The following is a 288358-nucleotide window of genomic DNA, read 5'->3' as shown; positions in this document are numbered from 1 at the left end:
ACTTTTTTTTTTGTGTTGATTACGCTTGTAGTCTTCTGTTTTCATAAAAAATGAAATAAAAGTTTTTCTTTATATCTTGTTAAATTTTGGAAATATTGCAGTGTAGGTGATTAGATAAACCCATACATAGGAAGAATTCAACCTTGCTTGAGAACCTGTACAATAGTTTTTGAGGACTTTTTCGTTGCAATTGTTGCTTGTGATAACCCTCAAACAGATGCAATGGATGCAAACCAACTGTAGCCTACCTACAAAGACACTGCAACACAGCTCAGGTAAACATACAATCAGGATCATCCACTTAAAATTGTCATCGAAACGGCACTCCGACTAGGTAACTGATGATTAGGATATTGGAACGGAGCTTTTCTAGTAAAAAAAAATATTCCGCTTTTGCAAACAAAAATATTCTGTAGTCTACAGCCATAAGTGAAGTAGGCTACCTACCCCGGTCCCCGAACGACCCTATCATTTATCATTGACTTTCTTGTAAAGCGCTGAGAGCAACGCATATATGCGATAGATACAGCGTTATAAGATAATTATTTAATCAAGCTTTTAAAAACGCATAAGCAATGTCTCACCATCAATCACCGCAATTTATTCTTGAGTCATATAGGCTAGCTAGGTTGTTTTGTAAATAAAAGCATGAAGAATCGAATAATAACCAAGCTGTAACAAATAGCATTACCAGGCATGAGCATACTTATTTTACTGTAGGCCAGGGTATAGGATGGAATGGAAGACGTTTTTTCCATCTTCCATCCTGAGATTTTCTTCCATTCTATCTTAGAAATCATCCATTCCATCTCTGAAATCTTTTCCATCTTCACATTTTGTGATCTCCGCGTTGAATATGCTACAAATACACCTAAAAACCATAGGCTAAATTTAACCTAAACATTTAACAGCAATATTTTCCTAAGGATTACGTACCGTTCGAATTATTTCGGCAAGCAACGTAGGCCTAATCTTTTGCATGTCTTGATAAAGCGTTAGAAGGTTAATGATGGAATGATGGAAGATTGTTTTCCATCCCATCAAGATCTTCCATCCTTGACATTTTCCTTCCCAAAATCTGTCATTCATTCCATCCTACTCCCTGCTGTAGGCTACACACTCAAGTCTTGCTACATTCGACTGCTGGGAAACACTCAAGTGATATGTTGCTGCACTATAGCCATGATGATATTACGTATTCAACCAGCGGTAATTTTCATCGATCACTGGGCTACTGTACCAAAATAACTTCAGGCGAGAAACGATTGTTTGCTGTTCAAACGTCAATCAGTCGAAGGTCATAAAACACTTACCTGCATTGCTGGTGGTAAAACTAATTGTGAACCTAGTTGTTGTTGATTTGAGTTTTTATCTTCGGACGGACAAAGTCTCCGATAGGTTATTCTTAGCAGTTTCGCACAGCCTACTTGCAGAGGCTTTAAACCACTGACGTAGACATTAGCCAAAACTAGCAGAGTGAAGTTTCTGCTTATTTAAGTGCTGCCTGTGAATTATTATTCCCTCCACTAGGTGCCGCTGAATGGAGAACAGTCTCTGAAATACGTTGCTCAACCGCACACTCCGAAAACAGACTAGCGCTGCCTGATTTTGAAGTTTCTTCGTGTTCAAAGTTCAAACCACCTGAGTCATCGGCGTGGACTTGCTGAGATGTACACTGAAAGATTATTCTCACTGCGTTTTAATAAGGTACTTTATTCAAGATAGCTCTCTTGAATTAATTATTATAGACGCATCTTGAAATTCCTTTACAAAATATAAAAAGCAGACTATTTGTTGCGAATACGAACTTGCGGATTATGTACAAGAGCGCCACCAAGCGGCGCTTGGCGCAAGCAAAAATGTAAAAAAAAGAAACCAAAAGGAGCAAAATAATGGTCATAATCTGAATAAAACTTTTGTAAGAATAAGCAAGTGCACTGCTCCACAGGGCATGTCTGGGCTTCCGTTCTGAGTTGGAAAAATACGAGTCATACCAATATTTCAAGTTTAGATCGGAAACTGAATGACAAGTTGAACTATATCGCTTATCACGTTTGAAAACATCATAAAACGAGCTTGGCAGAGTCAACAAAACGTGTATAGACAAGGTCGTGAATACATTGCATTCATGGATATTGTTCAAACCACCAGAAACATCGAGTGCCTATTGAAGGTAGAACCCTTTAGTGCAAACGTCCGACTGAGGAATCCCAGACAGCAAATCGTCATTGTCTCACATAGAATCCAAGTAAAAAATAACTAATTTGCTGACTCGGATAGGTTTGAAATTATTTTTTGTAGACCAAACGCAAATCCTTTTCAATGACGTCACATATCCGCGTAGACAATGCTGGAACAATTGCAGGGGCAAACTCATTGAAGTCATTTTCTATAACAGTTGCAGCAACCACATTCTCAAGTCTTTCAAAGTTTCTGAGTGTTCAATGGAAAACATCAAGGCTCAATGACAAAATGACACCACGGCTGACCAGGCGTGACGTAATCGGTGGGTCATAATTCGGATATTGCGATTCACATAAATAGCAGTTAAAATAAATAAAAAATATCGTCAAGAGGGTTGAAACGCGAATTGAACCACTGCTTTCTTTATCAGGTAGCGAAACCACGATGAAAAATCTACAAGTTTTGACGTATTACTTAACATAATCATAATTTCGTCAATGTATGCGCGGTGGATTTGTCCTGTGAATTACAAGTTAAGAGACTTTCAGTTGGTTATGTTGGGAAAGTACATCAAATCACTTGCTCTGTCTGTCGTCGTGTGCACGAAGCGAGGTAGACTTGTTCGGTATTTTGACAAAATTTAGCAGAAATGGCACCTGGCGGAAAGTCTTCGCTTCATTTTGTTCATTATGGTTCGACTCACCTTGGATCTGCGGACCAGTGGATCAGGCAACTTTATATGTTACCAATCCGTCGACACGAGTTCGATCCTGACCTTACTTCTTTATTCTTTCTCTTCATGAAAGACGATTTTCGAGCGCCTAGCGATCTTCATCTTTCCTCCGGATGGATCTTGTCCCCACTCCGGGGACGCCTTGTGCTCGCTAGCTCTTCTTCTTCTTGGAGTTCCGACTTCCATTCGAGGAAGACTTTGTCGACTTTTGCACCTCCCTACCGACTTTAACGAGATTGGCCACCGTTTCACGCTGATCCAGGACCTTCACCATGATAGACTTGACCTCAGACAATTGCTCCTGCATCACATGGCAGCGCTGGATGTTCGCCTGTACGAGAACCGAAAATAACGTTACTTTACGTCTAACTTTGTGTATAAATCGTGATGATGGACCTTCTCCACATTACTTAACATAAATAAATCAATAAAGTAGCGCACATACGTTTTTTTTTTTATATATGAATGCAATTAACAACCAGTGGAAAATTTTCTGGTAATTTTACACTCAACAACAAGCGGGAAGTTACTCGTCAATCTCGCTGACCAGCTGCATCAATGATTCAAAGCCTAATCCAGTGTACGGAATTGCTAGGATTAGTTTCTAAATGTTAGTCAACCAGAAAGGGAATATTCTTTCAATCAATCAACAACTAGTTCTCTAAGAGAATAAACACTAAAACAATGCACCCTGTCCTTAATAGCCAACATGCTGACCTGCGCCATGTCTTCGATCTTCATGATTTCCTCATGAAATCTTGATGTCTTCTTCTCGATCGGAGTCTGTGGTGAATCTTTGTGAGGATTTCCACCTGAGCAGGAGGAAAAGCTCTTCCCGAAAGAAGACAACCTCCGGGATTGCGTTGGGGTGGAGGATACAGGACGAGGAGTCCCTGGAGACCGGTGGTTTATCATCTGAGCAGGCGAAACACAGCCAGGTTCACACAAGGGCTTCCCATTGGAAAGCAATGAGCTGCTGTGTTGTAACAAACCATTCTTTATCGCTTCAACACGCTCAAGAATGTCCTCATCAAGAGATGACTGCAAAGGAACAAATATTATGTCAGAAATGTTATATCATTGTTGAACGTTCTGTGTCAACTACATAACTGTGCCTACTAGAACTACTTAATGACAGAACTTCATTAATTTTTAAACCAAAGATTGTCCTGTACAGTAGTTCTCGTCTTATTATAACTTAATGGTATATGTTTGTCGCTTCGTACACAGTTGTTCTAGGCTGTACGAGTGAAGTGGCCAGTGTATCTTGTGCATAAGTTTGTTATTTGCTTTTGTTAATCAAAATGCACTGCGTATTAGAAAAAACTAAAGGATAATGCGAGAGCCCTTGAAATGTGTCGGATACAAACATTCAGAAGACTGCCGGTTCCTGACGGACAACCACTGTGTAGGGCTTAATAAGGGGGTAAGCATGCGAATTTGAAGTTGGCAGGCAAAATAAAAACAGCCAAAAATACAAAATTACTCAATTTGTTGGACATTGAAAAGAGGACTGTGTTTTCAGGATCACGAAAATAAATTATAAAAACGATTTCGTAGTTGCTTATTTTGCGGTGACGAGATCATACAAAAAAATTAAAAAAAAAAATTGCAACTCCCTCAAAACCATAATCGAAAACATAATTTTAAGCTGTTTTCGTGAAAGGCCACTCACCAATTGTTCAATTTCCGAGGCAAACTGCAGGATCTTCCAACCCTTCAATCGTCTCCTGTTGAAGCTAACGTCATGCAAAGAGGTTTTCTTTTCTGTGGAAAAAATTCTCATCATTGTAACAACGTCATGTGACGTTTTAATTGATAACTTAATAGTCATCCACCTCCACACACAATACCCTTCCAAAACATTACAGAATGTCGATAAATAAAATGCCTCTCACAAGCAAAACTTAAGACATTACCTTTAACTTTGACGTCAGCGTAGTGTGTGAAGTGATTCGTAACGGATCTGATCCTGTGTCCGTTCAAGAGGAGAATGGGAGGACGCTCTCTGACCGCTACGTATCTGGAGGAGGAGGAAAATGCACTGATAACAAAAAGTTGCTTCTCTTACATCGTTTTAACGTCTATAAAATGTTTAAAAAAAGAAACAACATCGGTAAGACATCAAATACAGTCATTACTAGAGCCTGTTTTACCCTAAAAGGGGGATCATCAGAAAGTTCTTATTCAAATAGAATCTATTCTATTCAAGCTGCAGTAAAACAGGCTGTAGTAATAACTATATTTGATGTAATTTGCTCTGCATGGCGTTTTTGCTTGGCATTGAGCATTTTTTGTAGTATTAATAGCATTTATTGTTTAAATTGGTAACACACATTTTTTGAGAGACATCTAGACCAGAGGTGTGCAAACCATGGTCCGTGGCCAAATGTGGCCAGCGAGCTCAAACGTTTCAGCCGCGGAAAGGTCTAGATGTTAAATAATGTGTGGCCCACTTGACGATTTTCATTTATGTCTCAAGTTTGCAACGTTCAACAACATTGTTTTTTGTTTGGCAACCCGACAAGTTTAACCAATTTGTGAAATTAGGCTAGCTAGGCGTGAGATAGCTGCGTGGTCATTTGTTGCGTGCACATTCGTCATAATATAGTAAACAATAAACATTTCAAGTAAACCCAAGTGCGGGCCTTTGTTCCTTTCAAGAATATAACCTGGTTGTAACGTGCTGATGGTATGTTACCGCACTATGCCTGCGTTGAGGGAAAATATATAGTCATCTCTCATTTAATCAATTTCAAACTTGGTGTAGAAGTAAATGTTTCAGTAAGCTAAAAATACCGATTTCTATTTGCAAGAAAATCGCTTTTTTCATGCTAGTCAGTGCATAGTCTATGTAGAACACAGTTGTGGCCCGCGGACTAAGCTGATTATGTTGATTTGACCAAGCAGTGCTTCAAGTTTGAACACCCCTGATCTACACAATAAAAAGAGCAATCATGACTACCTCACGCCATCTTCATCGACGTATTCTGATGGAGGGTCTACCTCTATGGGAGAAGATGGTGGAGCAGTTTTCATCCCAGAGGAGGAAGAGACAACTGGACTCAACCTGTTAGGAGCTGCAAGTTTCCGCGCATCCGACGTTGTGTTGGTCGCTATAAGATATTGTTGAAATTATGATCAAGATGGCAGCAACCCGAACCAGAGAAGGAAAACAACCTTACCCACCCAATCTGGTCCATAGAAAAGAGCTTACAAAAGCAAGAATATTAATCTTGGGAAAAGAATAAATTTGAAAACCAGAAGCAAACTAACACTTAAAATCATCACTGTGAATCAATAAGCATGAAAACAGATAAATTTGTAAGAAAATATTTTGTCGAGCACTGACTGTGAAGTGTGAACTGGTCTTCATACAGAAGACAGTTTTTATTTCTTTCACGTGAGTTTATCATTGAACATGTTAACAATTGAAGTTCGATCTAAATACACTTTGTTATCAAAAGAGGAACTTGCTACTTTTCAAGACATTGTTACGATTTCCGTACTTTCCTATCTCGGAATGTGAAAATGAAGACAATATGAATTCAAAGAGTCACTCACTTTGGGATGCGGAAGATATACCGGAGTCTGTAAATGGTGGTGATATAAGAGGAACTTCATCTTCACACTCGTCCGCATCATCTGTGGACATGTCCTCTTCTGGAGGCTGATCTGCATCAGGAAGTTCTGTAAATGTCAAGGGTACGATCGATATTGTGAGAATCGCGCAGCACAAGCTCTAACATCGGACAGTTTCAAAACATCCAGTTGCATAACATGAGTCTGAATGAAGACATGAAAGAATCGCAACATAATTATCGAAACATAAAAAAGTTAGCATATGAATAACTGAACAGGAATCACAAAAAATCAGTCTTTTTTACATTGATTCAACGTCTGCAGATGTTTAATCAACGTGAAAAGAAGGAAATTAGTTGGGTATGATGCCTTACCTTCAGCGACCACATGTGTCTGCTTCCGTGGTTTCTTCCTTGGCGACAATCCAATCTGTGGATCCTGCACAGGGAGCGTCTTTATCTGATCCATCGATGCGGGGCCATCAGAGGTTGATATTTTGTCATATTCTCGCTTCATGCCACTGACCGGGATGAAATTGTTCATTTCGGGTTTGAAATCTTTGTGGGAGGTGAGGTTTGGAGGAAGTCTTGATGTAGCGTTCAAGGAGGCTGGATGGGTTGCCCGGTGTGAGACTGCAGATGAAACCAACATCCCGGAACCTTGTTGGACTTGCTGGTGTTTGTTGGAGGAGTGGTGATTGATGTGATGAACGGGATTTGGAAGGATGCGAGGAGAAACATCCAAGTGCTTGTTGATTGGAAGATACGATGATTGGAAGGCTTGTTGTGTCAAGTGACCAGCAGCTAAAACAAAGAAAAGTGAAATTGCGGTCAATTGATTGATGCCAAAATTGTAAAAAAAGCAAATTCGTTGTCTTATGCGCCTCTTACAACAAGCGATAAGATAAAGACATGATGTAAAATAGAAGTTTGAAGAACTAAATAACATATTATATAATTGTTTTATTAAAGATAAGAGTTTGTAATGATATCAGGATTTGTACATGTGTCGCTCAGATTTCTTCACAAAATTTACGACAATTACTTGCTGGTCACTTTAAAAACCGACAATAAGCGATCAAAAAACTTCAAAAACAATACAATAACTGAAAGCTATGTCTTGCAATAAAGAAATTGATAAATTGGTTGGAAGTGCTATTTAAAAATGATAACGGACTGAGTTAAGCAATAGCATAAAACAAACCACAATCGGACCTAAATCTCTCATTAGTAGAGCACCTTGTTTATTTTTGAATAGATTTGGGTGATATCCTGGTTCGTTCTTCACCTTCGTGTCGCTTTGCGGAATGCGCTTCACTATTTGTGAAATGTTCAAGTCATCCACAAGACCTTTGCCGAAGATAACATATGATTGGTCAATTAAAAGGGGCGTGTCCATGGCAGCTAGAGCCAGAACAATAATGCAAATTTGCAAGCAAAAGTTTCAGATGCTGAATGTTAGTAAGAATAGTAAGTTATATAATATATATAAACGCAAGGAACATGTAAAACAGAAGGCAGTGTTAGACTTCAAAGAAGACCCACAAACACCGCATTCTGTCATTAATAAACTGAAGAAAAAAAACGCCAAAAATGTGCTTATTTTTTATGATATAAGTAATTTATCTGCAAAAGAAAAAGTATTTTATAGGGCTTCCAATGCGTCCAAACACCGTCCTTTGCGTCTTCGTTTTAAGAACTTACAAACCATGAATTCTAAGTAACAAAGATCTGACCATCGTGACAGAGCACTCACTTGAAGTGGGAAGGAATGGCGAACTATGGAAATCTTTTAAAACGTTGTTTTGCAGCTTTGGTAACGTCGAAAGGCCGTTGCTCGCAACCAAGGGTTTGTTAAAGGAGGCTGGAAAGAATTCGGTGCGTTTACAAAAAGACCGATTGGAGATTCACACATATACACAATTACACATACAAGAAATCTCCATTATTGGCATCATCGAAAAAGAAATCCTCCAATAATCATCAAGCCATGATGTCGGCATTGCTGTTCTGCCTCAGGAGATATAAATTCAAAATTATGGGATTAATGTAGATTTTTTGTTCAGAAACCAGAACCTATTTACTTCCATGAAAGTTCGTAAGAAGCTAGGCTGCATGCGCAATGCGCATTGGGCATGTACAAATTGTATTGTGGTTGTAGATTTAAATACGGTATGGGAATATTGTTCAGTGCATCATTGAAGCGGTTTGGAGCATGTAACTGGTCAGGTACCCAGATAGCAATAACCGTCATTTTACATAAATTTAACGTCTGCAGACGTTGCATCAAAGCAAATATTGCGAAATTTGCTGTCTGGGTTGGAACAGCACAGTTATATGAAGTAGTTTTATAAAGTTACCACGGTCACAATGAACTATGAGATCTTACCCTGGCTCCCGAGTTCAGGCTTGATGTTTATGGGGTAGATCATATCGTGGGCAGAGAATCTCTTCGCGTTTGCACTGGCAACACTGCTGTCCAATATATTACCAACATGGGCCCTGGAATAGATAAAAAGTAAACATCAGTTCAGCACAAGAAACAAATACGTTGGCAATTGAGAGAGTGAATCATTAGACGGCTGTTTCATGTGGAAAAACGCAAGCAGTAATCTTGCATGCTATTGCTAACACACGTATACTTTTAACTTTTCGCTTATGTGATAAAGCAAAATGAGTCAAGCTGCAACAGCGTTGAAAATGAGTCTGCATCACAACAGCAATAAACTTTAATAATGAGTGAAACTTTGAAATATTGAAACAGAACACGCAGATTATAAAGCAGTCTATGTTCCACCTGTGATCCGTTTTCAGTGGGGGTGCTTGCCCAACACGGGTTTCGAACGTCAGTTTCTTGGTTATGCTGTAACAGAGAAGAATACTGCACATGGACGAGTGTTGATAAGGGACTGATCATGAGTGAAATCAACTACAAGCGCAGAATGGCTAACTACTACAGGCTGCTGCTAACTGATGGTTGACTGTGTCCAGGGCAAAGTTCAATAACCCTGATCTTTCAAACATGTTAAACGTATATAAGAATATTAAAAGTGATGGGCTAGCTGGATGTTAATTAATTTCGACTTAAATTAACCAATAACCACAGCCAATTACAGCAGGTTAAGAAGAGAATGATTGCCACCACGAGAAAGAACACGATTTTCCACTTGAGGTGTGATCACACTTGCACTATTGACATTGCAAATACAGTAAAACAAAGGTGCCATGACCATCTATACAAACCAAAACATTAAATTAAAACCCTACTTCAATCAATACTAACCTATATTGGAAAGAAAAAGCGCAATTATAAAGTTTGAAACGTTTCCTAAAAAGTCACAGTATGAACAGCAACGCACTTGTTATCAGCTCTAGGAGGGCGCCGCAGAATCGCAGGCTTCGGTGAGGAGTTGGGAAGATGTTGTGAGACCACTGATGTAGGAAGAAGAGGTTGAAGCAACTGTGCTTGCTCCTTCCCGGTCAATGAAGGACTTGTGGTATGAAGGAGTTGACCTAGAAAGAAAGATTCGATATAAACAGCAAGCTTCCTTAGCTAGTTTATGATTAACACGAAAGACAATGAGACTTTCTGGGTTATTGCAAGACTGGAATTCTTAGCGTAGACCAACGCCCGTGTGACTGTGTATAAGAACCCAAAGAGTTTTTAGACACATTTGTTGAATCAATGTAAAAATGACAGATTTTGTTGTCTGTGATGAAACCTCACCTTGCGTGAAAGGAGCCACATTGGCGGTTGAAACAACCCGGTTCGACGAGTCCAGGCCGAACAATCCTGACTGGTTGATTCGTATTTGAGTGTCGGTCAAAGACGCAGAGTTCTTTGCTGTAAAACATTGATGTTGGCAATGACAAGTCATCTGGCACAAAAACAAAAGAACCTCGCATGCGAAGTATCAGTTGCAACCATGTTTCTTCAAGGTGCTTAAAAAACACTCAACCACACTTGTGCTGCACAAGTATTTCAAACACTCTGATACTTTTGTAATTCAAGATTTTTTTGTAAAGTAGTTTTATTGTGGGGGAACAAGCGCTTCACGTGTGATATTAACGGGGTTTCTGAAATTTATAGCGAAAAGTTTAAGTCTTTCGGCAAGCTTAGGGTGAGGAAACCACTGCTCACCCCCACATCACCCCATTGTTAGGGACAGGGTAGCGATGAAATCAAAGCAAAGATTCAACAGGCGCCTAACGTTAAAGTATTTCAAGCTTTTTAAAAGCAAAAATAATGTTATTATTTGAAAGTCGATTTGCCAGTTCCGTCGATATTAATATGAACCTGAGTTAAGAGGAGCTCTAATAGATGTTGCTCCATGGGATGGAGGAGTGTACATGGTGGAGCTGTTGTTCATCGACGCCGGCCGGTACATGATGGATGACAACTGAGAAGATGACTGAAATAAAGATGAAGGAAGTTGTCTTATAAGCAAGCCTTGCAAACGATTTGGAAAGTATAAAACATATCAAAAAAGTCCAAGGTTTATCAAACATTTACCAAGCAGATTCCACTTGAACTATTCAACAAAACTTTTTATTTGTACTGGAGGCAAAATGACTTAATTTTGCTTGTGATGTCATTTTTGTCTAATGTTGCCTCACCACCGCGTAAAAACTACCTTGGGAGCCGCCGACGACGTCACGACCGTTGCTATGGATATAGATGACTGCGTTGTTGTCACGGCAACAGAGAGGACTGGTCGAGCGGCTGTGATTGGCTGAAGGAATTCAGTCGTCCGAGCGTGAGCGGAAATGCCGCTGACTGAAGGTTGCAGCGCTGGATACTTTGCCTGGGGCGACAAAAGTAGCCAGTTCATACCACAACAGAGTTCGAAATTGGTCCTTTTTACATAAATTCAACGACACATCAATGTAAAAAGGACCAATTTTTCTTATTTGTCACCTTCCAACGTTGAACCGACATAAACTTTCCAACAACATTGAACAAGTGAGTTAACTTCACTACGTAATGCAATACTAGCAAAGGCACTAAGAACAAAGGTGAAAATGTTATTGGTAGTTTTGTGGATGAAACATTGCATTGGTTGAATCAGCGATTTACCCAAAAGTGATAACAAACTGAAGCAGAAACCAACTGATCAACTTAATCGAAACAGCCCGTCCAGTGACTTGCGTTGCTTATTGATGCAACTGAACAAAAAGCTGCAAACGCGCCTAAACTTGGACTCTTCCATGGTTCACAAAGATAACCTTAAGGATGTTATCAATTCTCTATCAAATCGAAAACACAAAACAAAAGTTAAGACACGCCATCTCCTCTATTACTCATATTCCACTTGCCCATACTCGTTGCAAAATGTTCAAGCCAAACATGTCGGATAGATTTCAGATTTAAATAAAGTTGCACATTATATAATCATTCTCTAACATTAGACATACGTGTGGGGGGTAAATCTTCGCTATTGGAATAGCTGATGTTGTGATGGTGGTTACAGCCGGATGACGGAGTGGAGTCGCGGAGTATGTGAAGGCGGTCCCGGTAAGTGGTGTCCCGGATGCTGCACTGCCCGTGATCACCCCGCGGTCTACATGAAGAAGAAGAAAAGTGATTTCAGGAAATTTAACGACACATACGGTACTGCGGTAGTTCATATAGAATCTTAACCAGAAAAATTTGAAGTGTTTACGTCGTTAGACGGTGAAACGATGTAAAAAGGCAACTTTTGCTGGCTGAAAGGTCAGGATTCGAACTCCGCACGACAGCTATGTTGTCTAGTGGTACATGGTACCACGCGTCTTAGTTAGTTCGTGTTAAAAATTACTGGTGGACAAACACATAGGTAGCAAATCAATCAGTCCTTTTTAAGATTGACTTAGCGTCTACAGACGTTGAATCAATGTTAAAGATTGATTTGCTGTATGAACCAAGAAAAAAACGCAACATTGTCATTGTTGAACGCAATTGTTGAACGCATTGTTGAACGCAAGTTGCTGCAATCTGTTTAGACGGTTAACTAAACAGGCTCTCGGCGGTCATGGCCGCCGAAAAGTCGTTAAATGGCCTTCGAAACTACGGGGACGGTAGGCCATGTTTGGTCGCTGGCTCACAAGCCAACATTTCTCCATTTTATTAGAAACGTTTTTCTATTCACTCGCATTCGCAATCTTTTTTCACAAAGAAAGCAAAGTATGAGCGTTGTTGTCGACCTATTACAACTTGAAAACTAGCCTTACACATACTTGAGAGGCAATGCATTTAAATACAACTGTAGTTATTACTATCTGAATCCTTGATTTAACTATATTTGATTTAATTCGCTCTGCTTTGCTTTTTTGCTTAGCATTGAGCACTTTTTGTAGTATTAATAGTTTTTATTGTTTTTAAATACAATTGTAAATAATATGTTTTGAGGACTGGTTTGCGTAGTACTTAGGCAAGAAAACGCAAAAACACGATATCAATTAACGAATTTTTAAAAACACAATTTTTTAACGGATTTTTTGTTTTGGCTACCGGGCACGAGAATTTGGCCGCCGGGAAGAAGCTCTGGTAGGCCATCCTTTGTCGCCGGAAAAAACAAATGAGTTTAGAAGCCTGAGGTTACATCATAGGTTACAAGTTCTCTGTAAGGCAACGGCTACAGGAGGCAGGACCAAAGACAAAACGGACCGGTGCTGGCAAGGGGAAGTCCTGGTTCGTTTGCAGCAAGAAATTTAATCAATTATTACAGGCAAGATAAAGCCATATATGTAGTATGCACGCGCTTCAACACCTTTTCAACGTCTAAGAAAGCAATTTAAAAAAAAACTAAACGTTTATAACTTAATGTATCTTTCCAGAAGAGAAAATAGCACATTCTTCTAGCTTCTACAAACATTCACGTACTTGAAGGAGCTGGTGCAGCTGGCGAGGCAGCAATGAAGCGGGGTGGCTTTGAGCTGGACACTGAGGGGGTTGCTGATGAGGAAGAAACAGCTCTCTGAGTGATGCCGACTTGATACATAGGCTTTCCAACCGCTGAGGAGAAAATAATGTTAGAAACCAGGTCCCTGATCTAAGCGTCAAATCAGCGCAGGTTATCGCATTAAAACACAGAAGGTCTACGCTTCTACGGTATACTATGCACACAACATCGACTCGACCTCTCAAACAAGCAAGAAAACAGTCATATCATATATATTTAACAATGAAAAGATACCTGAATACTAGCTTCCATGTTTTCACAAAAAAAAGCTAGTACAAGTGTGCGCAGAATGAAGGAGACCCACCTTGTGAAGAATATATTTAACAATGAAAAGATCTGAATACTAGCTTCCACGTTCTCACAAAAAAGCTAGTCCAAGTGTGCGCAGAATAAAGGAGACCCACCTTGTGAAGAAGCAATTGCTATCCTGTTGGATGGACCGGTGGTACTCGGATCTTGCTGGTTATTTGACTTAGCAGGTATGCTAATGCTGATGGTTGATGTGGGCTGATATAACACATTTGTTGTTCTGCCAAAATAAAACACATTTGTGTTGGATATTTTAGAAACTGTTACGAGATGGAAAGTAGTGAGTAGTGCTAGTTTTTATTTACACTGTTCTAGGTGAACACTGAACATAGTCCAAATCTATTATTACGGTATTTATTAGTGGACTTGTATAACACTAGTCGACATTTCAGAACCTTTTTAGTATTTTCTTCAAACAATTAGATGAGTTTACCTAATTTGACTACGCTGATTCCGAATTCGCAATCAAAATTTATCCATCACGTCACAATTTTTTGTAAAATTAATTTTAAATTTTACTCAAACGCACTAACTAAGCCTATACAGTAGACTACAAACTCCATACTATTTTTCAAAAACGTTCATCAAATGACGTTGCATAACTTTTCCTATTGAAATAAGGCAAACTAAAAATTGTCTTCAGATTTTGACTTTTCTTGAAATATCACCATTTGTACATTTACAGTCTGCAATCATGGCTCCACCCCATTGCCCTTGTTACCGTGTTTTAATGTTCTGATGAAAGCGTTTACCGAGTTCTTTACTGTCCAAGTGTGAATGCAAAAAAATAACTAACAAACTCATACAACATCTAAGTTTTTGAAACAAATGAACATGTTCTCCGCAATGTTTTGATAATCAGGATCCTTAGTATTGCAAAGAAACTTTGATACGGCTTCTACAAAACAAAGCCATGCACTTCTTTCCACACCCATCCTGGTGAATAGACATTCAGTGTCTTTATAAGTTTTCTGATTTGAGGTCCAACCAGTGCAGGATTAAGGTGGATGCTATTGATGCTGCAGCATTAGGCCCATTCCTGAAATAGGCCCAGACGAAAACAGACGTGAATTTTCCGGACGCTGAACAGTTTTCCTTTGCTTAATTAACCCACAAATAATTCTTATTATGAAATTTGTAGTCCGACTTTCGCACGCCTAGGCACAGTGTTACGCCTAGGCACGTAAGATAAAGCAAGACTTTGGCATAGACTACTTATTTAAGATGAAAAATTATAACACTTTTCGAGCTGTTTCAGGGCCCTTCATTACTTCAGCCGCAGATAAGATGCACGGCTTTATTAACTCTTCCCCAATCGTGTATGCTTTTTTTGGTTTTAACTATTCGTAGAGAAACTAGATAGGATTCATGAAGAAAGGATTTTTCGGTAGTCGGCATCTTTTCATTTGCTTTTTTTAATCGTTCATATTAGAGAATATTCGTCCAAAATATTCAAGTGGCTTGCCTTCAAGATTGTTGTGCTTTGAATGAAAGTGACGAACAACTTTAGAAGGTTTCATAACGTCATTTGGCAGAATTTGGGAGCACACCAAACATTAGGGCCGTGACGATTGTTCACTACCCGGATTTTCACTACCCGCCATTTTCCTATTCTGAAGGAAAATGGCTTGGATGTTACTAACTGCAGAGGCCAGTCGTATGACAATGCGTCAAACATGTCAGGACGGTACAACGGTGTCCAGGCAATTGTGAAGCGAGAATGTAAATATGCTGCTTTTATTCCATGCTGCAACCACAGTTTAAACCTGGTAGGAGACCAGGCTGTTAATAGCTGCGCTGGCTGTACCAGGTTTTTTCATTTTGTCAATGGACTATACGTTTTCCTGTCTGAATCGACATATCGCTGGCAGAAACTGAAGAATCGCTGCACATTAACGCTCAAAGGTTTGTCTGGAACCCGATGGTGTGAACGTGCAGATGCTGTCAAAGCGCTAGTAGAAGGGTGGAAGAGCATTCAAGAAGTCCTGGATGAGCTTGCGGCAGATAAGGAGCAGAAGGCCGATACGAGAAACCAGGCCGACGGATTTTCGCGCAGGATGGACGAACTTGAGACAGCAGTTATGGCGACTGCCTGGAACGATATCCTATGCCGTCTCAACAGTACGAGCATTAGCCTCCAAGACCCTACAGTCAGTCTGAATACGGCAACTAGTTTATTGGCATCACTGGTCGACACGATTCAGTTTGCACGGGACAGATTTGACGTGTATGAGCAGATGGCGATCGAAAAGGTTCCTCACGGCGAATACAAGGCTGAAGAACGTCGAGGCCGTAAGCGAAAGCGAATGCCTGATGAAGGAGCTGCAAACGAAGAAAACCTCACCCCTAGGGAAACATTCAAAACCCATATATATCTGGTCATGATCGACAGACTGTTAGCTGAACTGGAAAAGCGAATGAAGGCGTATGAGGATATATCTACAACATTCGGATTTCTTTCGGAGCTAACGTCATTGAGCATAAAGCAGATCGAGAATAAAGCTCAAAATCTCGTTTCCTCGTATCCAGATGACTTGGAAGACACGCTGGTGGCTGAGCTCATACAGTTTGCTGCATTTATGCGCACCCAGAAATCGGTGAGTGTGAACGAGTCAGCAGAGCTTACCATGTACAAGCTTTTGTCGTCGTTGAACCTTTCTCAAACATTTCCAAACGTCGAGATTGCTTTGCGCATCTATCTGTGCTTGATGGTGTCTAATGCCTCCGGCGAGCGGAGCTTCTCAAAACTGGGAATAGTCAAAGGAGAGCTGCGGTCCTCGATGAGGGAGGAAAGGCTAAACATGCTGGCGCTTATGAGCATTGAACATGAGGTGCTGAGCAGCCTTGACTGCACTGACATGATCGAAGATTTCGCGCTTGCTAAGGCTCGAAAAACAGTAGTATAAGTAAGCAGCACTAGCGCAGCATTGACAATATGCCAACGTTAAGTTGATCTGGATTAGCCTTTTCTTCATTAACTCCGCTTTTCAGGCAATATTGGTATTGAATTGTGTTGGTGTTACATAGCCTGATGTTACTCTCGAGTTTTTACGATAACACGTCGTTATTATTGTTCATGTTCATTAAAATTTGGCTGACTGCGTCGAAAGCAATAAAGGCTCTTTGGTCGGTCTGATTACGCGTGTACGGTGGAGTCAGAGTGTCGAATGCATATGTACCAATGCCTAGAAAAAATAGGCCTGTTTTTGCGCTGCAGCATCAGGCCCAGTTTCGTCTTAATCCGGCCCTGGATCCAACCAATGTACTTGTACAGTGTACACTCTTAAAACTTTTTTGCACTCTTAGTAAGACGTCTCTTTCAAAGGTAGTTAAAGCAAGCACGCTTAATCCAATGATTGCTTCTGTTCCTGCCGTCCCAATCGCACATAAAACAAGGATACTTTGTAAATCCAGATTGTATATCCAGTAACATTAGACTTTAAAATCAACACAAATCATCCATGCATGAGTGTTATATTGTAACTTCCAAAGCAAAAGTACATTTTCATACAACTCTTTCATGTAGGCCGAATAAGAAGAAGCAAAATTGTCCCATTGTACAATAAAATAGCTTTTACACTTAATTTTGGTGTATTAATGAAGAGGAGCCAGTCACTTGGATGATGCACTATTGCTAAGTTCTAAATAAGACCCTTAACGTCCACACAATAAACTAAAGAGTGCTCCAAAGAAAAAAAGCGAATAAATCCACTGCCACATTGTTTATACCAAGCAAAAGTGGTATCAAGCTGAGCACAAATTTTCCTTCAATCTGAATCTAAGAACAAGAGCAGACTCCTTTGATAAATTCAGATTTCTGACAAGGTCATTTACCTCTGCTTGGCTGAACCGTTGCGGATGCTGATCATCATCACGCTCATACTCTAAACCAGGGGTTCCCAACCGGGGATACTCGTACCCCTTGGGGGTACGAGATTAAACATCAAGGGGTACGAAGATTCTTGTGCCACAGACCAGCTTTTCAAACAGATTTCAAAGTACAGTTTTATTTTGGAATTGTAGATATTATGCCATTACCGTCTTTGCTTCAAAAAAAAATATATATATCTACAAATCATTGTTGTTATTTAGTAGGCTAAGAAGCCTCATTGTCTCATAACAATGTGTTTTTTACTTGCTGCTGCTGAAAATGAAAACCTTGCTAATTTTTCTTGTCTTGATCAAATTGCAAATAACTCTGCTGCAAAATGTCAAAAATAAAATTATTTCCCATTTAAAGATGCTGATTGATTCTTTTGATGGTTACTTTTTTGCTGGTCAATTGAATTATTTCCAGCATTGGATGATAAATCCATTTCTTTTTGATTGTCGGATGAGGATAATTTGAAGGAGAACATCATCGAAATGAAAAGCTGCCAAAAATTGAAACTGCTATTTGAAAAATCAAAGTTAAAAGATTTTTGGTGTGTTGCTATGAAGCTTTCCCAAGTCTTGCTATGGAAGCCATAACAGTGTTAATTCTCTTCTCAACAACTTATTGCTGTGAAAGTGGCTTTTCGACCATGATGTTTTGATGTACGGTATATCAAGAATAAGTACAGAAATCGTCTGCAACTGAATGAAGATGTTGCCTTGAGTAAAATGGAACCATCGTTTGAGCGGATTTTATTAATGAAGCAGCAACAAATATTTCACTGAGAAGTGACAAACAAAATAACTGACATTTAATTTCTTTTGATTATTGCATTTTTGTGTGAAATATCGGTTTAACGTTTAATTGAGCTATAAAAACAATTTAATTTAGCAATATATGCCTGAAAAATTCAATCAGAATTTTTTGGAGGTACAAAGAATGCTCTGACCTGATAAAGGGGTACGAACAGCAAAAAAGGTTGGGAACCCCTGCTCTAAACATTCTGTCAATTGGTTGTCAGATGAAGATTTATCACTGACAGAATGTTGAGATTATGACAATAGTAACTGCAAGAGTAAGCTTTAGAAAGCTAGTTTAATCCTTGAAACCAATGCTATTCAGTGATGTCACAATTGACTTATTATGACATCATAACAAAGTGATTCAACTGTAACAATGACAACGATAACGTAATAATAAACGTTTCTTAAAGCAGGCTGTAATGTGAAAACTTTAAATCACAAATTGTAAAAAAATCCTGACGTGATAGAGAAAAGTGACTTCTTATTCGTATTCAGCACCACTAAAACTTATCCTAAAGTGATATATTTACCTAAAAAAATAAAAATCTTGCCAAACAGTGTAATCTTTGCACAGAAACGCTTTAGATGCCCATCGGCAATATATTGCACGCCGGTAAAACCTTATATTATACAGCAACAACAACAGCAAACCCGCAATGTCCTAGTGGTTTGAGTGCCCGCCCCTTTGCGTCGGTAAATGTGAATTGGATTCCCCATCGGGTCATACCAAAGACCTTTTAAAGTGGTACAAAACTTCACTTTTGCTTAGCACTCAGCAAAGGAGTGGGTTTAGGGTACTAACGTACTTCTCCAACGTCATACGCAGCAGCTGAGCACTCTGCTCTCAGGGGATAAACCGCTCCCATGTGGACTGACCAAATTGCGTTCGGACAACAATGAGGACTCCTTCAAAAGACCAGCAGTTGATTGTGATTAAGGTGCTCTCAACGTTAGTCCTGGAAACGAGCCCAAATTGCTCAAAAAACATCAACAGCAGATACAGCTGAATGGTACAACTGCAACAATCGAATGTGGGTGCCAAACTAACCTTTCCGATGTGCAATGCAACACCGATGCGTGTACGCAGTACACAAACCATTATTAGATGGGTTTTAACGTAAATCAATAAATTCTTAAAGACTTATGGTGTAAGAGATCAGTGTTTTAAAACAAAGATAACTTGGCAGCATCTAATAATCCAAGACTACCGATGACAGGCCTGACAGCCTCCAGGATATGGAAGCAGCACCATACCTTGCAGCGAGGCGAGTGGAATCTTGACTGGATGTCATTGCCAGTGGTACAAATGTGCGGGTGGATTGTGACGAGGTTATCGAACGAACCTGGGGGTAAACAAAATGTCGATGTATCGTGATCAAGTTCAACAAAAAAATCCATAAAAATACAAAACAGCAGTGCTTGAAAGGGTCTGCTACTATTCGGCGAGTCCGATTCGGTGAGTTCCTAACCTCTAACCCTAACCCTCAACCCCTAACCCTAAAACGGCAATGATAATTAGGCTACAGTACCCAATAATTTAAAAAAAAAATTGAAAAAATCACTGAATAGGGATCGGACTCACCGAAACGGGCCATTCCGGCTTGAAACATAACACATTGAAAGCAATATCTTTGTGGTTTTTAAATATATACTGTGTGTATAAAACAGTTATATATATATACAACAGAAAAAACTTGAACGGGTAGCAGTCTTGATCAACATACGGTATTTTATTTCTTGCGTAACATTTCTGATCACAGGAGTGCTAGCATAAGCATAAGACGTGATTCAGAGCTACACATCTTCGTTGTGAACTACACTGCCATGTGCAGTTTCTCCTCATTTGGTAAGGAGCCGGTTTAAACTACTTTGCAAGGAAGGACAGCGCATTGTGTGAATGGAACATAATAGTTGCCTTTCGGCATAATCACGTTCTTATTGGAGCAACGCATTTGGAAATTTACACAAGTCTCGAGCCAATCCGACGGCGTCAAAATACTTATTAGTGGATCTATTTGCTTGACACTGAAGAAAAGTGAAACGCTTCCAAACATGTTTTGTGCAACAAGTTCAACTTACAAGCAATGAAGGCTGGTTGTTGGAGCCTGAAACTGATGACCGACTGTTGGAAGCACTAGCACTGACTTGTGGTTGGCTTGGCAACTGGTAGGAGAATGTCTGAAAGCAAAGCGAAAATTATTAGATCAAAGCAAAAAAGCGGTTCGCTGAACACAAATCGATACAAACTGTACTTGAACAAAAGCTGAACTCTTTGCTGATTTTCAACCTAATTGATTGATTTAAAATGATACCTTCCTTTACATTGTTCAACCAATGAACTTGCAAGTGATAGTGTTCCAAAGATATAACGCACACGAAGCATTACAATTCTTACATTCATTCCGGAGGCAACTGTACAAAAGGTACCATTAAAAAATCCCCTTTGAGCAACAAAAGAAAAAGGCATATAATAGCGAAATTAACTCATCGGTTTGCCACTGCCTGATTTGGCGCAGAGGGTTAGGGCGGTGGTGCAGATAGTCATTACATCGATGTGGGTTTGATTCCCACCAGTGCTATTGCTCTTTTTTCTTCTGCAATTACCAAACAAACTTCGAAGGGGATTTTTTAATGGTACCTTTTGTAAAGTTGCATTCCGGAGACACCACATCAAAGGAGCAAGCAATCTTATTCAGATCAGTCACATTATATTTAAATGGTACAACCAATGTGTGCATATTGGTATAATTACTAGGACCAAGATTGTCAAAAGCAATTTGTGAGTGAACACAGAATGCTGGAATACAACAAAATTATGGTGCTTTAAACACTGACTACATCTTAAACAATTTGCATAACGCTCAAAGTAGGTAAAAAATCTGTGAAGGACAACATATCAGCAACAGCACAAACATCAACCATGCACGAATGATAATATAAAAAATAAACAAGCCATTTGTGACCATGCATTGTTTCTGCGGCTTACTGGAGAGAAAGTTTGATGAAGCTTAAGTGAAGAAGTTGGTGTGTTTAATCCTGGAGCCATAAAGATATGCTGTGCAACCTATGGAAGTGCAAAACAACATAAAACAAAAAGCTGATAAATTACAAAATAAACATATAATACAAAAAAAGAAAATGTGACCAAATATAACTTTCAGAACAACTGCTTTGCTTCTTAATCAAACAGCAAAAAATAATAAACTAAAATGTTAAAGCAACTCAAAGAACTACAGGCTGTAGGCCGGCAGTAGAAGAAAACTTAAAATGACAAGCATCAGTATACGGAAAAATTCAAACCCACTACATTATACCTTGGATGGTTTCACAGAAAGTGAAGTGGAGAGAAAACTTGGCTGAACAGCAATTGTCTTAGCAACAAAGCCACCTCCTGGATCGATTAGAGCAGTTGCTGCAGTAGAGGTTGAACTTGCAATTGGTCTTGAAGTAATTTGAGACAACGATGTAATAGGAAGTGGGCGGACAGGCAAATGATGCTTTCCATGGGTTGCCCTGACTGGTTGAATTACAGACGGTCGTGTTGGTGCAGCGATCGTTATTATTGTACCAGATGGCTTAATCTGCTTTGGTACACTGACGGGCAGAGATGAAGTTACCTTAGCAAAAGTTGTAACACTCTCCTGCAATTACACAATAATAATTTCATTGTTCAGTTTAAAAAAGATCTCTTATAGTATCAGTATGTTGAAAGCAACATAAGTGACATCTTTGAAAATAAAATACACATGTTTCTTTAATAAGTAATTTTTTTATCAGTTGGCACAAAATGGTGAAAACTAGTTTAATGCACTATGACAAGTGACAACCAAATATAAAACGTTAATCAAAGATCAAATAAATGTAAATATTTTGAATTTGCATCAAAATGTAAGTCTATCTAAAGTTACGATTTAAGTAAGAAAGCTAAAAAACAAAGTAAGATAAAAAAAACTATAAGAAATGGGTTACCATACTCAATGCATAGCAGCAGGGCCAGTAGCAATGTAGTAGATTAATACATACTGTGATAAGTAACCTAAAAATGAGTTGTTTGGTACTGTTACCTAAATGAAAATACTTTACATAACATAAAAATCAAGCTCACTGATCTGGTAAATACAGTGTTGAAAAAGTGTATATTACTGGATAAATGAGATAAGCATATTTAATAAGACTATATATTACTTAATATAGCAACCAAGTAACAACAGTGAAGCCACTATCAACACGCTAACAAATGTCTAACTAGACATACCATTGCATTGGATTGGTGAACTGTGGTTGTAGAAACACTCATTGACAATTTGTCGGTTGGTGTTTGATGAGGGAGAGAAGGCTCTCCCCCATTGGATGTCACTGCTTTGCCAACATCATTTACAGCAAATGAAGATACAGGCAGGGAACTGGCTACAGAGATAGTTGCAGATGAAACGCTTGCAGACATAATCAATATGTTTGCAAGTTTAACATTAAGCAAATATAATTTACATGTGCACAAAAATTTCAAAAAACTTAGAAAGAACCTACAAAGTTAAACACAATCAGCGATGCTTTTTGGTTATAAAACAATGCTCCTCTGGGCTATTTGCAGAAATCGTTTCACTTAACCTGGCAATACTAGTACATGCAACACAATGTATGCTAGTTTGCTAGCTTTCATTTCGCATCCATCAAACATGTTGAAAGCTGAATGCAATCAAAGTGAAATTTGCCTATTTAAAGCTGATACTCCAGTGACCAGTCACACTGGTTTCTTTGCACTACTTGTAACTATGTGACTATTGTGTGGTTGAAGGCTGATGCTTTTTTTTAAATGAACTACTATTTTTTTAAAACAAGTCACAGGCTAACAATAATAACTTCATTTAAGTAAGAATTTTTCCCAGTTTAAAAGTTGAGAAATAAATATTTGGAGAATATGGAAATGTTCACATCTATGACGTGGGTCGTGGGGTTTATATTCAATCCAGTTTAATTGGGTATCGTAGGCTACAGTAATGAGCTTCACAGCATTACAAATAAATAACTAAATGTTTTAAAAATGTCTGTGAAGGACTGAAGGTATCGTATTATAAATTTAGAGCTTTGGTACAAAGTTTGTCTTGTTGAACCATAGGCATATGAAGCTGAGTAACGTAGTCAGATCAAACAATTAAACATTCTGTATCATACTGTATTTACGTCTATTATGGTAACATTTACAGAAAACAAAATTTTGTTACTGTAATCCTATATATGTTAAATCTGATAAAGTTACTCAGCTTCATATTATAAATTACAAACTGAATAAGACGTTTTTTTAATTTTACTCTGTTGCAAAAGGGCCCCCAACCACCGGGTCATGAAAACCCAGGTCCAAAATGGTAGTCAAGAGTGCGAGTTGGTTGAAGGTATGTCCTTAGCCATAGAATCAATTGATTACATTAATAAACAATATTGCAACCATGCACTAAATACGTAAAAATAAATATTACCTATATATAACTAAAACCTATTGTATATCTATCACTAGAGCTCGACCGATATATCGGTCAGCCGATATGTATCGGCCGATATCAGGTGTAGCCGATATATCGTATCGGCTATTTTTCGCCGATAAACATCGGCCAGCAAAAGCACACTCAAAACCATCCATGCATGCCTTTAGAAGAAACACAAGTTTCTCAAACGTGCTTACATAGCACAAACAATTGCTGTGAGAATATAATTTCCCGTCCATTCTAGTGCGAGCATCTAGAAAATGTTAATACTGTATCCCTTAGCTTCAATTCAAGCAGGAAAAATTTCGGGTTTTACGTTGCTTCAACGATTGATGACATTGAATCAGTGTAACAAAGGTGAATTTTTCGCTAAGAATCGTTGGGAGTGCGGGTGTACTTCTACACTAACCACGCACAGCTTATTTCAAGTCTTACGTCACAATGCCTGGCTTTGATCTCCGAGTGATATTGATAAGGCAAGATTCGTTACAAAATGAGATCATACGAGTAGGGCTATCGCAGCAAGATGCCGCAAAATTTGTCAAGTTTTGGTATTACAGTAAGAAAGAAAAGATCCAGGGAAAATTAACTTTTGTTCACATGACACGCAAAAATAAACCCGAAGAAAAAATCCTAGTGAAACTTTGCACAGAAGAAAATAGTAGCGTCATTGTAGAAGTGGCAAAAATAAAGAAAAAATCCTGGTGAAGCTTTGCACAGAAGAAAATAGTAGCGTCATTGTAGAAGTTGCAAAAATAAACCCAAAGAAAAAAGCCTAGTGAAACTTTGCACAGAAGAAAATAGTAGCGTCATTATTAGGGCCATTTTTATATGACCTTAAAAAATCAATAATATGACTTTATTTTTTGGAAAATATGACTTTTTGTGAAAATCGTTTGTTTTCATATGCGCACAACGTCACTCACGGAACTAAAGAGTAAAACATACACAACATAACAGTAATACACATCCATTTTTATTTTAAACCACTGTTGTAGTACAGTTTCATGTAGTGTTGGACGTAAAAATAACTTTAGTAAGGAAAATGAGCGCTCCACAGACGCTGATGTGGGTTGATACTTCTGCAGTTTTGCATAAAGCGCTGGTGAAATGTCTTGTCTTTGTAGCTCCATAATTTGTTTCACATCGTTTTTGTCCAATCGCTTCTTAATGTAATTTTTGAGCTCAAGCGGATCTTTTCCGAAATCAAGGGCATTTAGATGAGCATGGGCCTCTTTGATGGTGTACGTACAACTTTCCATTTTGAGTATTAAGTTGACCTCAATGTGTGACCTCATAAAATATAGGTCTGTGACTGTAAGTGTTATGTAGGCTAATCCTACAGTTTGCCTTCGTTCAATCAGAAATTGCCTTACTTTCTTAGTGCTTAATTGCTTTACCGCTTAAATTGGTATTTTTTATTTAAAGTATACAACGGTATGACTTTATAACTCAAAAATATGACTCTATAACTTAAAAAGCTGATTTATGACCTAACCAGGAAAATATGACTTTATATGACTTCATAACTTTCTTAATATACCTCATAGGGATGCGGTTTTTGCGTTAAAATTGATTTCACGACTTACTGATGCATAGAAAAAAATATGACTTTAATGACTTTAAATGGCCCTAGTCATTATAGAAGTTTTCCGATTCGTGCCCAGAGCATTGTGACGCAAGAAGCCACACGACCTCTTTTGGTGGAAGTTATGAGGCGTAATTAAGCAAGCAACCACCTGCGCCGAGTCCCGGGCGAGTGGGCCGCGCCCGCTGGACATTTCAGGAATTAAAAAAAAAAATTAATTCAATTTTAAGTCCAAAAATTTCTGTAACCATCTGCCACCTTCTAATACTAGCCTACTTACCTTATTCGCAAGGTTTTGTCGCCATATGATAGGCCCTACTAGACCTACTAATTAAGCGATTAGTTTTCGTCAATTATTGCCATGTTACATTCATGCAACGTTAAACAACGTTGATTCGTCGTTAAACGAGCAAAAGTGTCCAGCCGCGCTGTTTGTCTCCACTCTGCCACTCGTAGCCCAGTGCTATAAATCAAGTAAACTGCGCAAACCTGTGAGGAACTTCCAGACAGCAAAATCTGTCATTTTTACATTGGTTCAATGTCTGCAGACGTCACAGCAATGTAAAAATGACGGATTTTGCTGTCTGGGTTCATTCGCAGCAAAAGTCTGACCGCAATTTCCACTGCTGTTACATCGTTTTAACATCGCCAGATGTTAAATCGGTGTAAAAACTGTAGCATTGTTCTTCAAAGGAGTAATTTTCTCTCAAACGACGTCATCAATTAACTCTGCTGCTAAAATGCTCTATGTTGTCGTCTCAACCATCACAGTTGCGTCTGTTACGTCACTGATATTAAACTGTGCACTACTGAACAGTGCACACGTGTTGGTTTGGCCGGATGAAACCGTTGGTTGTCACTCATTAGTTACAATTCAACTCCTTCGTTAACTGTTCTATTGTAGATTCAATGTAAGCTCGGTTCAATAGCGCAGTTTATCGCTAGATATTTGCAATTTATAGTAGTAGGAACTAGGAAGCCTAGATCTTGGACCTTGGTGGCAGGAAAACAACAGTGGAGTTCTACATTATTATTGGTGATCACGACGTGACGTGACAGTATGTGTTCGCCCACCCAGCTATTTTGAAAACTCGGCGCCTATGACAGCAACCAATGCATAAACTTTCTTGGACTGGTTTGTTGCTTAATAACCTTGTTGGTAACAAATTTTTCGTAATTGATATATATCGGCCGATATATATCGGTATCGGCCTAAAAATTTCATAAATATCGGTATCGGCCTGAAAAAGTGATATCGGTCGAGCTCTATCTATCACAGTAACGGACCTAAGGAGGGGGCACATAGGATGCAACCTAGTTCGTACCCTCAGTTCGTACCCTGAAAAGATCGAGAAAAAAAATTAAAAAAAGCGGAAGTCGCTGATTGCAGTTTCCGCAAACATTTTCTCCCTGAAAAGATCGAGAGAAAGTTAGCACAAAGCCGAAGTCGTTGATCGCAGTTTTCGCTAACCCTAACTCAACACAGTTTCGCAAAAATTTTTCCGCGGTTTCCGCTAACCCTAACCATAGACTAATCTATGCTCTAACCCTAACCTTCGCTGATCGCAGTTTCCGCAAACATTTTCCCGCAGTTTCCGCTAACCCTAACTCTCTAACCATAGAGTAATCTATGCTCTAACCCTAACCTCGCTGACCGCAGTTTCCGCAAGCATTTTCCCGCAGTTTCCGCTAACCTTTACCCTAACTCTAACCATAGAGTAATCTATGCTCTAACCCTAACCCTCGCTGATCGCAGTTTCCGCAAACATTTTTCTGCAGTTTCCGTTAACCGCAGTTTTCGCTTACCCTAACGCGGCCCTAACTCTAACAATCGAGTAATCTATGCTCTCTAACCCTAACCATCGCTGATCGTAGTTTCCGCAAACATTTTCCGCTAACCTTTACCCTAACCATAGAGTAATCTATGCTCTAACCCTCACTAATCGCAGTTTTCGCAAATATTTTTCCGCAGTTTCCGCTAACCCTAACCCTCGAGTTTGTTTGCGGAAACTCCAATCAGCGAGTTTGGGTTTGTGCTATTAAACTGCGATCAGCGACTTCAGCTTTTTTTGAATTTTTTCTCTCGATCTTTTCAGGGTATGAACTGAGGGTACGAACTGTTCACGGTACGAACTAGGTTGCACCCGGGCACATAGTCGTACCTTCTCACAAAATCAGAAAAAAAAACATGTAATTTTCTACATTTTTGCAAAATTTGCATGGTTTCAGCAATGAACTTATGAGTAGTGCCAGCAAAGTTTTAGAGACATCTCAAAAACCAAGGTACTAATGAAATATTCCAAAGCAAACACCTTACTCACTGACAATTAAATTGACCTATTTCAGGTCTGTGGTGAAATGTGCCTCATGTAAGCTATTTGCAAAAGGTGGGGAAACCTCAGTCAGACGTCAGACTTTTTACTTTAAGCTCAAGCAATACCATACAAACCTTCAACAAATAAATCATTGAAATTCTGCTGTAGTCGTAAAAGAAAATTTATATTTAAAAAGAAACTTGAATTTAAAATTAAATCTTGTTATTCAAACTTCTAAAAAAATGCTTGAAAACTTTTAAACAAGTCTTGATCAAAAATTCATTATTGGACCTAAAAGTGCACAAAAAGCGATCAAAACAACATTAAATTAGTCAAAATTGACAGGGAAGCAATCTTTAAAACTTTTTTTATTTGTATTTCTACCCATTTTGGTGTTTGATAAAAATTTTGTAAGTCCTACTTATTTACCATCATGTGACACTTACCATGACTACCCAAAAACTGCAAAAAAAAACAGTTAAGAATTTAATTATATAAATTCCTAATTTTCCTTTTTTTCAATTAGTTTGCTAAAACCAAAAAAATCACCTGAAACTTTACTTCATTTATTTTTTCCCAATAAAAATTGTTGTGATTATAATACAATGAATAGTTTGTTCCTTAAAACAAGACAATAGAACATTGGAATTTAAAAAATATATATTTTAGATATGTAATTAATTTAACATTGAAATTGGTAGGATATTGTAGTATGCAACTAAATATGACTTCAAAAGAAGTGGTTGGCATTGCTTCACATATTAAAAATATCAATTTGATGACTGTATTGTTGTGTAAGATAATAGTGTACAAAATCAACAATTTTATGACATGTATTTTAATGTTCAACTTTTATTATATGACAGTCATTGCAATTTTCATTTTTCAGAACAAGGCAATTGCAATCTAGCTGACAAAATGGCAGCCATAACGTCCTAACATCATAAAAGCCACATAACAATCAAGAACAAATTCTATAGGTTTGTGTTTGATCAAGATGCTTCAAGGGCAGCTCTAATTTTACTAACAGAAAAATGGAAATTTTTTTTTATTTAGACTTTTTCTTTAAGATTTTGGCACTAAGGGTCTAACCTATTGTTAGTTTTTGTTGCGGAGTTCAAGCATGCGCACTAATTGTGCATTCATAAACACACCATTTTTTATTGCAATTATAACTGTCAAAAATTAAGATTTGAAGTATTGCTTTTGATTGTGAGGATCTTAAATTGGATGTATACAACTAATTTCAGTTTAGTTTAATGCTTAAACACACATGAGATTGAATACTTGAGCAAATTGAGTACCGTACTTTTAAAAATTGTAAATCACAAGAAAAACCATTTTGTCCCACAAAATGCCAAAAATCCAATAGCTTGGCTTTGGAATGACAAAAAAATTCAAACGAAGAATGTTTTTTTCTGGATTAAACACATGCTTGCCCGACTGAATTTTTTTAGCCTGGCAACAGGCACTGTTAGTACATTCCCAACAACCTAACATGCAGTTTCAAAATACTGTCTAGAGGCTAACTTCAGTTTAATTTAGTTTACTTCACTTTTAGACTTCCAAAACAGCTTCGGCATATTTATCTTTCAAGAAAATATATAGCAAAGTCTATATTATCTTGTAAAACAATTGAAGATACTTCTACGAAGTGGCTTGATCAATTGGCATAGACACAATTTATCTTACTTCGCCTGGTTAGTTGCTCAGTTACTTTATCAAATTAAGCATTCTCATTCTAATCACAAAATAATATGTTTAAGTAATCTAAACTAGCCCACAGTTTTTTGAAAAAAGTTACTTATTTCAGTCTATAACAGGTAAACGAACATATATTCCAGAACATCTGCGACACATTTCACAAAACTGACGACGCAAACTGTAGAACTACCAAGCGCAATCCTTGAATCTCTCACTTAAAACCAACATGAAGAGCTGAAAAAAAACAACTAGCAATATCTTGTACGTCGTCAAAACTACACAAAAAAACTGTCATGCCTTATCCATATGTTTTCCAATGTTCTTGCACAAAATTCAATGGCTATTTTAATCTAAAAATCGTAAAATTCCTATTCAAAATCTGAAAATTTTAGAAAACCTTTTAGCAAATTGAAAATGGAGCACAACAACATGATAGTACTTGGTGCAGTGGGCAAAGGTTGTGACCCCGCGATATGAAGTCTGATTGGTTGAATCTTTCACAGAGCGCGTAGTTTTGATTGGTGGAATAAAAAGAGCAAGATAAATTTTTGTTTCTTTATAATGACGTCGAATTTGTTACGGTTGAGAAAGCAGCAGTCTGGTATTTCGTTGCTGGTTTTTCAGACCGACAGACATGAATTCGCAGGATCTGAAATAAGTGGTAGTTTCATGCAGCACTTATGCAAGGAAATGCGCTTTGTCCAACTTAGAAAAGTTAGCTTAACTGAATCTGTATGGTTCATGTTAGAATTCTATGTAAAAATTATTCAGAATAGAAGCTTAATTAGGTTGAATAATAGAAAAAAGTGGCGGGCATTTGCGTCGTTTTCTGTGGTTTCGTCTTGGTTACGTTTTGCGATCGTTCATGGTTGACTGATCAGAAATTTATCAGCAAAGGGTATTTTGACGTATGAACAGAAATCGATTGAGACACCAGATTCCTGAGTTTCAAATCTGTTGCGTAAGACAACTTTCCAGGGACCGGAATGAAGGGAGGTTAACGTGCATGTTTGCATTTGACTTTTGCATGTGTTGTTCTGAAAGCTTGAGAGCATAAATCATACGCAGGCCCGGATTTAGGGGGGGCAGGTGCCCCGGGCCCCCCGACTTTTGAAGGGCCCCCCTACGTGGGAAAAATGTGATTTTGTGTTATTTTTTCCTCCTTTCAGCCTTTGAAGTTTGTGCAAAATGCTGTGCAGTGCTGGATTGATGCTACTGTAGACGCAGGGGTAGTTCTTCGCGCCGTAGGCGCGAAAAATGTTTTTGCAGAGGGGCCCCCTGATCTAAAAGTACCCCGGCCCCCCATCAGCTAAATCCGGCCCTGATCCTACGACACCTAGTTTTTTTTCATAATATACAATTGACAAATGCAACTCCAATACTACCAATGAGTTTTAAATATAACAAGGAAGTTATTTCATTTGGTTACTGTCGATTAAACAATAATACAGTGACTTCGCAGTGATGTTCAGGAAGCGAGTGTTTGTCAGAATGTCTAAAGAAATGGAACATGGATGGCACCAATGCATAGCCGTACGAGACCAAAGCATTTTGGGGGGGCAGAAAGTAAATTTGCCCAAATGTGCACGCTTTTATAGAAATTGCCCAAATATAATGTAGGCTATGCGGTGTATGATAACTATCCCTGATGATAACAGTGAAAAAGTAACATAACAAGATCACCAGCAGTGGCGTAGCCAGCCTAATTTTGAAAGGGCGGGGGTTGAGGGCGTGTTTCGCTTATGACGACACCCAGCAGTGGGAGGGTCTGGGGGGCCTCCCCCCAGAAATAAAGCTACAATTCTCTATGTTTTCTTGTTGCTAATTCCTGGCTGAGATATTTAAATGCTTGGTAATGGCAAAACTCGCTCTTTGCAATACCCCCCCTCCGTCCCCCCCCCCTTGGCTACGCCACTGATCACCAGCTAGCTAGAACTTCTTACCAAAGTATTCAAGATAGAACAAATGAATTCATCTTTGAAGAGCATGGTAAGTAGGAGTAACAAATATTGTTTTACACACCACAAATAATAAACAAGGCCACTTAAATATTCAGTTGTGATGTCATAAAAGACTCAGAAAAATAAACATTGCAGGAAACCGGCTCAGGGTGACCATGAGGATTCAGAAAAAAGTACATAACAATAGAGAAATTATAATTAAATGTAATAAAACACAGACATACTACTTCTGTTCAAATAAACTTTGTTCAATCAATTAAAGTAGTTTTGATGATACGAATTTTAGTACAAAAATAAAAAGGTCTGGCAGCACTACTTCTAAAAATATAGTTAGGCTAGGTAATTTGATGACAAAAATAACTAAGTTTAATATATTCTAAGTTTGCATACAGACAGTGACGTAGGATTCAAAGAACCCAATTAGCCTAACAGTTCGTATTTACATTGATTCAATGTCTGAATATTGAATAATATTCAATCATCGGATTTGCAGAAAGCGTCGTTGGATTTTCAAAAAATCGCCGAATAGGAAACTCGCCGAAAAAGGCTCTGGCCGAAAAGGGAACTCGCTGAATAGTAGCAGAACCTTTTTATAAAAGTAACCAAACAAAGCTAAGCAACACCTTAACATTACAGTACTTTTAACAGGTATATATAACATGTTTTTGTTAAATGTTGTGGTGGTGTTGCTTAGCTATGTCCATTTATGGTTGAAAAAGTACTGTGACCTCCTCACCCGAATTGTTTTGTAAAAGTACCGGTAGGCTATTCACCAGATTTATATAAATTCATATTTTGTAGTTGCCCAAATCAAGATGATGCATTTATGGATATTATGAAAAAAATTAAAGACTTTGTACATTTTGATGCGAGGCAACTGCATCATGCCAATTTGGGCAGTTTTATAAATAGACTATGATCAGATAATTTCATATTTTTTGTTGCCTTAATCTAAACGATACAGTTATGTAAATGGGAAAAATTAATGAATTTGTTCATTTTGGGTAAACTGCCTCACGCTAATTTGGGCAGTTGCATAAACAGACTAATCAGTTTCATCAAATAATTTCATGTTTTTAGCTGCCCAAATCAACACAATGCATTTGTGAAAATTATTAAAATTAGCTATATGGCAAATTTTGTGTTTTGATTTGGGCAGTTTCACAAAAGTATTAGAGACATATTTTGGTGGCTGCCCAAATTGGCATGATGCAGTTGGTTAAATGCATTTCATACTATAGTTTGATCACCATGCAATACAATACATCAGTACGGGTGTGCCAAATGAAAATTTTGCGGCACATTTCTTGTGCAAATAAGAGGCTGTACTTAGTTTGATAGGTAAAAGATATTAATTTATAGTTTTTCTTAATTCATGCAATTTTGTAGCTTTTTATATAGCAATTTTTGCCCTAATAATTTTAAGATTTTGCCCGGATTCGCGACGTTTTGAAACAACAGGGGGGGCGGCTGCCCCCCCTGGCTCGTACGGCTATGCACCAATGTCATTTCATATCTATTCTTCCTGTATTGTGTCACAATGAGTGATTATTTATTTATTTTGCCATATAGTGTGATTATAGCTTAAGGTTTGTTGTCCCTGGCCTATCTTTGATCCTTGACCTTTTCCTTTGCATGTAAAGGAAAAAACCAAACCACATCATCAACCAGCCATGCATCACTGTCAGATGACTCCCACATTGTCATCATCAAAGTTTGTATACACACATATGCGCCGTGGGTGACCGATTCTTTCTTTGTAACGATTGTCTTCGTCAATACTTCATTTTGTTCTGTCCATCGCTTTTTTTTAGATTTTCCAGTTTCTTCTTTACATCCACTTTCAAAGTCAATACTTTTCAGACAAAGCTTCATCCTTTCTTGGCATGTGTTCATACCAGCTTACTCCATTTGTCCTTGTAAGTTGGTTAACTTTATAAAACCTGAAATTCTTTTCCCAGTTTGGAGAGATTATTGTATAATAACAGATATTGGGGTACAAATTGTGATTGGGGAAATTTTAAAATTCTAGAAGAAATGGTGAAAGAAGTGGACTGTGTTCACTCCTGCATTTGAAAGAGCAAACACCTATTTAAAGGCGCTCTGCAATGAAACCCACAGGTGATATGGTATTGCTGTTGTGAAAGCTTTGAAGCTGCCATAGAGAAAATCACTTGACATCACCTGGCAATACTGTCATCAACCTAATTGTGGCTTCAGATTTTTTCCATTTCTATAACATATAATATTTGATCTGTTTGTTTTGTGGTCTTTTTCTTTAGTTGACATTCAGTGTATGTATATCAGTGACAATCGGTGAGGGAAAGCAAGGAAAGCAGTGCTTACCTTAGCAAAAACTATGCAAAATATAATGACTGAATTCTAGGTTTAACTTATTATTTTTATCACGTCTATTTTAACTTGAAAATTACTGTATTCGTGACTAGAATTACTCATAACGCTTGTGAGTAGTCTAAGTCCTCACCAAACCGCATGTCTTGCCTATAAATGCCAATTGACGCATACGCTTCTGTCAGAAACAATCACTGAGGCTCCAGGTAAGCAACTATCAAACTTGCTTTCCCAGATTCAAAAATGTCAAAAAACGCCTTCGTTTTAACCAATCCTCACCCGTTTTGCAAAACGTCACCAGCTGCTTAGCCAATCAGATGTGTTATGGTTATGGTAGGTTAGTTGTGCTTTCCCAGTGACATCAATGCGTACATTTGCTAGAGCGACTAGACCAGTGGTTCTTAACCTTTTTTTCCCCAGCGCCCCTTTTCAGAGATTTCCATAGTCTGGCGCCCACCATAATATAAGGGCTGTAGCCTACTAATGACATTTTCTTCCAAGACTATAAGGCTAGCCTACAGCCAGTAGTAATTAGTTATTAGTTAGTAAGAAAAAACTAGTTTAAGCCGATGTTAGTTTTAATACTAAAAAATCAGCACAGATGTGCCTTAAGGCTCTTAACTTAAAAGTCTTAAGGCACATCTCTGCTGATTTTTTAGTAGTTAGTAAGAGTTACACTAATAACCATTATTGACTGACTATTATTATGACCAGTCCTTATGGTTTGCTTGCACTGCCTGCCCGCTGTCCCTGCCAAAAGCTGACCACAAAATGCCATTTACTTACTACAAGGAAAGGGAAACAATGCCCATTATCAACAACAAAGGCCATGCACAACACCATCCGACAGCCACGCTTGTCGGATGGTGTTGTGCATTGTGCTGTATAGGCCAACATAGAATGCTCTGAGAGAGAATCACTACTTCCCTTGTTAAACACAATCTCTATACTGTATATAGCTCCTCATCCTCGGTGGATTCTCGTACCCCCAGCAAAACTACTAAAGCAAATTTGCAGTGAGGAAAATATCGTTACACCTTCTGAATGTAGCGCCCCCTATAACGCCCCCTGAATATTTCCGCCCCTCTAAAAGTTAACAGCGCCCACTAGGGGGCGGTAGCGCCCAGGTTAAGAACCACTGGACTAGACTAACTCGTCAGAATGGTATCTCGTCACGGTACACGCACAGCATCATAATGCCAAAAAGCTTGTTGCTGTTTTTTGATGTCTTCTCGCCATGTACTTTAGCCTACTGTACTAGCTTTCATAGTCATGCCTTTGCCCTTTTTACAGCGTTGATATAACGTTACTTCGCCAATGAACGTTCAGGTGCGGATGCAATATTTAGTTTGTTAAGCTTCTATACGCAGGAGGCAAACTTATCCAGCTTTTTGTACAAATTGCTTGCGGTTGTAATGTTTAGGCCTAAGTGTTAGTTTTTGTATTGTAGGCTTAACTGAATATCTGAGAATTAACATTCATGACGAATTAAACATTTAGACAACTATTATTCCATGTCTAACACAGGATTTTGGTCCTGCAACGTTAAAATTAAGATTGTTCATGACTTCTAAACATTAAATGGATGTATGATCACGACATAGGCGAAGCACAATTTGACAGATTTTTATTTTTGATTTGTTTTGGAAATGCTCTCAGAGCGCACCAAATTGGAAGTGTTTTTCAAAAATTTCTGGGGGAGGTCCCCCAGACCCCCCGCTGGAAGTGTTGCCTTCGGGCTTCGCCCGACGGTTACGTCCTTCGTGTCTACTACCTTGCTGCAGCATGTTTCCAAGTTGCTTTCCCAACAGTTTAAGCCACCGAACGTCACTGATGTATATATATATGTTTTTAAGTTTTTTTGAATTGCTATGTCGGTTATCTTGTTTGTCACTTTGTGAATGACACTGCGAGTTTTAGAGTCAGTGAGCAATTTTTTACTTGCTTCAGTTTCAGCATAATAAGCTTGTGATTACAAGTATTGTATTTATCTGTACAAAATCAAAAACATGGAATGTGGAATACAAAATTTTTGAGTTGGAATTAAAGTTTGTATATAATTATACAATTGCCTACATGGTAAATTTAATTCAAAAAGTTTTACTGATTTGCTTTTCAGGTATAATTAATTGATGTCAGATTACTGCAGGGATATTTCAGTTCTGCTACAAAATGTCTGAGTCGTCACCTGTAAATGATAATGGCAATTTTAACAGCATTTTACAAGCTAATTCATCTGATGTAGATGTTGCTGAAAAGCAGGACAACCGACAAGGTCATGACAATGTTGTAGCCAACACTCGCGCTGTGATGCAAGGTCTAGAACAGTTGAAGAATGAGCATAACTCCATTTTGCATAGTCTCTTGGCTACTTTAAATGCCATTCGCCGAGAAAAGGATGATGATGTTAACTTAGTTGAAGAGAAATCCAATATTATCAAAAAGTCATTGGAAATGATTGAGCTTGGTTTGGGAGAGGCAGAGATGATGGTATCTTTGTCATGTCACCTTAATACTATGGAGTCTGAAAAGCAGCGATCAAAAGCACTGATTAAGCGTCTCTGTCAAGAAAACGCTTGGCTTCGTGATGAGTTAGCCAATACACAGAATAAGTTGCAAATGTCAGAGCAGAAAATAGTGCAGTTGGAAGAAGAAAAGAACCATTTGGAATTTATGAAATCGATTCAAAAGTTTGATGATGATGTTGCTGAAAAAGCCACAGATGGTTTAAAACCTATTTCAAACAGCACAGAAGACTTGTTCAATGCACCTTCACCAGATGAAGATTTGCCATCTGTTGGAGGTGTGCAGTCAGCTCCGTTAAACCAAATGGGTTCAGGCTCTGTCGCTAGTGGTGGCTATGAGATACCAGCTCGTTTGCGTACACTGCATAATCTGGTCATACAGTATGCCAGTCAAGGTAGATATGAAGTTGCCGTGCCACTTTGCAAACAAGCATTAGAAGACCTTGAAAAAACTTCTGGGCACGACCATCCAGATGTAGCAACTATGCTTAATATTTTAGCACTTGTTTACCGAGATCAAAACAAATACAAAGAAGCTGGAAATCTGTTGAATGATGCTTTAGCAATTCGAGAGAAGACACTAGGCCCTGATCACCCTGCTGTTGCTGCTACTTTAAACAATCTTGCAGTTTTATACGGCAAGCGTGGGAAATACAAAGAAGCTGAACCCCTATGTAAGCGAGCACTTGGAATTCGAGAAACTGTTCTTGGAAAGGACCACCCTGATGTGGCAAAGCAGTTGAACAATCTTGCTTTGTTGTGTCAGAATCAGAGTAAATATGAAGAGGTTGAGAAGTATTACAAACGTGCTCTTCAGATATACGAAAACAACCTTGGTCCTGATGATCCAAACGTTGCAAAGACAAAGAATAATCTTGCCTCAGCATACATGAAGCAAGGAAAGTTTAAACAAGCAGAAACGTTATACAAACAAGTTTTAACTCAGGCCCATGAAAAAGATTTTGGAAGCATTGATGAAAAAAATAAACCAATTTGGATGCATGCAGAGGAACGAGAAGCGAATATGTACTCTGGCCAGCAAAAAGATTCAACTCCACACAATGATTATGGAGGTTGGTACAAGGCAGCAAAAGTGGATAGTCCCACTGTAACCACTACATTAAAGAACCTTGGTGCTCTATATCGTCGACAAGGTAAGTATGAAGCTGCTCAAACTCTGGAAAATTGTGCAACCCGTTCAAATGCTCAAGCGATGCCTCAAAGGAAACAGACACCAGTTGACAGAAACAGAGACAAAGTGCAATACACCAATCCGCACGATGGAGAAGAACCGAAAGTTGAATGGAGTGGCGATGGAAGCGGGACTCTTCGAAGAAGTGGATCCTTCAACCGTCTTCGGGCATCCCTTAAAAGAAGCAGTGCAAAACTTGTGAGTAGAATCACTGGAGTGCCAGATCAAGAATCTCTTGCTCCTCCTGCGAGTGCAAACATGAAACGAGCTACATCACTTGGGATGTTAAACCAACCACAGATCCGAGGATCATCTTCACAACAATTTAACAGACATGCTGAAGCTCCTTAAACCCCCCGGCCCCCATGGCCCATGTATAATATATCTTCAACACACTGTCAGTTTTGGTTTTCTTAACTTCACTCAAGAATGGTGAAGGCTGTTGATTTGATCTTATGAAATGTGTTGTAACTGTTTATTAATATTCTGTATTTCGTTGTAATTATTTCATATAATTGCTTTAAAACTGTTGATAGCTGCATGCATGTTATATTTATGTGTAATTTATTGTTAATTTGGTGTCAGTCTGTTCACATATTTTTCTATAATTTCAACTGTCCAGTTACCTGACTAAATTCATTTGATTAATTACCTGACCTACTGTAAAGCATGTTCTGCATTGCAATGATCCCATGGTTCTTTAAGTTTGATTGCAACACGACTTGAAATGGAGTCCTTACAACAATAAAGATTAACTAATTAGAAAATGACAATTTTAAACTTGTTAAAATGTGCATCAGTGAAGCTGTGTATGAGCATAGTAATGAATATCAAAGCATTGATTCTCAAATTTCCGTTTTAGATTTAGCATTGTTTTTTTGAAATGAATTTTTGTTTTGCTAAGCATGTGAAATTACAAAATAATGATCATTTACTTCAGCTTCCACTTTGCTTCTTCAAGGCTGATGGTAATTTGCAATTTGCATTACCATTTCTATAATATCGCTGTCATGATGATCATTATTTTTAATTTCAGGATTTTTTTTGCATGTTAGTGACAACAAATTAAATTCTCCACCAAAGCAGTGGTTCCGATTATTTGTGCATGATTACTGTACGACACGTGTATACAACCCGTGATACAAGAGTTTGTTCAAATCTAATAAAAATGTATGTAGCAATGTTGACAGTATGACAGCTTCATCAAACATGCTGCTGTTCAACGTAATTTCTCACCCTTCAATTAGTTTAAATTTAGTTTTGTTACTACTGCACAACTACACGAAATTAATTTGTGTTTGTTTTTACTTTATACTAAGCATTATATGTAACTGTATGAAGTGGTTCAGTTACATGATCAATATTCATGTTTTTATTAAGTTTTGTTAATAGATTATGGATTAGGCCTAAATGTTAGCTTAGTTACAGTAATACAGTTCATTATAATAACTCGAATAAAATCCAATTTTCCGTTGGTAATATAGTTTCGCTGTCGTTATACATGATAAAAGTGTAATGTGAGTGAAAGAAAACTGTGTTTCCGAGTTCAATTTTATTTATACACTGTCAGGACACTCAAGAGAATGTCTAATACAGAAATATCTCACACTGTGGCAGTGATTAAAATCTCTAGTGTTTATTGGCGTGCATGTTTCCTGTGATATATGCAGCGCTTTATTTTGATGTAAATTTCCTGTATTCCGGTCGTCTCAAAAACTTGGCTTTTTTTGGTTAGTTCTTGCATCAGACCTTCAATGCATGTGACACTTTCGTTACCAAATTTTCACTTACAGTTGCGCTGTTGTTTTATCTATGAGCAAACCAACCTTGTGCTTTGTGGCATGACACACCCAGGCGTTTTCTCGTGGTAAAACATTTTAAAAGTTAATTTTTTTACTTAATTTTCACAATATCAACCAATATCAACATTTTCAAATTTTTGTCAAACGTAACTAATCATTGTGAAATTGATGGTTGCTGTGGAAGACTGTATTGGTCCATCAACAATGGTTTCCAACCAGTAACGATAAATGGATTGCACAAATCGCCGACAAGTTTTGAACATGACCATTGACCATTCTTGACATATTGAATTTCTTTGAACAGTCCTCTCAACTGGTACTAAACGAGTGCTCACACGGAAATTTTGTTTTTCATTGTTTTGTTGAGAAATATTATTATGTAATTTTTCAATTGCTGCGTGCATGTTCAAGACATTTGAAGAACTTGTAAGTAAAACCAAAAACGTTGCAGATTTTTGCTTCATAGGAATGTTCACTAAGAGCATGCTCTCCTTGAAAATGTTGCTTGTCAGCTCTACAACTTTATTTTCTGCAATTATTTTTAAATTATTGGTTAACCTGAGAAAAGTTAAATGCCATTCTAATCCGATTTTGTTCTTCGAGATGTTAAATTATTTTTAAGGCCTTCAAATAAAAAGGCCGTGACAAGGCCGCGTTCAACCATAATTCTTATGTGAGCTAAAAAATATCTTTTTTATAAGATAGACACGGAATTTAAAAAAATGAAACGGTTTGTTCAACATGATGCGCAGCACCATGCATAGCAAATTTACATACATAAACTCTTTGGAATAGATATACTGTGTACTTTGCCACGAAGCACGAAGCTTTGCCAGATTGGCTGGAGGTTTCTTCACTTTTTTTACGAATTGAAGCACTGTACACGGCACATGGTGCTTTTCTGAAAACGTGTTTCGTGTAGTTTCGGTGTAAAAGTTTTTTTTCTTGCATTGAGCCACCAAAGTTTTAGTCAGATTGCTTTTTGGACAAGGCTGCCATAGGCAAGCTTGATTCAGTATGATATGCATCACTCAAGTATTGAAATGACTTTTTGCGCAGGAATACAACTTACAAACACTTATAATGTTTACAGTGCGACCGGAAAAAGCTTGTTTCATGAGTTTTCCACAAAGACCTATATTTTTGCTGGTATGCCAATACCATTCAAACTGATGGTGTTTCGTGTGAAGTTCACGTAATTTATCATACATCTGAAAGATGTTAATATAACCAGTCCTTCAACTCATTCACATGTGTTCATGCGCTGTGTGATATTCTCTTTGAAGCTGGGATACTGCCTCTGGGCATTTCAATATAAGATTATTTGGTTTCACAAAAATCTAAACTCGGTGATATATGAATTGGTAATAATCAAAACAGAAATTAGCCTAGATGTACTTAATGTATGCTCAGACCTTCGAGGTCTTGTTACTATTGCCGTACAGTAGCCACCACACGCTTGCCAATTGTGGTTGGTTTGGTTGACGTCAAGGTTTAAAATCTTACCTGAATAAGTGTTGTAAAACTTTAATATAGCTCAGTGCTGCTGCCTGCTAGCTCAGCCAAGCAGCACTCTACGTTTTCGCAAAGGACATAATAAATAATTCACGATCTTTCACCCCGGAGGCAGTCAGCAAGGTATTGAAACTCACATCGCTTCAACGTCCAAAAACATTAATTGATGTTAAAGTTGGTCTTTATTCTGGATCAGTTATAAAAAGCTGGGAATAATTTTCGGAGCTTCTGGAAGCTTTCACTTTTGAAATTTAACGTCACTTGCAGCTTTATTTTTGCAAACAAAGTAGAATGATAGATCTCTTGAATTTTCAAGCGGGGTCTGGTTGTATTGTTTTTTTGAGAAACTGCTTGTTTGTTTGTTTTGTTACCACAACCTATTGCTGCAGGCCTGCAGCTTTTCAAAGCCCAAACAGCCTCTTTAGAGTAAAGAGAGTCTCGGAAAATGTGCTCATAAAATGACAAATCAAAACGTCATTTTTTATTGGATATCATTTGTTAAAGGTGTTGTTTTTTATGCATCCGTGCATGTTGTTTGACCTTCATCTCAGCTAGCAAAATCCGTCATTTTGGAAAATGTTGACGTTAAATCAATGTAAAAAGAACGGATTTTGTTAGCTTGGTTAGTCATTAATTTAATGCCTATGTTCGTCACAGATTTTGTTTCAAGTACTTTTTTATTTAATCTCTTGCTACAACGCATGTTTTGTCAAGAGCATTCTACAACTGGTGCTGTTAGTGCTAGTTCAAACCAGAATTTTTTGACTTGAACTGCAATTTAAAGATGATATGTCGTAAATTCCACTGCTCTATTGTTACTGTATTTTGATTTTCTTGTTTTTGTGAATAAATCATTGACGTAAATTCAAGTTTTAGAGTTAGACTTTACCTTACAAAGCGATACGAATCCTGTACATTACCACAGGACCACTTAGTCTTCAAACCAATCACGATGGGCTGCCGCAACAAACCGCAGTGTAAGCAGAGTTTTGTTGCGGGTTCAGCGGCTGATCCAGATGAGGTAAGAGGGGCGATTACCCGTTTAAAAATAAGAAAGTGACTTCATGACTACATACACCGTGTAGTCTGCTTGCACAGTGGGATAAAACCTCGTTTTTTTCACCGATCATAAATCATTCATCTTTTCTCCAAGCAGGATTGTAATGTACCGGTATTGTTTTAGCGACGCTGTTATGAGTTATGCGAGTTTTACAGCAGGTTATTACGCGATATTTTTCGTCATGCCTAAGTTGAGAGTTGTCGAACCTCGTTTTTTCGCGTATCTTTATGAGACCTCTCACCGCTCAACTTTGCTGCCGATTTATGTGCATGGAAAGTTTAATCGACACATGAAATCTTGGACTTTTATTGGAAACGTATCGCTTAAGGTTGGTCTTTTACATGTCACTACAGTAGCTGCGTCCGCTTTGGAAAGGGACTTGATCAATCAAGTTTTTCGACAAACACTTCCTGTGCAACCACTTTATCGGGTACGGATTTGGACCAGATAAAGTGGTTGTCTGGATTGTAAACGGGTCGATACAATCTTCTGGTTCATAATGCAACACTATGTCCCTTGTGTATGCTGGTGTTGATAGCTAACCAGCCTAGCACTCAGATGAATAAATACCTGGGCTTGTGAATTAAGAAACCATAAGATAAACCAAACCTTCAATGAACGCTTGTAACAAGGGCGATTAAACTTTACTGCACACAAGATAATATTTAAAAAATGACAAGTTTTCCGAATTTTTTTTTATTTGGAGAGAAGGCAATTATGCACCATAGCCAGGTCGTCGGCATGGGCATACAGCTTAGATGTTGTTGGTGGAAGGTCATAGATGTAAACATTAAAAAGGAGTGGAGCCAGGACGGATCCCAGAGAAACACCGTTCGGCCTTGGCCTGCTTCTTCCGCGTCCGGTGGTGAGGGCGAAACTGCAGTTGTAGACAAGCTCCATAATTATTCTGACCATGTGCAGATCGGGAAAAAGTTTGCAGGCGCGGTGCCACACTGTGTCATATGCTGCAGTGAGATCAATGAACACGGCACCAGCTTTTCCTCAAAACAATCCTCTGTGTCTTGGCTGATGCGAGTGACTTGTCCTACAGATGATCGGCCATGCGAAAACCTGCTTGTTCTGATGGTAAGAGTGGGTCGATGATTGGATCGACTCGGGTGTGGCAGGGATATGAAGGCTCTCAGTGATTGCCTTATTCTCATGACACTACCAGGGCGGTAGTTTGTAGTGCTTTAAACATGTGGTTCTTTTTTAAATCGTAGAAAGTTTTGTAGTGCAGCTGGTACAATTAGCTACAGAAGACGGTTAGCAAATGTTACATAGAGCATATTTAAAGAATACTTGTTTACAAAGACAGTTGAAAAGTTACCAGTAAGCCGTAGTTTTTAACAAAGCCTTTGCAGTAGGCTAGATGTAAAGCAAGTATATGGGTAGTTGAATTAACAAGCAACCATGAGCATGCTGTGAATATCCAGGCCTGATGCTAATAGCGCAATGCAAGTTATCATAAACAAGATTTATTAAACTATTATCGGTGCCAATTGTCATTTTACGATAAACACAGATTATTTACGATAAACAAAATCCATTCTATTGTCAGACGTAGGCTAATAAAAACCTTCATGTCCCTTTCTTTAGATATCCCTGGGGTGTGGATAAGCAGTTCGAGGATTTTGTAGGGGATATTGCATAGGAGTGAGATAGTAGCTCCCAATTCCCAGTGCACAGTTAGTAGTTCTCAACATCATCCATCGTGGAGGATGAACTCTGGGCATATATGGTGCCAAAGCATACTGTTGAAACTAATTTCAGGTTGTGTATAAACCAAACAGTGATAGAAAGAGTTAAAACAGTTAAGTATCTGGGAATCTATGTCGATGAAAATCTAACCTGGTCGTCACACATTAAACATTTGTCGCTGCAGTTGGCTCGGTATTCTGGAATTTTTTATCGCCTTCGTAACTATGTATTAGAAGAAACATTGCTTATGTTATATTATAGTTTAGTATATAGTCGTGTCCAATACGGTATTACTATATGGGGTACTGCAAGTAAAACGCTAATCAAGGAAGTAGACGTCAGACACAATAATATTATTCGCGCAATCACTAGAAGTACAAAATTCAGTCACGTCACTAACTTATACAAATCTTTCAATATTTTACAACGTGAAGATATTTACAAACTCGAAATTGCCAAATTTATGCATAAAGTTTCCAATAATAATCTACCACCTGAATTGCAAGATCGTTTTATAAAACTTGATAATATTCACTCGCACAACACTCGACAATTAAATAAAATGAAGTATTTTCTTCCACAAATAAACAAATCCGTGGCACACAATCTTTTGGCACATCGGGGTACTAAATTGTGGAGTGAATTAGATGAATGTATGAAAAGCAATTCTTTGTTTAAAAAACTTTATAAAATTACCTTGTTAAATTCTTATTAAACATACTTGTTTAGTTAAATTATTTTATCTACATGTAACCTCGTATTTGTGTACTTTGTGTTATTATACCCGATATGATTCATTATTATGCTTATGTTTTTCCTAGCTGGTCTTGATTCATTTTCCTACAAAACCTTATATGTTTCATTTCGATTTCGAAGCTACTGTTCAATCATGCTGTTTATTGATTTAGCTAATGTATAACTTGTAATGTCTAACGCTGCAATGTATGATGTCTGATGTCAGGCAGCACCTTGACTAGTTAACCGCAAGGTTGTTCGGTGCTGCCAAACCTTTCTATTGCTATAATTTGATTTGTATGTAATTGTGTTTCTTTTTCTCGACTCGTATTAGAAAGGCAAATAAACAATCATCTCTCTCTCTCTCTATATGGCCTGGGCTCGGTGCTTTGCCTGGCTTTGGGAGGTTGAGAGCATACTGGAATTCTACGAAATAAGTCTCGAGATATAATTTGCTCAGGTGGTGTTGGAATCTTCCACAGTTCAGATACTTCTTTAGCCACTTGGCGAGCCGTGCTTTTATCCCAAAAAGGATATACCCATTATTCACAAGTTATGATGCAATGGAGTTGGCTGTAATGGGGCGTTCTCCAATCTCCAAGCGGTTGTCTGGACTTGCCAGTTACACTGTTAATCATGAATAATGCTTTAGCCCACGGCTTGATTGGGTGAGGTGAAGTCGATATTTTGGACCGTTTCTTCCCATCGCTCTCGTCTGTTGTTATCAAGTATGTGATCAGTTTGCTGGCCGCTATGTCCGATGCGTTGCCAGTGGAGGGTTGTGTGGTGCGGAAGAGTGTTTCACTTTATTTATCCCTGCACGGTATGTAGCCCACTGTAGAGTTTTCTGCAGCCACGAGGAATGCACTTTTTTGCAGCGTAGATGGTTAGGTCGCAGAAGTCCTGGCAGGCTTTGTCCGCATTAGTAGCGCCTGGGGGAGGAAGCTCCTTAGCGAACTGGTTGATTGTTGTGCCGTAACGCTTCCAGTCAGCCTTGCGAAAGTTCCATCGCTTGCTCGTTATTGGTGTAACATGACGAGTGGAGATTATAAGAGAGGGTCGGTGTTGTGACGGTGGGAACTTTCTGAGTAGCCTACTTGTCTGTCATGAAGTTGGCAGTTAGTATAGGCAGTGATGGGCATTATTGACGATACTTTACCGGCGATAATTATCGGCGATAAATTTTTATCGCTTATCGTTATCGCTCAATTATTTTTTCAGTTATCGTTTATCTTTATCGCCAAAGGCAATATTTGATTATCGCCGATAATCGCCGATAAACTTTATTTCGGATCAACACACAAGTGGAAAAACCATGAAAAGTAATATTTTTACTAGCCACCTAGTTAATGAAACTAAAATTGAAACCAGTTCTTCTTCAGTGCCTGAAGTGTGTGTGCACAGGTCGTTGTCAGGGGAGGGGGCACGCCCCCCTGCAGCGACGGCCTTGACAACACAATAATTTTTAGAGTTGCAAATTGCAATGCAATGAAATGCATGCAACAATTCTCTTGTTGTTTTGCTGCAATCGGCAATCGTGAGTGAATTTTACGATTAAAATGTAAGCGCAACTGATTGCAGCATCGTGCATTTTACCGCACTTTTCAAGATCAAGACTCTGGAGAGTGGGATTTTATTGCATAGGCTTAGATTAGGGGCGTAGCAAGTTAAAAGTTGTTTCTGTTTAAAGTTAAAGAAAATTAGCCATGCAGTAGGCCTAAGCATGAAGTAGATAGGCTATGTATGACCGTCGAGAAAAGATGCAAGAACAATACAGTAAGCCTATAGTTCAGTGCTCTCGCCAGAGCGAAAAACGTAGGGAGGGGGGTACCTGCCCTAAGTGAGAGAGCACCAAAATGTTAACCTAATGAACAAGTCATAAAAAAGCCGGTCACATAATAAACGCCATAAGTTTTCGAGGGGCAACAATATTATGAATGCGGAATGGTAATTTTGCAAATCAAAGTTAACAAATAACTAATCAACATAATAAGAAATCGGTTTATAAGGAGAGGCCACAGAGACAAAAAACGTACGGTAACAAATAATAGCCTAATAGTGAATTTGAATGAAAAATCATTTAAAATTCAGCCAGAAAACTGGGGAAGCGCTGCAAACTCACTCAGTGGAATCCGAGGATCGGAAGCTCAAGGAGTTTATCAGAGAGTTTTTGGCATTAAATGGCTAATTTTAACATTGAAAAATCCGATATTGTTGTTCCGATATAAATTTCGTTTGATTTTGCGTTTTTTGGAATTTTTTCAATTATTGCTGACTTTGCTGTAGCCTAAACAGCCCTTGAAGCAGAAAGCAAAATACAAAGTTTGGAATTTTTTATGGTATTTTCAGTTGATTTAATTATTTTTCCTACTGCACGTAAGCGGCAGTGTAACTCAATTGATAAAAGAATTCAACTGGTATCTGAAGGTATAATTTTAAGCACGGCGGTTACCTCAGTGGTTTGATTCTGGATCAAGAGGTTGAAGATTCGATACCCACTGCAGCTGTTGCGATTCTATTCATGCATAACTTACAAAGAGTTTTGTCCCTTTACAGTAGCCTATATTATGTTCGATTTTTCGTCATGTTGATGAAAACAGTTCGTGCTGCATGGGATGGGGCAGCGCCAATCAAGAAAAAAAAAATTTATTGTTATCGGACATTATCGGCGATAATTTTATCGTTTATCGTTATCGCTTAACTTTTTTTTGATTTATCGTTTATCGTTATCGCTTTAGGCATTTTTCGTTTATCGATTATCGTTATCGCTTAACTGAAAAATGAGTTATCGCGCCCAACACTGAGTAGCCTATAGATTCTCGCAAATGCTAAATCTGGATTGATACCAATGTTCCATCGCCCTGATGGGAAAGTTGGCGAGCCTTTGGGATCTAGAAGGAGGATCAGGTCGTTGTTAGCAGCCCATGTTGCTAAGCATTCTCCATCCCCAATGATGTTATTGTAGGCTACCCCTATTCAGTATACTGACAGTTGAAATTCCCAGCATAGATGCAAGGGGCGGAGAACACAGGTAGTGATGTAACAAACACTTGCGAGGGAGGTGGTTTAGGCCTATAGATGTTAACGATGTTGTGCACCTCTACATTGATGCAGTGCCACTTTATCTCGGAATTCTAGGGAGAGGAGTCTGATGTTTTCCAAGACAGGTTTCTTCTGAAAAAAGATGCAAAGCCATGATTCCTGCTAAGAATGCATCCGGCTAACGAAAAGTTGTTAAATTGCTAGCTTTCCCACTGTTGTGCAGTGGGTTTCCTGGAGAAGGACAGTGATTGCATTGTATTCATGGCCCAGCCGCTCGACAATGTCAAGCTTACCGGTCGCGAGCCCTTCGACGTTTAGCTGGAGGATTCGGAAAGACCCCTGCCGAATCCTCTTCTCTCTGGTCTTTGTCCCAGCTGGGACGACCGTACTACCTGAAAAGGGCTGTTTTCGCTGTGAAACGCCGTGAGTGTAATATTTTTCTCTGACTTGTTGATGAGCTTCGTTTCGCCTTTTCATTTGTAGCCTAATTGAACTTGGCTACTCACAGGAGGGACCACGTGAAGGTGCTGCTCATCATCCCATTCCAAATAAGTAAAAGCTTTTTCAAATTGATTGCGTCAAAAATACATTTTGATTGATTTGAAGATCGGATTATAAATCTTCCTTTTTGTTATTATACGAGGCGAGCAGTAGGCTGTAGCAGATTTGGAAAAACATCTTTTGCGAGGCACCAGGGTTTTATCGAGACAAAAATTTAGAAAAAAAATAGATAATGTGAAAAGTAAAAATCCTAAAAGACAAATTGATTGGCAAGAAGTCTGGAAGTAACCTTGACATATTTATCTTATTTTAGAGGGTTTTTGCGTATTTTTTGTCACAGTATTGGCCTGATGCGTGCATTTTGCATTTTACAAAATTTATCAAGTTGAAAGTAGATTTGTGCAGAAGTTGGAGTTACGGACAGAAATATTTCTACCCCGTTTAGTTTTTAGTCGTAGTCGTGTATAATGTTATTTGATACAGGTTAAAGTGTTTCCAATTTCGCCTTGGCCATGCATCTCGTAGGATATACAAGACGCTTGTTTGTTTGTTTGTCATATCTTTATCCTGCATTGCGGGAAAGCGGACTTGAGTGCTATGCATCGGTGTACACCTTCCGACGTAGGCTACACCTGACCAACGCTGCAGCCGACGGCAATGTCTGTTTCCGGTTGTCTACTCTACTTATGACTTCAATTTGATACTACCCATTATTCGAAATCGATCACTGGGTAGAGGCAATTATCGTAAAGTTTCTTTCCCAGAGAAACAACAGCAAGTGCGGGTGGCTGGAGTCGAACATGCAGGCTCTCAACTGCGAGCCCAACGCGCTAATCACTCGGCCACTACTGCCGGCCACTGCTGCCGACGCATTTCACCTCGTACCTCTATCACTGGCTGGAAGAAATTAATTTTACAGTTAACCAATTAAGAGGACTATGGTTCTACTTCAAAGTGTTACAATATTTTCTCTACCAAAAACTCTTTCTTTTTAATCAACTGCTGAAAGTGTATGTGCATCATATACCTGGTGATGCTTATTGAAATATGATTAAGCCAGCGACAAAAGTTTGTAAAAAACAGCAAAAATTACTGTCATTTCTTAGTTTTTGGAATGCACGTGACCAAGTGCTCCCCCTGGTTCCGCTACTGTATAAGAGTAGGCTGTACAGGCTGGTTTATTATTTTTTCCTATTTACGAAAAAAAAATATTAGAAGCCCAGAAGAAATCTGTATTCCCTTCAAATACTTTTTCTTAATTGTATCCTATCCTATTTGTGTCTGGTATACACTTGGGCATACAGTATTAGGGGAGGGGATTTAGAGCAAAAGGTTTGCTCTAAGTCTAACCCCTTCAAAATATGGAGACAAATGCAAAAACAACAAAAATTTTACTTTTAGCGCTGAAAAGTAATGTTTACCCCCTTGAACATGGAGGTTGAAAATTTTGGATATTTCAAAAAAAAAAAAAAATTACTATTTGTGGTAGGCCTATACCTAAACAGATCACTTATAAAAAAAATAGTGCCTATTGCTTTGTTTAGTATCACATCAGGTTATGATGTAGGCTAATTTTTTCAAGGCGGACCTGCAAAGTTGGTAGCCACTTTAACAAGTCGAAATTCTGCCACTGAAATTGACTAAAATGAAACCGCCAACCAATCATAAGCTACGGTTTAAGTGACGTAAAAAATGACGAAAAAAAGATCATAGAAAGCAAATTAAGTGATGGATTATTTGTCAGCTGTATGGCTTAGGGGTTAGGGTTTGGGCTAGAAAGTAGTCATTTCATTGACGCGTGTTCGATTCTCACCACTGCTATTGCTCTTTTTCTTCTGTAATTACCAAATAAAGTTCAAAACAAGCATTAACTCTCTGTATGAGTGCTAGAAGGGTCACAATTGGACGGTAGCCTCTTATAACACGTTCTGATTGGTTGGCGGTTGCATTGTAGTCAATTTCAGTGGCAGAATTTCGACTTGTTAAAGTGGCTACCTGCAAAGTTATTGCGTAGGTGTGAATATAAGGGTTGCCCTGTATTTTTTTTAATCTAAAAATATCGCTGGATGTTGGAATGGATGAGGATTGAGGATGTAGCCTATCTCTGGCGTAACGTAGGCTACAGTTTGTCTTTATAATACAAGTAGGCTATTGATAATTTCTGCTTGATAAGAATTTACATAGCTATCAACTTTTTAGAGAATTAAATGGTCCAGCTAAGGATTTGAGAACTTTTAGATCTTTGTGGCGTCTTTAGTCTTGGTTTCTTATATGGTACTTTATGGAGTATTGGTAGCCCAACAGTTTTCTACAAATTTTCTTGGAGTTTTTTAATGCCAATTCATACACAAAGGTGCTTCTTTCAGTAGTCTAAAGGCTTTTTCATAGACGATCAAAAAATGAACTATTAGTATTAATAAGATTTATGGTTACTTAGGACAAAAAAGCTTCTGGTAGTTCTCTGACTCCTCCACGAGTTAGTTCATAGTTAATAAGTCAATAGCCAAAGTCAGCCATGCAAAGTCAGCCTATGTGGTATCATCATTATCAATTTTTCTCTTTTTAGATGAAACCTGGCGTTTGTCCACCAGTTTTTGCAGCCTTTTGTCAACGCTTTGTGGTTATTGGAGTTAATTCTATCCAGATTCCTTGCAATGATGTCTTCTGTAACTAACTCTAGCCATCTCTTGTTTGGTCTCTCAAAATTTTTTCTTGTGGATAAAAATCTTTTTTACTATTAGCCTACTAAAGCCTTGTAATCAGACATAGCCTACGGTTCACACCATCGCAAACGGTGGCTTTAAAGAAACTGAGGAATGTTTTTTACTTGTGTCATCTCACGAATACTGTCTTCCTAATTTTATCTTTCAATATTTTTATCACATATCATTTGGATCATTTTCACTCCTGTTACTTTCATATCTTCGATCCTCATAGCTCATCTTTCAGCTCCATAGAACATTGTAGCCTACTTCTTATAGGCCTAAACAACACAGAACTAGGAAACTTCCTTGAATTTTTTCCAACCAGCTCTTATTCGTAATATGATTAAATCTTGCACTCTTCCTTCTATATTCACAGCATCTCCTAGGTAGCAGAACTTTTCAACCACTTTCAGTTTGTCCCTATCCACAGTGACTGTTCCTTCATGTCTTTTGTTTTCCTTCCCTGGACAACGTTTGCTTTTACAGTCTTTTTTTCTTACCCGATGGATATTCGGACGCGATTAGGATTAACACAAGGGCAATACCAAATTACTGTTGGAAACAGCGGAAAGCCTGGTGAGCCATGCGGGTTGCGTACGGCTTTGGATTGGACTGTATATGGTGCCAATAGTGGGGACAAAGAGCTGCAAGTTGTGCCACGCTTCATGGTGAACTTTGTTGAAGGTCGAGAGAAACCCAAAATAAAGACTACAGCAAAGAAATTCACATAAAAATTAATGCTTTTCAACTCCGGTGCTACAGAAGAATATTAAAAATATCATATAAAAAAACACATTACAAACGAAGCAATTAGGAAAAGAATCGGAGTGCAAGATAGATGGGCAAACGACTTAGCAAAACAAAAGATAAAATTCGCGGGAGGTTTTTGAGAATATTTTGAGAGGATCGGCAGGACAGCTACATCAATTGGTTATTGAAGAAATGGTGGAAGGATAGAAGTGTAGGGGAAGGAGACAAACATGGGGAGATGACGTATTACAGTGGGCTGATTTGTCAAGCATTGGAAAAACAAAGAGTAGCGGAAGGTAACTTGTCGAAAAAAATGACAGCCAACCTTCGGATCGAAGACGGCACGTGATGATGAACACCTAATTAAAGACACCAACCAGACACCATGAGCTACTGGAACCTTTTGTTGCAACTACAGTAGCCTACTATTTCAGATTCCAATAGACTAAAAGTTACTTTTATCATAAGCTGTAGCTTATTAGAAAAGCTTAGACTAAGAACTACCATGCATGCAACAAAATGACGTAGTTGGTTTGTATCATCACTCGCATTTGTTTTTTGGTTCAAGTTATACGTGGCACGCACGCTCGTTGGTTTTGAATGCTTTGCAGATGAAATTGACCACTGTAACACCAAGATGAGATTGTTAGCTGGCCAAGGCTAACCGCTTCTGAAGGTATGCTGTATCAAACTGGTGTCATGGTCATCATGTTTTTGTACGCCTTACCATCACAGCAAACAAACAATATCACTTGACATAACATGGCGGCAGTCTGTAAAAAGGTAGAAGCGATAAAACGTGAACGTTCTTCAAGCGGCCAATCCCATAACAACACACAACCTCGAAAATATAATATGAAACCTTCAACAACATTAAGGATGGTAAAAACGTACATCATGCAGAAAAGAGCGATCTACCTGGCAGTCAGCAACACGACGGCGGTAGTAAAAAGTCTGTGCTGTGAATTAGTGGTGCGACACTGATGAGCCTAACCTAATGGGCGAAACACGTGTCTGTCACTGTCAATTCTTGCTACATTCGGCTGCCGAGAACAAAAATTTCCATGTTACGGCTTGGTAAATAACCTTTCAAAGTTTAACTAATCATCATAACAACTCACAGTGCGATGCGAAGATGAACTGAACTTTATTCATTGAACCATTCTCCAATAATGACACTGCGTAACGTAATTTCAATGCAAAGGAAACCAAATAGTTACAAGCTCAACCAATGATGCAACAAGGACGCGTTCCAGTGTTGTCGGCTTTCAGAGAGAACGAGATACGTTCTGAGATTACATTCTCACAAAAACATATGCAGGAGTGAAGTAACATCTAGTTTGTACCGGGGGAGGTAAACGAAGTCAAAAAGAGCCAATGCAACACTTTCGATTCAATTGCCACATTTTTGACTTGAAATAAAGTGAAAGGATGGGGAAGGGCTGTTGATATATTGAGTTTTCCACGATATTTTTGCAAGCTCTGCCAGCTGTTATAAAGAAACGGTCTTGTCAGAAATCAACAATAAATGAATTATTGAAATGATTTCGTTTCGAAGCTATGACTTGCTAAAATAGAATACGCGCACGGATGCTCATTAACAAAGCAACTTTTGTACAAGGTCCATGTTGTGACTGCTTCTCAGTCAGCAAATCAGCCGTTTTTACATTGATAAAGTAATAAACGACTGATTTGCTGTCTGGGTTAAAAGCTCCACTTTGACAAGTGTACAAGATCCTTGAGTAAAACCTGACGATGAAAGTAAAGGTCGAGAATGTAATGGCACTGGGAAGGTTGGGTTATTCCAACGTCGATTAAACATAATGCAACAACGATCAGATGCAATGCTAACGTTCAAAAGTGGAATATCTCTTTCACGTTGTATCGATGAGTTACTCATGGTTGAGAGTAAGGCGTCGAATTCCGTGAAAAAGGTTTGGCAAAAAATAAGTTAAAATGATCAAAATCGTTCTTCGATAAAACGCGGTAAAATCCAACGATATACAAACGTTAAAACACGTTGTTTGCCGTCGGCAAAACACAACAAGTATAAACAACAAGCACAGTAGGTGATGGGTCGATGTTGAAAATTAAAAACAGAAAAAGCGTGACAGGTTTCCAGGTTACAAAATCCGTTCTTTTACATTGATTTAACGTATGCAAACTGATTTCAAAGAACTTAACAAAAGGATTAAAAACGGACTTCGCTATCTGGGGTGATGATACTCTGTGTTAATGAAGTGAAGTATGCCGTGAAATGGTTCAGTTTCGAGAAAAACTGAAATCAGGCCAAAAAGTGACGGACCAACTTCCAGCTGAAAACACTCCGTCGTTTCACATTGATTTGCACTTTTAAAACCTTCTCTGCAGGCGTTGAATCAACGAAAAAAGACAGATTTTGTTGTCTTACATTTGATACTGTTTCCCATAACTTCAATTACATTAATTAAAGCATTAAACAAAGAAAACAAATTACTATGTTTTAGTGGAAAGCATCTACTGAAGTCAACTTCAGGTTTCTTTCATTAAATTAAGGTGGAATATTTATTGAATTTGGCTTCCATCAAATGAGGAAAGATGGCATGAAAAAAGATTTAAACAAAATTTACAAAATTATTGGTTGCAAAATGATATACTGTATGTACCATTCCAGTAAGATAACAATCTCTGCTAATTTGACAATTGCCATTGTTTATTACAATCCCAGCCAGAAAATTAATCCTTTTGTAGGTTGGTTCAACGTCTCCAGACTACTCTGGCTGCTTGTTGCGAAAGGACTGAATTCCAAGCTCGGGTGCGTCCAACCACCATGATATGGTTGCGTATGATAAAAAGACCAAACACCATCCGTGCCAGACTGGTGCGAATTTTGCCTTGAACCATACACAATTTACACATAAATGAGTCAAGTTTGAGGAAAACCATGACAATTTTCCGATCAACATTCATGTAATCTGTGAAACTGACACGGCAGTATAAGAAAGCCGACCCGGAAGATGTGTGATGTCACTCTTACGTCGGAGTGACGTCACAAACCAACCGGATCATCTAACAGTATCAAACTATTTCATATATTAACTTAAAAACACTAAAATGAGGTATTTAGACAAGAAGGTATTGCATTCATCACTCTACTTGACAATGCGCGAATTGAACGTTTTTTAACGTTATTTCAACAAAAAAATTGTCAAATAACGTTAAAAAACGGCAAATTGCATGTGAGGTGTCGTTGTACGTATTTAAATAAGCGTTATATCTTTCGCGACGTTTTGCTGCAAAACGTCGCTGAAACGCCGCGTAAACAATTGAACACGTCAAATCCTGAGCACGTAGTAACAATAAGTCGATCTCTTTTCGTCGAATCAACGTTAGAAAACGTTCAAACAACAAAAACTAAACCGACTTGTTTAAAAAGCAAACAAAATAATAACAAACTATACAAATGAGGTCAGTACCGAACCCAGAGAGCAAATCCGTCATTTTTACATTGATTCAACGTCTACAGACGTTCGTTCGACGTTTCGTGACGTCACTCCTGTGTAAGAGCAGACGTTGGATTAATGTAAAAATGACAGATTTTGCTGTCTGGGATACAACCGGCATTCATGAAAATAATGCAACATGAGTTTCAATAAAAGAACAGATTCATCTTTTTAACATTGACTCAACTTATCATGATTAAAATTAACGCAAGAAAGCGAAATTTTCCGCCAAAACAATTGGCTGATAATTGTGCGCACTGATTGTGTTTCTATGGGTAGCAGCGAGGATGTGATCTTTGATGTTGAGGCTTTTCCGACAAAACCCTCATCTATTTCATCTGGATCGGTTCTCATTGGAAATTCTCCTCTCTTCCTCCATTTGATCCTCAAAGAAAACTGAACCCGATGTTCTAAAGTTTGCTCCACAAAACGAGATCCTTGTGGAAGATATCAGCTGTTCTTCTTTGACAACATCTTCATCAACAATATGGATGATCACGCGGGAGATGGGTCCCTTCCTTTGGATGAGTAATGAGAAGTTGGAAAGGATTTCCGAGGAAGTGACATTTCGGCTCCGTTCTGCTTCACAGAAGGAACAAACGATTTTTTGTCGTTTTTAGATGATGCCCGCTCATCTGAATCGCATCCGTTAATCTTTCTAAAATCCCGTATCACAGCTTCATCCTACATCAATGAAAACACAAATGGAGAGTTTGCTTTAAATCATGCATTAAATTTAAAGCAAAAGAAAATGGTTCAAACAAAATTGTGAATAATAACAAACACCCTTTATTATGCCTTAAATGCCTCGCCAAAATGACATAGTTTTATGTAACAAAGCTAGCTTTCATAGTTTTGATTTATTTTGAGAGCGTAGCATCTCATCACGTTCCTTTCTCGTATTGAGGGTCGGAGGCAATGCATCAGTTCCCACTATGAGTGTGCCACCATACAAACTCTATTATTTTATTATCTTCACCTTTCTCGCCGGTGGATGAGAACTTCTTTCTGATTTCTTCTCCAGCTTTCTTTCTACCTCCATCCGTCGATCTCTCTCCTCTCGGAGCTGTTTTTCCAGAAGCCTGTTGGCCATCTCTCTCTCATCCATTCTCTTCTGAAGCTGATCGAGCACCTGGAAGGAAATGAAGGAGCATTGAGGTGTGAAGCAGACAAGATGAAACAATCCATGTTCGAAACCTATAACGAGCACCACGCTGCAATAATGCGACAGTAACTGATTGTTCATTTATGTTATTTGTCACATTGTTAATTTTTGGAAGATTTATAGAGATGTGGAGATTTGTAGAAGTCCTTAAGGCCACGATCAAACAAAAATGGAAGTCGCCATACTAGTTCGATCGTGGACTTTTGGAAGATGCAAACGTAAAGGATCACAAGGCGAGAGGAGTGAAGTGAATCAGAACAAAGTATATTGGTCACATATCACGGGAGGGGTCGGTTGGGAACTCCATCTGGCAGTAGCGTAGGAGTACTATAAAAACCAAGACACAGTAGCAAAAGATAGCGCTGTGATAAAATCCATGAGATACTAACACGACCAGCCTACCAATCAATCGAAACAAATACTTAAAACCACAGATAACATACAAAAAGGATGTAAAATAGGTTAAAAATCATAAAAACAGCAAGCGCACCACACCCAAAACCTCAATCGGTAACTTACTTTATGCTGCAACAGCTCCCTGTCGTGGCTGTTGGGGTGTAAACACAAATCCGCAAGCTGGCGTCCGAGCTCCACCAGCGCCTCTTCAGTTTCTTTTGTTCGAACGATGTGTTCATTTCTTTGAAGAAAAAATCACAACGGGTCACATGACGTCTCCATGTCATCATCGACCAAAAGATGACCCGTAGCAATGACGCGATCGTTGACTTTTCACGAAAGTTACAAGAAGCTTTAAGAAGTTGCGTGCATGTTGCAAAAATCCTAACTCTTTTCTAGACAGCAAAAATTCGTTCATCTTTACATTGATTCAACGTCTGCAGCGTTAAATCAATGTAAAAATGACGGATTTTGCCTCTGGGTTGCAAGCAAAATGATAAACCTTCAACGCTCAGGCTAAACTAACAAGCACCTGAGCCTCTCAATCTCTTCGTTGCTCTCTCGTCTCTCGTTGTCAGCATCCTCGATACATTGCCGGCACGATGTCCTGAGACGTCCCAATTCCTAACCAACAATTACAAATTCATCAAAATGGCTGAACGGTTGACCACCTCATAGAGTTAAATAATGGTCGACAGTTTAAAGACGCCAGCGCTTATCATGTTGGAGTTGTCGCCATGCAGTGCATGCATGCAGGTAACTGCAAAAACTGAATACTGAGAAGTTTGGGTGTTTTTACAGCAATAGCTGCAACGTTGATTTGGTGTTCATCATACGCATGTTTCTGCTTTTACTTTCGCGTTCATCAGATGAGCGTTGCAACTATTGCTAGAAAAGATAGCTGCAAAAACACAATCAGCTGTGATGAGTGCTTAGCACAGACTAACGAGCCAACCTAAACCGAAAGAGCAGATTTCCGTCATCAATTGTTTCACAAACTGTCGATATATTTTCGTCTAGTTCGTCTAAACACTAACTTTTGGTTGTTTATTTAAACTTTTTAAACTTCAAAACCCGTCAGAACAAAAAGAATGATTGATATTTGCCTTCTGCAACGTTAAACTCTGGTAAGAAGATGCTATGTTTTAATGGAGTGAAACTATGAAATCAAATACCAAAAGAAATACAAGAGAAGTCTTATAATACTTTTAAATTTAAATATAAATGTTCAAGCATCTGCTTGTCCTTTGTTGCAAGTAACATTAGTTTTACGTAAAAAAGCGTTATTCTACCAAAGACCCACCATTTCTACATCCCGCTGTAGCTTGTCGCGCCTACCAAGGTTGTCCTCGTGTCTGAATTTCATCTTGACAACTTCATGGATCAGTTGAGCTTTAACTGATTCGTCTTTTAATTCATCGAGCAAGACTTGGAACTAAGAAAAATATTAAAAAGATTTTTAATCGGAGTGGAAACAGTTAACATGGAATTCAAACTTGGAAAATTATGACGATATATTTCATATTTTCAAGGAAGTTCATCCAATGGCGCAATGGATTGGGCATTAGGTTTGTACAAGAAACAGCAAGAATAAACAATGTGGAATCAATGCTCATTGCTCAGTGTAAGCGGTGAAAAATACCCGCATATGTAAAGCTTCTTCCAGTGAGCCACAACGCTGTGAAAATGCTTTTGCAGAAGCCACAATCGAATGAAGCTTCAAATACCAAACCCAGCTAGAAAAGTTGTTTATTTGCCAACTGAGAAAAGGATTGGCGTTTTGTTAAGATTTTTTTTATCTTAATCTAACGTCAAGTAACATCAAACCGAGTATAAAAAGAAGATTGCGTATTCACCTCCTTCAATTCCCGACTCCCGGAAGCACTGATGATGTAAGACGCAGATGAAAAAGTCCATTTGAAGTGTTTGTGGTTCGTTGCCGAAACTATTGGGTAAACAGGATGGGACACTGCATCAGTTTCAGAGGATGATTTGCGGTGAACATCCGACTTAACCGATGAAGATGTGTGGACGAGAGGAGATGATGGCGAGAGTCTTTTCGTGCTCTTAACTGAGGAGGATAATTCCAGCATTGCTGATGCGGCTGCCACGTCGCTGCTTACTGCAAGTGACGAAGGAACATCCTCACTTTCTTTGGATCTAATTTTCACTAGAGGAAGAGGATCTTCAGTGATCACATCTACAATCTCGTTTTCTTTGTCGTGGGACCGATGATGCCCGTTTGATAAGTTTTGTGGATGCTCTTGGACTTCCGGACTGTTTTGTCTGTGAAATCGACTCTTTAAAAAGCTTTTCTTGAGACAGATGGGATTTTCCGTGAATCGCTCGGATGTTGCAACGTACTTCTTGGACTGATGGTATACAGTCTCATCATGGGCACGTCGGGAGTAAACGGACGCAGGAGACCCAGGGCGGTCGTGTCCCAGAGGATACATGCTCTGACTTTCCATGACTGAAAAACATTCCACGTTAAATTAACTTGGAAGATTTCACTATTTTGAAAGCTACAAACACATAACGTTGAGACAATTATTACGATATCTAAACCAAATTAATGGCAGGGCTTTATTTACTGCCGATTTTAATCTTAATACATAATTACGACGTAATATTAACCTATGTAAATGGTTTTGCAGATATAATTGCATCAATGATTTGAGTAGATTTAAAGTAAATTGCTGTATATAAAAAAAGATGAAAATCTAGAGACAATGAAACGAAGTTTTGAAACTAAAAGTTAAAACATGATATTCTAAACCTGTATGCGACATGCACAGATGAATGAGATACCTTCTGTCTTCATGGGCGGGGTCACTCTTCGATACGATCTTCCTCCAGAACTCCCACTGCTGCAGCTCCTTTCTCTTGCAGCCTTCCTCTCCAGCTCCAAGACATAACTGGCGGTCCTTTTCTGTTGATCCACAGGAGCAAGAGTGATGTTAGGAGGATGTCGCATCACAGAAGACCTACAAAAAGACGAGAGAGCAACGTCAGATTTGTAAAGTTTCAACACGGTCCCGACATGCACCCAGGTTGTAATTCAGTCTTTCAAGCATTGATTCGACGTCTGCAGACAATGTTGATCCAACGTACAAGAGACTGATCTTGTAGTTGGATCCTGGGAGCAACATCCTGCCAGCCGTGCACACTTGTATAGGACTGGATCATGCATGGAAGAGGCCGCTCAAGTTTAAAGGTCACTTGCTGATATTTTGAAAGTGCAAATTGTGCATCTGGCAGCACTGACAGGAAGCTCATGGTACAATGGTGGTGACTGGAAACATATTAATAAACAGCAAAAGGAGAGGGTGCTTTCTGGCCGTATGTAAAATCCAACCTAGTTTTCTTACGAAAACTAGATAGGTGAGAAACATGGGTAAGTTACATCAACAAAACCAGCTTTGCCTGATTGTTTTAACATCAGGTGACATTAATCTGACAAAGTTTAGTCGGCTGCGATCTGCAATCGATAACAAATGCTTGAAAAGTCGGCGTGTGCAACTGAGCGGGATGATCTCATCCAAATGAATGTCAGTGCATGCAACCAGATGGAACAGCCACGGTTATCATCAACGTGCGGTGGAAGGAAAAAACAACGCGGTCAGGCGCACAATGCGACCTCGCGCAGGATAAGCTCATGCTGAACAAACATAGCCAACCAGATTTGAGGAATTAAAGATATTTGGCCGAAAATTGAAAACAAGTATGTTGTGAGATTAGTTGCGTTGATATAACGTCTCTTAACGTCTGACAAACGGTAGATTGTGGATTAAAATCAGCTTAAGATGTCACCTTGGGGAATATTGAGTGGCTATTAAAATATGACAAATACTTTCCATACCACTTGGTCTATAAAAAGGCACCAGACAACGTTTAACGTTGATCCATGTCTACCTAGATATGGTTGATCCAACGTAAAAAAGTCGAAGGTAATACCACACAGCAAAACAGCCATTTTTTCATTGATTGATCATCAGCATCAATTTAAAAAAAGATTAATTTGCAGGCTGGACAAGGGATGCTCACCAATCGGATGCTGACGTTTGAGGAGGGATGACAGCAGGGGGACCGGATTGAAGATACTCAGGTAGCATCCTCCTGCAAACGATATAGGATAAAGTTAATTAAAGATGAAATGGTCCTTTTAAGATAGCAGAACAAATGTGAAAAAGACTAATTTTGTTAGCTACAACTTACTCCAGCTCATGGAGTTCAATGGCAGACACAATCTAAAAATTTTGCACTAAGGCAATATTTGTTGACAGAACGTATCGATAATTGCACAATCGTCTGAAACAGTTAAGTTAGAGGTAGAATGTAGATATGGCTAGTATTTAATACTTAAATACAAACATGCTGCTCTAAATCTATGGCTTAACCGGGAAGATTCCATATAAAAAGTTACAAAAGGCGTCCTGTTCCAGCATTCACTTAAAAAATCTACACGAGTCACGAGGGTGAATGCATTAATATGAAGATTGAAGAGTTTCAATGTGAGAAAGCCAAACAAAAGTTGACCGACACCTTTACTTCAGAACTCGCACCTTCAGATGACGACGATCCGTAACGTTACAGGCAATGTCAGGCAATGATAAAGCGATACAAGAAAAACACACGTCTCCAGCAAGCAAATCAATCCTTTTTACATTGATTCAACGTTCGATGTTAACAACGTTCTTTTTACATTAAACGTTGAATCAGCGTAAAAACGACAAATTCGTTGCTGGAGTTACAGTCACTTGTATGTTGATGCATTCCAAGATGCTTACCTGTTGTGTACCATTGGAGCCAACGCTTTCAGGAAAGCTTCTTCTTGCGCAGCTCGCAGTTCAGCTAACGTTGGTAACCCCAGTGGCATTTCCCCACTGAACGGTTTGAAGGCGGGCGGCCGTAGACCAAGTGGAACTGAAAAATTAAAACACCCCAATCAATCAGCAAAGATTTACCAAAAAATCCGTTCTATTCGTATTGATTCAACGTTGGCAGACGATAATTTATTGTAAAAAGAAAGGGTTTTTGTTTAATGGGCATAGGCATTCCAGCCGTTATGTTCAAATTTGCATTAACGTTTTTACATAAACAGAAGATCTGCATTCACTTGATGCTTGGGAATCAACTTTCAGCCTTTACCTGCTCGCTGCAGCTGAGTGAAACATTAGGAGCGCTGAGAAAATTGTTTGGGTGGAGTTATCAATAACCGCAAAAGGTTTTCTGCCGGCTCTCAACCTCACGTGGGATTACTTCAAAGAAACGTAAATAATGGAGAAAATTTTTGAAACAAAACCACCAGGCACATAAACCCAGACAGCAAACTCGTCATTTCTATACTGCTTAAACGTTCTTGGAAACTGCCCTGAGAAATAACCATAGAAGGGGTTCTGCTACTTACATCCCAAACACATGGGGGGTACTGCAGAGGAAGGTAACTTCACGTGACTGGACTTGTCCTCTTTTATTTTCTTTCCGTGTTCAAGCTTGCTTTCAGGAGCCTGAACACAAAGACATTAAGAAAAAATTGATGACCCAGCCAGAAAACCATCCCTATTTTCGTTAATTCAACGTTAACAGACATGAATCATTGTAAAAAGAGTTGTTTTTTCTTTTCTTGCTCTGACGGTAACCGTGGTTAAGTCAATCCATAACACGAACATTGCTAGACTGGACGCCAGTTGACTGGTCCAGAAAAACCAACCACTTCTACATCGTTTTAACTATTGGCAACAAAAATAACAACTTTCACCGGCTGGGGAACAAGTAAATGGCTTTGTTCGTTCGGCGCATTGAACTGGGGCGGGTGTACAAAACTCACGTCTATTGGACGTAATTTACGTTCAAGCTTAGGTACTAGTTTATGTTTAATAACGTCGCTTTACGTTAGATTATCATGGCAATTAGAAAAACTTGTTTAACATCAAACAAACGCAAAACGAGCAAAAGTGGCATGTTAGGCAGACAGGATAGTCTCCACTTGAGAGTGATTGATCGGGTATAGGAAGGGCCAAGGTAGCCAGAACCGGATAGCCCTTTCCAAGCCTCTTGATACGCCAAGTGCATTGAAGTGACTGGTACACACCCAGATTGCTTGACGACCAATAGTTTAATAGGGAATGCGACAGGGTGGATAAAAGAAAACTGCTGGTGGGAGATCGGTATCAAGGCTGCAAACACTTAAAACAGGCAAATTGCAACTGCATAGGTGACTTGGAATGACAAAGTGTATCTGAAATACCAATATACCAGCTAAATCTGCCATTTTTGTGTCGATTCGAAGGTCGCATTTGCTTGTTGGGTATAGTTAAGCTAGGGCTAGCAAAATTTCAAAAAGCATTCGATAGCTTATTCTTTTACTTGTTTTCTGAAGAAGGACAACCTTTCTGCAAACAGCCAGAATAAACGCGTTGCTTGATTATCTCAATGGTTCTGCATACCTACACATGGCATTTGAGAATATGAATCGTCAATCTATGTCAGCAGAATAAAAAATAACGTTGAAGCAACCACATTCGTTTTTCCGCATCGATAAAAGAAACAACAGGAAGAGCATAAAGATAGAACCGGGAGGAGGTTCCACAGCTCTGGCTAAGGCAAGGCCAATACTATCCATTGTCCATCAAGTTGTTTTCGACAAGAACGAAGCCTACAAGTGTAGCGCAGCACACACATGCTCACGCGCATCGCACAACCACTCGCCCGGTGAGTTGGTAATGGTTGACCACCAGGTACAAGTGACCGTTTTTACATCACTTTAACGTACCGAAACGTAATATTTCGCAATTTGAAGATTTTTTTAACTCCCGTAAATACAGGCTCAGCCCACTGGCCAATAGAAGCTATGCTAAGTGTGCGCTTTCTCTAGCAATAGGACATTTTGACCTAAATACATGCAACTACATCTTGTTTGTAGCTGTAGCGTGATACAATGTTATTTCACCGTATTACATGACTTATAAATGAATATAAAGTTATTCAAACACAAAATAGCCACCCTAACATGCGCTCAGCTCAAGGAGCAAAGTTCAATGAATGAAACCTCACTATTAGCTTTGTATCAAGCTCATACCCAAGAAGTGGACAATTTAACAAATTTGCACAAAACCATGGGTCTGGAAATAGTTGCATGCAAGAACAAACTTATCAATATAATATCATCAAACAGGGAACGGTTGATTTGGACAAACCGGGCTCTCGTAAACATAGCGCTCTTTTTCCTTCGCCGGCACTAAATGCTGTTTGATTAAAATTTGTTATCTCATCATCATCATCATCGGCCATGCCTGAGTAAGGCGTCGGCTACCGTGAGTCTCCACAACGATCGATTGTCCATACTTCTAATTAGGTTTTCAAAATTTTGGTTTGTCCATGTTGAAAGATTTTTGAAAATTTCCAAACGTGGACGTCCCCGGTGCCTCTGACCAGGAAATCGCCCCATCATTGCCGAGTGTTCAATTCCGCGTTTGCGGTAGACATGCCCGATAAATGTCATTTGCCTTTTTTTGATAGTTGTGATGAGGACGCCAGGGGTGCACCACGCCAGGTTGTTATCTATACATTGACATAACTTGTAGCGATGAAAAAACGTCAAAACTTGAACCTAAAATGTGAGCAAACTGTAAAACGTGCGAGTTGATGAGATTTAAAATGCAGTCTGAATAAAAAAATAAAACGTAAATAAGCGGAAAGAGCCAAAATCTCGACCAATCAGCAAGTAAACGATTGCGGTAACGCCTACGACGCAAAAAGACGATCAGCAAAGCTGGTTGCAGAAAAGCGACGTATAAACTTATTGTTGTAATTGTTTGCAAGAATAAATCCACAAATCAGGTTCAGATTGGACTCACTAAAGTGGCGCCTCCTAAACGAAAACCTCTGATTTTGGAGTAGAAAAGCAATTTTACTCTAAATTTGTGGCACATACAAGACATAACCACATGAGTTGAAGGAGGTCATTTAAAATTGCTGTGACTTCTGGCGCTACCCGGTGCTGCGAGGCTGCGTTTTACACAACAATGTTGATTTACACTAAAACTGGGCAAATAACTAACGTAGAGCAATACACTTATTGTCATACCGTCACTATATTTTTAATCTAAGAAGCGAATGACATTGATTAGTAAATAACAACGTGTGAGTGTATCGAATAGCTGGTGGTTATAATTCTTTTAATGTTACTTTTACTTTCGTATTTTTTCGACGATAATCTAGTTCCAGTAAATGCATTGGTCTTCGGATTGGACCAAACTGACATATAGTACAAAAAATCTTTGGGTAAGCCAAGTAAGCAGTGGGCACTGGGTAAGATAACGTTTCGCAAAGACAAGAAAATTATGCACAATGGGAGTGTTTACAACCGTGAGAACAAAAAAAGCACGAAACAACCACTGCTGAAGCATTTTCCACAAACTTTCAAGTCAACATCACAGAACAATAAAAGCCAGTCAAGTCAAACACGAAAAATTGCACTACAAGGTGTATCTTGGCGCCAAAACGTCAATTTTATGTCACATGATGTTACAATCCGGCTCCAGAGAATAAATATTGACAAGCAATGCGAATGTGAAGTGCGTCCGCCAGGTTGTTTACGCCAAAAGGCGAGGCAGAAATAACTGGCATTGTAATGCGACCCATTTGGGCTAAGTAGACCAGCCTGCCAAAGATAACACAGAAACTGGAAAAAAGTTCTTCTGCAAACGTAGTTGAATTTTACCCGAACCACCACTCTACAGTAGTTCTTAACTTTAACGCTATGTCTTTTACCGTTTAATTTGCAAAACCGAAAAAAAAACTTAGGATCGCAATGTATTTGAAGCTGCATGAATTGATTGCAATCATGAAACAATAGAAGCAACCAAAAGAAATAAGAAGCTTGCTGATGAAAACCAAATGGATGTTTGCAAGTTGAAAGTGTTCGTCATTTGATAGAGCGTGGGAAATTTGCAAAACGTTATTTTTAAAACTTTTCAGCTGAACTTAAATCAGATACACACGCACAAACGACAGAGAACCCACGCAGCACTAACAATGAGTAAAAACAGTTTTTGCAAGATCCAACAGATATGAGGCATAACGGCTGAACCTAAATCAACCAATGAGAGCAACCGTTAGAAAACTGGTAAATAAGCCGATATGTTTACGAGCAAATGCAACTCTAACGTATTCGAACTCGCGTGACCAAGGATTTCCTGACAACATGAGCGCATATTTGAATGCGAGTATTTGCACAGTTCACGATGCTAAGGCCGTTGTTTTGACGTTAATTTTGATGTGGCAATAGTCGTCAAAACTCCTTACAATACACAAAACACGGAAACGGAACAGCACCAGTGAACAAAAAAATTTTGAATCCATTGCGTAAAGTGAATAAAAATGACTTCTTGAAAGAGCCACCAAAAGACGTAAACAAGTGCTTGACAATAGTTTAACGTTAATCCAGCGTTGTGAGACGTTTTATCAACGTACAAAAGTATTTTTGCTAGGCAAGGAAGAAAAATATTAGACCCATCACGTTCGTCCTTCTACAAAAACGTCACAAAACAAAAATAAAGAAAATAAAAAAAATCAAATCAATTTTCAGATACACTGCGTGAAAGGTTAGTTGAAGTGCAGGGGATGTGACGTCATGTCGCGCATTTGCTGCTCTTCTGCCACGAATAGAAGGTTTCAAAACATTTTTCGTCAACCATAACTGAGCTTTAGACAGATTACATAACAGTCTTCTTATCACATTTTTGTTGTTATTTTTTTTCCACTTTTATCTCCAAACTATACATAGGGCCTTGAAAACTCCATAAGATTGTCGGCTTAAATTTTAAACTACAAGTACAACTTGTCTTTCTACAAAAATCAAAGTCCCACTAGTGTTAATCTAGTCATGTTATTTTTGCACAGATGACTCTGAACATAAACGCCATCTTTCAGTATAACGACGCCATTTTGTGATGAACATCTTACAAACATTTGACACTTTTTGGCTAAAGACCACCATGAAGACTTTAATGGAGCAGCAAGTCAAACACTAAAGGGCGTCGAGACATAAAATAAAATACGCCAAAGAAAAACCACAAAACGAAATGTAGCACGCGTGTATGAACGGTGTTGGGTCACACTCTTTAAAAGAAACAGTCAACATCATTCAATTTCTCGTCTAACCGTTCGCACAAACAATCTGACCTACCGTTCGAACTTTACTAAAAAGACATCGTGAAAAAATAAGAATAAAATAAAACAGCACAAGCCCGAAAATATTACTAAGTGTGGGAGTAAGATAGAATTTAACCTGTCTTCAACTCAACCCGCGACCGTTCCTTGCACAAGTGTACATTTATAACAATGCGTGTTGATTTTTTAAAATTAATATATGACTGAGGTTCTTGGGTTATATCAAAATCGACATTCTTGTTAGAAGCTGTTTCTACGAACCTACTTGGGGTTTGCTTTAGTTTAGTGGCACAATGTCTGTCATTGACGCTTGATCGTGGAGCAAAGATGAATCGATATCGTATGGCAACCCTGATGATTGAAGTGTGCAAGTGGCGACCTCGGTGAAAATCAAACCGGCGCGGTATGGAAGACATGAAGAGAGATTACCGCTTGTTCGTATGATGCCAATGCATTCTCGTCACACCCAGGTGATTAATGTTGCTTAGCAACCGGTTTAAGCATGAGTGATGTGAAATGTGACGTAACATGTCAGTGAACGAAGAGCACAGCGGTCACACCTCAGGTCAGTGCAGCACAGGCCAGTCATGACAAGCAGCTGGATATAGATGGCTAGCGTGAGAAGCAAACATTAATACCAAACGATTTGGCTGCGCTCGCTCACACATCTCGAAGAAAATACCAATTCTTCGCGTTTTCACCCTTCCCTCGCCAAAAACATGCGAGAATTCCAGTGCCCCAGACAACAAACTTTCACATTACATCAACAAATTGTGATCAGTTTTGCCAAATGCTATCTTGCCAAGTTATGAAAGCGATTGAGCTATTAGTATCACTATGTTTTCAAAGACGACAAAAAACCTTGTGGCAACGTAATTTTAAATAAAAAGTCCAACACCCGCCATATCAAAGATGACAGCGTCCAGTCTCAACACTAATTATAAAGTTTCGTTTTGTCTGTCGTGATGTCCAGTCACGCGACAAATAATCTGTCAATTACTTGAAAGAACTAATAATAACGGAACAATGACATGTAGTAAGCAACGGAGGCTACTTCAAAATGACGGGAAATGATAGCAGAGAAAATACTAGCCCGTCATGTAATGGCTTCTGTTCATTAAAAGTGGACAATCAGGAAGCGTGAATGAACTCCAAGAAATACGCTTATAAATAAATCTGGAGGAATGGAAAAGCGAAAGAAATCAAGTTTTAGTAAATCACACTGTCGTCAATAGAAGACTGGGACAATGCGATTTTTAATGTTGCGACAATCCAAAACTCGAACGACAATTTACACGGCTTTTTGGTTTTCAAACACACAAACAGCTTCGGAATGCTGTCAATTGCTGGCCATTGTCGCCAGCTTCACCGCTTTAATTAAAGAGCACACAATTTGAACTAGAGAAAGGCCAACGAACTTTGCCACACACACTAGCTATTAAACCAGTATTTCGATTGCATTTCAGCCGAGTTTCAGAGGTGACATTTTTCATTTGCTAACGTAGATCGATGTGTTATTGATGTTAAATGATTGACATCGGTTGTCAGAATGGCGCGACGCCAGACAAGGGTTGTGACGTCATCACAGTGACGCGTCAACGCAGAAACAACACAACTAGTAGCAGCAAAGGTCAAGTTCACGGTGCTTCATATAGATGCGGAGAAGGCACAGGTTATACCTTGCAGTTCAAAATTTGTTCTAAAACAGTCAATTACTGAAAAAGTATGTCCAATGTCCATGCTATTGTACACATGAGCGATAGCCATTAATCTGAATAGCTGTCATTTCCCTTGACTGTGTTTACAAATGAGTGGCAAATGGCAATTACATGGTCAATGACCTGCAACCAGGTTTAGTTCCGTCATCAATTCTCTTCTTTTTTTTTACATTGATTCAACGTACGCAGACGTTAAATCAATGTAAAAAAGAGTGATTTTTGCTATCTACAAAAATGCATGCTTGTATTCAAAATGGGCATAAACTTTGCGCTAGTTAGCCTGAGGCGAGCTATTTAAACTAAAACAAGTTAAATCAGCTAGAGATGGGAAAAATGTTAAATCAAATAGAGTTGGGCTTAACCAAACAGATCTGCTGCCTTCAACAATGTTACAACATTCTAATTTCTAAAACGTTACAAAACTTGCGATTGTAGAACCGCTGCATTTCTAATAGCCAGATAATGTCATGAACCAGAGAAATTCATAATATAAGTTACACAGTAACTGCTATATACGAAGACAGATAACAAAGAACAAAGCATTTAAAGGATAAAAATATTGAAATTGATGACATCATTTTTCTTACGTCATTGAAACAAAAGAACGAGGTATAGCTTAAACTCAAAGGGAAATCATGTTGAACTACCAAACACACTGCGCTATACTTGTCAAGCTCAACACACGAAGTTGGCCGAATGTGAAAGAATGCAAAGTCGCACTTTTCACGTTTGACCGACCACATTGAGGTCAAAACAAGTTAACAAAGCCGTTCCAAGCAAAACCGGTTATTTTTGAAGTTTCATTGAGATCCAGCGACGTTTGAACAATATATATAGTGATTGTAAATTTCAAACCAGGTGGACAAGCCTGACAAAATTACCAAAGTCAGTCAAGCAAGCGTGCCGGGTGCAAATCACTGGAGCGGAACTCATATTACGTCACACGAATAATCACATTTCCATTTAGAGCCAGTCATATCAGTTGATTGTAATGGACGAAACCTTTTTTTCACAACAAGTGGGAATAAAGTTGAAACAATAAAGGTCATCTTAAAATTGTTTGGTATTTCAACAGAAGCAAGTTTCTCAAATGTTTGTATTTGACCATATTTTTGCTGTGATACATACTGTATAATTCTTTCGTATTTCTTTAAAAATATATTTTTCTTAAAGACTTGAAAAGGGCTGTATGACTAGCCAAAAACGTTCGCTTATTGTTTTTATTATGTTAAATGTGGTGTTGTTGCTGAGTTATGTTTGTTTATGATTTCAACATAATGTGTCAACGTTTTGCCAGTAGGACATTACAATGTGAGAGTAAACATGAACTACATTTTTCAATATCTTAATGAATAACAAAATAATGTGAGTTACATTTAATATAAATCTAATACAATTAGTATGCTTTTACATGCAAGGTCGTCTAGTCACAAATAGCTACTCAGTCAACATCTGTGTCCAAGAGAAACTATGACCAAACATACAACTTTCACATCTCAAAAATATCACTGGTGTAAGTAAAAGACTTTCAACTTCTATTGTTTAACAACAATGATGAATGACTTCCACAGCTTTTGTCCGATTTGGTATGTGTCAAGTCAATTATTAATGATGAACAATGCAGTCTCCCAGACAGCAAAGTCCAAAGCAACAACGTCTGCAGACGTTAAATCAGTGTAAAAATGAAGAGTTTTGTTGTCTGGACTGTGTATTTGATTATCTCAGCGAGCAAAATCGTTCTTTTCACATTGTTTCATGAAAAAAGTAACGGATATTGCTTGCTAGAATCCAGGTGTGCAGCGGGACAGAGAGTGACCAAGTTGAGATTTTTCTAATTTTGACAAACTAGTTTTGCAATGAATTTTAAAATAAGCGAAAGAAAATGGCACACTGCGACAAGTGCCCTAAAAACTAACAAACTGGGCACTGGCAACTACGTAATAATCTAATCTTTTATTAAAACATTTATATTAGCTTTACGTTAAGTACCAGTATGCAAAATGAAACAACACATTAAAACTACTATAAGTTGTCTGCAATTTGTAGGCGAGACAAAAAGTGATAGTGACAGTGAAGTGATTGAGAATTTATGATCAAAAAAGGCATACCGTACACACATCCGGCGGAATTACCAAAAACTTTTTGGTAAGTTTCACATCCCATTCCCATTAGCTGGTACGCTGAAATCTTGTCTTGCTATTTTGGATATGGCGGACATTCAAATAAAGACACAGACGAGTAATACTTTGCAAATAACCTCCACTGTAACAACGGCGATTCTTTGTGATTACGTCAGCGGTTTCGCAATTAAATGCTCTAACTGATGCTGACGGATTTTTTAATGTAGCATTTTTGTAATTTGAATTGAGCGGATAAGCCGGTAATATGCGACGTTCTTCAATAATAAAAATTGAAAAGAAAAAAAGGCTTTCACCGAACGGTTAAAAAGCATAAGATGTGTACCAAACATGTAACAGCGATAGAACATATTAAAAAAAAGCTAACATCTTTACGCTTTTTCATAAATGAACTACGTTTTGATAAGAGACTTTGGTTTAAGAAAAAGGAGCCCTTATAAATTATGAATGAGACTTCTTCAACAAGCAATTAAGCCTTTTTACAGTGATTCAACATCGGCAGACGTTGAACCAATGTAAAAAAGAACAAATGGGATATGGCTTCTTGCAAAGCCGAAACTTATTGTTGTGTTTGCAGACGGCTGTGTAATTATAGCCACAGTCAAGTTCATTTGAGTTCGCTGCTTGGCATTCAAGGAACCTCTCACGCCGTTACTGTTTAACAAGGTTATTGACATTGACCGCCAAAGCACATACACGCAAGAAGAAAAACAGGCAGTTTGCAACGTAGCAACATTCCATTGATGTAAAGCAATGTTGAAATGGGTGCCATGAAGAAACAGAGATAGTTCATGTCAGTAAGCCACAAATTGCTGGCGGCAATCTTTCTCGTAATAAACAAGAGACTTTAGGCTTAGAGTTGTCAACATGGGAACGGCTTATCTGTCACACCAAGGTGCTTTGTTTCTGGAATTGAACCAAGAAGCAGAAATGAGATTAACTCAAAAGTCGTGACAATGTGCAACGAAACTGAAGCCTTGCTTACGATTAGGACTGGGACTTACCACTGTGGCGAATTGTCAAGTAGGAGACGAGTTAACAACACTTGAAATGAACAAATTAATCAAATCATTATGTAACATGAAACCATAATCTCTGGTATTTCACGCTCATACTATTACCAACTGAAATTTCTTTCAATTTGCACGATATTTCGATTTATAAACTTATTACCACGCAAGGATATTTCCGCTGCTATAAATACGAAGATTTGCGTGACACAATGAAAAGAGGACAACACAAAATTATCACAAATAAGTGAAATCAAAGGAAATGAAGCGAAAACGATAGAAAGGAAATATATACATGAAAAGTCAGTTAGCAATATTAACATCAGCAGCTAATGCTGCATCTCATTTACCTGGCCGAGTAAATTTCAAGAATCTGGTCAAGATAAATTTAAACTTTCGCCACAAACAACAGCCCAAGCCTACTACCACAAAACCTTGTAGAAAAAGGAGGAAAGCGCTTTCTTAACGTTATTTGATGGCTTTTCTGATAGAAATGGCCTTGTTTACGGCCTGTGAAAAGAAAAAGAGGCAGGTTTACCAGATGAGACTAAGTTTAGCCGATTCTGGTAGATTGGCATAAACAGATACAAGTCCAAAATGCTGCATTTTAATTTCATCAAGGTTTACAGGAAGTCGGTATTTTTTCAACGATCAACAGCGTCATTTTGTAATCGGCGTCACAAAGAAAATAAATCGTCTTTACATTGAATCATTGCTGTCGTGGATTGACTTGATGTTGAAAAGGTCGATTTTTTAAAAAGTAAACAAAGTTGACAGATACTGTTAATCACACACCACTGCAGCAACATATCGTTCCTAGAAAGTTAAAACTCAGATTTGCTATACCGTTAGGCGCTAACATATCATAGGACAATAAGTAATGAATAGCATCTCAAAAATGGAATGGTGAATGCATTTTCGTACCTATGTCTGCACATGCCGCAAAATAATTTTGTGGTGTGTCAGTGAAAAGAACTTAAAATATAGAATTTTTTTTCGCAGCAGCACAACAGAACGTTTTATGCTATACCCAATTCAGCACATATATTCCATTGACCAAAACATAATCACTGTGGCTTGATCAGCAGTGTACAAGGTCCTTATTATGAAAAGACTCACCAATCTCCGTTTTAAAGTGGGCGATGCCCTGTTGTAGAACTCGGTACTTGAACCAACAGAATCGAACTTCGCCTTCAGAGCATTGAGTTGTTTTTCCTGATCTTTGCTCTGGGATCCATCGATGTCTTCGGACAGAAGCAAATAATTCCTCCAGTTTTCCGGATCAAATCCCCAATGACAAGTTCGCTTCTCAAGACCACTGTGATTAAATAAGCGGTGAAGAGATTAAACTGGAAAAATCAGACATTGAGACACGAACAAAAAAAAATTATAAAAACTTCACGATTTTTTCGTATCGTTGAAAACCCCGTGATTTGTTCATACATCAATATTCTCCATTTCCCCATCACGAAAGGCAGCCAACCATATATACAATACTTAACGTTGCCACTTGGTAACACGCATATTTTTGCATATAATTTTTCAGAGCTTTACTGGTCAAGCTTCAGTTTTTAAGAATATTTGAAATCCATGTTCAATTTCTTTGAAAACAAGTTTTATCAAGTACTGCAAAGTACTTTTTCGAAATTGCAATTGTAAGATAAGAGCTATATTTTCTGGAGTTGCTTTTTCACATTCATTAGTTAACGTAAATTTATGTTAAAGTAGCTCTTACTGATGTGAATGCGCTACGAATCTTGACGGAGAAAACGTAATCCTGCAATCCATGCAAGCGATGCACGTCGCGCTTGGAGACACGTAGAGATCAGGATAGAAATACCCGTAACCCCTTCCAAAACACTCGTGGTAAACCTTTATCCCTTTAGATTTGGCCCAGCACTGAAAAGAGAAAAAAAGACATATTCAGAAATTTGAATTCAGAATTCGCTCCTATTTTTATTCAGCACAGAATCTTTTCATCAATCGTAAACATAAATTTGCTTTTTATCATCAGTTAAAGCTAGGATATGAAAATAAATAAATAAGAGTTGTTGATTCGATAGATGTAACAATAGCAGAACAAACCCGTAAACAGCATACAAGCTTTTGCATATGATCTGACCTTTGCTGCGGTATATGGAAATACGCAGAACGTCATCACAGTGATTAAAGGAACAAAATGGAGCAGCGCACGGTTTTGGGTCGCGCGATAACTGGTTTAAAAATGGTTTTACAAATAGATACTACGATTCTTCAACACAACATTTAGCTTCAAAGATTTTTGAAAAAATTTAACAAGACGATCAAAGTTGCAAAATCAATTAATACAGATCAAAGATTACGAAAAGAAAGGTGTTGCAAAAAGTGTGGTTGTCGAAACTTTCAACAAATTGAAAAAAAATTGCACAGTCGCACTGATTCAACGTTAAAAGATAGTTGCACCAAACTTACATCATCCGGTCCACTTTTAGAGTTGAGGTGGTATTCTACACCAAGTGTAGAAACCAAGCGCTCTGCATCCGACTTGGTGATCAGACCACACTGCGTCGTGTTGAAAGGGAGAATCTTCAAAACTTTTAGGATGTCAAGTTGGTCAGGTGAGCAGCGGCTGCAGTAGATATGCAGTTCTGCACATGTTCGGTTGATTTCAGATATACCGAAGTCACGTAGGACGGTGGTTAGTATCTGTAAGATCATCATGTAAATTGATCAGGGAATTTCCACTAGACAATTGCATAAAAAAAAACGTTTAAGGGCATTGAATAAAAAGCTTGCACGTACACAACACAACCATGGGCAAGTCACTTAAAGCGGTGACAGAATATTGTCTTCATTGCGGTGGCATCCCATTTACACAAAGAATACAACACATTTATTTAAACCAGGTGAGGGTATCAAGATGCAGTCCTGGATGGGGACTCGAAAGAGGGTACACAATGCAATTTTGAATTAGATGATAATTTCTAAGTCGGGATTTTACAATAAATATTTGCTATTGCGAGACATTTCAGAGTTTGTTGACGCTAATTTAGGACTTCAAGGTAACACAGCTCACTTTGTTTTCAACAAGTGGTCAGCGTTAAATATGCTGCAAATAGAATCTAGTTTTAACAAACGTTGTTATTTTTAGCGGGCTAAGTTTCTAACAAAAAAGGTAAGCAGCAAATAAAGAAAAAAATGCAGTTGAAACTGAAAGCTGGAAAGTCCAGACCACGCAACGCGAACTTCTTGGTGGGATTTTTTTGGTTTTTTCTCACAATATTATAGCACTGTGGAAGCTGTCCACAATGATTCTTCTGGCTAATTTCTGGACAGAAATGTGAGTGAAATACCAAAGTAGGTCTAATCCCAGACAGCAAATCAGTTGTTTTTTTACATTGATTCAACGTATTCAAACGATTGATTTGCTGTCTGGGATGCAGGTTGGCAGCAGTTTGAAATGCAAGGACGCGATTAAAAATGTGTGCTTCGTCAAAAATAACCCAAAAAAGACACGAAAAACTCTAATCAGTCAGGGTTGTGCTAACTCTGTCACTGCCAGGTCAAAAGCAATCAATGAATCACAAAAGGCCCATATTCTTAACAAACAATCACAATATTTTACACTAATTTTAAGGTCTGAGTACGTTAAATCAATGTGAAAAAGAACTAATATTTTGGCAGCGGATAAAAAGTTAAACTTCCAAAAGTGTTTTGGTCAATTTTACAATTTATGTCGAGTCGGCAATATCTCTTATTAGTTGCATCTTGATTATGCAGCCACCAAACTAAAATAACAAACCTACCCAACTACCCATGAGAGATGTGACTATGTTGAGATGAACCACAGATCGTAACTCAAAAGAAAATAGTTGAATGAGACTGAGTTCTATTTCATAATGGAACCCCCTTGTGATACAAAGCCCGTAGCGTAGACCAGTGATTTTCAACCGGTGTTCCATGGATCACCAGTGTTTCGTGAAAGATCGTCAGGTGTTCAGCAAGTAATTTATTAGTTTGACCATTCCAGTGTTCCATGGAACACTGATTTTCTAATTAGAAAATCAAAATCACAAGAGCTTCGCGTTTCTGTTTCTGCAATTCCTGCACAAATATCAACTTTGTGCTCCTTCAAAGACGCCCAGATTTCGCATTGAGAAAAACTGAAAGTGAATAAATTGTTGTTGTGTTGTTTATTTTCTTGCATCATTATAAAATTTCGTTTGGCTTTCCGCAAGATTGTTTTAATGCATAAAGTGTTCCGTGGCTCAAAACTGATTGAAAACACTGGTGTAGAAGTAGACGGTACATACATTGGTTAAAGTCTGCCAGACATAACATTAGTAGTTAAAGCATAAAACCTGTCAGCATTCCGTCTTGCAAGATTCAGTTATGAAACGACGGTTAGGCTACCCGATGAGGGCTCCCCTTTTTTAAGGCAACAAATGCGCATGCGCACCAGGCATATGTCAGACAACAATTTGGCACCATAGGCGCATTTGATTTCTGTGCCGTTTTCTTCAAGCCTCACAACATCATGACAGATGGAGCGGTTTCTTTCAGATATGGCGATCTAGTATCAATGACGCTTTTTATACGGGGATATTAAATAGGTTTTCATGACAATATTTTCAAAAAGGAATGACAGGAAATTTAATTTCTAGTTTTAATGCCATGAAATTCTTGAATTGGCGATACAGTTCATTGACACTTGAAAGATTTCTCTTTGAAAAATTCAATGTGTTTAAATGAAGCGTACCGTACTTATGGAATGCAATAAGCTTTCTTGGGCTTGGATAACTGAGCAACATTGAAAGTATAGGGAGTAAAAGTTGTTTCTAATTATACTAATGACTTCAACGTCGGCGTTTGAAATTTTAGCATATATCTATATTAGTCATTACATAATAAGTGTTCGAAAATTTACAATAAAAAATGTAAAACGTTTTTTAACAATAAATAGTCACTGTCCTGCTTAAAAGGTAACAGAAATTTATATTTTTAGCAACAAAATGAGATCATAAAATAGACAAATCGACCATAGCGGAAAAGCAAAATTTTTCTAAACTAGGATGTCCTGATTTAAAGAAATCCAAAAATATAATTAAGCAAAATATATCGCTCTTAATTATGGGAAAAACCTTTGCACAACAGAAACTGGAAAGATACCAAATGTAATTCGAAGAAATGTTAGAACTGTCATGCCTGAAGTAAATCGATGCATTAGTAGGCTAATGCCTTTATATCAGACTTTTAATTACAACAAATAACAAACGTCGCTTGTGGCGTTTTTACAACTTATTCAACAGCATGGCGTCATGGTAAGGCAACCAAACATAAACCCAGTGCAAATCAAAAATATTCAGTTCAAAACTGGAAAAAGCACTTTAATTTCCACACCTCGTGAAAGATACAAATCAATAAAAACAAGCAAATTAGGCAAAAACGTTTCCTTAACCAGCCGGATTGACTTCAAGGAATCACAGATGAGTCCATAAATGTATGAACAATTTCAATAGAAAATGAAATTTGGAAAAAGATACGAACCTGAGGAAGACACAGCCTCTTTTCTCCTCCAACAATGAAGCAAGAGATCCTTTCTCCTCCAAGGAAGACCTCCGCTGTCTGGGTTGATGTGTCATTGGGCATCAGTAATGGTATTTGTATCAGTGGTGGAGGTGGGTTGGGAGGGGACTGCTGATTTGCCTGGCAAAGACATTGAAGGGAAATTCAATGTTGAACATGAACCAATTGAAATGTGACAGGCACTAGTCAAACAAAAATTCCCTGGTTATTATATTAGCTATTACTATAGCGAAATCGATTCTTAACTTAATAAATTACACTAAGAGGTTAGATTGTTGTGCAAATGCCAGCATTTGATGAATGCAAATTAGCAGTATCCTGGTTAATTTAACTGCAATTTCTATTGCTATGACAGCAAGTGGTGTGGGGCTATTACACCAAAAAAGTGAGATACTATATTTTAAACTTATGATTTCAAACAGGAGGGCTAACACAATTCATACAACCTTATTTACACAGACGATTTTTGAACAGTATAACATTCAAATGTAGAACAGAGTTTTGTACATCTAAAAATTGACAGCTATACAAGTTAACCACTAGTATCAGGTAACCCAGCTGTGCACTCTATAACTAGCTTGAACATTTTTTCACTTGCATTATAATACAATTAAAAAAACTAGGTTGAAAATCGAAACTGAACTATATGTAACAGGCTTATCAGTTGACAATCCTGTTATTAGTTTTACTTCAGTCTTTTATGATCAGTTATCACAAATCATTGTCACTTGAAAATACCTAATGATGCTTGTAGAAAGTATGAAAACAAAAAATAAAAAACCCAAGTAAAAACAAAGCAAGAAACTAAAACAATATTTTTTACTATCCATTCTGGTGACAAAATATATCAATCTATATAAATTAGTCACAGTAGTGCTAGCAACCATACCTTGCAGCAAAGTTGTGCAGCCAGTGCTGAATACCCACTGGGTCCGCTGAGGCTATCTGCACTGCTTAATTGGTAACAATTTAATGTAGTTTTCAGGCTTTCAGAATATGACTGCTGTCGCAATTTATCCATAGCCGTACTCAGCTTGAAGCCATACATTCATAGAATTTAATTTATACTTGGCGGGAATTATTCATGTGAATTTATTACACTCGTTCTGAAAAAATTATAGAAACATTATAAAACTTAACAATATAAGATCACATATCATTACATATAATTATAACATCAGTGAATTAGTATAATAAAACAAAACGGGACATGTTGAAAAACCTTAAACACTTCATCTAGCACTGGCATATAGATGATTCATAATATAAGTTAAATGTTCCATGATATAGAAACCAACAAATCAGTAGTGACGTTCCTTTTTCTTGGAACAAAATCATGAATTTGTTTTTGTCACAAAGCCAGTTAATGTACCGTATACTAATTGCATTTATTTTGGGCCCAAAAAAGCTAAATTTTTACATGATAATGAAATATATCTTCCCTTAAAAACAAATGATGGCAATTACACAGATTAAAAGATGTTGAAGATTAAATGCAACCATGAGAAATGTCTTCGAGACAAACTATGTGAAACAACAGTTTTTCACTGCAATGTCAACAACTACTGTACTCTAAGCTTCTGTGTTGCTCAAAAATAACCATATTAGCCTCATAATTAATTTAAGCGAGTACTGTAAAACCATTGTATGGTATAAGTAATCTGACAGCTGTAGCCTACTACCAAACTTAGAACTTAATGACAAGGCAAACTATTTTTAAATAACGAATTTCAGCATTATCAATATTGACTATGTGTACAACCATATAATATTGCACAGTATCTCCTACTATATTTTATTATTTAAACCATGTAGATTAACCAAAAAGCACCTCTACAAAACATGCTAGCATAGGCTGAACAATGCATCATCATCAGGATATTTTAATGAAATAACTACTTTGTAGTAAATAAACAATGTTGATGAAATCTTGGCAGCTTCAATGAATGACTACTGGACCTTGTTATTAACTTTTCCAACAATTTTCTGTTATTTTATCACCAGCAAAGTGTAAAGTTCTTTAATTGTATAGGCTAATAATGTTAATCTTTTTGTAGACTAGAAAGACCTGGTAGCCCTGGTCATGTTTACCTGTTTAAATTTCAGATTTTTGCAAATTTGATAATAAATAAATTCTTTTTTTTTGTATATAGCCTACTACATTTGTCACTTCATTTATAGTACAATTCAGTTGACTGGACCAGTTCCAGCCGGAAAATTAGTGATTTTGTACATTGATTTACTGTTTGCAGACATTATACAATCAATGTGCCCTATGGTACTTTAAAATGGACCAATCTTTTGACTGGTGTCTAGACAACATGCGAACACATGAGGTTCTACTTACTGGCAGTCTCAAACACAAAAGATCTGAAGTCTTCTAACTGGCAAACAAACTGACATCTACTATAATGATATTAAGCTGTACAAAATTGTGTTTTGGTGGTGGTTGAGAGGACACAAAAGTGAAATACTGTACTGGTTATAATGTCAGTGATAAAGTAGATCCTGTGCATAATTGACTAAAGTTTCAGATTGTGAATTTGTTGTGCAACTAGCTTGCAGTTCCAAATCAGTCAACCACTGCTAGTAGGCAATAAAAAATTCTAGGGGTGCTGTGCATCCTCTCCGTAGAGTCTGGACTGCTTCTGATCGTCTTAACACCGAAAAGGTAAACCAAACTACGTAAATCTTTGACACAACGCACTGAAATATGCCAGCCCACTTGGACAAGCAATTTTCATTAGCCTCGTTTGCAATCGCAAGCTTCTGTAGTTGTTTACTACCTTATACTGACTGACACTGATGTGAAAACCTGAGCTAGATAAAACCTTACAATGCTCCTTGAATTCATTGCCCTACAGCAGAATCGCTAAGTCTAAGCTTCACTATGAAAGTAAACACGTGCACTATTGAGATGTAATCTGCAACGTAGTGCGAACTGCGAAGGACAGAACTAAATCTGACCAAATTCTTCATAGTTAATCTTTACTTTAGCAACGCTTTGGATTAAACAAACACTCAGAACTGTGGATATACCATCAATTGGATGGACAAAGCAACTGCCCAAAGCAAACATAGCGAAGACTACGACAGCCCGCTAGCCGCATCCCAAACAATAGCAGCAGTCACAGACACAAGACACGACTGGATGTGCCCGCACACACGCATCGCAGGATAGTGGGCCGCGCATTTCGACGAGCGCGACGTATGTCTAGACGCCATGAGTAGACAACTTGCCAACTGATCGCTACGCTATTCCAGCATGAGCTGTTCACTCCCTAAATTATTGCAGTGACTGGTGGAGTGGGGAAGCTGGTGGACGTTTTTCATATTCCTCAATTATTCTGGTTGTGTAAATATCGTTTTATAAATCGTGTAAAATATGCACCAAGCTATGTTCACAACAATCAACGTTTGAGCTGATTTTGTACAGACTACCAAACCATAAGTAATAAAAACAAAAGCTATTGCTTTTACACACAACATAGCCGGCAATTCGGAAACTGACCGCATTTTTTGCATTATAAAATTTATGAGAAGGTCAATTGAGTTTCAGTAAAAACTAGGTCATGTTTTATAGATTTTACTGCTTCCTATTCATGGGGCACCTTCCTATTCGTGGGGGCACCTTGACTTAGATAACCGCATGGTTTTTCATAGACAAAGTTGTTTTCATTTTCAGTCATCGGCCTATCTGAAATATTTCCTCTCCAAATTCGTAGTAGGCTTAACTCAGACATGCATCATAAAGATTCTAGAAGTTTCTGCAACAAGAAGGAAAATGTTATTATTGTTGTTGTAGTTGTATTTTTCTGTGACTGTTTATGAAAAATTCTGCGGACGTCAGCAGCTGAACTTGTATTTACTGCGCACTCACTTTCAGATAAGCCCACGGAAGACGCAAATCAAGATAGTAATTTTTGAAATGCCGAAGTTGTTTCGTCAATGGATAAATTTCGTAAACTTTGCCGTTTTTAGACATAGCCTATAATAATTCACTTTGTGTTTAGAAAAAAATGCGCGAGGTCAGCAATAGTTGCACAAATGTTTTAACACGTTACGTTTTAGGCAATTCTCATAAGATTCAACGTCTTTGATTGTTGAAACAATGCAATTGTACTTTTAACATGAAGACCTAACGTATTATCTGTTGAATGTTTTGACGGCGGAATGTGGTGTTTGAAGCGTTTGAAAGTGCGAATTTTCTCGAAAGGTGAAAATTAATCCACGTCTGCAGACAAATTACGAAAGGCCTAGCCAATTTTGTAAGGATCTGTTTTTTATAGTGTAGAATTACGATAGCGGTATGGCCTATTTAATAACATCATAGAGAAGTATTAAGTTCGTACATTAGGCGTGGTGTTTTGATCAATAAAAGCCAGGACACAGATTTATTGGTAGGCTGATTTTTTTTTTAGAAAACATGTTGCTTTGATAAAAAAATAAAATTTTATTTTATGTACTGGTAAGGGAGTTCGAAATGACGTGGGCTAAGACAAAGAAACTTTGCGCCGAAACAAAACCTTTGTTAATAGTCTACCCTGCTCATAAGCAGGGTATGGGATAGAAATGAAGACGTTTTTATATCTTTCATTTTGAGATTTCTTTCCATTCCATTCGATCTCAAAAATTTCTTCCCTCTACAAAAGTTTTGATTTCTGCATTTGTATATAGCCAACCACAATATGGTACAGTATTCTTTCTGACTTTGCCTACATTTTAATCTAGAAAGTAACGAAATAAAAAAGCACTTTTTGCTCCATCGACTTGTTTAGTTTAAACATGTAATCAAATTGATCTCTCACATAGACCGGAACTCACAGGGCACCCGGGGTGGTAAAAGGATAAACCCTCTGCTCCGGTGTCCAACGAGGGAAATTTCTCAAACGCAAGATCACATTGATATCACAAAGGTTTCTTCTTTTATTCGAAACACAACAGGCCGTCCAGCAATCTTGTTATCGCAGTTATCGCTTTAGCTTTCAAAGCGCTTTGCATGCTGGCACACAATGTTATTGTTTCTCAGACCGTTTGATTGATTGGCCAAGTATTCACACCAAAAGAATTAAGAGCGATGTAGTGCATTTAAATGTTTGAACTAAAGTGAGACTATGTTACACACGAGGTGTGAATACTGCCTGCTTCTCGTTCTGAAACAACCTTCCCGCCAACAGATGTGTAGACAACGGAGTCGGTTTTCGAGAAAAGCAAATTTTAAAAATGAAAAAGTAACTGCTTGGAATGAAAACCATAGCATAAAAATAACAACTGCGCCAAGTAGGTTAAGCCAAGCGTAAATATTTTTAAGGGACAATGCAAGTGACAGAAATGCAAATGTTGCGATGGTCTCGGGGGCTGACAAAGAAAGACAGAGTAAGGAATGAAATCATCAGGGAACGAATGCAGGTTGGAAAGCTAGAAGACAAGCTGAAAGACACGCCTTAATTGGTTGGGTCACTTTGTTAGGAGAGATGAAGATTATGTCGGAAGAAGAACAAGACAATTGGATGTTGGTAAAAAAACGAGGAAGGCCGAAAAAAAAATGGAAAGATTGTATGACAAGATATGGAAATAGTGGGAGACTGGGAGTGAAGATGCTGCTGACAGAATGATGTGGAGGATTGCAATCTGCAACGGCGACCTCACTTGAAGTGGAAATAAAACCAGAAGAAGATTTGTACGTTAAAGGTGTTAACTGGCAAAAACAGCAGACTCAAGTAGGCTACTTGTTTTTTCCCAAGAATTTCGCACTCCAACTACTAAATAAATCCAAAACTCCAGCTCCTGTGCACCTCTGTCGAGCAACAGTAGCGCTGGTTCAATAAGAATTGAAATAATTCGGCTGAAGAAACGTAATCAAACGGAAATATTTACATATTGTTCAAGACTGATATGAAAATAGGCTTTTTAGCGATTCGTCTATTTAAAATCTCTCTCGTATCCAACTTACTTCTAAACTTCAGAAACAGGATTGGGTAGCAGTAAACCACTTTAGAAAGGGTATGAGGGCCTCTGCTGTGTCAGAGCAAACTGCCAGTTACATAACTTCTGGCTGCCTTGTCTATTCTAGCCTACTCTCAGCTTAACCCGATCTTTTCTCAAATATCTTTTTAATGGATAGCTGTTTCCAGACTAGTTTGTTTTGCCGACGGTAAGGCGAAAACACAAAATAGTGTAAATGTTGATCGAGCAACATATTGACTTTATAAGAAACAGGGTCGTGAGAGCATCATCTCACGCGAAATCCACTAGTGGGCCCTATGTTTAGTGATTGCTCTTAAAAGTAGGACCAGAATACAGTTAGAGCGGCAAACTCTTTTCAATGTGGGGAAAAATTTACATTCACCATTTTAGCAAAGAGAACACAACCCCTCGTCGTATGAGCATCTGGAGCCGGGGGTCTATCTTTTTACCACCTCAGATTCACGATATTCCCGGACTATACTGGAAGGCTGCTAGATAGCAGCCAGTCTTTGGTTTTATCATCTAAGACACGCCGACCTTTTACTTCATTAAGAGGACTGAAGATGTTGCAGCTGCAGGGTAAACAATCTTTAAGATTTTATAGAAAAAAAATTAATAGTCTATGCCAGTGGTTCTCAACCGGGGGTCCGCGGACCCCTAGGGGTCCGCGAAGCGATTTCAGGGGGTCCGTGAAAGTTTCCGAGTTTTCAGAATGATTGATAAATTACAAAATTTAAAAATTGGCTGGTTGTGCTTTATTTGTGTATTACCGTGATTTTCAAACTGTACTTCCCAACGAATTGGTGCGATGTCTTTTGAACTTTCAAATGACATTGCGCAAAGGTTTGATTTCCTAACTAAAACAATATCATATAAATGAATTAGTTTTTTAATAAGGCTATGTTCAACTTAATTCTTTTGAGACAGCAGTCTATTGTTCAATGCTTAACTTAGAAATGCAAACGTTAGTCAGCAGTCTATCACCACTCACAGTTTTGCAATGACAAAGATTATAACGAATTAATATTAATTGGAAATGAAAAAAGAGAGAAATTCTTTGTAACGGTCGCAAAATTCTATTGATTTTTGATAAAATTAATAGAAAAACATAAAATCAACATATAGATTACTGATTTGTGATGCTGTCTACCAACATAAAGCTCATAGCATAATTTCGTCAATGTCATCAATCGCCATAAGTGCGTCGCAAGTTCAGCAAATTCTTTTAAGTGTGTCGTTTCGAAACTTATGAAACATTTGATTCAATTATAGGAGAAGCGATATACCAAAAATTTCAGATAATTTTTTTTAAGGGTCCGCGACCGCTTCGAAGGTACCAAAAGGGGTCCGCCAAAACAAAAAGGTTGAGAACCACTGGTCTATGCCGACAATGCAGAAAGGGATCGAGAAAAAAGTTGGGAAAGGACCAGAGTTTCAACAAAGTAAAATTTATAACATAAATAAACAATGCAAAACTTAATGTCGAAATAAATTAAACGGAAGGGGGGTGTGGGGGCTTTCCCCTAGAATTTTTTAGCAAATATAATCTTGTTTTGGTCACTTTTTAGGAGTTTAACAAAATACAAAAATGTGTAAGTTCACATTAATCCAACCTTGCAAATTCACCATGATCTGTATCCGCCAGTGCTTCATGCTGTGTTGACAAATGACAATTGTCAAGTTCAGTAAAGTAATATTGTAAATTGTAGACTTCAGCCGACGCATTCAAGTAGTGCTTGGTTTATATTTCAGCGAGCTGCATTAGGTAGCCTACATGATGTACCATTGAAATCTGAACAAAGGCTACACAAAAACGGCTATATATAAAACTCTTTTTTTCACGTACAAATAGCTATTAATGCAGAAAGAAAATTCGAGTAAGATTTTGCACAAAAGCAATTAAAACCGATCACAAAGGTGGAAAGATTTCGAAGAAAGCCTTTCGGTTGTGAAAATAAGACATAGGCTACAGCACAGAAAATCAGAAATATAACCTATAATCACTTACACAGTGTTGGGAGACGAATACATTTTCATTGACACTCAACTTACTGAAGCAAAGATATATGATAAAACGACGCGTCGCTGTTTGCTATCAAATTAAACTTATATAAAACAGCATTTGATACAGTGAATGAATAAAACATGTTTTGTATATGAAATATGGTTAGTACCGTAACTTAGCATTGAAATATAGAATTAATTGATATGCATTATACACTCCGACAGCAAAATCCCTCATTTTTACATTACGTGTGAAAACGTTGAATCAATGTAAAAATGACGGATTTTGCTGCTTGGGCAGGTGTGCCAGAAAAATCATTCAGATCAATACTTTCATTGCTAAACTTATGCTTTGATAAACCAAACGATATATTGACAGTTCCTTTAAACTGAACAACTGGTTAAGTAATAAAGGGAGGATTCATTCAAATATGATGAACCAAAATGCAAATCACACAATGCTGACCAAAGTAGATCTTTCACAGGATGCACCATATCAAGTTAACTTAAAGCGGATGGACAGGAAAACAAAACGAGCGGATAGCCTCATGCAGTCGGTATGTAATAGCACAAAATAGCGAAGAATGGCCTGTCTGTCGTTGTCAGAATAAGTGATAAGCAGAAGTTTGGTCATTGAGATGAGCCAGGTATTTCCGAATTCGATTTGTACGATAGGGATGTTGTGATAGAAATAAAAACTTCATTTGGCAGTCGCGAATCCACAAAGTAACAACAAATGCCAGATGAAGGTCTTTTCGAAAGGTGAAAAACTGCCTTGCGTGTGATCTAAGTCTTGTGCAAAATTTCGTCGATTCGCCCCAAAACTTCAAGCAAAACAGTTTGAAATAAAAACACAAAGTTGTGCAATGAAACATCAGTCTACAAGGTTGGAATCAGAACGAGATGTGCAGTTGCCATCCGCGGAAGAAACCCCGTCGACAAATCAGTCCTTTATTACATTGATTCAACGTATGCAGATGATAAGTCAATGTTAAAAATGACTGATTTGAATGTTGGGTATCTCGACCCAAATATCTTTAACTACAAATGTTACGCTCGAATTGCAGCTCTCGCTTTATCCAAGATCTCTTTGCGCATGCGCGGGTAGTCGGGATGTTGGGAGAGCACGAGATGGGACACTTCAATGGCGTCAACGTTCCTCTTCGCTTTCAGATAATTGAAGGCGAGCTTGTAGCCTGGAGATGACGATAATAGTCAGAGGAAATGTTTGAATGTAAGTGCATGCTTCATTGAAGCATCAGACACACACGGTAAAAATGTTACTAAACTTTTGTTGTACCCGAAGAGTCGTTGCTTGTACAAAAACTGAATAATTTTTTAACTTTAATTTTTTTTAATAAAATAGTGTTAAATCCGGCTGTGCTACTCAGTTTTATATGTATGTGGTCCAACAAAGTTAGTAGAGAGTTTACTTTACTCTTATTACTTTGCTGCAGAGACAAACGAACAAGGATGTCTTTATTTATTTCAGTCATTTCACATGCGTCAAGGAATGTGTTATTGTATGCGATGTTTGCAAACCTAAATTGTGGTTAGCAGATACTGGATCTCTTTTGTACCTAAAACGTTACGTTTTATTGTAAAATATCAAAGTAAATTTGCTAAAACTCGAGAACAGTGGCGTACCAATGACAGGATTTGACTTGTTGCTATAATTCCAAGCCTTCTCGTAGTTAAGGGACGCGTCTCTGTACGACTGCTCCTTCTCGTATATGAAGCCGAGGTACTCGTATGCCTTGCAGCATGACTGTGGAAGAAAGTCGTTTGATAAACGTCGATCTACGTATTTTCAATGTCAAATTACATTTTCAACCAGTAACCTTAGCATATTTTTATCAAAGTTTAATACTCGGGTAAGCATAGGTGCCCTTTATCCATACAGCAAGTGGTAATAGGATTGTAACTCAGGTCTGTCTGTTGCTTGTCTTTCAGCAATGAGCAAGATGGCTTCAAAAGCAGCCGTTGAACCGGTTGCAACCGGATTAGATCGGCTGGTTGCTGACAGATCAACTGCACTCGTGTTAATGGAAATTTACATACAAGATAAACTTTCCTTTAATGCCGACGGACAAGGGAAACCCCCTTGTTATTGCAGAGCAGCGTCCGGCCTTGTGTCTTGAACATGAAGAGAACCTAACTTCAACGAAAAGCAACTTACGTTGACACAAGCATGTAGACTTGTAGAGTTGCTTAATAAGGAAATGACATAACACACATTACATGATGGCAGGCATGAAGAAAATTAGGCGGAAGATTTGCGTGACAATAAAGTAACAAATTTAATTTCGTGGGGTTCTGGTTCGCCTCCACAGCAACGTGAACCGAAAACGATGAAAATGACACCGGTTGCAGGCCTCGAAATTCGTTTTTGTTGACGGCGGACAAACGTGTCCGGTCTGAGCAGCTATCTCGGCGGACAAATTAAGTTTCACGGCGGACACACCAGTTTTAGCGTCGATCGTCATGCTTAATCACTTTATCTTGATAACTCTTCGCCATTTAAGAGCTATGGCTACGGTTTGGAAGGCTTTTTAAAATTTCAGCGAAGGCTTTCATCAGACTAACGAGGTGCGCTTGGAGAGTCAAAGCGCCGTGTAGCTGCAATACGCCGCATAACTGATTAACTTCCACCGAACGAGGTCGTGTGGATTTTTGCGTCACAATGCTCTGAGCACTAGTCGGAAAACTTTACTACCGCTACTATTTTCTGCTGTGCAAAGTTTCACTGGGCATTTTTCTTTAGGTATATTTTTGCGTGTTATGTGAGCGAAAGTAAATTTTCCATGGGCCTTTTCTTTCTTACTGTAATACCAAAACTTAACAAATTTTGCTTCATTTTGCTGTAATAGCCTACTCGTATAATCTAATTTTGTAACCAACCTTGCCTTATCAATATTACTCGGAGATCAAAGCCAGACATTGTGACGTAAGACTTGAACTAAGTTGCGCGTGCTCCCATCGATTCTCAGCGAAGAATTCACCTTTGCTACGCTGATTCAATGTCATCAATCGTTAAAACAACGTAAAAATCGAACGTTTTTCAGCTTGAATATTTCTCGCAATCGCAACAATAATTGTTCGTGCTATGCAATGACGATTTGTATCGCTAGTTCCTGTGTTATTTCTCGGCGGACAAATATGACCGATCTAGATGGTACTTCCCGCGGACATCACATGCTGTGACGGCGGACATGTCCGCGGTGTCCGCCGTGAATTTCGAGGCCTGGGTTGGGTCTTTCCTTGCGGTAAACAGCCAGCAGTTGGAGAAACACCCAGACAGCAAATCGATCGCTTTTTACAACGATTGGACGTCTGTAGAATCAATGTAAAAATGACGAATTCTGCTCTGGGAAGTGGTTGCAAAGCCACAAATCAGTCATTTAAACGTTAAATCAATGTACAAAGACGCTGAATTGCTGGCTGAGTAGCGCTATCTGGAATCTATGTCGCGTCAGCAAATACCTGCTCATCGGAACATAAACTCTTTGTCAATAATTAGAAACACAGTAACGCTTTCTAGATCAAAGTACAAGCTCTGAAGCTAGCCAAACTATGGCTACACCGCATGTCGCATGTGATATTAGGATATGTTCTGACGTTTCGTCTGTTTAGCACGGGTTACATTGTCAAGCTTGAGTTAAACCATACAGCTCCCAACGTTCTGATATATGACACAGAGCACAGTGTAAACAACAAAGCTGGAGAAATCGCAAAATCCAAAACAAGATTTCGAACAAACTCCAAAATACACAAACATAAATTTTAAGTGCAGTCATTCAGTAAGCAACTAATAGCTTATTGAAAGAGAGAAAAAATAAAGGGAGGAAAATAAAGGATGATGCAACAACGTACTTATTTTTATCACTTGCAAATTTTTACAATGTCACATCATGCAGCTTAGGTTCGGCTTATACATAATATGACGCAGTTTCCATGCTGCAAAGTTGGAATAACACGACCAACAAGTTGTTAACAGTTTAGAGAAGCTTTAACACGCGGGAACAAACTGACTGCTGGATTTGCAATAAATGCAGAAAATATGCCCATTTTCAGATATTGACGTTGCATCAACGCAAAAAGATAGAAACGGTCGTAGAAGACAAATCTGTCTGCTAAGCAGACAGATTGCATAGCTAAAACTCAAAGCATGCTGCAGAGGTATGAGTCAGTTCCATATGTCTGCACCCTGTGCGGTACCCTGCCATATAAAGGCAAATAAGGCGCGTTTCTCATGAGAAGTATGATTAACTTTTTCTGGTAAAAAAAATTTGCAACTTTGGAAAAAGCTACAATCAAAGAAAGTGTCCTTTTGTTTTCCAATAATATGATGACACGACGATCGGAATAGAACAGTTTCAAGTTTCAACAAGCGAGGCAACTCAATTCGCCACGTTGATTACCTGAGCGCTGGATCCATCACATATATGCGTTGCTTCTGGCGCTTTACAAAACAGACAGTGTCAGTGCAGCGGTGCAGAGGCGCAACCGAGTACATTGTTACCCCGAATCTATCAGTCGGCAGCATGGCCGAGTGGTGCAAGCCCTTGTACTGTACAACGCTCAAAAGGGCGTCGGTTTGACAATTGACACTGTTCAAAAGCACGAGGCTATGTTTTTGGCAGGACTCTTAAAAGCCTGAAGGTGGCCACGAAGATTGGGTTCCTTGCCTTCCCGTCCACTTAATCTAAATCTTGAAATACTCGGACACAAAACAATCAACCCACACTCACCATGTTGTGCTCCAAGCACTTCTTTAGCAGCTCAGTAGCCATATCATATTTGCCAGCAGTGATGTAGACGTCAGCCAGCAGCAGCCAGGCTTGCTCGAAGTCTTCCGCCTCCTCGGCCGTCCAAGGTATCTTGAAGGAGATAGTGGCAAGTTTTAGGTTGTTTTGAAGTTTATTTAATGTTATTTTTACATCACAAAGGGGCACAATATCAGACATTATTTTAAATGCAACACAAAAAAGCCTTAATAAAATACTTTTCTAATTGCGTACAAAAAAACCTTTCAATGGTAAATTTGATCGCTGCTACTAAGCAATGGCGTTTAACTTTGTTTCGCGATGTGCGCAAAACGTCAGTGAATTAATGAACTCGTGCATTTTTGTTGATTGTGTTTTGCTTTTTGCTCTTTCACGTTATTACAGTTGGATAAAGGCGAATACTTCAAATTGGTCTTGGAGTGTGGCTGTATTGTAGAATGTAGATCCTGCAGTGCGGCCAGAGAGATATTTCTAAGATGGCAACCAAGAGAAAGATGACGACTTATCACTATGAGTGTGAAATCACATTTATTTGCAATTCAGATTCATTCTGCTAGTGCTGCCATTGAATCAACGTTCAACTTGCGTTGCGTATAACTTGATGCCCAGACAGCAAATCACTCCTTTTTATACATTGATTCAACGTCTGCAGACGTGAGAAAGATATAAAGAGTGTGGTCCATGGTGTGTAAAATGATCTGATATGCTGCTGGGCATATGATGCAGCCAAAGGGAAATCACGTGGTCCTGAGTAGGCTGTCAGTCAATTGCAAAATTGCATTGCCGAGTGGTGAAAACCATGAAACGACGTACGAAAGGGCGCAGGTTCGACACCGCTCAAGAGCATGCGGCTGTGTCTTTGGCAGGACACTTAAAGGCATGCCTGAAGGTGGTCACGAAGATTATTTTCTTTTCCTTCCCGTCCACTAAATCTAAATCTTCAATCACATGGCGTAAGCCTGGATACGACAAATAAAAAAAAAAATGCAAAATATTTTCCTGTTACGTTGTTTAAACGTACAGAAGCGTTTGATAAATGCAGAGACAAAAAACTTTGAAATTTCACACATGTGTTTCCCACAAGCTGTTGATACGAGCGGAGTTGCAGCAGCTGGGTTTAACAATCATGCACTTCCGGTCTTCACTTGTGGTGAAGGCAATTGCGGCAACATGGACCTTTCACAGGACCAGCAGTACCATCCCAGATGTCAAAATCTAGCATTTTTACTTAGATTTAACGTGTGCAGACGTTAAATTAATGTAAAAAAAAACGAATTTTGTCAAATCAGTACAAGCACCGTTAAGACGCTATAAACGCTTCGTGATATTTTGCAGAGCTTGCTAACAAAACATATTTGCAGCTAATACAAAAATACATAAAAGTAGACGTTTCGAAGCCTTTCAATCATATTCTGTTCTCTCACCTTTGCAATCCGCTTCAGCTGGTTTCTAGCCCTTGGTGTCTGCTTGAGCACTTGATAGGCCACAGCCATACCCAACAGGCCGGGTACGTAGTCCTTCTGCAAACGGAAGTGGCTTTGTAAAACAAGTTTTTACCTAACTTTGACAAATACTTTTTTATTTCTTATTTTATTGTTCACTTAAAATTACTTTGGTTTACCTTTCACCATCCAATGAAGTGGGCCAAAATGTGCACATTAAAGTCGACACATGTGTGCCACGTAAACTACCGTAGGGGCTGGTCCATGTTTTGTACAGATGCAATCGGATATTTGCTAATACGCAAAAGATGGATTTTGAGGTACTTGATAGCACACAAAAAATTAATAGGTCATTGTGTTGATATGCCCTATGTATGAGTAAACACCGGCGGGTCACATTGGCGTACAGTGAATATTGTTGCACGAACAACTGACCTTCTTTTGACAAATATCTACAAAGTTGGCGAGCGCTCGCTCAGCATTAGGCTTGTGCTTCGTGGAAACCAGCACCAGGTTTTCAAGAACCAGCACTTTGTATGGATCAGTAGACTTGAACTCTCTTACTAATCTCTCAGCTGTAGTCAAGGCTGTGTTCTGGGCGCCGCTCGATTTTGAACTAAAATTTTTTGAGATAAAAGAGATTTGTAACGTCATAGCATGGTTAACTGACGCAAAAACAATCTGAATTGTCAGCTCAGTTGTTCGGGTAGACAGTCGTCATTGTATCTTGATCAATAATGAACCTGTATGTAAATCAGAAAGTGAAATTATGGTCTAATCCGATTTCATTGTCACTCTTGCTCGGATCAAATAACCCTGTGGTCATTCCAGCCGGTTATGATGGCAAGATGCCTGGGCCCGCAATATTCCAGCCAAGAAACGAGTTCTTTTTTTACAGTGATTCAACGTCTACAGACGTTGAATCAATGTAAAAAAACTCGTTTGCTGGCTGGAATGTTGAAATTGTTTATCAGAAAGTTAACAGTGAATCAATTATAAAAAGTGGTGCTTGTCTCAATATAAACCTTTTGGCTTATATGAGAAATTGAGAAAATAGTTTAATTTGTGGTCACACAGAATTCTTTAGGCGGCAATATGTTTCAAAAAATAAAAGAGATTATCATAAAAACAATGTCTTTGCCACACGCAAAGCAAGTCGTTAAATGGAGTTAAACGTTTTTTTGCTTCGGTCAATTTCAAAGGTTTATTGTGTGTTTTTATATAGCAATGTGAGTTTGTATTTTATCTAACAATTGGACTAAGCATTTTGCTTTACCTGGCCTCAGCACCTTACAATGTGTCATCATTAAGTAAACAAACACACAACGTGAATTTAAATGTAAAAACAGCTTTCGGTTTGAAACGGATCCGATGCGTCGAAACACTTGCCAACAGAACACAGGAGTGGAGCTAGAAAACACAGTATTCCATTTCACCGTCAGATGCTTTACACACTTACGAACACGGATGATAGGATGAACTCGATAAAACCTCCCCTCATCGGGGAGGGGGGGGGAGTCAAAACTCACCCATCTGTCAAGTTTTCAAAAACCTCTCCTCCCAGAGTCTGTTGGTCCGGGTTCAAGCAGATCCGAATCATTCCTTCCAATGCCTTCTCATTCCACTCCCCGTCACATCTTGCTTGGTTAAATAGCTGCAGCGCCTCGTGCGGACGACCCGAATGCCTGTGAAAATAAAAAAAGCCCGTGAGTGTAGCAGTAGTCCAGTTTTAATACGGTGATGCCCCGTTACCGAGGGTGGCCGTTACCGAGGTACACAAAAAATGAACTGGCTAGCCGCTATTGCTAACTTTCGTCGGCAGCTATCGTTTATTCAAACCACCGATTTCAAACATGTCAAAACGTTCGCATAATTGCGGTTTTAAGCTACACTTTTAGAATCTAAATGATAACGTGATTCCAACACAATGTGGTGCAAATGAAGGGCGGATTTCTTAAATAACTCTGAGCAAAATCCGCCCTTTTTACATTGATTGAACGTTTGCAGATGTTGAATCAATGCATGAAGAACTGATTTTGCTGTGTGCAAAATAAAAAAAAACCTGCAAGCAATGATATGGCATTCGACCAGTTATCAGACCAGGCGTGTTGCTATATGACAGTTAAGGCGGTTACAAAATGAACAGCATTTTATAATGAAGCTAACTTTTCAAAGAGAAAATAATTAAATTGAAAACAACAAAACAAGAGCAATGCAGTTGAGAGCAAACTTTTTTTTGTACCATTCATAAACCGCCTTGCAGAACTGGAAGCCAGCATCCATGGCTGCTTTGCCTTCGCCGGCCTTTTCTTCGGCCAGTTGAAGGAAATGGGGCGCCTTGTCAAGCTGGCCCCCTCTTCTGAGCAAGCTGATGAGTCGTGCCAACGCCTGAAGTAAAGCGAACGGTGTTATACGTCTACAGTCTATTCAATGTCTAAAAGCGTTATGTAGACGAAAGAAATGAGGAAGTGACGTAAAGCAACCATGTCCCAGACAGCAAAATCCGTCGTGCCTGCCGAAATATATCGAGCGGTTTAAACATGACCTGGCATGTCAACCCGTACCCCAAAATTAACGCTTGGTCTTTAGGAATGCAAAGTGATGAGGTGCCGCAATCCACGCAACAAGACTTTTTAATAATCTATCTGGGATGAAGAAGAAAGAGCTAGTATGCGACAGGCCAACGAATGGGAAAAGGTGGCGAAAACTTGAAAGGCAAGCATGATTAGTTGCTTGTAAGGTGGAACATGTTTGCAGCTAGTAGAATCACAAAACCTAAGATATGAATTCCATGAACCAGTAGCAGCATCTGCTTCTGACCAGGTTGTTACCCAGACAGCAAAGCAACCGTTTTGATTTGCTGTCTAGGTAATGAACTTTTACTGCTAATCGAGCAATGGCGCCAACACACCAGTGTCAGGGTTTTGTTTTCTTTTTAAAAAATGGCGAAAACCGACATCTTTCCAACATCAAAAACTTATTCAGCATACTTCATGTCACGGACAGGTGGCAAGACACTTCAAACATTAACAGACGATACGTCATCATTAAACAAACACGTGCTGACGTCACGACACGGGCAGACATCAAAGCATACCGTGTGTGACGTCAGAGTTGGCCAGACTAAACAAGCTTTACAGAGAGAGAAATCTGTTCGATGAATAAAATCATGAACGGCAAGTTTTCTAAGTGATGCTTCGTCGTGGTGCATACACGACCAAGGTGAATGACCGACATATACAAATTATTATACATCTCTCTCATAAGCCGGCTTTGTTTAGTAACTGTCGTCAGACCTTAACAGACGTCAAATCTACAATAATAAAAACATTAGAGAAATTAAAAACACAATATCTAGACAGCAAATCAGTCCCTTTTTACATTGATTTAACGTCTACAGAAACAAAGACTGATCAGTTGGCCTAGTAATTTGATTCAACGTATGCAGACGTCAAATCATTGTACAAAATGGTTGATTTGTTATCATGGTAAGTGGCCCCTCACCTCGTAATTACAAGGACGGGTCTCTAGCAGCTGTTCGTAATGGTAAATGGCGTCCTTGTACTGTTTCTTGCTGAACATGACATCGGCCAGCATCTGTGGAGGGTAAAATGGTAGGAAACATGGTTCATCGAGCTCACGTGTTTTTGTTAAGTTAAAAATAGTGTAATTAATTTGATTGTTGGGATGTTCAAAAAAACTGAGAAAAAAAACTTACGCAATCTACGGGTTTTCACACATTGATCTGCACTAGTCACTTTGCACGAGGTGGAATCATTGTTTTATAGAGGTGGCAATTTTTTTTAGCCACAATCGTTTGAACTACGGGTGTGCAGCTGAGCAGTGTAGCTTCTAGTCTGCAGCAATCCACTATCAAGCAGGATCTTCAGAGTAGAGTAGTTCGCAGACAACCAAGCGCAACAACAAAATCAACAAGGGGCTACTTTACTCTGTCGGGTGTCGATGGCTGAAACTAGAAAGCTTTCACAAGTGTAAGTAACTAATAGGGTTTAGACCACATAACAAGCTTTTCCAATGTAGTGAAAGATCCTTCCATCAACCAGTCGGCGGTGTAGGTCAGACGCGTATCAGACTGTTGGCTACAAACCTCGTTTTGACTTTGACAAATGTTGCTGAGAAAATGATATGAAACAGTTCAGACACAACAGACAGAGCTTCAAAACTGTGGTAATCGGGCTTCAAGATTTGTTCCTTTGGCGTTACATTCAGCCATTTATCGTTACTGTATTTACATACAGCGTTTTCGTCAATAATTTACTGAATGCTGCTATAAATTCCGTGTCAATACGTTACAGCAAATACTCGTAAATATATGGTCAATTCGTATCGAGAATGAAGAAGACAAAGAAAATGATGGACAGCTGACCACAAATCTCAGTCAGCAATCATGTGCCTGGCAAACATTTCTTTGTACAGCAACTTAAAACAAGCGGGTTAAATATAGATTTTTAATGAAGCCAAACTGTCCGACGTAGAGCTACAATGTGACAGTTAAAAGCGCCAAAGCTCTTGAATCTCATCATGTGGATAAGTCCTGCTACTCGTCTCTCAATAAAAAAGCAAATCCAAGAAGCTATTGCACCCATACAAAGCATATAGGTTCAATACTAGGCGCGCCTTAATGCCGACGCCCGGTCGCATGGATTGGTTTCGATGTTCAGTTGTCCCAAGCAATTAATGCTGTTCAAGTTGCATGGTTCAACGTTTAAAAGACGTTCCGAAAACAAAAATGACGCTTGTTAAGTGGACAAGCTAGGAGCGTATTTCAATCCGTCTCAACACTGAAATAACCGAGCTAGGGAAGGTTTCCATTTTTACATCGTTTGAACAACTGGGGACGTTGAAACAATGTAAAAATGGAACTTTTCCTATCTTGTGCAACTCACAAAGCACCAACCATGCTTGCTTGATCATTTCCATCCTTGGAGAGACGGAGAGCTTGCATGCAATATTGCTGGCACGCCTCCAAGTCGCCACTCTGCATGAACAGCCGGGCCAAGTCCAGTATGATCTGTCATTGATGGTCAAATAGATTGTCAAACGAGGAATGAATAAGGAAAATCTCACAGTACAATAATTTTGAAAATATTGTAATGACTATGAAGTATAAAGGGAACATAAACAAAAAAGGTAAAAACATTCTGGTGATCTGATTTTATCACGGGAAAGTTTGCTTTTGGAATCGATATCGCCAACTAGCGACACCATAATTATAGAGAACCTGCCGCTTAAGACGTAATCGTAAAAATAACAACAATTGTTCAAATGTACAATTGAACATTCACTCCATGCAGCTGAATGTTATACAATTGTAAAAGCAACTTTTAAGTCAGTAACTAGCATACCTTGACATCATCCTCACAGTAGATGAGAGCATCCTTGTAATGTTTGATGGCTTGCTGAAGGTTGTTCTCATTCACACGGGCGTGGTGGGCCAGCTGGGAGCAGATGTCAGCAGCCAGCTTTTTCTGGGGCAACACTGCATCGGGTTGCTCCACTTGGATGCGTTTCAGGACTTTAGCCTGAAAGTTTTGCGCAGTTGAGAAGCGGCAATGCAATGGACAGATTGAAACGGGGTAAAAAGGGAGACAATCGCTCCCATTAAAGGGGGGTAAAAAAGGTAAAGGTGAGTCCAATACTTGATCCAAGCATCGGTGGATGAGAAGATAAGGATCTGATTATACTCAGCCTTCGGCACTAACGAAAGTAGGGTGGCCAGTTCCTTTCTTTCGGCCGCCTTTCCTTCAGCAGTTACGCCCACCCAATTTATTACACCCTGGGTAGAGATGAGCGGTGTTTTTCAACAACCAGCTTAAGCCGGGAGAGTATAAACTGAGATTGGATAACGAATAACGATAATAGAGATGTAGGAAATAATATTGACGTAAAAACGCGTTCTTGATCAAGACTTCTTCACCACCTAGTCACCGAATGTGTGACTTCCAGCAGCAAAACATGAAATTTTTAAGAACATACGATGGAAGAAACTTTCTTTCAAACAAATTTTATAAAAATGGCAACCGGATGTGATAATGCGTCCACCAACCTGTGTGTCCCTGGCTTGGATGAGGACATTGAGCTGCTCTCCCTGTCTCCCGCTCTCCCTGTGGAGCGTGGAGAGCAACATCAACCGGCGAGTCTCATTGGTCAGCTGCTCCAGGTCGGTACCGACTTGGTCGTCACTGGACGTCTGTGGGGAAGTTTGACGTTGATTCAAAGTAGAATGATGTAAAGCAGACGCAAGAAATCGCTATATTTCAAAAGAGCTGTTCAAATAAACAAACTCCACAACAAACAGATAGTTATCAATAGGAAAACCCTTTCAAAACAGTTTATAAAGCCCGTATCGGTATTTTGTAAGTACACGAATGAAGGTTGCTAATAAGCGTGTTAAAACAACAACAGACACAGCCCCCAGCTGTTCTATGCCTGATCAACGTAACGGAAAAAGCGTTGAACAGATGAAACTTTATTTCCAAAATCGAGTCTTAGGCATAAAATAACTTTAGAAAGAAATCAAAAAAGCTGCGTCATGTATGCATTGAGACAAGTCGTTGTCGTATTTAGATGAACAAAATATTACTTTGGTATCAAAAGGAGAGTTTTTGATTCGGTCAGCAGTCTGCTTTGGTCCAACTTATCAAGCATATCTTCAAGGAAGCAACTCTTGCAACTTACCTGGTTTAAAACCTTTTCAGCTTTGGTGTAGCTCTTTAACTTGAGCAGCAGATCAACCAGTTCGAACCTCAAATTCTGTTGCCCATTCTTAATGGCAGCTTCATAGTAAGCTATCGCCTGTCGAATGATGGATGAATTGTTAGTTCAGTTAAGCGTAGAAGTACATAAGCACTTGCCCAGACAGCAAATCAAACGCCTGCGAACATTAAATCAACGTAAAAAAACTATTGATTTGATTTCTGGGTGGTTACGTCAACCTTACCCGTTTGTAGTCGTGAGTCTTTATGAGGGTTTGGCCGATCTTGCTGGCTAGCAGGCCCTCTCGCGGATTCTTTTTCAGCGCCTGTTCGTACACTTCGATGGCCTTCTCTGGCTGAGCAACAAATGGAAATTGCGTCACCGAGAAGATTTTTAAAAGCTTTGGTTGACCGGCCAGGTAAAATCAAAAGATAAAAATCATGACTCAAGCAATCTCACCTACCTCTTGTATGCTGACGTAAGCGTCTCCTAGCAACAAGCACGCATGCGCAGTGGGCTGCTTGTCCACGAGGTCCCTGAAGCAAATGATTGTAAATAAAATTCAAGCCCACAACAAATCGATTCAATTTCACAATGCAAACATTGGTGCGGACATATCCATTCAACATTTACACGTGGCGCAAACATGGCCTAGTCGGCGTGTGTTGCAATTTAATTCAAATACACTTGAAAATGTTATTGATGCGGATCACCAGAAAGATCGCTCTTTCTGCGTAATGTTTTTCATCTAAGTTATACATGCGGATGTTGAATCAAGGTTAAAAAGGAAAACTTCCCTACCGATAGCAACTTGCAAATAACTTCTTGTCTTTTCTGTGATGAAGATAAATATGCGCCATCTTTTCTTTAGCCTGAAATCATAAAGTATGTTTTTGATTTTATAAAAACTCATCTAGGAAAGCTACAGGTCAATCTATTCAAAGTTGAACACAGAGAAAGACTAAAAGGATCGAAAGATCTTCATCCAATACTAAACACTTGTTGTACAATGACGAAAGGAAAGGTCTAAACTTGTCTAAGAAAACGGTCGTTTCATTCAGTTCAAAACGTCTCTAGCTTTTGTTTTGCAAACTGCAACTTTATTCATAAAACTAACCACAAGAACACGAAGGACGAAGGTACGTTCAATCTATTTCAGAACTACACCAACATACAACGTTGGAATACATAAAAGCAACGATAACCCATCATTATATTTAAACATATCACTGTCACATCCATGCTACAGCAAGGAGTACGTATCGCTGATATGAGGTCTATGATGCTTCACTCAGACTGGTGCACCTACTTCGACATAATATGGTTGCTCAGGCGTGATTGCACGAAGCATTGTGAGAGCTTGTTCTATGTCGCCTCGACTGACTGAAAGGTCAGCGTTCGCAACACGGACTCGAATCTGCAAGTTGTTTCAAAAGTCATTACATTTACATTGAATCAACAATACATTACTAAATCACAAAATAATGGCAATTTTTCAACTTGGAAATTGTAACCACGAAAAATATTTGTCAGTTTTTTACGTCATTACAACGTGTACCGACGTAGAAACTGAACCGCTAATAAAACTAAACTTGAGGGATGGATGTTGAAGATTGGCGATGGACAGGACATGCAAGAAAGTTGATCTTCGTGTCCGCCCTTAAGCCGTGAATAAGTATCTTGCCAAGACAAAGCATGTCCTCAGACAGGTGCCGGGATGACGACCTTTCGCAAATCGGGAAAACGGTCTCACTACCGTTCATGTGCCCGACATTTTTGTGATGTTGCAAAAAAGACAGGAGAGGAAAACCCACCTCTTCAGGAGTCCCTTGGAAGACGTTCAGCGCATCCTGCATCACTTTGGCTGCTTCGTGCTGGAAGACAAGAAGTTTTATGAGCATAATCCTTGCATCTCAAATCATTGAAACCCTGCTATGGGCAGCGGGCATTATACCTTTGCAATAAGTCAATGATCTCCAAACTGTTACTACCGCAAACTCAAATGTTGTAAGTACTGGTCAGACATGATACAAGACAGTTGGTGATGTCATACTGTAAGAGCGTTGGACTGAGTCTATTGATACGTGTCTCACAAAAAGAGCACGGTGTAAGTCTTCATGGCTAAGTTGCTGTCCATACTCGATGTGGAGAAACCGAGTGGATTTTTAGAGCGTAAACGATACGATACATTCCTTCCATTTCGTCAGTGATACGTTAATGCACAAAAAGTAAAAGAGCTAAGAAATCATACCAACAATTATTCAAACAAGCTTAACTTTAACCTTTTAACTGCTGATTAACAGGTTTGCACATATCAAAATCTCACGGTTTCTTTGTTGGCGGTGTGTGCTTCAACCAGTTCCAGGAAGATTGACAGCCGGTCGTTGTTGTCCAGTGTGGTCACCTTTTTGTCTGTTGACATAACGCTGAAGATATCAAAGACAATCAAAATCATACTTTAAGGGTTGGGTGCACCAAAAACGGATATTTTAAGGGGCCGATTAAGCGTTTTCTTATATAATCGAGAATCAATAAAAGTTCATCGGTGGCTTACTAACAGGCGATTTCAATCAGTGGATTATGCTTGGCACGTACGCAAACAATAGTCAATATAGTTCAACATGGAAAAGAACTGATTTGATGACTGGGTCAGTGGGCACCTCAAAGGCGACTGGTGTGTAGACAGCAGATCAACAGGTGGGTGTGACACTGTGACATGGCTGTGAATGCAATGCAATGGACGGAGAGGAGGTTTGACAAGAAACTTTCACATGTTTTGAAAAACATGCCAGCAGACTAAAAATTACATTGATAAACTGGATTGGGGATACTTGCGGGGTATCGAAGTAGTGAAGTAATACCGGATCCATTTTTTTAGCTGCTAGCAGGATATTATAGCGTTAAAATTATGCTAAACACTTATGATTTTGTCCTCAAAACGTTTTCTAATGTCTGATGCATGATTAACACAAGTGCTATTGCAACTGCTAATCAGACGCTACAAAAACAGCAATGTGCAATAGTTGAAGAGTTCGAGATCGCTTAAGAGATCAACCCATTTTCATAAGTGAAAACACATAACAGGAAGTGATTATCAACTTTTTAGGCTCACTCCTTACGTTGCCTCTGTATTGACGACACAGGCCTCTTGACCCCGGGTAACGCCAGCGCCATTTTTAACGTTTGAACGCATTCGTCCAATCGACCGGCTCTCTTCAAACCATGTGACTTGATCAGGTGATACAACGGGTGGTCTCGAATCTAACAAAAAATATAAGACATTTGAGACTTGTTCAAGCGCAGAACACAAGTTCAATTCCACGAAGAACGTTGATATATTTCAATTTTAATCTGAAAATAACAAAACAATGAATGATCCATGAATGAATCGTTGTCAGATATAGGATTGCTCAATACGTAGATAAAAACCAAAACAAGACCAAAACAACGATAGTTTATCTAACAGAATATGCATTAAGCAATACATGGCAGCTCGATTCAGTCAATCCAAATAAATATTGTCATTAAAGCCCCGGTCGTACGAAAATGGAAGACGCCATACACAATTTTCTCTCTTGTTTGGAATCATCAGTGGAGCATATCCATGTGTCTTGAGTGGGAATCGAACTTCCAATTTAGATGGGGATTGTTGATGTCCCCGACTTGAGAGTGGGCATCGAACTTTCACCAAGATTGTACTATGGTATCCAGCAAGTTGTTCTTACCCATTTCGCTACGTCTCAAGACAATGAAGCTTTTGTTAATCGCAGTTTTATTCCGTTCAATGCGAGGGAGGATACCTGGCTTTCCGATCGGGGCCTTAATGACTTTACAAATCCCCACATCTCGTCAATAAATATTGTAAGTTACAAGAAATGACAACTTAATAACAAACGTTAACTATGCTCCGTCAATCACAGCCACTCACTGGAGCTGATTCTTGACCGCTACATCAGCGGTCAACAGCATGAGAAACCGCTAAGGATAAATTACCCTGACGAGTTATTTCTAGTGTAATTAGAAAATTCAAACAACAAAATGTGCATCAACTCACTTCAAAATTGAAGCTTAGAGCTGACTCGAGATACTGGGAGGCAGCAGCATGGTTTCCTTTGTGTTGGTGGATCTGTGCCATCAGCAGATGGCCTTCACCGAATGTCTCGTCCTGCTGAAGGCAATGCTTCAGAGTGGGCACCGCTCCGTCCAGATCACCTGAATGTTGAGAGCTTGTTCCCAGACAGCAAAGCAACCGCTTTTTACATTGATTTGCTGTCTGGATTGTTGTCTGGCGCGACTTGGTCGACGTAAAAGCGGAAACTTTTTACCACGATAGTAAAAGTTGCCTTCGTTTTACAATTTCTCAAAGCGTCCAGTTGTTGAAACGATGTAAAAGTAGCGGGTGATACAGCTAACAAAATCAGCTTTCACATTGACTCAAAGTCTGCATGAAAAGAAAGAATTCAGTTGTTTCTGCTGTTGAAACGTTAGCAAATACCCTGTGTACTAGCCAAGTCAGGATAACCGAGCAATGAGCATGAGGCAGTTCACCATCATTAGTAGCCATCTGGCAGCTACATCGAGATATTTAAAGTCTTGCTACATTTATAATGCATTTCACAGAAGCTTTTTGAGCACATGACTACTTTTTCTACAACGTCAAAAAATGTGAAAAAGACTATCGCAGCCAGAAAAAGTATAACTATAACTAGACCAATGAAAGATCTTTGCATCTTCACAAGTCTCGTGAAAGTGATTGAGTCTTTCCAGTAAAAGAAGCGCATTAATGAATCGAAATAAAAATATCTTAATTTGTCACGAAACAGTTGATTACTTCAGCCTCTCAACGTTTTGTCTGCCGAATTAAGATGAACCCATAGTCCATACACACCGGTAAGAAATTGTGCTTTAGCCCGCAAATAGGTGGCTTCAATGAGACCAGGCAGTATCCTGCTTACAGTGTCAAGGATCTGGAGGCATCGAGACAGTGGTGGAGGTACAGCTTGTCCGGTTAGCACAGGCTGAAAATATAAAGTGGACAACTGTATAAATTCCACATAAAGCGTAATATAGCAGCACCAGTAAGGAATGCACCAGCATAACCGAACTCTTTGTGGCGGCATAAGGCCAGATTGAGAGTTTTTATAAAGATTGCTTCCAGTGCTGCAAGGCGAGACGAAGCACGGTCTTTAGCAAGAATGGAAAACAATTCCAAAAAGAATTCGTTTATGCCTTAAAGTGCCTCTGACAGGTAAATAAATTCGGTAAATTTACCTAAGATGCCAAAAAGATGACACTAACAAACTTTCCTGACCAGTAAATCGTAAAAAATATCAACAGGCTACTAAGTTACACGCTTGCAAACTTTCGTTCACTTTCGGCGAATCTGGCAATCAGTCAATTACAAAAATAAAAACGGCAACACCGCTGTGACGTCACAGTAAGCGGGAAGGATACATTCTTTCTCTGTGGTGACTTGGTAAAGTATAGTACGGCTACTGCGAAACGTGAATGTGTGGGGCTCTGTAGGTCTAAAGCATGTGCAAATTAAGAATTTCCGAAATGAAAAAGTGAACTTATTATTACTATCAGGTTTCGATCAAATAGGTTGAGTTTACTTTTATCAAACAGCATCTCAATTCAATTGAAATTGCAGTTTCATAGGGCTACAATTTTCATACGTTTTTATTTGTCCTAATCTGGCTATAGCCATTTGCAGTGTAACAACAGTATCTCACAAACAGCACCTTTAATTTATGGTTGAGGCAATGCCTACAAATTGCTGTTTATGTGACATTGTCAGTGACAAAGACCGTGTGCTTTCTTTTCACGCTTTCCCACAAAACAAGGTGCTGAGAAGAAAATGGTCAAAGTTTTCTTCAAGTGTTCGAAAGTGGGATGGGCCATACAAAACTAGTCGTATTATGTTCTCTTCACTTCAATGAAGATGATTTTGCTAATACCACTGAAGTAAAAATGGGCTTGAGCGAACTTTACATTTAAAAAAAATCTGCCATACCATCTATAAAAGTAAAGATGCAACCAGTTGCTGATGATGATTCCAGCACTTCTAAACAACAACGTTTACAAAAACGTACCCTTGCACAGGTAAAGTAGGCTTTTACATGTATAGACTCTGCTATGTACGTAACTGTATAACTAAGATTTTGTTAAAGCTGGCACTGACAACTTGCATTGCGCAAAGCTCACTGCTTGCAGTTTTCACTTTGATGCTCTCGGAAGCAACAATCGGATTGTGCTGCCGTCATGCATTGTTTGGTGAATCCGAAACAAATTTCTAGATCCAGATGGCCGTTACACCGGATTTCAATGGCCAACTGAAGGCACATTATGAGAAAGAACTTTTATTTATTTTTGAATAGTGATGATGAATTAAATATGAATGATGATTCGTAAATTTCTTCATTTTTCACTTCAAGTATACTTTAGGTTTTGTAGGAACGTATCCAGTACAGTTTTATTAAACTGCAAAAAACAATAAATCTTTGAAAAAAGTAACCGCTTGTACCAACTCCGACCAAACTGTGATCCACCAATTACATCTAGGAAGCGTTTGTTTCATCCGTCGTTAACGACGCCCACTTAGGATGACGTAATACCACCAAAGTCGTCCCAGAGCAGTGAAATATGAGTTTCGCCTGTGGTGGCGCTGCGGAACAGTCGTTTGATATAAATTACACCCTAACCAGTCGAGCTACGAGGTTAAGATTAAAAAGTTCGCTAAGTATAATTCTGCGCTAGGAAATGCTTTAAAAAGTTACTATACTTGGATCCAACCTGTCAGGGGCACTTTAAAGCTCCTTCGTTAATATGAATTACTCGTATTATCTATAATTTACATTTCGTGTTTCTTCTTTCCATCTACTATAAATACTTCACTACATTTAGGTTTACTGTATTTTATTCTGGTGACAGCTTCTGAAGAGAGCCAGACAAAAAACTGCAGCTTCGAGCTATCAGCATTTCAGCAACCTTCTACTCGCTATTTTTAAGTTCTGTACTGTATCAACCAACTCTTCATATAATTTTGTGTACGATAATTGAGATTTATACAACAATGCGAACCTGGTTCGACACCCGGCTTAAGCTGGTTTTAGAAAAACAATGCTCACCTCTTCAGGGTGTAATAAATTGGATGGACATAGTTGCTGAAAGAAAGGCGAAAGAAAGGAACTGGTCACCCTATTCTAGTTAGTGCCGAAGGCTGAGTATATAATGAGAACCTTATCTTCTCATTACCCAAAGCTCAATAACTGAGTATGGAACCTTTACCTTTTACCACAAGACCTTATCTTGTTCAGCATGGAAAATCGAGTAAATGAAATCACTTCATCACAGTGATCTTAAGTAAGCCTGTTAAGGTTACTTTGATAATAGCGCTTTCATTTGCACACAACATATCAGTGGGGGTAGGGGTGTAACATATTGGCCTACATGACGACGATACCTGGGTTGGGGAAAGTCGGAACAATTCTCGAACAATCTCCATGACGAAATCCGGATTGAACCGGATCAGGGAGTCGGTGCTGAAGGCTGATTTCTCAAACTGTCCGTACACCGTTTGCCACGACAACAGCAGGTGCTTCAATGTTTCGTCCAAGGATTTACCGGAAGCCCGAGTTTGGAAGGCGTTTAGAAATGAAACTTCCTATAGAATTGGAATGACGCATTAGAATAGTAAGGTTTGGTAAAACTTTAATTGTTGAAAATCCATTCTGTGTGCTTGCATTTGAAATACGTTACTACGGACACAATACTGTGCCCGCCTTTTAGTGTGATGTCACTAAACTGCAAAATGACCCTTGTTAATTGCCAATTTCCAAACGTGTCCCAGCCGGGTCTGCTACTATTCGGTGAGTCCGATTCGGTGAGTTCCTAACCTCTAACCCTAACCCCAAACCCCTAACCCTAAAACGGCAATGATAATTAGGCTACGGTACCCAATAATTAAAAAAAAAAATTGAAAAAATCCCCCGTTAAGGGATCGGACTCACCGAATCGGACTCACCGAAGCGGGCCATTCCAGTCCCAGCCAGGGTGCAAACCTAGGAAACTACAGTATACTCGTTACGGCAAGCATGGCGTAGCAGGCTTCCAGCCAAAAGTCGGATCTTCGATGCTTTCGTTCAAGAACGTTATGTTCGTCATCAAGATCATTTACTCTGATTTCGTACCCAGTTGACATCGCAGATAACCCAATCCATGTGACATGCCGGCTAACAAAACACATTATCGGATCCACTGTCAAACTTTACTTAACATTAAGTGCTTTGCGAAGACGTAGCAATGTGCTCAAGTACTGAACAAACGCCTTGAGCTTCGTGCACTCCACATCACAGTGATATTAACGCTTGGTGGAATACACTTTTTTTTACCAAGACACAGAAACTTGAACTGACCGGGTCTGATTGAACTTGGCCGAGAAACTCGATTTGGTCTGTGATGTCAGTGAGCGCTGATTGGTTGTGTTGCTTTGCAGCGTCATACTCGATCACCTGACACCTGAGTAAGCCAATCAATGAAGGAATACTGGTCTCGTCAATCGCCATCGCGTTCTGGTAGCACTTCGTGGTCTCTTTGTATTTTTCCTGAACGAATTTTGATGTTATATAACAAAGAAACAAGTCAATTTCACCCTCATGGTGATAAAATATTACATTGTAACTCACCGATACAACACACAGCTGAATATAGCAAAAGACTATATAGATAAGATGATAATCACATTGTGGTGGTGTCCATTGCGACTACATACAGTATACTGCGGTCACAGGTGTAACACAACAATGAAGGAAGCGACATGTAGTCATGCTGCTCCCACCATTTTGGCATGCTATGAAATAATTCGCTAAGACACAGCTGCGTGATCTCGAGCGGTGTTGAACCGATGTGTGCTTGATCGTCGTGCAGGCGCTTTTACCACTCGGTCACGTCGTCTAACTGTATTAACCCAACGTCATATACAATCAAAGAAAATCAGCTGGAGAACTATTTGCTATCAACCTACCATCAGGAACAGCTGGTAAGCCAATTCGTTGGTATACTCTGCACTATCACGGTTTAGATTGACAGCTCGCTCGACAAGGGTGTAGGTTTGATCCAAGATAGGAGCATTGCGTCCGCACTGTGTGGAGATGAGCAGATGACACGGTTTAGGATTCACTTGGACTTATTTCAATAGAAATCTTTTTTTCTTATTGCAGATTTGAGAAACGTATTGATCAAATTCAGGGCAAAATCTCGTGAAAGTGTAGTAGATTGGATAAAAGTTCCCGGTTGCCAGCAATAATAAATTACAAATAAATAATTTTCTGGTTATCGAAAGCGTGATATCCCGTGGTTGCAAAAATGAGGGAAAAACATATACATATAACTGCAGACAGTGGCACACCGTTTCGGCCTAAATGGCCTCATCAGTGCAGTAGGTACACTGACATGACCACGAAAGTATATACTATATACCTCTGTGTGGCGATTTTCCATTAACGTACATTTCGCTAAAAAATCGGTGGACTAACGATATTAAAGACGTGATTACAAAACTGCAATAGAAAAATCTCACAATGGAGAAACTTGATGCTTCATTGTTTCCAACCCTCCACGAGAGGAGGGAACTTGACGATGATGTAAGAACTATGTATGTATGAACTTGATGATTGGTGACTAGCAAACAAATATTGAAAGCAAAAAGTAAAATCGGTTACTGTACTTTTAACATAATTTTCTACAATGAACAGCTACGTTAAGTGGGTGGTGAAATGAAAGACAACTTACAATTCTCGAAAACAATTGTCCAGACTTGAGATAAAGTTCAGCATTCTGTGGTTCAAAGCGATCGATCACCTGAACGCAAACAAGACAACGATTGACCCACCATTTTATACAACGACCAGCACGATTTAACTATGCAGCGCTGAGCAAGGGAGAAAAAGATTATTACACGTCACGAGTGGCCTCACCAACACACTGCTAAGAAGTGAACATCCGATCAACAGGTTTAAATTGGGGGAGTACTTAAACAAGAAATACTGCCACAAGGTCATCTGTTTGTTGGTTAGAAGAACCTGGTGGTAAAGTCAAAAACGACTTAATGACATATTCGTTTGTGAAATGTTTTCCAAAATATAGAAATCGCCGTACCTCATACAATATGTGAATGTTTTAGGCCCATTGGAACTATAAGTTATAACATGGTAATTAAATTTAACTGAATATAAAAATATGCATTCAACTGCATATGCATATTGCATAACCTTAAAGTGGATTGTATTTATCACAACTTGATACCTACGGCAACACATAAGTATGACATCAAAGAGGTTTTAGTACCTCATGTGCTTTATACAACTATTGAATGGAGTAATTTTACTTAAACAAAATGATGATTTCATAAGTCTATTGCCTAACATCGTTGGATCAATGTGAAACGACGATTGCTAGTTGTTGCGTCAACCACACCTGGATCAGTTCACCGAGTCTGTTCACAGCGTCAGGATATTTCCCTTCTCTGCGTATAGAAAAAAGGATGTGCATCCGTAATGCTTCCGGATGCTGGGAGCTGACTGAGAGCAACCTGTGCAAAACAAGAGAAGACTTAGAAGGAAAGTGGTTAAAACACTTGTTCAATTTAATAAAAAAATAAAGTGCCCAAACTGCTGGAGTAAATTGACAATCGAAGATGTTTCAAAGACAATGTGCCGCTGTATATCGAACAAGTGATTGAACAATGAAAGATGATTTTTTTGCACTTTCTTTCACCTAAAAAACGACAATTACGGATCCAATTGAAGAGAGTCCTTCCTGGCCATCAACACCGGGTTGAGCAGCCACCACCACAGCAAGCATTGCGTTTCACTAATAATTATATCGCTGTAGCTTCCACGCTAGCGATAAGTCATAAACTTATTCAAACAGAATAACAAGAATAAGCAGAAATTTCGTGAAGGAAAAACTGTTGTAATGAAATAGACATGAAACACGGCTATCTACCTGCTTGAAGTATCGATGACTTGGTCCCACGAGTTTTGAGCGAGGTAGGCTCTCATTAGCTCAACGAGACCGGGAGAGAACTTTGGGAAACTGATCACAACTTGGTTGATCGTGTCGAACACTACGCGGTATTTTCCGAACTTACTGTAGCCTCTAAGGTAAGATGGCAGTTAGAGGTTAGTAGTGAGCATCGAGCCAGATTAAACTGTTTGGTAATTGATGTTTCTAAAGCTCCATATTTACTGTTTAAAAACTGCACTTTTATTGAAGAGAAATGCTTTGATTGCATACATCCAGTTATTTTGTCAAATCAGTATTTTCACATGAATTCATATCCTGATGACCACATCGCAAGCATTATTGTGCAGATGTGCAGTTTTGTGCACACTATTTGCTTTTGTATATTTATTGCTGCACTGTTGTCACCACGAATTATCAGGAAGAGCTGCACTCAAGAAAATAAGACGCAATGTAAATATATAATTAGTTTTTACTTCGCTTTTGCCAAATAAGCAAATGGGTCTTTGTTTGTCTCGTTCAAAGCTGGCTCCAGACTCCTGAGTCCTTTTTTAACAGTTGAACTACTGTCGCTACTGATGTCCATCCAAGCCTTTAACACTATACCCTATCGAGAAATCAACAATGGTAAGAATTAACAATAACGTATAACCACGAGGCATAGAAATTGATATGCACTGAGTTTTGATGGATACTAACCTGTTTGAAATCTGGAAAAGATGTGGAAAGTTGTTCTGACAAATCTTTAATGTTCCTGGACTCTTCAAAGAACCAGGTGGTTAAAAGAGCAAAGTAAAGCTCCGCATCAGAAGCGTTCCTCCTCAACTGGTCGATCTTGGACTTCAGTTGTTGCTGCATGGTTCGGTCTACGCAATGTAGAAGATACGTTTAAATAATAAAAATTGCATCTCATATTGATGTTTTGAAAATGTTAAAATATTGTTATTAAACGTTATTATTGCCAGTGCCATCATAAAAATACAAATTACAAAAATGTAGGAAGCAATGCTGTTCAGACTGCGGTGTGCTATGTTATATCTGTAACAGATGGGACTGTGGTGAAGTGCATGACAGTAATGACTCCAGATGCAGGAATCAGATAGGTTACAAACCAAGCTATTGTTAAACATGGTTTTCAGCGTTACACAATAAGCAGCAAAAGCAGGCTTCAGAAAAGTGTATGTGCATATGGAGGCGCAGTAACTTACTGCATACCAGCCACCGAACATGAATTCATATTACCAGTACTAACCAGTAAGAGACTAAATACGAGTACGGTATTAATCATTTAAACTGATGACCAAAGTTCAATACCCATCACTAATCAAAAAAGAGCAACGGTTTATTTAAACGCAGCAGTTTCTTTTTACCTGGATTCCTCGCTGATTTATTAGCAGCAATCAATGCGTAGTGCACAGCAATAGTCACAGTGGCCTTGTCTTTGATGGATTCTAATTCTCTGATTCCTTCTTGGCTGCGACCTGCAAAAAATCATGTTTGTTCAACATAATGTCATGTGCAAAGAAATAAATTATTAGAAATAATGCAAACCTAAATGTAACCCATTGGAAACAACTACAACTAATCCCCAAAATGATAAAACTATTAAGATACAATTAATTCCAACAGAGCTTAATTCTTATACAAGTGCATGCTATCAGCTTTTCGTGATGCCTTCCTTTGTGTCATCAATTTCTATTGATCTGGCACAGCCTACTTGTTCCTGAGTTTGCATTTCTGACCTAATGAAGTGAAATCTACTAAAATGTATTGCAAAACTTCTGATTTAGTAAATTGTTCTTGAACAGTCTTGATTATATCGAGGTCTGACTGGCAGAAATTGAACGAAATCGAAGAATTTAAAGCCTGACAAGAAGTTTTAAGGATGTAGAACACAAAGAAAGTTCATTACATACCTTCAGAAACCATGGCAATGCCTTTGAATAATGATAAGACAGGATCAGCTCCAAACTTTCGAGTGGCGTCGACACTTACCATCTGCACATGACGAAAGTATCGCTCTTGCATATAGTAGCTCAATGATCCCTGGAATATTTTATTCTTACAGTCAATTCAGTCTACATTCAACACACTAATGCAAACCTAATGTCAAACTTGTGTGTAACAGACCCACTGTAAGTAGTTAAGCACTTTAATAAGTAAGTGCCACACTGTACTATTCACATCATGAAAAAAGCTTACAACTTAAAAAAATAAATGCTTTGGTGTTCATATCAATTAGAGCTAGAGTTGGAATAGCATCAATTTATTTTACCATTGCAATTTATTTACCATTGCATTGCATTTACCATTATATTACCATATGGTATATACAAATTACAATAGTTAATAAAATTGTATGACAAAAAATAAATTTTACTAAATGTAAATTTTCATTTGCTAGATGATTTTCATTAATTTTACAGCAGAGCTAAAGCTTCACAAATTAATAAAAACATGATTGACTTACCAAAGTTTCTAAATCATCTGCAGCCATCGAAAATCGTTTGATAGTACACTTGCAATGATGTAATTGCACTTGCAGTTAGTATTTTAAGTAACTGAGGTGTAGTCCCCTATTCCATGCAGAAACACAAAGATATAAGGAAAACATGAACAATGAACACAATTTACAACATTTTCAAATATGAAAAAAGTATATACTAAAAAGCCTACGGTACATATATTCAACATAAATGTCTTGTTTAATTAATGCAAAATACAAAAACACAGTGCTTTGAAACGCCATTTATAGCATTAGCAGTAAGGAGAATTGCAGAAATCAAACACTTGAGCACTGAAACACATTTAAAAAATGATGCAGGCCTATGTCAGAAGATTGTTACAAAAATTTAACAGTACCGGTATTCAGAAAACAAGTATCCTAAGCCAGGGGTGTGCAACGTGCGGCCCGTGGGCCAAATGCGGCCCGCAAAGAAAAATTATGTGGCCCGCGAAGATGTGCCAATTTTGAATTGTGTGCGGCCCGCGAAACGTGTTTATAATTTAGTTTAGTCTGGTACGTGTGAACAATTCATTGTGGAGTGGATTATTGCAGATTTCGCACCTTCTGTTAACCATTCTAGAAGTCTCCCACCGGCCACCGCTAATCCATTGTATTTAATTATTTGGAACGTAAAAATGTATGGTCACATAAAAGGCATTATGAACAAAGTACGACTTTGGAAAGCTCACGTACAGACAGGAAATATTTTCCACTTTCCAACTTTAAGAGACTATGGAATGCATCCTGAGAAGAAAACTGAATTTGCTGACCAACTTGAAAAATTGTTGTATGAATTTTTGGCTCGTTTCAAGGACTTCAAATCTCATGAACATTTGTTTGGTATATTCGCTTCGCCATTCAACACAGACATTAACAAAGCACCAGAAGATATAGCCTAACTTGAACTGATTGATCTTCAAGAGAAAACGGATTTGAAAGCAAAGTATTTAGAAATGAATCTTGGCGATTTTCACCGAAAGCATTTCAACTAAGATGACTTTCCACATTTGAAAAATCCATGGCTTCAAAAATGGCACTTTTTGGCTCAACGTATTTGTGCAAACATATTTTTCTATAACGAGCGTCATGAAATCTCCCTATTGATCGGTTCTGACAGACGAACACTTGGAAAATGGACTTCGAATTGCGATCATTAAAGTAAAGTATTAAAGTAAGTATAGTATCCATTAAAGTAAATTTGGAAAAAGCCGTCGGGAAAAGAAGCCAGCTGCAAACTTCTCACTGAGCTCGTTTAAAGACGGTGTGACAATAAATTTGAATAGCAGTTTTCTTCAGAAATGTATGCGTCCTAACTTGTTATTTCTGGAAGGAGATAACCCCTAATATAAGAATAATATGAATAACAAAAAAAATACTCTTTTGTGCCTGCAACTACTAAAAATCATATGTTAAATAAACGTGCGGCCCGCGGTTTCACCCAGTTATTCATATCTGGCCCTCCTGTAATAAAGGTTGCACACCCCTGTCCTAAGCTACTGAATGTCAAAACTTGCATAATTTCATACACAACCTCACTTCAAGAAAAGTTTAAGATATTGTAGGCTCGAGATAGAATGTCTAATATCTATACATGAAGATTGTAAATTGATACATTTGATGATTTCTGTCATGAACTTCACAATGGCATAAAATAGGTTTATATAATGAACACTTTTTTAAAGTAAAAAAGTCCCATTGAAGTCAAAAATCAAATGTTTAAAACCCTTTGGAAAAAAAGCAATTGTAGTGTAAATGCAAAATTACATGTAACTTATTTTCAATTAACTGATACATACAGTCATACACGACATAAAACAAATTGATTAAGTAGGCAAGGACGGCTTTGCGAAACACAACAAAAAGCTGTTTCAGTATAGTTGGATGAAATGGCAGCCTCAGGCAATACCGGAATGGCCCGTTTCAGTGGGGTCTGCTACTATTCGGTGAGTCTGATTCGGTGAGTTCCCAACCTCTAACCCCTAATCCTAACTCCAAACCCTACAACGGCAATGATAATTAGGCTACGGTACCTGATAATTTAAAAAAAAATTAAAAAAATCCCCTGTTAAGGGATTGGACTCACCGAATCGGACTCACCGAAACGGGCCATTCCGGTTTCGGTGAGTCTGATCTCTATTTGGTGATTTTTTCAAATTATTTTTTTAAATTATCAGGTACCGTAGCCTAATTATCATTGCCGTTTTAGGGTTGGGGGTTAAAGGTTAGGAACTCACCGAATAGTAGCAGACCCGGCAATACAGCACTTCTAAGTTATTATGGCTTATGTTTGTCATGCAGGAATTATAAAGGCATTGTACATTATTTTACAATATCTGGAAACAGACAGAAAAGTTCAAACAGCACTTGAGCTTTGTTGATCTACTTCAGCGTGGTCCAACTGCAGGCCCAAAACTTGGCCCGCAAGCTCCGTTTTTTTGGCCTGCAAACTGATAGTCAGCTTTACTTTAATCTAGCAATATCACTTCAATTTTTGTTTCTTTGTTATTGTAATTGACAAAAAAAAACTTTGTGAATGATCCTTTGTGATGCATAACAATACCACTTTGTTCAAAATTTTTTCCCATGGACATGAGAGATAGTACACAGCCCCCAGAGCTTCAACTCCAATTATGTGAACTGCAGAACAATCAGTTTTTGCTGTAAAAAAAAATCGAAAATCCTGCAAGCTTTTGGAAGTTAGTGTCAAAGGAGAAGTTTTCCCTTTTAAAAGATGCTGTAGTAAACCTGTAGGCCACTCGATGTTTGGAAGTACATACATTTGTGAATGTACGTTTTCGGCAATGAACAATATTAAAACCAAACATTGAAATCAACTTGGAAACGAGGCTCTTTACGCTTGTGTTCGCATGGCCACAACTATGATTCTCGTGGATAACTGGATATCAACGCTATTGTCTAAAATTAAAATATTAAGTTGATAAAGTTAAAGATGGTCCCCCTTTTAGGGTGAAACAAGCTGTAGAAGTTTTAGAGAATAGTAACTATATGCCATAAGCTATGTAATGTATAATTTGCCGGCAATAAGGGTAAGGGGTCCACGTCTTTTAGGCGCAGACAGTTAGGCACCCGTCAAATAGGCGCGCACACTGTGGCGTCAGGATATTTAGGTGCAGAGCACAGTGGCACCCGTTCATTTAGATGCTATTCCTAGTAAAGTCTGCAAATTCAGCAGCAGTGGCCGAGTGGTTAGCGCGTTGGACTCGCAGTCCAGAGCCTGCATGTTCGACTCCAGCCACCCGCACTTGCTGTTGTTTCTCTAGGCAAGAAACTTTACGATAATTGCCTGTACCCAGTGATCGATTTCGAGTAATGGGTAGTACCAAATTAAAGTCATCAGTAGAGTAGACAACCGGAAACAGACTTGTCGTCGGCTGCAGCGTGGGTCAGGTGTATGTCGGAAGGCATACACCGATGCATAGTGCTCAAGTCCGCTTTCTCGCAATGCAGGATAAAGATATGAAAAACAAACAAACAAATCGTATCAGCTCAGCTTTGGCAATAACCTAGTCGGGGTTTTGACAGAAAACTAAGTTACTCTTCACTCAAGCCTACCACCCGCTTAAATATAGGCTACAGTATATTTTTTACTGATGTTTAGTGTAGTTATTATTTGACTTATATAACAAAAAGTTAACTCAGTCATGTTTAGAAACTTGAATAATTTATTGATGAAGCTTTCGTCGACGCAAACCTGGACAAACAGCAAATAAATGCCGAACATGTGCATTAAAAAAACAATATATTTTTCTGTTCAATATAACATTTTGTGTGAAAAGCATTGCCGGTTTAAGCAGCTTCACTCACAGAAGCCATGACATATTTTTTCGTTCAATACAACATTTTGTGTGAAAAGCATTGCCGGATAAAAAGCAGCTTCACTCACTGAAGCCATAACTAACAACAAAAAAATGCACTAGCATTAACAAAACAACACATTTTTCTGTTCAATATAATATTTTGTGTGAAAAGCATTGCCCTACCTGCCAAGCTGATACAATCTGCAGATTTTACTAGGAATAGCACCTAAATGAATGGGCGCCACAGACCACAGTGGTCCGCACCTAAATATCCTGACGCCACAGTGTGCGCGCCTATTTGACGGGCGCCTAACTGTCTGCGCCTAAAAGACTTGCTCCCGCAATAAGCCTATGAATCGCTATTTAAAAACATTGGCCCGCAAGATAAAAAAAGTTTTTGGCTCGTGATGAAAAAAAGTTGGACCACGCTGATCTACTTTAAAGACAAGGCTATTGTAATTATAAAAAAATTAATGTTGCAATTTACCTAAACTTGAAGATAGATGTTAGTTTAATAAAAATTCGATAGTTATGGCCTATTTAACAAGCTGGAGCTCTCTATCTACTAAAATTAACGATATCAGTATAATGTCACTGGTAACAGCTTGTTCAGTGATGATGAACAATTGAACATTTGCAAACAAATCAAGACAAGCTTGATCACAAGTTAAAATTATCCTTGTTGATTTCATATAAGGATTTATAACTGGCATACCAATAAGCAATGGAGCTTCTAAAATATAGAAGCTTCTTGTAAACATGCAAAGTAGCAAAAGAAGCCAAGCAATTTTTAAGACATGTGAATGAGCACATTTTTTGCAAAAATCGTTTTTGGAAATTATAAAAATAAAAGTATTATGATATGCATTTCATAATTTATGTATTGTTGAAGAAGGCTTTAACAAAGTGCACTATACCGGTATCAGTAAAAAATATCTAAACTATCTAAATCCAAACAAAAAATGACTTGAGTGGAGTAGTAGGCCTACTTTGCAACCAGCCTTCAATAACAACCAAACAAAACAGTTACATTATCTTGAATGTGCTGTTATTTGTGTTCACTATTGATATGTGATGTAATACTTTCCAAAATATATTGTTAATTTCAATAATCATGTGATTTCATACAAAGCAATCTTCAATTTACAAAGAATGATGCCACACAGAAATTTGCAAAAATGGGAAGGATTTCCAAAAAAAGATTCAAGATCTCTGATTTAAAGCCTACGCAGTCTAAAGAAGTTTGCAATGTAAACGTGTGTTTTGCATGTTTCCACTTGGTGCTGATTACCACCTACAAAATTATGTGCAAATAAAAAGAAATTCTTCAATTGAGGTAATTTTAGCAAGTTCAAACTTACAACTACTCTGCCGTCCCAAGGTAAAGCGACGTAACTACAGATTTTTGATTTTCCCAGTTTTTATTGTTAAACGCTTCACAAAGACTATATTTTTCTACCTGCAAAGACTCAACAGCGCAACTGCAGTACTTTGCGAGATATTTGTTGGTCAAACGACATAACTACATATAAAGATCATCTATGCAAAGCCAAATCGACGTAACTGCCAGTTACGCCGATTTACCATAGAATCCAGAGCAAATAATCCCAGTTACGTCGATTTACCATAGAATCTAGAGTTAATCCCAAATTCTCAATGGGATGTCAGTCTCTGCCAAACAACGCCAGTTGTCTCGCTGGTGTTGCAAAGACAATTACACAACAAAAGAATAACCTCATTTTGTAGATTACAACGGCTTGACTTTTAATAATGATATTTTGGTATTATGATATTTTGGCTCATGCCACACCATTAGACTTCTTTTGTTTCATCCATTGACGTAAATGTACTTTAAATTACTTTACTTTTAATTACTTTTAATTGACGTAAAAAGTAAACAGTAGTAAAGGCGTGGACACACAACACCTCCAGACTCCACACCTTTACTTTCCTACTGTAAAGTGAAGTTGGGGATCAAGATAAGTCTTGGGCTCCCCACATTGTTTGCAAAACTTTGAAAGAACATTTACGTCAATGGACGAAACAAAAGAAGTCTAATGGTGTGGCATGAGCCAAAATATCATAATAACGACTGCTGTTTTTGTGCAGTAAACACAAAAGGCATAAACAGGAAAAATAGGACTTTCTTGCAATATCCAAACCTAGCTTCAGCAATCAGGCCAGTGCTACACACTTGTACACAGTGAAGAACTTCCTGTTCCTGTTTTTTAAGGGTTGCCACAATTGGATTTACTTTGACACATACTTTCTATAAAACATTGAGAACCATGGATCAATTTTACATGGTGGACTTGTCATATCTTAGTGAATATGTGGATAAAATTTCAGTGCAAATTTTCTCTGGGGTCATGGGTAACCGGGATATTAAAAGAACCCCACTTTTAGCTTTTTTTCCATTTTGACCCATGTTTCATAAATAAAATATCTCCCAACCTATTTAATATTTTGTACTAAAATTTTTTCAGTTCATAGAAAATCCTGTAAACAACACTTCCACCAAATTTCAGCCAAAATCAATCAAAAATGGGGTCTTGGTGAGCTTTTCAAATTTTAACCGAAAGCTGGAAACGGCCAACTTTGGGAGTCTATGACCTTTGACATTTTAAAGTGACAAAGTGAACGATGTTGTTTTTTCAATATTTGGAAGAAGTACTATCACCTGTAAAAAAATTGGGTTGTTACCTAATTTAGTTTAGCAGTAGTAGGGCCTCAAACATGGCCAAAAATAAAAAAATTGTGCCCCCTCAGCAGACCCCCCCAAACTAAATGGTTCATAACTCTCGTGTTTCTCAATATATTTCACTCAAATTTTGCAAGTGTTCATCATATAGAATAGTAAAAAGGTGTGTAAAATTTAAAGAAAATCAAAAGGTTGAATTTCTTGACTGTGTGAATCGACACGGAATAGCCCTTATGCACAAGTTCACTCATGCAGTGGAATCACCGTAACTAGAAAACTAGATCTGATGGACAAAAACTGACTACATTTTCGAAATCAGCGACCACAAATTAGCTGAAAACAGCTGAAAAATCTTCGGCACCACAAAATTTTCTTTTTTTTGTCGGCTAGTGTAATCACTAGAACGAGTAGCGATGCTACAATCCCACCCCAGACGAAAAAAAATCTGTCATTTTTACATTGAATTAACGTCCGCAGACGTTGAATCAATGTAAAAATGACTGATTTTGCTGCCTGAGACATAGCAAAAATCTACAATTTTGCGTCGATTCAATGTCATCAGATGTTGAATGCACTCAAAAACAACATAATTTGCTACGTTGATGCAGTGTGCGTTTAGCTTAATGCGCTTGCAAACAGACTCGATGTCGCTTTCGAAAGTCGAAACCTCTGCAGAGAATTGTCGCGGCAGTGAATCGCTTGCTGTGAAAATGAACTTGAAGTCTCGGCCGGAGGTAACCACTAACCAACGCAACAAGGGCTGGTACAAACCGCATTGCGCACACGCGGCATAATCAACACAACAACGGACTCGCACAAACTGCATGGCGCACACATGACTGTTGCCATAGAAACCCGATCAAAGGCGGGGAATATGCGCATCTTTTGTTTCGTCTGCAACACGAAAACGGGCGTATTACAGCGAATTAAAACTTGAAAGCAAGTCAGCGATAAGTTGCGATATTGTAGTGAAAAGGGAGCAATGTCAAGTCGAAAACTTAATCAAACGTCTCTCCGTAACTATTTTTCAAGGGCTGTTTACGGATGTCAGCAACTTTTAAATTTATTCAAGGTGACATGCTGTTGAATTGATATAAACATGAATGATTTTGCTTTCAACAGGTATATTTTCAAGCGTATGATCAAGTTAGTATTTTCATTCCATTTACAGTATACCTTTTCGTCTCTTGTTTCATGCTAATAAATCTAGTTCGTTGCTAAACTTTATGTTGTGCTTAGTTTAAAGAGTCGCAGTCCATCAACCGCTAGCCAGCGCAGACGCATAGCAGGCCTTAAAACTCGTGTTTTTTTTCCGGCAGCCATCGTGGGCGACCGAGAGCTCCTTCTCGGCGGCCAAATCTGCGTGCTTGGAGGCCAAAATACAAATAACGATAGCACAAGTAAATAGAATTAAACTTGCAACAATGCCAATATGATCACTTAGTGTTGTTTAAGTCTGGGCGACGTCCTGCTATAGAATCGTTGTACCACACAAAGGGATTGTAATCCGGTATTGCGGGACCATCTTACGACACTAAATTGTTTCAACTGCTCGCTGCTCAGTAAATTGTTTCAACCACTGGCGCCGACTTACTGGGTTACGGGGTGGCCACGCCACCCCGTAACCGCTGTGGCGGGGTGGCAGCCACCCCGTTTAGGTTACATTACTTACTGCTAATTTAAATGTAATTTGAACGGACGTTTAAATCTTTTTTTGATCATTGGTTTTCGCTTCAAGTCAACGTAAAGAAGAGGTGAACCAATACAGTATTGCGAAGAAAATGATTGTTGTGGTCACAAGCATGATACTCGCCTAACATCAAGCAAGCTACGTGAAGATTACGCAACATGTGGCTACGAGTTTTTTCCTTGTTGTTGTTGCGATCGTTTTATTTGTTACTTGTCATAAGTCATTGTTACACTTGTTAGGTTTACAATGGGATTTATTAATCAATAAAATACGATCTTTCCCTTGCCTCCCTCAAAAATCTTTTTTGAAAATTTTTAAACTGCTCATAATATCGCTATAAATTATGCCAGCTGTAAAATACTTGGAAATAAAATTATCTCGATGATTGATAGCTCCACCCCCTAAATGAATATCAATTTTCAAATTTTATTAAAAAAATGCAATTTTCGAAACTTTTTGAGTTTTATTTAAAAAGTGCACTTAGTAAAGTAGCAGTTTTAACGTTCTGCAAATTTACACGTTTACATGATTCTATTCGAGGAAAGCTACACCCCCTGCCAATTCCCAATAATAAAAGCAACCTTTTTCAATTAGTCAAGATTTTGCATTTTGAATTATTTTCCTATTTCAATTGGAGTGTACTCTCATCTACTTCATGCTTTAATCTCTACTTTGTTATCTACTTCATGCAGTAATATTGCGTCACCGTGTCAATGCGTGACAAACTGTGATGCGGGAATTTATTGGTCTGACACAGGAGTTGCTTGTTACATTACATCATAGAAAAAATTACGAAAAGTCGTCCAGTAAAAGTTTTCGCCGACATTCCAGTTTTATTCAGCTTAAAGATGCCACTGAAAAAGCGTTCAAAATTGCAGCCCTCCATTGAGTCATTTTTTGTTGCGTCTACCGTCTAGTCAGGATTTCAGCCAGCATGAAAGTGACCAAACGCCTGAACGAAACGAAAGTGTGCCACTGCCAAAAGGCGTTAGCATTATCAGGGAGGTGGAAGAACCGAGCACGAGCAGGATAAGCGCTGTTGAAGGGAGGAGCTATCAAAAATCGTAGGAGAACGACTTCCCGTGGCTAGAATACGATAGATGCAAAGATAGAGCATTCTGTCCGATTTGCAACTATGTCGCAACTGCTTGATCTATTTGCAAGCAATGAAACAATTTCATTAATGCTTCCAAACGTGGTCTGCATTGTGAAAATATACTTATCGTTGCCTTCCACCACTTGCGAGGCGATCGTTTAGTGCACTCAGGCGCCTAAAAACCTACTTGCGATCTACCATGACGCAACAGCGATTGAACCACGTCCTAATTGTAAATGTTTATCAAGCTGAAGCTTCACGGTTACAACTTGACCAGTTGATTAACAGTTGGATTGACAGAGCTGCTGTTCGCAAAAATACTTTTGCCAAGTGTTAAGTGTCAGAGCAGCAACGTAACAATAAAATTCACGACATACCTCCTGTGCTTTGTTTTAAAGTTGCTTTGTAAATTATCGAGCTACAAATCAGGTGTGAAATAACAATTGCATCTACGAAACACGCTTAGTAAAAATCAAACAAAACATGCAGTTTGAAAGTTATTAGGTTGCCATATTGTGCTATCCGCCACCCCGTGCAAAAATAAAAGTCAGCGCCTATGGTTTCAACTGCATACCGCCTTTCATAAAACCTGACCATTTATACCGTTATGGTGTCACCATTTAGAGTGTGAAGTCACTAACCCACAGCGGAAACATTTCTCTACCCTGAAGACATGTGTTTTCCCCTCGGATGTCAACTAACCTACCCAGACAACAAAATCCGTCATTTTTACATTGATTCTGCGTTTGCAGTCCTTAAATCAGGGTAAAAATGACGCATTTTGTTGTCTGGGTAGTTTTCCCTTTTCACAACGATTCAATGTCCGACAACATTGAATCTGCATAAACACGGCAATATTGCCAGGCAATGTAAATTGGTGTACGGTCGATTGGTCGACAGACATTTGGTCGACAGGACAATTGGTCGACAAGACATTTGGTCGACAGAACGTTAGGTCGACAGAACGATTCATTTTAGGGTTAGGTTAGGGTTAAGGTTAGTTAACTAACCCTAAAATGAATCGTTCTGTTGACCTAACGTCCTGTCGACCAAACGTCTGTCGACCAATTGTCCTGTCGACCAACTGACCGGGTACCTGTAAATTAGCACTTTGGATTAACATTTTGCTAAAATAAACATTGGGAATTACAAACAAGACTTATAGCTGGTGATCGCAGCTGGATATTTTCCGTACAATAGCAAATGTTTCCGCACAATACAACAGTGGTGATTATGACGCGCTGACCTAATTCTGCGTCACTCTTTGATACTAGATGTTTTCGACAGTCAATCCACGATCATTCTATTGCAAAATTAAATACGGTAATTAGCTAGAAGAAACTGGCGGCCAAATTGGCCGACTGAGGAGGTAGCACTGGCGGACATTCAAGCACTACTTAGCGGCCATGGCCGCCGGCTCCTTTAAGGCTTGCATAGCATGTGTTTTGGTCGAGTTTTGTTTATAATAATTAACGGTAGGTCGGACGTAGCGATAACTCCGAGTGTGGCAATAAAAGCAATCCTAGTGTGACGGCATAATTACGTCATCCATCTGCCTGACATTTCGCTGAATTTACGTTGCTACTGATGAAATACGCTTTCGCCCCCACAGCCAAAAAATAGTTAGGCGCCTATGACAGAGACTACATACCAAGCGAGAGCGATGATGGTGAAGAACGGACTTCAGTACAGCTGAGAGAAAAAGCAAAAGACTGTGATGTTAGTTGGAAAGCAAGTGATGGTGATGGCACACTTGCCACAAACGAACCAAAAGACAAGCCTTAAAGCAGCCGGCGGCCATGGCCGCTAAGTAGTGCTTGAATGACCGCCGGTGCTACCTCCTCAGTCGGCCAAGTTTGGCCGCCGGTTTCTTCTTGCCAATTATTTAATTTCGCAATAGAATGATCGTGGATTAACTGTCGAAAATATGTAGTATCAAAGAGTGACGCAGAATTAGATCAGCCCATCATAATCACCACCCTTGTTTTGTGCGGAAACATTTGCTATTGTATGGAATATATTCAGCTGCGATCACCAGCTATAAGTCTTGTTCGGATTAACAAAGTGTTAATCCGAAACTGTGCTAATTTACATCGGCTGACAATATTGTCGTTTTTATGTTGCTTCAATGTTGTCGGACATTGAATTGTTGTTAAAAAGGAGAAATTGGTTAATTGACATCCGAGGGCAAAACACGTGTCTTAATAGTTGAGAAATTTTCCCCGTGTGGGTTAGTGACTTCACACCTTCAATGGTGACATCATAATGGTATAAATGGTCAAGTTTTATGAAAGGCGGTAGGCCTATGCAGTTGAAACAATTTCTGAACAGCGAGCAGTGGAAACAATTCAGTGTCGTTAGATGGTCCCGTAACACCGGATTACAATCCCGATAAAGCAGTTATTGCGTGGTACAACTATTCTATTGCAGGACGTCGCCCAGACTTCAACAACACTACGTGATCATTTTAGCATTGTTGCAAGTTTAATTCTATTTACTTGTGGTATTGTTAAATTGCATTTTGGCCTCCAAGCACGCAGATTTGGCCGCCGAGAAGGAACTCTCGGTAGGCCATGATGGCTGCCGGAAAAAAACACGAGTTTTAAGGCCTGAAAAGATGTAAATAAAAACAAACGAAGAAGATCAGAAGTCGAAAAGATCGAACATAACTGTTTGGCTCATCCTTTAAAGCAGGGGTTCTCAACCTGGGGGCAATGGGCCCCTAGTGGGCCATGAGCCTTTTTCAAGGGGGCCATGGAAAGATTTAAAAAATAGAAATTTTTTAAATTTATCATCTCTAAGTCCACTCCAACACTATATACGGTAAAAAAAGAAAAAAATTAAAATTTAATAAAAATACTAGTATATACATATTAATAAAAATACTGCAAAAACAAGCTCAACCATCACATTAACTGCATATGAAATAACTAATTAATGTACTACCATGTTTATTGTGTGTTGTATTTATATCATTTGATCATTCTAACTACCGGTTACTGTATAAACAAGTTTTTTAATTAAAATGACGTTTCTTAATTTTTTCAAAAGATTGAAAAAAATTGGGGGGCCATTGATTTTTCAAAATTTTTAAAGGGGGCCATGGTGTAAAAAAGGTTGGAAACCCCTGCTTTAAAGCCACCGTGTCCAGATAAACGTATAAAAGGATGCACAAAAGTCTTAGGTGAAGATGATTGGCAAAGAATTCATGACCAGTTTTGATCACTAAATTACAACCAAAGACGAAACTGGATGTGGCAGAACATCCGTCAAACTCCCAAAGCACGCTCCACTTCTCAAGGTTTTTCTAGAAGGAAGAATACCTTGACCTAAACATTGCGCAGGTCGCCAGAATCAGCAGGCAATTTTAAGGAGGTGTGTAAAACGTTCTTCCTCTCTAGTTTAGGATATAATTCAAAAAGCGATGGAGCTTTTGTGCGTTGCTTGAAAAGTGCACCACAGGATTCAATGTCTCCAGCAGATGATCAGCTTTGAAGTTACCGAAGGTGCGTCAAAGAGAAAAATATTAGTTTTGCGATGTTAGGCCAGGAGGAATGCGAAGATTGCAAAAAATATTTTGAGCACAAGAAACTTCACAATCCAAGTGATAACACCGATGACTGCGAAAGATGCAAACGCAATGAAAATCATCTGAAAAATAGAGACAAAGCTAGAACTGCATACAAAGAAACAAGATGCAGAAGTGAATCTCAAAGGAGATAATATGGAAACGTATTGGGGTAGTGTGGACTTGCAAAAAATAATGTTGTGGTGGTGTGGAATGAGTCCGTCTCTGGAAGAAGTGCTCCTGACATCTGCAGTGCCTTCTGGAACTTCATGACTACAAAAGTCAGAGAAAAAAAAAAAGATTATTCTGTGGTGTGACAACTGCACTGCCCAGAACAAAAATTGGACAATGTTCACTTTTTTAGTGTTGGCAGTAAACACTAAACAGTGACTTTTTGGCAGCTGAAAGCATTGAAGTGAAGTATCTTGTCACTGGGCATACCTTCATGTCTGCTGATTCTGTTCACCATCAGATTGAACAAGGACTGCGAAAGCATGGAGACATATGTGATTGGCTGGAATTTAAATCAGTTTTAATAAAGGCTAAATGCGATGTACTTGACCTGGAAGCGCAGCATTTTGTTGATTTTGTGGATAGTTCTCATAGAGCCCAACTCTCCAAGGCAGTCCCGCATGTTAAGCTTGCTGATATGAGTGCGGTGCTGTTCCAGAGAGGATCGAGGTCGATTAAGTACAAAACTTCTCACAGCATCAGTGCTGAATACAAATTCCTTGATTTCTTGAAAAAGAGGTTCAAAGTCGACAGTGTTTTATCATCTCGTTCAGCACCGCGTGGTGTGCCAGCATCAAAACACGGGGGTCTGCTACTATTCGGTGAGTCCGATTCGGTGAGTCCGATTCGGTGAGTCTGATTCGGTGAGTTCCTAATTTCTAACCCCTAACCTTAACTCCTAACCCCTAACCCTAAAACGGCAATGATAATTAGGCTACGGTACCCAATAATTTAAAAAAAAAATTGAAAAAATCCCTCGTTAAGGGATCAGACTCACCGAATCGGACTAACCGAATCGGACTCACCGAATCGGACTCACCGAAACGGGCCATTCCGAAACACGGGGACATACTAAACAAGCTATGCCCGCTTATGCCGACAAGTCAACGTCAATTTTGGGAACAGCTACCCACCAATGACAACTCACTTGACTTAATAGATGTTGACTGAAGATACTGCATTGTATTTGAACCATATTACAAATTTTGTGTGTGAATTTAATACATTGCTTGAGATACGCCGATTTGCCTTTGCAGCATAGTCAGAAACACAATCAGGTTTACAAAGGTAAAGCGACGTAACTACACTAATTATGTTGAAAAGAAGCGATCTTCCTGGCGTCAGCACTACCTGACGACTGCCGAGAAATACACTAATTATCTTAATTAGCGAAAATTAGGGCAGCAATCAATGTTTTTGTTCCCATTCAACCAAAAAGTAGGCAAGTTTTTTTAGTTAGAGACATCAAATGTTGAATTGCAATTAAAATGTTGTTATGGTTTACGATTAACTTTAAAGCGCTTTTTCTCGGTTTTAACTTTTCAGTAGTTACCGCTTTAGGGACCGTTCAAATATTACGTAACGCTTTTTTTCCGAATTTTTGACCCCCCCCTCCCCCACGTAACGCCAACGTAACGCTTTTTTCAATCCCCCCCTCCCCCATGTAACGCTTTTTCACTACGAATTCAGCACAAAAAACTACCATTCCGTACTCGAAAGCGTTACGTAACGTTTTGCTTGAACCCCCTCCCCCCCGATGTGACGCTAACGTAACGCTTTGCATAAACCCCCCCCTCTCCCTCGAAGGCGTTACGTAATATTTGAACGTTCCCTTACCTTGGGACGGCAGTACTATGTAGTGTGAAATTTTGTAACTCTCAATGTTATAAGCAAATGCATTTTTACTTTGGAAACAATATTGTCAGCAAGTTATATTTAAAAAACATGCGTGTTCAGATTATGTTAATCTCTTTAATAAGATTACAAAAAGACAGAAATAAAAAGATTTGTTGTACAACAAAGACTATATAATATAACAGTCTAACATAAAAAAAGATGCAGTAGATGGGACTACATGAAATGTTTTCATTGCTCTGTGTTGAATAATTCATGGATTCAAGGTCTCCTAGTTTGCTGGATTTTAGGTGCTTTTGTTGAATTCAAATCGACTTGATTTGAACGATCACAGATGTGCACGCGAACGCTTGGAGTTGTATCTGTTCCTGTGTGTAGCTCATGACTCTGTCCAGGTGCAAGTTCTATTAAGCCAGAGATAAGATCATAGTTTACCATTGGTTTGTTTTCTTCTATTGGCTCCCAGCCTACTGGAGGCGACGCTGGGGGGGAAATCAGAAACTGTTTATCTGGTTTTGGGGGTACAAGACTTTTGGAAGTTGAAGATTGATTTGATACATCAACTTGTGCAAAGTATATCTCAATTGTAAGCCCCAAAAATGTGTCATTATGAAGTGATAATTTTGCATTTGTTGCTTCTTGTGGTGTTTCATAATTTATTCGTACGCGCCTGAAACTCGGTAAATAAACAAACACAGCTGGACCAAATGCTTCAAACTTCTGTTCAAACTCTTCTTTGTCTAAACCATTTTCAAACACACTTGGATGAATGTTGCATGCAAATAACGCAGTGGGCAGATCTTCAACCTGCTTCAATAAATCATTCAGACCAAAACCAGGATTTTCATTCATTTCTAAACTACTTGATTCTTCTTCCATTTTTTATGACAATTGATTTAGCATACTCAAATCTTGAAGAAGTAACCTGCAACATAAATTTTTGAACATTGACTTATTGTACCCTACTGATAGGCCTAACTCTAATTTAGAACTAGGCTAATAAAACTCTGTAATTAAAGCTCATGGAAAACATCAAATTTTTGCATAATTTTATGACGTTTTTTTAATTTACAGTTTTACACACTTGGGTAAATTTAAGGTGGAGGCAATGTTTACCATATATTGTGAATATAGCCTCTGAGGCTATCTTCACAGGTGGTGAAGGTTTCTGGTGTGTCCGCCGTGAGATTTAATTTGTCCGCCGAGATAGCTGCTCATACCGGACACGTTTGTCCGCCGTCAACAAAAACGAATTTCGAGGCCTGTGTACCGTATGTAGAAATTTCACAGTTGATGACAACTGTACAAAAAGATAGTGCAAAAATGTAAAAAAAAAATACTGCAAAATATGTTGTATGCACATTAGGTTATTTACCGTACAGAATAATACAGTAGGTACACACAAAATAGATGTTGCAAAACATGATTTGATAGGCATTATAGAATAGGTACAACATTTCGATAATATAATACGTATGTAATATTATACATCCTTTTCCTACAATTTGCAATTATTTGTAAACAAAAAATCAAGTGTAAAACATAAATAAGCCCCTATTTTACTTAATTTGCATATCCCAAAGCACTATATTTCAACCTGAGTGTGGAACTTCAAAAAATCGTTTTTAATCCCTAAAAATTGGTTTGTGCTATCCGTGAGGCATTTCCCACCTGTTAGAAACATTATAGAAACAAAGTGAAAATATTTTTCAAAAAGTGTTACACCCTACTCTCGGGGTGTGCACTTGAGCAATGCATATAAAAGACTGCTCTCCATTCAGCGGCATCTAATGTATGGAATAATTCCCCGGTAACAAGACTTCGACAATCGAAAACTTCAATCTGTCAATCTCGGTGACGGGGCCTGCGTCAGTTATTCAAAGCCTCTACAAGTATGCGAAACTGCCAGGATTAAGCTAGTGCAAGAAGCTTTCCTAGTCTGAGGATAAAATTTCAATCAATCAAGGCTAAGCAAAACATTTAGTGGCATTTTTGTAAGATTTTTGGTGTGATCCAATAATACCAACCGACAAAAAGGAGGGCACTCTACAACTGGTGTTTAAGTTTTTCACTTTTTACAATTTTTTTTTTTTGATTATCAGGACTCCAAAAATTTTCCATATTTTTATAAGCTAAGTTTTAACAAAATTTGTCAATATATGATGTTAACTGCTTCATTTCAGATGAGGGGGCTGATTAAATGACTTCCGCTGCTTTTTGTCTGTTGTTGAAGTTCAATTCATTGTGCAGTATATCCTTTACGAAATTGCCACTACACCTGGCCTTGAGGTAGTCTCATAGTCTGGCACTCTGGCTGCAAACAGTGCTTCCACTTTTGACAATTGATAAATCCTCTTCAGTTTTCCTTTTTATCCTGAAAAATCCCTTTTTCTCAGTCGGAAATCCTACAAAATTTCCTTCATAGGCGAGGTTATTTTTGACGTTATTTAAGTTAAAAGAGGTGCCAATACAACTTCAAAGTTATTTTAATCTCACCTAAGTTACGTTTTAACCTGAAAGAACAGAAAATCAGTGAATTGAAGAAGTGGTACAGTATTCAAATCGCTACCAAAAACAAAACCTTGCAGGCAGTAGCATGGCTGATTTAGTTGACAAACCCAATCTGATAATACGTAGGCTATTAAAGTTGCTGAATAAATTACAAAGGTTAGCTTGATTTTTTTCAGTAGCAACGACTGTTTTTTTTCGATCATTTGTCGGTCATTGACCGATTTTTTAGCAAAATGTCCGAACAAAATATAGTCAATTCGGTCAAAATGTCCGAAAAAATATATAGTCAGTTCGATCAAAAAGGAAATACTTTCATCAGAAAAAATGACCGAAATAAACAAAAAATGACCGAATTTTTTCAAGTCATTTAGGACAAATGACCGAAAAGTCTCAGCAAAAAAAAAAACACCAGGCAACGGTATGTCGAAGCAACGCTGTTTTATTAGAACAGTAACGTAGGCTACACAAAAGCAGCACATATTTTACAATAACATGGTTTAATTCCTTTGTTCACTGTCCAGCCAAAAAATCGCTTGTCAGTTAGTCGGTTCTGGGATATTTACCACCTGGAGTCCTGGACATCATTTACCAATTACCAATCTCATCTTTCCCACCCGGATACTAGGCCTATTCATGATAAACTACTGACTCAGTCTGACTGTGTACACCATAGGGTACAATTATACATGTCGTACACACAGCGCCTAGCTAGCACTATTATGGGTGCAACGTAATTCGTACCCTGAACACTTGGTACCCTCATTTCGTACCCTGAAAACTAACTCACTCACTGCACTCAGTACTCACGTCCAATTCACAAAATAGCAAGAATAGAAATGAAGTGACGGAAAGGCGAGAATGGGAAAGAGAGTGAGAGGGGGTTTAGGGTGGCGACGGACACCAGCTGATCATCGTTATTCCAGTCGTTTTTAGAACTTTTCAAAGCGCTTTTCAAAGCAAGCAGCAAAAATTTCTCTCTCCAGGCCCAAATCAAAAAATGGATTCATAAAAATAATTAAGGCCTGGAGAAAAGCTAATTCTAGAAGAACCAAGCAGAAAATTTGATTGTAGTCACATCAACACCAAAACTATCAAAATCAACCAGGAAGTTGCAGAGATAATTAAACTTGAAAAGACCTTCAGTTAGGCTAGCTGACAAGTCAGCAGTCATTGTTTGTTTGTTTTTTTGCATTTACGAAGATAATCACAGCTGCCAGTAAAATCCTCAACTTTAGAAAAGGTTATAAGAATAATTACGAAACAAAATTACTATGCTCACACTAATTTTTTATTTTTCAAAATGAACATCTTGAAACTAAAAGACATACATAACATTGAAATAAAAAAACATATGTACGAAGTTCATATGAATGAGTATCCGTCTACGTATTGTGATTTATTTACAAATGCTTCATCTATTCATCAGCATAACACAAGATATCAAACAGGCAACAATTATTTTATAAACAGATCAAACACAGAATTTGGCAAAAAGTCCATGCAGGTATTGGGACCAATGCTCTGGTCAGAGGTTCCAAGCAGGCTAAAAAACTTATTATTTCATTGTTTCAAAAAAGAGATCAAAACGTTAATTTTACAAAGCTACAGTGCATCGTAAGTGATATGTTATGGAAACCAACTTGTCAGTTGCTTCGGAAACTTTATTATTCTCTGCTTGCTTCATGGAATTTTGTGTTTTGGCCTACGTTATCATCAATATGTTGTTTTTTTTTGTGCGTATGCTGTTGTTGAAGCGCGGGAACGTTTCAATTATTATTTTTCTCTTGTAAGCTTATTTTAAATGGCAAAATCGTAATTTCCGTAGGGTGGCAATTGACTAGTAGACCGTATGGTCGTCTCGTTGTCTCCCTGTCGGTATGGGAACTTGTGTAACTTTTGTACTGTGTATATTGCATATTTCAAACATGTACCTATGTTCCTGTTACTGACAAATAAAACATTGATTGATTGAACTATTGAATGGAAATATATATTAATAAAATTTCTTTAATATTGCTAAAAACAACAATTCCCTTTTTAAGACAAAATTTCCTTGTAAAATTGTTAAAAATCCCTAAAAAACCCTTCCGATCTGCATTTCTCTTTTTTATCCTTCGAAGCGTTGAAAAATCCCTTTTTCGGGATAAAATCCTGCAAAGTGGAAGCACTGGCTGCAAATCTGAAACCTGAGTTTTGATTTGAAAAGATAAGAATGTTGTGATGCTAAAGAGTTGCCAGATTGCTATAAAAATGTTGTTTCAAAGTGCTGGAAATGCAGTTTGTCTTCACTTGGTTTGGTTTGGTTTTGAATCTTTATCCTCGGACTGACAAAGCCTTGATAGGTTATTCCTGGTACTTGTTCGCATACTTGTAGAGGCACTTGACGCAGGGCCGGTTACCGAGATTGGCAGAGTGAAGTTTTCCGATTGTTGAAGTCTTGTTGCCGAGAAATTATTCCATTCACTAGGTGCCGCTGAATGGAGAGCAGTCCTGAAATGCGTTGCTCAAGCGCACACCCCGAGAGTCGAACCAGCGCCGTGTGATCTTGAGCCCGGCGCGTAACCACTGAGCTATCGGGGCGGACACTTTTTTTGTTTTTTTTGATCTTGAGATCTTGAGCCCGGCGCGTAACCACTGAGCTATCGGGGCGGACACTTTTCAGTTTTTTTTGAAGAAAAAAAAACAATAAAAAACTAACAGCATGAATATTATCTAAAAATTTTTATCAGTATTTTAAAAACCGCATTAAACAATTATTCGGGCTTAATGAGTACTGTTAAAAAAATGATTTGACACAAATAATTGAACTGGCAACAGAGTAACTTAAATCAGTTATGGCTACAGTTTGACGTATTTACTTGTTTTTGATAATCACAATGAAAAACAAAATATGTGCCAAACATAAACAAAAAACTAAGCAAATATAATAATACGAACCCACAGTTAAACTTTCAAAAGTCCAACAAGGTTGTGTAATGTTGATAAAAAATGAAGCACATCAAAATGTAGTACCACACTCTCAGTGTTTTCAAATTATTGATTGATGCACACCCCAATCTTTAAAATCTTCAGCTTGGTTTTCAACAACTTTAATGCTGAACACAGTTACACATATCGCTTGTTATAAAAAGTGATAAACTTTTGAGTTTGGATTAAACCTTACAATTTTTCAAAATGTTGAATTACCTCGGTGATAGGCCTATTTGCTTTTCCATGCTTTATTCATAATTTTTTTGAAGAAAAAAAAACAATAAAAAACTAACAGCATGAATATTATCTAAAAATTTTTATCAGTATTTTAAAAACCGCATTAAACAATTATTCGGGCTTAATGAGTACTGTTAAAAAAATGATTTGACACAAATAATTGAACTGGCAACAGAGTAACTTAAATCAGTTATGGCTACAGTTTGACGTATTTACTTTTTTTTTTAATTTTTTTTCATCACAAGAGCTTTATATGACATCACATTATGCAAGTAAAAATAATATTCAAAAATTTGTTTCATTCTTATATTTCAAAAATACAAAAAAATTGAAAGCTGCAATGTTATGGCGTATGGTACAATTGAGCGTTTGTATGCTTTTCATCTTAACTTTGGAGGTTCTGCACGCCATGTTAGATAAAGGCACATACGTTGCGATGGGAGTAATGAATTTTTGTCTTCAGTTTGTAAGAGAATTAGCAGGTAAAACAGTAGCCCTACGAGCCTACGATTGATGCAAACTTACAGAAAAGTATTTTATTGAGATATTTTAGGTTATGAAAATTGTTTCTAATTATTTTAACTTTTTATTAGGCCTAAGGCTACTATTTCAGAAATAGCACTGACATCGAGCTTTGCCCGAATCTATTTCTAAAATAAAATTTCTGCTTGGTCAAACGTTTTGCTGACAGCCAGTTTTGATGAAGCTGGCTGATTGTTTTCTTACCTCATTGTATGCCGCATAGCCTACTAGCTTAGATAGATAGATGTTTATCGATGAATGGTAGCCTAAACTGCAAAAACAGCAAGGCCTACAGCAAACAACATAACCATACATTCTAGCCTAAAACAAAAACATAAATTCGGTTGGGGTGGAGACGTTTTGTACTTTAGGCTACTTCAGACCAAACGTGTTATCCATTTCTCTGCACTTAGACCACTCCACATAATATTTTGTACTTTATACCATAGTCTTAATTTCTTTGTCTTGGGTAGGCTACACGGACCCCTTTCTTGGCTATCAACTTCTCAAAATTTTAGTAAAGCTCAATAGGCCTAGTTGTTTTTTTTCAAACTCCTGTGGGTCTGTGGCCGGACTAACATTTGTAATAATATTCATTTCTCCCTTTCAGAGATTGTTTGTTGTCTAGGCTACTCTGGACTACTCCCGTGTCTAGGCTAGCCTATCTCTAGGATAGGCACTACTGACCAAGCAGACATTATCTCGGCAAAGTGGAAGTAAACTTGCCATGAATGAATAGCAAAAGAGAAAAGTAAATGCAGTCAGACTGCGTTCCTTTATTTTGTCGCTAAAATCTCTCAGTCGTGTTTTTAAAGTTTGAATTGTTTCCACACGGACATCCGGTTTTTAAATCCTCTTAACTATGCACCAGCAGGTAACCTAGTGGCATCTTCTCCCAATTAGTAGCCTACGGCACGAAAGGACATTGTAGGCCTACACAAATAATATCAATGGCTGCGCTAATCTATGCCCACCAAGCATAACAAAAAGTCCAAATTAATTGACACTCCTGGTCACAGCGGTAAACCATAATCTCTTTGTGGGAAAATTGTAAAATAAGATTCCCGAATCCGTTCGTCTGCATGTAATGACCGAAAAAGAAACACTCCTTTGACACGTCTATTCAAAATTGTATTTCTGTAAAATTAGCCACCTGGCTGTCGAAAATGGGGTGCAACGCCGTACACCACTAAAATTTGTCACTACAGAACAGATTACTTGGATAAAAGACGGAAATTTTCGTCCAGCTGACAAGCACTAAGCAAAACAGTTAAATGTGCGACTAACTCTCAAGCAACCATTTCACAAATGACCAGAATAGATATCAATATCTCAAACTCACGTACGCAGTACTGTGATGTAATAGTGAAAGACATTGTCACGCAATTCATACAGGTGTTCAAAGGTGGTGATGCCATGTTTCATGTTTAAACAGGTTTGATACAAGTCTTACGAACGATGGTGCAATTTTGGCTCATTTTTAGGAAAAATTCCATGACGTAATACGCTAAGATTCAGTAGATCTGAACGGTTTTTATATGACGTTTGATTAGGTGAACAATTGTCTGGAACAACTCCCTATTAACCTAGTAGGCCTACGGCGTTCCCCAACCTTTTTTCTCCCATGGACCGGTGTTAAAATGAAAATAGCCTCTAGGACTGGCGATGACAAAAAGAAGTTTGATACCTAAGCTATAGGTAGCCTACCACTTTAATTTTTAATAGCGGTTTGAACGCACTTGAAGCAAAATTAGTAAAATAAAATAGACAAAAATGTAGGTTGAGGTCGGAAAAGGAAACTAGTTTAGCAAGGGGTCTGTTGGAGGATTGCTGCCCAGAAAATTTTGCTAATTTAACGTTGGTTTGATCGCTTCTTGTGAACTTTTAGGCCTAGTAATGATGTTTTCATCAAGACACACGCTTTGTAGGCTAGTTGTGTTTGACCAATAGGCTATAAGCATAAAATTAAAATTGGATTTCTTTAAAACTTTTTAGGGACTGTAGGATTTTTCTTGTTCTAATTGTTATATTTTTTTATTTATAAAAATAGAATTTAAAAAAGAATATATTAAAAGGATATTGAGGCTCTCTGTCTCTAATTAATAAGATAATTTAGGCTTCTGGTTGTCTAGTCTAGGGGTATGACTTCCTACAAAAAAACAAACGAATTAAATAGGATTAAACATTTTTTATTAATCAGTGTTACAAATTTGCTATTCGGGAATTGAAAAATATCTCTAATCAATATAATTTATTGCGACCGGTGTCAGAAGAGCGACATTCCCCAGTCGTGAATTTAACCTTCTTGTTCTAAAGTTCAGTCCGTTCGCTTGCAAGTCTATTTTCGAATGCCTGTCTGAGTGTTTGCATTTTTCAATTCCCCGCTTAGGCTATATCATAATATCCCGGTAGAGCCTTTTCATCAATAACAGCTATCGTAAGAATCAAGGGAAAAGCTATACCGGTTTCATAGTTATGTCGCTTTAGAAATACAGATGTGTTGAGCGAGATTCTGTGTGAGTGGCGTTTGTTAACAGGAAGCTTTGACTTATGTTCTGTGAGAACGTTAGGTTTTGAATTTGCAGCATTGAAATGCATTTTGCAATAATGATAAATTTCGGTTAAATGTTAAAATATAAATTTGTTAGTTAAAAACATGGTACATGTTACAGGGACAAGTTTAGAATTGAATCTAAAGTTACTTGAAATATATTTTTTTCAAGACTATAGAAGGACTTCAATAATTTATTAGTTGAAGGTTTGCATAGCATTGCTTGGGTTAGTAAAATCCATCTTAGGTGCCCCCACTTTTCGTCAGTGTTGTAGGCTACGCGTCAATGAAATAAATTGACGGCGTCAGCGTCAGCGCGAATTGCCTAAAAACTTTACGGCGTAAAGTAGGCTACTGCGTAGGCTAAGCTATAAAGCAGGGCTTCCCAACCAGTGGTACGCGTAGCCTACCACTAGTGGTACGCTAAGGTTTTTCAAGTGGTACGTGGGTAGCTTCTGTTTTTTCACAACTTTATATTTTGTTTATCTGTTTTTTTTTACAACTTTTTTTTCCGAAGCCTATTCTTATTGTTGCCGTAGGCTACGTAACTATACTCCTGTTGTTTCGTATCATTACAATCTTCAAAATACAGGTCATGTCGATTGCCAACAAGGAGCACAGTTGCCTTGAAAAGCCGTACAACGCTGCTGGACACAGGACGTTAATTAAGTCAAATGGTTGTTCTTGATACCTGTACATATTATCTACTATTTTATAGCTTAAGCTACAAATAACGTTGAATAATGCGAGTTGTAGGCTAAGTTAAAAATAAATCAGAATAAATGTTCAACAACGGTTACAAGGAATGTTCTCCAAAAACTTCTGGCTCAGTAGCCTATAGCCTCTTTATATTCAATGCTAGCTTCCCATGCTGTTCCACAACTACTGATTTTCCTTTCCTCTTGGGAATGCGAGCAGGGATTTTCAGTCATGATGAACATCAAGTCAAAAAATCATAACCGACTGGGTGCACCCGGAAATGACTTTCGATGCGCTGTTGGCAAATTTAAACCGCACATCGACCAATTGGAGGATAGTAAACATAAATCTGAGTAAATGTAGTTGTGTTGTGGTGCTTTAGTGTTATTTTAGTAGGCCAATATCATTCTTCTGAATAAAATATAATTCGATCAAATTAGTTGTTCTGCAAAAAGTGGTACGCTTGGCAGTACAAAGCGTCCAAGTGGTAGGCTACGATATCGTAAAAAGGTTGGGAACCCCTGCTCTAAAGAAATTGACAGCGTCAGCGCTAATTTCTAGCGCTATTTTAGCTAAGGTTTTACAAAACGGAAGTATTCGACTTCTAACGAGTTTGGTTTTTAAAACTGTTTCGAGCTGCGAAAAACGATTTTGTCTTTTGTCGACTCAGATTAACCTAGGATACGATAAACAAACTTGAAACTACACAATTGGATAGACGAACAGCTGCCACACAAAAAGATTGTTCATTGTCATCAGCCTGAAAGTCAAAACGTCAAACAAAATTTAACTCTCAATGTGAAACGAGATTTTCCATGCAAACGAAAAATGACGCATAGCGCTTGACGCTTAAAATCGGCAAAATAGTTGACGGCGCTATCACCTCCGTCAACTAAAAAATAAACTGACGGCGCTAGCCTCAGCGTAAACAAAAAGTTGACGCCGTCAAATTGACGGCGTCAACGTACAACACTGTTTTTCGTGTAGGCCTATAGCCTATCTGAAACAAGGCAGATTTCAACTCACAACTTTTGGCTACCTGAAATAGGTCAATTGAATTGTTAGGTACGGTAGCCTAGTTGGTGAACAACGAACAAGTTGTTTAGCCTACCGTACTTCTGAACATTTCATTAGTAGCCTATTTTCGTTTTTGAGGGGTCCTTTGAACTTTACCGGTGCTATGTTTTAAGTTCACTGATGAAACCACAAGTAGCCTACCCAATTCCATCAGTCAGGTTAATGACATGGGAGTGAGTCTGCGAGAAAATGTTGCAAAATGTAGAAAATTACGTGTTTTTTTCGATTATGTAGGGAGGTATGCCTACGTTCCTCTTTCTGACATCCGTTACTGCTTTAGCAGACATACAACAGGCAAATGTGTAATATTTATTTATAGCCTACGTATTTAGTGCATGGCTGCAATAAATTGTTTCCCTGGTAATCAAAGACGCACTTTCAAACAACTTGCGCTCTTGATGGCCATTTTGGGCGCGCGTTCTTGCGACCCGGTTGTAAGCATTTTGCCACCCGGTACTAGGTCGCGATCAGGTGGTTGGGGACTCCTGGCCTAGTAGACCTATATCGTCACTGCAGTCCAGACAAACGTTAACGACTTGAGGTGATAAAAATAGATCCAACATTGTTTGAATAACATTCAGATCTATGGCCTACTCAGTCGCCGTTCCAATACACATTTTAGAAGGTTTATGCATTTCTTGTTTCATATAATTGTTTGAAAGTTGCACGATATTTTCCAAAAGAAATTAAAAATAAGAAAAATTTCAAAAGAATTGCAACCTTTGTGAAACATTTATGCACACCGCAGTGTCCTTGCAGTGTTTTCGTGTCCGCAGGTTGGCGTTCTTGCATTGTCAGAGTGTGATTGCACTTCGAGAAAAACTGAGTTTGGGCATGAAGCCACCATTTTCACTTCTCCTTCTCTTACACTCTGCTTCGAAACCCGGGCATATATTAAAAACGTCGTTATCAATTGTATCGATAGCATTCTTCCGAGATAACTAGCCTACTTCAGTAGGGTAGACCTACTTCAATGTTGAAAAGCGTTTTCTTCAGTCACTACAAAAAGGTAAGATTTGTGCTAATTAATAAGCGAAAACGATAGGTTTGGTGACTAGAAAACTAACTTTATTTATAAGCTTTTCACCGCCATAATTAAAAACTACTACGGTATTCTTATTTAAATAGAAGAAACAGCGTGCAATTGATGGAATTTTGAGGTTCAAGGCTGAAAAACAAAAAGAGAGGTGAAAGATAGCCTTCTTTGAAAAGTTTTTATGTGGGCTACGCTTATGGAATGAGAGATCTTGAAGGCTATGAAAACAGGGAGAATCTAACAAGTAGTGTTAAAGGGGAAATTTCAACAAAACACAATAATGTGTAAATCAACATTAATCCGACTTTTGCAAAACAACTCTGTGTTTTAAGGAGGGGATCGCCCCCACCCTTAGATCTGCCACTGTACGGAATATTCCAATTGCATAACGCGACGACGCAGTACATTTTGTGAACAAAAAAAGATACAAATGTAATGTATATTTCAGATGATATTCTCGCGGTGAAGAACCCCCCAAAGAAACGCTGCAAGCCAAGTCCCCCTTGCTACAACGATTGATAGGAAGCCTACAACTTCATGTCAATTTGCAAGCTGCTGATCGTCGGAGATAATTGTTATTTTATGTTGGTTTGCCATCAATAACATTGTTTAAACAAAAACGCGATCGGTTTTGCAATTCTGCTGTGACATGTCTGTTCCCAGACCTGAAACCAGCAGTGGCGGTTGATTAGAGCGATCGCCCTTTCTAAAACACAGAAAAGTAACTTTATTCATGATGTGTGTGCAGGGTCGGAGTAGTGTAGACTTACACATCAGAGTGTGTTGTTGAAATCGTCCCCCTATAGCTACTTGCTGGATCCGCCCCTGCCTACATTTTGATCTGTAAAATACAGTGACACTCTTAACATTCGAATGTCATCTTCATGATAATCTACAACACCTACAGCCTATTAGGCTGTAGTAGATGCAAACGTCATCTAAAACTGCCATGCACTGGGATTAGGCTCCGCGTGTTGGTTTATTTCTATTTTTTGTTTGCTTAATATCTAGAATTATACCATTGTTGAAAATTTAGATAAACCATTCGTGTAGGAAGAAAAGAGAGCCCACTTTCTTATTCACCTCCAATCATACAATGACGTGTCTTAAGAATTCGCAGGTTTGTGCTCTTGAGATGATCTATTTTCTTTTTCCAGCAATAGTTCATTTAATTTCATCGCTTCAATTGCTTTATTGTACACATGTACCCATACTAACAAGGGCGCAAATTTTATAAACGTTTACTCAAGTTCAAATTCACAAAATACAGTGGAGTAGGCCTACTTAGACATTAGATGCAAGAAATACCAAGTCCTTCAAGTTGGTAGCACATATACAATATGTAGATCAGATGTTCTCGACCTTTTTGTCTTGTCGGATCCTTTTTGGTGCCTTCGAAGCGGTTGCAAACCCTCAAAAAATTTTTATTTGAAATTTTGGTCTCCAAATGAAAACAAACGTTTCATAAGTTTCGAAGGCACACTGAGAAGAATTTGCTAAACTCTCCATGTACTAAGACGATTGATGACATTGCCGAAGTTATTATGGGCTACATCTTGGCACACAGGCTTAAAAATTAGTAATTTAAATGCTAATTTGATGTTTTTCTATAAATCTTATCGAAAATGAACAGAATTTTTTCCACCTTAACAATTTCTATCCCTTTTTTATTCATATAATTAATATTTTGTTGTAACCACGGTCATGGCAAAACTGTCAGTGCTAATAAACTATAGATTGACGTTTGCATTTCAAAGTTAAGCATTGATCAACAATCTGAAGTCTCAAAAGAATTATGTTGAACATATGTACTATGTAGCCATACAATTTTGGTAAGAGGTGACGTTAGTCTACAGTTTATTAGCACTGACAGTTTTGCCATGACCGTGATTACAACAAAATATTAATTATATAAATGAAAAAGGGATAGAAATTGTTAAGGTGGAAAAAATTCTGTTCATTTTCAATAAGATTCAGTTCTGACAATAACAATCTATTCTTTGCCGTGTTTTTGGATCAAAACTTGTTATGCAGCAGTGTTTACACTTTTCTGCTGTTTGTTCGTTGCATTCATTCTAATTATCAGAAGGCATTTCTCATAAAGTAAGTATTTCATATGCACAGTGGCGTAGCCAGGAATTTTGAAAGGGGGGGTGGACAACCCAGCGGCGGGGGGTCTGGGGGGCCCCCCAGAACATTTTGAAAAATTGCTTTGAATTTGGTGCATTCTGAGAGCATTTTCAACAAAAATGTGGGTATGAATATTCCTGTAAATAGTGCTGTCCGGTGGCATAGCAAAAGGATAAGATCATGTTTTCTTCGGCATTTTTCGGAAATAAAGCTAAGTCTCTATGTTTTCTTGTTGCTAATTCCTGGCTGAGATGTTTGAATGTTTGGTATTGGCAAAACTCGCTCTTTTAATGCAGTTTTGTTTAAAATTAGGCATTTTTTTAGACTGAAAGCATCATTCTCAATATCGTGACGTCACACTCGTGCCAAAAGGGGAGGGGTTGTAATCCCCAACCCCCTTGGCTACGCCACTGCATCTGCACAACAAGCACATGCTTAAGCGACGGAATAACAGCATGAGATTATAATATTAATTGTTTTGTTGTGTTTTCCTTACATAAAGTTGATAATACACCAGTTTACTTTCATTTGCTAAAGAAAATACTGTTGGACAAACTAGAATTTTTGGTGAAACTGGAGATTAAATTAGAACTGCAATTAAAGTAAACAAGCTTTTACCAAACTAGGTTTAGTAAAAGTAATGAAATGGACGCTGATGTCTTTCAACCCCTGTTCTGGTTCCTCGGTGTTATTGAGAATGAAAAGTTATACAAGGATGCTTTATTTAGGATGCAACCAAACGATTAAACATAAAAAGTAAATAAAATCAATCAGGTTTGGAAATTTGTAAGGTTCCGAAACTGACTGATTTTATTTACTCACTAGATTAGAGTTACCGACATTTTGCTGCTCTAATTTCTCGAAGTAGACAACTGGAATTTTCAAGTTCTCCAAGTCTGCTCCATTAACTGTGCTAACTTGATATAAGCCAGATAATAATATTAGTCTGATTTCCCATATACAGTAGAATTTGCCTATAGTGACTTTGGCTATAGTGACACTTCGCCTATAGTGACACCTGTTGCAAAGTCCCGTTTGCATACGCAACAGTTGAGTAGAATTCGGCTACAGTGACACTTCGGTTATGGTGACACTTTTTCCGCGGTCCCTTCAGGTGTCACTATAGGCGAAATCTACTGTACCATAACTAAAAAATTTAAAAATACAGCAAAAATTCGTAAATTAAAACTACAACAACAAATAATCGATTAATTTGTTGATCATTATTTGCAGCTTCAAAGTTACAGCAAAATTACTTCTTTCCCGAAGTGATTAACAATATGCGGGAAAAGTATTGAAACAATCAACTTGAAAAAGTAATTTTCATACAAGACGTGATTATAACGCATCAAAAAGACAGCGGAAACCCAGTAATTAAAAGTTACATGATTTTTTACATTTCGGTTTTTCTTGCTTTTTTTTTTCAAAATTCAAAGCAAAAAAGCTAAAACTACGCAGTATTCAGGTGTACCGCATGAGGGAGGGAGGACTTAGGGCAATAACCCATCCAAAGTTTTAGAGCACGGGAGCACAAATAGCTTCATTAAATTGCGTGAGACAGAGGCGTTTGTTACATCTGTATCAAATCGGTAGAGTATTTGTAATCTGCAGGTCGTTGCAGCAAATAAGGATTATATACCAATCAGAAGACAACATTTAAATTAGCTGATTCCAGTCATTGAGGAAATTAAGTGAACGTTTTGCTGTAAGCAGCGTGGCTTAGCAGTTTGAGGGTTATGGAAGTAGTTATTTCGATGACGTGGGTGTGATTACCACCCCTGCCATTAGGCTACTCTTTTTTCTTCTGTAATTACCAAACAAAGTTCAAAGCAAGAATCAACTCTCTGGCTGAGTGCTAGAAGGGTCACAATGACTGCAGTCAGCTAGTTGATAGGGGAAATTGTCCTATGTTACCCTTTGCGGTCCACCTACATCCCTGGGATGATAAACAAAATTATGTAATGCGGTCCACCTACATCCCTGAGATGACTTTTGTGTACAGCGGCTTTTACAGGTCCACCTTCATCCTACGAATGTTAGAAAATTTGTTATCGGTTTTGGTACATTCTAGATGGTATTTATTAGGGTTATTCTCCAAACTTAGGTTAAATTGAAGTTAAGTTTGAACTGGAAAACAGTTGGTGAAACTGTGGTAGCCAGTTGGTTTCAAAGGGCGTATTGCCTTCAAAGCTTATAATTCCCAAACACCTACCAAATGGGGGCTACCCACTGAAGTAAAGCGTTTGCGATTGCAAAATTTACAGGTGAAAGCATACCGTCATCTACAAATATTCTAAGACTTGGATGGCAAGATAAACGCTTGATGCTGATGCTCAGCACCTGGCACAATGCGGACACTGCACCCCATCGTCGTTGGCAAAATGGAAGCAGGAAGATGTAGGCTAGACACTGCAAATATGGGTGCAGTTGATCGTTCTGATCATTACTGCGCATCATACTCTTTCACACGAAAAGCGTTGCGGTGGTGGAGAAAGCTATTTTTCTGGTTGATTGAAGTAGCCTATGCTCCCCTACGATTGAAGTAGCCTATGCTCCCCCCCGGGCTCCTCTACGTGGAAAAAATGTGATTTTGTGTTATTTTTTCTTTCTTTCAGCCTTTGGAGTTTCTGCAAAATTCTGTAGGCCTACAGTCCTACTTTATAAGTAGAGATGGTTGTTCGCGTTCGCGCCATAGACGCGAAAAAAAATTTGCACGGAGGCCCCCGATCTAAAAGTGCCCCTGGCACCCCATAAGCTAAAAAAATTAAAATTAAAAAAAACTTCGACAAAAAAAATTCACAAACGTAATCTACACATATAAAACTACCCAAAAATGCAAAAAAAAAAAATCGGACCTGTGGTGACCGAAACGGTAAAAAAAAGAGGACCGCAAAGGGTTTTAAAGCGTCTACCAGGTAAAACAGCCCATCTTTTGCAGAGACCTACAAATTACAAATACGCAGACCAGTGAGATAGCATATGTCGTAATTACACTGTGCAACACAAAAAAAACTTCAAAATCGCAAAAAGGTGTTTTGGAATATTTCTGGTGAGCTGAGCACGTATGTGAGCACCCTCCTGTTCCGGAGGCTCATTTACCTTACGCACTGTGTCAGATTTACTTGTGGGCTTTAGGCATAATTTGTTATGTTTTCGGGCTTGCTTAAGTTTTGCTTGCTCCTTTACCTGCACGAAAGGAAAGGCAACACTTTTAAGTTTTCTTCAGTTTAGTACCATGTTACATGCCACCGGGATGGTTGCGACTTACTCTATGTTCAATAATTTAGTTGTGTGAAAATCTATTTTTAATCCCAGTTCTGTAAACAAAGCAAAGGATAAAGATAATTTAGTGAGAGGGTCAAGTCTGCTAGAACGGGATAGAGAAACTTAATTAAACAAGCTCCCTAAACGTAGCATAAAGTGTTCTTCGACAGCCTTCAAGGACGCTCCATCTCCATTTTTATTATGATTAAGATTTTATTGTTTTGCAAAAATGTGTGTATTTGCCTTATCCTTATCGCTTTTGAACGTTCAGTGTCTTGACAATATGTTTCCTTTGTAAACTATTGTATGTTTAATGAGAACTTTTGTTTTGTTGAGATATAGGCTACCGGTAGGCTACTCAATATTATTGCACGGTTCTAAAGTCACTGCAAAAAGGAAACAAAGGAATTCAAATTCGTTTGGAAAAAGTGTGTTCAAAGAATTAGTGATAGTTTACAAAAACATAAACAAAAATTATGGTCATTGGTCATTCACAATAAAACAAAAAAACTTTCAACAATCGGCTTTCAACTGCAACATTCAACTTCAACCATCAACATCAAACTTCAATCAAACTGATTGATCTCAATAGATTAAAAACTCTAAGGTCATTCTCATTGCCATGCCAGTAGGCTACGGATCACCAGGGCCGTTAAGAGAACAATTTCGGCTCGAAACAGATGGGAAGTTCGGCTCCCACCAAACAAGAGACTACTAAACAAACCTATAGAATTCCAAGGAGTACGCGATGTTTTCTTCGTTCTTGGGCCACCTGAAAATTCCGGACCCTGAAATTATCCAGGACCCGGGTCCCAAAGTACCTCCCCCCCGTCGACGCCACTGCGGATCACTCAACTGACAACAGTTGGAGCGAACCTTTTACGTTATTCTTTCAAGCGGTAGCATGCAGGGAAGACAAAGAAAGTAACTAACTTGAAAAAGTGATTTTATACAAGACGTGGTTATTACCAAAAAAGTAGCTCAAAATAAAAGTTACATATTTGTTTGTATTTTTTTTGTTATTTTTTATGCTTAATATTTCTTGTTTTGTGTGTTTTTTTGTGTTTAAAGTTTTATTTTTTAAAAGCCAACTAACTACTGTACATTTATACAACTAAGCAGATAGTTTTAGCCGACATAATGATTCAAAAAATAACATAGCAATTGTAATGTACAGAACATACTTGTTGGCGAATATAACTTTGCTAATATCAGCGACTGCATTGAGGTGTGACGTCAAGCAACCCAAATAGCAAAATCCGTTATTTTTACATTGATTTAACGTCTGCAGACGTGGAATCAATGTAAAAATGGCGAATTTCTTTGTATGGAAATTACGGCAACTTGATTGATTAGTCTTCAGTATCTTTTACTTTATTTGTTTTAATGGTCCACTACCCAAATACATATTGTTATATACAGTAGTTGCAGCGTTGGAAACAAAAACAATGACCCTACAAATTCTGTTGCTACGATTACTACTATATCATATTATTGTAGTATACAATCAGTGGAAACTCGGCATACAGCACTGTACAAACTAAAGATATGGACTGGGGAGTTTCATCGTCAAGAGTTGTGCCATAAAGATAGAATATCAGATTTCGATGTTTAACGAAGATCCATGCCAAAAGCTATTTGAAAGACTTTTTTTACTTCTTTGAGGAAAAATCCTGAAAAAAAAACAATATAAATATTTTTGCAATCTCAAATAGGCTATTGCACATCACATCTTGTATATTCTTGTCTTATATTCTAGTCCATTAAATATCCAACTGCTGCCTTTCTACTTCAGCCCACTGCCAGTTCATCGGGTAGCAAGTACAGTGCTACCAGATAAGGAAATTCAGTAGTGGGAGTCTGACAACACCGCGGTTGATAGTTCGATCATCAGTGCTATTCAAGTTTATTTTTATGTGTTTAAGGACAATGCAACAGGGTGCAATGTTGGATCTGAAAAGAGTAATGCCAGATCAAGAAGACTAACCAGATTGGGGGGAATTTTTTTCTTGAGCTGAGGAAATCTCCTTAAACTTAACTGAACACAAACTTAAACTTGTGTGACTGTACAATATAATCTTTCTGCTGGTTAGTAGAAGCCGGCTGTGGCAAACGAAAAACTATTGTAGAATAAATAGTTTTTTGTCGTTTTTAACAATATTATTTTACTTGCACGAGAAATGAGGTAAAGTTTATGCAATCATAGGAACCCAAACAATAAGCTACCGGTACATTATTAAAAAATATTAATTAGAAAGTAAAACCAACAAGAAATTTGATTTCAGACTAACCTGAAACAGTGTCATCATGGCTTCACGTAATGCCAGTGGTGAGGGGTTGTCCATCCTTACGATGCCTACACGGGTCTCTCTACCTGATTCATCATCCCCACTTGCGGAAGAAGTGCACAGCCCCGACACAGGCTGTTCCCCAAACGACGACATGGTCATAGTCATTGGTCCTGGGACTGTGTTTGGTATATATGAGTAGTCTGGGGGTGGATCTACTGGCACAGTGCTCTCAGAGCGAAGACCGTTTCTGAAGAAAGAAGCCTTTTCAATTTCTTGGTTTTGCAAAACCAAATGATCCAGCAATTGGTTCAGAGTGGCTTGGCGGCCTTTTTGCCTGAAACAAAAACAACGAAACGTCAAACTGTGACACCATATGTAATTTTCATCGCCAATCTGCATTTTTTTTTATCTAAGTCAAGTTTTTCAACCAAAGTCAGCTGTTAAACTTATCCAAAGGTATTTTCTTGTCAATGGTTGTCAAAAATACTGAAATAAACAGTTTCAGCACCTAATGGCCTCGTGTATCTGTTCTCTCGGAAATTCCATTTCTTCAAGTTGATTAGACATGGTAGAAGAGTTCTGCTGGTTATTATCGTTTCGTTTCTCGAAACGACAATTGTGTGTATTGTTTACGCTTGGGACCGGCGTATTCTCAACACCTGTACAACCTTCAGTATCTGAAATCAATCAAAAAAGTTAACAGTCAATGTTAAGTCCCTTGCTTCACAGACATTGGTCACAGCGGTAAACCATAATCTCTTCTTGGGAAAATTTTAACATAAAGTTCCCGAATCCGTTCGTCTGTATATAATGACCGAAGAAACACACACTTGAACTTTTTTTCAAACAGTGTATTTCTGTAAAATTAGCCCGAGGCTATCGAAAACGAGGGGGGTGCAACGCCGTACACCACTGAAAACTGTCACTACAGAACAGATTACTTGGATAAAAGACGGAACTTTTGTCCAGCTAGCAAGCACTAAGCCAGGGGTTCTTAACAGGGGGTAAATTTACCCCCTGGGGGTAAATTTCACCTACAGAGGGGGTAAATTTACTGAATCAAATTAAAGTAAACTTCATTTTTTTGGTTATTAAAAAACTGGTAGTGTTGCACTCGATTTTGATTCAAAATTTATGCTTAGGCTAATGTAAGCTTTCGTCTTTTTCTTTTATCTCCACACAAGTAGACTACCAGTTTCATTTCAGCAGCTTATGTGTGCTACATTTTTGGAAAAAATGGATACTGGCAAACAGGAAAAAAATTGATAATTTCTTTCAACAAAATAATGTATCCTTGAATAATGTGGGTTCACTTTGCACAGACGGTGCCTCATCTATGCTCGGTGCTAAGTCTGGCTTCACAACTGTGGTGAAAGAACGCGCACCGAACATCATTTCTACTCACTGTGCCCTTCATCGACATGTACTGGCAAGTAAAACCGTCCAGAATATTTGAAAGCAGCAGTATTGAAGCATGTGGTTGAATGTGTGAATTTTATCTGGGCACATGCTCTTAATCATCGTCTTTTCAAAGTGGTTTGTAATCAGATGGGGTCAGAACACTCTGTTCTTTATCACACCGCAGTTCGGTGGCTCTCTATAGGGGTCTTGTTTTGTCTCAAGTTTTCGAACTATATGGTAAAATCGAAGTTTTTCTTCGAGAACGCAAATCCCGTTGAGTAAGCACTTTGGCGACAACAAATTTCTTGGTGTATTGGCTTACTTGACAGGCATTTTTTCAAGTTTGAACCAGCTCAATATGCAAATGCAAGGAAAAAGTGTTACCATTATAGATGTACATGATAAAATTCAGGGCTTTCAGACAAAATTAGATCTGTGGAGTAGAAGAGTTCAAAAAGGAATTTACACAAATTCTCCAACATTTGATGATTAAAAAGTCAGTAGAAGTCGCAACGAGATTTCTGACCTCGAAGTCGAAATATGCCAGCACCTTCCCGCCTTAAAAAAGAACTTTAGTTTGACGGTTACTTCGAAGGTGAAAGTTTTAACAGTAGGCTACTGCTCTTTGGATAACTCATCCCTTCGAAGCCAAGTTAGAAAGTATTGCTGACGATGATCTTTGCAAAGATGAATTGATTGATCTTCAATGTTCAACAACGCTTTGTTCCAAATTCTTATCGTGCAATGGGGACTTTTCCAAGTTTTGGTGAGGATTAGTTGAAGAGTTTCCTACGCTGACTAATCGTGCATTTGAAGTTATTATACCTTTTCCAACTACTTATCTGTGTGAAGCAGGGTTCTCTTCATTGTTAACTATTAAAACAAAACATCGATCTCGCTTTGTTCCCAAAGACGACATGCGAGTAGCTCTTTCAACGACTGTTCCAAGAATCTCCAAAAGTGTTCGTGGAAAGCAAACACAAAAGTCATTCGAGTAGACATTATTTTTCACAGGACCCCGTCAAGATAAATCCAGACAAAAAAAGATGTTTTGCATTTCTTCGCATGGTTGACTGGACACGATGACATCACAAGGGGCCACCAAAACGGTGGGGGGTAAATTTTACTTTTTTTATTCGGCAAGGGGTAAACGAGACAAAAAAGGTTAAGAACCCCTGCACTAAGCCAACAGTTAAATGTGCGACTAACTCTCAAACAATCATTTTACGAATGACCAGAATAGATAGCAATATCTCAAATTCACGTATGCAGTACTGTGACGCAATAATGAAAGACAATTATGAAGTCATTCCAACAGGTGTTTAAAGCTGATGTAATATTTCCTGTTTAAACAGGCCCAAACAGGCCCAAACAGGTTTGACACAATTCTTATGAACGCTGGTGCAATTTTGGCACATTTTCTAGCAACTTCCATGACGTAATATTCAGTAGACTTGAACGGTTTTTATATGACGTTTGATTAGGTGAACCATTGTCTGGAACATAGCGGCCCCTAGTTATGACAGTCTGACATGGCATAACTAAAAAAGAATTGACGACAATTGTGAGCCAATGAATAAAAACACATGATACACTAATTGTTTGAATCACTCACGTTTAAGTTAATACGCAAATACAAAGGGCATGCAAAGAATGAACAGCAATAAGAATAAACACGACAATACATGAAATTGGTACCATAGGTACACGCTAAAATGACGCTATATACAATGGTTGCGCTAATAACCGACTGTTCCGGGCTCAGACAAAGGTCGACCACCGCAGACAAAACCAGGCTCAAACCCTAACACTTAGGTGTTCTTTACGGGGGCGAGGCACGAAATATCCCTCAACACGTAGTCTACTTTCACTTTCCCCGTACTCTCATCATAGTTGCAGACGGCAACTTTGGCTCTACGAACCACAGGCTTCCCTTTCCTAATTTGTGGAACTACCTCATGCACCCTCCCAAGTTGATACTTCCCACGTTTACCAATGTCTTGGAGAGAACCTACCACTACAAGTTGACCAGGCTCCAAATTCTCGGCCATTTTTAGCCATTTTTTCCGGCCCTGAAGACCTGGCAAGTAAAAATCGATCCATTTACTCCAAAACTGCTGAGAAAGTGACAAATTGAACCGATAATCCCTTCTTAATTGGTCACGATCATGTGGTTGCCCAACAGCACAGTATGGGTCTAAGTATGGGGTCAAAAGTGAGGCAGGGGTGATGACAGTAAAATCCCTAGGGTCGTCACTCAAAGGTACCAAAGGGCGTTCGTTCACGATCCGAACGGCACTGCCTGTGTACGTAAGCAGTTCAATAAAATTGGGCTTACGAATTGAAGAGTCCAAAATGTGAAAAAAGTACTTGGTCATATCGGCCACGAAACCAAATCTGCCAAGCCGCAATCTAGCCAAGAGATCTGCCAGAGAGTTTAACAAATCAGGACACGAAAACATTACATCATTAACACAAGTTCCTCGAAATTCAGACTTGCCATCGTAAACAATGCGCTTTTTTAATTGTGACGTCACAAAGTATGGTAAATACCATTCAAATCCCTTGACATTTCCTGCTTCACCAGCACGCTCAATATAGCCATTAGATTTAAGATCTTTCATGGTGTCAGTAAGGAAATCACGAAGTTCAGGTTGTTTTAAAGCCTTCTTTCTTAAAGCAGCAGCTCTATCTGACGCCAACACAAAATTGTTAGGTAGATCAATATCTTCCTTCAACGGAACAGGTATCTCAAATCGACCATCTTTCAACTCAATATTCGGTTCGACAAGTTCTCTAGCCAAAATATCATTGCGAGACAATTCACAGGTTTCATTTTGCAAAGTCAAATCCTGAATGACTTTATTCAGGTCTGCTATTTCCATATCGCGAGACTCAATTTTACGCTGAAAGCCAGAGATGACATCCGACTCTGAAGACGTCTGCACTCTGCACACTTTAGCAACGCTTTCAACTAAGGGTGACTTACCACCACAAGCCAACCAACCGAGAGGAGTGAGTAAAGCATGCGGTTCACTGCGATTTTCACCAACACGTTCTTCTTTTGCCCACATCAAATAAGCGTTGTCGTTTCCAATCAGTACATCTACAGTACTACAATCATTCAAATGAAACATATTCACGTCATGAAAATGACGGAAACTACTTAAATCCTGCTTATGTGGTAAAGTCTTAACATCGTCAGCCCAAGCTGGGTTAACCACCGAAATTATATCACAAAACAGTTCATTCGTCTCTAACGACTGAATGTTGAGTTTAACAAGGTCAGCACAAGTAGGTTTCTGACCAGCCAGAGTATCCATTTTAAACGACGCTTTATCATACGGTTTAAGACCAAGTTCGCACACCAAGTCACTCGAAACAAAGGTCAACTGCGAACCAGGATCATGCTGACAATACACCAACTTCGATTTGCCAGTCATTGGATTCAAAACACGAGCAGCAGTAACGCGGTTAAAGGCTGCTTTAACATTTCCAATCTTAACATTACGGACAGGAACTCTGGCACCAGAATCATCTTTACCGATCAAATCCAGAGAATCACGTGACGTCACATAAAAATCATGCAGAAGAAAATAGTGTTTCCTATCGTTGGTAGGTCCACACTTACGACAGTTATTTGCATGATTACAGTCTCTAACCATATGCTGGCGCAAACAATTCAAGCATTTGCCAGCTTTCACAATGACATCTCTCCGATCTTTAGGTGTCAAGCGCAAAAAATCTTTACAATTAGACAAAAAATGATATTCAACTTGACCACGTGACGAACAACAAATACATGCCGGCAGGTCTTTTCGTCTAGCCTCACCACCGCGCGGTGCGCCAACAGCAGTCGAGTACTGCGAACTTCCTGACATGACATTATCATGGGGTTTTACAGACGTCTGCCTAACCGGACATGAAGGCAATTTTCCTTTGCCAAACTTTTTAAAATGCTGCGACTCCCCAGAATCGCCCATTAGCATAATGCTAAAATCAGTCGACTTACGCGTTTCTTCTCGAACTACAAATTCAAACAAACTCTGAAAAGTAGGGTCCTCAGTGCTACCATACTGATCACCTAAAAAGTCAAGATAACGCTGCTTAGCGTCAAACGGGAGTCGCTTAGCCAAATCCAAAACAAAACGTCCTTCTAATTTATCACGCTGACCATAAGCTTTCGCGTAAAGCAAACACTGCGACAATTCATCTTTAAACTCTTTCAAATCACTGGAAGAGATAGAAGTCAATTTGCTACCATAGCGATACTTTCTAATTTCTGGTTCTGCGAAAAGACCTCCACGAACTCCAAAACGTTGGGACAAGCGAGCTAACGACATTTCTATCCTGTCTTCCTTTGACAAGCCAGGAGTGTCGGAAACCAAATTAGCAATCGTTTGTGCAGCTGTTCTAACACAAGCTGCTTGCAACAAAGTCAAACGAGTTCCCTTAAAGGGCGAAGCTGCCATCAAGGCCATAACACGATTTTTAAAGAAGACAAATGGCATATTATTACCATCGTAACCAATCAAGGCCGCCTTATCGAAGAACGTCCTACTATTTTGGTATTCAAAAAAGCAATCCTGCTGTTGAGAACTCGATTTAGCGGGAGAAGACAAGCTATATCCCTTAAGGGGGTGAGTGGGCTCAGTCACATGCACAGCCTGATCACGATCCTCAAACACGTTAAAATCAGGAGACACGATACGCCTCTCACAACCACCCAAATTACGTGTAGCTGGGCGATCAGCAACTAGCGGCGCAGAAAACTTTGAAGGGGGCAAAGCATTACTGCTAATGGCGGCCCCGTGACCTGTACGCTCTGGGGGAGGAGTTCGGTTGTAATTTGCAGACCTTGGCTCTACAGCCTTCGGAAGACCCTTAGCCGCGGCCCCGAGACCTCCTGAAACAGCTGGAAAACATGTGGATTGTACAGGTCCACTTACAGATTGAACAGGCGTCTGGAAAAGGTTAGGTAAATTAAACTGCGATTGATGTTCACTTCTGGAATGCCTAGAAGAGCCCTTCCTAGAGCTACGCCGGGAGCCCAACTCAGAACGATATTCAGCTAAAGCTACCTCCTTACGTTGTTCAGCCCTCAACTGTGCGTCTTTGAGTGCGAACTCAGCAGCTCTCGCTTCGGCTTTCGCGGCAGCCTCAGCTCGAATGGCCTCAGTTCTCGCGGCGGCCTCAGCAGCTCTCGCTTCGGCCTCAACTCGTATGGTCTCAGCTCTCGCTATGGCCTCGGCTTGGATCTGGAGCTCCTCTCGTCTTAGCTGTAGGTTAATTTGTGCAACTATCCGAGACGAGCTCTCAGACATCCTAGTGCTTACATTTGAGGCGCTATCCTCAGGATGTATGTCAGCATCCAACCTATCTGACAACTCACTTTCTTTTTGTTCGAAGTTATTTTTTAACGAGTTAAATTCGGGATCTACCCTATCACGAAGTTCTGCTAAGATTGCAGAGTTAAAAATTTTACTCAAGAGAGCATGGAAATGCCGTAATTCCTCTTCTAAAGTAGATAAGTTAGATCGAAAAATTAACAGTTCCTGCTTATCACTCAAAGAACCTAGGGCCACAGAAAGTTTCCCAATTTGAGTCAAAATATCCCGTCTAAGATGCCGGGCCTCTCGAACTGACTTAGCCTCATCGTTAATGGGTCCCTCCCCAGAATGGCCTGCCCGACCGCAAAGAACATCATCAGGCTTAAACTCAGTCGAGTCGACGGCGGTCGAGTCCCTGTCACCACCGAGTGTAGACATATTAAATGTTAGGGCTAAATTTAACAATTAAAAAATTAAGTTACACAAACACACAAAATTACAGTAGTTATAAAAAACTTAACTGCAAAGACCGTAAAAATACAAAAAAGAATTTAAATGCACGATACCGTAGCTGTACGAGTATGTGAAGTCCAAACGTCCACAAAACTTGCTTGGATTCTTCCACTTGAATCTTCAAGCACAGATGGATTGCCTTTAATCTTCTTTCTTGCCAATAAATGTCAAAGTTATTTTTCTTCTGTACCAAACTGAGAAGAAATGTCTTTACTTTTTAGCTTAAAGTTCTTCAGTTGCCTACCGAGAAGAAATGTCTTTAATTTTCTTTGCTTCTTTAGACTACCAACCAATAAGATCTTCTTTTATTATTTCTTTGCTTCTAAATGCTTCTTAGCCTACCAACTAACAAACTTCGTCTTTTATTTTTTTGCTTCTAAGTGCTTCTGTGCCAAACACTAGACAGAGAATCGTCTTTTATTTTTTATGGTCACAGCGGTAAACCATAATCTCTTCTTGGGAAAATTTTAACATAAAGTTCCCGAATCCGTTCGTCTGTATATAATGACCGAAGAAACACACACTTGAACTTCTTTTCAAACAGTGTATTTCTGTAAAATTAGCCCGAGGCTATCGAAAACGAGGGGGGTGCAACGCCGTACACCACTGAAAACTGTCACTACAGAACAGATTACTTGGATAAAAGACGGAACTTTTGTCCAGCTAGCAAGCACTAAGCCAACAGTTAAATGTGCGACTAACTCTCAAACAATCATTTTACGAATGACCAGAATAGATAGCAATATCTCAAATTCACGTATGCAGTACTGTGACGCAATAATGAAAGACAATTATGAAGTCATTCCAACAGGTGTTTAAAGCTGATGTAATATTTCCTGTTTAAACAGGCCCAAACAGGCCCAAACAGGTTTGACACAATTCTTATGAACGCTGGTGCAATTTTGGCACATTTTCTAGCAACTTCCATGACGTCATATTCAGTAGACTTGAACGGTTTTTATATGACGTTTGATTAGGTGAACCATTGTCTGGAACAGACATGTCGCAACAAAATAGTGTAGGCTTATTAAACACTAAAGTTGGATGCGCCAATAGCAAATATTTCAAGGTTATTTTGCACCCTAGACAAGCTTCAGTTGTTGCGCTCCATTGCACCACATTGCATGTTAATTAGTGAGCAATAAATAGGCTATTATGAATTTTGCGGGAATTTGCGTAAACTTTTAAATTAATGTAGATTACTTTAAAACCTCATGTTTATAGCTTGCAAATTTTACTACCAATTTTGCCTAGTCGAACGAGAAGCGTTATCAAACATTAGAGATGTTGTAGCTAAGTCATCCAGACAGACCTGATGCATTGCAGTACAAACGTTTTGACACGAGTTTCAGCATCGAAAAATTTTGCTCAGGGCTTGTTGTAAATACCGGAAGCACCAGAAACTTAGAATTCGTAAAGCAATTAAAACATTTCAGACATTGTTTTGCTGCACAAGAAACCACAGCAAACCGTGACGAATGATAAATTTAGGAAGTCTTCCAGGGATGCTATTAATCACAGCTTTTTCAATTTTATATCGGTTGGAACCACTTTTATAAGAATAAGTCTTAAGCTTTTTTTGCTGCAGTTCATAAAACTCATTTACGTTTTGCTGAAATGAATTTCACGGTTCAGTAACGATCTCATTTCGCTTTAAATTCTTTTGCAATTCTCCCGTAAGCAATGACTTTGCGGTCCCAATTGTTCAATTTATTCTCGCCCCAAATTTGGGCCGCAGCAGGTAGAGAACCATTGACTGAAAATCTTGATACGGATACCGCCTGAGAAATGTCACTCGAAACTACCCTACCATTGATTGAAGCTGAGAAATAATATTGCAAAATTTTTGCGTAATGTAGAAAACGTTTCAAAATTGAAACGTTTTGAAGCATGCTATTGGGTACGTTTGCACAACCCAAAGAAAAAGATTCAAGACACTTAAAATTTGACTTTGCATTTACAAGTCGGATAATTAGAGTATAGTGTAGCATTCGAAACACAAAACATTTTTATTTAAATAAAAACAATTTCAAAAAATTTACGAAACTCGCACAAGAAAACGCAAGTTCTGCACGCCTTTGAAAGCTGCACCCTAGGGGTGTGCCTATAGTTCGCCTAATGGACGTGCCGGCCCTGCTTATATTTAATATGAATATGATCCTGGTCTTTAAAAATTATGAATAGTAGTTAGAAATAATAGTTGTATGCTCGAAAAACTTTAAATTTAAAAGTTGTGCTGACCACTCCAATATAGATCTTAGCTCGCTTTTTTATTATATATTGCGTGCTTCATGCTCCATGCTTTACCATGGGAGAAATGCAGTCAGTCAAGAAAGTAACAATTTCTACGGTTTGCCTTCACAAAACTCTGAAGTTGTTTGAAAATATTTGGCTAAGTCTAGTTAACCCTTTAAGGGATATAATATTTCTAAGAAAGTTTTTTTCCAAATAAATATGTTTTGTAGTTTAAAATGGCACCTTAAATTGAATTTAAGAATTTTTTTTTAAATTTGTTTGTTTGTTTATTATAAAACGGTATGGTACATATGTGTACCATTGTCCCTTAGGGGAAATTTTATTGATAACTCTTTTGATTATAGTTGCTTCATATGAGGAGCCCTATTGTTTTTCATAAGCACTTTCGCTTTACAGTCTTGTGATTTTAAAGATTTTACCCACACGACTATTCAATGTTAGGTATTTAGGGGGTCAACCCAGCCCCAAATTCACCCCCTTTTTTATGAAAATGTTGTTTCCACGCAATATAACTTGATGATGGAAACAGAAATTACCACAATCATACAGAACCAACTTCCAAGTGTAATGGCGACAGTTCAGTAAAGTTAGTTACACTCATGGTACAATGAGGAGCGACTTCTACCATTTACATAGCACAGGTGGACATTACACTCAACACATATAGGGGGTCAACTCAGCCCCATATTCACCCTTTTTATTATAAAAGTGTTGTTTCCATGCAAAATAACATGATGATGGAAACCAGAAATTCCCACATTCATACAAAAACATCTTCCAAGTAAAATGGTGACAGTTCAGTACAGTTAGCCACACTCATGGTACAATGAGAAGCAATTTCTACCATTTACATAGCACAGGTGGACATTACACTCAATACATATATGGCTTGTTCTGTTTTGGAGTGTTTTTCTGGTGCAATGTTTGCATATATGTACAATTGTACATAGGCTATTAACATTTGATGATATTAAAGAGCTACGAATCAGCAACAACACGAAAACACACTGCCTACAGGCACCTCAATAAGATCTGAAAAGTTATCTGATATTTCCCCTAAGGGACAATGGTACACATATGTACCATAAAATTTATATGATTTTTTTCAATACTAAAATACTTTCAACAATGGTAAAAACGTTTATATATTACAATACAACAACTATCCTTTATGTTTCTGAATGAAATAGAGCAAACTGCTGCTTGTTGTTTCCACAAACATACCGTGAACAGACGTCACCGTGGTACTGCGCTAACTGCTCAAAAACCGACCTTTGAAATGTGTGAAAAATCATCCAGAGTTTCGAAATTCTAATTTTATATTGAACAATCATTGTAGCAGAATACCATAAAAACGTAAAATTAACAAAAAAATGTTTATTTTAGTTGCGTAAGCCCAAAACTTTTATGGTACACATATGTACCATTGTCCCTGAAAGGGTTAAACACTTTACGACTGGGACTAACGATGCATGGTAAGGGTTGATCGCAAGCATTGGGTAACAAATCATAAGTTAGAATTTAAAATCAGACACCCATAAAGATTCAAAAGTATGAGCATTTGTTGAAAAACTTAAAAACTAAACTATAGAGAGTTTCGATGCATTTTTCTAAATGTGTAGGGACAATGGTTGTAAGTTATTGAGTTACTTTATAATAGGCAAATTCGTAATTTTTTTTTACTTTTTTGTGCAAAGATGTTTTTCTTACCAGAAACCAGACAAAACAATAAACCTTTTCTTGAAGTACTTGCTGCAGTGTAATATGAGGAACTTTCGGTTTCACTATCCACTGGATCATTCGCTCTGAGAGCAGAAAGAGATGAATTCTCTCTTGTGTCTCGCCTGTGAAAACATACGTCACAGTTGTAGTTTATGGTCTCGACTAGGTGAATTCGCCTTTTACCTTGTGCCTTTTTTCTGTTTGTGTTGTGAATATTATGGCCGTGCTAGCTTGACATAGGCTATACTTGTCCTACATTAAAAATTATTCAGGCACGTTTTAAACCTTTCAAGGTTTTGCCATATCTTACTGTTGTTTGACGTGCTGGTATATAAATTGTTGTAGCTCGTAGTGCTACCACTTTTTTGTTCCAAACACCTTAATGGTGAAAGATAAAATAATATGATGAGCATGGTCCAAATCAGGTTGTGGTAGTTTGGACACCTTCTGAGAAAACATGGAATCACGTTATACTGAACTACTCCAGAATGTTCAGGTATAAGGCGCAGTAGACGGCCGAAGAGAATGTTGTGAGATTGAGTGGGCAACGACATTACGCTGTTAAATGCAATCTACAGTGATTGCTTCACAAATCTAAATGGATTAGTAAGATCAGGGCGTTGAGAGGATAATTACGGTCCGGTACCAATGAGATCCTCGACCTCAAATCAAGACGCATCCAAAAAAACACAATTCTATTTAAAGAATATGGGGTCGTTTTTACAAGGTTCTGCACCCCTTGGAAAGGTTAAAAGCTTCTAAAGCCATCCTGGGTCTGGGTCCAAAAGTATCCCCTGGACCTTCCTGTCAACGCTACTGAATAAAATTCAATGTGCGATACAGAATAAGATAAATGTTTAAGGCTTAAAATGTTTGTTTTCTGTAAGTTTTTTAAGCTAGCCTACTACACTATTCACCATCAGTGATTCACAATGGCACAATACCTTGCATTATGATTTATTCTATGCATGGAGGAAAATCTGAATGCAGGATGATTTTTTTTCTTGATGCTGGCGATCCTACGATCGCAAATGGAGAGATCTTACAAGAGGAAAGATACTTGGCTACTTAAGCACCTCCAGCTTTTGTGGTGGGTAATATGAAAGAAGTTTACACAGACTGATTTATTCAATAACCCACATTTTTATTTACTTAACACAAAAACATTCACACGTTAAAAGTATTTCAAATTTTACCTCTGGCTAATGTTTAGTCTTCCCAAATCGGAAGAAGAATCGCTCCACAAAGAAGAGGTTTGTAATCCGGACGTTGAGGCATCGCTCGCACGTTGTGCTTTTAAACTTAAGTGATCTTCAAGAGGAGCATCACTTCTTCTCGGAGGTCTACAAGGTACACGATCACTCCTCCTAGGAGGTCTAGAAGGTGCAACATCACTCCTTTTCGGAGGTCTAGAAAGTGCAGCATCACTCATTCTTGGAGGTCTAGAAGGTGCAGCATCTACTCTTTGCTGGTTGCGAACGTCAGACCTCAAGTTTTTGTTGTTTTTCCATTTTGAGTTCAATGTGTCACCTTTGTCCTGAGACTAGAGACAAACACAACATGACATTACCATGGTTCTATAAACTTTACGCTTTCTAAAACAGGAGGCTTAAGTTTGTTGTTACGACTACTGTTTTTAATATGTTATTATCGCTAATTCAGAGGTAATTCAATAAGTTTAGATAGGATGGCTCAACGTACAAGGCGTTGTCTTTCCAACAGTGCAAACCTGGTTTGGCTCCCGGCGCTGGTTGTTGATAGACGATCACTTCTACACGGGGTAATGCAAATTGGGTGGGCGTAATTGCTGAAAGACGGTCGAGAGAAATGAACTGGCTACTCTACTCTCGTTAGTGCCGAAGACCCAGAGTGATGATAACTTTATTGTCTCATTCCCCAGAGCTCAGTAACTGAGTACCGGACCACATCGCTAATTGCTGCCTCAGCTTTCACCAATAGTGCTAGTAAAAAGTAATAGAATTAGTATATTTTTAAATGCTTTGTTAGCACCACAGCCACCTGTTTGGTCGCACTTGAAGTTGACGATTCTTCAGAATTCTCAAATAAGATCGGGTCACCTAAAATAGGTTGGTTTCTGATTTCCGTTCCCAGTACCAGCGCACAACTACGAGAGTGCCATTTCTTTAATCTGGGATTGTCAAGAGTAGACCAGTCTCCCTTGGTTGCTTGGCAGCTGAAGAAGAATAAAAGTTTTATGTCACCATTGTAATTAGATTTTGAAGACATGTAGGCTAGGTTTACAGAAGCTCGTTTGATAATTAGCATGCACCAGCTGAAATAACCTTGTTTACCACGTGGGCTAAGCTTATCTCTTGAAATGACTTTGTTCACCGCTATAGAAGTAGGCTACATGTACCGTAAGTTGACTTCCACTGGCCCATAATACTCTTTCATTAATTTTCAAATTGAGCTTTACGAGTAGTCGAGTACCGTAGTCGACGTCTACGACGCACTAAGACGTACAACGACGACTACGTCTACGACGTAAAAGACGTAATGAATTTTCCGAAACAAACTCCTGCTGACAAATATCACTTATTGACGCATCCCACATCGTCATACTTACCTGAAGCACTTCAATCGGTTTTTGTACCCTGTAAAATAGAACCCGTGCCTTGCGAGTTGGCAAGGATCTGGATGTCGGTTTTCTAGGGCACGTGTTAGGAACGTGTTTAACCTGTACGTCTCTTTTTTCACATTTTCAAAAGATGTTTGTTTTTGATGCTGACCTAGAAATTATGTTTAAACTTTAATTGAATCAAGGTTATTGTAGCGTTGTAACGGCACCATTGCCTTGCAGTCATTTCAAATTGGTGCGGGCTAAAAGCAAACTGAATAGTCACTTACCACTGCGTGCAGCCTAATCATGTGGGCCTATACAAATTAAGGTGTAATTTATCAGTTTTTCGACAAACTGCTGGCAAGTCCATGTTGTTTGTGCAAACATTGCTGTTTGTGCAAACTATGCTGTTTGTGCAAACAAACAGTGACGATGTGACATTAAATTTTTTTTATCCATGCAAATTCTATGAAATGTTGCTGCAAAGCATTATTCTCAGCTAGTCAAAATTTTTAATTGACACAATCTTTTGTGAAAACCTTCCACAGCAGGCGAGATTGGTTTAGGAAACGTCAGCGCAAAACGCTGAAATTGCTAAGATGACAACGCAAAGGGATTAATATGTAGTGGAATGAGTGGTTTTCACCGATAATCGAAAGAACGTGGGTTCGACACCGCTCCAAAGCATGCGGATGTGTTTCTGCAAAGATACTTAATGGCAAGCCAAAAATAAGGGGAGCAGCTGACTCGAGAACTACATGTCATTTCGATCGCCCAAACCATTTAACCCACTCTTGTAATTGCTCGAAACGTCTTTATTTTGAAGAAGACGAAGATCGTAGTCAAACGTCACCTTCGACATAACATGTTATCACGAAAGTCACGAGTCAACTCGACTAATTAACTGACACGAGCCTTGTATAAAGTAAAACAAGATTTTTTTTACTTACTCAAATTAGAGGAATTCCCTGGCATTTTTGTTGATCGGCAGGTAGCAGTCCTATTGTTCAACTTAACAAACGCTTTGATTGGAGAAGAGGTATGCAGAAGGCTGTACTCAATGAAGATCAATCAATCAAAGATGGGTGATTTGGAACAAGACATGTCAACTTTCCTGCAAGCAGAAAACTTGATCAAAAACAAGAGCACCGTAATTTTCAATAAGTGTCACTTGATCTTTTCTCACTCTACGGCGAAATGATCGTGCGACATCTAAATAGCAACGAAGGCATCTCAGTTACTCAGATTAGAAGTTGACCTAGTGAACCCCATGCTACTAGCACCATCAGCATCCTCATCCCTACGCCCACTTTCGCAATCTTCTATAGATCTCGATTTTTTTGTCATGTAGCTGTATGACAAAATAAAATTAGCTTTCTGTTTTTCAACACAAATAAGTTCGAAATCAACAACTAGCACGAAAACAATTTGAAACAAAACACTAATTTTGTAAACAGTAAATTTGATGTGGACGTTTTTTCTCCTTACAAAACATTCAAAATTAGTTCGTATTTTCAACTAAAGTCCCAGACGCCTTCGTCTCTCTGCTCAAAATGTCGTAGCCTATACAATTTTACATGTCTGTGTGATGCAGCATTGACGTACGGTACATCGGTATGTCCATCACACAACCACGAGAGTATGGGAGCATCTGAACTTTCGGGAGTTAAAGAAAAGTGCCATCAAAGACCATATCATAGAGTGTTCTTTTTGCACACATCGAAAATTCTCTGCTGACTCATTTAAAATTTTACGCAAAGGCAAATCCCAAATTGATACCAAAATTCAGGAAGCAGTGTTAATCAAATGCTACAAAGCTTACAACCCAAATTTAAACAAACAATTATTTGCTGGAGGCGCGTCCATTCTCCTCAACATTTACCTGGTGTATCACGTTCCCTGGCAATTTTTTTGTAGTTATTTATGTAGTTGCCTTTTCCTAATGTGATTTTATCTTCAAGAAGTTAAAACTTGTTGCATTTTTATAAATATTTTCAGGTTCCTGATGAGGGCTTTAAGTTAAGCCGAAAACGTTCGACTGTTAAAACTATTTGTAAATATGTAAAATATATTGTTATAATGCCCAGCCCTGTTGTATTGTTGTGAGTTATTCATGTCTAACCTGTAAGCAAAAGGTATAAATCGGGAACATACAAAAACTTCATTTTTGATGGCTAGTTTGGGGGGGGGGGTTTGATCCCCTTAGCTCCATGCTTGGTGCGCTACAGTAATAGGCTACAGGCATTACATAAGGTAGTCCATAACATGTATACTAAAACATCATTTAATAATTATCGAAAACAAATAAAATAATAGTGCTTCGGTAAAGAGTTTGTCTTGTTGTACCATAAGCATACGGAGCCGAGTAACGCTGCCAGGTTAAAGATATTAACGTTTAATTTTTAAAATTTGCAGAAAGCAAAAACTACCGTAGATTTAGTGGCGCATTTAGAAATTTTGTTAGGGGGGGGGAAGACATTGTGTCAGTCAGCCGCGTAACGGCTGACCTGGCGACTGGAGGCCAATAGGGGTCTGGGAGTAGTACACAAGGGGCAGCCTCAACGGTAGTAGGCTACACAGAAAGCTCAAATTTGATAAAAATGGCTGTTAATTGGTTCAATTTTTTCTACTTGAATTAAAATTAGATTTGTTTGACTCTTTAAATAGGAGGGTATACCAAAATGTCATATAATGCATCAGAACGGGGGAGGGGGTTAGATAAAACCGTCAGATAGGGGGAGGGGGTCCAAAATCAAGAGCGAATCCGCAGAAGTAAGTTACTGTTCCAATCAATGAACCAACAAAAGATATCAAACACTTAAGAACATAAACAATAAGTTAATCCTTCCGACCTCGAATACCTTTTGAACATTCTCGGCGATTAGCAATGACAATTTACAGTTTAATGCGATGGCTTCGCTTGGCAAATATATTAATGACTGCATCATACTCGAGTACAATATTCTTGTTTAAATCCATCTGAGCTAGACCATCCAAACGTGGCTCGGTCATGGTCGTGCGGTAATAATTTTTCAGGTACTTTAGTGAAACTGAAACATCGCTCATTGGAGGCAGTTGTAAATGGAAGCGTAGCAAAGATTCGAAGTAATTTATGGATATAATCAGATAAGTGTCGAGTTGTTCAGCACAGCTTGACACTCATCCACAAGAGTTGCAGGTCGTTTATCCACATTAACTGCAAGCCAATTCGCTCTCCATCTTCGCAATTCAACAATAGCTGCAAAGCAATTGCTTGGTTCCACATTCAGCATTTCATGGTAGAAGCCGAAAATCTCGTCGATCGGGCAGTCCTCATCTTCATGAATTAATGAAGGCTGAAATGTGCTCTTTAAAAGCTAGCGAGCAGTGCTCATTGAATCTCTCGTGAATTTGTGCCATGCAATTATCAAGAAAAGGAAGAAAAACTGTTCGTTTGAAATAGATCTCTGCAGTTTCAGCTGGAATGTTAGGTCGATGTTGTTGTCTAGGTGCTCTCCGGGGCATTCGGATTTCTTCGCCAAAAACTAAGCAAGCCTTGCCAAAAAGTTGGTGAAAAAGCCTATTATCGCCCCTTAGGTCTTGCAACACAGTTGCGCAGCTTCTAATATTCACCATTGCAGAATTCAACGTATGTGTAGAACGTAGGTCCTTGTAGGAGCTTCTTTGTGGTGCTGTAGCACCATTGGATGAGCCGCCACTGTATGCAGTGTATAGGCTACTTGTGATTGCTTGCTTAATTAAATATTTTTAACTTACTGTAATCAAGATTAAACTAGAAGTTGATTTGGAAATTCAGTATATCATTGACAAATTACATCGCAAAAAGTATAGCCGCACCCCCCTCCCCCACCCGCGCTAAGATGAATCATCCAAGCAATTACGTTTTGCGCTACAACTTTTTTTGTTGCAAAATTTGTTTTACCTGATCATTAGGGGGGGCCATCGCCCTTTATCCTCCCCCCTGAATACGCTACTGCGTACATTAAAACAAATTTCACATCTAACGTTCTCGACATCACATGATGCCCTCTTCACGAATAACACTTATACAGTAATTTTACCTGCATCTGAACAAACTACTATACATATAGCATCAATACGCTTTTTAAACAACTAACTTATGTCGTTAACAAAAACAAATTGAAAAGCGTTATAGAATAACTTAATGCTGAGGCTTAGTAAAGGTACTCACCATGCAAGTACTGAAGAATACTTTGCATGGTTGGAAATAAGCTACTTTAGTTCAGTAATGTAAATACTTCTAAAACTATAGTAGCCTACCTTTATCCTTAAGGAATTGTAGATGCAGCTGAAAGTAAGGGAGACTTCTGACCAGGGCTGGATTTAGCTGATGGGGGGCCCGGGGCACTTTTAGATCGGGGGGCCCCCGTGCAAATTTTTTTTTCAAGCCTATGGCGCGAAAAACCACCTCTACGTCTTCAGTAGCATCAGTCCAGTACTGCACAGCATTTTGCAGAAACTTTAAAGGCCAAAAGGAAAAAATAATACAAAATCACATTTTTTCCACATAGGGGGCCCTTCAAAAGTCGGGGGGCCCGGGGCAACTGCCCCCTCTGCCTCCCCCTAAATCCGGGCCTGCTTCTGACACGTGACATAGGCTACATGGCCTATATATCTTTTAATACTAAATTTGTTTGATAAAATCTGCTTGCTAGTTTTTCTAACAATTTTTTGACACAATGAGCACAAGCGTTTTGTCTGTGCCTTTCATGAACATCACTTGGCTAGTAGAGAAATTCCAAAAAATCCGTACGAATAGCCTCTCTACGTTATCCGCTCCGTTAACTCAGTGGTTAAGCCCTAGACTCAAAAACAAGTGGCGCTGGTTCCGGTTCTCGGGGTATGCGCTTGAGCAATGCATTTCAGAACTACTCTTCATTCTGCGGCACCTTATGGGTAGGCTACATAATTCACAGACAACAAGTAGAAACTTCACTTTGTCAAACTCGGTAACCGTCCCTCCATCAGTAGTTCAGAGCCCTTGCAAGTATGCAAATTTCCAGGAATAAACTGTCAGTCCGACGCCTTTTCGTATGATATACAAGACACACCATAGGCCTACCTCATACCTTTGTTACCAATCAAATAGGTTCGTTTAGTTGTTAACTTAAGGTAGTTGAATAATTAAGTAACCTAATGATTTTACTTCGGAATATTTCATTTTTTTTCTCAGCGGTACATGGATAAATTTTACATTTCAAACTCTCTGCTGATGTAAAACCATGTAGCCTAGCCTACAGCTAAATAGCTTAATGGAGTGTAAATGAGCAAGCAAGAGTGCAAATTTTAAAAAATGGAGTAAAATTGCATGCTTTTTATGTTTTTTGAGGAGAAACGTGACCAAATGCCCCCCTAGATTCCCTACTGCCTAAGAAGTAGCCTACCTATTTTTAATTAAAACACTGAGATCTAGTAAGTTAAATTCATGTGTCAAATCTTTTGTGTGCGAGAGTGTAATTATTTAACTCTGCAAAGCTTTCTTCCGCACTGATTTTTTTCCATGCCATGACTGAAGGGAACACTCCTAATGTTAGTTTGGAGAAAAGTAAAAATAAACTTAACGTTAAAAAAAATAAAAAACAAAACTAAAAACTAGGTTATAAAAAGATTATAATGTATTATGCAATAAAACATTTACTGTACAATAGCTGGACTTACTTTATCGGAGATTCTACTGTTATCAAGATCTACTACAGCATGAACCTAAAGCAAGTTAATGATTAAGTAAAAGTTGCATATATGCCTACAGAAATAAACATAAATTTAAATCACCAGTTTGTTGCTTACTTTTATCTGCTGATGATTCAACTAAGTTTCCTTTCCACTAACATTGTATTAACCAATCTATTTCACTAAATCCATGCATGCTTCCGGAATTCGTTTGTAGGTTACTAAAAGCTTGATTGTCAATATTCGTCCAAAACTGCAGCTTCAATTCCAAACATACCTAAAAGACGCTTATTAGACTGCCTGCATATTCACCGAATACTTAAAATACGCTTATCTAACTTCAAAAGTTAACCCCCAAAAATACACTGCTAACCTGAAGCTTCAGCCCAGCAAAAAGCAACTAGAGCTACTTCCTAAGCTGCCGGAAAGAGATTGAATACAAGACACAAGTGACTCAGTTTGTGTTAAAGGTAAAAAAATATATGTAACTGCTGAGTCGGTTATTCCAAGATAACGATTGTTGTTGGAACGTGTGTCTATATTAATCATTTATCTGCACACTACTAGTCATCTATCCAATAAACATCTATCTAGTCGAGTGTCTCTAGGCTGGGCAAGAGATGGCCTATTAATGGTCTATAAATGACCTAACATAAATTTATCTCTTTCTGTCTTACCAAACTAGCTGGTGTAGCTTACCTCAATTTCCAGTAAGCCAATCCCCTGCTTTCCTATTGCTTACTGCTAAACCATTCCAAACAATCATCACTTTTATTGAAAAATAGATTTTTGTATGCAATAAAAGCCAGGAATCACATTTGTTAGCAGAACTTTTTGGTTAAACCTGAGTCCACAGTGCGACAGCTTGGAAAATGAAGGGCGTGGTCGACAGCGACTGCTTCCGCAATTTTTTTTATTCCCTTCCCTTGTTTGGTTTTGTTTTTATTCCTCGTAGCGAAAACTCTATTTTAGGTTAGGCTACTAACCTATGACATGACAGAGCCTTGAGAAAGATAAGAGAGACAAAACTCGATAGCTTAGGCATGCTATAAACCGAAATAAGGTAAGCTACTAAACAAAAGAGCTACAGCAGTGATTTTTAACCGGTATTCCGCAAAACACTAGTTTTCCGTGAAAGGTTGTCAGGTGTTCCGCACTAAATTTATTAGTTTGACCAGTGTTCCATGGAACAATGGTCAAAAATTAAAATCACAAGAGCTTTGCGTTTGTCTTTCTGCAATTTATGGCCGAACACCAACTTTGTGCTCATTCGAACAGGCCCAGATATCGCACCAAAAAACAAAACAAATGGTAAGTGAGTAAAGCTTTGTTGTGATGTTTATTTTATTGCATTATTAAAAAAAAAATTTGGTGTTTCAAAGATAATTTTGATGCATCAAGTGTTCCGTGGCTCAAAAAAGGTTGAAAAACACTGGGCTACTGCGCAATACGCAGGTAGGTGCAACATCTTTTTAAAAAAAAATTAAAGGAAAAAATAAAGAATATTACCTGACAAGATTATTCAAACAATGATATAACCAATTTATAGGTTTGCTGTGAATATTTCATAGTAGGCTACTACGCCATATTCAAATAAAAATAGTATTCAATTTCTTAACACCTGAAAAAAATCACCTACAACTGCAAATAACATTAAAAACCTAAATCAAATTTATCCATTAAAGAAATACTATAAACCACATCCAAACCGCAACAAGTAAAAAGTAGGCATAAAAATGGCATAAAATGCAAGATGTTAATCCAATGCTACTGAAATGCCAATTAATTATCTGAAAGGCCCATCATCACACTGCAGAAAACTTTATTTTGAAAACATTGTGGTTTATTGTTTATTGGTTTAAGAAATTTATGAAGTAATTCTTCGTTTTACTCCTTGATTTAGTCCATGGTTGAGAAAAAACAGAACGTCAAAAGTGAATTGGAAATTTATCCAGCACAGTCTACAACAGTAGACCACAACCTGTTCGCTTTCAACAAACAATCATTTAGGTTGCTGGTCTATTGCAGCCTACTTCATCACGATTTTATCATTTGGGTGTCAAATTTGTCTTACCATTTTATTTTTATGTCGTATACGACGTACAAAACATCGTACGAATGTACAAATATTTGGGCAAACTACTGTATGTTACATAAGAAGCTATTAATTGTCTCCTTGATATTTTCATGAAACTGTTGAAATCAGTATGTTAATTTGGGCACCAACAAAATATGAAATCACCTGAATTTGATTGGTCCTTCCATGAAGTCGTCCAAATCAACATTCAAATGTTAATTTGGGCACCAACAAAATATGAAATCACATGAATGTGATTCATCCTTCTATGAGTCTGTACAAATCAACATGTTCATTTAGGCACTCATTTTATCAAGCTCATATGCAGATAACTATTTCGATATGTATACTGCATTTGGGAATTTTCAATAAAAGCACGCAGATTGGGAAAGTTTTTGTGCTGCCCTCCAAAAATATTTTAGTTCCGTAAGGCTATGGGTCTACGATAAGTTAATGAAAAGGAACCAGTCCGTTCACCGAGCAGTTTCTACTACCAGGCGATGAAGCATTGACATCCAGGGTTGTAAAGTTAGAAGAATGTTTGAGTGACTGGACACTTTGTTACAGGCTACTTAACAAAAGGACACCATGACTCTGATTAAGTTATGTGCGGTATGAATTCACTGCTTGGTTAGTAAAAGAGCGGTAACAAGTATTTGAAAATCACTTTCAAACTCATTCGTTTGGTTGTTTGTGCGCATAGCCTAATCTAGTGTTTGGCAATGGAGTTATAGCGCACTACTTGCTGACAATAGCCAAGGACTTAGCCTTTGGCTGAAAAGGTTATTCCGGTAAGGCAACAAGGTGAATATTTAACCTCGGTCAAAGTCAGCGCTTTGTCGATGTAAACAAATTGGGTCGAGCTTGAACGTGGGATGTTAACTCTGCAGGAAGAAGCTATATCGTTCAACTTGTCTGGTCTTTGAAATGCACCCCACGTATGCCCTTTCCTATCCTAGCGATGATTTCAAGCGCTTTCATGGAGCAATTCATTTTATTGTTTTGTTGGACCAACAACACAATAATCAACAGCAAACTGTCCAAACTACGTTTACTTCATAAACATCGTCACTGCACAACGTACGTAGGAAAAACGAAATACGGACAGACCACCAAGATTTTGGACTAATGATATTAAAGGCTAGTCAGGACTTGATTACAAAACTGCAATAGAAAAATCTCACAACAGAAAAACTTGACGCTTCATTGTTTCCAACCTTCGACGAGAGGAAGGAACTTAATGATGATGACTGGGTTTTGTAGGCTTGATTCTAAATCTAGCATGCAATCAATAACAACCAAAAGCCTTGGATTGCCCAATAGCCTGCATACCAATAACGCATTGCGGATTTATTAGTAGAGTTGCGAAGCAAAAAAATGTGGAACTTACTTCTGAATCATTCAGCAAAAATTACCATCCGAAAAATGAAGTCTCTCTATTAGTATGCAAATAAAAAACAACAAAAATAAATAATGACAACAAGACGGAGGCGATGCTAAAGTCTTCTCATGCTTAATCCTTTTTAATGGTGTTAAATAACTACCCGAAAAGGGGTGTAAACATTGCAGGTAGCATTTTTAATTTATTAAGTCTTCCTCGCTGTTTGAGATATAGAACCTTCCGTTTATCCGCCTTTCCGCAATTCCATCATTACTTCGGAGTTGTAAAGTGGCTTGTTCCGCCGGAATACTGACGTTGAAACGAGAAAGATTGGTTGAGAAGATTTCTGTAACAGTAGAATTCTTGATTTCAGAAGGACAAAGTAGCTGTTGCAATCTTTTGACTTCTATAAACATCTATAATTTTAAATCAGTGTACTGGATCCACATTGATTTCAACCAGACCTTCTGTATTCCGGAGTCTATTAAAAGGCTTTGATTCAATCACATAAGCTTCAGTGGTGAAAGTCTAATTTTCCATATGACAAAGTAAAGCAAGCTCAATAGCTCATCCTTCTTTCAATGTTTTATTGAAACTTTTTTTATTTTTTTATATCTTAAATTTGAAGTGTCTAACCAATGTGCAAGCTGTTAAAAATTTGAACAAATTAAATTTTTAAATTTTACCGAAAAGCGTTTTTGTTTTCCCAAAGCCTGTGTAAATGTGAAGCTGATCACGTGATGACGTCACGAAATCAGAGAATTCCACCGTGATAGTTCGTCCCAAGGTGGCGCTTGTGTTTCGTTGAGCAAGAATAACCCAGGTGCAGTCCCCGTTCCCAGTATGGGGGAGAGGGTAGTTTCGACTCGATATACTCCCTTGCTGAACCCCAAAGAATAAGCTTAGGCCATCACAACCTAAAATATAAGCTGCAAATGTTAAAAGATAAAATAATAACAAAGTAGGACTTTAACTTCGCCAAAAAATTTGCAAGTTCAATGCTTTTACTATATATTGATGAAACTATTTTATTTATCTATCCACTATTCACTTGGAGTAATCGTTTTACGGACAACACTGCTGCCACTTTGACAATTCTACTGTAAAGTTGTAGAAAAAACAGCATAGCTTTCTAAACGCTGTCTGAACCATTAGCTTGGCTTCTGTAATTGTGATCTGTAGGCTACGTTTTATTCAAGTTAAACAAATGCTCCAACCATTGTTTCATCCATAGTTGTTTACATAAAAGTTAACACAAGCATGGTTTTAAAGGTGGCTACCATCTCCTACCTGATGGACAGTTCATCTCGTCAGATAAATCGTCACAATCCAATTCACCATCGCAGACTTTGTCAGGTGCAACGCACTTGCCGTTCCCACATCTGTGACGTTCACTGCACGTTGCTGGGTCTTCGACGTAATAATCAAAATGCATGGTTCTAAAACAAGAAAAACTCAATATAACGTTTTTGTAATGTTCTTTATACGATTGTGTTTTAACCTCTTTAGTCAACAACTTTCTTTCATTCCAAAGTTTATTTTTTAGCCTTTCTTTGTAGTTTACCTGATTGCATTCAAATATTTCGCATCTGGGTTTGCAGCAAGCAAGAAGGTGATTGGTTGATCAGGTAATGACGAGTAATAATGCGGACCGGTTGACCAATCATTAATGACTCTCTTATTTCCAATAGCGATTTGAATTTTTCCTTCATGCCATAAAGGATCAGCGTTCATTTTTGGAACCCTGAGCACAGCAACCTTTCCCTGAATAAGAACCACAGCAACAGCGTAAAAATGTTAAAAATTTACTTCAAAATTATTAAAAAGGTAGCGGTTATTTGTAAATCAATTGAACATCGTAACTACGCTGCTTAATCATTAAACGAGTCTTCTGGCAAGCAAAAACTGAAAAACACTGCTTTTGAAGCAAAAATTAAAATAAAACCTATGCAGCAGCCTATATTTCTTAAGTTGTTAAGATATCATTTGCCCTTTCATTATGAAAAATGCTTGTATGTGTAGTGGTTGTGTAATTATAAATCCAATAATCCCAACGGTGATCGATTGAATTTTGATACTTTTAAATGTTTCAAAAATGCGATGCTGAAAACAACATGAAATAAGCTTCATACCAAAAATATAACACAACAATGTTGATAAAGTTTTTAATAATACGAAATTTTAAGAGGATATTAGCTCGATGTGTTTTACCGTAGGCTACATATCAGTTAAGAAATCAGTCGTTTTTTACATTGATTGAACGTGTGCAGGCGCAGAATCTCAGAATCAATGTAAAAAATGACTGACTTGCTGTTTGGGATGTCTCATGGAAGCAGGTAATATTACTGTTGATGTAATTAAACTTACTGAAGAAGGAAGAATTGACCAGTGGCAACTCTTTAATGTCTTGCCACTAAGTTTGTTAATTCTAATCGTCTGGATGCCATCTTCTATATTTGTATTGCTCCTCCAAGCAACGTTTTCATTCATTCCATTTCCAATTGTACTTGGAGCAATGTTTTCTGGAATAATAACTTCAGTCTTCCTCAGCTTGGTGTAGTACTGATAGAAGGGATCCAACAAAGGGTCATAGAAACATCCTGAATCGCATTCCAACTCATCTGCGTAGTTTTCGGAGCAATCTATGATCCCATCACAAACCTTGTCAAAAGTCACGCATTGGTTGATTGACGATTCCGGCGGAAAACATGAGAACTCCCCTGGACACGCTACAAGAAAAAAGAGAGCTTATTCTTCTGGAACAATTCGTAAAGACAAAACTGAAATGCAAAACGATGCAAAACAGTAAATACTCCTTATTGTTAAAACTCACAAGACCACACGTTCAGTAAATTTTTTGATCGTCAACAGCAACTTTAATATGAATTAATATTGGTTGTTGTTGCTGGTAGATTATTTCATTTACATAGTTCTTAAAGCGCGTTGATTAAGCGCACACCTCGAGAGCCGAACAAGCGCCGCTTGATCTTGTGGTTTCTTTGTAAAAACGGGCGCTTATCCAACCGAGCTATCGGGTCGTAGCAACACTTCAGTTGCTAACAACAACCGCAGCTCACATTAAGTGCTTTCGACTAAGCTACAACTTTTAGGAAACATGCCGACTTCTTCGATTACTCACCAACTTGCAGTGTCTTGCTTATCCATTCGTTTAGCGAAGGAGTCAACTTGGTAAAGTAGTCGGCTCCAAGAGGAATTCCAACAACTGGAGGGAGAGACGGACCAGCTGTAACAGGCCATTATGAAAAGATAGAAATACTCAAAGTTTGTTATAGGACTGAGCACAGAAACAGGTACAAATTGTTTCAACCACTTGCATACAAAGTCGTAGTTTATTGTTGTATAGCATCTTATGCACTCCGTCAGTATCCATTTTGTAAAATCAACTTGCAAAAGTTGAGTTTGAAAAGGAGCAATTCGATTAGCATTTCACTTCACAAAAGCTACACTTTAATCCGTTAGACCTCCAACTAACATGGTATTTTCTGCAAAAGCGGTATAGTCATGTAGGCTACAACTGATAAGAAAAACTCTTTCAAAAATTAGATCCAGGCTTATGCTCTGTAGTAATAATTTAGATCAAGTGGATGAAACGGTAAGGAGGCCAGCATCCCTACCAGGCTTCGAGAATGCTATTAACAAGTAAGTATGTCTTGCCATGACAGTCGAGTGCTTTAGTTTAGCATCAAACCGGTATACACTATTGAGAGTCCGGTGTAGGCTACACTCTCACGACTGGAAGGCGCATTTGAGTCGATCAATTAAACAACTTTTACTTTCTGAACTCAAGATATGAAATCGTTGTTGTAGACCAGAATATCGAAACTTGAAATATTCACTTACGTGTTGTTTGTCGACGTTGTATGTAGCCTTGGTAGTCGGGAGCAATAAAGTTCCTACGCATATTGACCCAACTGTAAGTAGCGGCCAGAAACCACTTTTCATCATGTCTCTTGCACAGGACTACTGTACCTTGGTCATGCTGGTGTAGAAAGTGTTGTTAAAAGAAAGTCTTATCATTAACTTTTATATTGATCAGGGGTTGAGCAATTATTGATGGTTTGAAGTAATATCAAGAAAATGAAGTATCTTCTGACAGGTGTCAAACCCACAACAATGCTTGATATGAACGACTCGGTTACATGTCTTGTAATGCAAAGAAATTTATTCTCACACGAGTCAGTTCAATCAAATATTGCTAAAAATCGATTTCGATCAGCTAGAAGCTAGATCATCTTCAGTTAAGCTAAGCTGGAAGCAAACAGCACAAAATTCAAATGATGAAAGTGCAAAGAAATGAAAAAACGTTTTACTCTAGCTAAATTAAAGAATTAATGGAAAAAACTAACAATCAAAGACGAAATAAAAGGAAAATGGCACGAAAGAGTATGGTATACAATTGTAAGGCCTACCATCATAAGCCTAACCAGAAACACATTGTTGAACAATACGAAAAATATTGATTAAAAAGACAAATTGTATAAAGACTGGGCTTGAACCGATAATGACGAAAAGAATTAACTACCGTAGGCTACATCAAATTACCTAGAACTGTATCTACAGAACTAACTACATCAAGCGATATCGAAGTGGTAACCTGACAGCTCCCTGCACAAAATTTTTTTACTGACTAAATTTACTGATTGACTAAAATTGACTAAATATAGACTATTGAAAAAAATTGACTAAATTACTTACTGACTAAAATTACAGACCAAATTAACTAATTATTTAAAAAAAGAGGCGATTACTTTAAACCCGTATCAACGTAAAGTCAATTGGGGATCCGCGTAAAGCAGATACAAAAGCATCAAAAATTTGAGAAAAATATGAACACTATAATATAAACGACGACCTTTTAGAGTACATGCATAAAAGTGAGACAAAGTCCAATTTGAATTTCTTTTGTTGCATTTTTCCAGTTAAAAATTCTTATGTTGCATATCGCGCGATTTCGGGTAGTTAACCCTCTTCAGTACAACTTTTATCAACAGCATAGTACAGTAAAATTTACACCAGTTCACTTTAAAAAAATAACTAAAAATGTTAAAGTTTTCGCAGTTTAAATTTTGTTTCAGTGGTACAGTTTTTCCTAATTTTGTGATGAGATGATTTGTAGCAGTGACCATACTGCCGTATTTGCCAGGATTGCCGCAAAGGGAGCATTTTCCGCAGGGTTGAGATGATCCGATCTTAGAGCTTGTGTTCAATGAAAGGCTTTTAAAATTTGTAAGTATCTGAGTCAATGTGGTAGGTTTTTTGTATACAATCCTAGTAGTGTGGTTTAGTTTGCGTTCTTTATTGGTAAGTTTCAGTTTATCAGGGAATGACGTAGCCCATACAATTTTGTCGTTGAATTTTTTGTCCATGTTTTTCTGTGGTTGACTAGGTCCAAATCGCTCTGTCCATGTTTTGGCCAATTGAATTATTTTGGTCGTCATACCTTTGTGAAATCCTGAACTGATGCACTTTCCTTTTAATTTTTCCAATTCCGTTTCGTACAAAAGTTGATTTTCATTTAACCTATGTAGTCTTGTTGCTTCTCCAAACACAATGCCTTTGTAAATGGATGGGGGGTGGTGTGAAGTTCCATTGATAAAATTTCGATTCAAAGCAGTGGGTTTGACATAATTAGTGGTGATCAAACCTTTTGGGGAGTGGTTAGAAATGAGATGGTTTACGTCTAAAAATTCAATTTCCATGTTTGTTTGAGAAGTGTATTTTCTACGAAATGTTAGTTCCAAGTTGTTCTGTTCAAATTTTGATTTCAGTGCCAATTCAATTTGATTTGTGTTTTGATCGTCGAATGAAAAAAAGATGATGTCATCGATGAAACGTTTGAAAATTTCAGCTTGCTGAAGTGTTTCAGCGATGGGCAAAAGGACATAGTGTAATGTGATGTTAGCTAGAGAGACTGAGTGGTTATCTCCTGTGATAATGTCTTCATTTTGACGATAGAATTTGGTTTGGTATTGGACGATAACGTTGTCTAAACAATATAAAATAAGATCTACAAGTGTTTGTGTGGCAGATTTGGGAAATTTGGCAGTTGATCAATGGCGTAGGTCAAAGCATTTTTTACAAGTTGTCTTTTCACGCTGGGATAAAGAGCTTTTCCATCAGCAGCTACCAAATATAACAGATCCTTGTTTGTATTCTTTCGGGTTAGTCGGCTTTCTCATTCGACGAGCATTTCCAAATAATGTTTGCTGTCTTTGCAATATTCATCTATTCCAGTTTTGCAGAATGATGTGCTGATGGGTTGTAGCAAGTGTTCCAAAAAGGCTGTAATTCTGGATGTCGTGATGTTGCCAGCTGATTGAAGGAGACGTACAGAAATGTTTTGTGGGTGTGTGGTTTTGACTTGTTGTGGTGTAAGTTTGTGAGTTTTAAAGAGTGGATAAGCGTAGGCAGGTTGGTTATTTGCAAAGTATTTGGCGTTGGGTCCTGTTATTTTGTAGTACAGTTGGCTTTCACTCTTTATGCCGGTGGTTAAAAACAATAAGCTGTCGTCTACAATGCCATCTTTATGCAGGACTTTTATTTTCTCCTCACAAGTGTATCTAATTTGATTAAGAGATGAATTTATTTGTTTAGAATTGAGCTGGATTTGGTCGAATTTCATCAGCTCAGCCTTCATAATTTGGTCATAGTCCTCCCAATCAATTATAATAATTTTACCATCTTTATCAGATTGACAAATTACAATTACTTTATTTTCTATAAGATGTTTTAGATTTTTCAAGCTTTTTCGTTGAACCAAATTGAGGTTGTTTCTTTTAAAAAAAAGTCAAATTTACTTGTTCTCCCAAATTCCTGAGTTTGGCTGTAGCTAATTCACCGTAGGCCTTGATATCTGCATCAAGCATTTCTTTTCCTGGTCGGTTGGTTTTTGGAATTTTTAGTTTTTTGGGAATGTTCTGAGTGGAAGAGTTTTGGTCATCGTGTTCAAATACTTGCGCCCATTCTGCTCTTCTCAAATGTTGTTGTAAATTAAGCCATTCTTTGGTTTCTACTGAGGTGTTTCATTTTGGGGTTGGTGCAAAATTCAAGCCTAGCATTAGAAGGCTTTTGTCGTCTGTTGAAATGTTCACGCTGGATTTATTTAAAATCCTTTTCTCTGCTTTTTCTTTAAAATCTTTTAATCAATATTTTTCGTATTGTTGAACAATGTGTTTCTGGTTAGGCTTATGATGGTAGGCCTTACAATTGTATACCATACTCTTTCGTGCCATTTTCCTTTTATTTCGTCTTTGATTGTTAGTTTTTTCCATTAATTCTTTAATTTAGCTAGAGTAAAACGTTTTTTCATTTCTTTGCACTTTCATCATTTGAATTTTGTGCTGTTTGCTTCCAGCTTAGCTTAACTGAAGATGATCTAGCTTCTAGCTGATCGAAATCGATTTTTAGCAATATATGATTGAACTGACTCGTGTGAGAATAAATTTCTTTGCATTTGAAGTAATATATTTCTTTAAAATGCACACTGAAAACGTAATAGACGTTTCACTCAAAAAATTTCACGCCACTTGAAGAGTAAAGTTTTTGAGTTGGAACGGAAAGTTCTGCTCTTTTGTGGATGAGCCATTCACAGTTAGAAGTTCTTGGCAAGTTTAAGTGAAACAGTATATTATGACTTCAGAAAAAAACGAAACAGATTTTTAAGTTAAATCAAAACAAAGATGAAGCATTCACCAAATCACCAAGTTATGCAAACACTCACCACGAAACTCGCTACTCTCTTGCTATTGTATCCAGTTCTCATCAAGACGTGAATATGAGGAGGGTCATAACCGATAGTGCCTGGAAAGTTCAAAGCATTAGCATCATCAACACAAATAAACCAGTCTCTGAGCCATGACACATGCAACGATGTAAGGATGTGTCGTTTAACTAAGATTGACTCATCACAAAGGATTTCAAGATGTTCTGTGATGGAAATTTTGAAAACTGGCACAAGGAAGGTATATATGCAGTCACAACGATAACCACAAGTTATAACTTAGTTTAACGAGCAAATAATTAATATCGTGATACTTAGGTTTCGTAATATTACGCAAAGCTACCTAGCGAAGACCTCTGCTCGTGGCCCCACGAAGAACGCTGCGTGGCCCGCAATGGAAGACCTAGAGCTCCCTTGGGAGACCTCGGGCTCCGGATTAGAAACCCTCCCCTGGTATCAGGAATTTGTATTTTTGTAGCATGCTTTTGCAATTTAATGTTGATTAAGATGGAAATTTAAGTTTAAAAATTTTATTCTATAAAACATTTTATAAAAATCGCCATATGATTTTACCACTTGCATTTCTTCTAAAATAATCATTTTACTAGATCGAATAATTAACTTCAAAAAGCCGATAGCTTAAACGTTGACGATTTAACTTGTTCTAACGCACAATGCATCGGAGATACGCTACTGATACTTACTTTGGGTTGTCAAGGCCGTCACGCATCTTTTTCTCATTTTCAAACTGCTGTAAGATTCGCAGTATACAAAGTAAGAGGTAACGTCAGCTGAAGTTACTGGAGTTTCAAAATGGCGCAGACCCCAAACTAAACGTTCATCGTCTTGCTCGGACGACCTACCGAAGAAAGTGATCAATTTTTTTATATAAAGCAATGACAACGTATGAAGTTTTTAATTGTAAGAATACTCATCTTAGGACTAACAAAGCTTCTTCAAAAGCCTGTCCTGACAGGTTAGCATACAGCCTACTTGTGCAGGCTTGGAACCATGACCACATGCTCGGTCATCAAGATAGGAAGATTGAAGTTTCCACTAGTTGAAGTATCGTCGTCTGTAAATTAATCCATGCACTAAAGCTGTCGCTAAATAGAAAGTGGTTCTAATAAGGCTTTACTCATGCGCATGCTCCAAGAGTCAAATAGGGCCGCTTGATCTTGAGGCTTCTTAGCTTAACCAATGGAGCTATCCGGGCGGACTGAGCTATGAATTGACTAGAGAGAAGTGAAAGACAAAAGCGAAAAACGCCTTCTGCATGAATAGCAAGTTGATTGAATTTTATTGATTAATGGTATCAAAGTTTTAAAAAATGTTGTCTTACCCTGTTGATACCGGGGAATGCCCTACAACGATACAAGTCGCTCGATTTGGGGATGTTCCATCTGACGGAATGTTGATTCCGAACCTATGCTCTTCCAGAGGCAGTTTGAAGACACCACTGTCTATTTCAGGGTCTCTGGTGTTTCCTCTTTCCCCCAGGTTAGTACTGGATTCAAATATTTCCAAACAGGCAGAAGAGGTTTCTATTTCCATTGTGGAGTTCATTTTGTTCATTTCAGTGTCATAGAATATGGAGTAGACATCGTCAGTTTCAACCTCTTCAAGGTCAGTTACAAACTCTGTGACTTCAACAACGACTCCTTCTCCTTTGAGGAGAAGGTCATCATCGGGTTCTACTTGAAGTAGAGCGATGTCGAAGTTGATCATGGAGCTGTCACTTCTCAATTGTTCAAAGATAATTTCATCTTCATCTGTGGCATCGTCATCCTCGTCATCATTTTTATTGTCATCCATGGCCGAGAAATCTGATTCTTTTTTCAAATTGCTTTGGTACTTTGGATGAAGAATCCATTTGTTAACTTTCCAAGCTGATCTACTGACGTCACTTCCTGGAAAATTTGGACTAATGATTGCGTATGAAAACCCAGGTGCTTCTTCAGGGCCTTCTTGCAAGGTCGCTTCGTTGATTTCGAGTGGTTCGTTGTGTCCTGAATACCAATATACAAGTCAATTCGGATGAATGGAAATAGAGTAGGCCTAGGGTAGCTACAATCTATTCTAGTCGATGCATAACCAAGTTTTTTCAATTACTGTCAAGTTATATACTTGAAATGAAATGTTATTTTCTTCATGTCTTTTCTCTGTTCGTGCTGACAACTTGCGAGCAAGTTAAGTATAAAGTAAGTTTTCTACAACTCAGTGCTGTTCGTTGTATTAGCTCAAATATCATCAAGGAACATTGATCTTAAAAAAAAGAAATACGAACTTACACAAGATTGATAAATTCGCCTCTGAATGATGTTGATAATGTCAAGCGTAAATGTAAAAGCGTAAGACGACAAACAGCGGCAAAAAGCATGAGCCGAAACGAAATCTTTCAAAAATATTGTTGCTGTTTTTCGGTCAAGTTTTAATAAATACTACCTGAATGATGTTGTAAGTTGTGCCTAAAAATATAAACTACCTTCTTCCATGTCGGATTGGGAGCCTTGGGGATTTTGATGTTGGCTATCGCTCACATAATCATCATAGGAATCGGGATGGAGCAGGCAATGTGCAGGCACTACTACCCATTCGTGTGTTATAAAGACTGCACTACATAGGAATGCATAACCAGTCAGTTTCTTTGTTGCACCATCTTCTCCGTCGGCTTCATCCTCTTCTTCTACGGCTGCAACTTCTACACTAGGTGTAGCAACGTAAAGGCCGGCAACCCACGGCCAGTGACTTGGGGCTGAGACGTTCTATGTTAGACAATAAATGGAGATAACGATAAAGTATCTAGAAGCAAAGTAGTTGGAACGCCTGAAGAGAATTACAACAATCAAAAGTTTTGTGAAACAGACACTCATTTTAACTTATTACCACAAAACACATCACTCTACACCAATACAAATGTCTGGTTTGCAAAAAAAAAAAAGGATTTTAACATATGTAAATATAGGAAAGCCATTGAGTTATTTGAAACGGTTAAAGTTTTCAAAATGTATTTGTTGCATAAGTTCTCACCGGATAATTTGTTTTGACTTGTTCTGCTACTTCAGCAACTTGATATCCGCAATCCTCATTCATATGATCCACGGTTGTAAATTCTCCCTGGATGTCAGGCTGCACACTGCACTGAGCCTCATCATGACCACCAAAGCAGTCAAACACTCCATCACAAATGATGTTGTTCACTCGTCGAAGAGAAGGTGAACGGAGACTGCATCTGTCAACAACGTCTTGCGAGCACACATCTCCGGCAGTGGTATTGGGTGACACACTGGTGTCTAGTAAGTAGAAACATAGAAACGAAACATTCAAAAAGAAAAAAGATTCAGTAGCCTATAATTTCCAGCTAACAATGAGTTTTGAGAGTAATCTATACATCGAATAATTGTTGGGTTTTGGAATGCTTTATTTTCGATTGAGAAATCCTCGTTGAACATTTATCGTCTAGAAGGTTTTAAATTGCCATACTTGTAGGTTTTGATTTACTAATAATGCTTTGCTCATTCAAAAACATTTACTGACGCAGGGCCTGTCACCTAAAATTGAATTTAGGTAAGAGAAGGTAAGAATGCTTATTGCTTATCCTTGAATTCGTTTCAACTCACCTGATGCGCAAAGAGTTCGAATGGCAGAAAAACAAGTTTCTTCGTCGGAACCACTTCTGCAGTCACTTTTTCCGTCACAAACCAACTCCATAGGTATGCACTCTCCTAAACAAAAACAAGTGTTTCTATTCTATAGCATACAATTTGATTATCTGCCGTAAAAGATGGGATGATGCAGTTTGCTAATAAGTCTTGATATTAACATGACGTCAACCGGCAAGTGTTTTGTGTAGTTTCTCGAATTTTCTCAATCTAATGCACCTCAGTTTTTGATCTATGTTTGGAAGTGTGCGAGTTTATTGCATCATGTAGCCTCTTAAATTGATTATAGCAACGTTCATTAGTTGCCAATAAATATTAATATAAGAACATCATACCTGATAGTTGGTCTTGGGATATTGTGGAGCACCTGTAGTAACCTTCACCAAATTGACATTCATCTACGCACTCCCCTTGGGTGACTACAATGTTATCAATGGCAATATCAGATTGGTAGCCGAAACCTCTTACTCCTTCAAACATAATCTGAAAAAAGATGAAGTTAGCTTACGTCACAAGATAAGAATTGTAATCTGTACCCTCCATTAGTCGACTAAACTTTTAAGCACAAGACCAATAGCCGTCCTGACATAAGTTAATTGATTTGGAACCTTTTATCCTCCGACTGAGAAAGTTGGAAAAAGTCGTTGCACTATGACAAGACACAGAGCGGAGCTGCAGCTCGCATTTACTATTGCTATTACATGTCGACCGAAAAAAGGTCAAATAATGAGGAAGTCAACGAAGGACCAGTATTTAAAACACAATATTGCACAATGCACATTTCCATACACATTTTACATGTAAACTACTTTGATCTTTTACCAACATGACCAAATCTTAATTTGCAAACTTAAAATTTGGAATGTTATGTTGCCATATACAATGCTAATGAATAAATCCTTTCATTCTACTTTTCCGATTTAGCAGTTTTTCTGTATAGCCTAGTCAGAACAGAGCTCAAAAGCTCTGTGTGCTTCTGTACGGCTGCACTGGTATTGTCTGCTTTATAAAGCGCTGAGAAGCAACGCCAATGTAGGATGGATACAGTGCTGTGAGAAAACACATTAGTATTATTGTGATATGTTAATGACGTTATTTTAATGTCGAAGCAGCAAGCTGCTTGTAATGTTCGTTTTTCCAGCACCACAAAAATGAGAAAAACTTAATGAGCACAGATTCTAATTTCAGATTCTTATTTATGTACTGCATGGAACATGTTTAACCGACCTGAAAGTTGTTGAAAGGATAAAAAGTTATTGCTGCTTCTGTCCAACTTCCCTCATTTCGTCTCCTCTGCTCACCATATTTACTCCAGAGAAGATACTGCTGAGAACTGTCGCGAAAAGCAATCTTTAAAATGCAAGCCATGATCTGACTAACAGCTGTAACTTACAATGCATTGTTTTTACTTTTCATTTACTTTGCATGTTTGTTTATAGCCTATGTGGCGTTATTGAAACATAATAAAATGGCTTGACTTAGTAGTTAGTAAAGTGGACAAGTCAGCTGCATGCACAGTTGCACACTCTCGTCGTAAGAGCCCTGGCACGGCACTGGCCTGGCACCGTTCAAGAGCATGCTGCAAGACACTTAAAGATATGCTGAAAGGTAGAAACGAAGATTTGCTTTCTTGCCCACATAATCTAAATCTTCAACCACCCGCCGCAATCCTGGATACGACACAAAACAAGCAAAACTGCAGTGTAAAATGGAGAAAACAAAAAAACAGTTGGGGAGAGTGGGGTTGGTTGAATCATTTTAAGGTTTTATTTCGCTTGTGGGCGCCACAGACTACAAGATCATGGTGAAAATTGGTCTGCTGATACTGTACTTGGACATACACTCTACTAGATGAAAATGGTTTCATATAAATACTACAAAGCAATTAAAATTGAAGCACATTTCAAAAAAGGTACTATTTTTTTTTAACAACGGGGTTGGTTGAATCACATGGTGGGGTTAGTTGCATCATTCATAAAATCATTTTAAAGAATTGCTTGTTGTGTTGTATAACATAACACATTACTTGGAATAACTACAAACTAACTTAATAGCAAAATATTTATAGCATTCCACAAAAACAAGCAAAACAGTATAACACATTTTGTGCACATAAACAGCCCATCTGTACAAAGCTCATGAGCCCATTACGATACATTTCACCCAAGCTTCTCTGTCAACACTGTTATTGTAATTTTCTCCACATTGGTTGCATAGCCATGCTCTTCCATCTGCAGTAGCTGCTGAACCTCTTTTTCCTTTTTCTTGTGATTAATAATAATAATGTTATGGTTTTATTTATTGTCGCTCTACAACAGCTAAGGTCTTTTAGCGACAGGGCTCATTTTTAATTTATATCAGGTTTACGATGTTATCTCATTATTACCCGACTCATTCTCACTGCGCTATGCAGGATAGAACACAATCGGTACCGTTTTTAAAGTCTTCGGTTTGACCCGACCTGGAATCGATCTCAGATCTACCAGCACCAGAGCCGAAGGCGAAACCACTCGGCCACTGAGCTGGTCTTTTCTTGTGATTGAATCTTGCTCTGTTTTTGAGGCTTCTTAGCAGTCCTATGCTCAATTGCTTTTTTTGGCGTGTTCGTCAGTAGGCCTATCGTACACTTGAGGCGTTTTCTTCCTTCATTTTATTTACCGGTTTTGATAGGAGCCTTGGGGAACGCACGCACCATTTCAGGGCTGAATGGCATTGAATTAACTCCGGGACTTCTCAATGCGAGTCTTTTCCTACATGAACGAGAGGTTGAAGGTGTATTGACCGGTTCCTCATCGCTTGTAGCGGCCAACAGACCTTGTACCTCAGAAATTGAGCTTTCGTTCGAGGCTGGTGGCTCATCAGCAACGCCAATGCTCTGTGACATCACAGACGTTTGAACATGATCGCATTGGTTAGTGGTTTCATTTGGCAGATTATTTGACTCATCTCTGATTAATGGTTTCATCAGGTGAAAATATAACGGGGTTGGTTGAATCACGTGATTCAACCAACCCCACCAAGATATCACAGAAAATAAGAGTAAAAACTATTTTACACTGAGTTTGAACTTGGCCGTCATTACTAATTTCTTAACACTTAGCTAACTGGCTACAAAAATAACTTCCACCTTCTTATCTGCACACTATCTAACTAACGCTAAACAAAAAATACAAACAACACTGAAATGTTACAAACAGCTATAAAATATGGGGGTACTCAAAAACGCCAACTAAACACCAACTTCGAAACTCGTGCGGTGTAGCATGCTGAAATGATGGCCATGCCTTGCGAAAAAAGTTATCTGATTCGGTTCAATGATTTTAGTCTCAGCGCAGTCGACTGTGGTTCAACCAACCCCCGATTCAACCAACCCCACTCTCCCTTTCTGTTTTTTGTAAAGTCCTGATTTGAGATGAAGTATTAAAAAACTACTAAATACTAGCACTATTAGGCTACTTTTAAAAAGCATTGACTCGTCGTAAAACATCTTCTTACGTTATGGTGGCGTTTTCCATATCTCGTTCTTTCTTTCCCACTCCTCTTCCATAGAGATACACCAAAGGTTTTGTTGACACCACAGATTCAGTGCCATCACCTTCAAATATGGATCCACTGTGGTTTCGAGACAATTTCACAATTACATACACGTTCAGAAATCCAACCGTTGCTCCATGCATGTCATGGACGAAGCGCAAGCAAATAGGGACATCGGGTTTGGATTGAATCGGTGGCGAGAGAATACGAGCCACGTCTCCCGCTGATCGAGGTGATGAAGCCTCGATGTACAAGTAATGTCCTAAAGAATCGGTGTGATAATATGTTAAGTTGTGCTGCAGTTGTAATGTCGATCTAAGCTAGAACGTGAATTACAAGTTTAAGGTATAGAGTATCTTTGTCAACCTTAGATCTTTAGATCATGCAAATAAGTTATAATGTATCCTACTGTGTGTATCTACCAATCTCTCAACGGTTGGTTGGTTGATTGATTAAATCTTTATTTTCGGACTGAGAAAGCTTCATTGAGAGCATAATCCTGGCAGTTTCACATACTTGCAGAGGCTTTGAAACACTGACGCAGGCCTGGTCACCGAGATTGACAGAGTGAAGTTTCCGATTGTTGTCTGTGAATTATTCTATACACTAAGTACAGCTGAATGGAGAGCAGTCCTTGAAATGCGTTGCGCAAGCGCACACCTCCAGAGTCGAATCAGCGCCGGTTGATCTTGCAGATTCTTCGTTCGTACAGTCAGGCGCTCAACCAACTGGGCTATCGGGTGGACTAACGTTGGTTGCGCAAACAAACTACTTTGCCATTCAACCGATCATGGCAATATCGTTAAGTTACCAACCACAGTACCTCGTCATGTTTTCAATAATATTTCGTTTTATATTTCAGCACTGTTTTGCCGCATAATGCGGTTTCTTTAAATTTGTATGCACAAGTAAAGCTTGGCTCCCAAAATGACTTACAACTGCGCAACGAAGGAACACTGCTGACCATGTCACTCTTGAATGTCTCATCTAAAAAGCACCAAACGAAATGCATGGCAAGTCAGCACTAGATTGAGATACCTTGACAATCTATCCAAAATTATGAAAAATTTGTCCCATACGAAAGAAGAAGATTTAAATTGGTCACCTTGTCTATCAATAGATGCGTCGTGACTAGGTCCCGTGTTTTCAGACGACGTAGCAAATCTCTGGCGCCTCCAAGTGAATCCAGGAGTTGCTGCCTCATTCGTAAAACCGCAGTAATGAGAAGAAAAGTCACATTCAAAAAGTTCTCTTTCCACCGGGGTATCCCCAGCTTGCAATAGGGACTGTGATCTCACAGTAGCTCGAAATCCTGCCAGAACAAAATAATGACATCGACCCAAGAACAACAGCAAGACCAAACAAAGCAGTAGGCTACCCAGGGGGCTAAGAGAATAATTTAGGCCGGTAGCAATGAAACCCTTGGGCCCCAATTTAAGACACGTCTAGTAAAAACACATTATATCTAAAGAATACGCAATGGTTTCTTCAAGTCCACGAGCCCTTTGAAAAGGTTACAGGTTCCTAAAATCACCTACGACTCGGGTCCAAAAGTACCCCTGGACCTTTCCTGTCAACGCTACTGAGCTTACCTGTATTGGTGACAACATTGTCAGACAAAAAGTAAGCGGTCATGGCGGAACCGCTTGACTCCTGAGTTCCTACAGCGCTCAAGGTGTCGTAACAGAAGTCTCCTATAACCGGATCGCGAACTGTTTCTCCATCATAAAGAGTGACAGAGTCGTAGTTGCAAGTACGATGGTCTTCCAGTAGCAAATCAGTAAACTCTAAAACTATCTATAAAAGAATGTCTGGGATAAGTATCAGCTCATTCACCAAGTGAGACCCGGGAAAAGTGTTTAGCTGGTACATTATAATAGCTGTTTCCTGTTACAGCGGTGATAAAGATTACATTCCTTTAATTACTTTTTTTTGTATTTCCTTTAAATTTTACTGGGGTAAATATCAGTTTGCTGGCTTAGTGAAACTCGAAAGAGATGCTTAACTACAAGCTTGCAGATACAGCGATAATAAAGATTAGGCTGCAGTCATATAATTACTTTCATTTATGTTACTTATATTTCTTATTTTTTTACTCAGGATTACGATTGACAATGACTGGCTGTATTGTCGAAAACGTTTTCAATTGTTTTATCATGTCAGCGACAACCGTGGTGTTACTTTCTTTCGTTTGCATGTAATACAAGATCACTTTTAATTGCAATATTATCACTTACCCCATAACCCTCCCCTGTCAAGATGGTCCATGTGCAATTAACATTGACTCCATATGGCTCTGGGAAATTAGGAGATGTCACAACCCAAGAAGAGAAGGAGGAGTCCAGAAGAGTGGTGGTCCTGGAGCAAGGAGGGGACGAATTAGGGGAAACAGATATCGAAATTCTTGGACTTCCACGTTCGCGAGAGGTAGATGTGCGGGAAGCAGGCTTAAGTGGATTGAAGGAGCGTGGAGTTGGTGGAAGAAGATTCGGAACAGAAGGAGGTGATGGATTAGTGAAAGCAGGGCTTCCTGAAACAGAATAAAATTCAAAAGTGAAATAAAAGTTGAACAGAGCAATTTAACAAAAAAATATTTTTTTTATCATTATAATCTTATTATGAAGCTATGGTTATAGGAGCACGAAGCCTAGCAACGTAATCAAATGTAACATATTTAACTTTATTCCAATGATATTTACAGAAGTCAAAAAAGAAAAACGACATAGAAACAAATTATGAACGTTTGCGACATCACAAAATGTTTTCTTCAGGAATAACATACAGTACTTTTACATCTAAACAAAATACAATGGTTAAACATTAAATGTATCAGAAAAGTCCTTTTTGCTTTGTGTATTTTAAAATTAGTTTTTCGCATTTTGCCTATCGTACATATCACATTATGTGTTCTGTTTGACCCCGTTTGCAGTGACATTTGAAATTCTCGTGTTTATTGTTGAGTGTTGAGCTAGTCAGAAGTACTGTGCAGTTTTTGTTTTCTTCCTGTTAATAAATTTAATATTTAACTATTGCATTCTGTTTAGATGTAAAAGTACTGTTATTCCTGAAGAGGACATCTTGTGATCTCGAAAACTTTCGAAATTTATTTCACGTAGTTTTTCGTTTTTGACTTTTGTAAATATTATTGTAATAAACTTAAATCTGGTAAATTTGATTACGTTGCTAGGCTTCGTGTGCCTATGTTTCAATAAGACGAACTCTCTACCAAACCTCTATCAAGCTGTCGCAACCTTAATATAAGTTGTCAGCATCTTATTCAAGTAAAATATTATCATAGGCGATTACAAAAATAACTTTATCTAAAATTTTACTTATTTCAACTAATCATATATTGGTTCTTTTATGAAACTAGTTTAGTTTTTTATCGTGATCCTTTAATGAAGTGAATAGATTCATAAATTTGGTGATGTAAATAATGCAGTGTTTATCTTTTTTCACTGCTATGTGCAGGCGCTACTTGGAGGTAAAACGTCGACAAGATAATGATACACAACTGGTAATAAAAAAAAATATTTTAAAGATAGAAATAAGGAAATGCGGGTTTCTATTGTAAAACGACTAACGTTTAAGGTATTTTTTTTGAAATTTCTTTCTTACCTGCCAAAAGTGGAAACACAGTTGACTGAGGCAAGGGGAATAAAGAAAATATTCCAGGGATCTGTCTTTTCGATATTTGATCTTGACAAGAATGAAAAGAATAAATCACAGTAAATACAGAAATAAAATGAAAACACTAATGTAAAATGTGTTTGATACAAAAGAAGACTTGTTAAAAAACAATTTTTAATCATTCCCGCAATCAATTTTCAACTAAAACACTCACGAAAGACTTGCTGATTGATGTGGATGGTGGTGTACTCATCCTCGTTGTAAACCGATCCTTGTTCTTCCTCCACAAAGTATCGAAAGAGAAATCCCTCTTTATCTAAACTCGAGTTGTGGTGATTTAGTAGCAAGGTGAGTCCTTCTCTAGCGATATCTGAAAAATAATTCTTACATACCACTTCGGTCCTGTAAACCAATCCAAGGCATGGGTGTATGGAAAAGCTACATTTGATCTATACCATGTGCAGCCTTCGTCACAGATCTACTAAATCAAATTTAGCTGATCAAAAGCATTCGCGACATGTTAAAAATACAGGAAACAATCCTCAACAATTCTATTGTATTTACAATTTTGCTGATTTGATGCTTTAAAATCATTAAACGTTAAAAGTGAAAACGTTGAAAACGTTGATTGAGCATATAAAAGCATATGCTTTTGTGATAGCAAATGAAGGCATTTGTCAGAAGGTGTGATTTTTCACCTGCGAAAATTAGCACAATTTTCTTATTTGAAGTTGAATTGTCATTTGCTGATTGCATTTCCTCGCCGCTGGATTCCTCGTCGCGTACATCTGTATAACATAAAAAAGCGGCTCTGAAGTTTTAAAAAGTACCCCTCTTTGAGCCCTTGATCCCATTCTGAATGATACTGAAGGAACAGATTTTCAACAGTTAACCTTGGCATTGTGGTTAACATTATTAGCCTACTTCACAAATGTAGATACAAACGACTTGTTTTAGCCTGATGCTGCGAGTGCTATCTCGCTAAAACAGGTCGTTTGTATCTACCTTTGAAGTAAGCAACGGTCATGTTGCTAAAAGCGAAACTCAATCTATTACAGGGGTTCTTAACCAGGGGTGAACGCACCACTAAGAGGTGCGATACCTGTGCCTAGGTGGTGCGGGGATGCTGAGTTAACAAGCTTTGTTATAATATGACGTAAGAAGCAAAGTTGTTTTACCAGGTTTCAACAAAAACTTCGAACTGTAGGCGACTATTAGCCTACTTTTCTGCCAATCCTAGGAGGAGATGAGAGAATTGATTGGAAATTTCAAGGTGGTGCCGACAATGCAAAAAGTTAAGAACCGCTAATCTAATACATTATCAACCTAGCTGGAACACTGATAAAAGTTATGTAACCTTACAGTAGAATAAATTCCCACATAAATCAGGCGCTTTGTAAGCTGTACAGTGTACATTTATATTTTTAAGCGACCTACATAATAAAATGAAGCTTTTTAAAACGAGTAAAGATAAAGTTGTCTCATACTCTGATACTGGACATCGGGAATAGGAAGATAAGGTTCTCAGTATACTGAGCCTTTCTCCTGTAACTAACGAGAGTAGAGTGACTACCGTCATTCCCTGAGAAACTACGCCCACCCAGTTTATTACACCCTGGACAAAGGAGAATGGTGTTTGTCAACAACAGCTGAAGTCCACTACTAATAACCATCTAAAACGTGTGATGGTACTCTTACGTGCACCGTCTTTTGGCAAAATTGTTTAAAGGTGAAAAGTAATTTGACGTGGAACACATACAGCCCACACAGCACTTAAAGCAAGGTTTGAAAAGCTTTTAATGTTTTATTGCCGATATAGTTGTCAGCATTAGCTTGCAGTAGTAATAATAACAATACGGTAACCGATAATCTTCATTACCAATATCGGTTGGAAATGCTCGAGTGGTGAAGGCGGTGAATTCCAAGTTGGGATGCCGGCAAAAAGTATCGACAGCATGTCCAAGCATCATGGGAGAGATTTGCGATTGGTCGTATCTTCCCAAAAAGCTGTTCAACTTGCACCACGACACGTTTGAGCATCTGCATGACGTCAAAGCAAATTTTAAACAGATATCCGAAGTTGAACAACTTAACAATGTGTTCCTAAATTCAAACAACACTTGTTTACACATGGCTGCTAAGGTAAAGCTGCCAAAGGGGCTGTCAAATCGTAGGCTAAGCAATTACTACAAAGCCCACTGTCAAAATACGTCTTTAAGAAACTATGAGCACCACAACTCAAGTGATGCCGAAACACCAAGAGATCAACATAATCGGTCTATTATCTTATGATTACGTTTGTTTGCTGTTAGAACACAATAGTAGGTTGTGGTATGTCGGTAAGTTTATTTATTTTTCTTGCAGACAACTTAATAACAATTTTGTCTTGTTTAGTTGTGCTTTCGAAACGCTAACTTAGAAATTTGAAAACAGAGTAAAGAGCAAAATAAATTATCACCACAAACTGAGCTGTAAATAACACTTCACGTTCAAAAAAAGTAACTAACTTTAGCTAAAAAACCTTGTTCCTTTGAAAGGAGTAAACTTACAATGGCCTATCACCTCCCACTGCATCACTTACCTGATCAACAAATCACAGTCAAGTAAAAAGTTGGTTGCGTTTAACGATGAGAAAAAGGTGTATGTGCCATCAGAGCAGTCGCTGTTGGAGAAACTAGTAGCAGAATCGCTGCAATAAACAAACTTCCTGAGCTTGATGTCACGTTGCGTGGATGCTATGCAACTTTGTTGTTACGTAACGAAAGTGACAGAATACTTTGATGTTAAGGTGTATTTTGTTGTATTGTAAAATATCTCAGTTTGTTTATTTGGATGCAGAATCGATGGCTACTTTGGGATGACTGTTTCACGGTTATTGATTGCTTGTGAGATTGATTGATTTATTTTATTTTAATTTTTGAAGCATTTTAAATAAATGTTTTTGAATTTGGAAATAAACACTTTGGTTCAACAATTTTCAATTGCAATCAGTTTTATAACACGCAGAACGCAGAGAAGGCGATAAAGGTCGCTTGGTCAACTTCTCTGATGACGAAAACATTCTTTGATTAAGTGGACAAGAAGACACCTTTGTGTCTACCCTCAAAGTGTGATTAAGATTCTGGACCGCGGTCTACATTTGCCTGAGTATCCGACTGAATGTTAAGGTAACAGTCATAACGGCTAAATGAAAGCTAGAAACTATAGAAATATGTGGTAAACCGTAAAAAACAATCCATAATTATAATCTTTATCTTACAATAAATACAAGATTAAATGCTTTTAGCAGCAAGAATTTTGAAAAGTGACATCTAAAATCTTTCTATCTATGGGTAGTACTCACGCACAGCTTGGTGCAGACATTTTATTGGTTGATATGGATTCTTTTGAATCAAGTGATGTCTCCGTTTGCTCGGAGTCGGACTGCGATGACGTTTGATCTTTTGTGGTGTTCATTGTCGATGAGTTGTTGTACGTTGAGTGAAACATTTCGTCTGGAAATTTATGGCAATTTACATAGATAGTAATGCATTATTACGTAAATAGTTGTATTTACGTATATTACGCAAATAGTAAGATTTGGATTTTCATTTGGACGTCTTCATTGAAGTTTTTGTGGCATCCGATGGAGGTAGTCCTATGTAATTCTGAGTTGTTTTTGCAGATTAAATTAAGGTTATAATGTTTAACATCTGTTCAAGTAGCCTATTACCTATTTATTGTTTTTGCATATTTTCAGGACCTTCTGATGATTCCCCTTTTAGGATGAAACAAACTGTAGAGGTTTTACAAAGTAATAACTATATTTGAAGTAATTTTCTCTGCCTAGATTTTTTGCTTGTTATTTGGCACTTTTTGTAGTATTAATAGTAATTATTGTTTGTTACTGTATTATATATTACGCTGTTCTATATAGATTGTATTTGACTGTATAAATATTTGGTTTCCTTGACTAATTCCTTCAGACAACCCAATAAAACAAGGATCCAAAATAGGAAATAATTTTATAGATTAAACTGTTACCCAAAGCGGAAATGGTAAAAAAAAAGTAGCCTAAAGAAATTATTTCTTCAAGTATAAAATGTATACTTTTCACGAAACCGCTAAAGTAATTAAGTAAGGTGATCCCATATTCAGTTACTGAGCAGCGGCGAATGAGAAGATAAGGTTCTCATCACACTAGACCTTCCACTCTAACGAGAGTAAGGTGACCAATTTTTTTTCCATCGTCCAACTTTCTTTCAGCAACTACTCCCACCAAATTTATTACACCCTGGGTAGAGTAGAGCTGAAGGAAAGGCGGTGAGAGAAAAGAACTGGCGAACCTACTTTCCTAGTGCTGAAGGATTAGTACAATGTGAACCATATTTTTTCATCCCCGACACTTGGAATCAAGTATGGGACCAACCTTTATCCCAAATTAAATAAGACAGATATAAAACAATCAATTTTTCACCTGGAAACACTGCTCCTGTGAGGGAGTGCAAAGGTTGCTGTGACCCATTATACTTTCCAGAAAATAAGTTGAGAATACTGTCTGTCTTAAAGTATTCAACAACCAGTATAATCTGGATTATTTCAGTGCTACTGGAGTTGTACTCTGGCATAATATGCCATCTGCAAGATCTATCTATCTGCTTCGGGAATCCAGGGCTCGCTATCACACCTTTCTTGTGAGTTAAAGTGAAGAAGCAGCTAGTAACATTGGTTGGCTGCGAGATTGGTTTGAGTGACGTCACGTTAGAACCAGAGTCAAGGAAAGGTGGGTTTATTGAAAGTGTTAAGTCTAAAAAAAAATAAAAGCAACAATGAATGTACAATTATAATAACAATGAAGGTGTAAAGTAACAAATATGTAGAGTAGATACGAGTTTCAAATTTTTTTACGGTTAATCATTAGGCTTTGATTTAGGTAAGAGTATAAACTATCGTATTACTTGGTTTAACTTTCAATTTCAGCGTTGTGTTTACATGAAGAGTTTCAGTCCGGATACCCCACTGAACTTTGGCAAGATCTGGAGTTACAGCACTGTCATTTGCATACAAGTAATTTCCTGTATCTGCAAAACACATAAGACCATTAAAGAGCCATGCTTACTCTATTAGTGCCTCGCAAGTAAATATTTTAGTCAAAGCGATCCAAGCAAACAAAGGTTCGGAACTGAATTGAATTGTGTTTAAACATAATTTTACCTGCAGTGTTTGGGTTAACAAATTTCCACTGCCCGATAGTGTCATTGTAGTATAAAATGTTTTGCACAGTGCTTCCATCAAGAAGTAAGATTGGCTCCTCCTGAAAATGAAGACAAACATGCAACACATTGACGTTTTGAAAAATTTTATACGTAGCCTACCGGAAATATATTAACTCTTTCTGTAAAATTCTAATACCATATCAGGTTTGAATTTTCTTTTTTAGTTGCCAGTATAATGGAACCTTTAATTAGAAAATTACAACACCGTAGGGGAGATGCAGGAGAGTTGAGGCACAGGAAAAGTTGAACCACCACCTCTAGCAGAAATTCCGTTTAACATAATTGCACTCTACTGTCACTAGTGGTATGAAAAAACAATGTTACAGCTTCACTGCTATCAAGAAGGCTTCACGATGTAGCCACGGAAAGTTATCTTTGAAAATGCAAAAAATGTATCAAAAAGTAGATTTGACAAATTTCGGCATTTGCTTAAATAACTCTAGATCTATAAAAGATATTTAAATTACAAATATAGTGCAGGGTAACTTTGGAAAAGGTGATTGTATGCAACAATTACCATGCAGCTTCTTAAAAGCGTTTTGAAGAAATCCACGCTAAATTCAAAATGGCTACGATTAGGAGAGTTGAACCACCACGTCAAGGAGAGTTGAACCACATGGCTCAACTTTCCCTTTTATTTAATGAAACTTTTTTTTTCAAATCTACAATTCTAGCGTTTAAATTGTTGTTTTATGCTTAAAAACGATAGGTCTATAGGCCTACTTGCTTGCAACAGTTAATTATTGAAGCAAAAATATCAAAGCAACTGGACTTTTGCTTCAACCTATTTGTTAAAACAGTCTAGCCAATCATGCAAATGTTTCAGGCATTATGGTGAGTTCTACAAAAGAGCCCAAGCCATCTTTGCTGAATTATTTGTTATACTGTGATTGAATAGCTAACCTAACGGCTTATCTATTACAATGGTCATCAATAATTAACGTTACAAGAGATTCAATTCAAAAACTGGCAAAGAAGGCGAACGTGGCCTATGGAACCATGTTCACAGTTCTCAAGAAGGATTTGAAGATGAGCCCATTTAAATACATGAAGAAACAGTTGCTAAATGTCAATACTATTGAGAAACGTCTCTCCAGAGCCAGAATTCTGCTCTCACGCATTGAAGGAGGCACGCTGCCAAACCTTGTGTTTAGCGATGAGAAGAAATTTGATGTCTAGCATCATTTTAACAGTCAAAATGATCGTGTTTGGTCAAGAAATGGTTACATGGAACCCCAGGTAGTCACTCGAAGACAAGGGGCGGCAAAAGCAGTGATGGTGTGGGCCGCAGCCAACGAATCAGCAGGAAGGAGTCCATTGATTTTTGTGGACCAAGGAGTGAAATTGAACCAAGAAAACTACTGAAATGATATTCTTGAGGGTTCATTGTTGCCTTGGGAAAAGAAACACTTCAAAAAAACTTAACTGCTGGTCATTCCAACAAGATTCTGTCCCTTCACATGGAGCAAAGAGAACGCAAAACTGGCTTTCAGCTATAATGTGCCGTTCTTCATTTACAAGGAAGAATGGCCTCCTTCATCCCCAGACCTGAACCTCCTGGACTTTGGCGTCTGGTCTTACCTGGAGAACAAGGTTTCGACTAAACACAACCATCAAAGTTTGCAAGCGCTGAAGGCTAATCTGAAAAAAGAATGGACCTAAATACCTCAAAGATTTATTTGTGACTTTTGCAGGTCCTTTTCGAAGCGTCTCCGACTTGTTATCGACGCAAATGGCGGACACATTGAGTAAAACTTGTTTTTCCTAAATACAGTACCGTAGTCTATATGTCTTGTGGCTGGAGTGATAGCAATCCATTCAGTCGCAAGTTTATCGAAGAAGGTACCAACAGTGTATCTATTAAATGCTGTTGCCCTTGCTAATCATGTCGCTTCAGGAGTAGGCTATGTATCGACAACTTTTGGCGATCTTTGAATCCCAACCAGAAGCTTTGTCCTGCTTTCTTGTTCTCTTTCCAGCTATCGGGAATAACAACGTTACTTCTCACAGCAAATTCGTAGGCAAGCATGCGACATTTGTCTTTTGACCAGCCATGATAGGTAAAGGCCAAGTCTTTCACGTGATTGGCTAGTTCGGTTTCCATTTCCATTGTAAATATCATATTAGCTGTTTTACATTTCTTGTATCCAAAATTGTCATGACGTTTTTCTTTGCGTTTCTTAATGTATCGCTCTAAATTGGACCTGTTGTTGACCCCAAATTGGTTTGCAGCTGATCGAATCCAGGTGCCACGTTCATTTGCTTCAGCAGCACGCTGGAGATCTTCTTCAGAGCTACTACGAGTAGAAATCCGGGTGTATTTTATGGCATACTGCTTACAAGCTTGATGTTTTCTTTTAAAAAAGTCTGCACTCATAAAATTCTGTGGTGCATAAATATACAGTACTTTAGGCTTACAGATAGTTTACTGTTTAACAGAAAAAGTCATTCTTAACTGCACTGATTGTTTGTCGAAAGCACAAATTATGACTCACAAGGTTTATGAGGCTTTTGCAGAACATTGCTACTCTAACTTTGAACTTCTACATTACATGGATCAACTCTCCTTATCCGGTTCAACTCTCTTTAACCCTATGATCAACTCTCCTCTAGGTGCAGAAGAGTTGAGCCATTTGGCAAAACTTTTTTAAAGTTAAATTTTGAAAATACGTTTGATATTGACTAACATTTAATCAGAGTGATTGGAAGCCAATTGGTTCTACTTCAACATAAGCACACAACATTTGGACCAGCAACCATACAATCGGAAATATGGGCTCAAAAGCAAAAATTGGCTCAACTCTCCCGCATCTCCCCTATATGTAGTTTAGCATTCAATACTATTCTCAATTCGTTTGAATTTTCTCGTACTTGCTGATAAGTTTGAACCCGTTAAAAAAGTCATTACATTTCTATGGAGTGAACGTACGTGCTGCACGTAAAAACTTTTAGGTTAAAATAATTGTTATATCTTTGTTCCAAGCTACGATAACAAAGCAGCAAAAAAACAATTACCAAATGATGTTTACTATGTGCGACTATTGAGTTGCGTGAAAAGTGTTTATCAGTCTTAGCAGGCAAATGGAATGATTTCCCTTTTCTTTGATTATCCTACATAAAGAGTGAAAGAATAAGAAAAAAAGTAAAGTAATGTACTCTTAAAAAATACGCTAAAGTTACAAAACGTCAAACTAAGTTCTTCTATTTGTCTCATAAACTTGTAATAAAAGAAGTTTTGCTACAAGCTATGACAGCCAGTTGAACTATAATAGACAAAAGTATTCTTTCAGGTTTTATATTACTTTCTCCAGCAATTTAAGTATGTATCACTGTAAGAGCTACAATAGGAAAGAATTAAGATGTGCTTGTTTTTGAAGAATTTTTATTTATTGATAAAAAATAGTTAAGTAATCCTGATAAAAAAATGCTTTATACAAAACTACTTCATATATTGACTTTGTAAAATAGAGTTTATTACCTGAATATAAGATGGTCTGCTACCGATTATGGCGCCGTCTGGTACATACAAGCCTGTATAACTCAGTAGGGCATTCAATGCATCTACAGCATCTCCCTCACTGTGTGATACTTCGATTGGATATACAGGACCTGGGTAGATATGCAGGCTATCAGTTACAACACATTAGTTCACAGTTGTGAGCAAAGGCGGATCCAGTATGTAGCCTTGAGAGTCGGCGATGTCAACAAAACGAAGTGATGTGAAGGTCCAAATTAGTGCGATCTTGCAATTACATCGTTAGTAAAGTTACTTTTCTGTGTTTTAATTAAGGAGTAGATCGCTCTCCTGTCTGGATCCGCCTCCGGTTGTTGATTTGCGTTGTTTGTGCAATATTCCTTTTTCTTAACCAGTTTACCAGCCAGCTAGTCTGTAAATGCTTTGTTGGTCAAGAAGCTGTCTTTATTTAGTTTGACTTGAAATTGTTTTCATCACGTACAGCAGTTATTAAGCTTTTTACTTTTCTTTTATCAGCAACGTTGGGTGGATTACTAAACCTGTGTAATCTTTCTTTCCCCCTGTGATTGTGTAGGTCGCATAGAATCCGCGATCACTGGTCTCGCTGTCCGAGTAGAAGACGACTTCGACATTCTCTCCAGTCACTTCAAAGGTCAGGTCTTGGAAAAGTAATTTCATAAAGTTAGAGCTAATGAAATCTACGAAACGTAGCATAGCACAGTGCTCTTCAATAAAGATTCCGCGGAACGTTTAGTTGGGTTTCGTGAGTTTAAGGACTTCGCGATGGTTTCTCGTTTTTTAAAGAAATTGATATCTTGCTTTAGCATGCTGATGTGCCATTCTAAATTTTTCGATCAACGCGCCACATTCACACTTTTTTTAGCGTAAGCCCAATATAATGATATTTGAATTTCTTACTAGCAAATCGTGATTTCTAAGTTTTTTTTAGTATAAGTTCCGTGAAAAACCCAAATCGCGAATAAATCAAAGGTTCTGCGATACCGAAAAGGTTGAAAAGCGCTGGCATAGCACACGATTATATCTGCGGTAATACTTGTTTATGGTGGGAGCAGGGCGTAAATATGAAAGAAAATTAAGAGGCTATACTTTATCTTGTTGGCCGATTGTCTAATGTCAGATGACAGAGGCTTTTCAGTAAAAAAAAAAAAAAAACAGCAGGGAACTCCTGATTTTATATTCATATTTTTCTGGTCAGTTTTACCTGGATCGCCTGTATAGTGTCCAGAAAAGTACCCCAGCGAATTGTTTAGATGCATCCCACCAGCAAACACTTCAACTGCATCATAATGTCTTCCTTCTGTATCCAGCGTCTCGAATTCGAGTCGTATTGTTTGTCCCAATTCACCCAAAATACGGTACACGCACCTGATTAAAAAAAATAAACAAAATATGAACAATAAAGCCTCTAGAATATTAACACAACTAAAATAAAAAAATATTTAGATACAAAAAATATGATTTCAACTAATTTGTTCCACAATTTTTTTTCTTAAAAAGTAGAACTGTTTTGCAAAGCAGTGTTGTTACAATCACTTATGCATAAATGATTTTAGTGACCATCATATTACAGTGTGTTGGTGCACCCAATTCAAGTATATGCGAAAGCAGCCTATTGCAAATAGTAAAAAAAAAAAATCAATTCTGAAGTTGACCACACATCTAACCTTTTGTTGGCCTATTACGTTTTTTTTTTTAAATCATAACTATGAGAAAATTTGTCTCTAAATAATATTTCATGTAGAAGTTTCATCGCTGGGTGGTTTGCTAATGAATGATACTGCCCATTACAATTTATTTTGATCCAAAAAACTTTTTAAAATTAAAACTTTTGGTTTGGTTCTTTTGAAACTTTCAAGCCAAACATATTTCGTCCAAGTCCAACTTACTCCTGATCGTCAAGATATTTTCCAGGCCATCCTGGACTTGCAATGCTTCCACTTCCTCTTTTGAAAAGTCCTCCGCATGTTCCGTTCTTTAGGTAATTCGGGACAGGTAAATCTGAAAAGTACTGGTTATAAAAAACGTTGTTTACTAATTTTGTGACGTCACGCAATATTTTTTAAATTCTACAAAATTTGTAGACTATACCATGGCCACCTGGAGATGCGGCCTGGTCACATTTTGCAGATTTTGATTACAGCTACTGTTAGTGCTTGACTGACATTTTTTGAGATGTTTTTCCTTTTTGCTGTCTTCTAATGACATAATGAGAATTTGCAATAATTGGCAGCAAAAAGTACCAAGGCCGAACCGGACGTCACCGTACCAACTTATTACAACTGCTGAGATCTGACATCAGAAAAGCTGGCCTGGGATCCCTGCTCAGCACACCACATCTCCATCGATTGCAAAACATCGCAAAGGACAAAACAGAATGGAGATCCTATCAACCTTGTTGAAAGACTGATCAAAGCCAGCGGCTGTCAAACGATTTGGTTACACTGGCGGCGGAGACAGTTACAATAATAATAATGACATAAAACTTTTTTGTTGCCTTGGGGAAGCAGTAGCAAATGAGAAAAAGTAAGTTGAAAAACGCAAAATCAGACTGTTATTGAAAAATTAACAGTCTGACTAAAATCTTCGAAATCAAATTTTCTTTGTTTTTCAACATGTGAGGATGTTAAAACCTATTGTGTCATCTGGGGAAAAGAGAAAGAAAGCGTAAAAATATAATTTTTAGAAAAATTTATTTTAACGTTCGCCTAAAGTTAGAAAAACCTGGAAATTTTTGCAAAATGTGACAAATCAGGCTGTATCTTTAGGTGGCCATGGCTATACATATGTTAGGCTTTCTAGTTTGCGTGGGATAGATCTTATTTAAACATTAAAAGTAAACGGCACAAGCTGGGTCAGGAAAACTTCATTTCATTATTGCTACACCATGCGTCCCGTCTAATCCCAGAAACACTTTTTTTGTCGTATCCAGGCTTACACCTGATGGTTAAAGATTTAGATTAAGTGGACGGGAAGGCAAGGAAGACAATCTTCATGTTCACCTTCAGGCATGCCTCTAAGTGTCCTGCCAAAGACACAGCCGTATGCTCTTGAGCGGTGTCGAACCGGCGCCCTTGCGATTGCCGTTTCAGGGCTTTCACCACTCGGCTATGCAGCCAGAAACACTAAAAACTATGGTATGGAATGCACTGTATTTTTCTATTGCACATTTCCAGCCTCTTAAAGTTAGATGAGCTAGCTTTCATTTGTGCGTGCAAGAGCAGCGTTCTTCAACCTTTTTTTTTATCTCGGAAGCACTGGTTTATTTTCGAGTTTGTCACAGAACCCCAATGAACAAATGACTTAACCGTCATCAATGTTTGTTCTTCGGTTATTGACTGCACTCAACCTCTTTTTTAACAAAAACTGGTCTATTTGGAGTGTGAATGCGGCACAGTGATCAAAGAAGTTAGAATGACGCCCCAATATACTGTACTGAAACATGAATTCTATTTTTCTTAAAAAAAAAAAGAGGAACCATCGTGGAACTCTTTAAATTCACGGAACCCCATTACATGTTCCGCAGAACCTCTGTTGAAGAGTAGGCCTACTGTGCTAAAATGCAAACTTTAAACCGCCCGATCGTGTTTGTGATCAATGGACGTTGACCCGCACACGAGTCCAAGTAGTCATGTTTCAACCAACAACACTAACTCAAATTTGCTTTGGTGTTCAGCCATTCAGTGAAGTATTGCACGTTTGTAAATACATCGGGGTTAGCGACAAGGGCGCAGCCGAAACTCCAGCTTACGATTCCCGTCAATGTCCACCTTCCATCGTCGGTTTCGCAAAGTAATGGACCGCCACTGTCACCCTGAGATATAAATTAGCAATGTTTTAAATAAAAAAATAAAAAATTGCAGTTTTTTGAAATGGTGAAAACGTACACAAGTCAAAAAAGCAGTCCCAGTCAGACTACAATAGCAATAGCATGTTTATCTTTCCACAAATGGCATTGTTGTGTTGCCATTTAAACAGACAACTGCTATCTAAAATGTTAGGCCTGCTGTAAGTTACTCGAAAGGTCCAAGAAAAATTAAAACTATCCACCCCGTTAGCTCAGCGGTTAAGCGCCCTACTAAAGATCAAGTGGCACTGGTCCAACTATCGGGGAGTGTGCTTGAGCAATGCATTCTAAGGACTTCCCACGGTTAACGCGTTGGGCTCGCAGTCGAGAGCCTGCATGTTCGACTCCAGCCACCCGCACTTGCTGTTGTTTCTCTGGGCAAGAAACATCACGATAATTGCCTCTACTCAGTGATCGATTTCGAGTAATGGTTAGTACCAAATTTAAGTCATAAGTAGAGTAGACAACCGGAAACAGACATTGCCGTCGGCTGCAGCGTGGATCAGGTGTATGTCGGAAGGCGTACACCGATGCATAGCGCTCAAGTCCGCTTTCCCGCAATGCAGGATAAAGATAAAACAAACAAACAAACAAACATTCACCAACAGCTCACAGACAACACTTCAACAGCAATCAGAAACTTCACTCTGTCAATCTTAGTGATTGGACCTGCTGCGTCAGTGGTTCAAAGGCTCTATAAGTAGTATGCAAAACTGCCAAGATTAAGCTCTCAAAGAAGCTTTCCTAGTCCGAGGATAGATTTAATCAATGAATCAAACTTAGTCAAAACGATTTATCGTGAAACTCAGTTTCCCTTATCACTACTTAATTATGTATTTGTTTGTGATTAAGCTTACTTTGTTGCTAGACTTAGACTAAGGCCAAAAAAGCGAAATTTAAATGATCAAAAAATTAGTACCGCGTAAAAGTATGTTTGGAGTGACGGCCTTAAACAATGCAACAATTGTAAAGGCATTTTAATAAAATAGGAATGAGAAGAGGAACTTACGAAGCAGAAACCTTTTTTTCCTACATCAGGATACCCAGCGCACATCATGCGTGGAGAGATATTCCCTGCGTAGTTTCCTAAGTTGCATTGTTCGTAGGACAAAAGTGGGGTTTCAACCTCATACAAGTGATTAGGATCGCTTCCTCGTGTGACAAGATGGCCATATCCTATTATCATGCACTTCTTCCCTGTTAGATAACACAAAATACATCAAACAGTAATCATTGACGATTAGGTAGGCTTTGACTCTTGACTCTGACTCTTTGAATGCTTTGAATATATTTCACTACATTTTGAGATTTTTTTAGAATTAATTTTTATTCGTCATCAGTTTTCCTCTGTTGTATCCGGCCACGACCCAAGACTTAGATGCCCGCTTCCTCTCTAACAGAAGTTGTAGATTTGTGTAAAAGTCAAATACATTAATGAAGTAAATCGCTTACATAATGCTTTCCTTAATCATTAGACGTCACTTGAAAAATTTGATTTGTGATTCCATAAGAAATGATTAGAGAAATATGACATAGGTAGAAACAAGGAATGAAGCAAAAGTCTCCGGATTGGAAATGAAAAACCTCACCTGGGCGAAAACGAACATCTGCAGAGGGCAGGCATACTGGGGATATGAATGGAGAAAACGTGACAGGTTTGTTGAGCTCTATTAAAGCGATATCCCAGTCAGGTATACCAGCATGTTTGTCATAAAAGCTGAAAAATAAGATAAACTTTTCTGTGGAATGTCGAATTGTTAATATATATTCCCGGAATGATAGTTCTTTTATTTTCTTTTCTTGAGACTACAATTGTAGTCTATAAATAAAGTAACTTGCGTTTTTCTGGTGACTATAGGCTACTAAGTTACCTCCTGATGTTAAGGATGACACCTAGCTTTTATTACCGACGTTTCGTCAGTCAGCACGACTAACTTTATGAAGTGGACTGAAATAGGTAAACACAACCTGTTCAGTAACAATTGGCACAACACAAAAACATACTGACAAAATGGGAAATCATTTGTAAAGATTTTTCTTTGTCAAACACGGCAACCTTACATTTAAGTAACATTTGGTTTCTAAAACTTCGCGTTATCGTGAAACTTATTTGCTTATAGTGTGATACTAATTTGTGTATATTGAGTAGTAAACCGCAGCTTGATAAAGCAAAGTTTAAAATCAGCTATCAAAAATTGTTTAAAAATAACAACCTCACTTTTGACTTGAGTCAGTTCCACTCCACATAACACTTTTTTAATCAGAAGATAGTACAGTAAAACGGAAAATTACTATTTTATTTTAAAATAAACACATAAATATTTACTCATGAAGAATATCATTCTTTATTGTGAATATTCTAGCTTCTTCATCCATTGGTTCTAAGTTATTCGCTCCGATCACAAGAGTAAATGATTCCGGGGTGTCGAAGTCAAAGCAATGGGCGGCAGTGATTACCAAGGTGTTCGATATCAAGGTTCCTCCGCACTTATGGTCATGCTGAACCTGAATGGCAAAAGTTAAAACAAAGCGCTTTATCCTTTATTTTAGCGGAAACAAAATCGTGACGTAAACTCTGAATAAAAGTTCCTTTTTCAGCTGATTTTTAAAGACTATCTAAAGCTTTTTATCGATATTATATTAAACAGCCAACGGTTTTTTTAAGTTCAAAGTGCGTGAGTAGTTTATAACTAACAGTTTTTACGTCACTCACAGTGGCAGTGATCAAATTTCTTTATACGTCACTAGCTAAACGCTTGCTTGTCATAATCAAAATTAGTTTGTTTGTGGAGAGATAAGGAAATGAATCTCTACGTTCACTTTCAAGCATGCTGCAAAGCATCCTATTGAAACACAGCAGGGTAATCTCTACGGTAATGGAATAAACTACACAAAATCTTCTTACCATCAAGGATACCATCCACGGCCAGGTTGCCTTCCGTGAAGCTTTTCCTCCAATTATGCGCAAGATAGGATGAACTGACGCCCTGACCGACCTCACTCCGCACTGATATGGGGCACAATTGGCAACCCAAGTGTCGCTTGAACGACATGAGCTTTCAGGATCTTCAACGATAATATCACAATTTTATTTCAGTTGGTTTTCAAAGAAAAACAACGCATGAAAATGAAAGTTTACATCATAGTGGCAATGCAGCTGCGCACTTCAAGCACACCTCTTTATTTCGCGGGATCAAGAGTATGAAACAGTTTGGACGCACCAACACTGCTACCATTGCTGGAAATTTCACTCTGTCAACCTTAGTAATCGGGTCTGAATCAGTGATTTAAAGTTTTTCAAGTACTTAAATTTGTAAAAAGAAAAATTTCAAAGTGTCTTTTTCACTCTCTATGAAAGCATGTCCACTGCAAATTATAAATATACACTGATGAATGGCAGTGGGATTGGCATAAAAGAGCTGAAAGAGGTTGCGAAAAATCGAGAGCTGTGGAGGGAGACGACAGAGTGACCGAGAATAGAAATCAACTGAACAGATGATGATTATGATGACTACCAATCAAATCAGTTTGGGAGTTCAATGCATAAGGGTTTAATAATTACCGTTGCTTTTCTCTGGAGTTTGGGATGATGAAATGACGTGAGCTTGAACATATTTTGGAACTGCAAAATATTGGAAACTGAATAGTGTATAACCAGACGTAACGGCTGCACTAAAAAGTGCCAGGGTATTAGTTGATTTCCTGTGACTTCCTCACAAAACATGCGATATCTTCATATTGTTTGTGATCCAAGCATTAACTTACTGTAGGTCGTGCGTTGAGAATTGTGCAACTGCGTATCAGACAAACTATTTCTCAATTTCCACTGCCCAATAATTGATACAGAAATTTAACTGTGAGAATTATTCTAATAAAAACAATCTTTTTATATAAACTAAAATTGCTTTTTTCTGTAAATATTAGGCACATAAAACGAAAAGATATAGTAGGCTACATAGTTCATCTTGTACAGCAAGTACAGCAATAGTTTAGCAAAGCGAAGTCTGATTTACATTTTGTTTTATTGCTAGAAAGCCAGCACTTCTACTTACCCTTTTGAGTGACCCTGCGTTGCAGTTTGTGGGGGTCTTTGTAGCCACTTGGAAGAGGGGCAAATCTTAGAGGTTCAATTGCTTTTGAAAACCCTTCTTGAATGCAGGCAGCGTTGGCGATGCTAACTGTGAAATCATCACCACATATCGCTGAATAATCGCCATCTCTTCGTTTCACTTCGAAAAACTAAAAATTAAACAAAGGTGAAAACAAAAAACGAAAAAATTAAACAAAGACACACTAAAGACAAATCACATTTCCTGACTAGGCGTAAATTGTATGACCACGTTTAACAGACAAACCTTTCGTGAACATCGTAAATGATCTGGACGGTGTTTCGATGAAAGAATTTGACTTTCTCAAATATACAGTACAGCTGCCATGACGATTCTTAAAACAACGTTTACAAAAGTCTTTCTGATAACACTTTATTATTTTAAGGTGTTTGAAGGGATAGAGTTTATGACATGACCACAGTCGTTAGCTAGGGGAGGTCAACGCATATGAAAAGGTCCCATTAACATGTTTGATGCAAACACAGGGTTTACGACGCAAAGCACAAGCAATGCTGAAAGATCAGGTTTTGTTTGTATGATTAGTTTTCCAAACAAAACGATTCCTCTTTCCGCCGTTTTGCCAGTCATTTAGTCAAAATAAACTAATTTCAATTTCCGTTCAATAATGTAAAGGTGTAAACACTCCAAGAAAAACGATAGAGAAGAGAGAAAGCAAATACAGTACAATCAGTTGCACATTAGTTTATTCTTTTTACCAGTAACCGCGTTTAGAAAACACTTTTGGTTTGACAATTTTAATATATCAATGCAAACTTAGCTGTTGAAGAAAAACTCACTTTCTCTTCATAGGAATTGTTAAAACGGGTGCAAGTGATTTCGTCAGAACCATCTGGACAACCGGATATGCCGTCACATTCGTAATTGTCTGTGACGCAATAATAGTCCGGACAAAGATAGTTGCAGTGGTCGTCAGCAACTTGGGACACGCGTAAGGACACTAGAGCTAAAGTGTCATGCCTGAAAAGTGAAGCAGCAAAAGCGTTAGGTTGTCTAATCCATTTGCTACAAAACATAAAACCCATCAATGAGGAAAGTATTTCTACGTCATTAAAGTTGAAAACTTATCTTCAGGCTGACTGCATGGGAACAAATGAAAAGTATTTAGGGATTATTTTAGTTCATATTTAGTTGTTGATATAGTCTTAAACGACCATTTTAAAAGATAAGATGAGTTTTTTGTCCTATCGCTTTTAAATTCGTACCCGTGTTTAATATATAGCTTAAGTGGTTGTGAAGACAATGCAGCCACCAACTGCACTGCTCAACTTCAAACATGTGATTTGGCCATGACGTGAAGACACGTGTCGCGTTCTCATTGGTTGTCCGAACCGACGTCACTTTGAAGGTTGGTATTAAACTTCCATTTCTTGGCCGAGCAATTGACAAGACAACCGAAGAAAGAGATGCTGAAACTTACTTTTTAAATTGCAAGACAACAGTTGCTTGGGAATTCTTTACCATGTATTTTGACGGTTTGTTGAAGTTGTTCTTGAAAATAAGTTGGGTCTCATTTTGAAACATCAAAGTTTTATTACGACTTTTTGAGTCACTGGAAATGAAATTCTCATACACGGTCAACTGAAAAGAAAAGTATATGTGGAAATAAATCGAGTAGTACCTAATTCGAAATTCTAATATAACCAAATTCAACTTAAACAAAACTCTTTACAAATAATCAAAAGAAGAAAAATCAAATACTATGGACACACTGTTCGGCAAAATTCAATACAAAGATCGTATATAAAAAAAAAATTGGACAACACACATCTCTAAATGGACAAAATTAAATTATGAAATTGCGGTACGAAAAGCCCATGATCGTGAACAATGGCGCAATGCCTCAAACCCTCAATACGAGGAATGAACATTTCACTTACAGTAAATTTATCGTTTCGTGAGTAGTCAATGACAGCAACATCCATTAGAATGTTTTTATCAGGATCTCCATGGATCCTCCACACGCATTGGTCATGTCCAGAGCTACGTTGAGAAGATGCGTTGATGATCATATGCTCCTCTCCGAAGATATCAGCCACGTTACCGCAATATGAAGGACATCCGATTTCATCAGACCTGAGATGTAAGAAAAATAGATTTTTCATTAAATTGAAAATCGTTTCTAGGACTAGTTGCAACGTTCGTTTGATGAAAGCGAAAGTAAAAGCAACAACAAACTGGTTGATTTATTGCTTCACTGACGTTTCGCGAAAAACTAATGCTAGAAACGATAATTGTGATGATAAACACCCAAACTTTTCAGTATTCAGTTTAAATTGAAGATGTTAGGCTCGTTATATTGTTTGATTGCTCAAGAGAAATGAGACTGTCGGTTTGTGTTGGTCATTTTCGAAATGTTTAAGCTTACTATATAACCTATAGTCATATGCTTCTTCTTCTTGCGTTTGAAAAAGTTGCATTTCGCTTGGTGAGGCCTTCCACGTTCAACTGCAACAGTGCTATTCCGGCCCTTACGACAGGTGGAGCTGCCTGCACCAAGAAGTGCACTTGCTCAGAATCAGGAGGATAAGTTTCTCCGTTGGGCACCGGGGCCGAAGGTTTATCTTTTTACCGCCCCGGGTGCCCTGTGAGTTGTGGTCTCTGGTTGTTGCCATTCACTTCACAAACGATGAATTACCGGGATTCACCACAAGGAGGTTGGCAACATGAGTTACAGTCAATTGCTTAATACGGGTAAGTGCTTAAAAACATACAGTATTTATGCTTACCTAATTTATCAACTGTTTTTCTGACAGTGTTGCATATTCATAGAAACCGTAATCCTGGAAATACTAAAATTTCATTTCACCAATGCTGTGCTGGAGCTAAATTGCTTAATTGAACTTGTGGGCTAATTATTATCTGCCCATAAGTTTTGAAAATAGACTTGTATTTATAAAATATTTAACAAATTATTTACCTAGTGTCTCTACTTTTGTTTAACTTTTTCTGAGTCCGCATGGTCGCACTGAGCCGGTTTCCGGCAATTTTTATTTTTCTGAGTCTTTTGCCTCATCACGGCCAAGTTTTTGAATGCGAGACTCAAAGTGAAAACTTCGGGAAACTTGTCACTTTTTGAATTTCTATTGTGTTGAATCGCCCTTGTTGCCCTTGCAAGTGTTGATTGTAGGTCTATTTTGCAATCGACGAAATAAAAGTTTTCTTTTTCGCTTTCTTTTCTAGGTTTGGTGGCTGTGCAGTGTGCATTTTTAAGATTATGTTTTTCAAACATTGTTTTATGGATGCATATTTAAACCTTTTAGTTTTGTCATATTTTCCTTCTGTTGGTGTAAAATTCGTGTGTTTACTTTATCGTTTTCTACATGTTCGCGCCAGCAATGAAAAATAAAATTGAATTGAATGTCTGCAGTCAAGAATGTGTTACATTCATTGTGAGGTGAGATTGCTTGATTTTGTCATTTTAAATGTGGCTTCATTTATTCCTTTTTTAACTCACAGTTGATCTTGTAGAACTTATCGTGTTGAAATTGGATTGATTTCGCTGTGTTATACAAATTTTTTTAGGGTTGATTGACAGGCGTAGTTCTTGGATTAACGACGTTTGTTTTAGCTGGACCAAGATATCAAGATGCATTGGTGACAAAATTAGGCTAATGCAAAGAACACCTGTTGACACCTGTCAGAAGATGACAGGTGTCAGAAGATATTTCATTTTTTAAATTAGGCTATAAGTTTATTTGTTAGTGCAAGACTTTAAAGCTACTGAAGGTGACCAAAGAGATACTGCATTCTTCTATTTTCAAATTGGTATGTGAATGAAGCATGATTTAAAAAAACTATAAATGCTATAAAACATTTCTCTAACTACAGAAATGACCTGCTAGAACAGTACTAATATAAAAGTCAATGCAGTCTTTTAAACCATAAGCGAAAAAATTGATTAAAAAATGGTTTTCAAGTTTCATTGACATTCGGACACAACCAACTTATCTTGGACCTTTAAGCTTATCAAGAAATTACGTAACTTGTCAGGTGTCTTACCAGTCTCCACAATCGTTGAAACCGTCACAAAGGTTTTCTCGCTCAACACAAACGTTGTTTCCACAAGAAATGGCGTTGTTGCAAAAACCTTCCATTCTTGTTGGACATGATTGAGTCGTAATAGAAATAGAATCAACATAGACTGCTTGTACGCCATAGAAGTCTGAAAAATCATCAAACCTAGTGATTTGTAAGATCATTGGGTCCATGGTTGAGCACACAAGCTTTCTAAGATAAGAAATCAAATATCAAGAAAAGAAAATATCTTTACTTCGAATTAAACTATAAAAACTGTTTATACTACAAAAAGTTCTCAATGCCAAGCAAAAAAGCCAAACAGAGCAAATTACTTCAAATTCAGTTATTATTTTCTAGTAACTTCTTCTACAGCTTGTTTCACCTATACTGGAGATCATGAAAAGGTCCTTTATTCAAATACAGTATTATTATTATTATTTTATATCAATAAAGACCTTCTGATGATCCCCAGTAAGGATGAATCAGGCTGTAGAAGAGGTTATTAGAAAATAATAACTGAATTTAATTTATTTCGAATTGTGTACAAATCAACAAACGCAAGTATATTGATATCTAAAAATTATTTATTTTAAAACGAATTACTGTGACTAGGCTATCTATTGATTTGAATGCAGGATCCCACGCCAATAGGTTGCTGCTAAACATTTATTTACTGTAAAAGGGATGATAATTATAGGCCTGTTTGTATTTCAAAATATTACAACACCACGTTCTGGATTTGATAACATTGTTAAACGCTTATGTTGCCACCGGAGTTTTTGTATTTCCTAAAATAACCTACAATACTGACACTTTAAAACTTTACACATTAAAAAATATCTTAATGCTTGTTTCATAGGTAGATATGTTCAATAGTAGTGTATTGGCATTATGAAGCGGTGTCATATTCAAAAAAAGAGTTTTGATTGATACCTAAAACAAAGGATCCAGTATTTGCTAGTTCAAGTGACGAGTTAACTTCAGTTGCCATTGACATCCAAGGGTTGATACTAGCAACTTCAGGAAGCTGATATTGATAGAGAGTGACAGATTGATTTGTGTTTACTTGGCGAAGAACAACAGTCAGGTTGCCCTTGCTAAGTCGCTGCCTGCACATGAAAGACGGTACAAATTAGAATAGTGGATCTCAAAACATCGTAGGCCTATTTAGGTTATGGTGCTGTAATTAAAGTATAAACTTGTTTTCTAAGAACGATTCCTTTTTTATTTATATCAAATACAGTTTCTAGTTGCCGAAAAACTTTAGAGCCTGTTTCACCCTTATTCGAATCATCACAAGGTTCTGATTCAAATGGAATAATATATAACAACAAAAAGAATTTCGTCTTGCCAGCTAGCTTTTTGATTAAGTCAAACTTTATGAAGGAGCTCATATATGAATACCTTATGCCACCAATATCGTATGCTACTATACAACAAATGAATATCGTACATGTATGTAACTGTTAGACAAAAAGTTTTATAGAAAGAGCTTAGGAATGGCAGAACAGGGCTTCGCAATGAAGGTCTCAAATCCAAGGAAGTTGATTTTGTTCCCGTATAGATGAGAACTCCAGAAGAACTGACTCGATTTTCTATCACAACTGGGTCAAAGGTTTGCCTTTCAAATAATTTGTCAACTTTGATATATGCAAAGTCGTCTGCTTCTGTAAGAAATAACGTTTCACTTGAGATCATGAAGTTTATTACAATACAATGAAGCAAGCTTCTTTATTGCATTTTATAAATTTACAAGAACTGCTGTCATAAAAAAATTCATTGAGTTAACTACAGTTTAGGTGCATGTATTTGCGTTCTGCAAAGCAATTTGGTTTCAGCACTCATTAGTTGGCCTATGATCAAGGCCGTGTGAGCACCATCCCGCCCCCCCCCCCACGAAATTCACTATTGGACCCCTATGGTTAGTGATCGGTCTTTAAAATAGGACCAGAAAGCGTTTAGGGCCGCAAAATCTTTCAATGTAGGGAAAGCATTTGCATTCACCATTTAAGCAAAGAGAAAGCAACTTTGTATTCTTGGTGTGAATGGTAAAAGGAAACAAGCATGCGCCATTTTTTGTGCAACGTTTTCGTATATGCTGAGAACAGTTTTTTATGTTCGGTCTGAATCTCGCCTTAGTTAAGATTTTCTGGAAAAAATAGTTAATAGGCTATGCCGACAATGCAGTAGCGAATCTAAAAAAAGTTGGGGAGGACCAGAGTTTTAACAAAGCAAAGTTTGTAACATAAATAAACAATGCAAATCTTAATGTTTGAGTAATTACAATTGAAAGGGGGTGAGAGGGGCTTGCCCTCAGACAATTTTGAAACATATAATCCTGGTTTGGTCACTTTTTAGGAATTTTTAGAAGAAATCTGTTTTTTTTATCAAGATGCACAGTGCACACCTTGCATGTAACCAAATTCATCAAATCAAAATTGGATATGGGGTAGAAGTTTTGGTTCAAATTTAAGTTAACCTACATTTGAAAAAAAATTTATTCACGACCACAGAAAGATTTCAATATTTCTTGAAAGTTTGTATAGCCTAGTGTGGTGTAGTCTTTCACTAGGCTAGAACTTCGATATTTATCTGAGTTTTCCCGACCTTCACCGATAGCATTTTCACTTTATTACTTATCTCCATTACTATTGAAATTTATCAATTTAATTGTTAATTAACTACAGTAGGCTATTTGAGAGAGCAGTGTTTACTTCGGAATATTGCATAATTTTGTGAGTTTTTTTGGGACATAAAAAACATTTCACTCCCTAATCCCAATCTATGCATGCCCAATATCACCGAGGTGAGCAAAATTGTGATTGAGCGAGCGTAGCGAGCAAGAAATTTTTACAAAAATGGAAGAAAAAATAAATATTAAATTTTACAGGTGCACGTGAAATTTCAAACGCTGCACGAACTAAATATGAGTGGGCTCCTAGACCGTGATAAGCCCCAGTCGGAGGTTTGGAAAGCAGTAAATTCATCCTTGCATGATTTAAGCTATCGAGCTTCTGTAGCTGATGTTTTATTTTTTGAACAATCAAAAAACATTAAAAAGACTAAAATGAGTTGGCCCCTAATCAGCCGTGCCCCCCTGGCCGGGGTACGGGAGAAGTTAACACGGCCCTGCCTATGATGTCATTACATCATTCAAATCGGTTATGGCTGGGCCTACGCCGTAGTAATGTTTTGAAGCTGTTGTGAGTTGAAAGCTGGTTTGAAGTAGGCTACGGTACTTTCTCAAATACTAATTTTAAGCACTTTGTTCACACGAATTTAAATGTGGAACTTAAAGTTTTCCTTTTTTAGACTTTAAATAAGAAATTCTTCTTGTGGAGTTGTATTCTTTGCTTTGTGAAGCAAGTTTGTTTTGCAATGGACCCAAAACCCTGATTTTTTTTATAGTTTTCAATAATTGGGTGACAATCCATATTTTCAACGACTGTACCATGTGAAAAATGGACGGAAATTTTGAAATTTATAGCTGAGTGCTTATATTGCTCAAATGATGACAATAATAAGTCAAGCAGTTTTTGTATTTTCAAAGACAGAAACCTATGCTCCTATGCAAGATGAATCAAACGCACTACGGTACTCGTAGATAGGTTGGTTACAACTTTGACGTTAATACAAGCATTTAATCTAAGTCATTTTAGCCACAGCGTTCCACTTGTATTTACTCTGTAAAAGGGAGAAGGCGCATTCGTTCACGACGTGAGAATTGAACTCGCAAGCATAATTCTGCCGGGGGTAGCAAGAATATTCCTGTATTGTGACGTCATCCACTGCAATATCTCCAACCTCGCCGCCACCTCCAGTAGCAGTGAAAATAATATTATATCTAAAGAACAGAAATACATCAAATTACATCGTAGTTAAGATTGTTCACATTTGCTTTCACAGAAATAACAAAAAAATAAAAAAAATCTATGCAAGTCGTTCATTGCTTTACTTGAAAAAGACACAAACATAAGACACCAAATAAGTCGACACCAAAGTAAGACAAAGTAATAAGTAACACAAGTAAAGACAAAGTAACACCAAAGTAATAAGTAAGACACCAAATAAGTCGACACCAGCGAAGCCCTGTTCTACCAAATAAGTAATGAGCAGTATACAGATCAAATTCATTTGAATGCAACAATCAACTAACTAAAGATCCTCAAACCCAACTTTCACTTTTATGTATACTACCAGTAGGCTAACTGTATTATGTCATACTTTGAGAATTTTATTTAGTTGTTCAAAAAATATGCCTAATTCTTGTAAAATACGCGGACTCGTTGAAAATCTCTTACTTACTTAACTGTAGGAAAGGGTATTGTAACTTTAGCAACCTCCCAATCAGGACCCTGGTCTCCATCTTTAGACCAAATTCTTGTACTTTCATCCAGGCTTATCCTAAGCGATCCTACATCACGACCATGGAGATGGTATCTGAAAGGTAAATCAATTTCAAGGAAATATTACGTTTCTGACAAACCATTATTATCCAAATGCTAAATACAATAAAGATTTGAAGAGAGACAAGACAAACCGGCTCAACATAGTTTAAACTACTTATGTCAGCAGAAAGAATTAAGTTAATTTAACGCTTTTTACGTATACAAGCATGTCGTTCAACTTTGCCTATTGATGTTCAAGGCATGTTCAAGTTTTTCAACGATCTTTTTTCAAGTCACAGCTTTGACAGGTTTTCATTAACCAGATGTTTAACATACGACTAGTTTGAAAATATCCAACCTGAAGTAATACGTTTCAACGCATATGTGAAACAGACTGCAAAGATCATTTGATTTTACCTGAAAAGCAAGCACCACCGTGAAAAACTGAGTGCAGAAACTTCTTTTCTTGCTGCAACATTTCTGGTAGTGTTTTTCAAATTGTCGACTTTCATTGGTATTATATCTGCAACACTGCTAGAGTTTCGTCCTTTTTGAATCATGAATACCGGGACGTTAAATGTAGCTGTTTGGCCCTCTTCTAGTTCATCAGATTCAACGTAAAAATATCTGTCTGGTCGTTGAGAAATCCGCTTGCTTGGTTCATTGTCTATAACTTCTTGTGGAATAATTAAATTACATTTGTAGTAGGCAGGCGAAACGCCAAAAGCTCTTCCATATCCGAATGCTTCTAATGTGACCGGCTCAGACCAAGCCCGGCGAACATAGCCTAATGCACCTACAAATATAAAATGTGTTACATGTTTAAAAACATTATAGAACAGAAATATCAGCGTTGTGAAAACAATACATGGCAAGAGATAAAGTCCTACTGTTATTACCCATAATATTTATTTGTTTGCATCAAATAAGGTTTTCCGATAAATTTCTATCGAAAAACATAAAAATAAAGCACACGTATACAGAAACAGCATTCAAATAGAGGAAGTATTTGTCTCATCGCCATCCGCAACCTCAAAAATGTGTCAGATTCTTATATGGATTCAGAAAATACAGCTTGTAGCCTACGAAGCATGAAACTGCTTCTCCTCTTTTGTGCCAACCAGTTGTTCTTTCCCAGCAATAACCCTGGTTATCTACTAGGGATAGTAGAATATCGGGATGCGCAACTACATCCGCTTTTGGCTTATCCGCAACAATAGAAGGGTTACGATTTTTTCTGATTTACAAAATAATGTACGTTTTATAGGTTATATAAAAAGAATGAAGTTGGTTTTAAAATAATTTAAGGTTTTTAGTTGAAAACAAGCGAGCAACAAAGCGTGAAAAAAATGTCAAATTGGCAATTGACCCTTCTAATGTTGGCGGAACAACGGAGTTGCGCGTCCCGATATCTACCGTCCCTATTATCTACGCCTGACGTTTCACCAAAATTTGCGATGTTGTCAAAATTGTCAATGCAGTTTTTATCGAGCCCACATGTAACGTAGTCAAAAAAGAACAATTTCTCATACGAAAGAAGATCGAGAATATGATAAAATTGTGCAAGAAGGAAAGAAAATAAAAGAAATGTCACAGGTGCATGGCCATTGGTCACATCGCTTTGGAAACAGTAGGCTGGAGAAAATAGCTTTCGGGTAGACACGGCCCGAAAACAGCAAAGTCATTGGCCTTTGATATAAGGTCAAGCAGTGGCGGCTGGTGAGTTGTAGAAATGGGGCTGCTGCGGCCACCGATAAAGGAGAATCCAACAACAGGAGGCTTGGGGGCCCCCCAGAAAAAATTGAAACATTACATTTGATTTGGTGCATTCTGAGCGCATTTTTACCTGTAATTTGTGATAAACGTTTAAGATAAAACTTGGCTTATTTAAGAGTTTCGCAAATGTGCAATATTTGAAGGGACGATCAACAAACAGATGTGAATAACAAAATCTATCCAGCTTAGCCGCTATTAAATAATACTTATGTCACGACAAACAATTTACACTATAGGCTAGCTATTGTGCTGTTACAGCACTTAAGCATGACAGGGTGATGTAACTCACATAGTAAAACAATGTTATTAGAATAATATTAATTTTTCATTAGAGTGACAAGCAACACGACGCTGTTTTGTTGTGTCGGCAACAAAGACGAGAGAGGAAGCGGAAAAGAGTCTGGAAACTTGGAGAGCAGCGATGGAAGATAAAGGCATGACAGAAGATATGAAAATAATGGGAGTGAAGGAGGGAGATGCTGCTGACAGAGTGATGTGGAAAACTGGAATTTGCACCGTCGAGCCTACTTGACGTGCGAATAAAGCCAGAAGAAGTTACAAGTAACAGACGGCAAGCCAGACTGGTCAGTCATAAATAACAGCTGCATAGTTTTAAACCAAACAAGGGGTTTCTAAAGTGAATACCACGCATTTCCATGTAAATTAAAAGCTGTAAAGCCAGCCTATCATTGCTACTGCAGAATAGTGAGTACCCTACCGGACGGAAACATACGCACTATCTGCAGTTCCATAATTTTTAACTGTTTAATTAGTAGAATATCAGCTTTACTGTTTCTTAAAGCTATTCCAAGCCATCATTAAAAGGTCAAATCTCCCCTACAATCGTTCCACTTGGAATAGCATTCTGCTCAAATGTGCTGTCTGAGTACAGCACAACCTTTTGCTATTCGTTTGTATTGGTAATTCAAGAAAACTCGCGACTCTTCGACGTCACAATCGAGTGTTTCTTTTATTGCAACCTTGTGCAAAATATTTCCTTGAACACGCAGGGTTTCTAAATATAATTACACTTATTGCAGTTAGCCATTCTGTAAACAAAAAACATAAAATACATTTTGGGCAAAAGAAACGCTAAGATATTTGAGAAGCTTTTTGTGAAAACTTTCGTGGCGGTGCTGCAGTCCCGCAGCACATACTAGCGAGCACCCTTCAGGTCAAGCACGCAAAGTCTGTAATTATTATAGTGGTTTACGCTCTTAGTCCAGTATAGTGACGTACGGATGCCATCGTATGGCATTTTTAACCAAAGAAATAATGAAAAACAACGTTGGATCAGATGCATAAGAAAATGCTTAAGAATGTAAAACAAGACCTTTAGAGGTCAATCGGTCAATGAAATATACAGACGTTTAAATTTTGGAAAAGTAGCCAACCTTGGCATTGAGTGTAGTCTCCAACTTCACTGGCTTCTCCTGGAGTTGTCTGGATGAACTCGCAGTGATCCTCTCCTCTTCCTAACCCATCACCGATGTTTCGGAAGATTCCTTGAAGATGGTCTCCTAAAAAGATCTTGTATCTGAATGCAAGAAACAAAAGTACTTTATTATTCTATAATTTGCAATTCTTTCACTATTTTTTTTATTTATATTTTCCCCTGTCACTTTGATTTCATGTATATCTTTGTAGTGCATGTGCCCATAATTAAAGGAAGCTTGGTGCACAATCGATAATGACCTACTGCACTTACCAATAAGACATGAAAAATAAAACTAGCAAATATATATCCACTTATCCATAAATAACAAAATAACAACTTGATACATCATCTTCAACCGAACCCCACAAACAGAACAAAACAAAAAGTTTTAAAATGTGGCACCTAAATGCATGATCTAGGAAAGGTTTCGGAAACAAACCTATTTTCATCTTCATCATTTGAAATGATGAAACTGCTCAAAGACACACGTTAACCTCCAAGCGATAGCTAAATCATGTTTCTTTTAATTTGGAGTTCTGGTCGGTTAGGATTATGATAAGTATGCTAAGTAGGTATGTTGACTAAGTATTTCAATCGGTTTGTTTTATTTCCAACTAACTTGTTGTGATCGCATAGAACGATTCCAGCTAAGGTGGGGCCGTCAAAATCAGACAACTTTCTAACCAATCGAGTTCCATTGCATGCATTGCATCCCGGAAGGTCATCGTATGTGAAGTCATAGTAGAACCAATCAGGACCCAGTAAATCTAATGGACTCTGCACGATATACATAAAAAGGTAACTGGAAATAGATAAAAAAAAGTTGTGATATCAGTTTCAAGGCACGTCTACATTATTTCTTTCGCTATTTTTATCAAGCACGTTTTAACGCTTTTTAACATTTTAAATTTTGTCGCTTCTACCCTTTTCTAGCCCCTTGCAGTAATGGCATGAATTATTTTCACTGTGTGGTCAAAAATAAAAACTGAATTGATATGAACCAAAAAAGCTCAATTTTGTCAATGGATCACAACATATCATTATGTTTTGTTCATCTACACTACAAGAACGAATTAATCTCAATTGTTTTACTTTACAAGAAAACCTGTCAGAAGATATTTCATTTTCTTGATTGTTTTGCTTTATTTTTTTTGTGTTTTATGAAGTATTTCCGATGCTGATGAAGCAAAGTTCTCAACATTGATCAAATGATGGCTAAGCTAGTTTTGTTTCAGGTCTTTGATATCAATATTCAAGCAAAACAATAACATCATCCGTGCTTAGTGTTTACAGTTAATGCAGGTTCGACGACTTCTTCCATGTGGTGATTGTATGGAAAAGGTCCAGTGCCAATGGAAGGGGTAGGCCCTGACCATAGTCTCCAACCAGCAGAATCAGAATCAGCTAAAAATTGCAAGATTAGCACACCATTAAAAAGTAAAGTTGTAGAGTCAGTTAAAAAGTTCTAAAAGTCGCATGCTCGTCTCATGAACTGACAAGATAAGATTTTCATCCCGTTTAACCTTCTGCCCAATAAGCTAATTTCAAACTGAGCTTTTGAATGTCATGCTATAAATGTGGTCAAAAGTGTTCAACTTGTTTGTGGAACTTTAAATGGAAACAAGTTATTCAAATGTTTTCATTGGTAGGAGACTTCTTTGATTAACTTTAAGCTGCGCAAATGAAAAAAGATGTTAAGTTATACGCCTTCATGAAAATTCTTTGTGAATCTAATTTTATCTTAAATTTTCTTGTATTTTGCTGGTGACTGTAGGCTATACTAAGTTGCCCTAAGTTTGCGCAATATACTATGGCAATTACATTATCGTATGCTAAATTTTGCCAAAAATAAATGTCAAGATAAAACTAGATTCTGTATTATTTGTATTATTCTTATACATAAGTCTTGGTCCTCGAGCTCAAACACGGCTTGATAACTTTGTATGCAAATAAAAACACAAAAACAAAATACTTTCAGTTTCTTTGGATAAATAGGCCTACAGTGCTGTCGCGTAGGCTACCAGTAGATATTATTTTATCGAACGCGCGAGCACACACAAATACAATCTTGGATCAATGTATCTAAAAAAATCTATTTATTTGCATGGAATCTGTTAGTTTCAATCAGGGATATCTAGAACAACGGGATTGCTGACTCTGTTTTGACGTGGACAATAGGAGGGTTACTCCATCATTACTGCACAAACTAAAATGTGGATTTCTCAACATACAACCCATTTTTTGTTTTTAAAATGATGCTTGAAGATGAAATCATGTAAAAAAAGCAAAAAAAAATTGAAAATGTGGCCGTTTTTCTCCAAACCGCCACCAAGTGTTGAAAAATACACAAATTTTAAACACAAATATTTTTAATACCACTTACTGGATTTGAATCAAATTTTAACAGAATGTTTATAAGTATCAAGACTGAAGCTCTATGGAAGGAAATAAAGATATGTTGAGAAAATAAAAAGTTATTCAAATTGTTGCATTTTTTCAAAAATTTTTAATCCTTGGACATGAAACAAATGGGTGCCGACAGCATCATGGACAAAATTTCCAAAATTCTTTGACCAGAGGCTTTGCATGTTTACTCTGTCTGATAGTGTTAAAAATTTGAAAGCGATTGGCAAATAAACGAAAGAGATATTTGGGATTAAAATTTGGTAGTTGGACAAAAATCACATTTTACGAAAAACAACAATAAACATTTTCAACACCTTAAAGCCTCCTTTATCATAAGTAGACCCTTTTTTGCCTCTGCTTGGGTTTGTAATTTTTTCTTGTGCTTTTGCTTTTGCTTTTAGCAAGTGCTTTTAATGTTTTTCTCCTGGCCTTGGATGTGTCAAAGCTTCATTTTCTTGATTTGTCAAGTCAAAACTTGTCGAGTATTTAGCAGATTTCTGAATATGCAGAGATTTTGCTACTGTCTTGTTTTCCTAATTTTTTTTGCTGAAGTAGAAGGTTGGCAAAAAGGGCTTTGATCTTCTGTTGTTGGATGGCTTTCTGGTGTTACAGGAAAGGTTACACTTGTGTTACAGTAACAGTTCATCAAGTCTACCACCATTGTTAGACTTACAACCAACCTTATTCAACTTTCTTTGTTTAGCAATACCACGAAATTGAATTTTCTTACTTTTTTTTCATTTTTTTTTATTTCCTATTTTTGATGACTAAAACTTGCCCAAAAGTGATGCAATAATCAATTAAATGTGAAAACTAAAGCTATGTTCAATACTCAATAGTCTTGGATGACTAACAGCAAAAGTTTGCTTTAAAATGATGATCTTAAGTTATAGACAAGGCCAGCCATTAGTTGTTGCTATGGGCGTTGCTAGGGAAGATGCCTAGGAGTGCCCACTTTCAAGATCTTATTCATGGACTTCTAAATAGTAGCATCTGGACTGGAAACTCAGTGGGCAACATGAGGCCAAACAGTTGGTACAACAGTTGGCCAACAGTTGGCCAACAGCCAAGTAACTAACCCTGTTGGCCCACTGTTGGCCAACTGTTGTACCAACTGTTTGGCCTCATGTTGCCCACTGAGTTTCCAGTCCAGATGCTACTACTTAGAAGTCCATGCCTTATTTTAGCTTCACAGCAGGGATATCTAGAAAAGGCGACTTCTCAACAGCGTAATTGACACGCGCTTTCGCCTTTTTCATTTTCGGGCGTTAACAGCGCTGACCCTTCTAGTGTCCATCGCTTTATCGAAATTTGCAAAGTCAGCAATCCCGTTGTTCTAGATATCCCTGATTTCAATAAAAAAGAACACGAAAAAATTGGTATGTATTTACGTAGAATCTGTTGATACATGTTCACACACAACAAAGAAAACACAAAAATTGCTCATAGCATTTGCGGACGTTACTACAGAATGAAACAGGTGCAGGAGTGTTTCCCGACGAATCGAAAGTAAAAACTTACTCAATTCGTATCCGCATATTGAATCATCGTATTCTTCGAATGCGCATGCACGGCTCACCGTACACAAGCCATCGCTGATTGTGACGTCATCCAGAGCAATGTCGCCGCGGAAATCCATGCCGCGTGTAGCAACAAACAACAACTGATGACAAATAGCAAAGGCTGAAAATAGCTCTCGAAATTTTTATTTTTTTTACTATTACGATTGTAAATAGCCAAAGCATTTTTTCGTTACACAAATGTGTAAATCAGTGGTTCCCAACCTTTTTCGGCTTGTGGCACACTAGAAAAATTATAAAACGCACGCGGCACACTTACAAGAGAAGAAAAGTTGCTTTAAAAAATTATTTTCACTTGTGCGATGGATGTGCTTGTTTATACGAACCTTTTTATAGGCTACGACTGAAACGAGGTTGCATTGTTGACAATATACCCGCATTTCGTCGTCAATTCCAAGCAGTCTCTCTCGTTTACAGCTTTTAATTTCAGTCAAAACAGAAAAGCCATGTTCACATAGCCATGAAGATGCAGATGGCAATATAATTTTGATTGCTTTTGTACAGATCATGAAATAGAATTTGGAAGCAGACAGCCAAAACTCTTCCAAGTTTTTTGTGGGAACAGCCTTTGAAAAAACGGGTTGTTTCGTAAATCAATGAACTGTTCTTCTTCTGCAGAAAGATTGCTTGATTCATTGCTTCCAAATGGTGGGAAGTAATGTTAGCAATATCTAACATAACAGCCTAAGTATGACGTGGCAATTACCCTACTGTATCGGAAATGTCATAATTGGTTTCATCGTCACATGTGCTTATTTATCATCTATTGAAGCAGTTAGGCTAGAGCGCTTTTAAGTCGCATATGCTTGTCTGCATGGCTTATTTTAAATATTTATACAGTTCTTTTCCAAAATTCCAAAAAGATTCGCGACACACGTGAGAATCTGTGGCGGCACACTATAGTGTGTCGCGGCACACAGTTTGGAAATCACTGGTCTAAATACTGGCCAGAGGACAAGTTTTTGTGGACCGCAAGTTTCTTGAATCGTCATGGTGGTTTAATTGTCTATGTATAATTTATACATGACAACGGCTTAACTGGTGCACGGTGCAAGAAAAAAATATAGAGAAGAATTCTACTAATAGCCATAAACGTGTTCCATAGACTATGCGATTTATTGGAGCTCACTGCTAAAGTTTACAATTTTTATTCACCAGCAACTTATACAGTAAATTAAAAAACATAAATTTGAGAAAAGGTGAGTGACAAAAGTAAATTTAAAGTCTCTTAACACTAAAATATAAAATTCATAGCCGCGAATAGCTCAAACGACGAACACTCACCTTTGCAAACAAACACTGTAAGCCTAATTCTCACCACACCTTAAAATTTTATCACCGGTTTTATTAAAACTTATTTTGGTGCAATCTTTTAGTATTACTTATGAAAAAATAACTTATAGCATTCCTTTTAAATCAGAAGGTTATGACTTTACCTGATACAGCCCGTGTTGGTTTACTGAAACTTCGGCAGTTTTCCAAAACACTCCATGATTTCCATCTTTGGCCCAGACTTCAACATTGCTTCTGCTGCCAAGTAGTGTTCGATACATTAGAGATAGAGATCCAATGCTTGTACCTAACATGTGGTAGAAAAATCTGAACAAAAACAAAATTTTATAACAATTTTAGCAATATCAATCTAACTGTAAACGTAGCAGCAGGGACGATTGCTCTGACGAAATCACAAAAGATAAAATGCAAGTCGTCGAAACAAAATGCTTCGATGATGAAATTTTGAGAAATGAAGGCAAGTCGGAGAGCTGAAAGATAAGCTGAAAAAGACAAGTCTTAGGTTTTTGAGATGTTGCTCGGAGAGAGGGAAATTGTGTCGGACGAAGAATGAAACAAAAGTGGTAAAACAGAAATGAAGATGAGGAAGATGAAGAGACTGTGTTGCAAAAGACATTGAAACATTGAAGAAAAAACGTGCAGACTGAAAAACATGGTGAAGGTACGGTATTCGAAACAAACCGCTACTCATCAATACAAAACCTTGTTGCTTCAAAGCTAAGTGAAAAACATAATTCTCACTTGACACAAACTGGTCGTGCCAGCCAAACAGATGATAAAACTGCTTTTGCTCCTATGTCTTGATCAGTTGCTTCGATATAGATGTAAGAACCTAAAAAAAAATAACTCAATAAAAATATAGATACTGCTCGTCTACTGAGAGGCAAATACAAAGTAAGGTTTTCATTGCAGCCCACTTGGCATATGACTCCAGTGAAAACAGAATGGTCTGTTCTTTAACGACTTTACACCTACTCATCTGCTCAGTCTTTATGCATCCGACTGATTTTTAATGTCAAATTTAGCAGAATGCCAAACAAAAATTGCAAATTTGATTGATTAATAATTTTTGGATAGGCCATATAACCCTACGTAGGCTGATTAGGAAAATGTAATTTTCACTTAATTTAAAATCATTAACTTAACCTTGTAAATAGTTTAAAATTTAAATGATAGTTCTAATTAGGTTATACCACTGATTTAGCTTATTGATCTATTGTAATTTAAGATAAATTAAGATTATTGCCTAGATTAATGCAACAAAACTAAACTAGCGTACAATACATCCTTAAACACTTAACTACATATTACTACTGTTTAAATCTTTTCATACAATAGCGAGAACATTGTCAAATATTTATAGTTTTTCATACTGCGGCATAATACTGCGGCATATGCTGCTTAAACTCACTGTTGGTGTTTATAAGCGTATGATCCAACGCTGGTCCAGTGAACTTAGAAGGAGTTCGGCCACTATGAAGAGACCAGTCAAAGTCGTCATCTGATTCTTGAGTCCACAAACAGAGGTGACCTTCAAAGTCACAAAATTGTGCTTGTACAGGGCACCCTTTCTCATCGGACCTTCAAAGTTAAGTTCATCAGTAAATAAACGTGAGGAAAGTTCAACATCAACTGGAGTTTAAAAAGCACAGTCGAAATAAAGATGGTGCATTTTTTAACACTGCTGAGATCAAAGCCAGCAGGCCAGCACCTGTTTATAGGCCTATACTTGATAAGTTTTGTAAGTGGGTGCAGATGAAAGTACTGTTATTCATTTAATCTTGCACCATGAAAACCCCAAGCAATTTCAAATGTACTGTAGTCGGCAATTAAAATACAACAAATCTGCAAAAACATAAGCTTATATAAAAAAAAATCATGAATAATAATAATCATCACTATATAAGCCTTGTCATCGCAGAAACAAACCCTCCCCACCCTTCTCTGCAGTCGATTCTTCCATCACAAACAGATGAGGATGGTATACATCTCCCTGAGGTTTCGCACTGGACAGCGTCCACTCCGTGTAGCAAAGCAAATGCATGGCAAGACTGCATATCGGATGTGATGCTGCATTGAGATAGTTCTTCATCTTCTCCGTTAGGGCAGTCAGCCTTGCCATCACAAGTCACAAGACTGCTTACGCATGTTGTTTTATCCTCCATGCCACTGCTGTTTTAATGTAAAAAAGTGTCATTTGGTAACAAGAAGAAAAGTAAAAGCATTATCTCACTCACCATGTGTTGTATGTACAGTGCAGGCTAGACTGTATGTGTTCAGAATGCGTCAAAAGACTCTGGATGAAATCGTACATGCGTAACAATATGCGATGTTTTGATAAAGGGATGATATACTTTCTCTTTTTACTTTGACAACTCTTAAATTTGTTTGATTTGACTTAAAATGACGAAGCTTTGAATATAGCTCGAGGTTGTTCTTTAATCTCATGAACAAAAATTAGTAACTCTCATTATACGTCTCCAAATACAATTAAAAACTGTCTAAATAGGTTTTAGTATAAGCTTAGTATGATAGTAGGCCTACTATAGCCTATGATCAAAGTACTTTCACAAAAGTTACATACATCATTGCAAATCTGCACAAAAGGTATACTACAGATAAATCATTATATTTACATTAGGGTATGTTTACCTGTTAAAACAAAGCATTTCCCAAGGATAACATTGTCCAGTACAAAACGTCTGTGTGAGCGCTGTAGATATACAGACCTCTGCGCATGCGTGGTTGCCATCATGACAAGAGAAGGTGGTTAGATCATTGATATCCAGAATTGCTGAACAAAAGAAAATGCAACTATTAGCGTGTATTAGAGTGATTTAAGCACTAATTAAGGCACAGCATAAGGCATTAAGGAACAGTATATATTTGTTTATCTTCCAATATCATTATTGTATTTGTTACGGAAATATACCTTGGCTCAACAACAGAAAAGACCACACTCATGCTGAAATGTAATCATTTAAACTGTAGCTTTACAGTATAATTCAAAACTACAGAATGTAGCTTTCATGGATACCAACCTCGTTCGTAGGGAAGGTGGTCGTATGCGTTAATTGAAGTCACATCTGCAATTCCTAACACACTATGGAGGAGGTGGATGTTGGGGGATCCGTCACTCTTGCTAAACTTTAGCTCATTCGACTTCTTTAAGAGAAGCGTCTCACTGTTCATCCAGATCAAATCGTTTCTGAAAGAGGTCAGAAAAGTGATTCCACTTGTTCTTCCTGTTACTTCCTCTAGGATTATTTGATGTTCGGAGCCGTCGAAGCTGCAAATGGATCATATGGTGTTGTTGTAGCGTTTGATAACCATTGAAAGGTGTACTGGATATTTATATCAATAAAGAGCTGAATGTGTTTAAATCCAGGCGTGGAGGTTGCTTTAAAAGCATTCGCTGATGAACCACACTTCCTAAATTGCAAGGATTTTCCTGAAATTGTGTGCAATTTAAAAAAAAAGAAGGGTCGCAAAACTTTTTATCCAAAAAACTGTTGATTGACAGTTAAAAAAACACCAATACTTTTGACCCAATATTAAATGCTCATTGAGCGTTTAATCTAACGAAAAGACATACATCAGCGGTGCAAGAGCGACTAGAATCAAATCGTAGTCTATAAGAGATTAAATAAACCTTGTTGAACCTTATTATCACTGTGTAATTCAAAGTGTTGAGATTTAAATTAGTTAAAACTTTGTAACAAAAATACATGCGAGTAAACCTTTGAGCATAAAACATGTGAAATGATAGGCTAGAATAGAGAAGAAATCTATATTTGTTTTTAATATTATCCTCCATAATGTCATTACATGCCTCAGTGTATAAATAACTTTATAGTGTGAAATAGCATAGGTTTTAACAGAATTTTTGAGTAACTCTTCAAATGTTTCGACTCTTGAATGATTAAAGAAATCATAAGCAACTCGATCTCATCCATTTTCAAAATTCCTAAAAACATGTTTTTACATCCGTGTCTTACGCAAATGCTTCCAGTCGATCAGCAATTGCATTAACCCAGTAGAGTCTGTTGCAGGCGATACAGTAGGTTAAAGCATAAGGCCGCAGCGTGGTGTCGTTCACCAGCAAACTTCGACCTTCTCCATTCATTGCTGACTCTTCAATACGGCCAACATAATCGCCCCAAAATAGTCGCCTGCAATTCAAAGAGAAACAGTAAAAAGTAGTTGAGGAAATAGTTCATCGATCGTTGGCCAAGCGAAAAAGAACAAAAGCTTAAGCAAAAAAGAATATGTGAAAAAGTATGTAGACTGCAGTACACTAGCTACATTTACAAAAAAATACTTAAAAGTTAAAATGAAACTTCCATGTTTAACAAACTTCTAGTTTTGACAAATACCTGTTAACCGAGTCTATTGCCAAGCTGATTGGAGCCGACATTCCTCCACCAGTTATTAATCGCTTGTTGAATTTTCGTGTAGACTCATCAGGAAAGCCTGGATAGTCGAGACTAGCCACTCCAATGCATTTGCTGGCAATGTCAGCCCAATACAAGTTCCTATCGTTGTTATCAATCGCAAGACCAACCGGTTGCAATAAACCTGAGTAGAAAAACACAATTTAACACTGATCCAGGAACAAGAATATACCTAAGCCTATAATTAGCAAAAAAACAGAAAAAAAATGCTGAATCAAATTCACAACAGCAAAGGTGAAGTTGCTGCACAGTAGGCTATACATTTTCTTCACGTTTTATAACACTTAACAAAACGTTTCAAAACACTTAAGAATAGATGACATTAAAATTCAAAGAAATGAAGCCTATATTTGGACTATAAAGCACACGTTCGTTCTTTATATGTTTCTACTATCTCCTCCGATAATCTTGAACATCACGCCACACACGCGTGCATTAGGTTTACCGCTTAGAAGAGTAGTTGTTTGAATGCTTGAGCCAAGTGTAGAGATCATGATATCTCTGCTTTTTCTATCTATCCATACAATCATCTCCATCCAACGATTCGGTTGCGGTACTGTGGAGGAGTTATTTCTCAGTTGTCTGTGATAAATCGCGTCAACAACACCTGATGGAATGCTGAGAATCAGCTGAAAATGAAAAGAAAATTCTTGAGTTGATGTACTTCAATCGCTTATCATGGCCATTGTTAAAAATGTCCCCTTCACAGTTTTAATTATCACACTTCAACTGCTGAAGCAATTTTAACTATTGCTCTTTCTATAGCCCAATATCATATCCATGACTACACATAATATTGCTACGACTTCTTTTGTTTGCCTCACGAAAATAGTCTAATTAAAGTAATTGGTCCCAATTTTGAAATAAATGCCTTTAATGTGACGTGATCTGGAAGCAAACTCAAGTTTATCAAGCAAAAAAGATAAAGTGCCAATGATTTCAATCGGTCATTCAATAAGCTGGCGAAAATGGTCATTAGTCATGTGTATTGTGTAGAAATAAATTTTTATTGGTTAAAATTCGAATTTACAATTAAAAAATGTAATGATACTATCGCTTTTTAGATGTAGAAATTGAAAATAAACACAATTCTTTTGACACCTGGATTTGGCGAAATCTTACCAACACTGGCTTGCTTTTAAATTATAATACTCTGTGCCCTAACAAATGGAAGTCTGGTATAATCTTGTGTCTGTTATCTCGTGCCCGTTTGGTGCGTTCTGATGATCAGTTGTTTCAGAAAGAAATCAAAAAATTGAAAAACTTGTTTTTATTTATATTGGTAGCCTCCGATGTCTTGATGAAGCTGACGTAAATGTTGGGGGAAGTAACTTTAATAACCTGAGGTATGCTGATGACACTGTCTTGGTGGCTGCTTCGGAAGCAAAGCTACAAAATTTGTTGAACAAAGTAAATGAAAGAAGTAAAGAATTTAAAACGGAAATGAATGAAAAGAAAACGGAAACGATGATAATCACAAAGAAAAAAGAAAGTGAAATTCCAATCTGTCAAATTAAAATGAATGGAATATCTATAAAACAAGTAAAAAGTTTTCGATATCTTGGGGCAACAATAAGCTGGGACGCCAAAGATGATAAGGAGTTCATTATACGTATTGCTCAAGCAAAAGCCTCTTTCCAGCGAATGAAAACAATATTATGCAACAACATTATACCTTTCGGAACCAGATTCAGAGTATTGAAGTGTTACATTTATCCAATTTTTAAATATAATTCAGAAACCTGGACAATTACCAAATCAATAAGAATAAATGGGTTTGAAATGTGGGCATTCCGAGAAATGCAGAGAATTTTCTGAACTGACAGAAAAAGCAACTAAACTGTTTTGAATCAAATCGAACAAACAAAGAATCTACAAAAAAGTATCAAAGAAAATCAACTTCAACTTTTAGGACACGTGCTGCGAAAAGGAAAGTTTGAACATCTCTCTCTCACAGACAAAATTGAAGGGAAGCGTGCTCAAGGCAGACAAAGATTAACCAAATTAAACCAACAAACCGACAAAACTAGCACCAACATACACCTAATACACAAAGCAAACAACAGAGAATCTTGGAAACTTTTCATGCAAGAGGCAGCCAATGCTTGGAATCAAGTGCGACAATAAAAGAAGAAAAAAGAAAGTCTTAAACACCTTCATAGCTGATAAACCAAAAGGACACGCCTGAAGAAGTAGATTTTAGTTATTTTATTAGTACGCTTGTAAGTTATAACCTTTCTAGGAAAAGATTCAACAAGTTTTGCAAAAAAGCTAGCCAAACTAATCAAAAAATAAATTTTCGTGTCACATTCATCCTGTATAAATTATAATGCAAAGGAATTTATTCTCACACGAGTCAGTTCAATCATAAATAGCCAAAAATCGATTTTGATCAGCTAGTAGCTAGATCATCTTCAGTTAAGCTTATTCAAATAGATTCTATTTGAATAAGCTTGAAAAAAAAGAAGAAACTTCGCTAAAAGTTGTGTTTATTGAGATATTACTGATGTAATGTGATGGTATATATTTTTTAGTTTTCATATTTTATGTTTAAAAATATAAATATTTTTCATCAAGTTCAGTTACTATTTTCTAAAACCCTCTACAGTTTGTTCCACCTTTATTGGGGATCATCAAAAGTCCTTATTTAAATATAATCTATTCATAGTTTCCAATTAAGCAAAATGCTACCACAAAGGTTAAAAGTATTTTCAATTTTCAAAGCATTTTTTGACAGAAGTGGATTTTGTTCGCAAGTGACAAGAATTATATTTGGGCCTACTTGTTGACCTTTCAAAAGATTTATGCTGGAAAGTTCGTATAAGCCTACTTGCGCAGGCGTGAACATTCGACAATAGGCTGTTGACTGAAGTGGTATTTTTGCTAGATTATTGCACTTACAAGAACTGTGTAAATGCAGAACAGGTTTTGATTGTTTTTTTTTTTTATCACCACACCTATAAACGTGAAACGAAGTCAGTTAATCTTTTCAGTTGCTTCCTATATTTATTCTTTGAGTATCGGCTGAGCAATTAAAGCTTTCTGTCATGACAGGGCCATTGCCAATTATTGCAGTTAACAACAGAGATTTATTCTATTTGTACTTAGCATGAAGTCTTGTGTAAATCTGTAGCCAACCAAAAACCAGTTCAGATATTTGTGAGAAATTTTGTCTATTTAAACCTGAATGTCGTGCTTAGCCTCATGTCAAATCTGAACAATTTCAAAGCTGACAGGGAGTTGTTGGGATAAAATCAAAAAGACATTGCACACCAAACAAATAAAATCTGAAATAATTAAACAACAATGGATGATTCTTCATGTAATCTTGTGCAAAAATGTGTTTGATTTTCGTCTTGTATAAAAATTATTATGACAAACACACATAAGAATGATTTTACTAGCCTAACTTAGTCAAATAAATTTACTAAACCACTTTACTAAACCACTCGCAAATCACGTCAAAATGTTTAACCTGATTTAGTCGAGTTCAAAAGGTCACCCCTCAGCCTCCCTGTAAGAAATACAGAGTAGACATGCTGCCCATGAATTAAAAGCAAAAAAAAATGATCCCAAACAAAATAGGCAACATCGCTCAATAATTTTAAGACAACATCTGATAAAACAATTTTAGAAAACCCGTATCCACCATTACTGTACAGTAGCTTTTTCATTCACCCTGTATTATCTGTAAGGTGCATTTTTTAAAGTTTTGGTTTCATTTTTATATGCTGGCATTTTGCACTCATATAGTCGCAATGCATCATATGTTGCACAATATAAACAGTTTTCGCGTAAGAAGAACGTATCAGAATAGGAAAAGTGGTTATTTCTATTTAGTTTGCTCCATTCGATCCTAATTTTGAAGAACTTTGAAAATGATGTAAAAAAATAGATGACTGAAAGATTAAACTGGGGTGTACAGCGTCATATGATATATTGGTGCGAATTTAAATAATGCATGCTGTGTAGGTAAAGGTCCCATACTCAGTTACTGAGCTTAGAAATATGAGAAAATAAGGTTCTTATCATGTAGGCTACTAAGCCTTCGGCACTAACGATAGTAGGGTGGCCAGTTCCTTTCTCTCGGTCTCTTTTCCTTCAGCAACGATATTCACTCAATTTATTACACCCTGCCAACTAATCTCACATCAACTCAACTCAAGAGAAAGCTACCTCCAGATCCTCGCACGTCGACCAGGAGGGCACATCAGCAGCCCCGGACTGATATGACAATTACGACCAGGGGTTTACATGGGCAGCTTCGAACTGATGTAAGACAAATGAACAGATGAAATAAGAAAAATAAACAAATCTTCAAACTACGCATAATGGTACATGCAATCCAAGGACAATCAATAACTTAAACAATCACGCACTCGAAACAATGATTCATGAACTCGAAAATGTGAATGTGGATGTGGTCGGTCGGTCTAGCCGAATCTAAAGTGATGGAAAGCCAAATCACAACTCATGCCGCCTCCTGTTCGGCTATACTGAAAGATCAAAATACGGAGTTTGCAAAATCTGCATGGAAAGTAAAGTTAATGGAAAGAGAAAAAGAGGCAAACCACCAAGGCGATGGCATGACAACATCCAGGCATGGTCTAGACTAAACTCAATTTTAAAAACGTTATCGCAATTATTCTTTTTTCCGCAAATCAATGTCTAAACTATCCCCCAACTCTTTCCAAAGTTTTGCAAAGTTAGAATTATCGCTAGGTTGGAACATATTGGAATCATTGCTAGTATGACTGCAAATAGCTTGAAATTTGTATTGGTTGGATCCGTTTACTCTTCATGCAGTAGTGAAACATAGGCTACATTGTTTTTGATCTGTGTATGCCTCCTGTGTATTTAACACATAACCTGCAGATGTTATCCATTGTCGGAACATAAGCAGAAAAGCCAAAGTTATTGTAAATTCTTATCATCAAACGTTTGTGGCCCATGCTTTGTCCAACATGGATACCGTCAGCGTTTAATTACTGTCAGGACTACTTCAAAGCAGTGGGGTGTGGTGGGGAAAGTAGAAAATATTGGTTTGCTTGGAACAGATTAAAAAAATTCTTACTTTCATTAATTTTTCCTTCGTCTTAAAATGACTAATCAGTATAGTCTATAACCACGCCTAGTTTATTCAAATCTAAGTAGAATCCAATGCAAACATGTAATATTGACGCGTTTTTCCTTTTTTATGCTTTTTAGCAGTTTCATCTAAATAGTTTGTAAGCGTATACCTTCTATATATCTAATTTACATATCTATATATCTATATATCTACAATATATCTAATATATATCTTATTTGATTGCTAAACCGTTTGCATCTTGCAAGTTTAGCATGATGATGTAATAGAAGCGTTTGTTCTAGATTGCACCATCATAATCATTTCTTAATCCTACTTGTAAAATTCATCTCAGTTATTCTACTTTTTACTGCTGTGTGTACGGACAGTTTTAGTAAGTTACCGTATTTGATTGTTGCAATATTTTCTGCATTTGGCCTATTTAGCAATACTATGAAGAAAAAAAAATAAATAAAAAAGAATAAAGCAAAGAAATGAATGTTTTGAACATTCAATGACTTTTATTTATTTAATATGTAAAAAAAAAAATTTGAGCTAGTTGTGCTGATATTTCCCTGCTACTGTAATATTTTTGTTTCGATTCAGTTGTGCTGATGACTCCTAATGAAAGAAAACCGGTTCCACAACATAAATTATATTAAATATTTTTTTTGAAATGCTATTGTTAGTGTTAACCTGGTCAAACGGTTTAAGGTTTGACTTGAAAAAAAAAACTATTGATTTGTTTTCTTAATGATTGCTTTCTGTGTTAGGTAGATTGCCCATTTGAGGAAGTGTCATAGTACCAGTTCACCTTTTCCAGTTAGTTTTTCTCACTTTTGATATATCTAATTTAGTTAGTCAAATCCAGACTTTACGCCAAGTTGTTAAAAAATTAGATTAAGTGGACGAGAAGAGAAGGAAGCCAATCTTCGTATCCACCAGCCATGCCTTTACATGTCTTGCCAGCCACATGCTCTTGAGTGGTATCGAACAGGCGACCTTACGAACGCGGAACCTTTTTTTTCTTCGAGCAACGCTCAGAGTACAAGAAGGCCAACCAGCGCTCTCACCACTCAGCTATGCAGCCGACAGTATCTAATTATCGGTATATACTGTAATTAGTCAATATATGTCTGATTACACAAGTCAACAATTGAAACCAACTTTCATGTGCATGAACAAAAATATGGTTTTAAGGGTTAATTTGGGTCGCTAAGTTTGAAAATAGGTCCACTTTCCGATATAAAATCTGTTTTTTTCACTGCAGCCATCATATATCAACGTGTGATGGCTGCAGTAAAAAAAAAATGATTTGATACGGGAAAACAAACCTCATTTTTGGATTTCCTACCAGCGAAAACCCCCAAACCTCTCATATCTTTGTTGCCTCAAAAATTGTGTTGACTTGTGTTATCTGTCGGTTTAAACTTTTTCTAGACCTCTGCTATATTTGGCATGTTTTTGTCTCTGTGATGGTAAAAAACAAAAACAAACTGAACTGAGTGTTGTTTGTTGTATAAAGTGTCTTCCAAAGTTTATTCCAAGATTATAGTATAAACTTAACAAAGTTGTCGAGAAAAATTTCCATGTGAATCTCTACATGTGTAGCATCTGTCTTTTCCAAATTTTCAATGTGTTCCACACTGCACTGAGAGGCAAAGAATAAAATTAACATAAATTTGCGTAATGTGATCATTTTCTGCGGTTTTCAGTTGATATTTTACTTTGATCAAACCTCGCCAAGCAGGCTACTTGACAATCAAACAAGCAATCAAGAAGCAAAACCTAAACAAACAGTGGCAAATTATTCAATCATGCCAACATCAAAACTTCACCAACGCTAAAGGATGAGGGAATGCAGTTAAATTTGCATGCAAGGTCTAAAGCTCCATTTATCGAATTACATTCAACTATGGTAAAAACACTGTGCGCAGTACTTCATCTCTCACATCAACAAAGATCGAATCTTTCCGATATCGTAGCCTACTCAACAAAAAATACAAACTTGTGGTGTGTAAATAAACCCCATTAGCAACATTATTCCAGCTAAAAATAGTTTAAACAAGAAGTCATAAATCAGTGAAATATAATGTTGGTTATAGCAAGTTCAATGAACAAATGAAGTGTTATTTAGATACTAGATAAATTGAGCCATTACAGGTTGTTATGATCCACCAAGAGAAATGTTGTCGAAATAAAAACTTTTGAACTGTGTTAGCTGCAGCAAGTTTCAACAAACTGATCGTTTCTCCACTAATCGGTCGATTGTTTATTTTTGTACTCTTTCTTTCAAGTAGGTAACGAACATAGGCCAATGGAGATAGCAATCATCAAAAGACATAGCACTGGGAAACGTAAACTTTCTATCAATATTTATCATTCTTGGAAAAAAAATTCGATTACTCAGTAGATGAGATTAGAAAGGCCTGGTTGTTCTAACGTTCTTGTTGGTTGTAGTTGCGCAAAAAGAACAATTTATTGTGAATGTTAATCAACACGATAAATGAATAAGCGATTAACCTCAAGAGATGGAGAGTTATCTGGATCATCAGATCTTCCAGAATCCAAGGATCCAAGTGTGAAAGAGTAAATTCCCTCCGAGGAAGAGATAAGGAGTAAGTTTTGGAGATTTTCGATTACATTATTATTTTCTGCAACAAACAATAAGTTAATGAGAAAACCATGTAAGCTGTTAATAGGTCATCGGTTATTGCATCAAGAAATACCTTTTCGTCATTCAGTTATTCATTGCGATATGAAAGTGTATGCCTTGCAAAAAAACAAGTTTTCGTTAGAACAAAATTTCACAACGGTTTAATATCAACTGTTTACAAGATTTTGACGTAAATTTCATAAAATTATCGCAGGGGTTGTATTTTGCATAAGATTTTATAAATTATTTCAAAAACAACTGCAAAATTTTACCTAAACGCATCATATTATTTTCACGTTTACAGCATTTCACGCCTCCAAATGTTTCTATAGCATGTTTTAAAGGGAAAAACATCAGATTCTTGGCATGACGTCAAGCAATAATTTAATAGTTTGAAATAAAAAAAGTGTATAACGAGCAACAACATCGCGTTTTCCTTGGAATCTTGCACAACAACAAAACAAAGTTGCATATTTCTTATTCTGTTTATTTGGCAAGATAAATAACATTTAAACAAACTGAAACCAGGAAAATGTGTTTAAGGCTGCCTTGTACTTGACCAAACGTCCAAACCATTAATTCTTTCCGACTAATTTTGACATTATAATACCATGATGATCACTTACTCCCCGATCAGAGCGGTGTTCAATAAATCAAATAAATAGCATTTACGATGCACAAACGATTATTGTATTTTCCAGAAAAGTACTACGGTCAAATTATTATTTTTGCCATGAAGTCAGTGGCGTTGGGTTTTACACCACAGGTTTGATCTCAGGCTTTTTTCGGCTTTTTTGTGTAAGGTTAACTACGTAAGAAATGTTACGCTGAGCGTTCTCAGTAAACCTGACAATTTAGCTCTAAAAACCTTACCAAGTTTTATTTAAAGATATTCCGTTGAAGTGTTACAGATTGATCATGTTTGATCATTATTCTCCCTCTTCTTCTCTCTCCCTCTCCTCATTTTGCTTCAAAAAAGTATGGTGTTTATCCCGAAACATCGGGTTCGACTAGTTGTGACTCCTCTATTTCTCTCTATCTTCGGCATCGTCAATTTTTAGGTTTCCTTTTGTCTTCTTTCATTAGATTTTACAAGAAACTGCTTCTTGCATTGTGCAAGAAAAATATGACAACAAAACCCCTAAAAAACATAAATCCCAATAAAAGCTTTACCATCACTAAGAACGTCAGTCACGTGAGACGCGCTGGCGTATAAGTTGCTCAGAATTCCGCCGCTTCTTGAATAGACTTTGACTTTGTAATTAGTCGCTGGTAAGATGTTGTTCACCACGTGATCGAAAACCCGATTGGTCCGAATGGGATTGTTCAAAAAGTCGGTTGGAGCCTCTACCCTGTAAAGAATATATTTTAATTGATGTCTACAAGATAACATATTCGTCTTCTTTTGGCTTAATCTCAAGATGTGGATTCGTTATTTATAGGGCCACACAGACTGTAAAACGTTGAAAGTTATGATATATTAACGATATGACGATGACCAAAGAGTTCATTAGATAGCGTCATGTTGTTTTTTTCTTCATTTTTGTTCTCAGAGCTGTGTGAGCTAAACAGAAAAGTTTACTCAATGTGCTATGGCTACAAAACCTGTTATTATTAAGTCTATATGCAATCACATGGTCAAAATAGCAGCCTAGCCTATTCCTGTTCAACATGTTAATCTCCATTTTAGTTTTGAGGGTGAGGAAAGAAATCTTTTTTTCACTTAGGTGAAGCGCCAAGCATATAAATGAAAAGATAATGCTTTTATCACGTTGTGCCAATGCACGATTGAGAGTAAAGGGTGATCTGGTGTTTCGTTGCATCTGCAACCTAGCAACCACACGGCATTTAACATAATACAATAACGTGAAGAAAAAAAAACTATAAATTACAAACGTTTTCGGCCATACACATGTTAGCCCTTATCAAGTAACAAAATGACTGATCCTACGCATAAATTAAAAATACATAACTGATGTACAATTTATTGTAATAGCTCAATTGGTTAGCCCCGATAGCTCAATTGGTTAGCGCGTCACTTCTGGAACGAAGAAACTTCAAGATCAACAGCGGCGCTGGTTCGACTCTCGGGGTGTGCGCTTGAGCAACGCACGTTAAGAACTGCTCTCCATTCAGCGGTATCTAATGGATGGAATAATTCCTCAGAAACAAGACTTCAACAATCGGAAACTTCACTCTGTCAATCTCAGTGACCGGGCCTGCGTCAGTGATTCAAAGCCTCTACAAGTATGCGAAACTGCCACGATTAAGCTCTGCAAGAAGCTTTCTCAGTCCGAGGATAAAGATTCAATCAATCAAACATACAATGAATCGAAAAAAGAAACGCACAAGAATGAACCGGCAAGACAAACGAGAGGCACATCGTATGACGGTTAATTACGCAAGGAAAAAACACATCCCAACATGACGCATGAAGTAAAGACGTTTAGCAGATAAGAGACACCTGAGGCAAATAACTGCTTGTTGAGGCGAATATTTGTAGGACAAGTAAGCATAGGAAATAAAAGTGACATGAAGTTACTGGGACCCAAATATAAAAACCAGGACCATCTACCAGGCACTTCCAGGAATATAACATATAAGAGGCTTTCTCATTCCGAGGATAAAGAGTCCAAAGTAACCAACCATCTGCCCTTTGAAGATGCAAGAAAATTCTTCCGGACCTCAACCCAGCCTTCCATTACCCCAACTTGAGGAAGCGCTACAACCAATTAAATGACATAAACTTTGAGCAAGTACTGCAGAAGTTGAGTAAGTTTATCAAAGTTTTAACAGCAAAAAAAATGCTTCAAGTAAATATACCCACACGTCAATTGATCGTCCGTACACTGATTCAATCATCAATAGAAACGAATCAAATATTCCTCTCTGAGGTGACCTCCATGTAATAGTGAGCCTGGTTAAGTCTGTTTGCTGGATGGCAACTTGAACGGGTGGCGACGGTGCTGAAATCAGTAATCAGAAAATCAATAGTATTCATCTCGAATTGAACCAATAATTGCCTTTAGTCAGAAAAATGGAATCCAAACAGAACCCCATTTAATGTACCAGTAGCCTATAGGGTTGCCATTTGTCAGGATTTTCTCTGACATGAAAGACAATTTTGTGTTCAAATCTGCGTCAGGGAGAAATGTTAAAACGTGCCTAAGTGTCCAGGATTTTGATACTCCCTAACAAGCGCGTCAATGGATGCATTTCAAGTAAGCTATGTGAGTCTGTTAATTATGAATTGTTTTGCTTGGTAAGGTAATGTTACTGCAAGTGCTGTAAAATAAAAAAAAAAGTTTGTTGAAAAACTTTAGATCTACGAAGAGAAAGAGAGAGTATAGGCTATAGTTGATAAACTGCATAATTTCCTTGGAGAGTGTGATTCTGTGCTATTTTTCTTGTTCATAAATGTTATTGTTTAGCTAACAACTGACACTTGGAGTAGTAAAATGCAACAATTCTTGCTGTTTTTATGTTGCTTCTTATATTCCTACCGTCATAAACTGTGGTAACGCCAATATGCTTTGGAAGTAGGCCTATCCTAAATTTATACCATAACAAACGTGTTTGACACGCAAAAAATTGTCAACACGACTGATATAAACTTGTCAGGGATTATGCATCATCAAATCGAGGGCTAAATAACAGAACGAGCTAAGTCCATTTTTGCATTTTTTGTGGTTAGATACTGGAAAGTGTTTCTCAAGCCCCGTATTTTTACTGACAGAAAGAGCTAAGGTCTAGCCTGAATAGGTTTCTCAGAACTGACTGCTCATTTTAAATTACTAAAAACTGTAGTACCGTATTACGATTTACGATTCCAATGTAATTTCTCTTGAACGTTGTCACTTGTAAAGAATAACGCAAGTACCCCAAAAATGATCGTTTAGCTGTTGCGAGATAACATTAATCAGTGAGAGTTGAATATCCCCAGACAGCAAAATTCAAAACTCATATCTCATTTAAAATTTAAAATTTTAAAATGCCATTTTCTCAAAACTACTTTTGGGTGACTTGGCTCGTTCTGTTATTTAACCCTCGAAATATGGTAACCCTACACTAGTCTACTGTAGTTTGCTTGGAAAGACGACGAGATAAAAGCAAGATCCTTCCATTCTAAATTGTCAAGTTTGGTGTTTTGTTTTCAGTTCTTGTGATTTCACAAATAGGCCTACTAAGTCTTTGGCACTTGTGACAAGCATTTTTTCATAATATTCCCATCGTTATTGAATCTTGACATCAGCATAAAACGTTTCAGATTGACATTGAATAACTCATCGCTATCATGCTGCACTATATGAATGAACTCAGACAGCCACTTCAGTGGAGAATAAGCTTGCAGTTATTGTGTTATTGGGTACATAGTATGACTTAATGGTATTTTTTTTAGATTATAAGTGAATCTTGTCCTATGACAAAATAAAACTCAATGAAAACTAGAGAATTTTTGTAGAAGGTTTAGAAAATTTAGACCAAGTCCAAGGTATGATACAATGTATTCAATACATGCTTACTTGTGTTTTTAAAATAACAGGTCTGGTGAATAACGACAGTGGAATGATGCAGATTAATTGAAAAATAATTGTTTTTATTAGATTGCTGCTTTGCTTGTCAAATCCGTGAAAGTCCAAACTATAGCCTAAAGCAAAACTTTCATGTTCTGCCACTAGTTGAATGGCCAATGATGATTCCTTACGTGTAATCACAGAAGCAGTCGTTAAAATAGGTCTTCTCTGACGCGGCAGTCGGGTTACCACATACACAGTGTAGCGTGTACCGGGGGAATTGTCGACGAATAAACGTCGGTTCGACTTCTTGGGCAACTCTGCAAGGGCAGGAGTTGAAGGAACTGTGTAGACCTGAAAAACGTTCTTCCTATGAATGATTCATTATGAACAAGAATACTTTTATTGCAGCAAATAGGTTACGACATAGCCTACAAGCAATTGTAATATTTTTAAAACTTTTTAAATCAGAACATAAATTTGTTATACGCAGTAGCGTTGACGGGTAGGGAGGTCCATGTAGTAATCTTGGCATTGGTCCGAGATTATTTTAGAGAAGTAGAATTTTTCAAGGAGCATGAAAACTTACTAATTAATATTTTTCTGCACACTTTTGGCACTACAAACTACACTACACAGTTATTTTTCTACCATGTCCTATCATTGGCACATTGAGTTTATTTCTTTCCATCAAGTTTGTGCACCCTTACTAAAATGATTCGGTCTCTTTTTTCCTTGCCAAATTTTATCGAAACTTAAAACACCAATCACGGTTGTGTTCATTCACATGTGATTAGATGATTTTTTGAAATTAGTGACATTGCATTACCGGACGTACGGCTCCGCTTTTCCGGCAAGATTAGAAAGATCAATTGTTAATTTAACCAATTTTCACGCCTTGCTACAAGCTTGCTTTTAAAATAAAAACCTATACTACTTAAAAACCAACTTCTGTACTCTTGTATAACCCACAAAAGTAAAACATTTTGTAAATCAGAAAAAAGACGTAGGCCCAACCCTTCTGGTATTTGCAAATAAGCCAAAAGCGGATGCAGTTTCGCGGCCCCATGATTTACAATCTCTAGTTGAATTGCTAAAAAAATTGTCAAACTTTTGTTTGCAATTTCATAAACATTTTTGGCAGATTCTGAAAACTTCACATTTTTCTGAATGTGACCTTAGTTGAAATAGAAGGCAATAACAAAACTTAAACAAAAAATAAAATAACTCGATTTTGAGTGCAAACGAAAGTCGATCAAGATGACAGCTTTGTTTTTGTTCTTTTTGTGCTATTTGAAGTGTTGCAAACGAGTGGATGTTTCACCGATCAACTTTTTTGGAATTGCTAGAATCTGTAGGAACAAGCACTATATCAATGTAACCTCGTATAGAAATTGAGTGGAATCAGCTTTCCAGGTCACATCCAAAATCGTAATGTTGCTGTCGGTTGCTTTTGCAGCGTTCAATAGAGCCAGATGCTTTTCCTGGAGAAAGGTTTAAAGAAGAATTTCCTATTTCAAGCAAGTTCAATTATTATTGAAGCACACTTTGTAGTCTATATGCTAATGTAAAAATAAATAAATCTTTGTAATGTGTCTGTCCTATAGACCTTCAAACATCCCGGTTGACATAAATTTAATCTTGATCTTTTGTTATCGTTTGATTTTTTATAGCTAATAATCCTAAATTATTTTATTGTCATTCCGATTTTTGATATTTGAAAAGAATCACCCGCAGAAAAAGGTTGAATAGCGCTGTTACGAAACATATCATTTAAGTTTGTTTTTCTACAATAAAATAAATTCACAACCTCTTTGACTTTCGCAAAAAAGCATAAAGGTCACATTTTATCGCTTTGAGACCTTTTGTACTTTAGTCCTTGTATTGTATAGTTATTTTATAAATTTAAAAAATCTGTATATTTGTCAGTTTAACAGTTTTTTTTTGCCAGATTTGTCTTCTACTGAACACAGACGCTCTTACTTTTAATTGTTCTTGAATCTGACTTCCAGGTAAATGCATAGAATCAACCGAAATGTTGGAGATCACTCTTGGAGCTAAATAACACAAGGTATAATCACAGAATGAACCTGAAATAACAAAAACCTTTGCAAAACATGAAATTTAATTTGATTTTCATGTTTTGCAAAGAAGTGATTGACAAGCGTCTTTTGCTTAACAGTAATGTGTGAAAACACATAGAAAAAGTTGTTTGTCTTGTTTCTGTGAGACTAATAGTTTTTGGTGCTTAAAATACCGATTTTTATTTCTAATTATAAGAAATGTAGACTGCCCACTAGTCTAGGAAATTAGGAGCTTGTCCATCAACATTATGAATTGCATTACAGATACCGAGTTCTGCTTAAAAATATTTTAAATAAAAAATGAGACCCTTTAATTAATTCTTTTGTTGACTCTGCGTGACCCGAAAAACTCCGAAATAAAAACCAACGCACGAGAAATAGTTTCACCATGAGTTCGGTTAAAGTTACACAAAAGTAGACTTTGCCAAAAAAAGTTAAAAAAAAGTCTCCAAAGTAAATAACCTTCTGTTTCTTACGACTTCTAACTGTATAAGCTACAAGGGTTTAAACAGTTGAGTTAATCAACCAAAAAACTTCAAAAATCTTTAACAAAAAACTCGCTAGACATTAACGAATTGTGTAGGAGTACGCTACTTTAACTGTGAAGTTGCCTGTATTTGAATGTATCACACAGCAAATAGGTTTTGTGAATTTCAGTTTTCTAGACGGTGTTTATAACTATGTTTGCCTCTACACAAATCAGGCACTTTTCTTCGGAAAAAATGCGTAGGTGGTTTGTATGCAAGATTATATTACAACAAACATTCGATATTTCATAGTCATTGTCACTAATAACAGTGTATCAGTGATAACATTTTGTAAATCGAGGATGGCGGATAATGAATTTAGGTTATAGTTCATGTACCATCTTGACGAAGGAGCAGGGCCGGATTTAGCTGATGGGGGCCCGGGGCACTTTTAGATGGGGGCCCCGTGTAAAAAAAATTTTCGTGCCTACGCCTACGGCGTGAAAAACCACCTCTGCGTCTGCAGTAGCATTAATCCAACACTGCACAACATTTTGCAGAAACTTCAAAGGCTGAAAGAAGAAATAATAATACCCTAACAAAAAATCACATTTTTTCCACGTAGGGTGGCCCTTCAAAAGTCGGAGGGCACCTGCACCCTCTGCTTGCCCCCTAAATCCGGGCCTGCGAAGGAGTCTGATATTGCAGATATGAAATCGCATACAATGTTAAATAATGATTTATATATAGGGAACTAAGTTGTGAAGATTACAACGCAAATACCAATACCACGAATAAGGAAATTGTGTAATTTTTTGTATCAGAAAAAGCAAGCCTAAGAAATATCACAAAGTTATCTGAGGATAAACGGCAAAACGGCCACAAAAAGTCTACTTTGTATTCAAGAACATGCATCAACGATTGAAATGCCAGTGTTTCTAATAACCTACCGTGCTTTCTTAATTAAAAGTTGATTTTAAAAGCAGTGAGGTGCTTTTATAAGCATCTGCTGTGTAACTGTACGTCAAACGTAAGTTCACCTGGCCGAAGTTTTTTTTTTTGTTCTTTCATTGCAACAACAGCGGTTGTCCTATAGCCCAGTTGTTTACACATTTCGTTTGTTCAATATCCCTCGAGTTAAATCGTAAATGGGATACCATAAACTGGTAATCGTACACTAAAATCGTGACTTTAACTCAAGTAGCCACGTGAGCAATTACATCCTCTCACATCAAGCATCATTTGCCGCTTCATGTACACTACATAATAATCTTGGTACGCTATGTGCTAAAAATAACTGTAAGCTATTCTTCAACTCAAACTAATTACAATAAAGTTATTTTCTAAGCTGCGGAACACAATCAAGAAAATGCTGTGATCAACTATTGTCGTGTAAACCAAAAGAATCTGATAGTACATGCAATTGTGTTATGAAGAACCTTCAGCGTGAACATCTCTTCATAACACGTGAGATGACGAATTAAAGAAACAAATTTGTTTTTTTAATTACACATTTTCTAACAATCGTTACATAAAAATACCAACATTGAACTTTTTCTTTTGTCATTCATACCACGGAAGTGAAGCAAAGTTATTTATATAATAAGATATCAGGGTTTAATGTTACGCTTATGTCACACTGGCTTCTTTTCCAATAAGCTGGGCTACATAAAAAGTGCTTTTAGATGAAAAAATAAAAAATGCCAAAAACCTGTTGTAAAGACAAAAGTAGTAGGAAGTCCGGCAACTGAGCGGAAGAGAGGCTGGATGGTGATCTTGTACAGAGTTGCAGGACGCAATCGTTCAAAGATGGCTGTCGTGTTGATCCTCCATGTTACTCCATGATGAGGATAATGTGAGATGCGATATTCAGTTGGTGGAAAAGAAGGATGCTTCCACGAGAGTCGTATGGACGAAGAGGATGAACTCACGCTCTTTAGTCGTAGCAGTAATTGCGATGAAAGCTCTGATCAAAAATAACTTTTTGAAAAAAAACCTTTCTTTGGTTATTTATATCGTTTAAACGAAAGTTAAATTTAGTTTGCAAAACAAAACAATTTAAAACCTTTGTTTAGATACGTCATTGAACTAGAAAACTTTCATTCGCCATAAATCAAACAAGAGTTATAGGAGGCATGTAAATTAACCCTATTCGGACTAACGGGTGGATGGGTTCCGTCCATACCTAAAACTTTCAACGATTACTTAAAAGTTACTGGCTCAAATTAGCTGAAGTTTTATGACTTTTCCTAAAAATTATTCATCTTTGTTTTAGTAATAAAATGACATTTTTATGTGGTATAGTTTTTTAGTTATCAGCAGTTTTTGACACCCTACTTCTAAAATTGCCAGGTCATCTGAAAAACTTTATCATCTTGTACAAGCAAGTTAGCAAACATTTGTATTGTTTTGTGCCTTCCAAGATTTACTGCGTGACCTACATGACTACTGACCATTTCGGATTACATGCATGACTGGACCGTGTGCCTTTTACGAAGATATTAACGATTTCAGGAGATTATGACGGAGACATCAGAAAAATTGAAAAAAAAAATGACTACTTTAGCAAAAAAGCAATAGCAAATAACTGGTAGAGTATGTGTGTCCACTTAAAATTTTAACCAGTTTGTCAATAATTTTGCTTTAACTTTGCGAAAAAAACAACCTCGTAACGTTTTTATATCAAAAGTTATTAGCAAATGAAAGTGTGGATGGAATAAGTCCACACGTCAGGCCATTACCTCACAAAAATAGCTTAGTCCGAATAGGGTTAAGTTTTTCATCTTGCAACTAATTTTGGAGGTGGTACTATTTCAGAAACCGCCTACAAGTACTATTTAACAGCTAGCTTATTTATCATCCCCAACAATCTCACACAACCACTTAATTATCAGTAAGAAAAGTGTTTTAATTCCTGCACATAATGCCACACTTCCATGCTATTGTACTGAATGATTCCACAACAATCAAAAAGTGAAATAACAATTATCAGGATAGTTGAGAGAATAATTTGGTCCGTTACCAATAACATTCCCAGCTTTCAAAATAGAACAAAAATACACTAAAACAAAAAATATATGAAGCGATTTCTCAAACGTCCAGTCCCTTAAATCATCTCGGGCCGAGGTCCAAATGTACCCCTGGACCATGCCCTGGACCCTCTATCAACGCTGCTGATAAGAACTATTTGGAAACATAAAGCAGTCATGTCTTTTACCAAACAAACAAAAAATGTGCTTTTGTGAAAAATGTTGTTTTGAAAGATTACTAGGCTGCTGGATTTAAATGTGTTCATGAACATTGAACATGAAGACAGAAAGGACAAGCATGAATAGTTGTAGCGTTAGAGGAGCTACAGTAGAGTAGATGTCCAGCTAATTTGAAAACAAGTTTTTATTTATCACTTAAATGTGAATTTAACTATTATCATTAAGTAATTATGATAAAATCCTAGTTTGCGTTTCAAATTTAATTTCAACTTGTTTATTTCTAGGAGCACCGGACACAGTTATGTCGTCAATCATGAAAAATCAATCTACAAACGTTTGAATCCACGCAAAAATCGGAATATCAAGCAACAACGGTTCGGCTCGAGGTCATATTTCCATTTGGTAAGTAGAAAATTTTTCTGAAGACATTTCAACTACAAATGGAAACGTTTCAATGTCAACTAAGACAACCAGCCCGTCCTTTATCATTGGTTCAATACTTCAGTCAGCAGATTACACCAAATTGCTCAGCGGCATAGCCGAGTGGTGAGAGCTTTGAAACGGCAATCGAAAGGTCGCCGGTTCAACACCGCTCAAGAGCATGCGGCTGTGTCTTTGGCAGGACACCTAAAAGACATGCCTGAAGGTGGACACGAAGATTGGCTTCCTTGCCTTCCCGTCCACTTAATCTAATCTTCAACCACCGGGTGTAAGCCTGGATTCGACAAATAAAACAAAATTGCTAACAGCTGTATCTATCAAGAAACTAAGAAATAGGAGGACGCTTTCTCAAACTGAGTAATTGTAATATTCTAGAATCTTATGGTGCTTTGTCGACAGGCTTTGAAGTTTAAACTAGGTTATATCAGATAAAGTATATTATGCACCAATGCATGCATATGTTTGTTGTGCTGAAGTAATAGCATACATTTATTTATACATGAAGTGAACTTAACAAACCAAACTTTAAAATTACTTGTTCTTGTTGTTTTTTTCAACGCAGAAACTCTTCCTTTTTGTTTTTTGATTGTTTCTTTGTTGGAAACCTCTTCACATAACAGTGACGTAACTGTTGCAGCGCCCTCTGTCGGTAAAGATGATCCAAACTTGAACTTGAAAAGATTTTCCTGAAATAGTTATTGTTATGTCACAACAACTACTACCATTTGTTTAAGTTTGTGGTATTGTTTCTAGGAATTCCAAATCAAAAACATCTTAACAATGAAATCTTTCCATCTCTACGAAGCAGCCAGCAAGTGAGCACAATGTGTTTTCATTAGTCTCGTTCGTTTGTGGTCATGAAATATTAGTTCTGAAATATAAGGACTGCGTTCTCCTGTCAACGAATCAGTTTTTTTTGCATTAGTTTAATGTCTGCAGATGTTGAATCTGTATTAAATTGTTTGACATGCTGACTGGACCATTACACTCATATTAGGGAAAAGTAGGGTAACATGGGCTACTTGGTAATATGGTCCACCCTTGTTAGGTGTATTTGAAAAGGGCTTGTGGTCACGATTCTTGAACAACTTGAAAGAAAACTAGACAACAAAGAAAGAAACGCAAAGTTTGATGGAAATTTTGTTTGCGTGAATCATGCGTGAATACAGCAGCGTGGTGATTGGGTTTTGGAAGCAGTTGTTATAATTTTTGCTTGAAAGCAAATAAGTTACAGCGTTGGAGCTATAGTGCGATTAGAAAAATGGTTGAAAGTTTAAAACATTCACAGAGCATATGTGTATAGTGTAGCACAAACTTTTGAAGTGATTTGTTTATAATTCATGAGGAACATTAGAAAATACAAAAGGTCGTGCTGTTGTGCAATACGGGCCACTTGGTTTTGTGCAGTAGCTATGGGCAAAATATAATAAAAATGTAAACATAAAGACCAAGACCAAGAATCAGGCCTATGGTGATCAAAGTCAGGCAAATTTATATTTTTGCGACAATAGTCCATTACTTTTATAGTGTGTGATGTGTTTTTGGTTTGTTGTTTTGATTGTGTTTTTGGTTTCTTGTTTTAGGCTAATTAAAATCTTCCAATTGCTCAATTATTTTTATTTGTTTATAAACTGGATAGTTAATTAAATCAATATTAGCCAAGGGATTTGATTTTTTTTTAACAGATTCGGTGGTTCATATTACACAGAGGGTAGCCCATAAAAAAGCTGTGTAATATGCGCCACAGCCAGGTCAAAATTTAACGAAAGTTTGTGCAGGAAGTGTAAGGTTTTCGGTCTTGGTTTTCTGGCCACATAGAGTCTTTATCAACAAGTCGAGTTTCGTGAAAAAATAAGTTATTTTGTGAAAGCTATCACAGTTTCTGCTTGGGTGGCCCAAATTTACTTCCTTTCTCTAGGTTTGGCTCTCAGGCACATTACCTTAACGGCAGCAGCCTATTTTTGTTTAACAAAGTGCAGATCTCACAAAAGTTGTGCATAAGAATAAAACGTAGTAGTTTGTTCCATAAATACTAGATTGCATTATCGTGTAATCACCATCACCATTTATCAATTGACATGCACACCATAAAGAGCTTGTAATCACCTTGAGTGGTTTTGACGATATCGCTCGCAGAACTGTAGTGTTCGGCTGCTTATAGACTATTGTGATCATTCTTGCTCCCACAGATCGCAAAAAAGATGACACTAAAATGGGCGAATCCGATGGGGTCTCATCAATCAAAAGAACTATTATAAATGGGTTGGGAAACCTGGAAAGGATAATAAATATTATTTTCATGCAAACATGTGATCGAATTGCAAAAAAATAGATACATATTTGTAAAATAATTGGTTTGGATAACCACCTAAGTAATCTTAGAGTACTGTATCCTTGATCAATTTAACCTATAAAAAATGCCATTGCGCACAATGGAATCGAAATAGTGTAACATGTAGAAGACTTTACAAAAAATCTTTTTGCATCAGCTAATTAATAATCATGTTATATGCATAGATGTAATTTTTTGAAGCGTAAACGTTTTAGACTTAAAAGTTTGCAAGAGATTTTTCAGCTACTTTTATAAGATCCAATCCTTTGTGAGTACAGACCGCAGCAAAGGTTAGATTTTTTGGTTTCCTTTAGCCATACGGCCGTGTAGTTTGTTTGGAGACAGTTTGAAGAGCTGTAAAACCATGATAACGAGTTCCCTTCAGGCAAAGATGACAAGAAGGATCAAAACTATTGTTTGTATTAACAATGCTGTCATGTTGTGGCTTTTTATAAATGGAGAGATTAAAATCTCACTTTAAGTGTTGCTTTGCGTCTGTATTTTGTTCATATGACCAGGGTACTTTGAAGAAAAGTCTATTATTTTACCTGTACAAAAGTTAAAACTTCGGTTTCGATCAAGTAGATACAATAAATATTTCGTTTATATCGGTTACTTTTTGAAAGGGTTTGCGAAATCGTGATTTAGCTTAATGTTGTTAGAATAAAGAACATAAATCCACACATAGCCTTCAACAAGAGAAGGTTAATACAGTAGGCCATGGCCACCTGGAGATGCGGCCTGATTTGTCACATTTTGCAGATTTTGATTACAGCTACTGCTAGTGCTTGACTGACATTTTTTGAGATGTTTTTACTTTTTGCGGTTTCCTAATGACATAAAATTTTTTTGTTGCCTTGGGGAAGCAGCAGCAAATGAGAAAAAGTAAGTTGAAAAACGCAAAATCAGACTGTTATTGAAAATTAACAGTCTGACTAAAATCTTCGAAATCAAATTTTCTTTGTTTTTCAACATGTGAGAATGTTAAAACCTATTGTGTCATCTGGGGAAAGGAATAAAGAAAGCTTAAAAATCTAATTTTTAGAAAAAATTATTTAAACGTTCGCCCAAAGTTAGAAAAACCTGGAAATTTCAGCAAAATGTGACAAATCAGGCCGTATCTTTAGGTGGCCATGAGTAGGCTATGTTTAATCAAAATATAACAAGTGTTTTTAATCAATCATAAAACAAAAATAATTTTTATCAGACTTTAAAAAATACAGTAGCCTATGTTACTTTGTGAGCATTTTCATCAATGTAAACTTTTGAAATATTTTTGTGCTCGTTGAATTGATAACTTTTGGTATTGAAAAAATCGTTCAACAGTTTTCGTGTGAAGACCTTAACGTAACTGGATTGTTTGGCACGAAAAATTCCTACATGCTTCTGGGCAGGCAGCTAAATCATTTCCACCTTTGGATTTGAAAATAACATAAACAATCAAAATACTAAAGTTAGGTTTTTTGAACATGATCAACTGTTTTAAAAAGATAGACTCGCTAAATACTGTACTGTTAGGATAATTAGTTTGGCTTAGTTTCCTCATCTCTGGCGAGACATTGGGTAAAGATGTTTTTTTATTGTTAAGAGAGTCTTCCAAATTTTAACTTTGTTGGTTTTATTTTATAGTTTGTATGTTTCCTCAAACCTAGTAGTGTAAAGGAAACAATATCAAAAATTACCATCGTGACTTTTTAAAATCTGCTTAGACGACACTACAAGCATATGTTTAACCTTTCGACTTCATGCTAGAGCTTTGATATGTTCAGATGGTCCTCATTTGATGAAAATTAGTAATTTTAAGTGTTTATCAAAAAAGCGATTAATTTCGAGACGGCTTAATGTAATTGGACCATGTAACACCTAATTACTGCAGCTTGGTGGAAACTTATTCAAAACTTCTTTTTTGCGATTTAAACAGTTAATCAATCGTGAAAGAAAGACTCATTATTGCTTATGAAAAATAATTCAACGTCAAAGTGAAGATGTTTTTGTTTTCTTCTCAAGGACGATTGGATTTTTATTCATCAACAACTTTATAAAAGATTTATACATGCATTGGTTTGCACAAAGCTTGATTGTCTACTGACATAACTAAAGCAAAGTTTGTTAGAGAGTTAAGTAAAATATTTATCTAGTTTGGAAGTTTAATTCTTGTGCAATTGTAAGGTTTAATTGATTTAAACAAGCAAGAAATACTTCACAAACATTTCAAATATGATTTTTTTTATTACATGAAAGAATTTGTTGAACCATAAGCATACGAAGTCAAGTAACTTCTTCCGATTTAACATGTTTAAGTTTATTACAACATTTACAGAAAACTAAAAAAACTACATTGAAACAAATTTCGAACGTTTTCGACATCACGTGATGTACTATTCAGAAACAATATACAGGAATTTTTTTTCTATGTCTAAACAAAATAAAATGGTTAGATATTAAAGTTATCAACAGGAAAAAAGTAAAAGCTGCGCAGCGCTTCTGACTAGCTCAACTCTCAACAATAAACACTAGAATCTCAAAGGTCACTGCAAACGGGATCAAACAGATCACATGATGTGATATGTACGATAGGCAAGATGCGAAAAACTAAATTAAAATACGCAAAGTAGACGAGATGATAAATTTAATATTTAACCTTTGTATTTTGTTAAGATATAGACAAAATTATTGCCTATTATTCCTTAAGAGGATATCATGTGATGTCGAAAACGTTCGAAATTTGTCTCCATGTAGTTTTATTTTAAATGTTGTAATAAACTTAAATATGTTAAATCTGATTAAGTTACTTGGCTTTGTATGCCTATGGTTCAAGAAGACAAACTCTTTATCAAAGCTCTATCATTCTGTATGAAAGAATACATTTATTTGATTTTCATACTGGTTTATTTATCACAATTTATAACAGTGTATTGACAAAATATCCTAAAACTCAGTCATAACAAAAAAAAGAAATCTTTCTCTTTGTGAATTACAGGATGGCCCAGCGAAATGTGAACAAACAAATATTAAATTTTTTCAGTTATATGAAGGTCGATAAAAACAACTTCCATGTCAAATAAAAGATAAATATATTATCTTTAATAACATTCAAGAATTATTCAACATATCCACTTTTCTTCTTGATAACCTGGCAGAGACGAGGGATCACCTGATCACACGCGGCACGCAGAGTTTCAGAGTCAATTTCTGCCCAAGGTTTGATCAGTTTTTGCTTCAGAACCTCAATCCTTGAGTGGAATACAGCGAACTTCTCCTCCAAGATAGACCATATCCCAAAGTTTATTAGATTTTAATCAGGAGAAGATAAAGGCCATAGTTTCTTGGGTCAAAACGACTTGAAATTGTCTTTGCACCAGTCCTGGACCAATCTGACTGTGTGAAAGGTTGTTCCATCCTGCTGAAGTTTAGTTTCTGTTTTTCTGGTAACTTTCCTCACCCAAGAAACAACTTCATCCTTTAACATCTTCAGATAAACAATAAACATGCTGGTTCATTTTGACACTAGCTTCGATGAAAATCAAAGAGGTTTTGAGATTTGTGAACGTAATCCCTGCCCACACCATTACCGAAGCGAGTTGTTGCCTTTTGAATGAAGTTCGACGTTCAACAGACACTGAATCTTTAGATTTAATTCAAATTCAATCATTTTGGCTTTTGTGTATGTTTTGAAAGGTGAATAATTTCTCATCAGTCCAGAGAACTTGTGGCTGCGTGCCATCAACGAGCGTATTACATCTCTGGGTGCTTCTGACCTTTCGTAAGCAGCTACTAGTCACTCTGAACCTTTTTACCATCTTGTATACACCAAATCAACTAACAATACTTTTCCGAATCTTGAAAATCTTAGCAGCCTCTTATGACAGTGCGTTTCAATGATCTCATTTAAATTCTTTGCCATGGATATACTGTAACTTTAATTTTCTTGAAAATGTAAAGAGTATTTGTAATCTAAGATGATTAATTGATTATACCATTAATCTGTAATAAATGCAAATAATTTAGTAGTCAGAAAATGTGTTTTAATTTGATATGAGATTTAGTCAACACTTTTTAAGTACTGGGCTATCCTGAATAAAGGCCCATTGGCAATAGCAGGTCATACAGTGCCACAGTGCTTCATAGCAGGTCATACAGTGCCACAGTGCTTCATAGCAATTTTGCAACAAGCCTTTATAAATTTTTTAGAAAGCAAGAAAAACAATTACCCATATGAAAATTTTCAGACGTATAATTTGTTTTAATCAGTCATTGTGATGTAATCACAATAATGAAACAAACTCATGTGAAAGTAGAAAGATGCGATGGTGCTCGTTCCAATACACATTATGGTAAGTAAAGTAGCTCTTCTTTGTTTGATCTTCTGGGACCGAAGGTGTAATCCTTTTTACCACCTCCAGGTTGACGACGTTTCTCGGACTGCATTGCAAGACTAAAAGAGAACAGTCATTTTTTGACTTTATCATCCAAGGCACGCAGGTCTTCCACTCCATAATGTATGCTAGGGCTGCTGTAAGTAATCTGTCAGCCCTCACTTCCCAGCTGAAGCCTTCCATATGCTTTAATAGCGACAGTTTCTTGCTCAGAGATTCTTCAGTTTTAAAAAATTGAAATATAAGATTCATTCAAGATAATGCCATTGAGTTTTCATGGTTAGCGACTTAAGTTAGTGGTTCAAACACCTTTACATGTAATAATTTTTACACAATATTAGTAATCACCTTACTCTACGACGAGACGTCACATTGAGAAATTGGCGTCTGACGTAACGCAAAGCCCGAGATAATTTTAACTCATTCCTTCTGTTGGGATCTCGTGTGCTTTCGACAAACTCTTCCAAGCACTGTCTTCCTTCACACGTATTCATGTTCAACCTATTACGTATCTGTGAGTCGAATCTGAAACACAATGTAAAAATTAAGGTTCAACCAAACGCGATGTCTTTCCAAAGTTGATCTTCTGCTTTGAGTGTGCGTTCAGACAAAATTGATTTTGCTTTGGTGTCAATGTTAGGAATAAAAAAAAAATATTCTTGTTATTAAATTGGGCTTTCGACCTAGACCGTTTTTTTTTATCTGCCATATTCTTTTTAGTATTTTTTAAAAGCAACAGAGTAGAACCACAACCACAGCAGGCTAATGGATGATTAATGTAATGGTATTAAATTTGGTAAAATAATTGTAGTGTGGTCTTTATTACCTTGAATATTGGCGTTAATGAATTAAAAATACCTAGAAAGTTTCTTTTTTTTAATTTTATTTCATTCATCGGTTATAAATCACAAAACAAAAAACTTATTGTCATTAAAGTTATGAACAATTTGTTGGGATATTGAAAATTTCTTAGCTACCTGTTAAAAATATTATCATTACATAAAAATTCAGTATAGTTTAACAACCCATGAAAGAACGGGTTTGAATGTTTACTTCGCATTTAAGAATGTTGCGACCCAATCCGTGGAGGATTAAGATGGTACAGCTTCTTTATTGCTCTAACGGAGGTGCAAACATAGTTATGAGTTCAGTTTGATTTTGTTTGCGAATAACAGAAGTGAATTATGTTACAAAACTTTGGCGTTGAAATATTTTCAGCCAAATTAAAATTTTTTATTGTTATACTAATGGAAATGATGCTGGTAATAAAAGTGTGGATTAAAGTGGACTGTTTCTTAATGGACTATTTCTTCATGAACAAATTTTGAAATAGTTTTGTTTTGATACATAATACATTCCACCAAACAGAACCTCTTCCTATTTTTCATAGCAAAGCATAAATTACATAAACTTTTTAGATCTTTAAAACTTAGAAACTGATAAGTATAAAAACTTGTTGAAAATTGTGCCCCTCCTGGAAAATTAGAAAGACGTCACTACTTTCAAAACAATTTCCAAGTGGCTTTATTTTTCTTTTTTTTTGTTTTTGTCGTATCCAGGCTTACACCCGGTGGTTGAAGATTTAGATTAAGTGGACGGGAAGGCAAGGAAGCCAATCTACGTGTCCACCTTCAGGCATGCCTTTAAGTGTCCTGCCACAGCCACAGCCGCATGCTCTTGAGCGGTGTCGAACCGGCGCCCTTTCGATTGCCTTCCAGTGTTCTCACCACTCGGCTATGCAGCCGATGCAGCCGATTTTTCGTTATGGCTATGCATCCGATTTTTCGTTATGCAGCCGATTTTTCGTTAAAATGATAAAAAAAGATAAAGCGCACTTACGATATTAAAGTGACGTCATTTTTCCGTCTTCCAACATCCAAAACTTGAATTACATTTTCGAAAAATTCTAAAACGTTTCCCGATTGACTTTGTTCGTTTGATACGGCATTGACATCATACAAGAAAACCAAATTGAACAATTTGTTTTGGAAACACTCAGAAAGCTGCCAACCTTCAACATGTTCATAAGTGAACGGGATGCTTTCAGGGAATGGGTTGTTGTTGGGGTCAGACTGGGCTGCTACGGAAAAATAGAACAGTGTGTGGCACAGAACAAGAATAAACAAATTATAAATGTTTGTTTTAAATTGAATTCTGCGAGGCAGGCTCTGCTGCGTAGGCATGGTTGTAAAGCTTCCTTTGAACAAATACAACGAAATTATAATCACTCAAAAATCCTCTTAATATTCCTTTGCTACATTGGCTTTGGCATGCTCAACAGTACTTGAAGCCACAAATATGCAGATGTACAACAAAAGCAGAAACACAAAGAAGCAACTTTAATTATTTCAGCGAGATAGATCAGATACTTACAGTTGCAGTTCTGTAAATAAAGAAAAGTTAATCGCCTTCTTATATAAGTTTTGTTAAGTACAAGATTGTTTTATTTGAGATGACGCTGCAAAAACGTTTCCACATAAAAACAATTAAAAACTTTCGCTTTAATGACTGCTTTTGAAAGCCTTTCTTTCTCAAATGTCTAGTTTTGCTGGTTTCGATTTCTAAAAAGGATATAATTTTTTCTCGGTAAAAATAGCACTCAAAACGACTGAACAAATAAAGTGAAAATCAATTTTGCTCGATGGGCAATTTGCTTTTGCTATGAGAAGTTCTGGGTTTTCGCAACGATTCTAATCGCACGGTTTAATCAAGACCGCTAGCATGGATGAATTCTATTAGACCCAAAATGTCTTGTGTACAGCGAAAACACAAAGTTGTTTATAGTCAACGAAAGTGTTGTGAATCTTTAAAGGCGGACAACGGTCTTATGCAAATCAACTTGCAAAAAATATAAAGAATTTGGTTTGGTGTGCAGTGAAATAAGTAGAACGAATGTCAACAAGACGTTTTGCACTTAAACATAGGGCCACCATCACTTGTTTATGATACATGAAAAAAGATACCCGTCACAAAGGCTTTGTGTCACAAGCAGGGTGTATCTTTAAAATATTTAAAATTCTGAATCACTTATTGCTCTATTTTTCTTTAAACCTGATTTTACGCCTGCGATTAATAGATCGGCATCTAAATCATATTCATCGGATGATATTTTCGCTAACTACCTTACACTATTAACCTCAAATATTTTTTGCTGCTGTGATGTCATAATCACCTTAACTCGAACACTAAACAATGCAAATACGTAAGTATTGTTTATTACAAAACAAAAGATTTCCATGCTCTAGAAATAGCATTAAAATAAAGCGTTTGAAAACTAATTAAAGAAGAAAAATGAAAAAAAATGTGAAAACCGAATGATTAGCTGTCTGGAAATTTACAGTAGGCCTATACTGAAGTTTTGATTGAACGTTATTGAAGGAAAAGTTGAACAAATAGAAATCGTAATGCAACATACCAAATACTAACTTGTAAATGAAAATAACATTGGAAAAAACCCAGAGGCAACGAGTAAACCACAGTACATCAATTAAAAGTCGCGTGATACAAATACACAACTGCTATATATGGCTACTAAAAATTAACACAACATATTTTATTAATCCAAGCAACTCAACATCAATCAAGGTTTGAGAACAATGTTATTTGCCTTTGTGTTGCTTTTTCTAAAATTTTGAGCGCCCTTCTTATTAAAATAGAAAAATGCTAACAAATAGTTTTCATAAGATAGAAACTGTCAGATCGAATGAGGAATTAATGACCTTCCATTAATATTCTTCATTACTTTAGCAAGTTATCTGACCTTGCATGACCTTGTTTTTACTGACGTAAGAACTTATGAAACGTAATTTATCTTCAGCGTAACAATTAGATCGTAAATATTTTGACATCGTTAATTTTTAGAGCGAATCACTCAACTATATCTCGTTTACGATAAATCTTCGTCACTAGGCTACTATTTAAAATTGAAAATCTTTGTGAATTTGTTAATTGATAGATAGCCTGTAGGCCTATGCACAAAGCCATATTTATTTGTTTGAAAGAAATTATTATAAATGACAGCGGTTAACTCGGATAGGATATTTTGTTTACATTTATGTTGCAGTGTTACTGTGCAGCGTCACAGAAACCTATTTCAAAAGGAAACTTGTTAAAAAATAACCAGGGCTGTGGAGTCGGACGAATAGCCTAATATACGACTACAACTTCTCGATTTATAACAGCCCAACCAACTCCGGCTTGAGTGTTGTCATATTTTTGAGTGTTACAACCCTTTTTTCATTTTGTCCTTTTTTCAATATTTTAAAAGTTTAATTTCACTTAAAGTTGTGGTCGAAATTGAAACGACGACTCACAAAAACTGACACGAACAAACACTTCTATTTTCAGGTATTGTTTTCGAGCGTAAAAAGGAGAACAAAAAACAATATTTAGAAAAAAGATTGCAAACAAAGTTTTATGATTCATCGTGTTATGTCAAGCTGGAGTCAAAGTCGGTTTTTTCCAACGATTCCGACTCCGGACACGCCAATATCCCTCGGACCCAGAAACCCTGTAAATAGTTCTGTAAATAATTCCTGAAAAGATCTTTGTAGGCTCCCCAGGTATTGATAACAGCCGATTACTCATAGGACAAGAAACCACTATAATGAGTTAATTGACGATCAGTGTGAGATTATGAGCTAGCTTTCTTGCGGGACTTTTATCGGACTTCTGTATATACATCTGCATGCTATGCTACTGTAAGCTGCCACTGACTTTAAACAAACATTCATCTATAATGCAATAATAGAGTAACAATGGAGCTACTATAGGATAGGCTGATCAATTAAAATCAACCAGGCAAATATTCACCCCATATTTGATATCCACCCAGCAAATAGTTTCAATGTTTTACCAAGGGGAATAATTACTATGGGGATTTTTACTTACAATCATACTGTAGCATAGGGTGTACCGCTGCGTTGTCCAAGAAATTTGTCCCTCACGAAATACAGTGAATTGTAAAAATAAACATTTTATCACTAACCATAACCGTTACCCTTCCCTTGCTTCCATTTATGACGGTAGACTTCACGCCATTGTAGCACCTTAAGAAAGGCCACGACACATAACCAGTAGCGTTAACACGGAAGGTCCAGGAGGCAGTGGCGGCTGGTGGTGTTTGTGAGCAGTGGGGCTGCAATAAATAGTCCGGGGGGAGAAGCCCATCTGTGAGTTCGCCGAAGGAAAACGTCTTCGCGAGGGATCTGGGGGGTCTCCCCGCAAAAAAATTACATTAAATTTGGAGCGTTCTGAGCATGTTTTCACCCCAACTTTTGAAAAAATGCATTCAAATTTTGTTAAAAAGTTGATGTATTCCTAAGCTATAATTTGAAAAAACTAACAGTAGGCTATTGCTTTGGAGACAAACTTTACTAGTATTGAGCTTAGTCTTGACTAGCCTAGCCGTTGCATACAAGGTTCAAGTGATTTTGAGATGCCCTAGCACTTCCTATAACCTGTTGAATACCCTAACTTTACAGTTAACACTTCTACATTCATGGCTCATCGCTACTCTGCGAAATAAAACTAACTTTAAAAAGTTTGTAAAGTTATTCGGTTAGGTGGGGCTGTTTTCTATGCAGCCCCAACAGATTCAAAAATTGCTGTAAAATACCAAAAGAGGTGGAGCTTCAAGGATAATTTTTATCCAATCAGAGCGCTTAAAATCCAGAATCTCGAGCTGCAGAGCAGTTTGCCCAATATCGGTGTTGCCAAACAAAACTTTTAATATTTTAATTTTCGATGCGCAATTCTTAAGGGAAAAAAGTAACCGGCTCGGACGAACACAGAGGAAAACATATTTTCCCTCTTCTCGTTCTTTCAGGTGGGGCTGCAGCCCTGCAGCCCCATGGCACGAGCCGCTACTGCCAGGAGGTACTATTGGAATCCGGCCCGGGATGATTTTAATGGCCGGTAACTTTGACGAAACCACCGCGTATTCTTTGGAAGTAGTCCGTTTTTCTTAGATGCGTCTCGTTTCAAGGCCCGAACATTTATTTGGTACCGGGCCAAAGTTATCCTCTCAACAACTCTGGACGTAACTGGGTATAATGTGTTGTTTATTGTTGCTCTAGAACTGCTAAAGTCCTTTAGCGAACTCATTTTCGATAAGATTCATCATCACATTTAGGATGTCACCAATTGACTACTCGACTTATCCTCACTGCGCTGTGCAAGAAAGAACACATTCAGTACCGATTTTGAAGTCTTTGATATGACCCGACCTAGAATCGAACCTAGCTTTACCAGCAGTCCAGCACTAGAGTCGAAAGCGATAACTACTCGGCCACTGAGCTGGTATTACATGGTGGCCACATGTTTTCTATCCACTATCCGTACCTCAAGCTTATCTTCAAACAACTTCTTTCAAGCGCAATTGGGCTCTCTATAACAAGGCTGACTAATTAATCAGTGAGGTAACTTCTTTCTATTGCAAGGTGATCATATGATATGTAAACTGATGATCACTAAATGTCTACATCTGCATCAAGAAAAAGTTCGAACGAAAACTTCAAAACTTCAACATCTGCTTATTTAAAAGTACGATAATCAAAGTCATTTCAAACTTGTTCTAAGGCCTCCGGTGACTGGTGGTGAATGCATTGGCAGACTCACTATAACTGGCTTATACTTGAAAAGCTGGTCGCCCCAGGCCACACTGCAACTGCAAGTTGGGAAAGTGTGAAATTTTAACGCTCGGCTTCAATTAGAAAACTTGGCTCCAGAAATAGAACAGCTGCAATGGTTCGACTCTCGAATTGAAAATAACACAGTTTTACTTGTTGTTCATTCCCCAGTAGCCTACTTAACGAAAGAAAAAATTCATTGCAAAATTGAGTTGTGAAAGCAACTTCAAAGCAACAAACCCGACGGCCTTGTGGTTTAATGTCTTCAGAAGTTAAGAAATATGAGAAAGTGTAAAAAATAATTTAACTTCACAAAACAGCTTCCTCAATTCAAAGGGAAACCTTGCCTTAGTCAAAGCAAATATTTTTTGAGCACAATTGGTCGACTTTCTTGAATGGATGGCTGTTACTTCTAAGATAACAGACGGCCGATACCAACAAATCGTAGGCTAGTGCGACATGTTTTCAAAATTATCTTACTTTAATTAGCAGCCTGTGAAGTGGAGCTGGTGGCCTTCCTGTCATTGGCTATCTACTCAGCTATAACTATCCATCTATGCTCATCTGGTTTCTGATATAGCCTAGGCCAGCGGTTTTTAATCTTTTGCCTTGTCGGCACCACCTTGAAATTACCAATCAATTCTCGCACCCCCTCCTAGGATTGGCTGAAAAGTAACAGACGCCTACAATTCGAAATTTTTGTTAAAACCTGGTTAACCAACTTTTGTTAAAACCTGGTAAACCAAGCTTCTTACGTCATATTCTAACATTCCTTTATAATTCAGCATCCCCGCACCGCCTAGGCACAGGTCTCGCACTCCTTATTGGTGCGTGCCGTTACCCCAGGCCTACTAATGAAAGGGCGGTCCCAAAATTTGATGAAATTCAAGACTAAGTTTTTCCGGCAGTTAGCAAATCAAACAAAGCCATTTTTTAAAATATTGCGTTGACAAATTCGACATATTGCTAATATTTGTAATCTTTTCAAATCAATAATACCTTTAAAAGCGAAAAAACACAACTTGTAGCCTACAATATCTGCCAAAACTTATGAGAAATATTTAAAAACATTTAACATAAAAAACAAACTTTGCTTATGGATTGTTGCTTAACCCTATTTAGCTTTTACCGAAAAGTCATATAAAATAAAACTTTGTTAAAAATTTAATCAAAAAACTTAATTTAAAAATGCAAAAAAGGAGATCATTTGAGCTTTTTTGACTGTCCTCGGAAGACAATTTATTTTTCTAGAGAAAATAAGGCAAATCCTCCTAAAAGAGGACGTATGGTGGTAGCCCTACGCTACAGCAGCTAGGCTTAAGTTAAGCAAAATAAAGTCCGCATCCATGGTCCGGTTGGCTAGGCGCCCGATTTTAAGAACAAACAAATTTCAAGATCAACTGTAATGGTTCGACTATCGGTTTGTGCGCTTGAGCAAACATATCAAAGACTGCTTTCCACTCAGCGGCACATGGTGGATGGAATAATTCTCAGACAACACTTCAACTATTGGAAACTTGACAAACTTCATTATGTCTAACTCAGTGACCGGCCTGCGTCAGTGGTTTAAAGCCTTTGCAAGTATGTAAAACTGCCAAGATCAGGCTCTCAAAGAAGCTTACTCAGACGGAGACTAAAGATTCTCAGAAGTAATTCGCCGGCGGGAAAAGTGCTCTCACATTGAATAAACGCTTTTAACTCGAAGTCGTCTCAATTGTTAAACGCCGACATGGAAAGTAGGCTAGCGTTGGAAGTGTCTCGGTCACATTTTTGTATTTGACAGTAGAAGGCTGCTACAGCAAATTGACTGTTATAAAATTATTTTATCTGAAGTTTTCAATCCATTTTTTACGTGACATAGTTTACATGTGTCTCCACATGACGGCAGTGGCGTATTTTTTCAACGTCTGCAGACGTTAAATCAACGTACAAATGACGAATTTTGCTGTCTGGTTTGTGGCATTTCTGTTGCACGATGGGGCACCGTGGGCGTATTTGTAATCTACAGGTCGCTGCAGCAACCACGTGATATTGCGAGGTCTTTCTGCATCGAGGTAATTAAACGAGCGTTTCGGCAGACTAGGACAACGGATTAGTCTGTAAGACTTTGGAAAGTCTAAACTAAATGCTAGAAGGGTCACAAGGACTGCAGACTGCAGTTAGTTGGTTCATGGGAAAAATTGTCGTATCTTTAAGGTGTCTACTTGTCAAATCACTCCATCTGCTGCAGCGACATGCAGATTACTTATTCGCGCTCCGTGGGCGTTGCATTCCATTGGTGATCTATCACCAGCAAGAGACTATCTGATGTCGCCTGTCACTCTTAAACCGGAATTTGGCCACTGGCTGTGTTGCGGAATTGCACTGTAAAGTATTTCGAGAAAGAAATACCAAAATCCGGGTTTTTACATGATTTGACGTCTGCAGTCGTTGAATCAATGTGAAAGAATTTCTTAACAGGGAGTTTACACATCAGAATAGTCTCGTGAAAACAGGCCAGCAAGATAAACCTCCTTTACAATATAACAGCGCCAAAAATAAGACGTACAGTGCAAACTTCAAGTTTTCCACAACCGAGCCGAAAAAGTAGCTATTATATTTGATAAACACATCATGTCGCCAAAGTAAATGTCATGCTCATTTTTACGCCACATTTTTGCCAAAGATACGAAATATAGAAACTTTCAGCCTGTGAAAATAGGTTTAATGTTATTTTTACATCGATTATTCGTTATTTGATGTAAAATAGATGAAAAACACAAAATGTTTGCTGAATAAGCACCAAACAAAAGCAAGAAAACATGAATAAAGTTCTATCATAGGCCTACTCTGTTATCAGTCCACATCATCCATGAGGGCATTCATGAACAACGACTTGTTTGGAAATCAGTCCTTTTTGTATTGATTCAACGTCTGTAGATGTTGAATGAATATAGAAAAAAATAATTTCCAGGGTGGGTTGAAATGCTGTTTTTTTCTTGATATAAAAATCTTCATAGGTAAAGAACACTAAACAAGGCAAAGAAACCTTATTCAGGGCTTAAAATACCTATAGCGGTCTGTTATGATCGATACGTTGAACACCAGGGCTGTGGAGTCGGGTGAAAAATATATGATCTCGACTTCAGTGTTGCATAATTTTTTTAAAGCTTTTGTCTTCATTTTTTTCTTATTAATTTCATTGAGTTGCGATCGAAATTGAAACGGTGACTTTTAGAAAAAATTGACTGAAACAAACACAGCTATTTTATGGTAAAGTTTGAAAGCAATACAGAAAACAAGAAACAGTGTTTAGAAAAAAGATTGAGAACAAAATGTTAATGTTCATTACTTCGTATCAAGTCAGAGTCAGCCTTCTTTTTAACGACTCCGGGACACGTCAAAATCCCTCCGACTCCGCAGCCCTGATCATAACAACGTTCTTATACAAGTTATCAAAGTGAGGAAACCCTCACGCACTGATTACGATGGATTAAAAGTAAACCTACCAGTGGAGAGTTCGGAATATGGATCCAAACCGAAACCTGGAATCAACGTTCTGGAATCTTCATTGAAATTCTGTTGAGTGCAAGTCTGCTGAAGGCAACCTACAGACGTTCAATGGAAAATGATTTCCAAACATCTTGAAGGTCGGGAAGCCGAGTTCGAAACCGTACCCGAGCACTTTTAATGGCTTTACAGTCAAATTCACAAAAAATTGAATAAATCTCGCGTCTGAGTAAAGTTTAAGGAAACAACTCGGGTAAAATGTTGGCAAAAAGTTTTATAAAACGTATTGAAATCAGTAACTAGAGCGATACGAACAATTCCACACAGCAAAATCCGTCATTTTTACATTGATTCAGACGTTGAATCAATGTAAAAACGGCGGAATTTTGCTATCTGGGAACGTAATTGGAATTATATCTCGCCGATACAAGGCAATGCTAAAACAACAGCAACAATAATAATATAATCGTAAAATGGCGCAATCAGTAATGGTCGGCAAATAGCTTCGTCATTGTTTTTCCGTTAAAAAAAACATGATTTTGCGTAAGGGTTGAATTGAGCATGCCAGGAATTTCGCAATTCGAAACAAATGTTATGATTTGGCACATTTACGTTAGAACAACGTAAAAACTACCACTGCGTCATCACAATGAAAGCAACAGTGACGTCTGACGTCTTTTTTATTCAATCAAGAAACTTGATGCTCCGGTTAGTCTAGCGCCACCTCGCAGACGGCAAATTGTGGATTACATATTGATCATAGTATACGAATTTTGCAAGTTTGTCGTCGTCTTTGAGGTCATGAAATCGTCCAAAGAAATCCCGGAGAAACGGTTAAGAAAGCCTGGATCTGACTGACTTCGCCAGATGCGGGGTAGGGCGCGGTAAATCTCGTCTAATGTCGTCCATATCTGATAAAAGTACATAAGTTACAATAACATTGTGAAGGAAATTGAAAATTAAATTTTACTGAAATAAGCCTAACCAATGGTAGAGAACAGATGAAGGCTGAAAGTTTATCAGTATAATGAAACTTTGCAAGACCACTTGCAATCAATACGTCGTGTTGCATTAGACAGACAAGAAAGAAAGATAATTTTCTTGCAAGCATTTTCAATAAAAAACATGAAGGTTTCAGTCTACTATGAAACGTATGAGCCACTTGCAAAATAACGTCACATAAATCAGTGAAACAAACTTAATAAAATAGATTCAAACTCAATCAAAAAATAAACAACCCAACTTGTAGATACTAAACCCATCTTTGGGTTCTTTACTTTTGGATTAGATTGACCGGGCGTTCCAACCATTTTGCTTCTAAGATTTAAACCAAGTTTAATAATTTGATTACCATAAAAAGTTAAACAGATAGCAATAAATAACCTGTGGAAAAAGCGGTCTTTCATCTCTGTTCTTTTGAATACAAGTTTGGATGAGAGTTTTACATGCACGCGGGGTGTCGCTGCGGAGGTGGTCGAGATTGGGAGTGAGGTAACCTCGTCCAACTTGAAAGAGAATCTGAAAAGTTTGAGTTTCGTTAAGCACACACCAGAAAGAATTAGCCACAATTTGATGTTTTATAACGCGATGTTATCAGTTGCAAGTCGCGAAGAATCGAAAGTTACGAAAAAGGACGAGACATCAAAAGTTATCGAGAGTCAACAGAGACTGAACGGGTGGCAAAAATTTTATCACATGTCACAATATTTACTTTCAGAGCGAAAAAGAAACTATTTGAAACGTGGCTTGATTGTTCAATGAAGACAAAAGAAATTTAGATTAGTTCTATCAAGCCACATGGTTTACACAAACTAAGCTACGTCATACGAGTACGCACCATATCCCTGTTTCCAATGTGGCTGTAGGGGAGAGTGCCGCTGGTCATCTCAAAAAGTACAACACCGAAAGCATAGACGTCAGATTGGAAGGTATAAGGATTGCCGTCAATCATACGGATCACCTGTTAGAAAGCATGTTCTTGTCAGATCACACCCAGACAGCAAATTCTGCCACTTTTTGTTTTCCGGGCACTAACACGAGAATACACATTGTGTTGCTCGCAGCGCTGTATAAAGCAGACAGCATCAGACCAGCCACATAGATACGCACTTCACATTCGCTATTTTTGGTAAATTAAAAGTTAGTTGAAGTAATGCTGTCTACTTCTTCGTTTGAGTAACTAGGGCTGCGTTTCCATCAAGTTAATACTGTTGTTCAACGATAAAGTAGTTACGTAAGTGGACACTAGATGTATTAGTACATACTTTAGCTTAATTTGCACCAGTAAAACATCTCATATTATTTAATTTAATGCCTGGTGAACAGCCTCATTCAATTTTCAGTAAGTGGACACTACCTCCGGTGCCATCCACAGTATGGAGCCAGTGGGCTGCATAAGCTGTTCAGAGCCAGACCATCTTGACTTAACAGTGGCCAGACCAAAGTCGCCTATCTTCACCGTGTAATCCTCAAGCAAAAAAATATCTGAGAGCCAGTTTAAGGAAAACAAAGCTAGAGAAGTTGGTGGATAAAAACAACTGTCATAGTATTAAGATATTGAATCGGTTCGGTTCGAGTGACACATGATAAAAGTGCCACAATGGCAAAAGCTGCGGTAGCTTTAGCAATTTTATTGTCGTTGGTTCAATGCAGAAGACAACAAGTGACACTTTGTTGGCATCACTTGTAGCATTTTGAGCATATTTGATAGTATATACAAAATACATTATTAAAGTATAATATACATTATACATTGGCGAGAGCTTCAAAGCACTAAATATTACAAAATTAGATGTAATAACATTCCTTTTTAGTAGAATGTACAAGCAATGTTACAGTCAGACATGGTTGAATTCACTCAAACGAAAGGATACTGTTAGATTTCATATCTCTGTGGATGATGCTTTTTGCATGGAGGTACCTGCGAACAAACAAAATAGGTGAAAGTATGTCACAAATAAAGAAGCAATTGCATGCAGACAACCAACGGGTCATGTCTCCGTTTGATGGCTTATAATATACACGCAAGGATATGTAGCACAAATATACCGACTTTGCAAAGCTAGCATGTTATTCCAAACATTAGGACTTTAAGTCTCTACAGGAGTTCGCACTTTAGAAATTTGTGCTTGTTGGTGGAGTGTAGCTTTTTTGTGACAACGTTTGTACTTACACGTATTTGCTTTCAACGCTGGTGAGGATGTTAACAACAAGGTTAGAAGTTGCCTTCAGAAATTAGTTGGGATACACGAGTTTGTCGTCAACGACAAAAAGTTATAAAATCAGCTCGATTCGATTTCATTCACAATACATGATTTACAATTGTAAAAGCTACGCAAGTCTCACCAGCCAAGCGTGCACATCTTACTTACTCCATTCCTTGAGCAGTTTGCTTGGCTATCTCCACTGTCTGCAGCATGTCGAATTTAGTGTCCAGAACATGCAAGTGCCTGTACAAGCTTGATCCATCGCACCACTGGGTTACAATACACAGCTGTTTTCTTATGGTATATCCCATGAAAAGTAGTATATTCAAATGTCGGGTTTTTCTGCAAAGAAAAAACATGCATTGATAATTACAAACCTGTAGCTTGTACTGCGATCGAGTTCGCACGGTCAACAAACAGCAACAATTCAACAATGAGAGATAAAGATTATGTCGGAAGAAGAATGGAAGTTGGAAAATGAAAGCGAGGAAGGCTAAAAAGAAGATGGAGAGACTGTGTGACAGAAAACCTTGGAACAGCATGAACGAAAGAAGAGGATGCTGTTGACAGAGTGATGCGGAGGACTGCAATCTGCAACGGTGACTCTACTTGAAGTGGAAATAAATTTCCTTATTTAATTTCTATCACTTTCCTTTATTATGGGGAGATTACATTCAAGATTAAAAAAACTGAGGATGAGCAATTCCACAAGTAAATCAAATACAAAATCGGCCATATTGTAGACTTAATGAGACCTCTTGCAAAGTAGCAACGCTTTCTGGTCCTAACCTAAGCACAGCGACTTCGTTCTTGAACTCTTGCAGCTGTGACGGGGTTGGGTTGGACACGTTGAGAACCTTAACAGCAACAATGCCATGCCATCTGCATCTATAAACGATCCCATAAGATCCGGACCCTATTTTGTCTCCCCACTCGATCTCTTCCTCGGGAACTTCCCAATCCTCGTTGGAATCCCGCCGTTGGGAATGCTGAAGTGATATAAAAGACAAAGTTACGAAACGGAAAAATGCACAATTTCTTACAACGTTCACACTTTTTCGAAGTGTTTTCGGACCAAATTCATACAAAATACTTAACAATAGGCGATGATATGACGTATATTTGGCTTTAAAATCCTGATGAGAACAGTCGATACTTGAAAAGTAGAAGCAAAATGTTGGTTTAATTGCATTCCACTTAATTCTACGATTTTCCTGATAGTATGATTTATTGATCTCAATAATGAATATTAAACGTGGTCATGTGTTGTACTGGAACTCAAACCATTTCTAGAAAACTGGTTTTATCGAATGATGAGAAATCGAATTGAATTTTTCACAAATCAAGTTCTTAAAAAGTTATTTTCGTTTTCTGATAAATGTAATTTAGAGAATCACAGTGTTGTGTATGTGACATGTGCTAAGTACATAAAAAGTTATTTATTTACTTTATTTCTTAAAAGTTACTTAACGCATAGAGTGAAGCCGTCATTAGAAAAACGTAGAGCGCTGTTCTTGCACGACTGTGGAAATTTATGGGTGTTCAAATGACAAGAAGTAAGATTTAGGGTAAACTTTTAAGTTTCTTGTTATGATTTAACAACTTCGTCACCTTGCCTCGATGAGACGGTGTCCTGTATTCCACCACCACAGGCGCAGGTAGACTCGAAGCAGCAGAGCTTTGTTGAAACCCTGGTAACAAAACCTTTCTCAACCGAAGTCGGTTTGGTCAAATACAGGTTATGATTTAAAAGAATTAGGAGGTACGGTAACTTCGTTTAATGCAAATCAGAATTTTAGTATTGAAATGATGGAAAACTTGTTCTGTTATTTACATTTCTAAGCAACCTATTAAGAGTGTATGAAAGCAACATATTAATAATTTTCTAAAAAATTCTATCTAAACACACGCTCCAAGCAAACGAGTCATTCCAAATCTACTTCATATTTGAAAAACAACACAGGCAAAATCAAAGAATTTTCGGTGCAAACTGAAATTAATCAAGGTAATCAGAGCAACCTTTGACGCGCTCTTCTTATTTGAATTACACAGAGAAATACATTTCATCAAATTACTACCAATTCCTCATTAAAGCATAAAATATCGAAGAGGTTACGATTCTCTTGTATTAACTAACTACACCACAGCTGCTAAAGCATCGACTACTGTATGCGTGAATTGACATGTTTTGTAGTGACGCTGGTCCATGATTAAACACTATAAACAGGATAATAATATGAATGAGTTGAGGAGAGCACAACTTTCGTGGATTGGCAGACAACCGAAGTTGTTCCAACAAAGATATCTTTCATTTTCTTGCCAGCCTAAACGACTAATTGTGTAGGAAATGCAGCTTTAAGCGGGACTCTGGAAAAACAGATACGAAACAGAAACCTTCGCTCCCAAGGTTCATGCTACATTGAGAAACAACATATAAGATGGTTAGATGAAATATAAACCGAAGAAAAAAAGTCGAGACGATTCATAAGGCGAGAAAGTAGGGTCTGCTACTATTCGGTGATGAGTCCGATTCGGTGAGTTCCTAACCTCTAACCCTAACCCCTAACCCTAAAACGGCAATGATAATTAGGCTACGGTACCCAACAATTTAAAAAAAAAAATTGAAAAAATCACCTAATAGAGACCGGACTCACCGAATCGGACTCACCGAAACGGGCCATTCCGGAGAAAGTATGTATCTGCAATTTTGCGTTGAAGATGGGAGATCCAATGACGCCACAAAATACGCGGCACAAATTCAACGAGAACAAAATGAATACCATGTGCTATTGTGCTTGCAAAGGTGGTGGTTGAAGAGCTATGATAGCTGGTACCCTTGACCGGGAACATGCAGTGGTTGCGTGTTTAACCTCCTCATTATTTTTACGAGGCAACAAGCAGGTTATTTTTGGCTTCTTGTCACCAAGGCATGGTTACCAAGAAAACCATCTTTAATGACTTTTCAAGTGTGAAGATCTCATGAAGTGAATTATATGCAAATCACAGCTTAAAGTGAACACCTGAACCAATTTTGATTTTCAGATACGTCATGAGTTTATCAAGTATTGAAAGTTATAATCAGGCATTTTTTTTGATTATTCATCCGTAGAAATACAGAATTTGTATCAAGGGCCGATGAAAGATAGTTCTGAAGAAAACAAGATTTTTGCAAAAGCTGACTGTACAACGATAACTTAACCTGTTGATAAATCACATTGAAGTCGATGAGAAAGTAAGTTTCTATTTCAAGGCTATTGACATGCTGCGAAACAGATTACGTACTGAAGCAATGGATGCCCAATCATTTCAAAGACGCTCCATTGAAGCTTTTCATAAAAGACGATCAACACTTTAAAGATATTTAAAATCTCAAACCACAATGGAAATATAAGAGCACTATATTTTGCGGATATCTTGCCATTAATTGAATATATTTGGTTTAAAAATTTCGTTAAATTCTTTAAAACGTTTGATCGCTTGCATGAAAAGAAAATATATGTTTTGAGATGATCAAAATGAATCGATTTTTCGATACAACTACTTTCAATTAAAAAAAAAACTCTATTTCATGGAGCATTAACTTCGGCTTATGATGGCAAATAAAAGATTTCTATCATGCAAGATTCAACCTTTGCAATCAAAATTATACCAAATTATCGATAATTAAATAGTAGTTGTTCTCGGGAAAAACAGCATTGCCGGTAAGACCAAAACATTACCGCGCTCAGAAAGTACACTGAATATTTTGAAACGATTTCTTTCTGAGATGTGTGGAGTTAAAATCTATTGCTGATAAATGAGCTGACGCCCTTCAAGAATAGTTAATTTTGAAAAATGAGCATTGATTCAAGCGATATATGAATGAATTCTCCATGGGAGAGGTGGGGTAATTAGATTGACCAATTTTCACAAGCAAGAATGGTTGTATATAGATTTCATGTGTTAATAATTTTTTACGGAGTGAATGGTGTTAAATCATTTCATCACAAAGCTTTGGTAGAGAGTTTGCTTTGTTGAACCATAGAGAAATAAAACGGAATATAGCGGGTTTACAAACGGGTAACAAACTGAACGAATGATACAATACTGATTACGAGTGAATTATGCGGTGGGAAACAGATCACGTGAGGTGTAAACTACAGGCATTTGACAAACAATTAGAACACACACAAAAGGACCCATGAGCCACAGGCGAATGCCTGTAGTTTACACCTCATATGATCTGTTTCCCACCGCATAATTCACTCGTAATCAGTCTTGTATCATTTGTTCAGTTTGTACTTTTCACTCCTAAGTGTCGTTGCAGTTATAGTCAAAGTCAAATTTATCTTACGTTTTTTAATTTTATGTATATTGCAAATTTATTTCCTAATGGACACACGTACAGTACGTGTCGAAAACGTTTGAGTTTATTTTAATTATGTTATATTTTTTGTGTGTGCGTAATAAAGTATGTTAAATCCGAAAGGTTACTCTGTTTTATTTCTCCATTTCATAAACTACCTCGATTGGACAAATCAAACTTTGAATCAAAACTATTGGGGTTAAAAAGCAAGGAATTAATCTTGAAGCAATGAACTAGTTTTGATTCAATGCCTATTGAAAATTTTGAAATGACATAAATTCAAAATTCTACAACACAAAACCCATCATTTATGAAGTGATTGTTTCACTTATATATAACTACATTAATTCAGTAAATTACTTTACAAAGCTACCAGTACGAACACACGGAAAAATAGTTTGAGCTTTTCGAATCAGTTACGGTAAGCTCACAACTTATATCTGATCAAGCACACTGCAAGCAAAGAATTGTATTTTTACGTCGATTCAAGGTTTGGCGAATGTAGCATAGATGCAACAATCAGTTTCCATCAAAATGATTCGAGGTTGGTCAATTTCTCAACAAACTCAAACTCTTCCAGGCTGAACAAGCCAGGCAAACAACTACCTTCTACTTTTCGTGAATGACGCTTCGCGCCCACACTAAGCCCCACTTTATTAAGGAATTCTAAGGAACTGGAATGGGGCAATCCGCCAACGGTGGGTGGAATGTTAACCACTGGGCGGCTCTCGTGAACATGTTGCCTCATGTTAACCACTTGGACGTCTGAAGGTGCAAGATATTTTAAGGCAAAATCATGAGAATTAGATTTCGAGAGAAACATGTTAAAAACTAAATCAAAATCTTGGACCTTTAGTGGCTGTTAATACAGGGGCAAATATATCCTTGTGAAGTTTGGTAAAATCGGATAACCTCTAACGTAGCTGATACCGAAAATAGACATCTCTATGTGTAAAGTAGATTACACCACGCATCGAACTGGAGTTTTTGAGTCTCAACTGGACTATGTATAAAGATTACCATCGCTGCAGGAACTTAAACGTTGATGATGTCATCCAATGTACAAATAGTTTAAACTTTTCTGTAACGATTATGACTTACCTTGTCAGCCGTTGATTACGGGATAGCAATTTAACAAAACATTTACAAGCAAGCAATTGATCTCGCCAATACAACAGATACGCCAACAATTACTTACCATGGATGTGGCCGGTAGGTGCGTACTTGTAATCCTGCATCATGAAGATAATTTCAATAAAAATCGTTGTTGGTTTTACATTGTTTAACTGATTAAATGATTAAAGCGGTGCAGTTGCTTGTCATGATTTGTCACACATTCGCAATTGTCGCTTTGAACATCTTTACTGTTGTAAAATCTAAGTGGAATTATAAATAAACAAAATCATAGTGTAAGCAATGTCACAAGCCTGTCTCGTATCGCATGAAGGACTTTCGAACACGTAATCCTCGTGAGAGGCTTCATGCAGAAAAGGGTCAAAGAAGCATGCAGAAGAAAATAGTTCAACAAGTCAAAGCTGACGATCTCAAATTTTAACAGTATGTACAGATACAACATAAAGTTTTATCTTTTAATTATCAGGCGTTTTTCTTTTTAGATGTATAAATGCCATACAATAGTGTAGAAAATGCATTTGTGTACCGGAGTATGCTAGAAGACAGTCGAATAAGACTGTGCAGCGTGCATTTGCGCAACGATTTAGAAGAAAAGGACCATTTCCTTTTACTCTGCACAAGCAACCTTCTTGTTCGAACTTTTTATGCCATGTCCAAATCTGCTTTCCATCTGGCCCCTTTCTTCTAAATCGTTGCGCAAATGGTCAAATTCGACTGTGTTCTACCATACTCCAGTAAAAAAAAAAGATTTTTCTACACTATTGTATGGCATTTCTACATCTAAAAACAAAAACGCCTGAAAATTAAAAGATAACATATTATGTTGTGTATGTACATGCTGTTAAAATTTGAGATCGTATAAACGATAGTTGGCAAAGTTACAAAACTATACAGTGTACAATGAAGTCAAATTTTTTGAAACACCCTGTATAAGTGTATAAAGTTATATTTTATAGATAAAGAAGAGCGGATCGTTCTGTATTAACTAAATTTCAAGTGACAACGTTAAAAAAATAAAAAAAGTGCACTGAAACATCATAATGTAGCATTTGACAACCACTGATGTGCACACGTGATCAAAAAAGAAAGTGGTGGCAAAAGGTAGTAGGTTTTACGGTATTCTTCACAGTTCCTTGAACATCCTCTGTGACAACAATCACCCTAGAGAGTCCCCAAAAAGACATGCAAGATTGCAAGTGGAAGTACATTACTCAAGCTGCATGGGACAATCAATGCATAATTGAAGAGACCTTAACTAACATGCAATTCAGACAATGCAGCCGTAAGTACCATCTTCCGTTCATAGCTCACAAACGCCCAGGCCCTATCCTTTTACTATCCCAAACATAAAGTAATTATGCTGGACTGCACATAGAGAGCTACTGACTTGACACATTCTGAGGAAAATTCAATCCTTATAGAAAAAGGACGTTACTCTTGAGCAATTTTTTGTTAATCAATGATCAAGTGATCAAGCTTAACGGGCAGAAGCTTTCTCAAACAAATAATTTACTTACGGAGGGGTGAGGATTGGCATCCCCAACATGGGGGGCAATGCTATGGACAAGCAGACTGGGTTGTGAGGTCGAACGCGGCCGGTGGTGAGACTGCAATTCGTTCTGACACGTAACAACAACAAGTTATTACACAACGACACTATAAAAACATCAATTTGTTCACAGTAAGTTGGTGTGGTCAAGATGTTGAACTTATTTCTGTACTTCTATTAAAACATATCCGCAATACAACACTTAAACTCAACATTTGGTCTTGATTATGCATTCCTGTTTCATCTCTTTGTCGAGTTGAAGCATAACTTGTCGCAAGGCCTTTCTCAAACAGCAAAATTCGTCATTTTCAAAATGTACACCTTTAAAATGGCGGATTTTGTTGTCTGGGTTGTGGCGGAAAATTTTTTCGGTAGCGCGCGGCCCATAAAGTTATGACTAAGGCAAGTAAAGTTAAGTTTTTTTCAGTAACTTATTAATATTACGGTGGGGTTTTAAGTAAGAGTTCTGGACACAAGGAGTAGGTTTCAAAATTCTAATTTGATAGGTCGATAAAAAGTCAATTTTTTTCGTTTAGTTAATTATAGGTCAATAAAGTCAATTTCATGCAGTTGACATGCCCAGTCCAAATGTTTTCTATCAAATGCTGAGCAAAACTGATACCAATAACTTTTTGTTCATCAATCTCCATCTGTGCTTCATTTAGCTTCTTAACAATAAAAAAACTACAAAACAATGACGACGTTTTTAAAATAATGGACATACAATAACCAGAAAGTAACCAGGAAGACACCGAAAGGCGTGCGGTCGATTGAGGAGTGGCTCCCCTTCGACTATAGCCCTTGATTTCTTTCATGATTATGAACAGTATACTGCTCTAGAGAGAAATTATTAGTTCTTTGTGCTACGACCTACTGAACTGAACATTACGTCATATTAATACTTTTGTTCTTAGTGAACGAGATGTTCGTTGTGGAGTTCGTTGCCTGCTAGTATAGTCTTCAGTCGTGCCTAATATATTCTGTTGAGAATTTTAATGTTTTTTTATTGAGTTACATCTTTTTTTTGGTTCAAGCAGACTTAATTTAAACATAAAATGCAAGAAACAATGGTTCATTAAGTCAAATTTTTGTTAGGTCAATAAAGTCAATTTTTTTTTAATATATATTTGGGCAAATAAAAATTTGCCCCAGTTAATATGACATTAAAATTGTCAGAAAAGTAGCACCTTCTAGCGACAATCGACATCTGTTATCGATTGGCACAGACACTAGTGATCACGCTGAGAGGTTGCTAAACGCTGCGAAAAAAATACTAAAAAAGTTTCTTGTCACACACTTCATATGGGAAAGTGGTTAACTGCGGTGTTTTGACCTCTACGCCTCACTAGTACAACGCTACTCGTGATAAAATTATTCCAATTGAAGCATGATCAAACCAAGAAGAGATGAATTTGAAAATAAAGATCCTCGTAACAAAAACCAGTCGCTACGGTGATTCCACATTGTGCAACCTGGACTGGATAAATATCCTTTAAATTGGTTCTTTGAATTAATGCATGCTCACATTCAGTTTGACCATTTGTATATTGTGGAGATTCGCAACTGAACCAAGCGCCATTTGAGTTTCATCGCTGAGCTTAATGAACACGGATTGCAGATCATCCCGTGATGTTGGGTGTAGTGTAGCCCACATTATTTCATTTTTGATTGCGACAACAGCCCAGCCAACAAATCAATTCCTTTTCAACATCAAAACGACTGACATGCTGGTTGGGACCACAGCAGGTTCATAGATGCGTGTGGCAAGTGCAAACCGAATGAGTGAATTGCAAAAAGCAAGTCATTACAGTGCAATTTGTAGATTGAAGTGACGATTTACGATTGCTAACGTTCACAAACATAAACACAACCAGATATTGTGATTTCAGTCGAGGTAGAATTGTGACAAGTTGAAATGTAAAATACATTGATTCCCATGATTTACAACCATATTTAGCATACGTCTAAACTGAAGACGTCTGTCATACGCTCCCTTCTCTTAAATAACTGAGATCACAGATTACCAATATGGTCCTGCATGCAAAAATTGAAGACTACACGTGACGATAAACGTACCACCCGACTACACCGAGAAAACCAATGAAAGATTATCATTGGTTGAAGTGTTGAGTTACTAGAATAGCAGATAGACTAACCATATTAACATACCAAATGAGTACACCAAGACACAAGTTGCGCTTGACGGTTTCGAAAAAATTATAATGGTTCTTTTTAATTGTGATGTAAAGAGTATTGTTCTTTAACAATACTTATTTAAGACATAATGGACATTTAGTTACGGTTCGTTACGTAAGCATTACAAAACAACATCTTTCGTTCTTTCAAGTGAGGAAGGTACTTACCGTGGGAGTCCACATTTCAGTGGGGGTATTTGGGGAGTCAGGAGATGGCGTTTGGGGTCGAATTTTCTCTCTAAAAATAGAAGTCGTGACACATACAACCACATGGTCTATAACTAAGATTACAAAATGGAATTGCTAACATTACATTGACGTACTGTAGAATAAATACAAACAGGACCAATTATGCTGGCAGGGCAATGGTTCACAACAGAGAAATGAGCACTTTTGGAACCGGAAAGGTCGCTTAAGAAAAGTGATCACTGATCAGGCAATGTTAAATTAGATGGATAAAAATAGAATAAAAAAAAAACTAAATTAATTTGCCAATTCATAACAGTTGAAAACAGAAGTTTAAGACTAAAAATGAAAAATGACCTCTATTTTGTTTGTAAATCAGCATTATTACTTACTCAATCATCATCATTTGACCACGGGTTATGCAGAAGTCAGGCACCCCTTGGACACACTTTTGGTGGAGTTTAAACCCACACATCTTACATGTGACGCCTTGGAATAGAATGCGATTGCACATATCACAGTAGGTCAGGACGAAGTAAGTTTTCCTCACCTGCAAAAGGAAAGCGGAGTATATTGTAGCGATTGCAGTATTTTCTCAGTAATGTTGCCTTCACAGAAAAAGTTAAACAATGCCTTAGTCATGAAAGTAAATGCCGAGCGCAATAGGATAATAATATGCAAAAAATGCAAATATGCAAATATCGTGAAATTTCAAAGTTGTTGATAATTCTATGCATCTACCGACGTGGATTTGTATACACTAAGAGCGAAACGTTGGAACAAAGAAGTTTGTCACAGTTTGGTTCCGAGTTTGTATTCTCAGACCGCTATGTGAAGACCCAGTCTCCATTGGTCGGTTGTTTGTCGTATCCAGGCTTACACCCGGTGGTTGAAGATTTAGATTAAGTGGACGGGAAGGCAAGGAAGCCAATCTGATTACAATTGCCAAATCTGATTGGTCGGTGAAAACTTAGCCGACTCGGTGAAAACTAAGCCAATCTGATTGGTCGGTGAAAACTTAGTTCGGCCAATCACGTGGAAGAACGGGGAAAGTCATCAATTTGAATACCACAACCAAAATCTATTAGTAAGAAACTTGAAGAATATAACTTCAAGTACTACAGACGATTCAAAGTGGCAATTGATAACCATATTTACAGTATATTGCCACACGTTCTTCATGACGGCAAAGGTGGCAAAACCAACATGATAACTTGAATGCAGACGTAATACTCCTTGAAACGTTTCACCATGCATAGGCTGTACCAGAACGACGTGATAACTAAAACATGGGCAAACATCAGGCTTTCAAGAGGTGTTAACAATAGCGATTATGTAGACCACTAGACCATTAAAAGCATTTAGAAAGATATGATATGAAATAAAAAACTACTGTTATAAAAGTTGCTGTCAATATGCACTTTTAGTGGCCGTTCCCCATGAAGGTAAGAAGAAGGTAAATACGAAAATAACTAATAGCATCAGGCAATTTGACTTACAAAATTGTGGTTGGCTTGTAAAATCCTTGTTGATTTATTAAATGTTTTATTTTCAGTCCGCAACTCAAGTTCCACTCCCACCAGTGTTCCAGAATCGATGTTCAACTCAACGGGTTCGCTGAAAAAAAGGTTTTAGGTATAGCGCATTGTTGGCTAAAAGTTTTTTTACGTTTTTTACGTACGTTCAAAAAGTTTTTTTTTTTAAACTTCATTTTCAAGACGCTTACTGTCTTTCAGCATAAAAGTTTCAACTTTAAACTTAAGTCCGGTTTTTCTTTTTCTATTTGAAATTTTAAAACAAGCCTAAGACAAGGATCATTCAGAATGGTGGGTTTAGAAATCAACGTGTTCAAAAGTGTCCACTCTTCTTTGCAAAAACGCTTTTAGATTTTTACAAATCCCAACAATGCTGTAGCTACTGTTGCAAATTGCAACACACGCACCAACCGTATGCAAACCACGAGATGAACTTTCGTGTTATTCGAACATTCACTGCTATTGCGCCCGCTGTAAAAATAGTAAATCTTGTGCAATTTTATGTGACGTTGTAAGTCGATGTTCGGGTCAGCATAACAAATAAAAGCAGCTACTCATAACCGAGCGTCATGGGCTTAAAATAGCCACCTCGTCTAATTTCAAACCAAAGCACACGTCACCAAAGAATAAATAAATCGGCAACATTGGCTTTGGCACATTGAATAAACAAATTAGCAGTCACAAGACATTCTTGAGATGTGGGTCGCCAGGTGACATGATTGTTTGTACATGAGCGTTCAGTTTCGGCCGCCAATTGTCAGAGTGTCAGTTCCTAGACAACAAATCAACCGTTTTTTTACATTGATTCAACGTCTGCAGGCGATAAACTGGTTCTTGATCTTTTTTGTAAATCTTGCAAATTTCTCAAGTTACACGATTACAAGATTTACGCCAAATAAACCCAAACAGCTCAAAGCAAGACATTTCCATTACACCCACAAATTACGCCACCACTAAATTGTTAACTTAGTAGCATGTTTTTTTCTACGTTTTTCTAATTTACTTCCATGATTGGTGACATTGTTGATGTATTGCATAGGAACTGCTTTGATTTCGGATGCTTCTAAAGTAAAGCAGCATCTTATAACTAGCGTGCGACTGGAAAAGGTCGACAATTTAGATTTCTTAATTGCCTTCACCTGCTGTACTCAGGCTGTGTAGAAGGTACGCTTGTTGAAACATAAATATCTCATCAATCTATAATAAAAAGCTAAAAATGGGATAATTGTTTGATTTTGGTTAAATTTTTGGTCAGGATGCAGGGAATTTTGCAAGTTTTGTAGGTGTGTCTTGAGTCAAAAAGCTTGCAAAGGTAGGCGTAACATTCCTTTGCCTTTCTAGTAAAACGTGTGATGCATCACGGGTGCCTATGTTTTTACACGGGTTCCTGTTTAACAATTCGAAGGGAGACTGTTCTGTCACTTATTTTGGGCCAGACATTCCTATATATTACACAGCCAATTTATCGTGTTTTATTAAACTCAGCACTAGATGATAGGAAATCATTTCTCGTTTGTTACGTGTGACGTGGTTTCGGCAATCCCTTGCGGATTGCTTCATAACACAACAAAAAATACAAAGGAGATGATTCTCAAAATGGGTGCCCAATTAAACTGCATTCTACTCACTCAGTTCCGAACTTATAAACACTACATTGGTCTGCTTTGTCTCGAAGGCTTTTAAGTCGAGCTGACTTGAGAAGAACTTCTTCCAATCGCTTGCCAGGCACAGCTCCAACCTGAAATGCAAAATGTCTTACAACAATTTTGCAAGCTTTAACAAGTAGGTTGTCCTGAATATGAGAAACAGTTCACAAAAAACACAAGTAGGAAACGATCATCAAGTGCAAAAACATCGTCATAATCTTTTAAAAAACTATGACACAAAATACAAAATTGTCAAGTCAGGCAGTTCAAGCTGTGAGGCTTCAAAATCCCGTTATACAGTATAACCTTCCATCTAATGCAAAAAGGATAGCATGACTAGAAAAACAAACATCACTTCATATAACGCGTAAATTCCCGCCAGTAGAGAAAATTACGTCGATAAAATATTTGCTCTGAATATGCAGCAATGAACTGACACAATAGCCAAGAAACACATTCAGATGTTGACATCGCTTCTACTTTTTATGTTGCGCTTAAACGCTGAAAAACTTGATGAGCCACAAAAGCACCATTCATAATTTACGCTCTTCATTCACGCTCTTCGTTCAGGCAGGCGGAAAAAGTCTTTAGCGCATGCCGCATATCAAGATCACCTTGCACACCGCAACAAGCTCAAACAATTGACCATTGGGGCTGTCCCTTAAAACCAGCGTAGTAGTGTTGCGTTTATGGTATTGCTCCGTTACTCCAATGCTTAGACATGGACATGAAGGATCAACAAAGCTGTTCATTACATCATAAGTGCTGGCCCTGCCGGAATGTAGTTTTTCCATACATAAAATACAAAAGAATCCAAATTTTGACGCATCTCACTAATGCTAAAAATATAAACAACTATATATCGTCAAGACTGAGCAGACGTCTTCTCTGGTATGTAATGAAAAGGATACTATTCAAGAAAAGTGTACAAACGAGTAATGAAACCGTTGGAAGGGAAAGCGTGGGAGGCAACTGAAAACAAGTCACTGATCAAACTGTCATATGCTTTTCACATTATTCAACCTTAAAAAAATGAAAATATAACTATACCCAATATCAGCTGATACAACCAGCTAATTAAAGTCACGTTTTGCCATATTTTACGTGACGCAAGTTTTAAAGCCTGTAAAAATCCACTAAATCAGTCCTTCCCAAACTGGGGGTCGCGATCCTGTGAAGAGTCACGTAACGAACTTCAGGGGTCGCAGAGAGTGTACCAGTTTTACACGAAGTCCTGCAATCCTGCATATTAACACTTCTGTGCGAGTAATTAACTTTATTGAGAGTCGTGCACCCCATACCCGTATGTTTGCAATTTGATGCACATGGTAACATTGGGTTGAAATTTAAAACCAGTTTGTGGCAATGTGAAGTAAGATGGCTTTCAAAGCTCAAACTTTTAAAAAGTCTATTAGCTTTGAAAATTAAAGCCGTGATTTTTCTAACGAAACAAAATTTAGACTTGGTCCACCATTTTCGCTATGACATCTGGCTGTTGAAATTATGCTATTGGTCAGAATTGCTTAAAAAACTGAACAAACGTAAGCCCTCCAAAGCACATCCAACATCAACATCCAAATCCGATTTGAAGTCAAAACCAATGCTCGGACACGAGCTGGAGCCGACGACGACAACTTGTGCGAATCAACGTTGATCGCAATCAAAACAAAACAGCCTAAGCAACATTGAAACCACCAGCGTTAACCAACATTGAGCCACGGCTGGACTTGCTTTGTAGCAGGAGCGGTCGCACCTATCACACTGAATAAATGTGTATGATTTTGGCTACATATAAACTGCAAACTATGTTTTGAGTAGTCTATCGTTAGCTTGTTTTAAGTTTTCATTCGAATTAAAACTTTCCATAAACATCACAAATGTATACTTTGCAGTGTTCATCGTTTTAATCGTGAAGGGTCGCAGAAAATTTAAGGAGACTAAACGTTTCGGAAGTCCTGCTCTAATGAAATCTTTTAAATCGAAACCACTTCAGTGTAATATCACAGTAACACGCAAAAATACAAAGTTTTTGCACTAGACGAAATTATGGACAAACAATCTTTCTGCTTCACGCTGTTTGTAACAGACGTAACCACACCAGGAGAAACAACATTGACAAAGCGTGAAATTACAATCAAGCCATATGTATGATAAAAGTATCAAGAAAATGCTACGGGTTCAAGTTATTCACTAAAAAACAAAGTCCAGAACTGGCATTTCTAGCAATCACGATGCATATGCATTATGCCATCACAAAGTATATAGAAATCCAATTAAGCGATCATGATGCAGTTGCTCCAATAGAAATCTATATAAAGGTTTGAGCAAATTTATTTCCTTTCGAAACTGGAAAAGCAGCAGGCTTGCAAAAGTCACTGCAGCAATGTTTATATATAGAAAGTTGTACGCAGGCGATTTCGTGTAATGTGATTTGAAAGGAACGGCAAGGAAGTGAAAAGAAACTAAACCTCACTGCATGCTGCAATGTGATTGCAGTGGTGTGTTGGCAGAAACAGAACTATCAAACTGCCGACACAGTCAACCATCTATTTATTTGATGTTTCTTCAACCGTACGGCGTACATCTTTGCGCAGTTCACGAAAAATTGTCAAACCTCAAGAAGTTCATTCAAAACTTGCTTGTAATTTGTCCAACGAAGTTAACAGTAAGCTAACATTAGATTTGAATAAAAAATAAAGAGCCCAAAATGTAGATACTAAACCCGTGTGCTAAGCTACATTTTGGGATCTTTATGTATAGTTACATTGACCAGGCGTTCCGATCCAACCATTTTGCTCCTAGTCCTAAGCATTACATTTTTTCGTGAATTAAATAAAACACATTAATTATTTGCAGCAGCGTACCGTTGTCTTGCCATTGGGTAGATAAATTCGTATTGTTCCAATAGGCTTCTCTGACCCACCTTTTCCTGAAGGCATGCTTGGCGAATGAGGAGAGTCTGCGAATGGCATGAAAATGGAACTTCTCACCCAGTTAGCAAAATCCTTCCATTTTACATTGATTCAACATCTGCAGAGGTTGAATCAATGCAAAACGGACGGATTTTACTAGCTGGAAACTTAGCATCACAATTGTTTTACTTGCGATGAAACAATACCATAACATTCAAAACGGTACCAGTTTCATTTTAATTGCAATACAACACCGGTATTACACTTGTGCAATATGGTATGACGCTTGAAGTGTTGTAACAAATAGATTGGTTGAAAAATCGTTATTGGACGGCAACAACATTTGCTCTTACAAATCTCCATTACTCCATAATCCTAAAACACTTAACAATAAACACACCACTGCTGGTTTGTTCCACATAATAAAGGAGATAAACCCGTTTCACAAAACTGTTAATAATGTTGAGAAGGAGCGATCTTCCTGGCGTCAACACTACCTGACTACCCACTATAGAACAGCGAGCATTGTGTTTCGCTCACCATGCCGGTGGAGCGTCCATACTAGCCATCAAGACTTTCCAAACACATGTGTTTCTCGGCAGTCGAGTGTAGCAAGAATTGACAGCAATAGGTCTACACGTGTTTCTCCCATGAGGCTGGGCACATCAGTATCGCACCACTAATTCATACCACTTGACGACAGTTAGTCTAATTGTTTTCTTTCCACAAAGGTAAGGATTCATTTGACTGACAAAAGTAGCAGTTGAGAACCATGTGGCATGAATTCGTTGGTGCGATACTGATGAGCCCAGCCTCATGGGCGAAACACGTGTCTATTGCTGCCAATTCTTGCTACACTCGACGGCCGAGAAACAAACTTTTAATAATGTCCACAATACAATGTGCGATGGGTTGCCACTGTATGACTAATTCGCTACACTTTAAATGATTAGTAGGGAAAGTTTTTATTGACCTAAAAATCCAGAAAAATTGACTGTAAACTTAAAAAAAATTGACTTTATTGACCTAACGAAAATTTAACTAAATGAACCATTGTTTCTTGTATTTTAAAATGAGCCTACATCAGCGAAAAAACATTAAAATCTTCAACAGAATATAACCTCATCTGAAGGCTGTGAAAGCATTAAGCAGGCAACTAACTTCACCAAGAACAAGAGTTGAAATGTGACGTAATGTTAAGTTCAGCAGGCCATAAACCTAGGAAGGGCCGGAGGCATTTCTCACTAGAGCAGCTCATTATTCTGTACAATCTAAGGCACGTCTTCCAGTGTCTTGCCAAAGACACAGCCATATGCTTTCAAGAGGTGTCGAACAGGCGCTACATTAACTTTCTGGTCTTTCAATGTACATTATTTTAGAAATGTCGTCATTGTTTGAAGTGTTTATAATGTAAGGATGCTAAACGAAGCACAAGAGATTGATGAACAAAAATTTGTTAAAGTCATTTTTTTCACAAACGATTGGACTGGACGTGTCAATTACGTAAAATTGACTTCATTGACCTAAAATTGAAAAATTGACCAAACGAAGAAAAATTAACTTTTTACTATCAAATTAAGATTTTGAAACCTACTTGTTTCTAGAACTCTAACTTAAAATCACACCGCAGTTATTTAGGGCACCGCAATAAACTAATTGATTAGAAACTAGGTGAAATTGCTAATATTCTTTTCGTTGGCATAGTGGTATCAAAAACAATGTGCAAATACATAGCAGCTTACCCGAACAAGAGAAATTATAATGTTGCCCATTAAGTTGGGTTACAGGTGGGGTGGGAAAAAATATCTGGTTTGCAGTGTTCATTCGTGACGCAGCAGAAGCACTACCACCCTGCGTGTGAGAATGAGATCGTCCATGACAATTCGCACCATCCTGCTCTTGTTCGAGTGTGTCGTTTAAATCTTCAAGACATTTTTGATGCTCAGCTAAACGATCGGTCATTTCTTGATACTCCTACAAATTGAAACATAAATTGACGTAAGTCTTTGTAGTTTAAAAGAATAAAAGCAACTGAAGATGTACATTGTACAACCCCAACAAGTGCACTAACGCAACTTTTGCACTAGTTATCCTAATGTACATCATCTTATAAAAACATAAAATAGATGACACTAAGCAGATTACGGGTCCATGTCTTTTAGGTGCCGACAGTTAGGTGCCTGCCTAATAGGTGCGTGCATTGTGGCGTCAGCATATTTAGGTGCAGCGTACTAGGGTGCCCGGTCATTTAGGGGCTATTCCCAGAAAAGACTATTTCACCAACAGATAGCCTAGGCTACCTCAAACCTTGGTCAGACTATTAAGCATGCTTGACATTAGGCTACTCTTGACCAAAAACGTCAAAATATATCGAATGTCCTTCCCCAGCAACAAGTCCTGCATATTATACTCCACTGAACGTACCCTCAATACGCGTGGTTGATTGGGTTGAGTAAGCTAACTATGTAAAACATCATAATATGCTGTCAATTCCTGCTGCAAATCGGCTGCCGAGAACCTAATTTGCGACGTTAATAATAGTGCTAACTGCTATATCAGTTATCATATTGTTTATTTTCAATACCAAATTTATCCAACGACTAAACTAGTTGCTGCAAATTAAAAAATTATCGTCATGCAAGCTGAGTAATGAGTACGGTAGACTAATCTTATACAATATAATTTGCTAGTTATTGGCAGGAACCTAACTGTCTGCACCTAAAAGACGTGCTCCGTAGAATGCACTTATTTAATTTTATCAAAAAATATGACACATTTGAAAAAGGGCCTGCTACTATTCGGCGAGTCCGATTCGGCTAATCCGATTCGGCGAGTTCTCTATTCGGCGATTTTTTAAAAATCAAACGACGCCTTCTGCAAATCCAATGATTGAATATTATTCAATATTCAGACGTTGAATCAATGTAAAAATGAATTGGTTGGGATAACTAGGCTACGGTACCCGATAATTTCCTTTCAATACAAGCTGTAGGCCACACATTTGTTCATCCAAACTAATCATTTTAACTATTCAAAAGTACTAACTTATAGACATAAACATGACGAATGACATAAACATGACGAATTTTAATTTAATAGTTCAACATTTTATTTTTTTCTGCACGATTTCAACGTTTAGCGACGTTAAAACGATGTAAAAACGGCAATGATAATTAGGCTACGGTACCCGATAATTTCCTTTCAAAAAATCGCCGAATCGGACTCGCCGAAACGGGCCATTCCGTTTGAAAAATAGGGCAACATACCCCAATTTCCGCCCTCCAGGGCAAGTGTGGTCTGAAAACAGTTTATTTGGCCCACCACAAAGTCACAATGTAAATTGATATTTTATTCAGTTACCAAACCTGATTGTTTTTATTTCCAGTACTAACTTTACTGAATTTCCTATTTTAGTAGCTTTAAAATGGAAAACTGCTCTGCTGAACGCTTTCCACATAAAATTTGGAAACAAACCATAAAAATATGCAGAAAAAAACAGAGAGAGACTGTTCACCAGGCATTTGATAATTAAAGTAATTTGCGTTCTTCTGGTGACTATATACTAGGTTACCTCCTGATGTTAAAGATGATAACTAGCTTTTTGTATTTCCGACGTTTTGTCAGTCAGCACGACTGACTTTATCAAGGTAGCTAAAAAACAGGTTAACACAACCTGTTCAGCAACGATGGCACAACACAAAAACATACTGATAAAATGAATAAACTCTGATTCTTGCTGCTTTACTTTATTCATTTTATCAGTATGTTTTTGTGTTGTGCCATCGTTGCTGAACAGGTTGTGTTAACCTGTTTTTTAGCTACCTTGATAAAGTCAGACGTGCTGACTGACGAAACGTCGGAAATACAAAAAGCTAGTTATCATCTTTAACATCAGAAGGTAACCTAGTAAATAGACACCAGAAGAACGCAAATTACTTTAATATGCAGAAAGTTGTGATGATTGAAATGTACTTAAGCAAGTAGCAATTAAATAAGTTAATGACGACGAGTTTATGTCACATGTAGAAATTGTGGGGTACAGGTAGGCCTACTTCACGAGGAAATTCTTACAGTTTGACTTTGACAAAACCACTACCTTGCTTGATGAAGAGGTTTACACAAATTAATAGTTTTTTATCTGGTTCTTGATAGTTCATATGTTTTGCTGATAGCATGCAAATGCATCCAACACTACTTTGTTTGTATTTTATATTGGGTAGTATAATATTAGGTGCAGTAATCTGATGGATGTATCAATAAAACATACAAAGCTGTTGCAACCACCAAGCCCACAGTAGGATGCACTTTACTAGAAATAGCATTGAAACCATCTGATCACAGTGAGCCGGAACGTAAATATATTGACACAACAGCATGGTTGGCAGAGGCCTATATGTCTGCACCTAAAAGTTGTGAATTGTAAAATTGTCCAGAATGGTTTCAAACAATTTAGCTCTGGATATAAGCAGTAAATTTCAAATTACAGTAATTCCATTGAGTGATTGATTCTTTAGGTCCATAAGGTCATTTCTCAAGTTAACATTGCTCTTTGAAACTGTCTTTTGCATTAGCGAAAATAAAACTTTTTGTTTTAATTTACAAAGTGATGCAGTTTGTAGCACAGATTGTTTATGTCACAATGAAACAAAAATGGTGTGATAATTAAAAAGCAAAGTCAGAAAAACTTAGCTCAAGTGTAAATTTCAATTGAATAGTTGTGACTTAGGGTTGTTAAATTTTTTTGGTTAAAATGGTCAAAACCAATTGAGACTCTTCAAAAGAACTTTTAATTTGAAACTAAAACAAAATATTATACTTAAATTCTAAACTCTCACAAACTTGACGTTTTGCAAATCATTTTCGTTAGCTAGGAGCAGACAATGGAAAATAAATTGCTTGTACTGTATTATAAAGTTAAATGCAACAAAATCAAGAGAAATATTTTTGCCTTGAAAGGAAACAAAATACTTCAAAAATTGTTTGTTTCTTGCAGCTTTAATTGCTAGAAAACAAAGGCTTACTCTTGTTAAGCAAAGTGTTTGTCAATGAGCACAAATACACAGCTAATGCAAGTTTGCCTGACTTTATTATCCATGTTTTCATGTTGAATTACTGCATTACAAAATAGACATACCTGCAGATATATGGGGGGTGGATTGCTTTTCCCACCAAACTTTTGGTTCAAACTAGTGATTGATGCTTTTGTGAGGTTTATCACATGCTGAAGATTAGATATCTGTCAACAAAACCAATATATATAATTATATGATCATTATGTATCATACATTCTCTGCATAACTTGGTTGTTTTTGAAGTGACATGCAATTGACACCTATTTGCACTTATCTTTTCATAGTTATAATACTGACTATGCAACAATAGTGAATAGTGATGTGACACTTAAAAACAAAAGATATCAGCATTATAAGAGTGAGCACTCAATTTCAAACAGAAAAAAATTAAGAAAATAAAGTTGGGACTGTCCAAAAACACTTGACAGAAGTTCTTGTTCTAGTAGAACAAAAAAGGTTAGAAATACTGTATATCAGAATACGGGAATATCGGTACTAAAATAACAACATAGTAGAATTTTGCAGGCATACTGGCATAGCAGCCTATACATTGAGGCATCACCTTATTTATGTAATTGATGCATTAAAAAATGTCTACTTCGAAAAAAAAAACCTTCATGAAAGGTTTACACTTGCATTTTTGAGTGATTGTTAGGTGTAAGTTTATAATTCAAATTCTATGATAAATCACAGGCGTCAGGCAGATATGATTATGTAATGGTTTTCCCCGATAGCTCAGTTGGTTAGCATGTGCTTCATGAACGAACAAGCTTCAAGATTAAGTGGCACTGGCTCAACACTTGGGGTGTGTACTTGAGCAATGCAATCTAAGGACTGCTCTCCATTCAGCGACACGTAGTGAATGGAATAATTCCCCAGCAACAACACTTCAAGAATTTCACTCTGTTTATTTCGGTGACCTAGCTTGCCTCAGTGGTTCAAAGCCTCTACAAGTATGCAAAACTGCCAGGATTAAGCTCCCACAGAACAGTCCAAAACGATAAAGACTCAACCAATCAATGTTAAAATTCTTGTAACAAACATGTTACACAGGTGTACATAAATACATTGAGGTGCATGATTAGCTATGTCATGAAAAAGACAACAAATACAGATGACAGAGAAGTTGTCACTGGAACACCATTGTACATTTCAACTGCATTGAAATCATAATATGATGAAGCAGTTCTTCTATCAAGTGAAAAATTACTTCCAATGTTGGAAATTGAACCCCGACAATGTTATAAAACCAACTGATCAAATCAGAGAAGTACTTTCTAACTTTAAATGAAATGTGTTTTAAAAGTATACTGTAGTATATATTCAAAGAAAGGAAACTTACATCTTCTTCCAGCTTTCTCTTTTTCTGCTCATAACTACTTTGAGCTGCTGTTGCAGCCATACTCCTATGAATAACTACAATAGGACAATAAATTGGTAACTATCAGTGTCAATAGACTAATAAACAAATATACTAATTAACCTTAAACAATATGACAATGGCTTTATATATATACAGCAATCTGGTGACATATCACCTTTTCCAATTTGCCTTGAGCCAGCATGGAAGCAGTACGGCTCATAAAATCACATGGAACCCTGTCAAGTAACCCATGTTGATGCGCAATCTGCTGCAAGCGGAGGCAGCAAATGATAATTTTATACAGTATAATTATGATTGATTGTATTTCTGAAAGTACAAATTTGGATAGGCTACGGTACCATATTATATGGTAACGATAACCTCAAAATGTTTGTACTGGTCAACAGATACATTATCATCATCAACGACCAATTTTGATGATGTCATGAATTAATCCTCATGTCGACGGTGTGGCCTGTCTGTCTGTCGAGAACGAAGTCTTCCCCTCCACACCTCGCAATTTATTGGGTTGGCAGAGTCCATCTCAGTCTGCCTAATTGGAGGACTTCACTGATGTCTTTTATTTTGAGCTTTGATAGAAGAGTCTCAAACTGGATGTTGTCTTCAGGCTTGACTAGCCAGGTCCATCTTACCATCGCTCTGTCATTACATTGTAGGCGCTTGATAAAGTAGCCCATGTTTCAGAGCCATAGAGCAATACATCAGAAGCAAATAAAAAATTACATAAATCGAGTTGATTTTTTGGATAAACCTCAAATAAACTAATTAACTAATTAAACACCGAGTAAATAAGCTGAATGTACTGAGCCTTCAAAATTAACAAATTTCTACTACAGTGTAAAGGTCCGGAAGTTGCTTCAGACCAAAGTTATCAAACTAAGGTTGCCATATGTGATGGTTGCAGCAGGTTTAACAAACTAAGATAAAGTTTAAACCAAACTTTAAAAATCATTGTTGTGTTTCCATAAAAAAACTGTTTGAAACATGCAACATGCAAAATATTAACTAGATTTTGGTAGCCATGCTGAAACTCACAAGATGACATGGCAACACTAGTGAAGTGAAGATTTTTATAATTTAAAAAAGTTAAAAGCAAAGTTATAGACTGTGTTTGATCAATTTTGACTACTAATTTATGTAAAGACAAAGTACTTATTGACAAAGTATAGGCTTAACATAGTTAGTGTTGGCACAGTGAGACATTACCTACCACTGTTAAAGAGTAAAATTGGCTATGTCACAATGACAATACCATGCTACAATAGAATAGCTGAGATCAGGGCTTAGCATCCATTAGCTTAACGATGTCATATAAAAGGCTGTGCCTTTACAAACATGTGCAATTGTGCATGTATGCAGTTACGTGGTCAAAGAGAAAATACAGTCCTTTGATGACCATGGGAATAATCCTCGAGGAAGTCCTCAAAAGTGTTGGCTCAACAACATTCGAAAAGATGTATATACGATTTGAAGATTTGCCGAACATGGCATGGAGAAATGCCATCAGATAAAGCAGACATTTGTTGGTATCCAATCCTTGTAATTCAGAAAACAAGAAATGTTAAATCGTATAGAGATGGATTTTCTTTGAAAAAACAAATTTGCAAAATCTTTAAACTTTTCCACATTGCCAATAACTTTTTCAGCCATAGTTTTACAGTTTGCTCTATTGTCTAATTGTAAAATATATGCAAAAAAAGTTGTAACTGCATAATTTTCCGACCATCTACAAGTTCATTGAATACTGAAAACTGAAAAGTTTGTTCATTAGGACAATTATCGTTTCTAGCACTAGTTGCAACGTTCATCTGATGAAATTGAAAGTAAAAACAAACAAGATGGTTTATTGCTTCACTGACGTTTCGCGCACTATGACAATGCGCATCCTCAGAGCGAATAACATACAAAATAAAATTTCACAAGGTTATATACTGCAGTGCGATTGAAGTCACGTTCATTCAAAGTTATTTTCAAACAGCACGCTTACTTAAAATAGCAGTAACCTCTGGGCTGCTACCGCAGAGTTGCAATTTAGAAGTAACTGTCAGACCGGAAGTAACCAGGGCTACCTGGCATGTCCACAAATGATACAGTTAAGCAAAAAATTTGCAACCAAGTTTAATAAACTCATTGCTCTCAAGTTAATGCACATTTTTTCATTTAAGATTAATCGATGCTTAAAATTGTCACAGTGACTTTTTGAGGAATAAGAAATTTAATTATCTTCAAAAAAAATATTTCACAACCCTGGTAATTCCTAAACTGCAGTAACTCTTAGACCAGCGGTCGGCAACCTGCGGCTCCGGAGGCGCATGCGGCTCTTTTATCTGTGCGCTTTGGCTCTTGTGATACTTTTTTGTACTAGGTCGTGTCACAATTAAACCATTGTGGTGCAATAATCAAAAACCGAATAGTTGTGAAAAAGAGGCACAACACTTAACCTTTGTAGCCAGTGTTGCCGATTGGTACTCTGGAGTACCAAAAAGTAAAAAAAATTGGTACCATTTTGGTTACGTTTCCGATTAACTGATTAGTTGTGTTTCCCAGTCATGTTAAGAGTTGACAGCTGTTGGAATGGTAACTACAACTCAGTTCTACAGGGTGCGGCTGAATAACTCAAACAAAAGGCTTTCCTGTAAGCATTAGGTTTTTGCTGTAAGCAGTCAATTATATGGTGAGGCTCAGAGCAGGGTTTAGTTTGATGGAGACACAACCAAATGGCTCTTTTAATGCTAAAGGTTGCCGACCTGTGGTCTAAGACAGCTGCAACAACAATATCATTGCTAGAGTAGTTATGGACTGTCAAATGATGTCCGTAATTGTCAAAGTACAATTTCTGGACAGTCGCATTTGCA

General features: G+C 37.7%; 8 protein-coding genes and 2 long non-coding RNA genes across 14 annotated transcripts; 2 read left to right on the top strand and 8 right to left on the bottom strand.

Moving 5' to 3' along the window:
* Positions 1–1699: 1699 nt before the first annotated feature.
* On the bottom strand, positions 1700–22942 carry LOC145767113 (uncharacterized). 5 transcript variants are annotated; one of them, XM_082578869.1, is made up of 23 exons: positions 22681–22942; positions 21740–22066; positions 21412–21489; positions 20505–20603; positions 19680–19768; positions 13844–13968; positions 13361–13492; positions 11914–12059; positions 11133–11303; positions 10796–10910; positions 10226–10342; positions 9858–10011; positions 9296–9361; positions 8888–9000; positions 8255–8362; positions 7738–7848; positions 6874–7302; positions 6482–6607; positions 5883–6033; positions 4837–4940; positions 4593–4684; positions 3635–3958; positions 1700–3248 (listed from the first exon to the last, which is right to left on the bottom strand). In XM_082578869.1, the coding sequence occupies exons 1-23, from the start codon at positions 22867–22869 to the stop codon at positions 3069–3071; spliced, it is 3546 nt and encodes a 1181-aa protein (XP_082434995.1). In that variant the 5' UTR covers positions 22870–22942; the 3' UTR covers positions 1700–3068. The 5 variants fall into 5 exon arrangements, with proteins under 5 accessions (XP_082434995.1, XP_082434997.1, XP_082434996.1 ...); XM_082578871.1 differs by having other exon boundaries at positions 6482–6592; XM_082578870.1 differs by having other exon boundaries at positions 10796–10898.
* A 13012-nt stretch (positions 22943–35954) lies between these two features.
* Positions 35955–41728, top strand: LOC145766186 (kinesin light chain 1-like). The gene is made up of 2 exons (XM_082577845.1): positions 35955–36550; positions 36605–41728. Exons 1-2 carry the CDS (start codon positions 35998–36000, stop codon positions 37891–37893), a joined length of 1842 nt encoding a protein of 613 aa, XP_082433971.1. The 5' UTR covers positions 35955–35997; the 3' UTR covers positions 37894–41728.
* A 10755-nt stretch (positions 41729–52483) lies between these two features.
* LOC145767454 (uncharacterized) lies at positions 52484–78096 on the bottom strand. Its single transcript, XM_082579277.1, has 15 exons — positions 77893–78096; positions 76965–77123; positions 73890–74123; positions 73174–73337; positions 72558–72756; positions 61807–61906; positions 61187–61322; positions 60444–60515; positions 59208–59383; positions 58253–58869; positions 57700–57831; positions 56929–57020; positions 56520–56637; positions 55815–55967; positions 52484–55519 (listed from the first exon to the last, which is right to left on the bottom strand). Exons 1-15 carry the CDS (start codon positions 78049–78051, stop codon positions 55331–55333), a joined length of 2700 nt encoding a protein of 899 aa, XP_082435403.1. The 5' UTR covers positions 78052–78096; the 3' UTR covers positions 52484–55330.
* Positions 78097–84700: 6604 nt separating this feature from the next.
* Positions 84701–111513, bottom strand: LOC145766080 (tetratricopeptide repeat protein 21B-like). Its single transcript, XM_082577739.1, has 32 exons — positions 111416–111513; positions 110862–110991; positions 110316–110426; positions 109645–109811; positions 109422–109552; positions 108928–109080; positions 108397–108511; positions 107713–107781; positions 106946–107062; positions 106338–106526; positions 105386–105586; positions 102809–102938; positions 101975–102132; positions 101040–101181; positions 100247–100332; positions 99735–99794; positions 99230–99337; positions 98722–98792; positions 98384–98456; positions 98165–98275; positions 97903–98019; positions 97271–97414; positions 96570–96746; positions 96122–96235; positions 94708–94800; positions 93446–93591; positions 92733–92888; positions 91639–91819; positions 91186–91281; positions 89726–89854; positions 86622–86742; positions 84701–86170 (listed from the first exon to the last, which is right to left on the bottom strand). The coding sequence occupies exons 1-32, from the start codon at positions 111440–111442 to the stop codon at positions 86025–86027; spliced, it is 3969 nt and encodes a 1322-aa protein (XP_082433865.1). The 5' UTR covers positions 111443–111513; the 3' UTR covers positions 84701–86024.
* A 14938-nt stretch (positions 111514–126451) lies between these two features.
* LOC145766589 (calcipressin-3-like) lies at positions 126452–127076 on the bottom strand. Its single transcript, XM_082578307.1, has one exon. The coding sequence runs from the start codon at positions 127067–127069 to the stop codon at positions 126452–126454; it is 618 nt and encodes a 205-aa protein (XP_082434433.1). The 5' UTR covers positions 127070–127076.
* A 5151-nt stretch (positions 127077–132227) lies between these two features.
* LOC145767627 (uncharacterized) lies at positions 132228–138423 on the top strand. The gene is made up of 2 exons (XR_014288822.1): positions 132228–132390; positions 138242–138423. It is a non-coding gene; the product is annotated as an uncharacterized LOC145767627 (long non-coding RNA).
* A 7146-nt stretch (positions 138424–145569) lies between these two features.
* Positions 145570–158132, bottom strand: LOC145766588 (uncharacterized). The gene is made up of 5 exons (XM_082578306.1): positions 157897–158132; positions 156689–156822; positions 145987–146155; positions 145656–145812; positions 145570–145578 (listed from the first exon to the last, which is right to left on the bottom strand). Exons 1-5 carry the CDS (start codon positions 158130–158132, stop codon positions 145570–145572), a joined length of 705 nt encoding a protein of 234 aa, XP_082434432.1.
* Positions 158133–168037: 9905 nt separating this feature from the next.
* Positions 168038–250715, bottom strand: LOC145766587 (uncharacterized). Its single transcript, XM_082578305.1, has 69 exons — positions 250570–250715; positions 245620–245785; positions 244049–244199; positions 241575–241829; positions 239296–239402; positions 238695–238796; positions 237504–237666; positions 235626–235770; positions 233972–234150; positions 232666–232796; positions 225520–225703; positions 224997–225198; positions 224619–224792; positions 223662–223909; positions 223273–223414; positions 222559–222792; positions 222032–222201; positions 221362–221452; positions 220764–220926; positions 219269–219410; positions 216633–216745; positions 215961–216118; positions 215298–215440; positions 212545–212923; positions 212045–212179; positions 211423–211583; positions 209193–209406; positions 208673–208848; positions 207722–207884; positions 205600–205795; positions 205140–205300; positions 204499–204679; positions 203645–203831; positions 203155–203214; positions 202498–202658; positions 201919–202097; positions 201182–201309; positions 200602–200789; positions 199400–199559; positions 197635–197746; positions 196950–197113; positions 196267–196386; positions 195731–195861; positions 194196–194635; positions 189579–189686; positions 188877–189037; positions 187696–187785; positions 187212–187367; positions 186986–187066; positions 185605–185897; positions 184960–185164; positions 184473–184679; positions 183334–183629; positions 181061–181168; positions 180169–180316; positions 179792–179896; positions 179202–179464; positions 178862–178936; positions 178657–178816; positions 177514–178180; positions 176876–177030; positions 176172–176251; positions 172292–172430; positions 171570–171674; positions 170798–171159; positions 169995–170194; positions 169721–169869; positions 169117–169347; positions 168038–168776 (listed from the first exon to the last, which is right to left on the bottom strand). The coding sequence occupies exons 1-69, from the start codon at positions 250713–250715 to the stop codon at positions 168628–168630; spliced, it is 12198 nt and encodes a 4065-aa protein (XP_082434431.1). The 3' UTR covers positions 168038–168627.
* On the bottom strand, positions 191646–192285 carry LOC145766397 (uncharacterized). Its single transcript, XR_014288716.1, has 3 exons — positions 192191–192285; positions 191935–192057; positions 191646–191783 (listed from the first exon to the last, which is right to left on the bottom strand). It is a non-coding gene; the product is annotated as an uncharacterized LOC145766397 (long non-coding RNA).
* An 8713-nt stretch (positions 250716–259428) lies between the features above and the next one.
* Positions 259429–287712, bottom strand: LOC145766201 (serine/threonine-protein kinase A-Raf-like). Its single transcript, XM_082577864.1, has 18 exons — positions 285462–287712; positions 284182–284283; positions 280790–281021; positions 279000–279094; positions 276118–276227; positions 274454–274571; positions 273347–273504; positions 272937–273006; positions 270542–270643; positions 269089–269122; positions 265157–265236; positions 264335–264534; positions 263711–263887; positions 263213–263259; positions 262696–262823; positions 262177–262299; positions 261723–261857; positions 259429–261250 (listed from the first exon to the last, which is right to left on the bottom strand). Exons 1-18 carry the CDS (start codon positions 285519–285521, stop codon positions 261086–261088), a joined length of 2136 nt encoding a protein of 711 aa, XP_082433990.1. The 5' UTR covers positions 285522–287712; the 3' UTR covers positions 259429–261085.
* Between the last annotated feature and the right edge of the window lie 646 nt (positions 287713–288358).

This window comes from Aplidium turbinatum, chromosome 3, assembly GCF_918807975.1.
Source record: "Aplidium turbinatum chromosome 3, kaAplTurb1.1, whole genome shotgun sequence".
Taxonomy (NCBI): domain Eukaryota; kingdom Metazoa; phylum Chordata; class Ascidiacea; order Aplousobranchia; family Polyclinidae; genus Aplidium; species Aplidium turbinatum.
Note: the sequence above shows the minus strand (reverse complement) of the source record. Positions and strands in the feature narration are given on the sequence as shown.

What these genes read in the sequence shown, in the direction of transcription:
- LOC145767113 (XM_082578869.1), bottom strand. Translation starts at nt 22,869, where the DNA reads ATGTCTGCAAGCGTTTCATCTGCAACTATCTCTGTAGCCAGTTCCCTG. An exon ending in CCACTGAAAACGGATCACAG is followed by an intron (nt 9,001 to 9,295) that starts GTGGAACATAGA and finishes TATCTATTCCAG; the next exon opens with GGCCCATGTTGGTAATATAT. An exon ending in GCCTGAACTCGGGAGCCAGG is followed by an intron (nt 8,363 to 8,887) that starts GTAAGATCTCAT and finishes AATTCTTTCCAG; the next exon opens with CCTCCTTTAACAAACCCTTG.
- LOC145766186 (XM_082577845.1), top strand. Translation starts at nt 35,998, where the DNA reads ATGTCTGAGTCGTCACCTGTAAATGATAATGGCAATTTTAACAGCATT. An exon ending in TGCTGAAAAAGCCACAGATG is followed by an intron (nt 36,551 to 36,604) that starts GTTTAAAACCTA and finishes CACCTTCACCAG; the next exon opens with ATGAAGATTTGCCATCTGTT.
- LOC145767454 (XM_082579277.1), bottom strand. Translation starts at nt 78,051, where the DNA reads ATGTATGGCTTCAAGCTGAGTACGGCTATGGATAAATTGCGACAGCAG. An exon ending in AGAGGCTGTGTCTTCCTCAG is followed by an intron (nt 74,124 to 76,964) that starts GTTCGTATCTTT and finishes ATGATCTTACAG; the next exon opens with ATACTAACCACCGTCCTACG. An exon ending in ACCCCCCATGTGTTTGGGAT is followed by an intron (nt 61,323 to 61,806) that starts GTAAGTAGCAGA and finishes TTAATTTTTCAG; the next exon opens with TTCCACTTGGTCTACGGCCG.
- LOC145766080 (XM_082577739.1), bottom strand. Translation starts at nt 111,442, where the DNA reads ATGGCTGCAGATGATTTAGAAACTTTG. An exon ending in CTGAAAAGGTTTTAAACCAG is followed by an intron (nt 97,415 to 97,902) that starts GTAAGTTGCAAG and finishes ACTTCCCCACAG; the next exon opens with ACGTCCAGTGACGACCAAGT. An exon ending in GAAATGATCAAGCAAGCATG is followed by an intron (nt 94,801 to 96,121) that starts GTTGGTGCTTTG and finishes TACCCTCCACAG; the next exon opens with ATGCTGGCCGATGTCATGTT.
- LOC145766589 (XM_082578307.1), bottom strand. Translation starts at nt 127,069, where the DNA reads ATGGAAGAAGAATCAAGTAGTTTAGAAATGAATGAAAATCCTGGTTTT.
- LOC145766588 (XM_082578306.1), bottom strand. Translation starts at nt 158,132, where the DNA reads ATGAGTGATGCTGCACTTTCTAGACCTCCGAAAAGGAGTGATGTTGCA. An exon ending in ATTGTTTTGTCTGGTTTCTG is followed by an intron (nt 146,156 to 156,688) that starts GTAAGAAAAACA and finishes GATTGATTTCAG; the next exon opens with ATACTGAAGGTTGTACAGGT. An exon ending in CAGATACACGAGGCCATTAG is followed by an intron (nt 145,813 to 145,986) that starts GTGCTGAAACTG and finishes TTTTTGTTTCAG; the next exon opens with GCAAAAAGGCCGCCAAGCCA.
- LOC145766587 (XM_082578305.1), bottom strand. Translation starts at nt 250,715, where the DNA reads ATGAATACGTGTGAAGGAAGACAGTGCTTGGAAGAGTTTGTCGAAAGC. An exon ending in AACAACTACTCTTCTAAGCG is followed by an intron (nt 225,199 to 225,519) that starts GTAAACCTAATG and finishes TTTTCTACTCAG; the next exon opens with GTTTATTGCAACCGGTTGGT. An exon ending in AAGAATGATATTCTTCATGA is followed by an intron (nt 201,310 to 201,918) that starts GTAAATATTTAT and finishes CTTATTTTTCAG; the next exon opens with CTTTTATGACAAACATGCTG.
- LOC145766201 (XM_082577864.1), bottom strand. Translation starts at nt 285,521, where the DNA reads ATGGCTGCAACAGCAGCTCAAAGTAGTTATGAGCAGAAAAAGAGAAAG. An exon ending in GTTTATAAGTTCGGAACTGA is followed by an intron (nt 274,572 to 276,117) that starts GTGAGTAGAATG and finishes CCTTTTTTTCAG; the next exon opens with CGAACCCGTTGAGTTGAACA. An exon ending in TACAAGCCAACCACAATTTT is followed by an intron (nt 273,505 to 274,453) that starts GTAAGTCAAATT and finishes TTCCTTTTGCAG; the next exon opens with GTGAGGAAAACTTACTTCGT.